Source organism: Molothrus ater, chromosome 29 (assembly GCF_012460135.2).
Source record: "Molothrus ater isolate BHLD 08-10-18 breed brown headed cowbird chromosome 29, BPBGC_Mater_1.1, whole genome shotgun sequence".
In the NCBI taxonomy this organism is placed as follows: domain Eukaryota; kingdom Metazoa; phylum Chordata; class Aves; order Passeriformes; family Icteridae; genus Molothrus; species Molothrus ater.
The window spans coordinates 706,591-921,088 of NC_050506.2; the positions used below are offsets into that span (position 1 = coordinate 706,591).

Sequence of the window (214,498 nt, forward strand, 5' to 3'; positions counted from 1 at the left end):
GGAGCCTTCGAGAACCTTCTGGAACCTTTAGGAACCTTCTGGCTCTTTTAGGAACCTTCTGGAACCATTGGGAACCTCCTGACACTCTTAGGAACCTTCTGGCACCTTTAGGAACCTTCTGGAACCTTTAGGAACCTTCTGGCACCTATGGGACCCAGCCGTTGTTCCATCCTCTCCGTGAATTCCCTGTGTTAGATTTTGGGGTCTCGCAGCTCCTTTTCTTCTCCTCTTTTCTCCTGCTCTCTCTGGCACGAGGAGATTCCGGCGGCCGTGTGAAGGAGATGTGGGCTCGGCCACCCACATGGATGACGCTGCCTCCAGGTGGCCCCAGTGCCACCAAACAGCTCCCCCTGCCAATGCCGCTAAAAATAAACTTTTATTTTTCTGCTTACGACTTTGTTCCGGAGGGAAATTTGTAAAGAAATCCTGGAAGGTGGTGGGGTCACATCCCTGGAGGTGTCCAAGGTGGGGATGGGGCTCAGGTCAGAGTTGGTGGCGTGGGAGGGCTTTTCCAGCCTCAGGGATTCGGGGATTTTTAATTCTATATGAAACAAAGAGGAAAAAGACCCAAACAAACAAAAAACAAAAACCAAAACAAAACAAAGAACCAAACCAAACCAATCAACCAAACAAAACAAACAAACAAACAAAAAAAAACAGAAAAAAAAGTAAAATTGTGAAAACCAGAACTTGACTTTCAAGTCAAGGGAGTCTCTTGTGTCAAGCAATTCCCCCTCAAAGCATTTACACCTTAAATATAATAATAAAAACTCCTCAGATACAATAAATACATGAAATATCCACCTGAGATTTACCACCTGCAAGCCAGAGAATTTGCTCCGTGGTTTGCATTATTTCACTCTCTCCGGCACATCCCAAACATCCCCAAAACAACCTCCGCTGCATGGAATTATTTGTTTATAAACTGGGGTTTTCGTCCATCCCTTTTTCACTTGACTCGGAGCTGAAAATCCCCATTTTACATCAAGGATGGGGTCTCGGCCCGCCCGGGGGTGGGATGGGATCTTCTCGGCGCTGTCCTCCGTGGATGGTCTCGGAGCGCCCTCCTGTGGCAGTGCGGGCGCAGAGCCTCTGGAATGTTCCCTCCTGACTCACCCGCCTCGTTCCCGGGGCGGCCGGAGGCGCTCGGAACGAATTATTAATTATAATATATTGCCTGTATTACTTATAGTTATATTCTGTTATATTCTGTCATATTATATTAGATTATATATCAATATAATATAATATATTTCTATATATTAATATATTATATTATATTAGAATTATACATTATATATTAGAATTGTATCTAATTATACAAATTAGATATAATGTATACTGTATACTATATACTATATACTATATACTATATACTATATACTATATACTATATACTATATACTATATTATATATTATATACTATATACTATATTATATATTATATATTATATATTATATTATAATTAGTGGAGATTAATTGCTGCATAACGAGCTCTGCTGATTCCAGCCCAGATCCCGAATTGGGAGGAGCCAGGCAGACAGAGGGACAGACAGAGGGACAGGGTTACTTCACCAAAAAAAACACTAACCACTCCACGGACCAAAAAAACCAAAAAACCCCACAAACAACAGAAATTACTGGGGACACTCCGAGGGATTTGGGGAGCTCAGGCCGGCTCTGGGTGGGGAAGGTGGAGCAGGGCCGGTGTGGAAATCCCAAATTGCTGCCCTGGAGATGCCGCTGTGATAAAGGGATGGAGCAGGGCCCGTCCTGTGTGCAGGGCTGGAAAAGCAGGTCCGGGCTCCCCGGGACTCCTCTGGGGTGGTTCTTGCCCTGGAAGGGAGCACAGATGTTGGATTAAAGCATTTTCTGACCCAGACATGGGGCAACTGAGAGGCTTTTAAAAAATTTTTATTCCGTTTTCAGTCTCATGTGAAGGGTGAGACAATACAGATGTTATAATTCACGCCATCACAATTAGAAGCTGACTATTTCTTAATTAAACATAATATATATAATATATATATTACATTTTAATATCTATATAAATATATTATATTATATTATATTATATTATATTATATTATATTATATTATATTATATTATATATATCTAGTATATAAAATATATAAATATAAATACATATTATATAAATTTATATTATATAAAATATATAAAATAAAATGTATAAGATATAGTATACAATTTATAATTTATAATATATAATGTATACTATATAATGGATAGAATATATTTTAATATAATGTGATGTAATCTAATTAATATAATACAATAACATATAATAAATATATATAATAATATGATAAAATGATATGATATATGATGTGATGTGATGTAATATAATATAATATAATATAATATAATATAATATAATATAATACGATACGATACGATACGATACGATACGATACGATACGATACGATACGATACGATACGATACAATACAATACAATACAATACAATATAATATAATATAATATAATATAATATAATATAATATAATATAATATAATATAATATAATATAATATAATGAGGTTTGCTCTTTTTCCGAGATGTTCCTCCCTCTCCATCCCCACTTCCCCGAGCTCTCTCTGGGTGGTGCTGATGGGATGAGCAGCGGACAGGCCTGGCCTCACCCGGCTGTGCTGCACCTGCAGTTCCACCAGGAGGATCTGGGGGGACTCTGGCTCTTAAATCTGAGTCCCAAGGATGGTGGAGTCATGGAATGGTTTGGCTTGGAAGGGGCTGGAAGCTCATCTCATCCCACCCCTGCCATGGGCACCGACAGTTCCCACCATCCCAGGCTGCTCCAGGCACTTCCAAGGACCCAGGGATACCCAAAATTCCTCTGCTCCACCTGTGCCAGGGCCTCCCCGCCCTCACAATAAGGATTCGTTCCCAAAATCCCATCTGAACCTTCTCTCTGTCCATCTGAAGCCATTCCCCCTTGTCCTGTCACTCCAGGCCCTTGGAAAGAGGATAAGGAGACTTCCAGATACTTCTGCCCCACACAAAACATCGTATTTCAGATGTGTCCCACAAAACAGGTCCTGGTTTTCCTGTCCCCTACTGAAATCAGCATGGAAGTAACCAAAAACCAGCTGTTGGTGAGGGGAAAAGGCTCCAGCATCCCCAAAAACCACAGAGAGGTTTCTCCCCGCTCTGAGAACATTGGCAGCTGAAAATTGGGGTTGGTTTTGGTGGCCCAGGAGCTGGTGGCACTGAGAGGTTCCCCTGTGTTGGTGACATTCCTTCCTCCAACTGTCCCCAGAGCAGCTAATCCTGATTTAGGCCAAAAACCTCGTGAAGCCTTTGGGGAGTTCCCAGGCAAAATAAATTAACAGTCGGATATGACTCCCGAGGATAATGAATGGAGCAATTAAGACTTTCCATTTGATGACTGTAATTTTCTGAATAACAAGGGGAGGAAGCTGCCTCAGTGTCACAGGGAAAAAACTGGGCAGATGACCCAGTAAGGAGCTGGGTGGATCCTCAAAAATAGGAAGCAATGCAGCTGAACTGGCCAGGGCACGAGCAGCTCCCTCTTCCCCAGGAGTTTGTCCTGCCCTGTCCCCATGGATCCCTGGTGGACGCTGGAATGGGGCTGGCAGTGACGTTGGTGTCTGGGTGACAATGACAGGCTTGGCCAACGAGCCCTCCTGGCATCCCAGAAATGCTTCAGCTCCTGTGGTGGGGAGGAGAGAGAGAATGGAAAAATGCCCAGGAGGGGTTCTGGAAGAGTCCTGCGGGTGAGGATAAAAGGTTTGGAGCAAATAAAGATCAAATAAAAACTCGCTCTGATGTTTAGAGCTGCGGGGAGAGACCCAAAACAAAACCACGAGGATTTATTTCCCTCTCTTCATGATGGATGCTCTTCCCTCTGGGGATGTCTTGAAATGTCAAAATTACAGAGTCTCAGAATGGTTTGGGTTGGAAAGAACCCCAAAAATCACCTCAATCCACCCAAGGACAGCTTTTCCTAGCCCAGGGTCCTGGGAGACAGCAGAATTCCCACTGGGAGAGGATCCTGCCGTGCAAATAAAATTCCAGGCAGCTCTGGCTCTCCTCACCCTGCCCCAGCCCAGGAATAATTAAAACTAAAAACTGAAAAACTGCAAAAAAAAACCAAAAAAAAAAAAAAAAGCACCATTCAAACCAAAAATATTCCTTCCCCTCTGTGCCAGGGGGTTGGGCAGTGGCAGCTGATTCCCAGGACATCCTGTCAGGTGTCCTGTGCCCAGAGCCACGGAGGCGTCCCTGAGCTGATGGATTTGTCACCTCCAGCTGATGCCCTGGCCAGCCAGGTGTGCCCTTATCAGCACAGGAAGCTCGGCCTGAGCTGGTGCCTCACTCCAGGGTGGGTGTGGGACCCTCCCGTGGCTCATTCCCCCTCTGGAAACAGAAGGAAATGTTCTTCTCCTGTGGGAGAGGTTTTACAGCCGCTCCTGTGAGCCAGAGAGAAGTTGGAGAAGAGGATCCATGCTCACCCCTGAAAGGATTTCCTACCTTGACACAGAAACCAAGAAAAAAAGGAGAAATACAAGAAACCTGCAACTGTCTATTCCAATAAACACTGTTTGTCTCTTGTGACCAATAAGTGTAAATTTATGAGTTTTGTAAGAATGTATAAAAAGCATAAACAGAATAAATACAGTTTGAAGCCTTCTGAAAATGGAGAGTGTTGCCTTGGGTTGTCTCCATCTCAGCTATGACAGGGATTTTTGGGGATTTGGGGATTTGTGGGAGAGGTTTTACAGCAACTTCCGTGAGCCAGAGAGAAGTTTGAGAAGAGGATCCATGTTCACCCCTGAGAGAATTTCCTACCAAGGTCCTTGACACAGAAACCAAGGAAGAAAGGAGAAATAATAGAAACCTGCAACTGCCTATTCCAACAAACACTTTGTTTGTCTCTTGTGACCAATAAGTGTAAATTTATGAGCTTTGTAAAAATGTATAAAAAAAGCATTCACGCTTTTTAAAAATAGAATAAATAGAAATAATAGAATACATAGGGTAACTAGAATAAAAACAGTTTGAAGCCTTCTGAAAATGGAGAGTTCTGCTTTGCGTTGTCTCCGCCTCAGCTACGACATTTTGGGTCGGGTGCCACTCCTGGGGCTCTCTCTGGTCACCACCACGGTGGGAAGCCCAGCTCCAGGCATGATTTGATGGCAGCTGGGATGACACAACCCAAATGGGCCCGAGGTTGGTGCGTGCAGGAAGGAAGTGGCCCCGATTTTGCTGCCATTACCAAACCCTCCCGTGATGAGGCCGTGGGTATGATGAGGGATCTGCGCCTCTGAGGGGGCGGAGCCCTTGCTCAATTTTGATTTCTCCTCCTTTTTGTTTCATCTGCCGCCAGTGTCTGCCTGGGTCAGGCTCAGCTCCAGGTCCTGGCTTGCCAGAAAATCACAGGTTTAATTTATTTTTGAAATGTTCTTCCACTTCTTGGGCAATTCCAGCAATTTAAAAATGATCGTTTCTGTTTGACCACATTGGGACACCTCCCACTGGTCCAAGCCCGCTCCAGCCTGGCCTGGAACACTTCCAGGGATGGGAAATCCATGGAATAACCTGGGCCAGGGCCTCCCCACCTTCACAGGGAACAATTTCTGCCCAATACCCACCTTAAATTTCCCCTTTTTCAGTGTGAACTCATTCTCTGATGTTCCTGAGGAAATTATATATATACTTAATAGATATATAATTTATATCTATAAAGTCCCTCTCCAGCTTCCCTGGAGCCCCTACAGACCCTGGAAAGGGCTCTGAGATCTCCACAGGCTCAACATTCCCAACATTCCCAGCCTGGATCCATTGGGAACAGGCTCCAATCCCCTTTCTTCAACCTCCTGATTCTCCAAGTTTTGGAGGAATTTGCCAGAAATTCACCAGAGCACTCTGAAATTTTGGCCCCCAGGCCATTCCTGTGCCAGATTTAAAACCAGGCAGGGTTTTGTTAAGCTGAGCTTTGCTTTGGGCCATGCCAAGGGCAGGCCCAGCTCATCCCATTTCCCAGCTCCCAAATTCCCAGTGAAGCTCCGAGGATTTCCCAACCTTGAAGAATGAGGAACCGGCGTGGGGGAAAGAAGAAAATGGAAGCCAGGGTGTGGCCGAGGCTTAAATGGTGGTGGCAAAGTGCAGGGACCAAATAAAAGTGAAATTAGGGAAGCAAGGCACAGCTGGACAATCGACTGTTCCACTGCCAAAACCACTGGCAATTAATTATTGGGGAAAGTTGTCCTGGTTGGGGTACACAAACCTCGTCAGCCGTGTCGAAATTCCTTGGCAGGGAGATGCAAATCACAGCAGGTGTTGAAATCAGGGGAATCGCACCCAGAAATCAGGAGAAATGCACCCAGAAATCAGGAAAATTTATTTCAGAAGAAAGGAAAACTTCTTCCAGAAATAAGGAGAAATGTACCCAGAAATCAGGAGAAATACACCCAGAAATCAGGAAAATGGCTCCCAGAAATCAGGAAAATGGCTCCCAGAAATCAGGAGAATTGCACCCAGAAATCAGGAAAATTTATTTCAGAAATAAGGAAAATTTCTTCCAGAAATCAGGAGAAATGCACCCAGAAATCAGGAGAAATTCTCCCAGAAATAAGGAGAAATGTACCCAGAAATCAGGAGAAATACACCCAGAAATCAGGAAAATGGCTCCCAGAAATCAGGAAAATTGCTTTCAGAAATCAGGAGAAGTGCATCCAGAAATCAGGAAAATTGCTTTCAAAAATCAGGAAAATTGTTCTCAGAAATCAGGAAAAGTGCACCCAGAAATCAGGATAATTGCTCCCATAAATCAGAAGAAATACACCCAGAAATCAGGAAAACGGCTCCCAGAAATCAGGAGAAATGCTTCCAGAAATCTGGAGAAATACACCCAGAAATCAGGAAGTTTGCACCCAGAAATCCAGATTCATTTTTGATGTGCTGGGCCCTGGCAGGTGCATCCTGAGTGCCCTGGATGCCGGCAGCAGAGATAAACAAGCTGCTCCAGATATGCAAAGGATGTGCTGCAACCACAGCCCTTCCTCTGATTCCAGACCTGCTCGGGTCCCTTCACCTCTCCCTTCCCTGCCCCACTTTTAATTCAATCAAAATTAAATTTTCCCTCAGTTTTGTGGGAAATACAACACCAAATTTCGGGACAGCAGAGCAGACTTTTATTTTATTTAATATTTTTGCTCTGCTTATTTATTTAACAGAGCAATTAATTATTATTTATTTTTTAAAAGATTTTTAAATTGAACTTTTTTTGTGGGTTTTTTTTTAATCTATCCAGTCTCCTGCTCATCCTCCAACAGCCAGGTGTGTGTGAGCATCCCTTGGCAGTGACGTGGAGAAGAGACTTCAAAAAGTTTTCAGAATAAAAAATGTTAATTTTTATAGATATAAAATATATTTTTATTTTTATTTTTATTTTTATTTTTATTTTTATTTTTATTTTTACTTTTACTTTTACTTTTACTTTTATATATATTTATATATTATATATGTATATATAAATGTTAATGTATAATTTATATATATATATGTTATATATATGAATGTTTATATATATATATGTATATATATAAATGCAATTCTATAAATGTTAATATGTTAAATTAAAATATATATATATTTTTGGGGCTTCTTATAACAAAAATCCCATGAAATCCCATTCAGATGAGAGCCTCCAACACAGCCCTGAGGAGGAGCCCCTTGTCTTGTGCCACCTGTGGTGGTGTCACCTCCATCCAGGTCCTGTGGTGGCATTTGGTGAGGACGAGATAAAACTGAGACAAGGCTGAGCAGCCTCCAGGGCAGGATTTGGGCAGGATTTGGGCAGGAAGGTGGCACCTGGGTGACACAGCCTGAGGCTCTGGAGCCAAGAACTGAAATAATAAATCAACTTCCCGTTGCCTCAATCGGCTCCATCTGAGCGAAAGATCCTCCCAACTCCGGCACTTTGGAGCTCGCCTGGAGCTGGAGAGTTTTGCTGTCTGGAACAATTCCAGGTTGGCAGAAGAAAGGCAGGAGAAAAGGGACCAAACTTTACCCAGAGTGGATTCCCCAGCAGTTCAGGGGCGAGGGCCTCACCACCCTCACAGGGAACAATTTCTTCCCCATATCCACCCAAAATTTCCCCTCTTTCATTTTCAACCCATTCCCTCTTCTCTAGTTGCTCCAAACCCTTGTAAAAATTTCTCCCCATGTTCCTTGTAGGCCCTTCAGGTTCTGGGAGGCCACAATGAGGTCACCCCAAAACTTCCCTTCCTTAGGCTGAACAGCCCCAATTCCCTCAGCTTTTCTCCAAAGCTCCCCAAGGACCACTGCACTCCTTCTTTTTTGGCTTCTTTGAGCTTTTTGGGGCTTCTTCCCTCTATTTCTCAGTAGGTCGAACCATCCAAGGGCTGCAAATTACCCGGAGCCTCCCAGATTTGCATCACTCCAACCTCTGGCTCCGGAGGCATTTGTTGTGTTTTTGGGGAGCTGCAGCTCCTCGGACTCACCGGAGCCCAACGTGTCCCTGGCAATAACGTGGGTGTCATCAGGAACATATAATCCACAGCCTGGCTTGCATCACACCCTAATGACACGCCAGGGCCACCTCTGGCAGCTCAGAAATATTTTCTAGAATGAGAAATAAATTCCCCACCTCCATAAAGACAAAAAAAAAAAACCCCTCCAGGTTTCCTCTCTGGAATGCTGCACTTTTCTAGAGAGGGGCGTGAAATCAAAAATCACTTGCTTACGTTGAAAATGTTTCTGGTTTTCGGTGTTTCCTCACTTTGCTCAGAGTAGGTGGAGCCGTCCAATAATTTTGGCAAAAGAGGTGGTGGAAGGAAGGGCGATAGCAATCTCTGCAGTGACTGAGCCCAAGATTATGCGAAGTAAGTGGGCAGTCGGGGCTGGGCTTGGCCGTAAATAAATCAATCATTTCTTCTTTCCAAGAGGAGGACCAGATCCTATATAAAAGTTCTCCCACACCACGTTCCCTCAGTCCCCTTGACTCCTTTCCACTGGTTCGTGCCGTGGGACACGGTAAGAGATGGAAATTAATTTGGCTGATTAGGCTTGGAACACTGAAGTGGAAGTGTGGGGTTAAATGTGGCTTTTGGGTCTCACAGTTCAAAAATTCCTCTTTATTTGCAGGTTTTGGAGTTTTTTTTGTTTTTTTTTTTTTTTCCCACCAGTTCAGGGATCGAGAAAGGAGAGAGCTGGGACATGGAAAATCTGGGGTTTGGAGCCCCTTGGGTTGGTTTCTCTGGGCCCAGCACCACACACACACACAACTCCTGAACATTCTTGGAAAACAAACCTTGAAGGAAAGGGCAGGAAAAAGAGGGTTTGCAGGTACTCTGCAAAGAGTGGGAAACAAAGGAACAGAAGCACAAAGTGGGGCTCCATCCTCATTTTCCAGCCTTTTATCTGGGTGGGGAAGGGGTTTCTTTTCAGCACTTCATTTGAGGAGCGTTTCTTGAGGAGCATTTCTTGAGGAGCTCTTCATTTCTTGGAGGTTTGATCACCAGATCCTGCTGACCTTTTCCCTTCAGAGTGGTCCCTTCCCTTCACAGGAACATCAATTCCTGCTACCAGCAGACGAGGACATGGCTGGGGTGGGGATTAAGTGCTAAAGGGGAGCTCAAACTTCAGAGCATCCCTCGGGGACAGACACACATCAAACCCTGCAAGTGCTGCCCTGGAGCTGCTGAAGTTTCGGGCTTTTTTCCCCCCCCTCCTTTCTTTTGCATCTCTGACAACTTTTCCACAGGCTGCTCCTCTTCCTTCTCCTTCTGAAGGAGAAATGAAACACTGAGCTCCTTTAAAAGCGGGATTGAAGAGTTTCAAAGTACAACGGAGTTATTGCTATGCAAATGACGAGCCGGGTTCTTCCCTGCGGCCAGGGAATATTAATTCCTGTCCCTGAGCACTGCAGCCCTTTCACAATTCCCAAACCACATTTGGATGAGGGTAATTCTGGGGTACCACGGCCTCGTGTGCCTCTTGCAGTGACACACCTGCTGCAAGAGGGAATTACTAAGGCGTGATTGTTGTCCTAGATAAAAAAAGGAACAGTTATATCTGGATAAGGAGGTTCTGTAGATGGAATAAACTAAAAGCTTTATGGGTTTTCTGTTTAATTCATTAATTCCTCAAGCTGACAATTTTTGCATCAGTCAGAGGTGGCGGAAGGAGCAAAAAGGGAAGAGAAGACAACTCCCTGTTGGAAGGGAATGGGGTGTCCAAGTAACACAACCTTCCCTCCCTCTGGAAGTGCTCAGGCCTGGATTTTTTTGTCTCTCCTGCAGGACTCCCATCACACAGACCATGGGATCCCACCAGCAGAAGGGCGACGGCCAAGGGATGTCCGAGCAGTCCGGAGGGTGCCACGGCGGCGGCTGCGGCTGCTGCTGCCACCACGGAGGAGGTGGAGGAGGAGGAGGATGCTGCCACGGTGGAGGAGGATACCAGAGCCAGGGATCGTCCTGCCACGGTGGAGGAGGAGGAGGAGGAGGCTGCTGCGGCGGTGGCGGTGGCAGCGGTGGCGGTGGTGGGATCATTTATCAGACTCACATGGCATCAACCTCTTGTGGAGGTGGAGGAGGAGGAGGAGGTGGAGGAGGAGGAGGAGGCGGCCAACAAAGCCAAGGATCCATCTGCATTATTGGAGGAGGAGGAGGAGGAGGAGGTGGTGGTGGTGGGCAACAAAGCCAAGGTCCCATCATTATTGGAGGGGGTGGAGGTGGCGGAGGAGGAGGTTCTGACCACCAGAGCCATGTACCCATCTGCATCGGAGGGGGAGGAGGAGGTGGTGGAGGTGGTGGCCAGCAAAGCCAAGGTCCCATCTGCATAGATGGAGGAGGTGGCGGTGGTGGTGGTGGAGGTGGTGGCCAGCAAAGCCAAGGTCCCATCTGCATAGATGGAGGAGGTGGCGGTGGTGGTGGTGGTGGAGGTGGTGGCCAGCAGGGCAAAGGAATCATCATTATTGGTGGAGGTAGCGGTGGAGGTGGAGGTGGAGGTGGCGGTGGTCACCAGGGCCAAGGTCCCATCTGCATTGGAGGTGGCAGTGGAGGAGGAGGTGGTGGTGGTGGGCAACAAAGCCAAGGTCCCATCATCATTAGTGGAGGAGGTGGTGGTGGAGGAGGCTCAGGGCAGCAAAGCCAAGGTCCCATCTGCATCGGTGGGGGTGGCAAGGGAGGAGGAGGAGGAGGAGGAGGAGGTGGTGGTGGCCAAGGTCCCATCATCATTAGTGGAGGAGGAGGTGGTGGTGGCAAGGGAGGAGGAGGAGGTGGAGGAGGAGGAGGTGGATGTGGTGGTGGTGGCCAAGGTCCCATCATCATCAGTGGAGGTGGTGGTGGTGGTGGCAAGGGAGGAGGAGGAGGTGGAGGAGGAGGAGGATGTGGTGGTGGTGGTGGCCAAGGTCCCATCATCATCAGTGGAGGAGGTGGTGGTGGTGGCAAGGGAGGAGGAGGAGGTGGAGGAGGAGGAGGTGGATGTGGTGGTGGTGGCCAAGGTCCCATCATCATCAGTGGAGGTGGTGGTGGTGGTGGCAAGGGAGGAGGAGGAGGTGGAGGAGGAGGAGGATGTGGTGGTGGTGGTGGCCAAGGTCCCATCATCATCAGTGGAGGTGGTGGTGGTGGTGGCAAGGGAGGAGGAGGAGGAGGAGGTTCAGGAGGTTCAGGACAGCAGGGCCAAGGTCCCATCTGCATTGGAGGTGGCAGTGGAGGAGGAGGAGGTGGTGGTGGTGGTCAGCAAAGCCAAGGTCCTATCGTTATTAGTGGTGGTGGTGGAGGTGGTGGCTCAAGCCACCAAGGCCAAGGTCCCATCTGCATCGGAGGGTGGCATGGGAGGAGGAGGAGGAGGAGGAGGAGGCTCAGGCCACCAGGGCCAAGGTCCCATCATCATTAGTGGTGGTGGTGGAGGAGGAGGAGGAGGAGGAGGTTCAGGGCACCAGGGTCAAGGTCCCATCTGCATCGGAGGTGGCATGGGAGGAGGAGGAGGAGGAGGAGGAGGCTCAGGCCACCAGGGCCAAGGTCCCATCATCATTAGTGGTGGTGGTGGAGGAGGAGGCTCAGGGCACCAGGGTCAAGGTCCCATCTGCATCGGAGGTGGCATGGGAGGAGGAGGAGGAGGAGGAGGAGGAGGAGGAGGAGGCTCAGGCCACCAGGGCCAAGGTCCCATCATCATTAGTGGTGGTGGTGGAGGAGGAGGTGGCTCAGGGCAGCAAAGCCAAGGCCCGGTGTGCATTGGGGGAGGCAGTGGAGGAGGAGGAGGAGGAGGAGGCTCAGGCCACCAGGGCCAAGGTCCCGTGGTCATCATCGGCGGTGGTGGTGGAGGTGGAGGTGGCTCCTCCAGCTCTGGAGGAATGTCCATGCAGCAGCAGACCCAGCCCATCTGCTGGCCACCGCAGACCAAGCGCAAGTAGTGGCTGCCAGAAGGACTCTGCCACCAAGGAAACCCAGGAGATGAAGATGCCTGACATTTCCTCATCTATTCAATTGAAGATTATTTGCGTTGTTCTCTTCTCCCTTCCCCTGGGAATGTTCTGACCGGAACCTCTGCTGTTGTGCATCCATAATTCCAGCCAGGGCTGTTCCGTGTCCCTGTTCCTGCCCCCAGTTTTCAAGTGCATGCACCAGAAAATAAAACTTGCAGTTCTAGAGAGTTCCGTGTGTGAGTGGTTGGATTTTCTGGCCCCGGTTGCTTTATTTCCATCCCTGGTTGGAAACAAACTTTATTTATCATCCCTTTATTTCCATCCCTGGTTTGATTCCAGTGCTGTTGCACTGAAACCCCACTGGTAGAAGAGATTTTGGATTCACTAAACATTCTCAGGTCATTTTTTAATGTCTCTTGATGATGATGATGATCCTGACTTTTGCCTGTCAGAGAAGGTACCACAGAATTTATCACTGGGGTCTCTCTACCTCACCAAAATCCTGGTGATGCCCAAGAAAGTTCTGAGTGGGTTCAGAGAGAGAAGATGACAAAATTCAGCTATGAAGCATTTTGAGATGTAATTGAGGGGTGAGAGGAGCTCAGGCCCATCCTGAGGTGGTGCAGAAGCTCCTGGTGCTTTCACAAATGGGAGAGAAATGAACTTCTCCAACACTTTTCCAGCTTTGAACCCCCAGTGGAATCAGGGATTCCAGCAAGGCCCTTCCAAGGGCTGGGATGCTCAGGCTGGAAGACTTTGGGATTTCCTCATTCCCACAGGGCCAGAACAGCTCCGGGTGTGAGTCTCCAGAGGGAGTTTCCCTGTGGGGAGCAATCTCTTTGATGTGGTCTACTCCAGCAATTCCAGCAATTAGCAGGGAAAGGGAATTAAACCTCGGAATTGTTCTACAGGAGGCAGGTGACGGACACCTGGAATTGTCCCAGGAGAAACAGGAGTGACCATGACAGCTTCTCCTGTCCCTCCACCCTCTGCCCTAGCCCCCCGTGGGGACCTCAGCGAGGCAAACACCTCAAAACACATCCAGATGAGCCCCTCCAGCCGGTGCTGCCACTGGAATAGACGAGTTTCCTGGGATTTCATAATGGGAAGTCATCGAGAGTGCTAAAATTCCAGTGGCTGGGAATTGCACAAACACTGACGTTGCAGGCACAGAGCAACGCCACAGTTTGGGGTCCCACGTCAGGGGGGTGGGAATGGTGCTGTCAGAAATCCCTGCACCCAGAAATGGCCCAGGACCAAGAAAACCCGGATCCAAATTACAGAAATTCCCAGAGTGGCAGCAGGAGCCACAGCACAGCCTCAAATCTTGTTGCTTCTTCAGAAATGCCAGAGTCATCCCCAAAACGGGCAGGAATTCATCCTTTTGGTCCATATCCATGGAGATGCTGCTGCACAGGGGGGATGGTGGATCTGGTACCCCTCCATCTCCATCACTTGAAGTGGTGGGGCCTGCCTGACCTCGGCTCTCTCCTGAGTGGGGGGAACCAAATAAAAATCCCCATAAACCCTTCGCTGCCGTGGTGGGAAATATCCCACAGCCACGGGGGATTCCTGTGGTGCCCCAGAAACTCCAGTCCCACCCCTGTTCCCCCTGAGAATCTCCACTGTGGAGTCACAGAATATCCTGAGGTGGAAGAGACCCCCAAGGATCATCAAAATTCAATTTCCAGCCTTGCACAGACACCCCACCAATCCCCCCTGTTCCTCCAGTGTGTAACACTCAATAAAAAGAGGCTCCCCAGCCCCTTCTGGTGTCGGTCACCAGCGGCATCTCCTGGCTGGAGTGGAGGGTGGCAACCTCCAGAATCCTTCTGGAGCCCCAGGAGGAATTCAGCCACGGGAATTCAACCGCAGGAGCCGAGCCCACGTGTGGGACCTGCCATGGATGCAGGGCAGCCGAGGAAGTGATGCACGGGAGAGGCATCGTCCGCATCCAGTGAGTCAGGACAAGTGGGATGGAGGAGGAGAGTCTGTTTGGTAAATAAACCTATCACCATTCCTTCGGATGCCTCACTTCCCACTCAGGAAAAACGGTATAAAAGTTGGTGGATCTCGGGGTGCTTCATTCGCTCAGCTTTGCCCTGAGGTGTCCGTGGTCAGAGCCGAGAAGGGTAAGTCCACGTCTGCCCCAGGGAGGGATTCTTCTCTTTCTTTCCTGCTCCCAAAATGCAAAAGTTTTGGTGAAAAACATCTGGTGGAAGGGCAGGGAAGGTGCTGGGGTGAATTTAAATCTCTTGTGGGTGCCTTGGTCCTACCAGACCAAACAGAAGCAGGATCAGCCTGTGCTGCTGCAGGTTGTCTCTTATCAGTATTGAGACGGAGATGGAATAGCTTTGGGATAAGGAAATGGGATAACTTTGGGCTAAAAGTCCTTAAAACATGATCCTGGCCACTACAAAGTGGCGTTGGGCTGGACTGGGGTCACAAGCCTCGGGAGAACTGGCGGTTGCTGCCCTGGAGTAAAAAGCTTTTCCTTGCAGGGTCACTGCTCCACGATGTGCTCCAGACAGAGCGGGTGCCACGGCTGCGGCTGCTGCTGCTGCTGCCGGGGCAGCCAACAGTCCCAGGGCTCCTCCAGCGGGGGAGGAGGAGGATCCTGCTGCGGTGGAGGATCCTCCGGAGGATCAGCCCAGAAGATCATTATCAGCTCTGGCGGCGGAGGAGGAGGAGGAGGAGGCTCCTCCGGATGCTGCGGAGGGGGATCTGGTGGCGGTTCTTCAAAGAGCATGATGGGAGGAGGAGGAGGAGGAGGAGGGTCCTCCGGATGCTGTGGTGGAGGCTCCAGTGGCGGCTCCTCAAAGAGCATGATGGGCGGCGGAGGTAGTGGCGGATCCTCTGGATGCTGCGGTGGTGGATCTAGTGGTGGATCTTCTGGGATGAAGATCATAATGGGAGGTGGAGGCGGTGGAGGTTCTTCCGGATGCTGCGGTGGCGGAGGATCTGGTGGTGGCTCCTCAAAGAGCATGATGGGCGGTGGAGGCGGTGGGTGCTGCGGTGGAGGATCTGGTGGCGGATCCTCAAAGAGCATGATGGGCGGTGGAGGTGGTGGGTGCTGTGGTGGTGGATCCAGTGGTGGCTCCTCAAAGAGCATGATGGGTGGTGGAGGTGGTGGGTGCTGCGGTGGCGGATCCAGTGGTGGCTCTTCTGGGATGAAGGTCATCATGGGAGGCGGAGGTGGTGGAGGATCCTCCGGATGCTGTGGTGGAGGATCTGGTGGTGGCTCCTCAAAGAGCATGATGGGTGGTGGAGGTGGTGGGTGCTGTGGTGGAGGATCTGGTGGCGGCTCTTCTGGGATGAAGATCATCATGGGAGGTGGAGGCGGTGGAGGATCCTCCGGATGCTGCGGTGGAGGATCTGGTGGTGGATCCTCAAAGAGCATGATGGGTGGTGGAGGTGGTGGGTGCTGTGGTGGTGGATCTGGTGGTGGCTCCTCAAAGAGCATGATGGGCGGTGGAGGCGGTGGAGGATCCGGTGGATGCTGTGGTGGAGGATCCGGCGGTGGCAGTGGGGGATCAGCCCAGAAGATCATCATCAGCTCTGGCGGTGGAGGAGGAGGAGGAGGCTCCTCCGGATGCTGTGGAGGCGGATCCGGTGGTGGCTCTTCAGGAGGGAAGATCATTATGGGAGGTGGAGGCGGTGGTGGATCCTCTGGATGCTGTGGTGGCGGATCGGGCGGCGGCTCCTCGGGCCAGACCATCATCATCAGCTCTGGAGGTGGCGGCGGAGGCTCCTCACAGCAGAAATGTCCTGTTGTCATCCCCAGCATGGTGCCCCACCAGACCAAGCAGAGCTCCAACTGGCCCTGCCAGCAGAAGTAACACTCTGGCTCCCATCAGGAATGGCCGAGTCTTTGCCCTCCGAGTTTTTCCCCAGCACGTCCCCGTCCCTTGTGTTCCCTTGGTGCTGCATCCCTGTGCTGTGAACTCCCAGGTGGCTCCTCTGTGCCACAAATGTGACGGGAAATAAAGATTTCTGTGCACGGACAGAACTGGTTTGTGAGGTTCTATTCTCCTTTGTCAGTTTGCTTCCCAAAAAGAAATGAGTAAAACATCCAAAATATTCTGCAGGGAAATGTTCTCCAGCCTCCAGTGCTGGACCAGATCTTTCCTGCACCAAACATAATTTTCCCCTCTTTCATCCTGATCCCATTCCCTGTGTCCTGTCCCTGCAGTTCCTGAGGAAAAGTCCCTCTCCAGCTTCCCTGGAGCCCCCGCAGATCTTGGAGGGGCTCTGAGGTCTCCACACAACCTCCTCTCCCCCAGGCTGAACATTCCCAACCCTCCCAGCCTGGCTCCACAGGGGAGGGGCTCCTCTTATTAATTTCATGGCCTCCTCTGGACTTGCTCCAACAATTCCATGTCCTTCTTATGCTGGGGACACCAGAACTGGACACAGCATTCCCAGTGGGATCTTACCAGAGCAGAAATACCTCTCCCTCACCATCCTTTGGATGCGGCCCACAGACAGCTGGCTTTCCTCTCAAATCAGGAAAATCTTCTCAAAAAGGACTCTCAAATTCCTCTTTGGAACTGGTGGGATTAGTCTTGAGTCCAGTAAACTTTAAGCCCAGAGGAGGTTTTGTTTTTCACCTCACAAACACACCTGGTTGGGAGGAAACAAAATTAGGAGTTACAGGGATCATCGGCCATGAAACTCCTGACGGATCATGGCTGACAGATTCCTGCCTTTTGGAGAAAACTGGACAGTTCTTCTCCAGGATCACGGCCCACATTGTCAGCATCACTGTGCCTGAGGGAATCTGGTGGGAAAAGGGATCCAGGGTAGGATCTGGCCAGGGATTTGTCCTCTCTCGTATTAATCACCAACCAAGGTGTTTGCAGTGAGGAGATGAAGAGGCACCATGACCCACCAGCCCTTCCCAAAGGCTCCAGGACTCCAGGAAAAAGGGCCCAGCAGAGATCAGAAAACTGAGAATGTGGCCCTGAAGCATTTTACATGCCCGTTTCCCTTTGCCCAACACAGGCATCCAAACTTCTCCCAAACCTGGAGAGGTTGTGGCAGTGCCCACCCTGTGCTCCAGCCACACTTTTCCTACACCTCTGGTGACCAAATCCATGGGGTACTGAAACTCTTGAGGGATCACGACTGACAGATTCCTGCCTTTTGGAGAAAACTGGACAGTTCTTAGGCATCCAAACTTCTCCCTAACCTGGAGAGGTTGTGGCAGTGTCCACCCTGTGCTCCAACCACGCTTTTCCTACTCCTCTGGCAAACAAATCCATGGGCTGCAGGGCCAGTACTTCCAGGGGTCCCACCCTGGGCTCTCCACACTCTGTGATCTGCAGGAGCTCCTCTCACCACCCCTCCAAAAACCTCCACGGTCTTCCCACTTCCCTGGGTCAGGACGAGCTGCTCACGCTGGGTGTCCCTCTGTGCCAATGAGCTGCTAATCCTGGGTCTGGCTAATCCCGAGTCCTAATCTGGGCAAGTCCCTACAGGTTGAAGGCACGGAAGGGATCAATGTGTTGAGATCCTCAGGAGTACAACACCCACACGCCAGAGCTGGGAGCCAGAACAGCGGCGACACCTCAGATCTGGAGATGAGAACAGAGATAAGGCCATGGGAGGGACTCCAAGGCCAAACAAAGGAAGCCCCTGCACGTGTGTCCCCACTGCTGGTGGCCCTGTCCCCATCCCAAGGGTGTCGTGTGAGTGCTCAAAGTCACGTTCGTGGTGACAGCCGGGACCTGCTGCTGCTGTCACTCGTCCCCACGGCCAAAACCCCTATTAGTCCTTCCTCTACCCAGTGTGCCGGGAGGGCGGATGCTGCTGTCAGGCTCCAAACACGCGTGACACAGAGCTGGTGCTGGGACAGCTGTGCTGACAAACTGTCATCCTCCAGCAGGGAGCACAGCCAGGTGACTGCCCTGCTCAGGCGTGGGTGGGGTGGCCACTGAAGACCCTCAGAAATGGGTCCTGCTAAGGTAGAGGGGGTGTTTAATGTCCTAGAGTTCAAGGGTCAGGTCTTGATGGCCTTCAAGTGCAAACTTTGGATTCCAAGGATGGAGGAGGTTGGAACCTTGGAAGGATTCCAAGGTTTTCCCCACTCCAGCCTGGAGACTGAGACCCCTAGAAGCTGGAGCTGAGCACAGACCTCCGTGGAAATCCAACAGCTGCTTCCACTTTGGGGGTCACAAAAGACTGGAGGGAACAGTCCCCTTTGTCACTGTCACCCTCACAGCGTCCTCTGACACAGATGTGGGCAGCTCCAAAGCAGGGAACTCCATTGGGGTGGCAGCTCTGGCCTTTCCCAGCAGGATGGACGTGCTCCTGCTCCCCATCTTGCCAGTCCTTGAGGGAATTCTTAAAATTCTCTGTGACTCTTCTCAAGCACATCCTTTATCCTTGTCCTTCCATCACTCTGTCTCCAACTCACTCCACTTGGCATCTGCTCAGTCCCCACTCTGTCCTGAGCACCCAGGGAGCTCCATCCCAGCAGAAACACATTGGGGCCCCCTCTAAAACAGACCCCAAGATGTCGTTCGCCCCAAAAATTCGGAGCGAGGCTCCCGGAAGGGAATCATTAGGCGGAATTAGCGGCTGCGATACAGAACGGGGCCGATGCGCCTCCTTCGCATCTCCTCTGCTGCAGGTGAGTCAAGGAAGGAGGCAGCTGAGGCCAAGCTCTGTCAATAAATCTCTCAGCATTCCTTAGGGTGTCTCACTTCCCTCGGGAGCGTGGTGCAGCCAGTATAAAAGCTCAGCCATCCCAGGGCTCCTCATTCAACCCACAGCGAGCATCGCGACGTCCCCACCAGCACCGAAGGTAAGCCCGTGCATACGGAAACTTCTGGAACATCTACGCAGGGAGATCCCTCCATCAGTTTGTCCTTGGGTGCTCTTGGAAATGTGATGGCTCCAAAACCAACTGGAGGTGCCAACAGAGCTCCCTCCCTTAGACAGGGGCGTTGCAGGTGGAGCTCTGAAAGCTGAACTTTGAGCTGCTGAGTCAGTGTGAGACATCCAGAAGGATCCACACCATTTTTGAGGCATGTCAGAGCGTGCGTGCAAACCTCGGGAAGTATTCCCAACCTCCCTGCATGCAGAGGGCTCCTGGAACTGTTGTGACCTGCAGAGATCTCCCCGGGATGTCAGGGCAGGTCTCGGGGTGGGAGTTTAAAGTAGGGCTGCAGAAGATGGGACAGCTCCTGGGAACTCTTCCTTCCTGAGCTGGGAAGGCTCAGCTGCCTCTCCAAGGTTCTCCTTTCTGACAGCTCCCTTCCTCGCAGGGTCACTGCTCCAAGATGTGCTCCAGACAAAGCTCCGGAGGCTGCCATGGGATGTCCTCCCAGTCCAGCGGGTGCCACAGCTCCTCCAGTTACCAATCTGAAGGCTCCTCCTGCTGCGGGGGCGGAGGGGGCAAAGTCATCATCAGCTCTGGCGGTGGAGGAGGTGGATCCTGCTGCAGCGGGGGCTCCTCTGGATATGGGATGGGAGGGGGATACTGTGGTGGCTCTTCAGGATCAAAGAGCATCATTGGAGGGGGAAGCAGCGGAGGATATTCAGGTTGTGGCATGGGAGGAGGGTACGGTGGTGGCTCTTCAGGATCAAAGAGCATCATTGTAGGTGGAGGTAGTGGAGGTTCCTCTGGATGCTGCAGTGGGGGCTCCTCCAGCTATGGAATGGGTGGAGGATATGGTGGATCTTCAGGATCAAAGAGCATCATTGTAGGTGGAGGTAGTGGAGGTTCCTCTGGATGCTGCAGTGGGGGCTCCTCCAGCTATGGAATGGGTGGAGGATATGGTGGTGGATCTTCAGGATCAAAGAGCATCATTGGAGGGGGAAGCAGTGGAGGTTCCTCTGGATGCTGCAGTGGAGGATCCAGCTATGGCATGGGTGGAGGATATGGTGGATCTTCAGGATCAAAGAGCATCATTGGAGGGGGAAGCAGTGGAGGGTCCTCTGGATGGTGCAGTGGAGGATCCAGCTATGGCATGGGTGGAGGGTACAGTGGTGGATCCTCAGGATCAAAAACCATCATTGTAGGGGGAGGTAGTGGAGGTTCCTCTGGATACTGTGGCGGAGGATCTTCAGGTTATGGCATGGGTGGAGAATGTGGCGGTGTGTCTTCAGGAACCAAGATCATAATGGGAGAGGGAAGCAGTGGAGGTTCCTCTGGGTGCTGCAGTGGAGGATCCAGCTATGGAATGGGTGGAGGATATGGTGGTGGATCTTCAGGATCAAAGAGCATCATTGGAGGGGGAGGTAGTGGAGGTTCCTCTGGATACTGTGGTGGAGGATCTTCAGGCTACGGCATGGGAGGAGGGTACGGTGGTGGCTCTTCAGGATCAAAGACCATCATTGGAGGTGGAGGCAGTGGTGGATCCTCCGGATGCTGCGGTGGAGGATCCAGCTATGGCATGGGAGGAGGATACAGCGGTGGCTCCTCAGGCCAGACCATCATCATCAGCTCTGGAGGTGGCGGCGGAGGCTCCTCGCAGCAGAAATGTCCCATTGTCATCCCCAGCGTGGTGTCCCACCAGAGCAAGCAGAGCTCCTATTGGCCCTATGGCCAGCAGAAGTGAGAGCCCTGGCCAGCTCCAGTTCTGAGTCTCCTCCTTGCCTCCAGCCTGGCTCTGCTGCCTGGTCCTTCCCAGCGTGTCCTCTCCTGCCCCTGTTCCCTGGACCCTCGTGTGAGATCTCCAGGGTTGCCCTGCTGTACCCTGCTCCTGGTGTTGGGGTGCCTTTGATAGTGTTCTGCCACTTTTTACACCCAATAAATGTTACAACTGCTCAAACCTGCCCTTTTTTTTGGGAGTTCATTTCTTTCTTGCACTACCAACCCGCACTTCGTGGTTTTGGGATGTGGAAATGTCTCTGATGAGATGTTTCGCCCCAAAGCCACCTGGTTTATTGTCCCAGAGGTTTTTCACTTTCGTTTTCTACCTGGGCTCTGTGAGGGAGGAACAGAAGACCCCAAAATTAGAAGGAACAACAGCACCAACACCCTTTGGTGCATGGTGCAGGGCTTCTGTGTCCTCTGAGGTGCCAGCACTCAATGCCACCTCCGTGGACCTGATGGGAGATGTGACCAGGCCCATCAGTCTCAGTCAGGAAGAGAAGGGATTGGGGATGACCCACCTGCAGCAGGTGGGCAATAAAACATCCATGACAGCATCCACAGCTTTGCCATCCTCCCCTTTCCTGCAGCAAGCTGAGGGAACACCCTCAGGCTGTGCCAGGGGAGGCTCAGGGTGGAACCAGGAGGAATTTCCTCATGGAAGGATGGTCAGGCCTTGGATGGGGCTGCCCAGGGAGGTTTGGAGTCCTCATCCCTGGAGGTGTCCAAGAAAGGACGGGAAGAGGCACTCAGTGCCCTGGGCTGGCTGACAAAGCAGGGACAGGCAGGACTCGATGGTCTGGGAGGGCTTTTCCAACCTCAGGGATTCTGGAATTCCATGATCTGTACCCAGAGGGAAGCCTCACCTTCGAACCAGCCAACCCAGCCCGAGGTCAGGCCGGGGGGAATAAAACCAGCATCAAATCCCTCAGGCTGCTCCAAATCTCCCTCCCAGTCTCAAAAATCCCCCTGTCCCCAGGCTTTGCACCCTGTCCTGGCAGCCCCACAGCCCCACGCATGGATTTCTGCCCAGGGATGGGGTTTTGGCCAAAACTGGGACTTTTTGTCACCACGGCAGAACTTTCCGGAGCTGGTCCAGCCTCCAGGAGCTGCTCTGCGGCCCCGCTGCTTGTTCCAAACCAGAGGAAGGAGGTGAAAAAGAAGGAAGGGAGGGATGTGGAGGCATAATCCTTCATTAAAGCGTAATCCAGCCAGGCTGGGTTTAAGCATGGGGACATTCCCACCTCCGCAAATTCTGCCTTTTCTAAGCTCTCTTTGAGCACCCTTGCAAAATTCCCACTTCAGGCATCAATCACTTTGAACGAACTTCTGGCTCATGTGCAAATGTTTTCCTCGGGAAAAAAAAAAAGTTCCCCCTGGAGCCACCGGGGAGGGATCAGGCTGTCACCAGAGCTTTGGGAGCTGTTCCTCCCCACCGTCCCTGCTACACCCGCATCCCCACCCACCTCTCCCGGGGTTGGGGGCCGGAGGATTCCTGCGTAGCCCAGGGCAGGGGCGCAGGAACGGGCTCATTACTCAGAAGTGACAATTACGGCAGCGAAATGAGCGGTCTGAAGGGAGATACGGATCGGGAGTCAAAGCAAACACTGAAATCGCAGTTTGGTAAATAAATCCTTCTCATTCCCGAGGGTGTCTCACTTCCCTTACATGTTAAACGCCATATAAATGTTCCCGAGGCTGTTTAAGCTCCTCATTCAGTCGACTTTTACCTTCTAAATGTGTTTCCGATGGCTGAAGAGGGTAAGTCTCTTTTTTTTTCTGGGATTTTATCCTTTCCTAGTCATGGGATGAGGCTGATCTGATACCTTGGCTCGTGGTGGCAGCAGGACCCCCCTGCCTGAGCCAAATCCTCGGGATTTGGGAGGGCTCCAGCTCCGTTCTGGGTCCAATCCCTGCTGAGAAAGATGAAATCAAGGCACCAGAGCGGGATGCAGAGGGACGAGCAGGGTAAAAACCCAGATGGGTCGGCAGGTGGGGACTGCACAGCCTCTGTGGGTTTGAATGTGCGGGGCACATTTTTATATTATTTAATAACAGCTGGACCTCAGACTGGCCACGAGCCTCTGTGGCTGAGCCAATCAGCTTCTATAAAAGAATTTTGGGGCTGCAGTAACAGAGCCAGGGTGGAAACTTTTATCCATTGCTCTTGCAACAACTGAGGAAGAGAAATGAAGATGATCCTCAGTAATTTTGCAGCTCTGTGGACACGAAAATGAGTGAGGCAAACCAAGGCACTTCTTAGAGGGGAAAATAATACATTTCAGGTTTTATATTTCAGCTTTTGGATTCAGAACATATTTTAGCTTTTGGATTCTGTGGAATTAGAGGTAGAAAGAGGAAACCTATCCCAGGAAGACCCCAGATTTCCTTGGATTTGAAGAGCTGGGGCTTGGAGCAACCTGGTCTAGCAGAAGGCATCCTTGTCCATGGTAGGGGGTGGCATTGGATGAGTTTTAAGGTCTTTTCCAACCCAAACCACCCCACAATTCCGTGATCCTCTAACAGCTCAGTTTCAAAGCCTGGAACTGTCACATTGCCTGGCACCAGCACGAAGTGAAACAGTGCAAGTTTGGGGATGTTTCCCTTTCCTCTTCCAGCTCTACCACTGGGAGTGTTTTCCTTTCCTCTTCCAATTTTACCACCAGGGATGTTTTCCTTTCCTCTTCCAGCTCTACCACTGGGAGTGTTTTCCTTTCCTCTTCCAATTTTACCACCAGGGGTGTTTTCCTTTCCTCTTCCAGCTCTACCACTATCTGCGGCGCAAATGGTCGCGGCAGAACCGGGGCTACAGCCGCGAGATCTCCCTGAGCCACCGCGGCTTCTGCTCGGGCGCCTTCACCAACCGCCACGGCCGCGCCTCCTTCTCGTGTGGCGGGGACAGTTCCGTCACCTACAGCCGGAGACCCTCGTCCTGCCCGCCCCTGCCAGCGCCAGCCCCCTACAGCATCTCAGGGAGGTTCTCGTGTGACACTGACGGGTCCCTCGTGGTCAGCAGTGGGGACCATGGGGTCATGTCTGGTTGGGACCCGGTGGTGAGGACGGTCCCTGTTTATGGCTCCGGAATGGGGATGGAGTACGGTGGTGAGGATGTGGGGTCGGCCATCAGCAGCGCGGGAGGAGGCGGAGGATCTGTTTACCACGGAGGGAATTCAGGAGTGGTGGAGGGAGCAGGGGCTGGGTATGGATATTCTGCACCCCTGAGTGACACCCTAAGCACGGGGAGGGTCTCTGAGGGATCGGGGTACTACGGAGGAGGGTATGGATATGGGACGTATGGAACGTACGGAACTGGGGTGTTGCCCGGGCCAGAGCTCGGCCCTGCGGGCGGGGGGTGCGCCCAGGTGGTGCAGCAGAAATGCCCCGTGGTCGTCCCCACCATCAAGAGCCAGCAGTGCAAGCAGAGCACCCACTGGCCACCCGTCCAGAAGAAGTGAGGGGCCCAGCAGCCTCTCCCACGTGCCAAAAGTGCCCCTGGATGCGCAGCAGTGGAATTTTCCCTCTCGACATCATTACATCACAGAGCTCTGCGTTCCTCACGTGGGGCTGTGCTGACAGCAGTGCCCCAGGAGCTGCTGGAAAAAGGGGTTTGTGCTGTGGTGATGGGAAAAGGTTGTTTTCTCCATCTCCTCTGGATCATGGGTCGGAAAATAAAATTTCACAGTCTGTGGGTAATTTCAATATTGGGATGATTTCTTTCATTACCATTTCACTCCTCCACTCAAAATGCAAATAGATCCTCAAGGAATCTCAAAGGATTCACAAAGGACCTTTTCCGTGTGTATTTTACACCCAATTTAAATGTAAATTTATTAATACAATTAAAATACATCACTTTCAACCGCCAGAGAAGTTCAGGTTGTGCCAGACTCTTCCCAGTGGTGCCCAATGACAGGACAAGGATAAACCAAACCCCAGTTCCACCTCAGTAGGGGGGAGAATTTATTTCCACGGAGAAGGCAGAGGAAGGAGTGGGGTGTCCCCTTCCAGAGACATTCCAACCCCACCTGGAAGATCTCAGGAGAGATCTCCTGCTTCCTCAGGAGATCTCCCTCCCAACCCCAACTACTCCAGAATTTTGGCATTCTGTTCTTAATTCTGGGACTCTGGCTCTTTCTGGAGCTGCTCTTCCCACCCCCATGAAGCCCCCACGAGCCTCATTGGGGAGATCTGCCAATCTCCCGGGGAATTTCCGACTGATTATTATTTACAGCGTGACCTGGCAGTGAAAGGTTGTTTACCCGGCTCCTGCCCCGATGGCGAAACCCCGAGCACGTAGAACCTCGTGCATGAGGCAACTCCGAGGAGCTCCTTGGCTTCCTCCCCATAACCTGCTCATGGCGGTTTTTTTTTTTTTGATAGGATCAGGCCCTAAATTAGGCACGGGGAGAGGACGGTTCCAGTGCTGGCTGGGACGTGGGGTTTGCCCAACTTTTAATCTTCTCTTGTTTGACTCATCCAAATACTTATTAGGAAGGGGAAAAAAAAAAACACCCGTAGATTTGGGTCCATTTAAAAGTTAGACATAAAATCACATTGCTTGTTTTTTACCTTTCTGCTTTTACCAACCTGGGGGGATTTTGACTTTTTCAACTCAATAAAAATCCGGAAAACTTTGCCCTGAAACACCAAAGACCCAAATCCTCTTAGCTCTAAACCCGTGTTTGATACCACAGGATCCTTCACGTGTAAAGTGTCATAAGATCATCATGTGGGGACATTATGCAAGATTTTGCCACCAGCCCTATTAAATTCCATTCTAAAATTAGGCAGCGTTATCATTTATTCGCTTTTATTTCTATTTCTGAAATCTACCACTTCATTATTATTTCTGTGGGTTTCCTTCCTTCATTAAGGGAAGCAAAAAAACCCTATTAAATTCCATTCTAAAATTAGGCAGCATTATCATTTATTTGCTTTTATTTCTATTTCTGAAATCTACCACTCCATTATTGATATTTCTGTGGGTTTCCTTCCTTCATTAAGGGAAGCAAAAAAACTCTGAAAGCTCAAACAAATTCCCAGAGAATTCCACAAAAGCAAGCCCAGAGCCTTCAAATATTTAAGTTTACCCAAGTGACCGAAAACCACCTCAAAATTGCAGTCCATCCCAAAAGAGAGAAAACACTTGAAAATCCCATTTTTTACTCCCTGGTTCTGGAGTCTCCTATCAAAGGGCACTCTCCAAGATTGGATGGTTCAATATTTAATAAACCCAGGGCAGACAGGTTTGCAGCCAAGGCTGGACGCGAGGAGCCAGAGCTGATCCTCCCTCCCCAGAGCTCAGCTCCAGCCTGAGGCTGGGAGGAGTCCCAGGCTGGGTTTTATCCTCTTGCACAGTGAGGTTTCCTCCCCTCTCCTTGCACAACAGGGCAGGGACAGTCATCCTGTGAGGAACTCTGATAACACAGGAGTCATCCCAAAGCCTGATAACACCTCATCCCAAACTCTGATAAGCCAGGACTCATCCTGAGCTTGTCTGTGCTTGTCAAACCAAGGCCCCTCTCCTGCAGCTGTTGGTAAACAGGCTGAGCAGTAAACACAACTCTGGCTTCTGGATGAAAGTCTCCAACTGGCGCCTCTGGAGAGAAACTCCAGGAATTGTTTCAGTGATAGCAAACAGAGCCACCTCTCATCTTCAGGGCATCTCTGCCCAACAAAACCTGCCACCCCTCGGCCTCAGGGCCTCTCTGCCCAGCCAAACCTCGTAGCTCCGTGAGGGATTTCAGGTGGGAAGGGAGTGAGAACACATCAGGAGTCCATGCTGGAATTCCATGGTCGGGAGGGGAAATGAGAAGTCGGGGATGTTGCGAAGTCGTGGTTGCATCCAGGATTGCACCACCCCAGTGCTCTGCGCCCAGATGCTCCCGTCCTGCCCCAGGGAAGAGCTGGTGAAGCTCAGGATGCGTGGGGAGCTCGGATGTGTGGTCTCTGACCCAGCATTTTACTCACAGCTTACTCACGGGTGCAAGGTTTGCACAAGCGGCTTCCGTCGGCGCCGGTTTCCCATCGTTGCTCCAGAGCCCAGAAAATAAAACTGAGTAAAATATGAGAAAAAAATGGAAATTTTCAGATAAATTCTGTGTGGGGCATCTTGGGACTGGCCAGGAAAAACGTCAGCAAAGATAATTGGTGATGACCGTGTCAGTGATGGTGGAATGGCCGTAAAATCAGGTGGGATAGAAACTCCAGGAGTAGATGTCCAGGCAGATGGACACAGGGGGGGAATCACAGAACCATGGAACCACGGAAGCTCAGAATCCTGACCTCACAATCACAGAACCCCAGAACAGCAGGGGAGCGGGGTCACCTGGAGAAGGTGACACAAGGACACGTCCAGGAGGGTCTGGAATGACCCCAGACACTCCAGCTGTCCCGGGGCTCCTCCACGGAGAGAAGTTCTCCCTCGTGTTGAGGAAACCTCGTTACATTTTTGGGGAGTTCACAGGTAGAAGCCAACGATTCCAATAGTGGCCTGTGCCACCAGATGGGTTTGCCAGGTCACCTCCCAGCCAGAGCCTCCCACAGTGGCCACAGACTTCACCATCCTGGTTCTGTTCCTTTGGGAACTGACCCTGCCAGAGAGGGGACCCTCGGCTCACTTCTGGTACCTGCAGGTGCCTCACAGGGTGAAAATTACTTTAAAGATGTTTTCCAAGCGCCTCCAACCAAGACTTTCTAAGAATTCACCATTTCTCGTGGGGGCAACCTGAGAATGGTGGGTTTTTCTCCACAGGAGCCCCAAGGCTTTGCTCCTGCTGAGACCAGTCCGGGAGGACGGGGCACCGGGACCTCTCCTTCCTGCCAGACTCCAGGTGAGAGGTTTTGGGAGGACAGGAACCCCAAAACTCGCCGCCTTTGCCGCCCGTTTTGCAACCTAAAATTCATCGTGCCGTGAGGGTGAGCCAGCCCGGCCGCCCACACGGTTTTCACTCCGAGCCCGCCAGGGGCAGGGCGCAATTAAAGCTGTGTAAGACGAGGAAGACAATCCAGAGCCTGACAAGTCAATCAAAGAAATCGGGTGGAAGGAGCTTTTGAAGGTGATGGGTAATTAGGGGTGGGGCTGTTTTGTAAATACCTTGGTCATTTTTCCCCTCAGGGAGTTATTGCATTTTCAGGAAGGGACTTGGGAACTGTATAAAAGTCCTTGGAGGGGAGAGCAACTCATTCACTCAGCTCCACTCCTCTTCCAGAGCCTTCACAGCCCAGGTGAGTGCCTGCTAACCTTTAATTCCAAGGAGGATTCCCTGCACTGAGCTGAGCTTGGCTCTGGGGGCATTTCCTGGGGTTACTGAGAGCCAAATCCTCGGCCCTGTGGCTGGGGCTGTTTTGTGCTCCCAAAAATTAGGACTGCCTGTGCTGAGAAGCAAAATTTATTACCGGTAGTTACATTTGGATTACTCTGGTGCTTTCCAGCATCCAAAGGACAAACTGGAAATTGATAAAAGCAAAGAATGGGATTCGGTGATGAATGGGAGGCAGCAGGCTGATCTTTCATAAGAAAATTCGGGGTTAAGCTGGGAATTTTAATTGCTTTTATAAGCCTGCCTCCTTTAATAAGCTCCTTTGGAAAACATTCAGGAGATGAAAGTATTAAAACTTCTTCCTTGAAGTATTGAAATTTCTTCCTTGAAGAAATTAAGGAAAGGACAGAGAAGGAAGATTTAAACTGTGAGAGGAAGGAGCAGCAGGATCCTCTTCCATCTCAGCATCCTGGATGCTTTTTGCCTCCCTAAAATCCCAGCAATCCTCGGCAGGATTTGGGATGTGCACAGAGGATTTTCCTCATGCTCAGGAAATTGGGCCTGGAGAGACCAGAGGACACGAGGAGGGGGGGGAAAGCAGAGGAAATTGTCTTTATTTTGGGCACCTGCCTTTGGAAGTGGATTTTTCCAGGGCTTTGCCACCAGTCCTGGCTGTGCCAGGGCCCCTCAAGGCTGCAAAATTTTTGGGATTCCTGCCAAGATGCCTCTTGCTGGTGTGGGACATCCCAGCATCACACAGAGCAAATGCTCCTCCAGGAGCATCCCGGGATGCAGCCAAGGAAGAGCAGGGAAATGGCTCAAAAAATATCAGGGGAATGGTTGAAAAATAGCAGGGAAATGGCTCAAGGAGAGCAGGGAAATGGCTCAAAAATAACAGGGAAATGGCTCAAAAATAACAGGGAAATGGCTCAAGGAAGAAGAGGGAAATGGTTCAAGGAGAGCAGGGAAATGGTTCAAAAAATAGCAGGGAAATGGCTCAAAAAATAGCAGGGAAATGGCTCAAGAAGAACAGGGAAATGGCTCAAAAAATAGCAGGGAAACGGCTCAAGGGAGGAAAGGGAAATGGCTCAAAGGATAACAGGGAAATGGCTCAAGGAAGAAGAGGGAAATGGCTCAAAAGATAGCAGGGAAATGGCTCAAAAAATAGCAGGGAAATGGCTCAAAAATAGGAGGGAAATGCCTCAAGGAGAGCAAGGAAATGGCTCAAGGTAGAGCAGGGAAATGGCTCAAGAAAGAACAGGAAAATGGTTCAAGAAATAGCAGGGAAATGGTTCAAAAATAGGAGGGAAATGGCTCAAGGAAGAAGAGGGAAATGACTCAAAAAATAGCTTGGAAATGGCTCAAGGAAGAAGAGGGAAATGGCTCGTGAGGCCCAGCAGAACCATGAGGGCTGCTGTGGGGTCTCGTGGGGCTGTTCAGGTGGTCCAGTCTGATCCAGCACTGTGGGAACGAACCCCCAAACCGGGGGAACTGGGTGGGCAGAAAGTCAAATCCTGCTGGGGCATCTGAGGTCGATGCGAACCGTGCCCTCCCTGCCCCTAACACCAACCTCCTCTCCTTCCCAGCTCCCAGACCTCCTCTCCGCCACCCTAAAGATGTGCTCCCGTGAGAACAGAGGCTGCCACAGCTCCGAGAGCTCCTCCTGCCACGGCGGCAGCTCCTCCTGCCACGACAGCGACCGCTCCTGCCACGGCTCCGAGGGGCTGGTGTGCCACGAGGTGACCCCGGTGCCCGACGTCACCCCCGTGGTGGTGCTGACCCCGCAGTGCCCGGCGGGCACCGGGCAGGTGCCCCTGGCCCAGGTCCCGTGCCAGCAGCAGCAGCAGCAGATCAAGCAGCCGGTGCAGTGGCCGCCGCAGCAGCAGCAGAAGTGAAAAAGCTCAGAGCTGCTCCCTGCCCCTGAGCTTGGGCAGGCCCTGCCTCATCCCTGCAGCCCTTTCCCCTCCTCCTGAGAACCCCCGAGTGGCATTAGCGCGGTGGAATTGGGATTTGTTCTTCGTTCCCTGCTCCTGTCTCCAGTAGCAAAGGTGTGATGTTGAATTAAAGCCTAAAAGCTCATCCAACCTGCTGGCGTCCTGGTGTTTTTCCACTGCTTTTCCTTTATCTTTGGCATCGTTGCCCAGCCTGTCTGGGCTGAGGGGAGCTGCTTTCCACAGCTCCCTCCCTTTTCCCGTGGCGTTACAGAGGCTCAGCCCCGCAGTCCCCACACTTTGGGCGCCTGCCAGGCTGATTTCAAAAGCTGTCTGGGGCTGAAGGTGCAGATCAGCGTCTCTGCAACCCCGGCCCTTGGCTCGGAGCCTCAGACCCTCACGGGCACGCTGTGAAGGGTTTGCAGTTTGTTCGTGGCCGGTGAGCACAGAGCTCTGTCCAGGAAATCTGGAAATCCCTGATCTCCCTAAAGAGGAGGACACGAGCAGAGGAAGGACCATGTCATGCTCAGTGTCCCTTCTGACCCCTATAAAATGGAGAATTTCGGGTTAGATTGGTCTTTTCTGCGAGGGAACTCTCCCTGCTTGAAAATCTGTGCTCCCTGGAGGAAATCCCAGAATCCCAGAGGAACTGAGGGTGGAAAAGCTCTCCGAGACCTTTGAGTCCAACCTGTGCCTGATGCCCACCTTCTTACCCAGCCCAGGGCACTGAGTGCCACCTCCAGGCTTTCCCTGGACACCTCCAGGGATGGTGGCTCCAAACCTCCCTGGGCAGCCCTTTCCAAGGCCTGACCACCCTTTCCATGGGGAAATTCCTCCTGATGTCCCCCCTGAGCCTCCTTTTCTCCCAGCTGAGCCCCCGTGGGAGTTCTCCAGCCCCTTCTCCTGCTGCCCCAGCCCCTTCCCCAGCTCTGTTCCCCTCTCTGCCACACTCCAACCCCTCAATGCCCCTCATGAGTGAGAAGAAAACATTCCCATTTCCTCCAGAGGCTTAAACTGACTTAAACCATGAAAGTTCTGAGCCCGCCTTGTAGGTGTGAAAGGGGAAAAAAGGAATTTTAGATCTGCAGTTGGATTTCTCACTGCACCAGGCTGATTTCTGTGGGGTTTGGGGCTCTGTGGGATGAGAGCAGCACTGTGTGTAATGCACAAGACATTTAATTAGCCAAGGGTTCGTGATGAACCTTTGAAAGGAACTAGAAAGGTGCTATTAGTGCTTGTTTTATTACTGCTCTTAATTAAAATAACGAGGAGCCTCAATGCCAGGTGTGAGGTCGGTGATTGCAGGGGCAGGGAATGAACGTCAGGGTCGGGAACAGGCTCCAGCCTGGCTTGGGGACAACCAGGGGTGCCAATCCCTGTCCCCCCTCACCCAGCCTGTGCCAACCCAGCCAGACCAGCGGCTCCAGGCTGGGTTTGGGTCTGCCTTTGTGGGAAGGGCAGATAAAAATCTCCTGCGTGAATCCTTTCCAAGCAATCCAAGGTTTCACCTACGCTCCCGGCTGAGCCGGAGCCGTCCAGGCTGTGCCACTCCATGGAAGGAAAGATTTGGGAAGGGCCTGAGGAGCAGAGACAGGGAATCTCTCCCTGGAGAGCTGGAGTGGTGTTATCTCCACACACATCTGTGGAGGGAAGCAGGAAAAGCTGCAGGAATCCAGCAGGAAATTGTCCCCACCTTCTCCTCCCGCGGCAGCGAAGGTGCTGAACCAACCCCTGTGGAGAAATTCCCCAGGGATAAAAAAAGGCCTCTCCACCTTGCAGTGTTTGCAGCAAGCACAGGTGGGTGCAGGCAGAGCCAAGTCAGGTGCGCAAACACGGAAAATTCCCTGTAAATGGTCCAGGCCGTTGGTGAAACCTCCTCAGTCAACCACAGGGAGTGGCAGCACTCATCCCACACCTCTTGGAGCTCATCCCAAACCTCATGGAGCTCATCCCAGACCTCATGGAGCTCATCCCACACCTCATGGAGTTCATCCCACACCTCATGGAGTTCATCCTGCACCTCTTGGAGCTCATCCCACACCTCATGGAGCTCATCCCATACCTCATGGAGCTCATCCCATACCTCATGGAGCTCATCCCAGAGCTCATGGAGTTCATCCCACACCTCCTGGAGCTCATCCCACACTTCCTGGAGCTCCAGCTGCTCATCCCACACCTCATGGAGCTCATCCCACACCTCATAGACCTGGAAGCTTCCACAGTGAGCCATCCCTGGGGAATGGGGCCTTTGCCATCTCATGACCTCAGTCATTTCTGTTTCCTGCCCCACTTCCTGACACTGACATCTGTCACCCTTTTTTTTTTCCCCATTTTTCCCTCCTCACCTCTCCCAGGTGACAGCAAATCTCCTCCCACACATGCCCAAAAATCCCAGAAGTTCTTCCTGACCACAGCCTGACCCAAACCTCTCAGGGAGGAGTCATGGGTCGGTTCCGTGCACCAGGGGAACACAGCTCAGCCGTGAGCGCTCCAGTCTGAGGGATCCCAATGAGTCAGCACAGCATCACCCCAAATCCCTCATGCCTCGCTCCTAATCCCCGGTGCCATCCCAGTGTTGACACATTCCTGCCTTTTATGGGACAAGAAGACGTAATTGATGGGTCGGATGGGCATGACTTGTACCCAGGCATGGGAGACCAAAGTTCACCCGTGATTCACGGGAAAATCCAGGTTCTGAAGTGTCTCCTGCATCACATTGTTGTGTTCGTGTCTCCATCCCTGTCTCATCATCCCTGAGATCATTCCAGAAGTGTTGGAAGCAGGGCAGCAACAGCAGCATTCTGTCCTGTATAAAACAAAAAAATTCTGGGTAAAAATCAGAAGAGAAAATAACCAAATATAAAATAATATAAAATAAAATAACCAAATATAAAATAAAATAACCAAAAGTAACCAAAACCACTCTGGGAGGGTTTGGGCCATCCTGGAGGTGCCCAAGGAACTCCTGGACATGGCACTGAGTGCTCTCAGTGCTTGACCAGGTAGGGGTTGGTCAAATGTTGGGCTCAGTGGTCTTGGAGATCTTTTCCAACATCAGTGATTCCAGAAAACTGGGATTCTGTTCACCCCAAACCATCCTGTCCTGGCATTTGATACCACTGCCCCCAACACCACGTTGGGGTGCAAAACCAGACTGAAACAGCACCTGAAGCCTCATGCTGGGTTTGCTCGGCCAGGTTTTGGTGGATGGGGATCCACAGAGGTGGCAGAACCTGTGGACCATGGACAGGAACCCACTCTGGGGCAGGTTTGGTGGCAGAACCGGTGGACCATGGACAGGAACCCACCCTGGGGCAGAACCTGTGGGGCCATGGACAGGAACCCACTCTGGGGCAGGTTTGGTGGCAGAACCTGTGGGCCCCACGGACAGGAACCCACCCTGGTGGACACCTGGAGGAGAAATCCTTGCTGGGCCACAGGCAGGTTGGAATGATCACTGAAGGACAGATTTGGGCTAACACAGACCTCTCATCGAGATATCCGGCCCCATTGTGCAATTCCCCTGCAGAATTCCTGCCCTAAACCTAATCCCCAGGGATTAACATCAATAATTATTTTTTCACATGGAGTTCGAGCACGTGGAGCGCTCCTGGTCCAGGTGACCCTGAGGAATTTGGGATTACAAACACCTCTTCTGCCTGATCCACGTTGTCCATGAGCAGATCCATTGGTCACTTCCCGTGAAAATTCCTTCCAATCTCGTTCATAGGGAGGTGAAGGAATTAATGAGCTATTAATAATTACAGTGCCAAAAAGCACAGAGCATCAAAGGGAATATACGGGAAGCTGAACACAGCGGATAGAAATGGGATCTGTAATTAGGGATGCCTCATGTCCCAGATAAACCCGTGGAAAAGTATAAAAGGTTTCCCATCCCAGTTTCCTTCACTCACTGCTCTGCTCCAAAACAGCTCCATCCCCACTACTGGAAGGGTGAGTCCAATTTTTTCTCTTCCCCCGGAGTTTCTTTAGGGAAACTGGAAGTTTTTCCATGAGTTTGGGTAGAATTGGAGTGTGGGACACTCCCTCCTCACCTCTGGATCTGGATCATGCTGGAGACCAAGTTCTTGTCACCCACAAGAGCAAACAATTAAAACAAATTAAAATAAAGGCTTTGAGCAGAAGCTCAAGGCAAACCAAAATAACAGAAAGGGCAGAAAATAAAGACAGAGGGGTTTGTGGAAAAGGGGCTTGGAGGTTTCCAAGCAGGAGGAACCAGAGGGTCTGGAGCTGCTCTTGGGAAATTGATGTTTGGACCAATTTTGCTCATGGAAATGTGTTGGACCAATTTTTCTCTGGAAATCAAGTCCCACCCATAAAAGTTTCTGAGGGTTTAGCCAGGCATTAAAGCATCTCCCAACAACACTGACCCCCCGCTTTCTCACCCCCGAAGAACTGGAAATTAGGAAGAAAAATGGGGAATCCCAGAACAAATATCTATAAGCTCCTGCTGGCTGTGACCGTTCCTCTCTCCCCTCCAGCTCCGCCACCTCTCCAGCGCGATGTGCTCCCGCGGCTCCTGCCACAGCCACGAGACCTCCTGCCATGAGTCCCGCTCCTCGTCCTGCCACGACTCGGGGGCCTCGTGCCACTACACCATCCAGAGGCAGCCCGTGCAGAAGTTCAGCTACGTGACGCCCTGCTGCCCCCCGGTGCAGCCCTGCTACCCCCCCTGTGCAGCGTTACTGCCCCCCGGTGCAGCGTTACTGCCCCCCAGTGCAGCCCTGCTGCCCCCCAGTGCAGCGTTACTGCCCCCCAGTCTGCCCCCAGGTCACCAAGAACATCTGCAAGCTGCCCCCGTCCTACCCCAAGTACTGAGGGCACCCTGGATGGCTCCTGCTTTCGGTGCTCTCCATGCCTGAAGCTTCAGCCAATGGTTCCTTATTCCCATTTTTAATTAGATCCTTGAATTCCTCGTCTGTGATTAGAATTGGGTTCCTGGTTTTGCTCTAACTTGGTTTAAGTACTGAGGGCACCCTGGATGGCTCCTGCTTTGGGTGCTCTCCATGCCTGAAGCTTCAGCCAATGGTTCTTTATTCCCGTTTTTAATTTGATCCTTTAATTCCTTGTCTGTGATTAGAATTGGGTTCTTGGTTTTGCTCTAATTTGGTTTAATTTGCTCAGCACGCAAGACCCAGCTCAGGTTGCTTCCCATGAAGCTGGGAATGATTCCTGCTGCTTTCCACCCATCTGACAGCCTCCAAAACAATAAAATTTGATTTCCAAAAGTAAGAGAAGTTCATGGTCTGTTCATTCTTTGACCTTTTTTATTCCAAATGATTGTTACCTTTGACTTCCTAGTCACCACTTTTCTCCTCAAGCTGATCACAAAATGCCCCTGAAATTTCAAAATAATAAAAGCCAGTGATTCCAGAGGCATTCCTGGAGCAGCTGAAGGCTCAGGGAGCTCACCTGCACCCTTTTTTATTCACATATTGATACACAGAATAGGTATTTATACATTTATATGCAGAAGGAATTGCTCACAGGAGGGTGGCACAGGTGATTCCATGGATACCTGGAAGTTTCCAAGGCCAGGCTGGATGGATTTTGGAGCACCCTGGGACAGTGGGAGGGGTCCCTGCCCATGGCAGGGGTGGCACTGGAGATCTTTAAGGTCCCTCCCCATCCAGACCATGGGAACTGAGTCCCCTCCTCAGCAGCTCCTCACACCTCGTTCGTCCCTTTGACTCAGAGTCACAAACATTTTGAGGTGTCTGATAAACGCAAATAAGCACCTCGTGGCTTTTCCTAGCCCTCCTTCTTTCACTGAGCTCCAAATTACTGTTTTCAGCGACCATTGCAGGCACTTAAAATATGTGTGAAATCTCTCTGGGCTTTTGACAACCTCAGACTTTCCTTATCTCCCAGTCCAGCTGAGCCACCAGTTCCAGAACAGGCTCTGTGGCTGCATCAGCTTCCCCAAGAGCTCAGCAGTCAGACTCAGCTGGAGTTAATAACCCTGGGAGTTGGGTGAGATGATCTTTAATGTCCCTTCCAACCCAAGTCACTCCACGATTCCCTGATTCCGTGGATTCCTCCCGCCTGACGGAGGATTGACTCAAGGGCCTACCCCAAAAATGAGTTTTATCCACCCACATGAAGCATTTCTATGTCACAGCAGCTTCCAGAAGGCTTCAGATTTTCCTAAACTCTAAAAGATTTCCCTAAAAGCTGTTTGATTTCTGAACCACGGCCTGACAAATAAATAAAAATATTCATAGAATCGTAAAATAGTTTGGGTGGGGAGTGACCCTGAAGATCACCTCATTCCCTGACCCCTGAGTTGTTCCTGTGGCTCTCACCTATATAAAAGTCACAGGAAAGGGACAATTGCCCAATTTATTCTCCTAAAACCTTGGGCTGCTCTGAGAGAAACTTGGGACCAAAGAGCGAAACGCGGGAAAGAATAAAAAATTTAAAAACTGCTTAAATTAAATGAGACCCCGCAGAAACAAGGGGTTGGCAAGAGGCAAAATCCTCACACAAACCCTTCCTGCTGAGGATTTGAAGCTCCCTCCATCCAGGAGGAAAATACCGTGGCACAAACCAAAAAAACAGCTGATGGTTGGCAAACGGAACGGAAAAAATTGGGACTGGGGACGTCGTTCTGGTGTCACCTCCGGAGTCGAGGCGTCGGGTCCCAGGTAGTCACCAGGACCTCCCTCTAATGAAGTCCCTGGGAGCTGTGGCTCTTAATTACAGCCCCTTGTGTCAGGGGAAAAAAACCTATCAATCAAAAAAGTGACTCTGCCACGGAGAACCAGGGGCAGCACGCGGGGAAGGAGTCAACCCTCTGGAGTTGATGCAATCCCGGTTGCCCAACGACAAATCACTTAATAACTCCAGGGATAGGTTCATTTTTGCCACGGGAATATGCAACTGCCTCCAAAATTCCCTTCTAAGCAGATTGGGAAATTCCTTACTTATTAAAGTGCTGAGGAAAAAGCCATCGTTGGGTTTTTTTTCCTGACTGCGTCAAGTCGGAAATGCTAAAAACGAGACACAGGAGATAAATATGAATATGAGGGTTTGTGTCAGCATTGCCAAGAGGTGTCTAATTCCCACAACAACCATTTGGGAGATATAAAAGTCCGGCATCCCCTGTCCATCCTTCACTCAGCACCAGCTCCACGAGCTCTTCCTCTTGCTCCAGCCAAGGGTGAGTTGGATTATGTTGATTTATCTACTCTTGAGCAGCAGTTGTTCGCAGAGTTCTGTGTTTGGACTTTGCCTTTGTCTTAGAAATTCCTTATTTTTGATGGCTGGGTGTTTGAACAGGCACAAGGTTTGCTCACGGGTGGGATGGCAGAAAAGCAGGAGCAATTGAAGGAGCAGATGTGGGAGCCTTTGGGGGCCAGCAAGGAATTCACTCCCAGGTGATGGAGGCAGAGAGAGCTTGGACAATTCAGAGCAGTTTTAGGGGGAAATTCTACCCTGAAAAGCCAACAGGAGCATCTTGGGAGGGAAATTCCCATTAGAGCCGCACCATCATGGAGCGTCGTCCAAAAGGCAGGGCCACCATGTCCTGTACATCCCAAAACAGAGGGAGACAACATTTCCCATCCCAGTCCTGAAGAAGAGCCAAGGAGGGGGCAGCTGTCCCAGCCTGACCATCTCTCTCTTCCCTCCAGCTCTGCCAAAACTCCAGCACGATGTGCTCCCGCAGCTCCTGCCACGACTACGAGTCCTCCTGCCACGGGTCCCGCTCCTCCTGCCTCAGGTCCTGGTTCTCCTGCCACAGATCCCGCTCCTCCTGCCACGAGCCCGAGCCCTCCTGCCGCTACGTCCAGAGGCAGCCGGTGCAGAAATGCACCTACGTGACGCCCTGCTGTCCCCCCGTGCAGCGCTACTGTCCCCCTGCTGTCCCCTGCTGTCCCCCCGTGCAGCGCTACTGTCCCCCCGCTGTCCCCTGCTGTCCCCCGGTGCCCTACTGCCACCAGTACACCAAGAACATCTGGAACCTTCCACCGGCGTGCCCCAAGTACTGAACAGGATCCAGCCCCGGCAGCCGGAGCCGCCGGCTCCTCCCTTGGGCACCCCGACCTCGGCTCGGCTCGTCCACGCTGAAACCCCCGGATCTTCATGGTGTGGGGGTGAAATGCTCCCCCCTAATTAACATTGATGGTGTCATTCTTGCTAATTATTCGGAAATGTCCTTTTCTAATTCTTCAGGGCATAATCATTTGTTGGGAATCTTTCTCTGTCTTGCGCTTCTGGTTCAGACTCATCTGGGTGTGGGAAATAATAAATCTGATTCATGAGACCCTCGTTGCCTTTGAATTCTTTTATTCTCATTTTCCTTGATAATTTTGGTAATTTTTTCAGAGGTTTCCAATTCAAATTTCTTTGTATTTCCAAAGTATCCCAAAATTTGGTGGCAAATAATTCCCACGTTCATTTGGGAATGGATGGAAGTCAGTAAAGGAAAGGGGGAGATGGTAAAAGATTGGGCTCCATGATCTCAGAGGGGTTTTCCCACCTCAGTGATTCCAGGAAATTAAATGGAAGGGGAATAAGAAGGTCACATTGCAACTTCTTAATATGTAAGAACTTACTCCGAGCTCTATTTCAGACCTTGGATATAAATTTTCAAATATTTGAAAGCCTTTGAGCCTCTGAAAACAGAAGGCCCAAATTCCTGCGAAAGAACTGTGAGCAAAGGAGGATGGGAACTCTTCTGAGATCCCGTTTTCTTGAGCAGGCCCTGAATTTGAAAGGTTTGGAGATGTTTTTTTGGGTGTTTTTGGAAGGCTCTTGAGGAGGTAGAAAGATGTTGGGGAGTACGAATGTGGACAAAAGGAGAACTGTCACACAAAGCTGCCACTTTGTCACCTGGGTGGCTGCTGAGGGACCCTCACCTGAGCCACCAAATGTCCCTGAGGAATTCCTGCCATCCTCCCTTGCTCCACAAAACCCCCATGAGGAACCGGCTGCCTTTGCCCTGGGGAACAGCTGCGGGACACCCCTAGTTTGGGAGATCTTCCCTTCCCAGTCAGTGAATTGTTCTAATGGGCAACATTTTCCCGGGTTGAGGAGTTTCATTTTCTTACGCTTCAAACTCTGAGTCAAGCAGATCCATAAATCCAGCTTTAGTGCCCAAACCAGGAGTGACAAAACCCAACACTTGCCCAAACTTCAGCTCCTCTTCTCTGAATCCTTAGGTGAGGTCAGGTGAAAAAAATGTGAGGGATCACGGAAGGAAAGAGAAACCAAGGAACGGGAAAACGTAATATCCTCAAACCTCATACAGAGCTCAGGGTCAGGTGTTTTTCTCTTTAATAACCTGTGATTCACGTGGAACAACCTGATGGGATCATCCCAGTCATCTGCCAAGTTGAGGGACACGTGAAGAACCAGGAATATTTCATTTCTCGCCATCCCAGGGAGCCGAGGAGATCCCGCCGGATTTTCCGGCGTTGTGCCATCCCCGGGAATTGCAGGCGCTAATCCCATTTCCTCTTGGCACTCAACAACAGGGGAATTAAAACCCTGAGCTGTCACCTGCACCCAACAAGGCACCAACCCCAGGAGTCAGCGTTTCTGAGGCCTTTCTGTGCCTGATGCAATCCCGGGTGTCCCTCATCCCTAATTAACACCCGTCAGCCTCCAGGAAATGGGAGAGGGCTGCCCTTCCAAAATCCCTGCTGTAGGAATCACCGGCGGGACGGGGCGTCAAGGAGGGAACACCTAAAATCAGGGGATGTGCAAACATCTGCGGGATTGAGCACGGAATTAATTAAGGTGTCATCGTGACGAGGTGCCTCACACCCCAAATAACCTCAGGAGAGGATAAAAGGCCCCTCAGCCCCGTCCTCCACAGTCGCTCGCCTTCGCTTCCAGAATCTTCTCGCTACAGCTGAACAGGGTAAGACCAACTTGGCCATTTCTGTTCTTAAAACCTCCATGAGGGTTTTTTACGGGTTTTGTGGGAGTTGGGATTTAGGGAAGTACCTCCTGTTTGTGCTGAGGGAGGGAAGGGTGGGGAATGGTGGATGGAGGACAAGGATTCACGGGAATCTGTGGAAAAGGTGCAGCCCCCAGAGGGATCCTCGGGTGACACAAACTCTGCTGGAGCTGGGGCTTGGCAGGTGGGCTCCTGGGGCTCCAATTGACTCACAGGGACCTCATTTCACACCCCAATTCCCAGAGCATTTCCAGCAGACTCGGCAGGATCGAGGGGGCTTTGGGTCCGGATTTGGCAGGTGAAAAAAGGAGAGAAACAGTTCACAGGAGACATAAGAAAAAACATTATTAAAAAGAAATGGGGGGGAATATAAGAAAAGAATCAGAGCCTCCTCTCACCACATGCATGCCTTGCTCCAAACAGCTCTGCCACAACTCCAGCACGATGTGCTCCCGCGGCTCCTGCCACGACTACGAGTCCTCCTGCCACGGATCCCGGTCCTCCTCCTGCCACGGATCCCGCTCCTCCTGCCACGACTCGGGGCCCTCGTGCCACTACACCATCCAGAGGCAGCCTGTGCAGAAGTTCAGCTACGTGACGCCCTGCTGCCCCCCGGTGCAGCCCTGCTACCCCCCAGTGCAGCGCTACTGCCCCCCAGTGCAGCGTTACTGCCCCCCAGTGCAGCGTTACTGCCCCCCAGTCTGCCCCCAGGTCACCAAGAACATCTGCAAGCTGCCCCCGTCCTACCCCAAGTACTGAGGGCAGGATCCAGCCCCTGGATGCATCGGTTTGCCCCTCGTCCACAGCTTCCAGCTCGTCCCAGTGCTCGTGGCTCCGCAGCTTTGCCACTTCTCTCCAAGAAAAAGCTTCTAAAACCGCCGGAGGTGATGCAGTTTTAGGATGAAACCTCTCGGTTTGAGGAGCTCTGAGATGTTTATCTTTCCTCTGCCAACGCTGGGAATGGTTCCCTTCTTGCTTTGCTGCTTCGTCCTCCAGCAAGACAATAAAAATGGTGTTTCAAGCCAAATGAGCAGTCCTGGATGTTTTCAGTCACTGCTGCATTAAATGAGCTGGGTCGGTGGGCAAGAGGGGCATTGAGGGGCTGGAGTGTGGCAGAGAAAGGAACAGAGCTGGGGAAGGGGCTGGGGCAGCAGGAAAAGGGTCTGGGGGAGCTGGGGGGGCTCAGCTGGGAGAAAAGGAAGCTCAGGGGGGACATCAGGAGGAATTTCCCCATGGAAAGGGCGGTCAGGCCTTGGAAAGGGCCGCCCAGGGAGGTTTGGAGCCACCATCCCTGGAGGTGTCCAGGGAAGGCCTGGAGGTGGCACTCAGTGCCCTGGGCTGGGTGAGAAGGTGGGCATCAGGCACAGGTTGGATTTGGTGGTCTTGGGACCTCTTTTCTCTGGGATTCCACGCTGGTCTGGGTGGCATCTCTGTTTTCCTGTGGTTTTGGAATCACGATTTAATCCCTGGAGCCGGAGGAATGCCAAGGAAACGTGAAATCCATGGAAAACGCCTGCAAGAGGTGGGAGGAGCACGTGGGGTGAAAGAAATCCTTGCCCTGGGCTCAGCAGATGTTGGGGGTTCGGGTTTCCACCTGACCTGTGTGTTCATGTTTCTGCTTTCAGTTCTGCTATTTTTGGAACTGAAATAAAATCAAACCCTGCAGGGTTTTGAGCATGGAACAGCCTCAATTAACCAGTTTCTGCAGTGTAAAATGAGTGAAGGTTTCCCCAGCGTGACTCATCCCTCATCACCCATCCCTGGCCGTGGGAAACAGCCTGGAATGAGCTGGGTGCTGCAATAGCCACTAAATGACCACTTGGTCAATAAGCAATTGGAATTAGTTATTTATAGGTTCTGGAGAAAATGCTCATTAGAGAGGAATGGGTTAAAAAGGAAAAGTTGAGGTCGGGGCAGAGAGCAATGAATGATTCACCTGCCTGGGGGTTCCTGCCCTTGCCAAGAGGTGGCTCAGCCTCATAGGAGCCTGAAAAAAACCAATTTTCTTACTCATTCCTGCCCTCCCTGCAGGTGGGAATTGAGTTTGTGAGGTTTCACCGCAGCGGTGGTTTGGTCTTCAAGCAGAGACTTTCACTTCCCTGTGCTGCCCCAGCTTCCAATTCCCTCCTCCCTCACTGACCACGGCACGTTTTATTTCATTTTCCAAATCCAGAGAAAGCCATAAAGTTGATAAGGAGCCTTTTCCCCATGGATCCAGGCTGGGAATGTTGGGAATGTTGGGAATGTTGAGCCTGTGGAGACCTCAGAGCCTCTCCCAGGATCTGCAGGGGCTCCGGGGAAGCTGGAGAGGGACTTTTCCTCAGGAACTGCAGGAACAGGACACGGGGAATTATTTCAGATTGATGGAGAGGAGTTTTAGGTGGGATAAAATGAAGGAATTGTTCCCTGTGAGGGTGGGAAGGCCTCGAAGAACCACAAGCGTTTGGCAAGAGAAATCCTCTTTTCCAGGTGGCCTGAAGGGACACTTCTGCTCTGCTAAGGACACACCAAATAACTTCAGGCTTATTAATTTCTGTTGTTTACACCTCCGTGTAAACAAATTTAAAAAGTAAAACAAATTAAAAATTAAATTCAAATGACAACACCGTGGATTCCACAACCCGGACAAACTGTGAGGAAACCCCCAGAGATTAATGGGGAGGAATTTGCCTCAGGATTGCTTTCCTGTATCTTCAATCCGAACAAATGGAGCTCTGCTCCTCTGGGCACCTTTCAGAGCCTGCACAGTTCTTTCACTCAAAGCAAAAGATTATTGAGACATTTTTATGGCCCTAATTTGAATATTTTCCTCTGCAAAATCGCTGTTGGGATCTACGAATCCACCTTGCAGAGCTTTAAACTCCTCCGGTGTTCACATCCGACTGGGACAATGGGAATTTTTTGGCTCGCTGGATGAAACCATGCACCAAACCCATACAAAGTCAACATAAAACGGCCTAATTTTGGCCAAACCCTCTTCCATCACCTCCCTGCTCAGGATATCCCACATTTCTGATGCTGGAATTTCTCTGGAGTCTCCGGAATCACCTGGAGCCGCAGGGGCTCGGCCGCTGCAAATGTCAATCACTAATTAGGAGAGAATGGGCGGCACCCGGCTCAAGGTCATTAATGCAGCTAGAGCCAATAGGAAATTAAGCTCTGAGGGAACTGGAACGTTGACCTTGGGATGGCCTTGCCTGGAGAAGTGGTGACTTCACGGTCCTGTGAATTCCTAGAAGGAGGAGCAGCTCCTCCAATTGTGACGTGGCCCAACATCAAGAGCGGAACTGAGGGGAAACAGAGGATTTGTGTCACCAGGAGCCAGACTGAAGGTTCTGGTGGCCCAAAGTGTCCTCAACATCCAGAATTGGATGAGAAAACACAGCCTAAATCTCCCCTCCCTCACCCCAGCAGAAGTGAGGGGTCTCCAGGGATGCAGGGGGTCCTTCGGTGCTCAGCACCCATTTCCACCCCAGGGGTGACCTCAGTCACCAAACATTTCCCGTGACGGGAGAGAGATCATTTTTTAATAAAGTCGTGGTTTAATTTGAGATCCTCGAGATGCTCAGGACACATCACACGGAGGCTTTTATGCAAAACAGATATTAACATCCATCATTAATGGCTGATCACAACGTGATCATTAGCATCGGCGCTAATCGCTGCCAGCGGGTGACTGGGAGCTGAGCACGGAGTTTTTCCAGAATTAGCATCCGTGGGTGGCTCTTCCATTACTCCAGGGCATCTTGGAATCTGAAAAGAATTGAATAGGAATTCTGCAGATCAAGTCATGCCGAGCATAAACAAGATGCAAAACTTCCAGAGCCATTTTGCATTTTGTTTTTATTTAAATGCGCCAAAGAGGAATTGGAAAAACGCAATCTCCGATTTGACCCAAAACCAATCCCAAATTTCCACAACGAATTTGCAAGTGAAAATGTTTGATATTGGCAAGGCCTTGAGCCTGAGAGAGCTCAAGGAGAGTTTGGACAACGACCTCAGGCACAGGGTGGGTCTTTGGGGCTGTGCAGGGCCAGGGGTTGGTCTGGACGGTCCCTGTGGGTCCCTTCCAGCCTGGGGTATTCCATGATTCTATTCCCAGGTGTTTTCCCATGCACGGATGGGATGCAAGGGAAGGGACATCAAGAACTTTCTGGGTTTGCCCTTCTGGTGACCCCAGAGAAGGACTTTGGGCTCCACCATTTCTGCATTCAGACGCAAAGCACGGGACCATGGAACTGCACTTCCTGGAATTCTGTTTTAAAAATCATATCAAGGAGCAACTGACGTCCAGAAGCTTCTGCACGCCTCTGGAATCCACTGCACCTCAATCTTAATTAGGATTTTTATGTCAATTAATCATCTCCACGCAGCAGCCTTACCATATGCAAAGCGGGCAGAAACAACGCCTCCGAGCGTCCCACAAGAATTAACTCGACATTAAAAAATTGTAAAAAATTCACACAACAAATTGATAATAACCCAAAATTGAGGGGTTGGTCAAAAGCCACGAGGCAAAGACTAAACACATGAAGGCCCATTGGGTGAATAAGTACAGGCTTAGTGCGTAAATCACGGATTGCTGGGGGGTACCTCATGTCCGGCAGGACAACTCCGACCTCAATAAAAAGGTCTCCAGGTGCCTCTGCTCCTCACACAGCTTCAGCTCTCAGCAAGAACAAGAACGGTGAGTGCCTCCTACCAGAGATCCTTGGTTCTCTTGGTTCTTTGGCTTTGGGCAAGAGGTGGACTGAGGCTGGGTCGCTGTGTGTGATCTCTGCAGGGTGGTGGGATGGATGAACCTTCAAAGGTGTCTTCGGACCCAAAATGTTCTTTGGCTTTGTGGTTCCATGGGTTTTTGATTCCATGGCTTTGTGATTCCGCGGATTTATTGTTCCAAGGCTTTTTGATTCCAAGGGTTTATGGATCCATGGGTTCAAGGTTCCATGGCTTTGCGGTTCCGTGGGTTTTGCGATTCCATGGTTTTAGCGTTTACAGGGTTCCGTGATCTACAGCTCTCCCTGAAATCCAGATTTTTCTGAGACTGTTGATCTGCTGCCTCTTGGAAAAGACGGACAGAGCACAGTGGAAAATGAGCTGCTTGGGGTGGAAATTCAGGGAGGAGCACAGAACAGGCAGCTCCCAGGAGAGTTCAAATATCTCTGGGACACTGCAGGAGTTGCTTCGATTCCTGCGAGGATCTTGGGTTTCCAACTCAAGACAAAAAAAATTGGAAAAGGGGTGGGATGAGGGCCTGGGCAGGGTGGAAAGATGGGTTGAATCTCAAAGTCCTTTGTGTTCCAGGTCCTCGCTCCAGCCACCCTTCACTCCTCTCCCAACACCATGTGCTCCACTGGATGCTGTTCCACGGGATGCTGCTCTGTCGTGAAGAGCAAGACCGTGTGCTGCACCCCCTGCAAGACTGTGTGCTGCAGCCCATGCAAGACCGTGTGCTGCAGCCCCTGCAAGACAGTGTGCTGCAGCCCATGCAAGACTGTGTGCTGCAGCCCATGCAAGACCGTGTGCTGCAGTCCCTGCAAGACCGTGTGCTGCTCCCCGTGCCAGCAGTCCTGCTGCTGTGACCCGTGCCAGTCTTGCTGTGACCCATGCCAGAAGCCTTGCTGTGACCCGTGCCAGTCCTGCTGTGACCCGTGCCAGTCCTGCTGTGATCCATGCCAGAAGCCCTGCTGTGACCCGTGCCAGTCCTGCTGTGACCCGTGCCAGAAGCCCTGCTGTGAGCCATGCAAGACTGTCTGCTGTGACCCGTGCCAGTCCTGCTGTGACCCATGCCAGAAGCCTTGCTGTGACCCGTGCCAGAGCTGCTGTGACCCGTGCCAGAAGCCCTGCTGTGATCCATGCCAGACCTGCTGTGACCCATGCCAGAAGCCTTGCTGTGACCCGTGCCAGTCCTGCTGTGACCCGTGCCAGTCTTGCTGTGACCCGTGCCAGAAGCCCTGCTGTGAGCCATGCAAGACTGTCTGCTGTGACCCATGCCAGACCTGCTGTGATCCATGCCAGAAGCCCTGCTGTGACCCGTGCCAGACCTGCTGTGACCCGTGCCAGAAGCCTTGCTGTGACCCGTGCCAGAGCTGCTGTGATCCATGCCAGAAGCCTTGCTGTGACCCGTGCCAGAGCTGCTGTGATCCATGCCAGAAGCCCTGCTGTGATCCATGCCAGAGCCTGCTGTGATCCAGTGCCAGAGCCTGCTGTGATCCATGCCAGAAGCCCTGCTGTGATCCATGCCAGACCTGCTGTGACCCGTGCCAGAAGCCTTGTTGTGACCCATGCCAGACCTGTTGTGACCCGTGCCAGAAGCCTTGCTGTGACCCGTGCCAGTCCTGCTGTGACCCGTGCCAGTCCTGCTGTGATCCTTGCCAGAAGCCTTGCTGTGACCCGTGCCAGTCTTGCTGTGACCCGTGCCAGAGCTGCTGTGATCCTTGCCAGAAGCCCTGCTGTGACCCGTGCCAGTCCTGCTGTGACCCATGCCAGTCCTGCTGTGACCCGTGCCAGTCTGTGTGCTGCACCAAGGTGTGCCACAAGTCCGTGTGCTGTGTCCCACGGCCCTGCTGCTCTCCCTGCTGCGTGGTGAAGAAGCCCGTGGTGGTTTGCTGCACCCCCGTGAGGAAGTACTGCACCCCCTGCATCCCCATCCAGCAGTGCTGTGCCAGCCTCAGGAAGACCTGCTAAACTGCCCCAGGTGGCTCTGAGAATGGGCACAAGGAGGTGAAAATCTCCTCATTTGACTCTGGTTCTCATGGTGATGGAGACAATTCGTAGCGGTTTTCTTCTTCTTTCCAAGCTTAAGCTTCTGCTTCTTTCTGTCCCTTATTTATCAGTTGTCTTTAGTTACTGCTGTCTTTAATTAATTATTGACTGTCTTGAGTAGGCCTGAATTTATCTCCCATTGTATAAGGCATTAGATATTAGTGGGGTGTTAATTCTCCTCTTGGTGTTTGGGAAACCTTTGGTGTCACTGTGACCGCTCCTCATTTCCTCTCTTGACTTGTAGACAATAAAACTTGGCATTAAGCAAAACACAACATTTGGTCTTTTGGTCGTTCTTACTTGGCTTTGCCCTTAATTTGTCACTTTGCCCAGGATTTGTCACTTTGCCCAGAATTTTCCATCTTGCCCAGGACTTATCACCTTGTCCAGGACTTGTCATCTTGCCCAGAATTTTCCATCTTGCCCAGGACTTATCACCTTGTCCAGGACTTGTCATCTTGCCCAGAATTTTCCACCTTGCCCAGAATTTTCCATCTTGCCCAGGACTTGTCACCTTGCCCAGAGTTTGTCCTCATTCTGGCACCATCTGTGCCTTTGGCCAAAGTCCACACATTTGGTACACAAAGAACTCTCCAGGCTCTTGGCACACATTGAGTCGTGTCTGAAGCAAGCAGAGCATTCCTGATCCTCTGGAATGGGTGCCCAGAGGAGCTGTGGGTGCCCCTGGATCCCTGGAATTGTCCAAGGCCAGGCTGGAGGGTTTGGAACAGCCTGGGACAGTGGGAGGTGTCTCATGGCAAGGGGAGGAACGAGATGAACTTTAAAGTCCTTTCCAGCCCAAACCATTCCTTGATTCCTCCTTGCCCTTCCTGAGCATTCACCTCACTCAGATTTTACTACAGAACGGAAAGCTGAAGTAATTAAAACTCAAAGGACTGAGCGAGGAGGCGTAACTGCACCACCTGAAAACACAGCACTCCATAAATCAGAGACCCCTCAGATATCCTGACTTGGAAGGGATCCACCAGGATCATGGAGCCCAATTCCTGCCCCTCCAGAGACACCCCAAAATCCCACCCTGTCCCTGAGAGCGTTATCCAAACGCTCCTGGAGCTCCGGCAGCCTTGGGGCAGAGCCCATTCCTTGGGGAGCCTTCTGAGGGCCCCACCGCCCTCTGGGGGAAGAACTTTCCAGAAATATCCAACCTAGAGCTTCCCTGGCACAGCTCCAGCCATTCCCTCAGGTCCTGCCCCTGGTCCCGGAGCAGAGATGGGAGCTGCCCCTCGGGAGGAAGTTGTGGACAGCTCTGAGATGCACAGGAGCTCACCCCTGGCCTCAGAAGGGACATTCCAACAGGAATACCAGGAGGAATTCACTACTCACTGGACAGCAGGCAGCATCTTCTTCCCGCCACCATCTTCTGAAAATAAAAGCTTAGAAACCCCCAGAAATCGTTGAATTTTTACGGGAGCAGAGCGTTTCCCCAGCGCGTTCTGAGCCGGGAATGAAACCTGGGGTTGGCATCCAACCTAAAAGCCTCATTCCTAAAATAGCAAACCCGTGAGTCAACGATACCTTCCCTCCCTGGCTGGGACTTTCTTTGCTATTAAAATGCAGGACTCAGCTCGGAATTGCAGGTCTGGAGAAAATGCCCGGAGCTCTGGCTTGATTTGCTTCCTCCAACCTTCACACGCGACATCTGCATTAAAATCATCTTCTCTACGTGTTTGACTTCTCTAAAAACATTCTTGGGTCTTCAGGAGGTTTTTTATGTATTGTAAATCAGGCAGGAGGATATCCCAGATCAAACCATTCAATAAAGAGCTTTCTCTTTAAGGAATCTTGTGAATATTCATTCCGTCTTTGAATCACAGAATTACGGGATGGGTTGGGTCGGAAGGGATGTCAAAAACCACCACGTTCCAACACCCCTGCCATGGACAGGGACACCTGCAGCTAGGCCAGAGCTCCATCCAACATGGCCTTACCCCACACGGGAAAAGCTGCAGGAGCAGATTCCCAAAAATCTCAAACTCCCAGAACCACCGTGGAAGTTTCCAAAAACATCACAGGATGGAGCGTCGGCTATAAAAGGAACTTTGAGTGGATGTCATTTCTGACCCAAGAGCAGGTTAAATGGTGTTGAACAGCAGGGAAAATGCTCTAAATGCTGGCAGTGGTGGGGTGGCTCAGCCTGGAGAAGAGGCAGGTTTGGATGGGATATTGGGAAGAAATCCTTCCCAGCGAGGGTGGTAATCCCTGGCACAGGATATTCCATGGGTGTCCCATCCCTGGATGTGTCCAAGACCAGGATGGATGGGGCTTGAAGCAACCTGGGATAGTGGAAGTTGTCCCTGCCCATCCAGGAGGGTTGGACTGGATGATTTTGGGGTTTCTTCCAACCCCAAATAATTCCATATTTCTATGACTACAATACCAGGATCATCTTGGCCAGCAGGACAGCAATAAAGCCCGATAAAAATGCGATGAATGATTGATTCAAGGGAGATGTTTGAGGGTTTACACAGGGAGGACATCGCTTTCCTGCAGGCAACTCCTGGTTGTCATTGAGTGACCAAAACAATGTCCTCCCCTGGGGACAATTCCAGAGGGGACACCCGACGTCACAAGAGGTCGTGGTCACATCCTGGAAAGGCAGATCCTGTCCCAGTCACCAGGGATCACCTGCCACCACGTCAGCCTCACAGTCAGAGTCTCCTGGACGTGATGGCAGCCTCTTTTTGCCATGATTGGTGCTGCCTCAGCATCCTGGAATTCCCATCTTTTACCGGAGGCCCCTCTCATCACATGGAAGCCCCACCAACATCTTCTGGCGTGGAGCTGTCCCTGCTCTGCGTGTGGCCGCAGTTCCTCACGTGAACACTCAAACGTGATCACCACAAGTCTCCTCAGTCCCGGAAACCTTTGGGATAATCTCAGAAATTGGGAATGTGTGGAACCAACACAGGGAAAAACCCTCACACACCCACTGCTGCTCTGAAAGCTGCTTTGTTTAGACTCAGCCCATCCATTCCATGGATGAAAATGAGAAAAAATCTTAATACAACAAAAATTACAAAACAGGGAGTGTGAGGACCCAGCACCCTGAAGGGAGGCCCAAGAGCAAGACTGAGAAAGGGCAAATTTCAGCCTAAATTTTGACCACAGAGGCAGGAAAAAAAAAAAAAATTATTCCCGTTGACCAAAAATTTCCACCGGCCCCCAGAGATCCCGGCCAAGGGCAGAGGGGACACATGAGCAATGACAACTCCAAGTTCCAGGCATGGTTGTCCCACTGCTTCAGCACCTGGCTCCCCTCAGGCACATTGTTAAGCGTCCCTGTGTCCCAAGGTCATTCCTTGGGAAGGGGTGGGAATACCTCAGAGCTCCCTCCCTCTGGTGCCATTAACGCAAATCCATTAGAAAATTTGCATCTGTTGTTTCCTCTGGAGGAGTAATTATGGGGCACAATTGAGGTGGTGAGCAAACAGAAAGAGGCAGAGATTAAACACGGGGGGGAGGAAGGCACGTGAGGGGGTACCCCGGGTGATCCACGGGGTCAGAATTGCCAAGGGATGCCTCATTTCCAGGGGAGGAAGCTTTGGAGAGTATAAAAAGCTCCCCCCAGCCCAGGGGTCTTCATTCGATCGTCTCCACTTCTCCTCTCCTCTCTCCACTGCTCAGCAGGGTAAGTTGGACTTTGCTACTTGTCTTTACTTTGGGATTCTCTGTTTCCCTGGGTTTCTCCAGGGTTTTCTGGGCTGTCTGGTTTGGGACTGGACACTGAAGAAGATTTTGGGATCACAGATTGGTTTTGGGGACCAGAGATCGGTTTTGGGCTGCGCCCAGGTGGATTCTCTCTGGCAGAACCAGTGCTGGACAAAACGCCAGAAGCACAGGAGTCAGTCCTGGGATTCAGGACACCAGGCACCTTCCTGGCCAGTTTGGGATGGATTTGGGGATAAGAAAGCTTTAAGCTGCCTCAGTCTCTGGGAGATTCAAGCAGAGAAAAAGACAAACTCTCTCTTTCCCTTCCAGCCTCGCCTCCACTCCCATCATCAAGATGCCCAACGGATGCTGCGGCGGCGGAAGTAGCTACACCATGTGCTGCTACAGCAGCCCCAAGACCTGCAAGAGGCCGATGTGCTGCAGCCCCATGCAGTGCTGCAGCCCCTGCTGCACCCCCTGCTGCACCCCCTGCTGCATGCCCATGCAGTCCTGCTGCATGCCCTGCTGCTACACCATCACCAGCAACAACAACAGCGGCTGCTGTGGCGGGAAGCAGCGGTGGCTGCTGCGGCGGCAACTAAACCCACCCGGCTCGTCCCCTCTTGGATACGGATTTGGATATGGATAACACACCGAATGCTCCTCCTCCTGTGCTTAGAAGCTGTAGAACTCCTCCTCTTCTTCTCCTGCCTTCCTTCACCTCATCCTTGTGATGTGCCCTGAAGCCGCGGCCCAGCGAGTTCCTCCCGCGAGCGCTGGGCGCTGCTCTTTGTCCTCCTCTTGGTGTGTGGGATGTTTCACTCTTTTCATCACTGTTTCGTTTTGATCTTTCTGGAAAAAAAAAAAAAAAAAAAAAACAAACAATAAAATCTGTAGTTTGTGACCCCGCAACCTCCTGGTGTTGAGCTGTTTGTTCGCTGGTGGATCCAGGGGGTTTTGCCGCGCCTTTCAGCCTTTTCCTGGTGGTTTTTCCCAGTGCTGGGATTCTCCTGTCTCCAAGGTGTTCACTGAAATAAAATCACAGCATTCCTGATGTAAATTAATTCAAATTGGAGTTCCTGGCACTCTGGGAGTGATATTTGCCCTCTCTGTATAAAATAGCAGAAAAATAGGAAGAGAATAGGAGAAAAAATGGTTGTTTGGAGACCTCACAGCAGCTTCCAGGATATGGAGCAGCTCCGGGGAAGCTGGAGAGGGACTTTTCATCAGGAACTGCAGTGACAGGACAAGGGGGAGTGGGGTCAGACTGACAGAGGGGAAATTGAGGTTGGATATTGGGAAGAAATCATTCCCTGTGAGGGTGGTGAGGAGCTGGCACAGGTTTTCCAGGGAATTTCTGGTTGTGCCATCCCTGGAAGTGCCCAAGACCAGGTTGGACAGGTCTTGGAGCCACCTTGGATAGTGGAAGTTGTCCCTGCCCATGGAAAGGGGTGGAATAAATGGATTTTTAAGGTCCCTTCCAACCCAAAGCGGTCTCTGGTTCTATGAAAATAATCCATAAACTCAGAAAAACCAGGAATGTTTTCAGGAAGAGTCTGACACAGACACATCCCAGACAGCCAAAATCTGCCTCAGGACTCACAGCGCCAGTCCCTTCAGACAGTCTGACACTCAGGACATGGAGGTTCTGCCTCTGCCAAACTGAGTTTCCAGGCATTTGTTTGTAAAACAAATGCTGAGGAGCCTCTGCTGCCTTCAAGGGTCGGTTGGAGTTCTACCAAAACATGAAAGTTCTGCACTGCCATCCTTTTGATGCATTTTATGCCCTTTTCTGACTCTGTTTCCACGCTGCTTCAGTCCCTTGTTTGCATTGTGATCCACACCCAACTCCCCAAAAACAGTTCGGGTACCCTGGTTCCACCGAGAGTTGGACATGACCATGCAGGGTGGGAAATGCCCACCTCCACCTCCCTTCTCACAGCTGCCAATGGAAAACCTCCCTCAGGAGGCACAAGTGGAGTGCATCCCTTTGCTTCTGCCCCATTAATTCCCTGCAAATTGATAAATGGATCTGCCCAGGTGCATTTGTCTCTCCCACCAGGAAGGAAATGCCGCGCGTGTTCTCCTGCCCTTCACGCAGAAGTCACAATTACCGCCTTGCTTCTCCCTCGTTTCACTCCAGAAATTGCTCTCATGCCGGGGAAGCCTGGAAAGGAGCTGCTGGCATTTCCTGCAGGGATGAAACAGCTCCGAGATCTCAATCTGCTCCCCCTTGCACCGCACAGAGAGCAAAGCAAGGTCCTCATCACCGTCCTCGGGGCTGGTCCCAGCTCACCTGGGCCGACCCCTCTCCCCAGCAGCCCTGGGATCCCTGAGGATGTCAGACAGCAGCAGGGAACTGGCCAGGCAGGATCCTCCATCCTCTCATTAGGCAGCTCTCAGGATAATGTGGCGAGGTCCTCGACTGAGAGCTGCAATTTCAGACCGTGAAAAAATCCCTCCCAAAATTCCTGCCCGGTGCTCCTGCCAGGCTTCAGCTGCCCAAGGCTCTGCCCTACCTCGACGTCCCTCCCTTCCTCTGTCCCTCACAGAAAATGGTTTCACCTCAAAAAAGTCTCTTCCTGAGTCCCTGCCTCCCACTCAGCTCCACCAGCCCAGCGAGGAGCAGTTTCTGTGCTGGGCCCTTCTCTTCCACCTCAATCTTCTCATTTTGGGTTCATTCTGGGCTCCGTCCATTTCCAACACCCTCAGAGGGTCCTGCGCCAAGTCCAAAACCCTCCGTCCCTGCTCAGGGCCAGGATTCCAGAATTCCTGGAATTCAGCTGGATGCCAGGGGAGGCTGCAGGAGGGAAATGTTGATTTGGGGTGCTCCACACCCAGTCCTGGAGCCACCATCCCTCATGTTGCCTCTTACACAGGCAGAGCTGCCCCTTAACCTTTTAATTGAAATATTAATAAAAATACTAATAAAAATACAATTTAATAAATAAAGGGAGAACTTCCCAAACCTGGAAGTGTCCAAGGACAGGCTGGATGGAGCTCTGAGCAGCCTGGACATGTCCCTGCCCATGTCCCCTGCAGAGGGGCGGAATTGGATGATCTTTAACATCACTTCCAACCCAAACCATTCCAGAATGCATTTGCACGGAGTCACGTGCGGGTGACTGAGCCCCAGACATCCCAAACACCCCTGGCTCCCTCCTCACATGCACATCCAGTGACCAGGAACAAACAAACATCCCCATTTTCCTGATGTTTTCCCAATTTGCTCCAAACACCATCCCCGCGGAACGACCGGCACGACGCCGGGGCTGGGTTTGGGCTCCAGCTCTGATTCAGCACCAGCTGCTGCTGAGTCAGTCCCAGAACATCTCCATCCAGCAGATACGAGGCCGCATTTTTTAGCTCCCTCACAAGGTTGTGGGGAGGACAAATTCATCCAAATTCACGGGAGCCCTTTGATTATCTCCAGGCTAAACCATGACGAGGCAGAAGGAGCGTGGTGATCATCAGTAATGAGGCGAAATGCAAATTCCAGGCGACACCTATGGCTAAAAAATATGGGTTTGGATGGATAAACAGGGAAGCTGGAATGGTCAATGGCTGTCTCACTTCCAGGAGGAAGGATGGCCGGGAGTATAAAAGGGCTCCGGGCCCAGCTCACTTCATTCGCTCATCTTCTCCTCCCTTCAGCTCTCCTCATTCTTCAGCAGGGTAAGTGAGAACTTCGAACCCTTCCCTCACCTCCTAAAGGGGAATTTTGGACATCTAAAATTTAGATATCTGATATTCATAGCAGATCCAAGTATTTTTGGGCATCTGGGGTGGAGATTGGACTTTGGGGTTTTACGAACTCTGCACAAGGGGATGAGCTGGGAATGTTCGGGAGGTTCTGGGAGTATCAACGGGGCCATGCAGGGGAGGGGCATGGAGAACATTCCAGAAGAGTCCAGAGTGGGCTGCTCCTCCTAAGACACCAGAATGAGCCATTGGGCACCTGCACCGTGGGAAAAACCCAGAGCTGCTGCCACAATTTCCAAACAGGACACGCCTGGGTTTGGACCCCCAAAGCTGAATCGAATAACCAGAGCCTTGAGTTCCCCCCAAACTCCAAACCCGCTGCTCCCCCTCACAGCCCCTCTCTGCTCCTTCCAGCTCCGCCTCCTCTCCCACCACCTCCAAGATGCCCAACGGGTGCTGCGGCGGCGGAAACAGCTACTCCGTGTGCTGCTACAGCAGCCCCCGCTGCTGCAAGACCCCCATGTGCTGCAGCCCCATGCAGTGCTGCAGCCCCTGCTGCATGCCCATGCAGTCCTGCTGCATGCCCATGTCCTGCTGCTACACCATCAGCAACAACAGCAACAACGGCTGCTGCGGCGGCTGCTGCGGCAACTGAGCTCAGCTGGCACATCTCCGGCTCAGACACGGATTTGGACACGGATTTGGACATGGATCCCAACCCCGACGCTTCTCCTGCTGTGCTTGGACACCTAGAATTTCTTTTTGGTGCCTTTAGTCCCCTGGCTGTGCCCTGAAGCCGCTGCCCAGCGAGTTTCTGGCGCTGCTCTTCCTTCCTCTCTTGGTGATGGGGCTGTTTCCCTCTTCCTTCTCTTTATTTAATCCCCAATTAGCCGTGAAAGACAATAAAATTTGTAACTTCTGACCCTGCAAACTCCTGGGTTATGTTTATTCATTTCTCTTTATCCCTTAAACAGTAGTGTGGGATGTGTTGAGCATTTGCCTAATTGATTAATGTAATTAATTTTGCATGTTTGGCATTCTGTGACGACAACGCCTCGCTGTACCTGGTGACCTCTTTGGGTTCACCTGGGGGAAAATGGGACTTGCAAATGAAAAATGTCACCTCAGCAAGAGGTGACAGTTTAATTCATCAGTTTAATCAGTTTAATTCATTTTTCTCCTGCTCATTTGAGATCCAGTTTGAGATGAAAGCATGTCTGTGGTCCTAAGCAGAGCTGGAGGTCTTCTATTCCTAATGGGAATCTTCCCAGATTTAAAAGCTCTTGCTGAGCTTTTAAAGGTTTTTAAATTAATAAACAGACCAGGGTCATTCAGGTTGGAAGGGATTTTAAAGCTCACCCACTCCCACCCCTGCCATGGACAGGGTCACTTCCCACTGGCCCAGGCTGATCAGATTCAGGTCCAGACTGAAGGGTCCGGAAACGCTGAATCATTTTCTCTGTGTTCTATTAAAATGTGGGAAGCTTTAAGAGACCAGATCAGAAATTAAATATTCACACTTGGGGATTTGTGAAATCCTCGGGAAGTGGCTCCAAAATTCCTTTAATGTGAAAAAAAAAATCCAAGCCCAGCATCAACCTGGGGCTCTGGCAATGAGTTCTAAACCTAAAATCCTGCTCGGCCCTAACAGATCCCGAGGTCTTTTTCATCTTTCCATACAAATCCCGTGGCTTCCTGCCAGGCAATTCCACTTCTCCTGTAGCTACGGAATAAATGAATAAATTACAGCAGGGCCCTGTCAGGTGCCAGCGCAGCCCTGGAGCCACACCCCCGAATTCTGCGAATGCTTTTCGCAGTGATTCAAACCCAAATTCCACCGGACAGAGCTCCGAGCATCCCTTACCCCGCATTGAAATGCCTTTGGAGCCCCGCGGGGCTCCTGGGAGAGGAATTTTCCTGGTACTTCAAACACGTCTCGGCCACAGAAATGCAAACTGGAGCAGCTCCACAAAGCAAAAATGCCAGAAAGGTGGACACGGTCCTTGGCAGGGCCTGGAATTGTTTCTGTGTGAGGTCATCGCTCCTCTGGTGTCCCCATTCCAGACTTTCCGCACATAAAAGGCTTTTCCTCGCCGTAGCCAAGGTGCTCCGCATTTGGGAGCGAATTAATTTAATTTAATCCATTTAGATCAGGGAATAAACCTCCAAACATCCCATGCCCAGCCTGCCACTGTCCCCCCGTGCCCGGTGTCCGCAGGAATCCCGGATTCCCATCTCCCACAGCAGCACCACCCGGCGCTGGGGCCACCCTGGGTTCCCTCCCCTTCCTCTGGAAGGACCCCTGGGCCCTTTTTGTGGTTTTCCCACCGCCACCTGAGTCCCCTTCTGGGCGCATCACTCAGCATCCCGGCATCCCAGGTATCCGCATCCCATCCCGGGATCCCGTCTGACTAACGCGGGGCAGGAGCCCATCCGAGCCCGGCCAGGACTAATGGGATAATGGCCACAGCCTCTTCAGAGCGCTGCCCACACCGGGCCAGGCGTTAATTGGGGCTGATTAAGCCGGCAGAGAGCTCCAGGAACAAAACACACACACACACACACACACACACACACACGGCAGAGGCCTCAGTGCTCAGCTATTCATTCCCAGGACGTGCCTCATTCCCTGCAGAGCTCGGCCCATATAAAAGCTTCCAGCCCCGGCTCTCTGTGCTCAGGACTCCGATTCCCTGCTCAGCCCGTCCGTTTCTGCTCGCAGGGTGAGTTGGATGCTCTCAGATTCCTTGGAAATAGCAAAAAAAAAAAAACCAAACAAAAAACAAAAGGCGTCGGTGTTTTGTTTGCGTTTTCCCGGGTTGTTTATGCCCGAGGGCTTGGTCACCCTCAAAGGATTTTGTGAGTCATGGGAGAAGCAGCTCCCGAGGGAACTGGGGGGGCTCAGCTTGGAGAAAAGGAGGCTCGGGGGGGGAATTTTGGGCTCCGCAGAAGTCCCTGACAGGAGGGGACAGCGCGGGGGGGTCGGGCTCTGCTCCCAGGGAGCAGGGACAGGATGAGAGCTGGGCCAGGGCAGGCTCGGGTTGGAGTCGGGAGGAATTTCCCCCTGGAAAGGGGTCAGGGCTTGGCAGGGGCTGCCCAGGGAGCTTTGGAGTGCCCGAGGAATTCCTGGACGTGGCTCTCGGCTGGGTGGTGTTGATCCATCTCATGCTGGACTGGATGACCCCGGAATTCTTTTCCACCCTCAACAACTCCCCGATTCTGTGATCTCTGCCCCCAGGATGCTCCAGCAGAAAGGCGGCGCCGACCACGACCTGTGCCAGCACCAGGGCTGGACACCACCCAGCTGCACCGGGCACTGCCACCACGACCCCCCCGAAACCTGCCCCGACCCCCCCGAAACCTGCCCCGACCCCGGCAGCCTCAGCCACGACACCGAGGGCTCCACCCAGAGCTGCCACCCCGGCCATCTGTGCCCACCCCGGCCCTGCTGCTGCCCGGCCCCGCAGAGCTGCAAGCCCCGGCGGCGGGTGGAGGTGAGCCCGGTGCCCCCCGTGTGCCCCCCGCCCGTCAGGATCCACCGGCGGCCGCTGCAGCAGCACCGCCCGTGCCCGCCGTGCCCGGAGCCCGACCCGGGCAAGCCCCGCAGGCGAGTGGAGCAACGTCCCGAGGAGGATGAGGAACCCCCGGTGGTCCTGCGGCCCCCGCAGCGCCGCTGCCCCTGCATCCAGCGACGCCCCCGGCCCGTGCCCTGCTGCCCCCGGCCCTCCCGGCGCTGCTGTCCCCCCGTTGTCCCCCTGCCACCACATCCCGGCCACCAGCAGCAGAAGCAGGTCACGCTGGTGCCCCTCTGCGTGAAGAACTGAGCTCAGGGATCCCTCCCCAGCTCCTGGCTGGGTTTGGGGGGTTCGCCCCCGGCCCAAGGGACGCTCCCAGCGCCGCTCTGGGCTCGCTGCTGCTTTTTGCAGATTTGGGGATGCCCCGCTTGGCCCCGGCACCGACACTTTTTAAATTTTTAAATTCGGGGCGTTCTCCCCCTGCCGGGTTTTGGTTTTCCCCCGCCTGAGGCCACTCGGACACAGAGGAACCGTCACGGGTCTGCTCTGCCGGGCTTCACCTCCAAGGCTGTTGGGGAGCAGCTCCAGGACTTTGCAAGGAAAAAAGGAACCACTGTAGAGGCGGGAGCATCTCAGACTCCTGCAGCTTTATCCTCTCCCCGTGTATTCAAGAATAAAGTTGAAAATTATTTAGCAAACCCTCGGTTCCTCTCTTTTTTGCCCACCGACATTGCAAGGAGAAGATGTTGAGAGAGATTCAGGCTCTCCCGAGGGAACTCGTACATTTAAATCAGGGCTTACACGGGAGGGTTTCAGTTCTGCCCTCAGGGGTTTCTGCAGGTTGGAAAAATCAAGAATAAAGTTGAAAATTATTTAGCAAACTCTCGATTCCTCTGTTTCTTGCCCACCGACATTGCAACGAGAAGATCTTGAAAGCCATTCAGACTCTCCCGAGGAAACTCGTACGTTTAAATCGGAGTCAGGGTTTCAGCTCTGCCCTCAGGGGTTTCTCCAGGTTGGAAAATCCTCCCCACCGCGGTTCACCCACCCCGGGAGCTCGGCATGGGCAGAGCCGGGCACCAACATCTGCTCAGCGCCCAGCACCTTCATCCCCCGAATGGGAGCAGTGCACATCCTCATTTGCATGCTAATTATGATAATGAGCGCGTGGCCCGGCACGGGAGGGGTGGCTGTGCATGCCGGGGATGCCTTTTCGCTCCTGCAGGAAGGTGCAGGCCCAGGGGTAACCTGCTGCTTCTCCTCGCTTTGCCAAAAAAGCCTCCCACAGAGGGCATGAAAATAAATCATTTAATTTCTTGGTAATTTCTTTGTGTTGCCTCGGCATCGCCCGGGCGATGTGTCCTCACACAACCGCCACGGAGAGCTGGGAAGGCAAAAAAGGGAAATTCATCCTCGTTTTCTTGGCCACAGCAATTCTTTTTCTCGTGTCTCATTCCAAATAAAAACACCGCTTACCTGTGAAATTTACCTCGGGAGAGTCCTTTTTTTATTAGGGATTTTCTTCCCAGTTCCCACCACGGTGACTCAGGGCCCACAGACCAAGGCCCAGCTCAGCCCTCGCTTCCAGGTCTGATTTGGTCCAGTTTGTCTCCCAAGCTGCTTCTCAGCAGCCCTCCCATCCCAGTTCCCCCATCCATCCCAGTTGCCCCATCCATCCCAGTTCCCCCATCCCAGTACCCCCATCCCAGTTCCCCCATCCATCCCAGTTCCCCCATCCATCCCAGTTCCCCCATCCCAGTTCCCCATCCCATTTCCCCCATCCCAGTTCCCCCATCCATCCCAGTTCCCCATCCCAGTTCCCCCATCCCAGTTCCCCATCCCATTTCCCCCATCCCAGTTGCCCATCCCAGTTCCTCACCCCAATCTGAGGATTTTCCGAGTCCATCCCATTGTCCAGGGTTTTAATGAAGCTGTTAAACAGCACCAGCACCAGAATCAGCCCCTTTTTCACCCCCACGCTTTTCATCCACCCAGTTCCAAACCTCCCTCAGTTTAACCCCGAGGCTGCTGGGGGAGACTTTGCCAAAAAACCTCACAAAAGTTGGGGCAGAACCACGGAATTGTGGAATGGTTTGGGTTGGGAGGGTTCAAAAAACCAACTTGGGGGTGAGGGAAGGGGCAAATCTGGAATGCAGAAATGGGGAGGAAAGAGAATCATGGAATGGTTTGGGTTGGGAGGGTTCAAAAAACCAACTTGGGGGTGAGGGAAGGGGTAAATCTGGAATGCAGAAATGGGGAGGAAAGAGAATCACAGAAAGGTTTGGGTTGGGAGGGACCTCAAAAAACCAACTTGGGGATGAGGGGAGGGGCAAGTCTGGAATGGAGAAAAAACAGAATCGTGGAAAGGTTTGGGTTGGAAGGGACCTTAGGGATCATCTCACTGCAACTCCCACAGGCACCTTCCACCATCCCAGCCCTGTCCAAGCTGGCCTTGGACACTTCCAGGAATGAGGCAGCCAGAAATTCCCTGGAAAAGCCGTGTCAGGCCCTGCCCGCCGTGGCTCCCTCATGCCCAGAGCCAACCCCCGCATCACGGAAACCGACGGGCACAATCTGCTTTTGGTGACTCTGAGCTGGCCCTTCCCATCACCTGCTCGTGCTTCACCTGGAAATGCTCCTGACGGGCAGCAGGAGGGGAGGGCCGGAGCTCCTGACTCACAGGTCACCCTGCAGAGGGTGAATAAGTCCTTTATTACCTGGCTCACACATCCAAAATGGGGCTTAGGCCGTCTCAAGTCTTTTATGTGCCCCGCTGGGGACCGATGTTATAATTAAAAGATGCTTATCAGAAATGGTGAGTCAAGCAGAACATGCCAGGCACCGGGAACAGCATCCAAATGGAGGAGATGTTTTGCCAATAAATAATTTAATCCTCGTTCCTGCTGCGTGTTTCACGTTCAGGGGAACTCTCAGAGCTCTATAAAAGCCCTCAGCCCCTTGGCCTCTCACATTCTGCTCCACTTCCTGTCTTCATTTGAGATCTGGTGAGGCTCATCTCTTCTTGGATGGGGGTCTGGGTTTGGGAGGTCACACACCTGGACTTTCAGGCCATGCTCTGACACGGGAGAAGCTCTTGAGGGACCTGGGGTGGGATTTACAGCGGTGCCACCGCATGTTGGTCAGTTTTGCTCTTGGAGGTGAAAAATGGGAAAGGGAAGGTCAGAAGAGGGTTTGGATGCAATTTGGATGCAATCTCACCAGCATTGGGCAACTGCAGAAATTTCCTCTGGATCCAAGCCCTAAGGACAAACCCCAAGGGAAGTCAAACAGAACCAGAGGAGACACTGACACCAACCCCATCTCTTCCCCAGGTTTACTGGATCCAAGCCCTCAGGACCAACCCCAAGGGAAGTCAAACAGAACCAGAGGAGACGCTGACACCAACCCATCTCTTCCCCAGGCCTTTTCCCCCCAGAGCCCCGCCATGATTTACTCCTCAGGAAGAGAATCCTTCTTCAACCTGAACTCCACCTGGTACGACCCCTCTGGCTCCTGGCTGGACACACGGCGCACGCCCTTCCGCTACGGCTACTCCACCTGCTGCTCCTCGGGCTCCTCCTCGGGCTGCCACGGCGAGGGCGTCGAGGGCATGAGGGGCCACGACTACCGGCACTACGGCTACCGGCAGCCCCGCTGCGCCGAGCGCTGCCACGGCTACTCCAGCTCGTGCCATGGAGCGGGGGACAGCTGTGTCAGGAGACCCACGTACAGCTACGGGGCATCAGGGGGGTGCCAGGGTTACGGGAGGTCTGTGTGCGCTGAAAGGTGCCAGGGTTACGGGAGGTCCGTGTGCGCTGAAAGGTGCCAGGGCTCCTCGGGTTCGTGCCATGGAGGGGGGTCCAGCTGTGTCAGGAGACCCACGTACAGCTACGGGGGTTCAGGGGGGTGCCAGGGTTACGGGAGGTCTGTGTGCTCCGAGAGGTGCCACGGGACAGTGGCCCAAGGGGGGAAGCCGTGCTGTGGGACGCCCGTGCAGAGCATCCCAGTGCAGAGCTGTCCCCAACCAGTGCAGAGCATCCCAGTCCAGACCTGTCCTCCACCAGTGCAGAGCATCCCAGTTCAGAGCTGTCCCCAACCAGTGCAGATCTGTCCCCGTCCCTGTCCCCCTCCTGTGAAGAGCATCCCAGTCCAGACCTGTCCTCCACCAGTGCAGATCTGTCCCTGTCCCTGTCCCCCTCCCGTGAAGAGCATCCCTGTGAAGAGCTGTCCCCCTCCAGTCCAGACCTGTCCCCCTCCAGTCCAGAGCTGTCCCTGTCCCTGTCCCCCTCCGGTCCAGCAGGGCTGTGTCCCCATGGCCAAGGGCATCCCCCGCCAGCAGCAGAAGCAGGTCTGCAAAATGCCAGCCCGGAAGATCAAATAAAGGACCCGAGGAGTGAGGGAAAACAAAGGAAATTGTCCCTGTCCCCCCTCCCTTGTCCTGCTTTGTCACCCATCTCTGCTCTGTCGCTCTGCTTGTAACGCGCTCTGAAGTTGTGACCCGCTGATGCTGTGAAATTTAAAATGCTTTTCGCCTCGTTTCACAGCAGATGTGGAGGCAATAAATAAAAAATGCTGTCTCAAACCCCCCTCGCATCCGTGTTTCTATCTCCTCATCCCTCTGAGTGGCTCCGGGTCCTTCTGGTGGCCAGAGCTGGGTTTGCAGCGGCCTCACGAGGAGGCTCCAGGGTGGTTCCACCTGGCGGCTCCTCGTTCCCACTCCAGGCAATTTCCTGGTTGGTAAAGTAACAGTTTTCATCACGGGGTGTTTATGCAAGGGTGTAATTAAATATTAATGAAGTTGTGTAAGAAAAATCCACTTTTTAACGGAGAGGGGAAAAGCAGAGGGTCTGTTTGGGACCATGAGGCAACGGGTGCAGCTGGATTGGCACCAAAAACCTCCAAGAAAAAGCCCTGGGGGAAAAAAGGCAGGAAGAGGATTCGGGAATGGCTCTGAAAGCTCACAAATCTCTGGTGGGGTTGGGAGAGGAACCCCCAGGGAGGATTTCTGGGGCCAGGCAGGGATGTGGAGCCGCTGTGAGTCACAGCACCGCGTGCTCGGAGCTCCCGGCGCCTCCCCAGCCCTGGTGAACGCCTCCATCCCCTCCTGAGTCAGGATGTGGCACATGGCACCATCAGCCACCTCCCAGGGTGGGGATTCCTCCTGCTGGAGAAGGGAAAAAAGCAAAAGCAGGTGCAGGGTGGGGGTTTTAGGGTGGACACTGACAGTGACACCACCCAAAGCCTCCCTCGCCAGCTTCTGCCAGGGCAATTCCTTCATAAAAGCAACAAACGACCCCAAAAAAAAGCCATTTCCCCACTCAGAATGGTGTCTGTGGATCCAGGGATGCCTCTCCAAGGAACAGGAGCTTTGTAGGGGATACAGGGAGCAGCTGTGGGGTCAGCACGGTCCTGCCCCATACGTGGGGCCAGGTGCCCCCGGGCCCTGCTCAGGTGTTTGTCTCCATCGATGGAACAGGTTTATCCCCATCACGGAATCAGGGCTGTAATTAATCGTGAATAATGAGTTTCACAAGGATTTCCATTCTCCCGATGTTTGTGAAATATCCCGAGCCGCGTTCGGATTTCCTCATCTATCAGCTCCAGCAATTCAGCTCCACGGGGGGCCAAGGGGTCTTCCGGAATCTGTATTTTATTTTCATTTAATCCGGGCTTTTTTTAATATCACAGTGGCCTCTAGAGTCCTGCAGGAGATCAGGCCTGGAGCTCTCCATGGGCACAAAGACACTTTTGTCCCCAAAGCAGATCCCCATGTCCTCCCACTCCTTCCAGAACATTCTCTACATCCTACGGGCTTTAAATTCCTTCTCTTTGGGTTGAAAGCCTTAAAGTAAAAAAAGGACTGGCCCAAAAAATCCCAGCACTGCTTTTAGTGCTTCTTTGCTGACTTTATTCAGAATTTTTGATGTTTCTTTGATGCCCTGTCCAATTATGTTTCATTTACTACCCACCACTACAGCCTTTTTGTTCCCTTTCTCGTTCATTTTTGGGTTTCCTTTACAACCCCACAATCAGACCCCACAATCCCACCTTCCCACCCTCTAACACCCGTCCCATCTCAGTTCAGGATCTGGGCACAAAGAACAGGTAAATGCCACAATCAAAGGTGACAAAAACCACCCCAAACTCTCCCAGCCCCGCGCCCCACCGGGCCAGGCGTGGTGGGCAATTAACATTTTTATGGAGTAACGAGAGGGATGTCAGGATATCGATCAGCTCCGTGTGTCAAAACAGCACAGCAAAAACTCCCAATTAGCCAAGTGCTCGGGGTGCTGAGCAATCAGGTCCCTCCAGTGGGGCCCCAGCTCGTTTCCGGAGGAGAAGCCCAAGCCAGCCTTTAAAAGCCCTCGCTCCGCGTTTCTCCGCAGCGTCTCAGCTCCTCAGCGTCGCCTCTCCAGCTCCTTCTGATCCAGGTGAGTCCAGATCCATCCGATTTTTACTCTCCTAACGCTCTCCAGCTTCTCCCCAATCCTGAGCTCTTTGGGACTTCTCTTCCACGTCCTATCTCCATCTCAGTCCTTCTGCCAAGTGGGAAAATGTAAAAATTCCCGGCTCAGGTGGCTCTGCATGTCTTGCTCTGGAGTTTGTCCAGCTCTTTTCACTTCTCTCTGATGTACAAGACCAAAGGAGCCACCATGGGCAGATGTACGGGGATAACTCTTCTCCTGCTCAAGAACCTGGCTTAGAACCGTGAAACCATGGAATTATGGAGTCATGGAATGGGCCAGGATAGAAGAGACCTTAAAATCGGCTTGCTGATTTTAGGGACACCCCCACTAGCGCATCCCAGGGTGCTCCAAGTCCCATCCAACGCAGCCTCGTGTCGTGGTTGAGACGGAGACAATGCAAAGCAACTCCCCTTTTTCAGAAGGCTTCAAACCATTTTGATTTTGATGCATGATTTTTATACATTCTTACAAAACTCATAAATTTACACTTATTGGTCATGAGAGACAAACAAAGTGCTCATTGGAACAGGCAGTTGCAGGTTTCTCTTATTTCTCCTCCTTTCTTTCTTGGTTTCTGTATCAACAACCTCAGTAGAAAATCCTTTCAGGGTTGAACACAGATCCTCTTCTCAAACTTCTCTCTGGCTCACAGAAATCGCTGTAAAACCTCTCCCACAGCTTCGGATGCTTCCAGTGTCCCCGCTCATGGCCTTCACTCACAGATGAGTTTCCCCAGCAGGTCTCCAACCATGTGCTCCCGCCAGGACAAGGACCAGTGCCACCAGCAGGAACGGTCCTGCTGCCACAGCCACGGATCCGGTTGCCATGGGAGCAGTGGTGGATCCAGTTGTCATGGTAGCAGTGGCGGGTCTGGTTGCCATGGGAGCAGTGGCGGATCCGGTTGTCATGGTAGCAGTGGCGGGTCTGGTTGCCGTGGAAGCAGTGGCGGGTCTGGTTGTCAAAGGAGCAGCGGATCTGGTTGCCATGGAAGCAGCGGATCTGGTTGCCGTGGAAGCAGCGGCGGATCTGGTTGCCACGGCAGCAGCGGATCTGGTTGCCATGGAAGCAGCGGATCTGGTTGCCGTGGAAGCAGCGGCGGATCTGGTTGCCACGGCAGCAGCGGATCTGGTTGCCATGGCAGCAGCGGGGGATCCTGCCATGGAAAGCCGCCGGAGTGCCAGCAGCAAATCTACCAAGTGTCCTCAAACATGAAGTGATCATCCCACCAGCTGCAGGTGATCCACAGGAGTGCCCTGGATCCTGTGTCACGTTCTGAAAGCTTTGCATGTGCCCAGGAATTTCCAATTTCCAAGGACAAAGTGTCCTTCCCTCCCCGGTGTGTCCTGTAACCTGTCCTGAGCTTGTCTGTGGGTGCTGAAATAAACGCTTTGCTCAGCTGGCACGGTTGTGTGTGGATCGGTCTGTGACTTCATTTGAGCCACCATAATCCATAATTTCAGAGATGTTTTGAGCCAAAGAGTCTAGACAAAAAAAACCCTTTTTTTTTTGCCATTTGGCCCCAAAACGCCACCCCCGAGGGAGGTACCTCAGCGTGCTGGTGGCAAACCCCCAGCCAGCCTTTCTAGAAACGCTGTGCCCGAGCCCTGCCCGAGCCCTGGATCGTGCCAGGGGCGTTGCTCGATGGTTACACAACGAGCTGCTAAATTTCTTCTCAGCTTGTAATTAAAACGAATTGGGTAATTTATTGCTCCGGTATTGCCATTCATGAAATGGATGTTACCGTGATAAGATTGTTCTCGAGTGCGTCAGGAGGATCAGAAATTTCTGGCATTGCTGAAAAGGGTGCAGGCAGCAGCTCACTCCCTGTTTTTGGAGCAGGGATGGCTCGGGAAGGCTCCTTGTCCGAATCTGGGGTTTGCCTTGAGCCCCCAAATTCAAAAACCGTTCTCAAGAGGTGGCCAACCACAAAACGTAGGGTTGCCCGTTGTTAACAAACTCGGAGCAATTAAAACACGAGGAAATGAACACAGGGAGATGCCAAGAGCCAAAAATTCCTTCGAGTGTTTTTTTCCCCAGAGGTCATCGACCACGTTTCTGCTGAGGCCAGAACAAAACACAATTGAAGAGCAGCGACCAAACCCAGGCACAGTTTGTCCTGACACTGTTCTAGATCGTGGCAGAAGATTAGCAACACAAAAGAAACTCCAGGCTGCTCACCAGGTTCCCTCACCTGCCCTGTCCTCCCAAATTTCCCAAAATCCTCTGTTTTGGATACCAGCAAATGTGGATGGGGTTTGGATGGAAGGAACCACTCAGTCTCCATCTCCATAAAATCAACGTGGACAAAGACAAATCAAAGACAGGAGAGCTTGGGAGGAAGGAAAATATTTCCCACCCGGTGTTTTCCAAGCTTCTTCACACCAACAAAACCACAGCAGCTCCCAGATGGGAAAATCCAAATTCCAGCCCTTTTTTTGCTTCCAGTTTAACGATTGCAATGTCTTCCATAATCAGTGACAGAAAAGAGCCAAACAAGCTCCATGCTCCTAAAGAATTCCCAGCCCACGCAGCAGAAAGGTACAGGGAGTATCCCAAATTATTGCCTCTCATGGTGTGGGGCTGAGCATCCGGGATTTGCTGGCCAATTAGGAGCTAATTGGGGATCAGGGGAAATGCAAAAAGGGTGTTCCTGCAGCTCTGGAGAAAGTCCCAGGGGTCTGCCAGGTGCCCACAACTGTGTGTGGCCAAAGGCTCCTGTGGGATCCCTCCTCTTCCTCCTCCTCCTCCTCCTCCTCCTCCTTTGGCAGCACCGGAGCCGCTCACCTGGAATAAAACCATGGATTTGTTCCCAGGCTGAGAGACTCAACCACATAATTAAGCACCTTGCTAATCCTGGATCCTTACCCAGGGCAGGGCTTATTCCTTCCAAAAATAAGAATTCCAGCTGCTTGAGCTCTTGGCAATGGCAGGAAACCTTGGAGTTTCCTCGTCGCCCCACCGTGTTTTGACCAGTTCTAAGAGGAACGAGCCAAAGGGGATTCCAGGCAAATCCCGAAATCCCTGAGGTTGGAAAAGCCCCCCAAGGCCATCGAATCCAAGCTGTGCCCAAACCCAGAGGGTCACAGCCAGACCCTCCTTGGACACTTCCAGGTGACTCCAAACCCCTTTTCCAAGGCCTGGCCGCCCTTTCCAGGAAAAAAATTCCTCCTGATTCCCACCTGAGCCTCCTGTCAGGGAGTTGTGCAGAGTCAGAAATTCCCCCTGAGCCCCCTTTTCTCCAGGCTGGGCTTCCCCAGCTCCCTCAGGAGTTCTCCAGCTCCTTCTCCAGCTCCATTCCCTTCTCTGGACCCACTCCAGCCCCTCTTGCCATGCGTGCCCAGAACTGGACACAGCACTGGACATTCCCCTCGCCATCCCCAGTGCAGAGGAAATTCCTGCTAAATCAGAGTTTTCTCCTTTCCCAAAACTGTTTTTGCCACTTCAGGGCCCATTTTGGTTTTTAGGGGAGTTGCAGGCCTAGAGAACCTCAGGACATCCTGGAGGGAAGCTGTGGTTTGTGGTTTGGGGGTGAGACATCATCATCTCCCCCTGAACCCGAATCACTCCCGGGGTGTGATCGACACCAAACCTGACCTGGGGAAACCGGGGCCACCCACGGCTCCCCCAGCCCAGCCCTGCACAGGCAGAGCCGGCAATTAAAGCTCTGTGGACAGGAAAGGCGACCTACAAGGAGAGGCAATCCCAGCCTGGATCGGGTGAGTCACCCCAGGAGCCCCAGAAATGGGGAGGCAAAAAAAAAAAAAAAAAAAAAAAATTAAAAAGCCACCAGCGAATTAAATGGACGGGACAGGGAGGGGCTTCTCCATGTGGGGTGTGCAGAGAGGGTATAAAAGTGCTCCTGTCCCCAAAAGCCTCATTGCCTCTCCTCCTTCTTCATCTCTTCCTGCACGAGCAGCTCGGGTAAGAGCTGGGGGGCTCCAGAACCATTGGTGGGGTGAGTTTGGATCCCCTCACCTGGAACAGGGCTGGGTTTTGTTCTGGGGTGGGTGAGGAGGGAGTCCAGGGGTTCGGAGGGAGCAGAGGTGGGGATGTGGAGGGAGGGTCTGGGGTCTTGGCTCTGATTTTGGAAAGCCAGGCATGGCCTGGGTGCCCCCAACGCCTTCAATGGGACAATGCCAGGGAGGAAAGGGATCCAGGAATGTGGGATCTGGCTGTGAATGGGACAAGGAACACTGGGATCCCTTTTCCCAGTGCCAGCCAGGGAGGGTCTGGGGTCTTGGCTCTGGTTTTGGAAAGCTGGGCATGGCCTGGGTGTCCCCAACTGTTGCAGTGTGATACAACACCCAATGCCTTCGGTGGGACAATGCCAGAGAGGAAAAGGATCCAGAAATGTGGGATCTGGCTGGGACTGGGAAAAGGAACACCCCCAGGGAGCGTCTGGGGTCTTGGCTCTGATTTTGGAATGCCAGGCATGGCCTGAGTGTCCCCAACACCTTCAGTGGGACAATGCCAGAGGGGAAAAGGATCCAGAAATGTGGGATCTGGCTGGGACAATGCCAGAGGGGAAAAGGATCCAGAAATGTGGGATCTGGCTGGGACTGGCACAAGGAACACCGGGATTCCTTTTCCCAGTCCCAGCCAGGCATGGCCTGGGTGTCCCCAACGCCTTCAGTGGGACAATGCCGGGGGGGAAAACAATCCAGAAATGTGGGATCTGTCTGGGACTGGGAAAAGGACCTCCAAACTCCAAACCCTGCTGCCTGGAAGGGCAGGAGCAGGAAGGACAAAGCCCTGCCAGCTGCTGCGTCCCCACAGGTGACCCAGCACAGCGCCATGTGCTCCCGCCAGGACAAGGACCAGTGCCACCGGCAGCAGCGCCAGAGCAGTGGTGGCTGCCACAGCTCCGGTGGCGGTGGCTGCCACAGCTCCGGCGGCGGCGGCTGCCACAGCTCTGGCGGCAGCTCTGGGGGCTGTCACAGCTCAGGTGGTGGCGGCTGTCACAGCTCAGGCGGTGGCGGCTGCCACAGCTCGGGCGGTGGTGGCTGTCACAGCTCCGGTGGCTCCGGCTGCCACGGGAAGCCGCAGATGCCGGTCCAGCAGCAGCAGCAGCAGCAGCAGGTGCCGCAGATGCCCCAGCAGAAGATGAAGTGACAGCGTGGCCATCGCCTTGTCCCAGCTCTGGCAGCAAAGGCCGCACGGGGACCGGATCCCTGTCACCTCCCCGGGGGTCCCGAAGCCTCCCCGGTGCCCTCCGGAGCCCGGCAAGGGCTGGGCTGTGCCCAATAAAGAGTCACATCCTCTAAACCCCGCTGGTGTTGGTGTTTCCTTGCACTCCAGAGCCTGGGAGGCAGCCCAGGATGGGGATTTGGGACTGGGAGGTTCTCCAGAACCAGGATGGGGTTTTGGGGCTGGGAGAGGCAGACCAGGATGGGGTTTTAGGGCTGGGATGTTCCCCAGAACCAGGGACACAGCCCAGGATGGGGTTTTAGGGCTGGGATGGTCTCCAGAGCCAGGATGGGGTTCTGGGGCTGGGATGTTCTTTAAAACCTGGGAAGCAGCCCAGGATGGAGTTTTAGGGCTGGGATTTTCTCCAGAACCAAGGACACAGCCCAGGATGGAGTTTAAGGGCTGGGATGTTCTCCAGAATCAGGGACACAGCCCAGGATGGGGTTTTGGGGCTGGGAGGTTTTCCAGAGCCAGCCTGGGTTGAGGTTTTAGGGCTGGGATGTTCTCTAGAACCAGGGAAGCAGCCCAGGATGGGGTTTTGGGGCTGGGATGTTCTCCAGAGCCAGCCCAGGATGGGGTTTTGGGGCTGGGAGGCTCCTAAAATCCAGGCAGGCACCAGGTTGGGTGGTTTTTATTGGGTTTTTGTGGTGTTACAACCGTTTGTGTGAGAAGGGGGAAAATAAGCAGGGGAAATAAATCGCCTTTGGGATATTTACAGTGCAGAAAGATCTCTCTGAAAATCCACCTCCCTGAGGTGCATTTTTGGTGTGTCCACCCCCTCAGAAACCCGTGGGAATTCTGCTGCTGACTCCAAATGAGCTGGAAATGAGCTCCCAACAAAAATAAACTTTTAATTTTCCCCCAGGAATTGCCACTCTGGGCTCGTCATTTCTGTACAGGCTGATATCAAATAATCAAATAATTCCCCTGCTCATCCCAGCCCTATTAACCAGGGATTTTTTTTCTTTTTTTTTTCGCTTTCTCCCCATTAATAACCGGGGTGAAGGGGCTGAGATTTCAGCAGGGTTGAGATTTTTTGCTTTTTATGAGGAAAAAAAGAGAAAATCTGCCCCCAACCACCCCCTCCAAGCCTTCAAAGCTGCATTTTTAAAGCACCCCAAGGAGACACCGCTGGAGCAGGGGGACCAAAGGAGACCTGGGGATATTTTTGCCTCATGGAGGTAAATTGGTGGAGCTGGGCTCGGTCCTCACTCGTCCCAGGATGTTCCTGGCGTGGAAGGAGGAGCAGGAAAAGCCTGGAAGGAGATCCCAGCATCGGAGCAATCCTATGGAAAAGGGAGGGAAACCCACGAGGGGGGTTCACCCACAAAACCTGGCAGGACCCGAGGTCCCTCCCTCCAGCCCGCCCTGATTGGTGCCCAATTACTGCACGGGTTTAATTAGGGCTGATTAAACGCCCTGCAGAGCCCAGCTCCTGCTCCATCCCACCCTCCCCGCCGGGCTGGGCTCGCCACCATGGCCACACCTCGTCACCTGCGGGTGACACCGGGCACGGGGTCCCCACCTTAGGAGGTGTCCCAGGGGTGGCGTCACCCTGGTGTCCCTCACCTGCTCCCTCCACGTGCCAGGAGCAGCACAGGGCCCTCAGTAGATGCAGGGCTTGGCCGGAGCCCTCTCCTTGTTCATGGGCTCCGTGTCGGGCTCCGAGGGCCGGGCGACGGCTCTGGACTTGCTGCTCGGGGACCTCTGAGGGGACACGCGGCCCTGTCAGCCCCTCCCGAGGTGGGGAAGGGCCGGGACCCCTCAGCCCGAGGTGCTGGAAGGGTCCAAACCCGTCCAAACAGGGCTGCAGAGCGGGAAAAGGGGAGGGGGCGCAGGAGCTCCGCAGGGAAAACCCCAAGGGAGGAGAGACCCCAGCCCAGCCTCGGATGTGGGGTGGGTGCTGCAGACCCCCCTCACCCCCCAGAATACCCCAGAGGGCAGAGGGGGATGTGGTGACAGCAGGAACCCGGTGGCTGCAGCATCCCCAGAGCCCAAATCCCAAATTTTGGGTGCCCCAACTGCCCACGGGGAGTGCCCGGCTGTGGGTGCCCATCCTGCCTCTCTGTCCCTGCAGTTCCTGAGGAGAAATCCCTCTCCAGCTTGCCTGGAGCCCCTGCAGGTCCCGGAGGGGCTCTGGGGTCCCCACATTCCCAACATTCCCAGCATTCCCAGCCTGGATCCATCAGGAAAGGTCTCCAGTCCCTTTATCACCTTCGTGGTCTCCTCTGGACTCGCTCCAACAATTCCAGGTCCCTTTCCCAGCCTCTTTTCCCCCCTCCGGCCCCTGCTGTTACCTTGACAGGAACGAATTCCTGCTGGATCAGCTTCTTGAACTCGCTCCTGCTGAAGGTCTCCGATTTCCTGCCCTTCCTGGCGTTGCCCTGGGAGCTCTGCATCATGTCAGTGATGGCTTTGATGAGCCTGGACATGGCTCCAGTCCTGGGGAGGAGCAGAACCTGAGGCCGCAGACGCTGTCAGGGCGGCAGGAAAATCCCCCCGGAACATCCCTCCCAAAAACCCCAAATATGCCTTCTAAAAATCCCAAACATCCCTTTGAATAATCCCAAACATCCCTTCCAATAATCCCAAACACCCCTTCTAAAAATCCCAAATATCCTTTTCAATTATCCCAAACATCCCTTCCAAAATCCCAAATATCCCTTCCAATAATCCCAAATATCTCTTCCAAAAATCCTAAATATCCCTTTCAAAAATCCCAAATATCCTTTTCAATGATCCCAAATATCTCTTCCAATAATCCCAAATATCCCTTCCAAAACTCCCAAACATCCCTTCTAAAGATCCCAAACATCCCTTCCAATGATCCTAAAGATCCCAAACATCCCTTCCAATGATCCTAAACATCCACAATTCCCAAATATCTCTTCCAAAAACCCCAAATTTCCCTTCCAATGAGATCCCAAACATCCCACCTCAGCCTTCCTGCATTCAATTTCACCAGAGCTAAAAAGAAATTTTCCTTTCCCGGCTTCTCCGAGGACTTTCCCCTCGATCCCCCTCATTTTTTTCCACTTTCCCTGCCTCAATTAGAGGGAAGCTGCTCCCAGGCACTTGTGGGGTGAATGAATCAGCTCCTGCAGGTGCCCAAAGGAGCTGATCCCGTCCTGCCGCCGGCTAAAACCGGTTCTGGGGCAACCCCACGAGCGCAAAAATTCATTTTAAAGACAAAAAGAAGCGATGGAGCCTCACCTGGATCCGCACCGGGAGTGGCGGGAGAGGCTCGGAGCAGCCCCGGGCAGGCTCGGGAGTGGGAGGAGGAGGAGAAGGAGAAGGAGGAGGAGGAGGAGGAGAAGATTCCTTCCGGTCAGTCCTGTTCTCTTCCCAGGGAGGCTCCCTCATTATCCTGCGCTCCCAGGATGTTTACGGCACAGCTGGAGAGGTGGATGTAGGTCAGGGACAAAGCACCTCCTCGGGTGCCCAAAAACACCAGCCAGGGGTTCCCCTTCTCACGTAAAATTCTGCATTTCTCATCCCCTAAAATGGGGTTTTTCCTGTCTAGAACACAAAGGGTTTGTGGGTTCGGCAGCGGTGGCACGGTGAGGACACCTGGGGATCACCATGGGATCCTGCCCTGATGGATCTGGGATCACCATGGGATCCTGCCCTGATGGATCTGGGACCAGGCTCAGGCTCTGATCCTGCCCCGATGGATCTGGGACCAGGCTCTGATCCATCCCCAGGACCCGGGAAAGGCTCGGGGGCTGCAGCCACTCCCAGCCCAGCTCATTCTCTCCCGGAGGAGCTGCGGGGCTGCCCGGATCCCTCCCCTTGCCCAGGGCTGCCCGGATCCCATCCCTGCCCAGGGCTGCCCGGATCCCTCCCCTTGTCCAGGGCTGCCCGGATCCCATCAGGGCTGCCAGGATCCCTCCCCGTGCCCAGGGCTGCCCGGATCCCTCCCTTTGCCCAGGGCTGCCCGGATCCCATCCCTGCCCAGGGCTGCCAGGATCGCTCCCCGTGCCCAGGGCTGCCAGGATCCCTCCCCGTGCCCAGGGCTGCCAGGATCCCTCCCCGTGCCCAGGGCTGCCAGGATCCCTCCCCGTGCCCAGGACTGCCCGGATCCCATCAGGGCTGCCAGGATCCCTCCCCGTGCCCAGGGCGTGCCCCTCTCGGGCACCGAGATCTCCAGACAGGGGCAGATCTCGCTCAGCATCTCCCCGCGGCTGGGACAGGAGCGCCTGCAGAGCCACCCACGCCCCTTGGTGGGTTGGAAATGGGATCAAGCCACGGGCTGGAGCCAAATTTTCCTTCCCCAGCAGGATGAGGCAAGAGGCAGCAAGTCCCTGCAGGTCCCTGGCTGCTTTTGGGGCAGCTGCAGCGGCCTTGGCTGCTCTCCCTCTTTGGGAAACCCAGGAGCTTTTGGGGGATTTTTTGGGATTCCCTTCAGTGCTGGGTTTGGGGCATCACTGTGGGCGTACCAGCTGTGGGTTTCTCTGGGTCTGGATTGAAGGCACTTGAGACAGAAATTCATGTTTGGACTCAAGAGTTTATTATTGTGTTTATTATTTCTTATCAGTAAAACAGTCTCACTACTGTGAGCCCAGCAGTTTTTCATCAGGGGGCACAAAATGCCCAACAATCTCTTGTTCCAAGGTCTTTTAACACTAAACTATCCAGTTAAGAGCTGACACCTGGATTATTTTCCCTTTTAACCCAATAACTGATCCCAAAGAGCCCAAAAATGCTGATTTTCCCACCCAATTACAAAACGCCACCCAAACCCATGAAGAAGGAGGAAGAAGAAACATGAAGAGGAAATTCAGGACAGCACCCTGTGCCCTCCATCTTGCATACTAAAAATCCCAAAAACCTCAGTTTCTCGCTCTCTGTAATTTCTCACTTTCGTGGGTTCCGGTCTACTTTGAAGTTTAGGAAATTTCTCCATGGATGAGGGTCAAAGTCGGCGCTCCCCTGGCGGTGGCAGCTCAGGCAGGACCTGGCGGCCTCTGCAAGTGTCGCCTCCCGGCGATGTCACATCCCAGCAGGTGGCACCAGGAGCCCGGGCTCGCCTCCGGATCCCGGAGTCTTTTAGGGGATTATTCTGATTATATCTTATTAGGGGATTATTATTAAAATAAATAAATAAATAAATAAATAAATAAATAAATAAATAAATAAATAGTATTATTATATTATGTTATATTATTTATATTATATCATATCATATCATACCGTATTATATATTATGATAACATAAATATTATAATATAAATAATATAATATAATATAGTATAATATAATATAGTATAATATAATATAATATAATATAATATAATATAATATAATATAATATACAGTATATTGATTTACTATTATATTATATATTATACATTAAAGTAATATAATCTTATACTTTAATATAACATATATTACTATTATATATTAAGACAATATTATATATTAAGATAATATATAATATTATGGTATACTCTTATAATATATAATATATAATATATAATAATATATATAATATAGTGTATTATGTATTATATAATAATTATTATTATTATTATTATTATTATTATTATTATTATTATTATTATTATTATTATTATTATTATTGGTGGTGGTGGTGGTTTTGTTGTTATTATTTATTATTACATTTAAAAAATAAATTTTAAAAAATAAATCTTAAAAATAAACATTTTTAAAACACCTCATTTTTTGGGGGTGCAGAGCTGAGGGCTCCCTGCTCCTGCTGCAGCTTTGACCCCGTTAGGAGGAATTTGACATTTTGTGTGTCAAAACCAGCTCCAGAGGAAGCTGAAGCAACCTGGGGGTGAAGCAAACCCGGGGAAGTCTTGTGTTAATTGTGCCTTGTGTTAATTAATTGCGTCTTGCTTCAGCTCTTGCTGCTTTGGGGAAGTTTCTGGAAGGTTCCTTCCCGGAGCTGGGCGGTTTCAGGGCTTTGAGTCACCCTTGGGAAATCAGCTCTGCTGCTTTTCTGCCCCAAAAAGGGTTTGGGAAGCTCCCAGCCAGCTTCTCCCTCTGAAAAGCAGCTCATTATTACTAATTAACCTTTTTGGGGTGTTCTGGGTGAGGGATTGGGGTTGTTTCATGTTCTTGTCCACAAATAAGTTTTTAAGCCCAAAACTTAAAGTGCCCACCACCATCTGTGGAGCAAAAATGCCCTAAAAAGGGTTTTTCTGCAGAAATTAGTGCTCATCCTTCCTCCCAGCTCCTGCCCACCACCAGAGCTCAGCCTTGGGACATCTGTGCAGAATTTTCAAAAAATGGGAGTTTTTCCAGTTGGAAATGCAAAAATCCATCAAATCCTGGGTGCAACCCCAACCTCTGTGAGCCACCAGCAGCTGCTGGGGTGAATCCCAAATTTCCAGTCCCAAAGGTGGGAAAGGAGAGAAAAAAACCCAGAAAAACCCACAGAGACACCGGAGAGCTTTGGAAATCTTTATTTGGCAGCAAAACCACGGCGCTGGCAGGAAGAGGAGGGAGAGAGGGAGGATTTTAAGGCTGGATTCAGCTCTGGAAGCTTCTCCAAACTCCAGGATTTTGCTCGGAGGCGCTGCCTCAGTGGTGGTGCTGGTGCTGGTGCTGGTGCTGGTGGTCCTCCACCTCATGCAGGTGCTCGTGGGTGGCGCAGGTGACACGGGTGACCAGCAGCATCATCTCCCCAAAGCTGATCTGGGCGTCCTTGTTGACGTCCAGGTCCTTCATGATCTGGTCGATGGTGGCCTTGTTCTTCACGTGCTGTGAAGGAGAAAGAGGGGACGAAGTGAGGGCAAAATCTCCTTGGTTTATCCCTGGGGGGACAAAATTTTCCTTTGGCTTTAGGAAGGTGAGCTCCGAACCAAAAAAATGGGGTTTTTTGGGGGCTGTTTGGGGTGTGGCTTCCAGGAGGAAAAGGAGATTTTGGGCTGATTTTTGCAGAGAAAGGAATGAGAGCTGTGAGGTTTCCTCCATGGAGAACATTTGGGATGGGGTGGTTGGGCAGGATAGTTTCTCCCCTGGGTAGACAAAATTTTCCTTTGCCTTTAGGAAGGTGAGCTCCAAACCAAAAAAAAAATGGGTTTTTTGGGGGTGTTTGGGGTGTGGCTTCCAGGTGGAAAAGGAGATTTTGGTCTGATTTTTGCAGAGAAGGGGATGAGGGTTCCTTGGTGGAGAACGTTTGGGATGGGGTGGTTGGGCAGGAGAGCAGAGCAGGAAAGGGGGCGAACCCAAACCCTGGGGACAATCCAACCCCTCACCTTCAGGTAATTGGCCAGCTGCTTGTCAATCATCATCTTGAGCTCCTTCTTGGTCAGGGTGTCCCTGTCGCCCTCGCGGCGCGAGAACTGGTGGAAGACGTCGATGATGACGTCCATGGCCTTCTCCATCTCCGACAGCTGCTCCTGGCTCTGCTGGCCCTGCAGGAGAAATGGTCATTGGGAATGTCCAGGAGAATCCGGGATAACTGGGCTGGAACCAGGAGAATCTGGGATAACTGGGCTGGAACCAGGAGAATCCGGGGAGGAACGTTCCTTTCTGTTGGAGGCCGAAGGACCTCCTTGTCCAAGGGGGCTGAAGGAGAAAATCTGGGGAGGAACTGTTCCATTTTGGAGCTCTTGGAGTTTTCTCCAAGGAGGCTGAAGGACCTCACAGGCCCTGTGCACCTACAGATGAGAGCTCAGAGCTGATTCGGCCCCAAAATGGGCCTGGTCTGAGGCTGGTTCTGCAGATAAACCAACCAGAGAAGGTGATAACACCCCAAAAACACACAGCAGGTGATAACACCCCAAAAACCTTCAGTGGGGACACCAAGCAGGTGAACAACACCCTAAAAATCCTCTGTAGAGACATCAAGCAGGTGACAACACCCCAAAACTCTCTGTGCAGGTCACAACACCCCAACAACTCTCTGTAGGGACACAGAGAAGGTGACAACACCCCAAAACCCTCAGTAGGGACACAGAGAAGGTGACAACACCCAAAACCTTCTGTAGGGACACAGAGAAGGTGACAACACCCCAAAAACCCTCTGTGGGGACACAGAGCAGGTGACAACACCCCAGAACTCTCTGTGGGGACACAGAGCAGGAGATCTGATGTCCAGGAGCCTCTCTGGTGACCGGGAACCTCTTCCAGGAGGAAACCTCTGTCCTCATGGGCTCTGGAGATGGTTTTGCCCAGCCGGGACCCCGGCTGGAGATGGAGAGACGCTCCCTGAGGATCCTCACACCTGGGATGACCTGGAAAAGAGCACGGACACCCCAAATACCCCCCCTGCACTTGCCTTGCTCATCTTGTCACCGCAGAGAGGTCCCCTGGGGCGGGTGCGGGGCCGGTGCCACCTCGGTGTCTCTTATAGCCCAGCCATGAAGTGTCCCCGTTGTGAAATGTCCCCATCCCGTTCCTGGCTGGCCTCACACGGCCCCTGGCATTGCTCAAGGCTCCGGGAAGTTCCCCAAAAGGGGCTCTGTGGCTTTTCCCGCAAGCTCAGGCTGTCACCGGCTCAGGTGGGGGCGGCCCTGTCCCCTCACCTGCTGGGATTCGCCAGCAGCTCTGGGCAAAAGCCCCTTCCCTCGGGATTCTTCCACACCTGGGATTTTTCCACATTTGGGATTCTTCCACCTTTGGGGTTCTTCCACCTTTGGGATTCTTCTACATCTGAGATTTTTCCACATTTGGGGTTCTTCCACATTTAGGATTCTTCCACATTTGGGGTCCTTTCACATTTGGGATTTTTTCCACATCTGGGATTCTTCCACATTTGCAATTTTTCCACTTTTGGGATTCTTCCACCTTTGGGGTTCTTCCACATTTGGGATTTTTCCACTTTTGGGATTTTTCTCAATTTTCCTCCTTTCCAGGGCTGTTTGCTGATGCCGGGGAGTGAAGGTCACCCCCTGCCCTGCTCATCCCCAAAATGTCCCCACCCTTGGTCCATCCCAGTGCCCCAGGACTTGCCAAAAACCTCCAAAATCACCAAGCCCGACCTTTGACCCTTCACCAGAGCAGAACACCGAGTGCCACCTGCTCCTGGCAGGGCTGGCTGTGTCACACGGGGCACAGGTGGCACCGGGAACGTCCCCAGCCTGCGGCAACCAGCCGTCCATGAAAGACGATCCGGGCGTGTTCCCGGCCTGGCCCAGCTCCACGAGCTCCGTTACATCCATGCCAAGGGCGGTTTGTCCCCACCCCAGGTGTGCCCTGAGCTGCAGAGCCCAGGTGTGGCTCAAAGGCGAATTTTTATTTCGCTTTCCAGGGCTCTGTCCTGGATTTTGTGGCTTTTTTTGTGTTGTTGTTTCTCGGCCTGGCAGAGGCCCAGCGCGGGCCTGGCAGCTCCGAGCTGCCAAGCTGGGGAGAAAAACGAGATTTTCCAGCATTTCCTCATCAAAATGAGCTGCCTGCTGACTCAGCACGCTTGTCTGGGGTTGGTTTGACCTGCCTGGCTCAGGTTGGTCTCGTCATGGTTGGTCTCAGGTTGGTCTTTGCTCTCCTGGTTTTGGAGGCCAAAACAAGGCCTAGGCCGAGTTCAGGAGCTCCTTTCAGCAGGAATTTCCTCCTGGAAAGGGCAACCAGGCCATGGAGGTTTGGAGTCCCCGTCCCTGGAGGTGTCCAAGGAAGAGCTGGACATTGGTCTGGGTGACCAGGTGGGGACAGGTCTGAGTGACCAGGTGGGGACAGGTCACAGGCTGGACATTGGTCTGGGTGACCAGGTGGGGACAGGTCACAGGCTGGACATTGGTCTGGGTGACCAGGAGGGGACAGGTCACAGGTTGGACTCCATCTTGGAGGTCTTTCCCAAGTGAAAGGACCCCAGGATTCCATCCCCAGCCCCCAGCCCTGGCTGCTGGGGTGCTCTGCTTTCACAACAGGCACGTTCTGCTGCAGAACAGGACATCTGGGGACATCGGGCACATTTCACAACGGGGTGTCCGGGGGTGGCCGCGGCGTTGCAGAATTTTGGTGCAACTTCAGGAAACCTCCTCGGGTCACTTTGGTGACTCTGGAGGTGCCAGGGGGACAAGGATGGGGGACAGGGATGGGGGCCAGGGTGTTCCAAGGTGGCCTGAGCCAGGGGTGACCCCCAGGTGTGAGTGGTCACTGGAGGCACTGAGGGACAAGGGGCTCACAGGGACAGGTGCTGGCACCACTTTGGTGGCTCTGCAGGTGTCCTTGCAGGAGAACCTCCCTGTCCAGCTGTCCCCAAGGTCCAGGCTCAGCCAGGGGTCCATGAACCGGAGCAGAAACAGCCCAGGACCTGCTGGGAGGTGCCCAGGGACCCACAGGAACACCCGGAGTTGCAAAGAGTTGCAAAATTCTTTCAAAACTCACTTTTAGGGGCAGGAGAGCGGCTGGTGTGGGGAGAGGGAGCAGCAGCTTTGTCCCCCTGGGGTCCATATCCCAACACCACAACACCCCAACTTCCCAAATCCCAAATTGTCATCAAGCAGAGCATTCCCAGTCCCTGAGATACAGGACTTGGGATTTTGGGTGTTTGGGTGTTGCCTCAGATCCAAGATTTGGGATTTTGGGTGTTTGGGTGTTGCAGTTTTGGGATATGGAAGTGCCTGAACTCTGTGTCTCTCCCGGAACGGCAGAAAATCATCATTAGCACATCCTGAAATCCCAATATCCCAAACCAGAGGATTTTGGGCACTGGGAACATTTTGCTTCATGAGGATTTTTTGACAGAACCATCACTTCAGGTGACCCCACCCACCCCTCTCTGTCCCTCCTGCCACCCCCACGACGGATGAGGAAAAGCTCAGAGAACTTCAAGTGCTGCTTTATTGTGCCATGGGGCTGCTCCAGGCGGGCAGGGAGCAGCCAGAGCCCGATCCCCCAAGCTTCCCTCTCCCGTTTTTCCACGGCCAGGCTCAGTCTTTGTCGGGCCCGCAGCGCTCGGAGCCGTGGCTGATGCGGTGGGCGTCATCAGCCAGCTTGCTCAGCACGATGGTGAACTCCTCGAAGCTCACCTCCTTGTCCTTGTTCAGGTCGGTCTCCTGGAAGAGCTTCTCCAAGTAGCCAGGCCGGTTCCTGTCCTGATTTTGGGGACACGAGGAGGGGTCACGTCCCTGTCCCAGCTCCACTCCAAGAGCCGGGTGGATCCTTCCCTGACCTGGGAAGGGCTTGGAAGCTGCAGGATGTCCCAACCCTCCTCTACCTCACCTTTAGCCCCAAATTAAATCCCAGAGGAGACAGGATTTTGTCCCAAATCCCTGTAGTTGGGGGCACAGTGGCTTTTAGGAGAAATCCATTGGACCAGGCCAATTTTTGGAGAAATCCATTGGATCAGGCCAATTTTGGGAGAAATCTGTTGGACCAGGCCAATTTTGGGAGAAATCAGTTGGATGAGGCCAATTTTGGGAGAAATCAATTGGAGAAGGCCAATTTTGGGAATCACCAACGATGAACTTGCACCGCTTTTCAACTTATTGAGAGGAGACTGCGACATTAGAACTCCCAGAAGTTCTAATCCTCACGGCCTAGGCCCAAGAAGCCCTTGAGAAGTTTGGTGAGGTCCTTCAACAAAGACAAGCACATGGATGTCACAGATATTTCTCCTTGCAGTGTCAGGAGAAAAAAATGCAATTGTGTGGTCTCAGATTTCAATAGGACACCTCAAAGAGGAATCTGAACGGATTTTCTTATCCTACAGATCTCCAAAACCAATTTTTACAACATTAGAAACAACAGCTTGGGGTCATAATCAGAGCCAGAGCGAAACTGCTGACAACGGCAAAGATTCCACAATTTATCTGCCAATTGAAAAGAGAATCTTCTTTTGGGCATTACGAAAACCAGAAAAAGCTTCAAATTGCATGGCTGGACTGTTCAGGTGTGAGTTTAATTCACTTCACACCACCACGCACGTGGAATCTTTTGATTAAGGCGTTGCAAAAACCAGAAGAATCTCAAACTGCAGTTTGGACTGTGCCTGTGTGATTCACTTCCCACCACCACAAGCAGTAGGGGTGGCCCCAACCCGGCTGTGACAGAAACCCCCCCGTCCCCCGGGAGCTCCCGAACCCCATCCCCGTGGGGTTGTCCCCCGGGCACTCACGCAGGTCCCCAGGAAGGACGGCGCCTGCTCCTTCAGCAGCGTGGTGAAGTCGCTCATGCTCAGGAGGTCAATCTCACCCTGGCGGATGCTGTACTGGTGGAACACGTCCACCACGGTCTGCAGGGCCTTCTCCAGGGTGCAGTTCCCCGGGAGCTGCCGGCTCCCGGCGTGGCTGTGGGTGCTGGTGGACATGGCTGAGCTCCGGAGGGACCTGCAGGGGTTGGGGACAAACCTCGACGTGTGAGAGGGGACAAAAATCAGCGGGAGCTGCACCTGAGCCTGGGGGCACCTGCAGCTCTTTGGTGTGGAGCAGAAAATGAGGGGATTTGGGGGCATTGCTCCAGTTTGGCTTCGTCAAGGAAGCAGCTTGTTCCGACACAGCTGGGGACATTTTTCAGGTGAGGAAAGCAGGGTCAGGCCAGTGGGGGCGTTTAGGACACAGAATTAGTGGTGCCTCCACCAAAGATGCCACCAAAATCCCATTAATTTGTCCTCATTTTCCAACCCCAACCAACCTCCTGCTCTACCCCGAGGAGAACCCATCGCCCCGAGCTGATGGATCCCAAATGGCTTCTCCCTCATCCTTTTCCCTGCAAGGACCATCCTCGTCCTACTCACCCTGGTCTCCGAGGAGGGTTTGGATCCGTCAGTGTGACCCAGGAGCCTGGAGCAGCCCTTTTATACCTGTCTGAGGTCCTGTTTCATCAGAGCTGGTGACACACCTGCCACAAGCATCAGCTTGAGTTCACATTTCCCGCACCTGGAAATTGCCAGGTGGGAACCCCGAGCCCCTCCCGGCCTCATTCCTCCGCTTCAAGTTCCTGGTTGCACCCACCAGGCTTTGGAAATGTTGTCCTTGGCCCCTCCATCACCTCTGACAGGGCTCAGGGAGGGGAAAAACCCCGGCTTGGTCACACCTCCATGTCGAGGGCAAGGCCTTTCGGGCAGAAGTTGCCAAAACTTGGGGAGTTTTGCAACACGACGAAAAATTTGCACATTTTCCTTCTGCTGTAGGAGCAAACTGGGCTGTTGCACATGGAAACAGGGATGACTTTGTCCCCTGGGTGAGTTTTTAATGTGATTTCTGTTTCCTGCAACGCCAACTGGTTGGACGCTGCCCAAGACAAAGCAGCATCTGTTTTTTATAACTTGTTTTCCAGAATATTTTCCATTGTTTTCTGCTTGTACTCTACTCTCATTCCAGAGATTTTCTGGAGGAAACTGGGCATAAAACCAGGAGAAAACCCAAGGCCGGGGTCTTTTCTGGCTGGTGCAGGAACTGCTGCATATTTTGCAATTGTCACCTCTTTGTCACCCATGTTAGGGACAAGGACAAGCAGATTTAAAATCAGACAATGAGAAGGTTTAAAAATCAGACAATGAGAAGATTTAGAATTGGACCACGAGAAGGTTTAAAATCGGACAATGAGAAGGTTTAAATTCGGACCATGAGAAGGTTTAAAATCGGACAATGAGATTTAATTTTGGACCATGAGAAGGTTTAAAATCAGACAATGAGAAGGTTTAAAATCAGACAATGAGAAGGTTTAAAATCAGACAATTAGATGATTTAAAATTGGATCATGAGAAGGTTTAAAAATCAGACAATTAGAAGATTTAAAATCAGACAATGAGAAGGTTTCAAAATCAGACAATGAGAAGGTTTCAAATCAGACAATGGGTAGGAGGAAGAGGGAAGGACCAGCCAAACCAGGGGTGCCCGTTCGTGTTTGAGGATGCTCCTGTGTCCCCGGGGCATTGCACGGATTTATTCCGGTATCCCTGACTCACTGCATTGTTCCTTTTGTTTCCCGGCCCTGCTCCTTGCAGGCTGGCACCCATCCCAAACTGGGATGTCAAATTGGAGTGTCACCCATCCCAAATTGGACTGTCACCCACCCCAAACTGGGATGTCGAATTGGAGTGTCACAGATCCCAAACTGGACTGTCACCCACCCCAAACTGGGATGTCAAATTGGAGTGTCACCCATCCCAAATTGGGATCCCAAATTGGAGTGTCACCCATCCCAAATTGGGATCCCAAACTGAAATGTCATTGATCCCAAACTGGAGTGTCACCCACCCCAAATTTGAGTGTCACCCATCCCAAATTGAATCCTGGTCCCCCAGCTGGCAGGGAAATCCTCTGGTGCTCTCGTGCACCTCCCACACTCGGCCCCTTTCCCAATTCTCCCACTTTTTCCCTCAAACCCGTGGGGGAGCAGCTGGCCATGCCCAGCCCTGCAAGGACAGCGATGCCCGAGTGACGCGGGGGTGGCAGGGAGTGACATTTGCCTCGAGGCACGAGGGTGGCACCCCAAATCCAGAGCTGTCCCGTGTCACCGAGGTGCCACCCAAACCCCACTGGTTTCACCCGGGACAGGCCCTGGTTTGGGGGACGTTGGAGCCTCCTCAGCCCAGGGGTTCCCTGCTCAGGGATCTGTCCCAAAGCGTGAAAGCTTTGACTCGTTCTACGGAGGGGCAGCTGCCAGGATGGAGCCCCAGAGCCCCTCGGCCTCGTGCTTTGCTCTGCTGGGGCTGCTGGGCTCTTTTGGGGTCACAAAAACATCTCACACACGTCTGGGAAGTGGCACCTCTGGAATGCAGCACCCCTGGGATGTGGCACCCTTGGGATCTGGCATCACCGGGATGTGAGACCCTTGGGATCTGGCACCCTTGGGATCTGGCACCCTTGGGATCTGGTGTCCCCGGGATGTGTCACCACCAGGCTGTGGCACCCCGAGGATGTGGCACCCTTGGAGTGTGGCACCCTTGGAGTGTGGCACCCTTGGAGTGTGGCGCCCTCGGAGTGTGGCACCCTTGGGATCTGGCACTCTCGGGATTTGGTGTCTCTGGGATGTGTCACCCTCGGGATGTGTCGCCCTTGGGATGTGGCACCCCCAGGATGTGGCACCCCCAGTTCCAGGGCTGGGTCTTAGCAGAGACTTGAGGAAGGACCCCCCCCAACCGTGTTTCACTTCTGGCACTTCCTGGACCTTCACCCTCAGATCTGACCCTCCAGGAGCCCTGTGCTGCCCACTGAGGACCCCCAAAACCTTTTCCTGACCCCCCCCTTTGTAGTAAACCCCATAGATTTAGGAAAAGCACCATGGAGGATATGAACAATAGGAATGCTGAAACAGCAAAAGAAAATTCCTGTTTTCTTGTCCTCCACCCCTTAACCTACCTCTGTAACCCTATAAGGCAATGTCATGTTAACCCCTTACCCATTGGTCAAGCTTGGATCCTTTCCAACCCTATAAAAGAAGCATACTGTACCCCATTAGGAGAGAAAGAAGAAGAGCAGAGACCCTTCACGGACCTCCCCAAATAAAGCCATCTTCGTGGAACAGCCTGCGCCTTCTCCTTCTCCTCTCTCTCCGTCTGCTGCAGCCTCAAGCCCAGGGCACCACTACCTAGCAAGCAAAGCTGAAATCCTGAGAGCTTGCAATCACTATAGAGCTGATAATCACCATGCTTGCTAGATGGTAGCCCTGCGGTCTTGGCATGAGCGAGCGAGCTTCGGGCACCCGGTCCCTACCCAGGGACTGAGCTCCTGAGCCCTAGTGCTCTGCATTATGATAAGGCCAAATAAGAGGCTTTATTAAAGTGGCAGCCCAACGACTTCGGATTCGGACCCCCCCCCAGAGGCGATATCCGTCGGTTGAGCAACGAAGCCCCCCTGGGGTTTTCTGTGATTGCCTGTTCGGGAAGCCGCTCCTTCTGTGAAGGGACTTTTCGTTTTAGAAAATCCTTTCCCCAGGAGGGTCAGTTCGACACTCAAAACTTACATCTGAACGACAGAAAGTTCCGAGGAGAACTGACGCAGCAGACCCCTTCCACAGATCTTGGACCCCAGGAATTGTAAGTATTAGCTAATATTGCGCGCATAACTTTGGGGCTCTAAAACTTTTTTTTCGGGTTTTTTTTTCTTTTTTTTTCACGTTTTTTCTGCTGGAAGGGCTAACCATTAACATGGGTAAAATTTTTAGTACTTTAAAACTAAGTAAAACCGAGAGAGAGATATATTCAACTATTTTAGAAATCTTATCTGCTAACAACTTCTCCTTTTCTAAAGGCAAGCTCTCAAAAACTAATCTTAAAAAATTTGTAACTTGGATTATTTCGCAATACCCTGATACTGATAAGAAAGCAGTCATTGAAAATTCGTTTTGGGATATGATCGGGAACACAATATATATCTCCCAAACAAACCAGGATTTCTCTGTAACTAACTATTTGCCTTTATTCCATATAATAACTAAAACCGTTGAAAGATTTAACAGAGAAAAAATCTTGCAGGGCTTAACAGATACTTCCTCTTCAAATAGTAAGATTGATAAGGACTCAGAGGAATGTCACTTGCATATCTCACACCACCCCTTCATTTCTAAAGTCCCTCTCGCCTCCGCTACTCCTAAAGCAGAGGTTACGCTGCCCACCCCAGTTCCCCCCCCCACATCCTCCACCCTTGCGGGACCTGCGCTGCCCAACTCCGCGAATCCTATCTTATCTGTAACTCCACACATCTCCCCTACCCCTGGCTCGGCTTCCTCCTTGCTTCCGGTCCCGGGGGTCCCTTTTCCTGCCTCTGCCGCCCCCTCCACCCCTGCGTCGGCTCTTCCCCCCTCTGCTGTGTACCCCCCCACCCCCGCGCTGATGTCCCCCACCATCCCTCCCGCCGCCGCGCCCGCCGCCCCCGCTCCCCCCGCCCCAGCTCCGACCGGCCCGGCCCCTCCCGCGGGCTCCCCGAGCCACACCCTCACCGCTCCCGAGGCCTTGTCCATCCCCGCCCCCTCCCCCTGCTCCCTGCCTGCCACAGCAGGGACACCTCACACAAGCACAGTCCCAGACACCCCCCACGGTGCTGTCCCCCCCACCCGGTCCTGTGCGTGCTGTGCTGCCATCCCAGCTCCAGTGGCACCTCCCCCCAGCCAGGTCATGCCATGTCTCCCCCCCCAGCCATTGAAACCTTTGAAAAACGCTTCTAAACGAAAAAAGCGCAAGTCACGGATAGCAACCCTCCCTCAGTCCTCCTCAGAGGACCAGAGCTCTTGCAGTGAATCTGATTCTGATACGATCCACACGGATCCATGGGCTCGTATTAAAGTAGAAGCGACAAAGGCTGGAGACTGGGAGCTGGCACAGAAGATTAATGCTTTCCCAGTAGAATATAAGCAAGGACGGAATGGTGGTGAGTCCGCTATAAAGACGTGGAAAGCTAACTCCAATAAGGAACTAGTGCAATTAAGAAATATAGCCAAAGAACATGGGCGAAGCTCACATATTTTTAGAAATTTCTTAGAAGCCATGTTCTCAGCACATGTCTTACTTCCCCACGATGTAAAAAATATTTCACACTGCCTCCTGTCCCCAGCAGAATATTTGTTATGGGACAGGCATTGGAAAAGACATTTAAAAACGCTATCAGATTCATATTCTGCGGATGCTAATAAGACGGATTTTACAGTAGCCCAACTAGCTGGTGAAGGTGACTTACAGAAACCAGCAGACCAATTGGAAACCTTGAATAAAGAGGCACTGCAGGACATCGCTCTTGCAGCAAAAACCTCTTTACTTCTTGTGCCTGATGAGTCAATGCCAACAATGCATTTTTCTGCTATTAAACAAGGGACTGATGAAAGTTTTATCAAATTTGTGGACAGACTTAGAGATGCTATGGAGAAACAGATCGAGAGCACAGAGGCAAAGAAGGAACTCTTATGTAAACTTGCCTTGTGTAACTCTAATGAAAAATGCAAAGCCATTTTGAGGTCTCTACCCATGGATACAGACCCCACCATAGAGCAAATGCTGGAATGCTGTACACATCACACGTCCACGGACGATACAGTGGCCCAAGCAGTTGCTAAAGGTATTGCTGAAGGAGTTTCTGGTGCATATGCAGTAATAGCTTCTAAAGACCAAGCTAAATGCTATCACTGTGGAGATCTTGGACATTATATAAAGGACTGCCCAGAGAGATCACACCCCCGATACCACCGTAACAATTACCAAAGACCCCAGAATCAGCAGCGCTACCAGCAGCATTCGGGAAACTTCTTGCCCCGCCCGGTCGAGCCCCGGGCGCTGACAACAAATCAAAGGCCACCCAGACCCAACCCCGCACCAGCCCAGGATGTTCCGGACCACAAGAAGAGGATCCAACCCACGGGGCAACCCAGATGGGAACCTGCCGTCAACTGGTAACTGCTTTGTCCATTGACTTTAATAACGAGAATGTTCACCGTGTTCCCACAGGCAAATATGCGCCAAAAGGTGGTCCTTCGCATATTTTAATTATAGGTGACTCTCTTAATAGCCCAAAGGAGATCTTCGTTGTTCCAGAAGTGCTGACAGTGCAGCCAGGACAAGAGATTCTCGTCCAGGTATGCTGCATAGACTCACCATTTTTTCTTTCAAAGGGAACTCCAATAGCACAAGCCTTTTTACTCCCAAAGGATCACAGGGAACAGATTCCTCTCAACCCTACAGCTATGTGGGCTCATGTTGTGGGACCATCCAAGCCTACCATCGAGTGCGGCCTCACCTGCAAAGGCGAGAAGACCCACCTGCCAGGGATGCTGGACACCGGTGCTGATGTGACCATCATCGCCCGCTCAGAATGGCCAGCACACTGGGATCTACAACCTGTTGCAGGCATGATTTCAGGGATTGGTGGAGCCACAGTGTCCATGAGAAGCAAGAACAACATCCTTGTGGAAGGGCCTGAAGGCAAGCTGGCAACCATTCGTCCATTTGTGGTAAGGGCCCCCATCACCCTTTGGGGCAGAGACGTTCTATCCCAGTGGGGAGCTTCTCTACATATTCCCACTCAGGATTTCTAATTGGGGTCACTGAAGTAAGCGCGCTGCCAGAAACACCTCGTCTCACCTGGAAAAGTCACAAGCCACTCTGGATTGAACAGTGGCCCCTCAATAAAGTCAAACTGCGCGCCCTAAACACCCTCGTGGAAGAACAGCTCGCAAAAGGCCACATAGTGGAGTCCAACAGCCCTTGGAACTCTCCAGTCTTCGTTCTACCAAAGCCTGGGACAAACAGGTGGAGGCTCCTCCACGACCTTCGCAGAATCAACGAGGCCATCGAGGACATGGGCCCCCTCCAGCCTGGCCTGCCCTCCCCATCGATGCTGCCTAGAGACTGGATACTTGCTATCATAGACATTAAGGACTGTTTCTTCAGCATTCCTCTGCACCCTGAGGATGCTCCACGGTTTGCTTTTTCCGTTCCCTCTCTTAACAAGGAGGCCCCGCTCAAAAGATATCATTGGCGTTATCTTCCTCAAGGACTAAAAAACAGCCCCACTATTTGCCAGTGGTACGTGGCTCACATCCTGTCTCCCATTCGGAAATCATTCCCCGATGCTATCATCCATCACTACATGGATGACATCCTGGTGTGTGCTTCAGACAAAGCTTACTTGGACAATACAGTTAAAAAGACTATTGAAACCATAGAAAAGGCAGGAATGGAGATTCGTGAGGATAAAATCCAGTACACCAAGCCATGGACTTACCTTGGAGTCCAGATCCGGGAAAGGACCATCGTACCTCAGCAGCTCACCATAAATGACGACCCAAAAACCCTCAGGGACTTACACAGCCTGTGTGGATCCATCAACTGGGTACGTCCACTGCTAGGAATTACAACAGAAGACCTTGCTCCCTTGTTCAACCTTCTTCGCGGACCTAAGGACCTGGACTCTCCCTGCACTCTCACAGAAGAAGCCAGAGGTGCCATCACTAAAGTCCAGGAAGCCCTGTCTTCATGCAAAGCCCATCGCTTCGAGCCCAGTCTGCCTTTCAAGTTCATCATCCTGGGAAAAGCACCTCGATTCCATGGACTGATATTCCAATGGGACTCACAGCTTCGAGACCCTTTGTTGATACTGGAATGGATCTTTACAAATAGCCAGCCCACAAAGACACTTACCACCTACCAGGAGGTCATAGCACATTTAATAAAAAAGGCAAGGACTCGCCTTCGATCTCTTTCAGGTTGTGAGTTCGAATGCATATACTTACCAATAACTCTTACAGACTTTGAGGATTTGATCCAGACCAATGAAAGCCTCCAGTTTGCCCTGGATAGCTACACGGGCCAAATTTCAGTTAAGATCCCAAAACACAAACTCTTTAACCCTGATGTAACCTTCCATTTGATTCCAAAACAAATCCAAAGTAGAAAACCTCTCAAGGCTCTAACACTCTTTACAGATGGCTCAGGGTCTTCCCACAAGTCGGTGGTTACATGGAGAGACCCCCAAACACAAGATTGGCACTCTGACATACAAATAGTGGAGGGATCTCCACAGATCGCAGAATTAGCAGCCGTTGTCAGAGCCTTTGAAAAGTTTGAAAACGAGCCTTTCAATCTGGTTACAGATTCAGCTTATGTCGCTGGGATAGCGATGAGAGCAGAACATGCTCTTCTCAAAGAGGTCTCTAATCCAAAGTTGTACCAACTGCTCTCTAAATTAATATCCCTAATCTCCCACAGAAAGCAACCTTACCATATAATGCATGTGAGGTCACACACAGACCTCCCAGGTTTTGTTGCAGAAGGCAACAGAAAAGCGGATGCATTAGCAATGGCAGCAGAAACTGCTAATGTTCCTAACATCTTTGCCCAGGCAAAGTTGTCACACGCGTTTTTTCATCAAAATATACCTGCCCTTATGAGAATGTTTAAGCTCTCAAAGGATCAGGCAAAGGCTATCGTGGCTACGTGTCCGAACTGTCAGAACTATCAGATACCATCCATGGGGATGGGAGTCAATCCCCGAGGTCTGAATAGCTGCCAGCTGTGGCAGACAGATGTAACTCACTTCGCACCTTTTGGAAGATCAAAATACGTGCATGTATCGGTCGACACGTTTTCAGGAGCAGTATTTGCATCATCACATGCAGGAGAAAATACCATGCACACAATAAAACACTTTCTCCTTGCTTTTGCCGCCCTGGGTGTACCAAAAGAGATTAAAACAGATAATGGACCAGCCTACACTTCCCGCAAGTTAAAGGAGTTCTTCAGTGAATGGGGAATAGCACACAAGACCGGCATACCTGTAAACCCCACAGGACAATCCATCGTGGAAAGGACACATCAAACCCTCAAAAGAGTCCTTGATCAACAGAACAGAGACATGAGAATCACATCTCCAGTGGAAAGACTTTGCAAGGCTCTCTACGTCATCAACTTCCTGAACTGTACAGCATCAGAGCCTGACCCACCAATACTTCGCCACTTTGCAAATACCACCCAAGCAAAGCTCACTGAGAAACCACCTGTGCTCGTGAAGGACCCTGAAACACACCAAATTTCTGGGCCTCACCAGTTGATTACCTGGGGTAGAGGATATGCGTGCGTGCTACTACCATCCGGTCCGAGGTGGTACCCCGGAAAAAACATAAAGCCATACCTAGGCACTGAGAACACTACTCCTGCAAACGGGGACAAGAACGCTCCTGAGGCAAACACAAGACCACCTCAAAACCAAACCAGCTCTGCCTGGAGACGAAGACGTCGCCGAATACCCACAAACACAAGAACAGACCACCCCATTACAAGACAGCAGACAAAACTGAAAAGCTAAACAACAGTCTGCTGCATCAGACCATAGATAGCCTTAACACAAAAGTGTTCTCTGAACTATATGTTGTTACACTGGTTTTTTTTTGTATTTAAAGAAAGAAAAAAGAAAAAAAAAAAAAAAGAAACACCGTTATTCCCCCTCCCTAATCTTTTAAAACCCCTTAACCCTCTACCCACTCCTCCTCCCATAGTGTAGCTTAGAAATTAAAAGAAAAAGGGGGGGAGGAGGGGAACAAGAAAAGAACAAGGCAGAAAACCCTCTCATCATAAAGATAACAAATTCTGCTTATATTCCCTATCAGAAGCCCTATTCCTGCCCAAAGATGAAAAATATCTCCGTTGCTGCTGTCCTCATTGCTGCCTGGATGTTCTTCACCGTACCGTGTGCCTTCGGCTGGATTAGCCCACAGCCTAGCCATAATGTTTGGGTAACCTTAGCAAAAACATTAAAACAGGACAACATGTGCTTGTCCATGGGAAGCATTGATAACCCACTTTCCACATGTCTAGGAGGAATTCCCTTTGTAGCAGATGACTGGCCTGTCTATAACTCAGAGATTCTCCGCACCACAGGTAAGAGACCCAATGTGGCTGATACTTGGGACGAGTGGACAAAAATTCTGCCAGATGCTCGAGAGGAACCCCAAGAATTAGATCTGTTGGGGTCCTCCAAGGCCACATACTGCGTCAAATTTTACTTTAGACGTCCAAAAAACAATTGGCCAGAAATTGACCAGAACAAAAACACATATCGAAAAGAGATATCACCAATTAACAAAGCCTATAACTCTCACGATTGGTGCAATTACACGGCTCGTGTGATTTCTGTGTCCTCTCTCCATCCCAAAGTATTACCCAAGGGAATGTTTCTCATCTGTGGTGACAGAGTATGGGCTGGGATCCCCTCCCGACTCCAGGGAGGTCCCTGTACCCTTGGAAAACTTTCTACCCTTACACCAAACATCACCCTGTTACATAATTGGAAAAAAGAAAGCGAATCAAAACGACAAAAAAGGTCCTACACTGAATTTGATGAAAATTGTGATCCTAAATTATACGATTGGAACAAACCAAAAAAGATTGCTGTCTCCCTGTTCTTACCCTGGGTAGCTGCAGCTAAAGCCCTCGGTGAAATCAATCACCTTGGGTGCTGGCTCAGTAAACAAGCTAACGCTACATCTGCAGCCTTGAGTGATCTCTTAAAGGAAGAAGAAACCACAAGACAGGCTTCGCTCCAAAATCGAGCAGCAATCGACTTCCTGCTGCTTGCCCATGGACACGGCTGTGAAGACTTCGAAGGGATGTGCTGCTTCAACCTCTCTTCACGCTCGGAATCCATCCATGCGAACATCCAGAAACTGAAAGATCTCGTGAAGGACTTGAAAGTAGAAAGAATCCCAGACTGGGTCAATGAACTTTTTGGGCAATGGGGATTAACAGGATGGGCTGCATCCTTGATTAAGGGAATGTTGTTGATTCTCCTTGTAGTTGTTATTGTGTTAGCTATGTTCTCGTGCCTTGTTCACTGTTTCAAAAGAACTATAGCGAATGCCTTTTTTGTAAAAACAGAAAGTGGAGTTGTAGTAAACCCCATAGATTTAGGAAAAGCACCATGGAGGATATGAACAATAGGAATGCTGAAACAGCAAAAGAAAATTCCTGTTTTCTTGTCCTCCACCCCTTAACCTACCTCTGTAACCCTATAAGGCAATGTCATGTTAACCCCTTACCCATTGGTCAAGCTTGGATCCTTTCCAACCCTATAAAAGAAGCATACTGTACCCCATTAGGAGAGAAAGAAGAAGAGCAGAGACCCTTCACGGACCTCCCCAAATAAAGCCATCTTCGTGGAACAGCCTGCGCCTTCTCCTTCTCCTCTCTCTCCGTCTGCTGCAGCCTCAAGCCCAGGGCACCACTACCTAGCAAGCAAAGCTGAAATCCTGAGAGCTTGCAATCACTATAGAGCTGATAATCACCATGCTTGCTAGATGGTAGCCCTGCGGTCTTGGCATGAGCGAGCGAGCTTCGGGCACCCGGTCCCTACCCAGGGACTGAGCTCCTGAGCCCTAGTGCTCTGCATTATGATAAGGCCAAATAAGAGGCTTTATTACCCCTTTGCCCAGAACAAGGTCCCCCCCATGCCACTCTCCCCTCCCCATTATTTTTCCCTTCAATCTGGGTTTAATCACAGGCTGGGCCTCACCCCCTCCCCACAGACCCCAGGACACGGCACACGGTTGGGTTTGGTGCTCAGAGGAAGGGATTTTATTTCAATGCCACAAAGTAGAAGCAGGTGACAAAGATTTGGTTCCGGACAAGGGGGGACACAGAGTCCCGTGGCTCGGCCACTGCGGGAGATGGCTCCATTTCAGTGACGGTGGCTGTGCCCATGCCCATGGTCATGCCCGTGGTCATGCCCATGGTCGTGGCCGTGCCCGTGGTCGTGGCCGTGGTCACCACCAGGGCCCTGGTGGGACCTGTTGTGGGCATCAATGGCCACGAGGCTCAGCGTGGTCAGGAACTCGGTGAACTTGAGGCGGCCGTCGTGGTTGGCGTCGGCTTTGGTGAAGAGCTGCTTGATGTAGCTGTCCATGGTCGTTTTGGGCTGTGGGGGGAGCACAGTCAGCTCGGGGTCACTCACCCTTACCCAGCAAGGCCTGAACCCCAAAAAACCCTCCCTCGCTTTGGGAAGGTCCCAAGATAAAGTTCTGGAATGTTCTGCCCGGGGAGGTGGTGGAGTCACCGTCCCTGGATGTGTTTAAACAAGCCTGGATGTGGCACTGGGTGCCAGGGTTGAGTTGAGGGGTTGGGGTTGGACTCGATGATCTTGAAGGCCTCCTCCAACCAACCCAGTGATTCTGGGAATTCTGTGAACCCTCCCCATCCCCAAGGAAGTGCCCAAGGATGAGCTCTGAGCGCCCCAATGTAGTGGGGGGTGTCCCTGCCCAGCATCCCTGGAATGAGAGGATCTCCCAGGCCCACTCCCACCCATCCCACCCCATCCCATTGATCCCATCCCATCCCATCCCATCCCATCCCATTGATCCCATCCCATCCCATCCCATCCCATCCCATTGATCCCATCCCATCCCATCCCATCCCATCCCATTGATCCCATCCCATCCCATCCCATCCCATCCCATCCCATTGATCCCATCTCATCCCATCCCATCCTATTCCATCCCATTGATCCCATCCCATCCCATCCCATCCCATCCTATTCCATCCCACTGAACCCATCCCATCCCATTCCATTGATCCCATCCCACCCTATCCCACCGATCCCATCCCATCCCATTGACCCCGATCCCATCGATCCCACCCCACTGATCCCAGCCCGGGCTCTCACCGGCACCGTGTTCTTCAGGAAGGGCTCGGCCGTCTCCTTGAGCAGCCTGGAGAACTCCCCCAGGCTCAGGTAGTCGTCCACGGGGCGCTGCGCCGCGAACCGGTGGTAGACGTTGACGGCGCATTCCAGCGCCAGCTCCAGGTCGGTTTTCATCCTGCCGGGAAAGGGACAAACGGCAAAACATCGAAGGGAACCCGAGCCCGGGGACTCACCAGGAAGGATCTGCTCACCTCGGAGGAGGTCTGGGCTCTGCAGAGGGAGGAGCAGGAGGACTGGTGGTGCCGAGCTGGGGATGGCACCTTTTATACCCTCCTGGAGCTGCCAGGAGCTCCAGGAGTTGTGCAAGGCACGCAGCACGCCCAGGTGAGGATTTCGGGCTCCTCACCCCATCCAGGAACTGTTATCCAGGGAGGGGAAGCCCCAAACTCGTCAGGCAAAAACAAGGAAACACCAAAAATTGCATCAGGGGTCAGCGGTGGCGTTTTCTGGAACGTTCCACAAGTGTTTGGTGGAGATGATGGAGGAGGAACTTCTCTGGGTGAGGGTCTCCAGCTGTCTCTGGTTTTACCCAGGGGGGACGTGGTTTGTCACTGATGTTTTTGGTGAATTTGGCTGCTGGACAGGAGTTGGATTAAGCCCTTTTCTGACTCACAGATGGGGCAACTGAGAGGCGTTTGAAAAACTTGGATTTCATTTTGTCAGGCTTTGAAAATTCTCCGCCAGTTCACAGACAGGTGCCAGGGGTGGCCACCCCTCCAGGACGACATTTCCCTGGATGCAGGGGACAATCCTGCCCTGTGGAACTCTGCCAGGGACATTTCCCTGGGTCCAGGGGACAATCCTGCTGCAGGTCCTGGGAGGTGGCACTTCCCAGCAGCTGGAATTGCCCAAGGATAACCCAGGGCATCATCTGGGTGATCCACGCCCAGCTGTCCCCCAGGTTTGGGACCTCCCCATTGCTCCCAGTGGAGCCCATCCCAGTATTCCCAGTATTCCCAGTATTCCCAGTATTCCCAGTATTCCCAGTATTCCCAGTATTCCCAGAATGAGCTGCAGAACCCCAAGTGTCTGGAGGGGGGTGGTGAGGAGCCTCCACCCCATGTGGTCACGAAGATTTTGGGAAGTGACGATGACAGCGGTGGTGAAACCTCTCCCGCCAGGCTCCTCATCCCAGGAACTGGTGCCAGAAAAACCCAAAATTGCAAAAGAGGGAGACAAAGGGACGGGGTTTGGGAAGGGGACGGGCGCGTCCTCAACGGGAAGGGGACGCGCGTGGGCTGGGCAGAGGGACACGGGTGACACGGCAGGGACACGGGTTCAGACAGGCCTGGGGATGGCAGAGAGCGTGGCTGGGCCATGGGGACAGGGACAAGGACACGTGAGTGCCATGGGGACAGGAGGGGACAAGGACAGGTGAGTGCCATGGGGAGGAGAGGGGGACAAGGACAGGTGAGTGCCAGAGGGACAGGAGGGGACAAGGACAGGTAAGGACAGGTGAGTGCCATGGGGACAGAAAAGGGACAAGGACAGGTGAGTGCCATGGGGATGGCAGAGGGCGTGGCTGGGCCACCTGGCATGGGGGACATGGTCATGTGTGTGCCATGGGGACAGGAGGGGGACAAAGACAGGTGAGTGCCATGGGGACAGGAGAGGGACAAGGACAGGTAAGGACAGGTGAGTGCCATGGGGACAGAAAAGGGACAAGGCCACCTGTGTGCCATGGGGACAGGAGAGGGCATGGCTGGGGCACATGGAGAGGGACAAGGACAGGTGAGTGCCATGGGGACAGAAAAGGGACAAGGACAGGTGAGTGCCATGGGGACAGGAGGGGGACAAGGACAGGTGAGTGATTCAGGATAGATCCCAGACACGGGGATGGATTCAGGGTGGATCCCTGTGACTGGGATGGATTTAGGGTTGATCCCTGACAGGGGGGATGGATTCAGGGTGGATCCCTGACAGGGGGATGGATCCAGGTTGGATCCCTGCGGGCATCATCATTCCACCTTCAGATGGCCACAGGTGAGGTTTGGGATTTTGGGGTTCCCTCTCACCTGCCCAGGGGTGCAGGGGGAGGTTCAGCCCCATTCTCTGGGGGTTCACTGACTCTGGAGGGATGGAGAATTTTTTTTCCCCCTAAATCTTAGAATCCCAGAGGTCGGAAAACCTCCAAGATCACCACGTCCAAGCTGTTCCCGACCCCCACCTGCCCACCCAGACCAACATCCAGGTGTTTCTCAGGGGTGGCCACTCCAACCCTCCCTGGGCAGCCTTTCCAAGGCCTGGCCGCCCTTTCCAGGGGGAAATTCCACCCCACGAGCCGCCCTGGCACAGCCCGAGGCCGTTCCCTCTCCTCCCGTCCCTTTGTGGCATCGCTGAAGGCGGTGAAGGGGGCACGGTCACATCTGGAAGGGGCACGGCCACATCTGGAAGGGGCGTGTGGCACATCTGGAGCCCGGAGCGTGACCAAGAGAGGGGAAAGGGCACCGGGGGAGGAACCGGGATGGGCTGGCCCGGAGCACCGGGAAGTGGCGGCTCCGCACGGCCGCACCCCGGGCAGGAACGCGGCAGAACGCCCGGGGCACCGGGGATGGGGAGGGGACAATCGCGACATCCGCGGGCACAATCCGAACCGGCACAATCCCAGCTCGGAGCTGGGCCCGAACCGGCACAATCCCAGCTCGGAGCTGTTCCCGAACCGGCCCAATCCCAGCTCGGAGCTGAGCCCGGACCGGCACAATCCCAGCTCGGAGCTGTTCCCGAACCGGCACCATCCCAGCTCGGAGCTGAGCCCGAACCGGCACAATCCCAGCTCGGAGCTGTTCCCGGACCGGCCCAATCCCAGCTCGGAGCTGTTCCGGGACTGGCACCATCCCAGCTCGGAGCTGTTCCCGGACCGGCACAATCCCAGCTCGGAGCTGAGCCCGAACCGGCACCATCCCAGCTCGGAGCTGAGCCCGAACCGGCACAATCCCAACTCGGAGCTGTTCCCGAACCGGCCCAATCCCAGCTCGGAGCTGTTCCCGGACCGGCACCATCCCAGCTCGGAGCTGTTCCGGGACCGGCACCATCCCAGCTCGGAGCTGTTCCCGAACCGGCCCAATCCCAGCTCGGAGCTGTTCCGGGACCGGCACCATCCCAGCTCGGAGCTGTTCCCGCAGCCCTGCGGGGTGGGAGCGGCTCCGGGGAGGAGCGGCCGGGCCGGGCTGAGTCAGCCCCGACGCGGCTGCCGGGGAGCGGCCCCGAGGGGGTTCCCGAGGCCTCGGGGGTGCCGGATCCACCCCGGGCAGAACCAGAACCAGAACCAGAGCCAGAACCAGAGCCAGAACCAGAATCAGCCTGGCATTGCCGCCAGCTTCCCCCAGCCCAAGTAGAACCAGAATCAGAATCAGAGTCAGAACCAGCCTGGGAACGGCCCCGGGGGAGTTTCCGGAGCCTCGGGGGTGCAGGATCCATCCCGGGCTGAGCCAGAGCCAGGGCCAGAACCAGAACCAGAACCAGAACCAGAACCAGAACCAGAACCAGAGCCAGAACCAGATTCAGAACCAGAGCCAGAACCAGAACCAGATTCAGAACCAGAACCAGATTCAGAACCAGAGCCAGAACCAGAACCAGATTCAGAACCAGAACCAGATTCAGAACCAGAACCAGAGTCAGAACCAGAACCAGAACCAGATTCAGAACCAGAACCAGATTCAGAACCAGAATCAGAGCCAGAGCCAGAACCAGAACCAGAACCAACCTGGCATCACCCCCAACTTCCCCCAGCCAGGCCAGAGAGACCCCCGGGGGGGGCAAAACCGCTTTGTTTAAATGGAAATTTATTGAAATGATGTGGGGATCACACGGGAGGGTCCCGGGGCCGTGCCGGGCCCTGCCCTCACTTCCTGCGGGGCATCTTGTCCGGCAGGTCCTGGAAGAAGTCGTTGCACATCATGGCCATGCAGGCCAGGAAGGTCACGTACTCCTGGAAATCCACCTCGTTGTCGCTGTTGCAGTCCAGGTTGCTCATCAGCTTCTGTAAACTCGCCTCGCTGGTTTGATTCTGCCCGAGGGAGGAGGGAAAGGAAGGGTTAAAACCGGGCTTTGGAGGGGTTAAAACCGGGCTTTGGAAGGGTTAAAACCGGGGCTTTGGAGGGGTTAAAACCGGGCTTTGGAGGGGTTAAAACCGGGGCTTTGGAGGGGTTAAAACCGGGGCTTTGGAGGGGTTAAAACCGGGGCTTTGGAAGGGTTAAAACCGGGTTTTGGAAGGGTTAAAACCGGGGCTTTGGAGGGGTTAAAACCGGGGCTTTGGAAGGGTTAAAACCGGGCTTTGGAAGGGTTAAAACAGGGCTTTGGAGGGGTTAAAACCGGGCTTTGGAGGGGTTAAAACCGGGATTTGGAAGGGTTAAAACCGGGGCTTTGGAAGGGTTAAAACCGGGCTTTGGAGGGGTTAAAACCGGGCTTTGGACGTCCCCAAAGCCCCGAGTCCCCCCCCGGCACTCACGCTGAAGCTCGGCAGCTCCTTGGTGAGCAGCTCCTTGAGCTCGGCTTTGTTGAGCTTGTACTTGTCGCCCTCGTTGCCCGAGTACTTGTGGAAGGTGGCGACCACCACGGCCAGCGCCTGCTCCAGGGGACACGCCATGGGGACAGCTGGGGACACAGCGAGGGGACACAGGAGTTGGGCACCCTCAGAGCCAGAACCAGGGACCAATCCCCCGTGCCAGGCCCGGGTCTGTCCCGGGATGCTCCGGTCCCTCCCCGGCTCCAGCCCGGCTGGGCAACCCCAAAATAGGGGGAAAAATGGGAAAAAATGGGAAAAAAATGGGAAAAAAGGGAAGGGAAGGGAAGGGAAGGGAAGGGAAGGGAAGGGAAGGGAAGGGAAGGGAAGGGAAGGGAAGGGAAGGGAAGGGAAGGGAAGGGAAGGGAAGGGAAGGGAAGGGAAGGGAAGGGAAGGGAAGGGAGGGGAAGGGAAGGGAAGGGAAGGGAAGGGAAGGGAAGGGAAGGGAAGGGAAGGGAAGGGGCTCGGGAGTTTTTCCAGCCCTGGCCCGGTGAAATCCGCATTTCCAGCTCGGCACCTGCAGCGGGACCCCCCCCAGCCGCGCCTGGCAACATCTGGAGAACATCTGGAGGGGTAAAAGCGACTCACCGAGAGCTCGGGAGGGACAGGAGAGATCGGGCAGGGCGGAAGGGGAGCCAGGCTCAGGCCCTGGCATTTATAGCGTTCATCGCCCCGCCTGAGCCACACCCGGCCGGGGAGGCAGCGACGCTCCCGAGCCCGCCCGGACCCGGCTGGAAAAGGAGAAAAGGAGGAGAAAGGAAACCCTGGGAGCTGCCCCCGCCCTTGCCAAGGGCGCTGGTTTGGATTAGGAGGAGCAAAATGCGCCGCTGGGGCTGCCCAGGGACCACCCGGGCCGGGAGAGCCCCGCGGGGTTCGGGTGCCCCCCGGTGCCCCCCGGTGCCATCCCGGGTCCGGTCTCGGGGGTGGTGCCGAGCCGGGGTTTGTGCCGAGGGTTTTTTTTTCCCTTTTCCAGTCTCTTGGCAGCGATTTGCGCTCCCGTTGTGTAACGGAGCCGCTCCCGTGGCCCGGGCACGTGTGCGGGAGCTGGGGCGGGCACCGGCAACGGGCAGGGCCCAACCTCGAACCCTGGCAAAGCCCCCGAGTGCCCCCAAACCCTGGCAAAGCCCCCAAATGTCCCCCCAAAACCCTGGCAAAGCCCCCGAGTGCCCCCAAAACCCTGGCAAAGCCCCCGAGTGTCCCCAAACCCTGGCAAAGCCCCCAAATGTCCCCAAACCATGGCAAAGCCCCCGAGTGCCCCCAAACCCTGGCAAAGCCCCCGAGTGCCCCCCAAACCATGGCAAAGCCCCCAAATGTCCCCCCAAAACCCTGGCAAAGCCGAGTGCCCCCCAAACCATGGCAAAGCCCCCGAGTGCCCCCCAAACCATGGCAAAGCCCCCAAATGTCCCCCCAAAACCATGGCAAAGCCCCCGAGTGCCCCCCAAACCATGGCAAAGCCCCCAAATGTTCCCCCAAAACCCTGGCAAAGCCCCCGAGTGCCCCCCAAAACCCTGGCAAAGCCCCCAAATGTTCCCCCAACCCTGGCAAAGCCCCCGAGTGTCCCCCAGCCCTCCCCAGATGGATTTGGGGGCTTGGGGAGGACCTGGGGGCTTTGGGGAGGGTTTGGAGGCTTTGGGGACAACCTGGGGGATTTGGGGAGGATTTGGGGGCTTTGGGAGGATTTGGGGGCTTGGGGAAGATTTGGGGGCTTTGGGAGGACCTGGAGGCTTTAGGGGGGAACCTGGGGGATTTGGGGGCTTGGGGAGGATTTGGGGGGGTTTGGGGAGGATTCGGGGGCTTTGGGGACAACCCAGGGGACTTGGGAGGGGCTGAAGGGTCGTAGGGAGGAGCTGGGGAGTTTGGGGAGGACCTGGGGAGTTTGGGGAGGATCTGGGGAGTTTGGGGAGGATCTGGGGGCTTTGGGGACAACCTGGAGGATTTGGGGAGGATTTGGGGAGGATTTGGGGAGGATCTGGGGGCTTGGTGTGCCCCCGACCCTTGGTGGCTCCCAGGGCACCGCTCCTGAACCCTCCCCAGAACGTTCCAGCGACACCCAAGAGTTGTTTTTGCTCAAATTTCTCCCAAAATAAACCCTCGCAGGGCTGAGCCACGCTGTGGAAAATCCCACAGAGCTGGAGGAAGGCGTGAGTCAGGCTGGGCACGGCGGGGGTGAGCGCTGAGCGTGGCCAGGACTGGGGGGAAAAATGAACAGAACCCCAAAAGTGGGAGAAAAACTGAACAAAACCCCAGAATTGAGCTGGGATTGGGGGGAGAATGAACAGAACCCCAAAACTCGGAGAAAACCTGAACAAAACCCCAGAACTGAGCTGGGATTGGGGGGAGAATGAACAGAACCCCAAAACTGGGAGAAAATCTGAACAAAACCCCAGAATTGAGCAGGGATTGGGGGAAGAATGAACAAAACCCCAGAACTGAGCAGGACTGGGGGAGAACCTGAAGAGAACCCCAAAACTGAACCAGGATTGGGGAAAAAATGAACAGAACTCCAGAACTGAGCCAGAACTGGGAGAAAATCTGGAAAGAACCCCAGAACTCAGCCAGGATTGGGGGGAAATGAACAGGACCCCAAAACTCATCTGGGATTGGGGACAGCCTGAACAGAACCCGCAGAATTGAGCCAGAATTGGGGGGGGAAATGAGCAGAACCCCAAAACTGAGCTGGGATTGGGAGAAAAAATGAACAGAACCCCCAAAACTCAGCCAGGATTGAGGAAAACTTGCACAGAACCCCAGAACTGAGCTGGGATTGGGGAGAGCCTGAAGAGAACCCCAGAACTGGGATAAAATCCGAACAAAACCCCAGAACTGAGCCAGGACTTGGGGGGAAAATGAACAGAACCCCAAAACTCAGCCAAGATGGAGGAAAACTTGAACAGAACCCCAGAACTGGGAGAAAGCCTGAACAAAACCCCAGAACTGAGCCAGGGCTGGGGGGAAAATGAACAGAACCCCAAAACTCAATCAGGATCAGGGAAAATCTTTTATTGAAAGCCCCTCAGGGCTGGGGTGGCCATGGGGAGGGGTCACTCCGGGGTCACTCTGGGGTCATTCTGGGGGTCACTCTGGGGTCACTTCAGGGTCATTCTGGGGGTCACTCTGGGGTCATTCTGGGGGTCACTCCGGGGGTCACTCCAGGGTCATTCTCGGGTCACTCTGGGGGTCACTCCAGGGTCATTCTGGGGTCACTCTGGGGGTCACTCCAGGGTCACTCCGGGGTCATTCTGGGGGTCACTCCGGGGGTCACTCCGGGGTCATTCTGGGGTCACTCCGGGGTCACTCTGGGGGTCACTCCAGGGTCATTCTGGGGTCACTCTGGGGTCACTCTGGGGTCACTCTGGGGGTCACTCTGGGGTCACTCCAGGGTCATTCTGGGGGTCACTTTTGGGTCACTCCAGGGTCATTCCGGGGGTCACTCCAGGGTCATTCTGGGGTCACCCCGGGGTCACTTCCTGCGGTGCTTGCTGGGGTCGTCCTTGAAGAACTCGTTGAAGCCCATGGTGATGCAGGCCAGGAAGCAAACGTACTCCTTGAAATCCACCTCGCTGTCCTTGTTGTGGTCCAGGTCGTTCATCAGCCGCTTGAACTCGGCCTCGTCCATTTGTTTCTGTCCAGAGAGAGGGTTTGGGGTGAGGGTTGGAGGGGAGGGGCCGCCCCTTCCCCGCCTTCTCCCCTCCTCTGCCTCAGGGAGGGATTTTGGGCTTGGCGGGTGAGATGGGCAGTGCCCGAATTTCCAAAAATGCCTCCCGGGTGTGGAAAACTTTGGCCGAAAATAAAATAATTAAACTAAACTAAACTAAACTTAAATTAAATTAAATTTAATTTAATTTAATTTAAGGGCCTCCTGGGTGTGGAAAAATTTGGCAAAAATAAAATAAAATAAAATAAAATTGAAGGGCCTCCCGGGTGTGGAAAAATTTGGAAAAAAAAACCCCAAAAATATTAAATTAAATTAAATTAAATTAAACTAAATTAAATTGAAGGGCCTCCCGGGTGTGGAAAAATTTGGCCAAAAAAAAATAAAAAATAAAAAAAAAAATTTCACCTCCTGGTTGAAACCACAAGCCGAGAAAGGGAAGTGAGGGTTAAGAAAAAAAGAAATAGTGAATAAAAAAAGGGAAATTGGAGCGTGATTTCCTTTGCTAAACAAAATATTTCTGTGGGTTTAAAAAAAGCTGAATTTCCTTTGGGGCTGAGCCCCTCCAGGCCTCGTTCCTGCTCTTCTCCAGGGATTTCCCTGGAGCACGAGGGATGGATCCATCAGAATTTCAGAGAGCCGGGGGAAAAAGACACGGGAGAAAAGATCTGGGAGTAAAGACCCGAGACAAAGACCCAGGAGGAAAGACCCAGAGAAAGACACAGGAGAAAAGACCTGAGAGAAAGACCCGGGACAAAGACCCAGAGAAAGAACCAGGACAAAAGACCCAGGAGAAAAGACCCGGGAGAGAAAAGACCCGGGACAAAGACCCAGAGAAAGAACCGGGACAAAAGACCCTGGGAGGAAAAAGACCCAGGAGAAAGATGCAGGAGAAAAGATCCCACTGAAAAGACCCAGGAGAAAAAAGACCTGGAACAGAAGACTGGGGAAAAAGACCCAGAGAAAGATCCGGGAGAAAAGACCCAGGAGAAAAAAGACCCGGGAGAGAAAAAACCTGGGAGAAAAGACCCAGAGAAAGACCTGGGAGGAAAGAGGAAGAAAAAAGACCTGGGAGAAAGAAAGACCCAGAGAAAAGACCCAGGAGAAAAAGGACCCAGGAGAAAATACACAGGAGAAAAAGGACCCAGAGAAAGAGCCAGGAGGAAAGAGGGAGATAAAAGACCCGGGAGAAAAAGGACCCAGGAGGGAAGAACTCGAGAAAGACCCAGGAGAAAAGACTGGGGAGGAAAACCTGGGAGAAAAGACCTGGAGAAAGATCCAGGACAAAGACCCGGGACAAAGACTCGGGACAAAGACCCGGGACAAAGACCCGGGACAAAGACCCAGGACAAAGACTTGGGACAAAGACTTGGGAGGAAAGACCCAGAGAAGGACTTGGAACAAAGACCCGGGAGAAAGATCCAGGACAAAGACCCAGAGAAAGATTTGGGACAAAGACCCAGGACAAAGACCCAGGACAAAGACCCAGAGAAAGACCCAGGGCTGGTCCCTCCTGGCCCTCCACCCCCAAGGGACACCCAGGATGTCCCCAAGGCCACTCACGCTCCCAAAGACCGGCAGCTCCTTGTTGAGCAGCTCCTTGAGCTCGGCCTTGCTGAGCTTGTACTTGTCGCCCTCCTTGGCCGAGTACTTGTGGAAGGTGGTGACCATCAGGGCCATCGCCTGCTCCAGGGGACACGCCATGGGGACACCTGGGGACACGGAGCAGGGGGTGCCATCAGCTTCTGGGGGGGGCCCGGGCGGATTTTGGGGTGCTGGAGGAGGGAAGGGAGCGGGGACTCACCGGCTGAGCGTGGATCAGTTCTCGAGGGGTGGGATGGGGCAGCGGGGCACGGCGGGGATTTATAGCCCAGGAGGGTGGCACGGGGTGGCACAGGGTGGCACTGCCCCCGGGGCAGCCCCCACATGCCCGGCTGCTCCTCGCACCCGGGTTTCGCCCGCGCCTCATTTTTGTGTAACGAGCTGTGTGATCCTATTAATGAGCTATGTGATCCTGATAATGAGCTCTGTGATCCCACTAACAAGCTCTGCAATCCCGTTAATGAGTGAGCTGTGAGATCCCACTAACGAGCTGTGAGATCCCATTAATGAGCTGTGTGATCCCATTAATGAACTCTGTGATCTCATTAATGAGTGAAGTGTGAGATTCCATTAATGAGCTCTGTGATCCCATTAACAAGCCATGAGATCCCATTAATGAGTGAGCTGTGAGATCCCATTAATGAGATGGGAGATTCCATTAATGAGTGAGCTGTGAGATCCCCTTAATGAGAAGGGAGATTCCATTAATGAGTGAGCTGTGAGATCCCATTAATGAGTTGTGTGATCCCATCAATAAGTGAGCTGTGAGATCCATTGACGAGCTCTGTGATCCCATTAGTGAGCTGTGAGATCCCGTTAATGAGTGAGTTCCGTGATCCACTAACAAGCTCTGTGATCCCATTAACGAGCTGTGAGATCACATTAATGAGTTCTGTGATCCTACAAATAAGCTGTGTGATCCCATAAATGAGTGAGCAGTGAGATCCCATTAACGAGCTCTGTGATCCCATTAACGAGCTGCCCCTTTTCCCTGGTACATTTGGGGAACAGAACACCCCAAAATCTCTGCGATCCCACACAGGGCGTCCCCTCTGGGGGACAAACGAGACCTTCTCTGTCTCCCCTTTACCTCCAGGGCTGGGAAAGGGACACAAATTCCCGGAATTTCTCCCCAAAAATGGGACTTGGGGGTGGCCGAGCCCGGATCTTCGGGGTCCCGGGAGAGCCGCGCCCGGCCCGGCCCGGCTCGGCCCGGCTCGCCCCGCACCCCCCGGGTGAGTCACGGCCCGGCCCGGCCCGGCCCGGCTCGCCCCGCACCCCCGGGTGAGTCACGGCCCGGCCCGGCCCGGTTCGCCCCGCACCCCCGGGTGAGTCACGGCCCGGCCCGGCCCGGCCCGGTTCGCCCCGCACCCCCGGGTGAGTCACGGCCCGGCCCGGCCCGGTTCGCCCCGCACCCCCGGGTGAGTCACGGCCCAACCCGCGGGGATTCCTCGGCCCTGACTCAGCCCGGCCCCGCCCGTTCCCACGGGGACAGCCCGGGCCGGGCTCGCACGGGAGAACGGGGAGGCTCGGGGGGGCTGCGGGATCCCATTAATGAGCTGTGAGACCCCATTAATTAATGAAATGCGAGACCCCATTAATGAGCTGTGAGATCCCATTAATTAATGAAATGTGAGACCCCATTAATGAGCTGTGAGACCCGATTAATGAGCTCTGAGATCCCATTAATGAATGAGCTGTGAGATCCCGTTAATGAATGAGCTGTGAGATCCCATTAATGAGTGAGCTGTGTGATCCTATTAACGAGCTGTGTGATCCCATTAATGAGCTCTGTGATCCCATTAATGAGTGAGCTGTGAGATCCCGTTAATGAGTGAGCTGTGAGATCCTATAATTAGCTCTGTGATCCCGTTAATGAGTGAGCTGTGAGATCCCGTTAATGAGTGAGCTCTGAGATCCCATTAATGAGCTGTGTGATCCCATTAATGAGCTGTGAGATCCCGTTAATGAGTGAGCTCTGAGATCCCATTAATGAGCTGTGTGATCCCATAATTAGCTCTGAGATCCCGTTAATGAGTGAGCTGTGAGATCCCGTTAATGAGTGAGCTGTGAGATCCCATTAATGAGCTCTGTGATCCCATTAATGAGCTCTGAGATCACGTTAATGAGCTGTGAGATCCCGTTAATGAGTGAGCTGTGAGATCCCGTTAACGAGCTCTGTGATCCCATTAATGAGCTCTGTGATCCCATAATTAGCTCTGAGATCCCGTTAATGAGTGAGCTGTGAGGTCCCATTAACGAGCTGTGAGATCCCATTAATGAGCTCTGTGATCCCATTAATGCGCTCTGTGATCCCATTAATGAGCGAGCTGTGAGATCCCGTTCGTGACCGGGGTCAGCCCCGGGTGTCCCACGGAGGGGACACGGAGGGGACGCGAAGGGACCCGCCCGGACCGATGCGGCCGCGGTGGCTGCTGACACCCGGTGGTGGCTGCTGGCGCTGTCGCCAGCCCAGGCGAGGCGAGGGCGGGTTGTAGCGGGGATATTTCCTGAAAAATCCTTTCCTCAGGATTTTTTGTTTTCTCCTGAGAAGCTGAGAGGCCTCAGGAACAAAATGCGAACGAAGAATATCTGCTGCTGTGGGATGCAACGGGCGCGTCTGTGATTGGTCTCGTGGGGTTGTTTTTAATTAATGGCCAATCACACTCCAAATGGGTCTCTCTCTGGTCAGACACAGGATTTTGTTATTCGTTCCTTTTCTATTCCTTGCTAGCCTTCGGATGAAATCCTTTCTTCTATTCTTTTAGTATAGTTGTAATATATTATATATTATATATTATATATTATATATTATATATTATATATTATACTAATATATAAATTTATAAATATATATAAATATATTAAAATATATATAAATATATATAAACATGTACATTTATATATTTACATATTTATATATTTTATATATTTTATATATTATATTATATTATATTATATTATATTATATTATATTATATTATATTATATTATATTACATTACATTATATTACACTATATTACATTACATTACATTACATTACATTATATTATATTATATTATATTATATTATATTATATTATATTATATTATATTACATTATATTATATTACATTATTTATTAGATTTTATTATATTATTATATTTATATATTCATTAATATATATCTTTATATATAACTATATGTAAATGTATAAATATAAAAATATATATTTATATATTATATGTTATATATTTATTTTTATATATTTATTATTTATTATATATTATTATGTATTTTATATATTTATTATATAAATATTATCATATTTTATTATAATGTTATTATCTTTATATATTTATTAATATATATTTATATATTAATGTATATTTATGTATTATATAAATAGTACTATCTATTATTTAATAAACTAATAAATATATGTATAATAAATATATGTAATAAATATAATATATATAATAAAATAATAAATCAAGCCTTCTGAAACACGGATTCTCACCTCTTCCCTCATCTGGGACCCCTGTGAACCCCACCACAGGTGAGGGACAGGGTGGAGACCCCTCCCACAGCCCCCCGGATAAAATCTGCGCATCACCCGCTGCTCCTCCAAATTTTATTGCTGCGATAAACAATAAATAACCACGGGGGTGGCCGGGAACCAGGGAAAAACAACCCCCCCCCCCCCTTTGCCCAAGGTTGTTTTTTGGGATAAAAAAAAAAAACAAAAAAAAACAACAAAAGGGAACCCCCGAGGGAGGGCAGAGAGGGAGCGCCGCCCGTGCTGGGATTTCTGAGCGCAGACAAAATTCCCACCCCAGAGCATGGGGAGAGCTTCACCCTCCGAGAAAAGGATGAACGTTCAGACAAAATTCAATCTAAAATATCAAATGGGACTCAAGGCACGAAATTTGACACCGTCAAACGCTGCCAAAGCATCCGCCACGGCCTGAGAAGAAAACGAAACAAAATCCCTGTGGGGAGAAGCTCCGGCTGCTCGCTCGAGGTAGCTCAGAGCATCTCCGCTGAGATGGGGCCCTCCTGCTCCTCTCCGGCTCCACCGCGGCGCTTTAACCTCGCCACCAGCGCCGTGCTGAGGCGGAGAAGTCGAGGAAGGGAGTTTGAGAGCGCCGGTGGTCAGCGAATGGGGAAAACAACCAGCTGCCCGCGGTGGGACCCACCCCAGCGGCCGAAAGGGGCGGGTTCCAGCTGCTCGATCAGAAAAGTGCAACTCCCCCAGCGGTGTGGCTGAGACCTTTACTGGGAATGCTGAGAAAAGAGGAGGAAAGAGGGGCAGGACGAGGAGGAGCCCCCCCCCCAAATCCCACCCACAGGATTTGGGTGGGAATGAGGGGGGGGGGGTCCTGGAAAAAAAAAATAAAATAAAATAAAATATAATCAGGGGATGGGAGGAGCAGGGGGGTTCCAGAGGCTCGGGGCGGGCACAAAAAAAACCCAAAAAATAAAATTAAAAAGTGGGGGATGGAAGGAGTGGAGTGGGGGGCGTCCCGGAAGCTCGGGGCTGGCACAAAAAATAAAATAAAATTAAAAAGCGGGGAATGGGAGGAGCTGGGGGGTTCCAGGGGAGAGTCCTGGAGGCTCGGGGCTGGCACAAAAAATAAAATAAAATTAAAAAGCGGGGAATGGGAAGAGCTGGGGGGTCCCGGAGGCTCGGGGCGGGCACCAAAAAAAGAAAAATAAAAGAAAAAGAAAAGAAAAGAAAGAAAGCAGGGAATGGGAGGAGCTGGCGGGTCCCGGGGGGGATCTCGGAGGCTCAGGGGCGGGCACCAAAAAAAGAAAAATAAAATAAAAATAAAGAAAGCAGGGAATGGGAGGAGCTGGGAGTTCCGGAGGGGGTCCAGCAGCTTCTACTTGGTGTGTTTGACACTCTGCTCCTGCTGGCGGATGATCTGCGCGATGGGGCTGGCGATGCCTCCTATCAAGGTCCAGTACTCCTCGAAGCTGATGCGCCCGTCCTTGTTCTCATCCAGGTCGCAGATGAGTTTGTCGGCGGCGCGGCGGTTCCCGGTGTCCTGCGGGGGAACAGCGGTGTCAGCCTGGGGCTTTTTTAAGATTTTCCAATGACTCGTAAATGTTTTGCGTCCCTTTGTGGAGGGGGGGGGAGGCCGATGGGCTGCTGGTTTGGCCAGTGCCATTGGAGAGGTGGCACCGTCACCCTCCGATCCACTGTCACCCTTGGAAAACTGGAAATGTCGGAGTCAGAAAATGAGCTCCCCTTTTTTCCTCGCCTTGAGAACAGCGGGGTGTGCTTGTGTTTTGTCGTTCGTGCCCTGCGGTGACAGCAGCGGAGTTTTGGGCTGGTCTAATGCGGTGTGGGAACTCATTAAACCCCTCCGGGTGTCCGGAGCTGCTGAGGAGCCCGGAATGCAGCCCAGAACACCTGAGGCTCTGATGATGACCCCTGGAGCAAGTCACCCGCTTGGGATGAGGAGCTGAAAGTCACAGAGGTTTGAATGGTACAATAATAGAATTATCACGGCGTGAAAATGTGGATTTGGGGATTTTTGGTATTGAAGCAGAGTGGAAATTTTCCTGGGTAGAAATCCGTTTTGATTTAAGTGAAATGTAGGGCTAAGGGTTAGGGTCAGGGTTAGGGTTTAGGTTAGGGTTAGGGTTTAGGGTTAGGGTCAAGGTTAGGGTTAGGGTTAGGGTTATAAATAAATCTTCCGTGTTGAACATTCTGATTCTCACTAACCAATCCAGTCCAATACACAAATCCTACAGCATTTCCATACAGCCTATAAGAATCACTACATCACCACACTGTGCTACATTTTAAACCCTAAAAACTCCTCTTTGGGCCCCTTCTGCCGAGCCGGCAGGGTCTGCTCTGCCCCTTGGACCTCTCTGCAAGCAGAGGGATTGTTCCATCAAAAGGGGATCACCTTCAGCAGCCCCAGCGTTGTTTTCCAGCTGTTCAGTGACTGAGGGATCTCAGAGCTTGCTTTCATTTCAACCTCACTTTTAGTTTCTATACTCTCACAATCTTTTGCTAGGCAATCATATTGATAAGGCTTTCCTCTTTCATCTTCCCCAACAGGATTACGGTTGTGGCTACAACCAGTCCTATGAGCAGGATGAGCAATTTTAGGTCGATTGGGCAATTTTTGGCATGGGCCGATTGCGCTGCCTATCAGCGCCCCTCATAGGGCTCGGGTGATAACGGGGCAGCGCAGGCTCAGGCCGGGTTCAGGCCGGGTTCAGGGCGGGCAGATCCCCCCAAAACGCCGTCCTGCACCCCCGGGCTCACCGTCAGCATGTGGTTGAGCTCCCGGCTGAGCATCTTGCGGAAATCCTTCTTGCTGATGCGCCGCGGGTTCTTGCAGCAGCAGCAGCGGCTCGAGTACTTGTCGAAGTTGTTCACCAGCACCTGCACGGCCCATTCCAGCTCCGTGCACTCGGCCATGGTGCCCTGAGGGGGCGAGACTCGGGTGAGACCCTCGGGGGTCCCCACCACAAACCCCCGGAAGGGAAAACCCATCCTGGCCTAAAGGCAAATGACCCGCGGGGCTGGGGGATCCTCATCTTCCTCACCGCCCCCAAAATCCTCGGTGCCCATCCCCAAAATCCTCGGTGCCACCTGTGCCCGCCTCAAAATTTTCAGTGCCAGCCGTGCCTGCCCCAGTCGGTGCCAGCTGTGGCCACCCCAAAATCCTCGGTGCCCGCCCCAAAATCCTCGGTGCCCGCCCCAAATCCTCGGTGCCACCTGTACCCGCCCCAAATCCTCGGTGCCACCTGTGCCCTCCCCGAATCCTCGGTGCCACCTGTACCCTCCCCAAATCCTCGGTGCCACCTGTGCCCGCCCCAAATCCTCGGTGCCACCTGTGCCCGCCCCACCCGGCCCCGGGGCCGCCCGTGCCGCCCCCGCTCCTGGGCCGGGCCGTGCCGGTGCTGCCGGTCCCGGTGCCGCGGGGCTCGTTGGGGAGGAACGGGGCCGGAATTACCGGCCCTGCCCTCGCTGTTGCTTCACGGCTGCGGGAACGGCCCGGCGGGGCAGGTCCCGGCTTGCCGAGCACCTCTCCTGTCCCTCCTGTCCCTGCTGTCCCCTCCTGTCCCTGCTGTCCCCCCTGTCCCTCCTGTCCCCACTGTCCCCTCCTGTCCCCTCCTGTCCCCTCCTGTCCCTCCTGTTCCACTCCTGTCCCCCCTGTCCCTCCTGTCCCCCCTGTCCCCTCCTGTCCCCACTGTCCCCTCCTGTCCCCTCCTGTCCCCTCCTGTCCCCCCTGTCCCCCCTGTCCCCACTGTCCCCCCTGTCCCCACTGTCCCCACCAGGAAGCTCTGCCTGGGCCTGTCAGGACGGTCCCCCCGTCACATCCCGGTGACAATGACACGGAAACGGCGTCACCTTGGCCGGACTCGGCTCTTTCCTGCCTGGCCGGGGTGGGGACAGCCAGGCTGGGGGTGTCCCTTTTGTCCCTTTTGTCCCAGGCTGTCCCTTTAACCCAGCCCAGGGGACAACAGCCACCGCCACAGGGACCTTGAGGGGTGGCCCAGCACTGTCCCCACGAGGGTGTCCCCAACCCTGCTGCTCGCTCAGGTCCTGCCCTGTGTCACAACCTGGCTCCTGTCCCCTCTTGTCACCCTGACCCTGCCCAGTCCTGCCCCAGGGAGGTGACACCGGGCCCAGCCACACCGAGGAGGTGACACCAGGCCCAGGGAGGTGACACCGGGCCCAGCCCCAGGGAGGTGACACCGCTGGGGAGGTGACACCAGGGCCCAGCCACGCTCTCCTCCTTGTCCCCATGTGTCCCTGTGTCCTCCCAAGCCACCTCTGTCCCCCGTGGTGCCGCAGCCCGAGGTCACTCCGTCACTGTCCCCAACTCTCAGAACTGTCACCAGGGTGGCTTTGGGGCTGGGGGTTCCATTTCCAGCCCAGGAACCGAAGGGGTTTGGGAGCACCGAGGCCACAACCCCCTCGGCAGCCGGTGACATCGGTGACATCGGTGTCACCTGTCCTGTCCCCGTGGTGGCAGCGCCCTGCCCGGCCCTGGGGCTCCGAGGCTGCTCCACCGGTGACTCACGGGACAGCCCCGGGGCCACCGGGCACTCACCGGGTGGCACATGGGGACACTGGGGACACTGGGGACACTGGGGGACACTGGGGGACAGAGCCACGCGCGGCCCCAGCGCTCCCTGCTCCCAGCCCGGCATCCCCCGCCAGCAAATCCTGCTTTTCCAGAGGGAAATTCCTCCTTTTCCATCAGCAAATCCTGCTTCTCCACCAACAAATTCCCCTTTTCCACCAAAAATCCTTTCTTTCCATTGACAAATCCCCTTTTTCCAATGGCAGATCCCTCTTTTCAACCAACAAATCTCCTTTTCCACCAAGAAATCCTGCTTTTCCACCGGTGAATTCCTCTTTTCCAATAGCAAATCCCCTTTTTCCACCAACAAATTCTCTTTTCCACCAGCAAATACCTTTTCCACCAACAAACCCCCTTTTCCACCCTAAAATCCTCCTTTTCCACCAACAAATCCCCCTTTTCCAATAGAAAATCCTCTTCTCCACTGGTAAATCCTCTTTTTCCAACAGCAAATCCCCTTTTCCTCCAACAAATCCCCCTTTTCCACCAAAAAAATCCCCTTTCCCATCAACAATTCCCCTTTTCCTCCAGCAATTCCCCTTTTCCAATAGCAAATCCCCCCTTTCCACCAACAAACCCCATTTTCCACTGGTAAATCCCCCTTTTCCAATGGCAGATCCCCCTTTCCCCATAGCAAATCCCCTTTGCCGGCCCCCAGACCCCGCTGGCAGCCCCAGCCCGAACCCTCCAGCCCCAGGGAACCTCCCCGGGTGCTCCTGCCCCGGTCCCGGCTGCCCCGAGCCCCTCCCGGTTCCCCCAAGCCCCTCCCGGTTCCCCTCAGCCCATCCCGGTTCTATCCCGGTTCCCCTCAGCCCATCCCGGTTCCCCTCAGCCCATCCCGGTTTCCCTCAGCCCATCCCGGTTCTATCCCAGTTCCCCCGTGCCCATCCCGGTTCTATCCCGGCCCCCCTGAGCCCATCCCGGTTCTATCCCGGTTCCTCCCAAGCCCAATCCCAGTTCCTCCCCAACCCATCCCGGTTCTATCCCGGTTCCCCCCGAGCCCATCCCGGTTCCCCCAAGCCCATCCCGGTTCTATCCCGGTTCCCCTGAACCCCTCCCGGTTCTATCCCGGTTCCCCTCAGCCCCTCCCGGTTCTATCCCGGTTCCCCCCGAGCCCATCCCGGTTCTCCCGAGCCCCTCCCTGTTCTATCCCGGTTCCCCCCGAGCCCATCCCGGTTCTCCCGAGCCCCTCCCGGTTCTATCCCGGTTCTCCCGAGCCCATCCCGGTCCCCCCCGAGCCCATCCCGGTTCCCCTCAGCCCATCCCGGTTCTATCCCGGTCCCCCCCAAGCCCATCCCGGTTCCCCTCAGCCCCTCCCTGTTCTATCCCGGTTCTCCCGAGCCCATCCCGGTTCTATCCCGGTTCCCCCCGAGCCCATCCCGGTTCCCCTCAGCCCATCCCCGTTCCCTGGCCCCGCTCCCGGAGGATTCCAGGAATTTCCACCTCCTCAACCTCCAACCTCACACCCCAGGGGCTCTCCCCAGGTAAATCCTCATCCCGAGGGTCCCGAGGGGGGGGGTTCCCCATTTCCCCATCCCGGGATTCCCCCGGGATTCCCACCTGCATCCTGCCGGGGGTCCCGCGGTGTCCGTGCGTCTGTCGGGCGCTGGGAATCGGTCCGGCCGCTCTCTCCTCTACCTCGCACCCATCCCGCCGGCCCAGCCGGGTTTTTAAGGAGCCTCCCACCCTTCCCTGACGTTCCCAGGGCGTTTCCAGACCGGGCCTTACCTGGGAAATGCTTCCCCCAGGTTGCAACACCGGGACGGGTCCGAGCGAGCAGGGACCCGCGCCGGGCTCCTCCCGGGGCTCCCTCGGGGTTTTGGGGTTTTGGGATCGCCCCAAAAGGTCCCAAAGGGGCGCACGAGGGGTCCCAGCAGTGGGGAGAGGGCACAGAATTCCCCCCCGATCGTGGAAATCCACTTATCCCAGCCCTGACACACCCCGGGCGCTGGGCGTGAATAAAATCCTCAATTTGTGCCCAAACCACTCGTTCTGGTGGGTGCGAGGGGCTGACACAGGTTTGGGGTGAACAAAATCCTTAATTTCAGCCCAAACCACTCATTCTGGTGGGTACAAGGGGCCAAAACAGGTTTGGAGCAAATAAAATCCTTTATTTGAGACAAAACCAAGTTTTCTGCTGGGTGCGAGCGGCTGACACAGCTTTGAGGTGAATAAAATCCTTAATTTGAGCCAAACCCCACATTTGGGGTGAATAAAATCCTTAATTTGAGCCCAAACCATTGTTCTGGTGGGTGCAAAGGGCTGACCCAGCTTTGGGGTGAATAAAATTCCTTAATTTGAGCCAAAACCAAATTTTCTGGTGGGTCCAAGGGACTCACACAAGTTTGGAGCAAATAAAATCCTTCATTTGAGCCAGAACCCAGGTTTGGGGTGAATCAAATCCTTCATTTGAGCCAGAACCCAGGTTTGGGGTGAACAAAATCCTTCATTTGGGCCAGAACCCAGGTTTGGGGTGAATCAAATCCTTCATTTGAGCCCTAACCCAGGTTTGGGGTGAATCAAATCCTTCATTTGGGCCAGAACCCAGGTTTGGGGTGAATCAAATCCTTCATTTGAGCCAGAACCCAGGTTTGGGGTGAATCAAATCCTTCATTTGAGCCAGAACCCAGGTTTGGGGTGAATCAAATCCTTCATTTGAGCCCAAACCCAGGTTTGGGGTGAATCAAATCCTTCATTTGGGCCAAATGCTCTTGTTCTGGTGGGTGCCAAGGGCTGACCCAGGTTAGGGATCAATCAAATCCCGTATTTGAGCCCAAACCCCGTTTTCTGGGGTTTTGGGGCACTCAGAGCTCTCTGGCATGGACGAGTCTCTGCCCAGCTGGGATCTGAGCTCGTCAAGCCCCATCCACCAATTAATGAACCCTGCAAATTGCAGGCCCGGTGCCTCCCGGCGCCAGATGCGATGCCGAGATCAGATCCCGGCTGCCGGGCGCACCTGGGGATGCAAAGCAGGAGCTGATTTATCCCGGGAAGGATCCACCTGCTCCCGGCACCTCTGGAATTCCTTCCCCATCCCGGAAAGAACGCGTCAGCTCGGGCCCGGCCTCTTCCTAATCTCGGCGGGGAGGAAGAAAACCTGTTCTGGTGGCGGCGATGATGATGGCGGTGGATGGCGGCGGTGATGATGATGATGGTGGTGATGCAACATCTCGGGGAGGGCGGGAATCCCTCCCCGAGCCCCAGGGCGAACAGCTCAGCCCTGAATCAGCCTCTCATCGCCCTGTTCCCCTGGCAGATGTCACAACCACATCCAGGCCCTGCTTTTTACGAGGCATCCGGGGCGGGCGCGGCTGCCCCGAGCGGGCAGGAGCCACCCCAGAGGTGTCCCCAGCCCGTGGGACCTCGGGGACCTCGGGGTGCTCCTGGTCCTGCACCGCCAGCTGGAAAATCTGGAGGCGTTTGGTGTCTGCAGGGCCTCCAGATGAAGGGTTGGGAGGTGGTTGGCGTCTCCAGGACATCCAGATAAAGGATCTGGAGGTGTTTGGGGTCCCCAAAGAAGAATTTGGGAGGTGTTTGGGGTCTCCAGCACCTCCAAATGAAGGGTTGGGAGGTGGTTGGTGTCTCCAAAGAAGAATTTGGGAGGTGTTTGGTGTCCCCAGAACCTCCAGGTGAAGAATTTGGAGGTGTTTGGGGTCTCCAAAGAAGAATTGGGAGGTGGTTGGTGTCTCCAGGACCTCCAGATGAAGAAATTGGGAGGTGTTTGGTGTCTCCAGAACCTCCAGGTGAAGGACTGGGAGGTGTCTGGGGTCTCCAAAGAAGAATTTGGAGGTGTTTGGTTTCTCCAGACCCCCAGGTGAAGGACTGGGAGGTGTTTGGGGTATCCAGGACCTCCAGAGGAGCGACTGGGAGGTATTTGGTGTCCCCAGCACCCCCAGATAAAGAATTTGGAGGTGTTTGGTGTCCCCAGCACCCCCAGATAAAGAATTTGGAGGTGTTTGGTGTCTCCAAAGAAGAATTTGGAGGTGTTTGGTGTCCCCAGCACCCCCAGATAAAGAATTTGGAGGTGTTTGGTGTCCCCAGCACCCCCAGATAAAGAATTTGGAGGTGTTTGGGGTCTCCAAAGAAGAATTTGGAGGTGTTTGGTGTCCCCAGCACCCCCAGGTGGAGGATTTGGAGCTGTTTGGTGTCTCCAGCACCACGGGAACCTTTCCAGAGGGGTCTCTGGTGGTCTCCAGCATGGACGTCCTGGCGTTGTGTCCTCACCGAGGGGCACTGGGCTGCTCCTGTCACCTCCAGACCCATCCAGGGCTGCCTCACCTGGCAGGAATCGTCCTCCTGCCACCAGGGCTGGGATCCAGGAGTCCCCACAGCCCCAGGGCGGATTCGGGGCTCCCCTTTGCCCCCCATCTGACGCATTTCCCGTGTCCCCAATTGCAGCCACGCCTGCCTGGCAACCCTAAATAATCATTGCCCTTGTGAAATCCAGACAGAAGCTCCTCGTGGGCCGACCACGGGGCCACCAGAGCTGCCACCAGCCTGGCAGGACCTGTCCCTTGTCACCAGCCTGGCAGGACCTGTCCCCTTCCCTTATCACCCTGCCCAAGCTTTGGAGCACTTTGGGTTTGGTTTTCTCCCTCTCCACGCCCTCTGTCCCTTTTTAGATCTTCATTTTTAGGGTCCCCACAGCCTTTTTAGGGTCTCCAGCACCTCCGGGTGAAGGGTTGGGAGGTGTTTGGTGTCCCCAGCACCTCCAGGTGAAGAACTGGGAGGTGTTTGGGGTCTCTTTGGACCCCACAGCGTTTTTAGGGTCCCCACAGCCTTTTTGGGGTCCCCACAGCCTTTTTGGGCCATGCCAAGCCCAGGATTTTGGGGGTTTCCCGTGATTTTGAGGTTTTTCAAGATTTTGGGGGGTTTCATTCCCAGGATTTGGGGTTTTTCAAGATTTTGGGGGTTTCACTCCCAGGATTTTGAGGTTTTTCAGGATTTTGGGGGTTTCACTCCCAGGATTTTGTGGTTTTTCAGGATTTGGGGGGTTTCATTCCCAGGATTTGGGGTTTTTCAGGATTTTGGGGGTTTCACTCCCAGGATTTTGTGGTTTTTCAGGATTTGGGGGGTTTCATTCCCAGGATTTGGGGTTTTTCAGGATTTTGGGGGTTTCATTCCCAGGATTTGGGGTTTTTCAGGATTTTGGGGGTTTCCCGTGATTTTGAGGTTTTTCAGGATTTTGGGGGTTTCATTCCCAGGATTTGGGGTTTTTCAGGATTTTGGGGGTTTCACTCCCAGGATTTGGGGTTTTTCAGGATTTTGGGGGTTTCACTCCCAGGATTTGGGGTTTTTCAGGATTTTGGGGTCTCCCCTGAGCTCCCCCCAGCCCAGGATCCCCAAAGCACGGCCCAGGCTCTGCCCGTGGGGTCCCCACAATGGGGGGAACCCGGGAACTGGGGCTGTGGGGAGCCCTGGGATGTCCACAGGGGTCACTCACACACACCTGCAGCATCCCCTGAACCCCTGCAGCATCCCCGGCACCCCCAAAACATCCCGGACACCCCCAGAGCATCCTCAGCATCTCCAGAACATCCCCTGCACCCCCAGAGCATCCCCTGAACCCCCAAAACATCCCTGAAACCCCCAGAACATCCCGGACACCCCCAGAGCATTCCAAACACCCCCAGAGCATCCCGGACACCCCCAGAGCATTCCCTGAACCCCCAGAACATCCTTGAAACGCCCCAGAGCATCCCCTGAACCCCCAGAACATCCCCGGCAACCCCAGAACATCCCGGACACCCCCAGAGCATTCCCTGAACCCCCACAGCATCCCTGAAACCCCCAGAACATCCCGGACACCCCCAGAGCATCCTCGGCACCCCTACAGCGTCCCCTGAACCCCCACAGCATCCTCAGCACCCCCAAAGCATCCCCTGAAGCCCTGCACCCCCTGCACTGCCAGGGCACCCCCGGAACCTCCTCGGCACCCCCAAAACATCCCTGGCACCCCCTGAACCCCCCCAGCACCCCCAGAGCATCCCTGGCACCCCCAGAGCATCCCTGGCGCCCCCTGAACCCCCCCCAGCACCCCCAGAGCATCCCTGGCACCCCCATCCTCTGCCCACCCCAAAGCCACGACCCCAACCCCCGATCCCGCACCCCCGACCCCTCCCTGCTCCCTGCCCCCCCACAAACGAGGTCCCCCCCATCCTGCTTTGTTTGGGGGTTTTTGGTTTTTTGGTTTTGGGGGTTTTTTTTCCATTTTTTTTCCTTTATTAATTTATACAAAAACGGTCGCGAGCGGCCCCGGCTGATCCGTGCCCGAACCCCCTGGAGGTGTGGGGGAGCACCGGGAGGGCAAAAACCCCAACACAACCCCAAAATAACCCCCCAAAAACCGGGGGGGGACCACAGGGAAGGCTCCGGGGCCACCCTCACCCACCCACGGGCGCGGCAGAGCTCGGGGTGCCCCTGGAGGTGCCCCTGGAGGTGCCCCTGGAGGTGCCAGGGCACGGAGCTGGGGGGATGAACCCCCCAAAATCCCGGGGGGATCGAGGGGAAGGAGCCGAGTCCCGATGGCTCCAGAGCTCCGGGACTGGGGGAGCCGAACCCGGAGGGTCCCGGGGGGACCGAGGTGGAACGAGCCCCAAAATACCGGGGGGATCGAGGGAAAGGAGCCCCAAAATCCCGGGGGGATCGAGGGAAAGGAGCCCCAAAATCCCGGGGGGATCGAGGGGAAGGAGCCCCAAAATCCCGGGGGGATCGAGGGGAAGGAGCCCCGAAATCCCGGGGGGATCGGGGGGAAGGAGCCCCAAAATCCCGAGGGGATCGGGGGGAAGGAGCCCCAAAACCCCGGGGGGATCGAGGGGAAGGAGCCCCAAAATCCCGGGGGGATCGAGGGGAAGGAGCCCCAAAATCCCGGGGGGATCGGGGGGAAGGAGCCGAGTCCCGATGGCTGCGGAGCTCCGGGACCGGGGGAGCCGCACCCGGAGGGTCCCGGGCACCGGGGCTGGAGGCGGCTCCGGGGTCAGGACCCCCCCGTGCCCCCCGCGCCGGGCTCGGGGCAGAGCTGGGGGCGGGAAGGGAGCGATCCTGGCGGGGTTCGAGCCGAGGAGGGCAGGGATGGAGAGGGCGGGGGGATCCTCCGAGGTCGCTTTTGCCCAGGCTCATCCCCCCGAGCTCGGCGGCGTTTCCAGGAGCGGAACCTCGGGCGCCTTCCCGTCCCCCCCACCGCCCTCTACTTCCTCCGGCAGCCCTTGGCCGCATCCCCCATCATGTCCCAGTACTCCCCGAACTCCAGCTTGGCCTCGTTAGGGTCTCCCATGCACTCGATCTTCTCTTCCAGGGGTCCCACGCACTGCAGAGACAACACCGAGGTGATGGGAGGGGGTCCCACCTCATCCAGGACCCCATCGGGACATCCTGGGGGGGTCCCACCTCATCCAGGACCCCATCGGGGCATCCTGGGGGGGTCCCACCTCATCCAGGACCCCATCGGGGCATCCTGGGGGGGTCCCACTCCCATCCAGGACCCCATCGGGGCATCCTGGGGGGGTCCCACCTCATCCAGGACCCCATCGGGGCATCCTGGGGGGGTCCCACCTCATCCTGGACCCCATCGGGGCATCCTGGGGGGGTCCCACTCCCATCCAGGACCCCATCGGGGCATCCTGGGGGGGTTCCACCTCATCCAGAACCGCATCGGGGCATCCTGGGGGGGTCCCACCTCATCCAGGACCCCTCCCAGCTCCTCCTGGTCGCCTCCCTCACCTTGCCCAGGTGCGGCAGCTTCTGCACCACCAGGTCCTGCATCTCGTTGGGGGTCAGGTACTCCTTCTGGCCCTTCACGGCGTAGCAGTGGAACTGGCTGATGACGGTCTCGATGGCCCGCTCCACGTCCGTCAGCTCCTGGCAGTCCTGCGGGGGGGACAGGGCGTGAGCAAAGAGGGGGGACAGGTCCCCAGAGGGGTCACACAGGTCCCCAGAGGGGTCACACAGGTCCCCAGAGGGGTGGCACAGCTCTGTGGAGGGGTGGGACAGCTGCCGGGAGGGGTGACACTGCTCCATGGAGGGGTGGCACAGGTCCCCAGAGGGGTGGGACAGGTCCCCAGAGGGGTCACACAGGTCCCCAGAGGGGTCACACAGGTCCCCAGGGCGGTGGCACAGCTCCCTGGAGAGGTGGTGCTGTCCCCAGAGGGGTGGGACATCCCACAGAGGGGTGGGACAGGTCCCCAAAGGGGTGGCACAGCTGCCTGGAGACGTGACACAGCTCCCAGAGGGGTGGCACAGGTCCCCAGAGGGGTGGCACATCCCACAGAGGGGTGGCACAGGTCCCTGGAGAAGGGGCACAGGTCCCCACGGGGGTGGCACCGCTCCGTGGAGAGGTGGCACATCCCGCGGGGGGGACACAGGACAAGCCCCGAGCGGGTGGGACATTTAACCCCTCCACAACCACGGCATAGAAAAAAATCTCCTTTTCAGCACCAGGCCTGTCTGTGCGGATGTGAGACACCTCCCCATCCAGCTGTGACCCCATCCAGCTGTGCCACCTCCCCATCCAGCTGTGACCCCCCCACTCCCCGCGGCCCCCACACAGACGCGAGGCCGCACAGCTGTTGCTCGCCCCCATCCAGCTGTTGCAGCGCCTCTGCCCGGCTGTCACAGCCCTTCCAGCTGCCACCTCCTGTCCCCCCGAGCTGTCCCCGCCCGGGCCCCGCCAGGCTCCGCCACCGCGGCGTCTCTCGCCACCCCCGGCGCGGGCCCGGCCCGTCCCGACTGGTTCTTCCTCTCCTCCGCACCAGCCCAAGTGACTCAGAGCCCGCCTGGAGCTCCCCGGAGCCCCTCGGCCACCCCCAGACCCCGGCACCGGCGGGGTGGGGGGCGCAGAATGACCGGACCCACAGCCCCGGTCAGTCCCGGTCAGTCCCGATCACTCCCGATCACTCCCGGTCTCTCCCGGTCTCTCCCCATCATTCTCGGTCTCTTCCCTTCATTCCCGATCACTCCCGGTCTCTCCCGATCACTCCCGGTCTCTCCCGATCACTCCCGGTCTCTCCCGATCACTCCCGGTCATTCCCGGTCTCTCCCGCTCGCCCCCGGTCGCTCGTGCGGCTCCGTTTAAAGGAAACGCCGCTGATTCACCCCAAATCTGCGGCTTCCCCGTGAAACCACAGCCGGTGATGCCCAAAGCCTCAGCCCGGCGCCTCCAAATCCTCCACCGGTGCCAGGGGTGGGCACCTCCCGGTTGGAGACCGAGCAGAACGGGAGCTCCGCTGCCACCGGGGCATCCTCGGAGAGGCTCCCGGAGGTCAATCCCGGAGCTGCCCCGATGCCCCAAAGCCCCGAGCACCCCCCGGCTCCTGCGCCGTGCCCGGGGGTCACCCCCGGTGTCACCCCCGTCCCTCCGGGGCTCCCGGGGTCCCGATGTCCCCCCGGACCTTTCGCTTCTTGCGGCAGTTGCACTGGCCCATCCTGCTGCTCGCTGCTCCTCGGGGACTCTGGGGGTCTCTCGGGGGTCTCTCGGGGGTTTCTCGGGGTCTCTCGGGGTCTCTCGGGGTCTCTCGTGTGCCGCAGGCTCCGGGGGAGCTGGCGGGGGAAGGAATCCAAGCTCAGCTCTGGGTTCTGGGGGAGCTTCCCCTGCTCCAGCGCCAGGACTCCTCCTCCTCCTCACCGCGGAAGGAGCCCCGGGATGCGGCTCTGGAGCTGCCGGGACACGTCCCCGGCGTCCCCGCAAGTCGTGGCAGAGCCGAGCGTGGGAGCGGAGGGGCCCGAGGCGCACAAATCCCCCCGGTCCCACCCCGTGGCACTTACCTGCAGCTCGGGCTGTCCCGGGTGTGCGCGGGCTGCGGCGGGGCCGGGGTTTTATACCGGGCCAGGTGTGAGTGGGAGCTCCGTGGTGCAAGGCGCCTCATTTGGGAGAGCCTGGCCCGGCGCCAGCGTTGGGGCCGGGAAACGCCTCCTTCCCGGCCACACCGACGGCTCCTCATCCCATCGGGGCTGGCACGGCGTGGGAACGGCACTGCGAGCCCAGGCCGGGATCCCGCCGGCCCCAGCAGCGCCGGATTCGGGGGACGAATATTCGGGATATTCCCCAGCCGGGATGTGCCCCCCTGTGCCACCCCAGACCCTGCAGAGGAGCTGGTGACCACCGTGACCACCGCGGCATCGCTGCCGGGCATCTCCCGAGCCCCACCCCGGCCACAGCCCCAGCTCTGCCCCCCACGCACCCCCCAGCGCGGCAGGAAGGCGTTTGTGGGGTGCAGGGTGGCACCCCAAAAGCCAGGCCCCAAAAGCCAGACCCCAAAAACCAGACCCCAAAAGCCAGGCCCCAAAAACCAGACCCCAAAAGCCAGGCCCCAAAAGCCAGACTCCAAAAGCCAGGCCCCAAAAGCCAGACTCCAAAAGCCAGGCCCCAAAAGCCAGACCGGTGCCAGGGCGATTTGGGAACGGCCCCGTCCGTCACGGAGTGACCCCAAACCAGCACCCCAATCCCCACCAGGAGATGGGGGCTCAAATCAGGAGCCCCCCAGCAAGAACAGCAGCGATGCTCAGGCTCAGGGAAACCTTTTTTTATTTTCCAGAGGCCCCCGGTCACTTCTTGGCCGCCTTGTCCCTGCGCACGGCCTTGGCCAGCTCCCCGATCAGCCGCCAGAACTCCCCGAATCTCAGCTCCTCGTCGTTGTTCACGTCCAGCTCGCTCATCTTCTCCTCCAGGGAGGGCACGTCCTGCCGGGGGGGGCACACGGGAGGGCGGCTCGGCCGCTTGGAGCCCCCCAGAAACCGGGATGGGCACGGGGGGAGCAGGGGCTGCCAGCCCCGGGGGGACCGGGACAGAACCGCGGGTCAGGGGGACCCCCGGGGCACCGGTTCAGGGGGACCCCCAGGGCATCGGGAGCATCCCCCCGGTTCAGGGGACCCCCAGAAGACCGGGAACCGCCCCACGGTTCACAGGGACCCCCGGGAGCAGCCCCGCGGTTCAGGGGGACCCCCGGGGCACTTCTGGGAATCTCCAGCCCTGCAGGGTCCGGGACCCCCCAGAATTGGGGTTCACCCCCGATCCCGCTGTCCCCAAAGGGTTCCTGGGGCTCGGAATGCACCTCGGACACTCCCTCCGTGCCAGTCCCGTCCCTGTCCGCTCTGTCCCCGCTTGGCACGGGGTGGGCTCGGGGTTATTTTTGACCAATGCCCGTCCCTGTTCAGGGGGACCCTCGGGGGACCGGGAGCAGCACCGAGGGGACCCCCGGGGGATCAGGAGCAGCCCCACGGTTCACAGGGACCCCCGGGAGCAGCCCCCCGGTTCAGGGGGACCCCCGGGACACCGGTTCAGGGGGACCCTCGGGGGACCGGGAGCAGCCCCGATGGGACCCCCAGAGCACCGGGAGCAGCCCCGCGGTTCCGGGGGACACCGGGGGATCCCCACGGCGCTGCTGCTGCCCCCCTCACCTTCATCATGTTGGGCAGCTGGAGCCGCACCAGCTCCTTGAACTCTCCGGTGCTCAGCGTCCCCTTCCTGCCCTCCTTGGCGGCGAAGGTGACAAACACGGTGACGATGCGCTCGATGGCCGCCTCCAGCTCGGTCAGCTCGGTGGCGTCGCTCGCTTCGGTCCGTTCGGTCCGTTCGGGCAGCTCGGCCATGGCACCGCACACGGGGCTGCAGAGACACGAGCCCAGAAAGGGTCGGGGGATGTCCCGGGGGGGACCCTCGCCCCCTCCCCAGCCTTGCGAGGGCTCAGGAGGGTCCCGGGGCTTGTGCAGGACCCCGGTGGTGACACGGGGACATCAGGGGTCCCCACCGGAGCTGCGAGGAGCGAGGAGGCCTCACTCACCCCTCGCTGTCCCCGGGAGGTTTCGAGGGGTTTGGGGCAGTTTTGGGGCGTTTTCGGGAGGTTTTATACCCGCGCCGCAGGAGGGGACAGCGCAGCCTTTGTGTCCCCCCCGCCGCGTCGCGCCGGTGTTGGGTTTCCTGATGCGGCCGGACGGACGCGAAGTCACCGCCCGTCCGTCGGTCCGTCCGTCCCTCCGTCCTCTGCTCCCTCCCCGCTCGGGCACCGCACCAAACTCGGCCTGAAGTGGCCGCGGCCTCGGCAGCTCCGGTGGGGACAGGAGGGGACCGGGGCTGGGGCATCACCGGGGCTGGGGCATCACCGGCACCGTGCACAGGAACATGCCCGGAACCGGGGTGGTTTTGGGTGGAAGAGACCCCCGAGATGATTAAATCCAAACTTTGAGCCCCATTCCGGGCATGCAGGGCAGGTGTCACCCCCAGGTCCTTCCCTGCAGGGTTGGGGACAAGGAGCCGCGGTGACATCCCTGTCACATCCCTGTCACATCCCTGTCGCATCCCTGTCACATCCCTGTCACATCCCTGTCCCATCCCTGTCGCATCCCTGTCCCATCCCTGTCCCATCCCTGTCGCATCCCTGTCGCATCCCTGTCACATCCCTGTCACATCCCTGTCACATCCCTGTCACATCCCGGCCTGGCCCCGGCGGTGCCACCGAGCCAGGGCCCGGCTGGGCCCGCACAGAGTGAGAGTTGTGACTCAGCCGCCCGCTGACATCATCCCTATTAATAGTGGGCTCTGTAAAAAATTAATTAATCCCAATTAATTAGGGGGTTGGGACGGCCCGAGCCCTCGCCTTTAATCAGTGGGTATTTATTTATAACATGGCAGCCCTGGCATGTGTCCAGATGGCGCCCCCATTCCCACGGGGACCCCAAACTGTGCCCCACACCCCGAGGGGACCCTCAGCCTCAGGACTGTCCCCAGTGTCCCCAGCCTCACCCAGGGGTGTGACAAACAGCGAGGCTGCAGCCCCCCAAAGGCAACACGCAGGAATTTGGGGTCCCAAAGCCCCAGGGGTGTTTTAGGCCCGAGGGCAGGGGGTCCCCACCAAAATGTCACAATTGTCATCCTCAGGACTGTCCCCAATGTCCCCAAGGCAGCTGCAGCCCCCTAGGGCAACACACGGGAATTTGGGGTCCCAAAGCCCCAGGGGTGTTTTGGGGTTTAGGACAGGGGTGTCCCCAGTACAATGTCACAATTGTCCACCTCAGGACTGTCCCCAACCTGGGTGACAAACTGTCCCATTCCCAGGGTGGCACGTGGGAATTTGGGGTCCCAGAGCCCCAGGGGTGTTTTTGGGGTTTAGGACAGGGGTGTCCCCGGTACAATGTCGCTGTCACTGGGTTGTGCTGAGCCCTGGGACACTCACGGGGACAGGGAGGCTCCCACGGGCCCTGTCCCCACCCCACAGTTGTCACCCCAGCTCACGGGGCAGGAATTGGTTTCCTGCAGCCCCATCCGGCCCCGGCAGGACGGGGAGGGGGACGGGACGGGGCTGGGACGGTCCCCGAGCCCCACGTCAGGACACCGGGGTGGCCTCTTGGGAAAGGGCGGGTGAGTCAGGGACAGGAGCGGGGACAGGTTTGGGGTGAATCAGCGGCCCCGGAGCCAGGCGGGCCCGTGACTCCTGAGCCTGGAATTTGGGGTGAGGAAGGGGCAGGTGCCCCACAACGGAAGGGGAAGGGACATCCAGGGGTTTTTGTCACTCTGGGATTCCCATCGGGACTGTCCCCATGGGTGGGGGGGCGGGGGGGGTGAGATGGACTTGGGGACACCAGCGGGGACAGGGGGGGACCATAAAGGGAACGGGACTGGGACTGTGGAGGGACTGGGGCCATCTAGGGACAGGGACAGGGCCATATAGGGACAGGGACAGGCCATATAGGGACAGGGACCTTGTAGGGTCAGGGACCATATAGGGACTTGGCCCATATAGGGACTTGGGCCATATAGGGACAGGGACCATATAGGGACAGGGACCATTTAGAGACTTGGTCCATATAGAGATTTGGGCCATATAGGGACTGGGATGGGACCATACAGTGACAGGGACCATGTAGGAACTTGGGCCATAAAGGGACAGGGCCATATAGGGACAGGGCCATAAAGGGACAGGGCCATATAGGACAACAGGACCCTGTGTGACAGGGTAACCACAGGCTCAGTGTCCACGTCCACATCCTCCTCCTGGGGTTCTCCACACCCTGTCTGGGCTGGAGACCCCAACCGGGGATGTCACCACGGCCACCACAGTGACCAGCCTGGGGACCCCAGCCGGGGATGTCACCACAGCCACCACAGTGACCAGCCTGGGGACCCCAACCGGGGATGTCACCACGGCCACCAAGGTGACCAGCCCGGCAGTGGCCCCTGCTGGCCCCACCGGGTCTCTCTGGAGGGGACAGAGGTGCCACAGAGCCACCACGGGCGGTGTCCCCAGCCCGGCCACCTCAGCTCCTCCCTTCCCAAAGCCCGAGTATGGAAAAGCCTCTCGCAGGCGATGGGATGGGGAGACAAGCTCGGCCCAGCCCCGGCACTGGTTTAAACTGGAGCAACTGGTTTAGCTGGGTCAAAGTGGAGCAGGGGAGTCGCAGTGGCTGGGACCTGTTCCAGGCTGTGTGTAAAGCTCCTGGCATGTCCCTCACTGCTGCCTTAGGAACAGCTCCTGGGAATCTGCCCTGCACGGTCCGGGACCCCCGGGACCCCCCAGAACCCCCCGAGTTGGGGTTCACCCTGGGACCCTTCATTCCTGCTGTCCCCAAGGGTTTGGGGGGCTGGGACCTGTTCCAGGGTGTGTGTAAAGCTCCTGGCGTGTCCACTTTGGGAACAGCTCCTGGGAATTTGCCAGCCCTGCAGGATCCGGGACCCCCCAGGACCCCTCGAGTTGGGGTTCACCCTGGGACCCCTCATTCCTGCTGTCCCCAAGGGTTTAGGGGGCTGGGACCTGTTCCAGGGTGTGTGTAAAGCTCCTGGCGTGTCCCTCACTGCTGCTTTAGGAACAGCTCCTGGGAATCTGCCCTGCAGGATCCGGGACCCCCGGGACCCCCCAGAGTTGGGGTTCACCCTCAGTCCTGCTGTCCCAGAGGGATTTGGGGGCCTGGGACCTGTTCCAGGCTGTGTTTAAAGCTCCTGGCGTGTCCCTCACTGCTGCTTCAGTAACAGCTCCTGGGAATCTGCCCTGAACGGTCCGGGACCCCCGGGACCCCCCAGAACCCCCAGAGTTGGGGTTCACCCTGGGACCCCTCATTCCTGCTGTCCCCAAGGGTTTATGGGGCTGGGACCTGTTCCAGGCTGTGTGTAAAGCTCCTGGCGTGTCCCTCACTGCTGCTTCAGGAACAGCTCCTGGGAATCTGCCCTGCAGGATCCGGGACCCCCCAGGACCCCCCAGAGTTGGGGTTCACCCTCGGTGCTGCTGTCCCAGAGGGATTTGGGGGCCTGGGACCTGTTCCAGGCTGTGTGTAAAGCTCCTGGCGTGTCCCTCACTGCTGCTTTAGGAACAGCTCCTGGGAATCTGCCCTGCAGAGTTTGGGACCCCCCGAGTTGGGGTTCACCCTGGGACCCCTCATTCCTGCTGTCCCAAAGGGTTTAGGGGGCTGGGACCTGTTCCAGGCTGTGTGTAAGGCTCCTGGCGTGTCCCTTGTTGCTCCCACTTCTGGGAATCTCCAGCCCTGCAGGGTCCGGGACCCCCCAGAATTGGGGTTCACCCCCGATCCCGCTGTCCCCAAAGGGTTCCTGGGGCTCGGAATGCACCTCGGACACTCCCTCCGTGCCAGTCCCGTCCCTGTCCCCTCTGTCCCCGCCTGGCACGGGGTGGGCTCGGGGTTATTTTTGGCCAATGCCCGTCCCTGTCACGAGCCCGGTGACGTTCCCGGGGCTTTCCCGGGATCCTGCCCGCTCTGATCCGCTCGGGGGACGGGGACGCGGCGAGTGAGTGCCACGGGACCCCTCCCGGTGTCCCCCAGGCTCGGAATTTTGGGATCCGCTCCCTCCCCGTGCCCCCCAGACTCGGAATTTTGGGATCCCCCCCACTTCCGGTGCCCCCCAGACTCGGAATTTTGGGATCCGCTCCCTCCCCGTGCCCCCCCAAGCTCGGAATTTTGGGATCCCCCCACTCCCGGTGCCCCCCACGCTCGGAATTTTGGGATCCGCTCCCTCCCCGTGCCCCCCCAAGCTCGGAATTTTGGGATCCGCTCCCTCCCGGTGCCCCCCAGACTCGGAATTTTGGGATCCCCCCACTCCCGGTGCCCCCCACGCTCGGAATTTTGGGATCCGCTCCCTCCCCGTGCCCCCCCAAGCTCGGAATTTTGGGATCCCCCCACTCCCGGTGCCCCCCAGACTCGGAATTTTGGGATCCGCTCCCTCCCCGGTGCCCCCCAGACTCGGAATTTTGGGATCCGCTCCCTCCCCGTGCCCTCCCTGCCCCACACCTGCAATGGGGCCGTGTCCTAGTCCCGAGGTGCCTTTTGGGACCCCTCCCCTGTTTGGGGACCCCCTTAATCCATCGGACACCCCCAGTTTCCCCATTCCCAGGGTTTGACCCCATCTGGGACCCTTCCCTGTTTGGGGACCCCCTTAATCCATCCATGACCCCCCAATTTCCCCATTCCCAGGGTTTGGCCCCACCGGGTTTGGGGTCCCCGGGCAGGGCCCGTCCTCAGCCGCGGGGACAGGAAATGAGGGAGCTGCAGGATGTTAATTAAGCCCTAATTAGGGCTGGAACACGGCACGAGGAGCTCGGCACCATCCGGCCCTGCTGGAAATGCTGCTCCTGTTTGAGGGGGTCACAGCTCCTGGGGGGGTCTCGGAGAGGGGGTGAGGAATTTAGGGGTGAGGAATTTGGGGGATCAGGAATATGGGGGATCAGGAATATGGGGGATCAGGAATATGGGGGATAAGAAATTTGGGGGATCAGGAATATGGGGGATGAGGAATTTGGGGGATTGGGAATATAGGAGTTGAGGAATTTGGGGGCTGAGGAATTTCAGAGATTAAGAATTAATTTAGGAGATGAGGAATTCGGGGGATTAAGAATTTGGGGGCTGAGGAATTGGGGGGATGAGGAATTTGGGAGATTAGGAATTAATTTAGGAGATGGGGAATTCGGGGGCTGAGGAATTTGGGGTCTGAAGCATTTGGGAGATTGGGAATTTGGGGATTAGGAATTTAGGGGATGAAGAATTTGAGGGCTGAGGAGCTTGGGGGATCAGGAATTTAGGGGATCAGGAATTTGGAAGATTAGGAATTAATTTAGGGGATGAGGAATTCGGGGGATCAGGAATTTGGGGGCTGAGCAATTTTGGGGATCGGGAACTTGGGAGATTAGGAATTTAGGAGAGGAGGAATTCTGGGGATTAAGAATTTGGGGGATGAGGAATTTGGGAGATCGGGAATTCAGGTGCTGAGGAATTTAAGAGATAAGGAATTTAGGAGATGAGGAATTCGGGGTCTGAGGAATTTGGGGGATCAGGAATTTGGGGGATCAGGAATTTGGGAGATTAGGAATTTAGGAGATGAGGAATTCAGGGGATCAGGAACTCGGGGGATCAGGAATTTAGGACATGAGGAATTCGGGGGCAGAGGAATTCGGGGCCGATCTCCCCGGGGATGCCGGAGCCGAGGAGGCTGCGGGGCTCCAGCCCGCGCGGGCCCGGGGCCGTAACGGGATCCCGGGCATTATCGGCAGCACCGGGGCCAGCTCGGCTCCGGTTTCTTTGGCCGAGCCGTTGCTGGAGCAACGCCGGGCTGGGCCTTTGTGGGGCCTTTTCAGGCGGACAAGAGCCCTTTGAGAGCGCGGGGGGCCCCGCGGAGTCACCCGATAGCCCCCGGCGCTCCCCCCGGGCCGCGCTGGCTCCCGAGGACACCGGATCCGTTATGGGCACCGGCAGCCGCCGATCCCAGCCCGGCGGTGCGGCCCCGTTCCCGGTGCTGACAGACGGGGGATGCCCGCAGGGTCACGGCGTGGCCACCGCTGCCACCTGGGGGTCCCCTGGGGCTGTCCCCGATGCGTGACCCCCGTGTCCGTCCCAGTCTCGGCGATGTCCCCAATTTTCCCGCATTTGGGGGGGATGAGGGACGCTCGAGGGTGGCGCGGGGACCCCTCCCGGAGCGATGCTGTCCCCCCGCCGTTCTGGGGGTGCTGTCCGAGGTTTGTGCCCCCCGTGCCCGGCCCCCGCGGGGCTGGCCGGCGGTGCCAGCCCGGCTGCCCAGCCCCGGTATCGGATCCTCCCGGAGGGAGGGGGCTTGGAGCTTATTTAACGTGCCCGGCCCGGCCGGGCGGGAGCACTCGGAGCACGGGGAGCTCAGGTGAGCACAGGTGCCTCTGTTCCACCCCAAACCTCCCCTCAGAACGCTCTGCCCAGCCCCTGGGACCCCCTCAGAACCCCCTGGGATCCCCTCAGAACCCCCAAACCCCCCTGGGATCCCCCAAACCCCCCAGTCCTGCCCCTGGAACCCCCCAGAAGCCCCAGTCCTGACACGGGGATCCCTCCAGACCCCCCAGTCCTGCCCAGCGGGACCACAGCCAGGGCTGGGTGACATTGTGGGGGCTGAGGAATTTGGGGGCTGAGGAACTTGGGGGATCAGGAATTTGGGGGCTGGGGAATTGGGGGGATCGGGAATTTGGAGGATCAGGAATTTGGGGGCTGAGGAATTTGGGAGCTGAGGAATTTGGGGGATCAGGAATTTGGGGGAAGAGGATTTTGGGGGATTATGAATTTGGGGAATCAGGAATTTGGGGGATCAGGAATTTAGGAGGTGAGGAGTTTGGGGGATCGGGAATTTGAGGGCTGAGGAACTTGGGAGATGAGGAATTCGGGGGCTGAGGAATTTGGGGGATCAGGAACTTGGGGGATCAGGAATTTAGGAGATGAGGAATTTGGGGGATTAGGAATTTGGGGGATTAGGAATTTGGGGAATCAGGAATTTGGGGGATCAGGAACTTGGGGGATCAGGAATTTAGGAGATGAGGAATTTAGGGGATCAGGAACTTGGGGGATCAGGAACTTGGGGGATGAGGGATCCGGGGGCTGTGGCCAGGGGGGGTCGCCGGGACAGGGGCGCTGGCGGGTGACGTCTGGGGGTCCCGCAGCCGCAGCCATGGGATCGCAGCTGGAAGGGGCCATGGAGACCCTGATCAATGTCTTCCACCACTACTCGGGCAAGGAGGGCGACAAGTACAAGCTGAGCAAGAAGGAGCTCAAGGAGCTGCTGCAGAGCGAGCTGGGATGTTTCCTGGAGGTAACTGGGACCAGTTTGGGCACCGGGGGGGCTCCTTTTCCCCCATTTCCCAGGGGAACGGTGCCTGCCCAGCCCCAGGGCTCACCCTGTGCCCTCCCCAGACCCAGAAGGACGCGGGGGCCGTGGAGAAGATCATGCAGGACCTGGATGAGAACGGCGACGGCGAGGTGGATTTCCAGGAATTCGTGGTCCTGGTGGCTGCCCTGACCGTGGCCTGCAACACTTTCTTCTGGGAGAACGCCTGACCCCCCCTCCTGCCGCATTCCCATGGGCTCCCAAAATCCCCCAAGAGCCCCTCCAGGCCCCCCCCAGCTCACCCCCTCTGCACCCCAGCATTCCCAGGGGATCCCGCTGGGATCCAGCTGCACAATAAAGGCACCAACCCGAGGGGTGTTGTGAGCTCCTTCCTTGGTTCCTGCTCGGGATTCCTGCCCTGTCCCCGCTGTGAGTGCCCCCAGGGGATATCCCACTGTGGGGTCACGGAAAAAATCCCACTCCGGGTCACCCCAAGGGCTTGGAGACAGCCCTGGGATCCGTCCTGGGATCTACCCTGGGATCCACCTCAGGATCCATCCTGGGGTCACGGGGAAAAGCCACCCTAGGTCACCCCAAGGGCCTGGAGACAGCCATGGATCCACACGGGGATCCACCCTGGGATCCACCCCAGGATCCACCCAGAATCCCCCATGGAACTCCCCATGGAATCCACCCTGGCATCCTCCTGTGATCCCCCCTTTGATCCACCTTGGATCCACCCTGGGATTCCCACTGGGATCTACCCCAGGATCCATCCCAGAATCCTCCCTGGAACCCCCCCTGGAATCCCCTCTGGGATCCCCCCTGGGATCCACCCAGGGATTCCCCCCTGGGATCCACCCCGGGGCAGGGTGACCTCCCGGGATCACCGGGGTTTGGGAAGGAGGGGAACAGGTCGGGACTCGCCGTGGGCGGCTCCGGAGGCGCCCGCGGGGCCGGAGGAACCGGTTGGGATCTCCCGGGAATGGGACGGGACAGGACGGGACAGGACGGTGGCCAAGGGCTCCAGCAGGGCCGCCAGCGCCATCGCCCGCCCGCCATCCCGGTTTGGGATCGGGATTGGGATCGGGGTGGTTATAAAAATAGTAATATAATTAGAGTAATAAAAATTGGGACAATTTGGATTTAGGACAATACGAGACAATAAAAACAAAGAGTTACAGACGGTCCAGGTACCTTTTCTGGGCAAAATAAGCCCGAAAAAGGCCCCACGTTAACAGAGGATTAACCCTTAAAAGCAACAGCCTGTTGCATATTCATACACCTCATGCATGATGCATAAATTCCATTCAAACACAGGATTCTGTCTGGACAGTGTCAACTTCTTCCTCATAATCCTAATGTCATCTTCAGGGCTGAGTGAGGCAGGAAGAAGTTCGTTTCTCCAGATAATGGAGCAATAAAAATCTCTTTCTCTGAAAGATTTAGGTGTCCTGTGGCTGCTATCTCAGTGTGAGTCTTCTCTTTAAAAAAAGAATCTCACATAGCATAGTTTCTATTTTAACTTTATGTCATAACCTAAAACAATATTTAACACACTACTTAAGAAAATTAATACAGCATCACTTTCTAACATAACAATATAATATTAATTTCAATATTTGCCAAAAGCCAATCATAAAACATGCATTTTTCACACCATGGTTCCATGACAATTCCATGACAATTCCATGGCGGTTCCATGACAATTGCACGACAATTGCATGACATTCCATGACAATTCCGTAACGATTCCATGACAATTCCGTGACGATTCCATGACGGTTCCATGACGGTTCCATGACGGTTCCATGACAATTCCGTAACGATTCCATGACGACACCGCTCCCTATGACGTCACCACGACTCCACCCCGAATTCCCGCCAGAACGTTCCCACCTCCTCCTCCGCCCCGCCTCTTTCCCCGCCCCCTCCGCTGCTCCACCAATCACCGCCCACCGAGGGCGGGGCTCGCGCGGCAGGGGGCGTGGCCGGGAGCGCGGCCGCCATTTCGGTGGGGGCGGGAGCGGCGCCGCCGCCATTTTGTCGCGGGCGGCTGAGGGAGAAGCGGCGGCGGCGGCGGCGGCGGGAGCGGGCGGAGCTCAGCGCCGGCCCCGGCCCCGGCCCCGCGCCGGCCTCACACCGGCCCCACACCGGCCCCGCAATCACCCGCTCGTCCGTCGGAGCCACCGGAGACCTGGCGACCGTGTGCTTCGGTGAGTGAGCGGCCCGGGGGCGGAGAGTCGGGGGGCGATCCTGAGGGCCCGGGGAGTCCCCTCATGATCCCTTCATGGCCCCCTCATGATCCCTTCATTGCCCCCTCATGGCCCCCTCAGGGTCGGGGCTTTTCCCCCTTATCGGGCTCCAGAACCGGGCCTGAGGGGGGCGGAGCTGATTGTTTTTCCCCTCAGGAAGAAAAACGCTTTCTAAACCACTTCAAATTGAAAAAGCTGCTGTATATTAAAATGAAATTATTAAAAATCATTTAAAACAGGAATAAGGATTTCTGTTGTCGCCATTTCTGGGTGTAAATCCTCTCAATAAAGCGGTTTTTTGAGGGTGTTATAGAGTGAGCGCATCCCGGCCGTTATCCACCCGTTAAATTTGCTGCTAATTAGAAATTAAATTAATAAATCGATCTGCAGAGCACGGAGGTTGGAACCCGGCGTGTTTCTGTAGGATCCAACACTGGGGGGGGATTTAAATCCCTGCCCTGAGGGGATTTAAACCTCGATGTTTTTAAAGGATACGATGCTTTTGTAGCATCACCTTGGATTTTTATTCCAAATTTTATTCCCTGTGCCCTTAAAATTGGGGTTTGCACCTTGGTCATGCTAAGAACATGGGAAATGTGGAGGTGTCACTGTGCTAAAGGCATTTGAGTGCTATTTACAGCTGGATTTTTACATTATTACTCAAAAAGACGATAAAGTATTCATTGTAAAAAGATAAATTTTTACTAAAGGTAAATTAAAATAACTCCCCTATTTATTAAACCTGGTAGAGGGGTATAAAACATTAAAAATACATAAATATATTATTTATAACTTGTCTCACTTTTAGTTTTCTCCACACAGAGCAGAGGTTTTTTAATGTTTAATGATGTAAATATGTAATAATTGTATTAATTTGATGTTTTGGGTTCTGGTTTGCATCTTTGCTCTGAAGATGCCATTTGGTTTCCATCTTGCTGCTGGATTTTTATATTATTCCTCCTAATATTGCTGAAGCATTCACTGTAAAAAGATGAATTTTTGGTAAGGGAGAAATAAATTCCCTGATTTATTAAAACTAGGGGAGGACAAAAATACATTAAAAATCCCCGAATCAGAACTGAAAAATTCTGTCAGAGGGATAAAATCACTGAAAATAAATGAATTTTATATTTCACATAACCTGCAGTAATCTTGATTTCGTCCACTCATGGAGGCAGAACAGAAGGGCTTTTTGGTATTTAGTGGTCTAAATGTGCACTAAATGTCTAAATTTTCATTTTTGGGGCCTGTTTTTTGCAGATTCTCTGAAGATGGCTGCACAGTCAGCACCGAAGGTCGTGCTAAAGAGCACCACCAAGATGTCTCTGAACGAGCGGTGAGGAAGCCAACGGCACCTTCAGCTCCTAAGAAATCATATATCTATATTTTTTATTTTTTATTTTTTTACTTAATTCTCACTATCCAAAAAAAAAAAAAAAAAAAAATCCAAAAACCCACCGTGGTTTTTCCGCCCTCTTTTAACCTCATCCAGCCAGCGGGTGGTGCCTTCCACACCCGCCTTACCCAAGGTTAAAAGGGCCAAAAAACAAAATCATTCCGGAGGGGATTTCTCCGTGCTTTTAGTTGTCCTAAATCCGGTGGGATGTGTTGTAAGAGCAGAGACCAACCTCACACCCTCCCTGTCTCTCCCACATGTTTTGACATTGGTATTTTGGCTCTGCTGCCGCGCCCGAGGGTCCCACCCGCCCGGGTGGGCTCTGTAAGAGGCCGGCGGCGGCCTCGGAACCGGCCCGAAGGCCCTTCCGGGCCTTGTAAGAGGCACCAGCTTTGGCTTCACCTCCATCTCTCGCTGTCCTCGAGCTCCTCCCGTGGCTCATTCCGCTGGGTGTTCCCACCTCTGGCTCCTCCGTGATCACTAACGGGCGTCCGTCTGTCCAGCTGAGCACTGTGGGGTTGAACGCGCTGCCGTGGGGCAGCCCGAGCTCAGGGGCGCCTTGCTGGCTCCTTCCCTCCCTGGCAGCCCAAACTCCTCCTTTTTAAGGGGTGGATTTCATTTTAAGGGGTGGATTTCGTCTTTAGGAGGTGGATTTCGTTTTTAGGAGGTAAATTTCGTTTTTAGGAGGTGGATTTCGTTTTTAGGAGGTAAATTTCGTTTTTAGGAGGTGGATTTCGTTTTTTGGAGGTAAATTTAATTTTTATGGGGTGGATTTCATTTTTAGGGGGTAAATTTCATTTTCATGGGGTGAGTTTCCTTTTTATGGGGTAGATTTAATTTTTAGGCGGTAAATTTCATTTTTGTGGGCTGAATTACATTTTGAGGAGGTGAATTTCATTTTTTAGGAGGTGATTTTCATTTTTTAGGAGGTGAATTTCCTTTTTATGGGGTGAATTTCCTTTTTATGGGGTGGATTTAATTTTTAGGCGGTAAATTTCATTTTTGTGGGCTGAATTGCATTTTTAGGAGGTGAATTTCATTTTTATGGGGTGGATTTCGTTTTTAGGGGGTGAATTTCATTTTTAGGGATTAAATTTCATTTTTAGGGGGTGAATTTCATTTTTAGGGATTAAATTTCATTTTTAGGGGATGGATTTAATTTTTAGGCGGTAAATTTGATTTTTATGGGGTGAATTTCATTTTTAGGAGGTGAATTTCATTTTTAGGGGGTGAATTTCATTTTTAGGGGGTAGGTTTCATCTTTAGGGGGTGAATTCCATTTTTAGGGATTAAATTTCATTTTTATGGGGTGGATTTTGCTCACCAGCTCCCCAGGAAGCTGCTGGAGCTCGGGAGCTTTATTTACCACCTCTCTTTGATGGAGAAATGAAAACACCACACAAATCCCCGAGTGGCCTCATTTCAGCAGAGCAGTTGGGTAGAATTCAGGAGATGCTCTGAGTGGTGGAATTTTGTACAATCACGGTTGGAAAAGGCTTTAAGATGATCCCTTCCAACCTGATGCTGGAGGACACCAAGCGTGGCCTCTTCCCCACCTCCCTCCTAGCCTGGAATTTTGACGCTTTTCCCAGATTTTTTTTGGGGGGGGGGGGGGGGGGCTTGATTTGGCTTTTGCTGTCCTGTTTCTCCCCCTCTGTGTCACGCCCATCCCCGCTTCCTGCTGGTTGTCACCCCTTCTGCCATCTCTAAACCCACTAACCTCCAGCTTTCTCATTCCCACTGAAAACTTCCACCTCATTCCTGCCTCTCCAGCGAGGGATCCGTAATCCCGTAAAGTGCCACTCTTTGCATAAAAGGTTCATGGGAGCTGGAGCCCCACTCGAGCACCGTGAAATGCCGATAATTGTGTGTTTTAAGCTTTAATTAAACCCCGTTTTATTCGACCTTGAAGCTTCACTAACATGCTGAAGAACAAACAGCCGATGCCGGTGAATATCCGGGCCACCATGCAGCAGCAGCAGCTGGCCAGCGCTCGAAACAGACGGCTGGCCCAGCAGATGGAGAACAGACCGTCTGTGCAGGCTGCTCTGAAGCTCAAACAGGTGAGGGGGAAGGAGATTTGAGCCTTGCAGGATGTGGAAAAAACAACTCCGGAAAGAGAAAGAGGCCAGAGAAGGGAAGGGGATGGAGGGTGAGTGTGGGGAGCTCAGGGGGGGGTTGTGCTTCTCCAGAACTCCCTGACAGGACGGTGGGGTTGGACACACGAGGAGATTTTGTTCCTGGGGAGGTTTATCAGGCTTTGGGAGGGGCTGCCCAGGGAATTTTGGAGTTGCCATCCCTGGAGGTGGCCAGGGAAAGCCTGGATGTGGCACCTGGGCTGGGCACAAGGTGGGGATTGCACTCAGTGGTCTGGGAGGTCTTTTCCTACTGGAGACTTTTGGAATTCTGTAAATAAGGAGTTGGAGAGTGTCAAGGATGGAGAAGGGTCTGCAGGGGCCGTGTGAGGAGTGGCTGGGGGCACTTGGTGTGTGCAGCTGGAGCAGAGGAGACTCGGGGATCTGCAGCTCCAATCTCTGCTCCCTGGGACAGGAACGGGATCCTGGGAACAGCTGGAGCTGTGCCAGGGCAGGTTTGGGATGGATTTTAGGGAAAAGTTCTTCCCCTCCAGAGTGCTCAGGCTCCCCAGGAAATGGGGTGAAGCTGTGCCAGGGCAGGTTTGGGATGGATTTTAGGGAAAGGTTCTTCCCCTCCAGAGTGCTCGGGCTCCCCAGGAAATGGGGTGAAGCTGTGCCAGGGCAGGTTTGGGATGGATTTTAGGGCCCCCAGAGGGTGCTGGGCACTGCCCAGGCTCCACAGGGAATGAGCACATTCCTGAGGCTGCCAGAGCTCCAGGAGCTGTTCCAGGGATGCCCAGGATGGGATTTTGGGGTGTCTGTGCAGGGCCAGGAGTTGGCCTGGGCGATCCTCATGGATCCCTCCCAACTCAGAGCATCCCATAATCCTAAAAAACGAGATACCTGGGAGGGACTGGCAGAAAATCTCCCCTTTTTCCCTCAGATCAGTGACACCTTGTCACTCCCTGCTTGCCACTGGGGGTTTTCCCTACACGTTGTCACTCCCTGGTTCTCGCTGGGGGTGTTGGGTGCTGCCTCTTGATGTCTCCTCTCTATTTTTCCAGACCAAAGGCTCATCCCGGCCTCCGGGAGCTGCTTCACCTTCACAGTCCCAGGGCAACGACATCCCCTAAAACCCCACCCTCCCTCTTCACCCTTTGCCGTGCTGGCTTTTCCTGTGGCGGAGCCCTTTCACGTCCCCGATCCCAGACTGCTGCATGACTCCTGTCCCTCCCAAATCTTCTCTTCCAGAAGAGCTTGAAGCAACGCCTCGGCAAGAGCAACATCCAGGCGCGGCTGGGCCGGCCGGCGGGGACGCTGGCCCGAGGAGCCCTGGGCCAACGGGGGCTGGCCCTGGGCCAGCGGGGGCTGCCCCGGGGGGCCCTGCGGGGCCGCGGCGCCCGCGCCATCATCCGAGGAGGGGTGGCACTCCGAGGTCAGTGCCCTGCCAGCCGTCCCCTGTCCCCTCACACGCCGTCCCCCTGGCTGAAATTCTGTTTATTGGTGTTGCTGATACTGCGGGTGGGACCTGCTTTGGCTTGGCTGAACCAAATAGGGGCAGCTGTGGTGTTTGCTTCACCCCAGAGACACTTTTGGCTGGCTGGATCACCCCAGAGACATTTTTGGCCAGCTGCATGTAGGTTTTTTTTTTACCCCAGAGACACTTTTGGCCAGCTGGATCACCCCAGAGACACCTTTGGCCAGCTGGGTGTGAGGTGTTTCACCCCAAAGACATTTTTGGCCAGCTGGATCACCCCAGAGACACTTTGGGCTTTATGGATCACCCCAGAGACACTTTTGGCCAGCTGGGGGTGAGGTGTTTCACCCCAAAAACACTTTTGGCCAGCTGGATGTGAGGTGAACCCCAACAACACTTTTGGCCAGCTGGGGGTGAGGTGTTTCACCCCAAAAACACTTTTGGCCCGCTGGATGTTGCAGTTGGGCACGTGGAGACAAGTCCAGACATTTCAGGGCTCTGGTGGTGGTGGTGGTGGGATGCAGCTTCCTGCCATGGAAGGTTCCTCAGGTTTCCCTCTGCTGGAGAAGCTTTAAGGCAGTGGTGAAGGAAAGGAGTCAGTTCTGATGGAGGGTTTTAATCCAGAGTTTTTATTCTGAATCCAGCAACTGCTCCAGCAGAACTCCCTGAAGTGAGTGGTTGCTGGGGGAGAGGAGGAGGGAAGGGATAGGGAGCCACCAACCAGGTACAGGGGACAAAGGACACCTGGATGTCCCTCCTGGAATTCCAGGACTGCCAGACAGCTCGGCAGGGCTCAGGGTGGGGAAGGGAGGCATGATTGACACACCTGGGAAGGAAATACCGGGGGAGGGACCCGTGTTCTGAGGGAAACCATGAAATCCCACCTCAAGACCCATTTTTCTGGCTTTTCCACCCAAGGTCAAGGCCTGCTGCGTGGCGGGAGAGGGATTGCCCCCAGGATGGGCCTGCGCAGAGGCGGCATCAGGGGCCGCGGGGGCCCGGGCAGAGGCGGCCTGGGCCGGGGCGCCATGGGCCGGGGAGGCATCGGCGGCAGAGGTCAGTGCCTGGGAGCAGCAGGGGTAATCCAGGATCCAGCTGGGATCCTTGTGTGCTGGCCGAGGCTGGGGACTGGGGCCTGCAGCCACAAGAGTTCCCAGCCTGGGATTCAAAGCTTTTATCCAAGATGTGGTGGTTTTATCAGCAGGGTGGGATGGGAAAGCCAAGAGCCGGGTGTTGGTGTTAGGCTGGGATTGAGGAGTTTTCAGGAAGCTCCTAAATTGAGTGATGAGAAGGAGCTGGGAGTGTAGCCACGAATCTTTAAGGGGCTGAGAGGGGTGGGAAATCCTGGGATGGAGGCAGTGATGGAGTGGGAAATCCTGGATGGAGGATGGAGGCAGTGATGGGGTTGGAAATCCTGGGATGGAGGCAGTGAGGAGTGGGGTGAGAAATCCTGATATGGACGAAGTGAGGGGTGGGAAATCCTGGGATGCAGGCAGTGACAGGGTGGAAAATCCCATATTGTGATGGAGGCAGTGAGGGGTATGAAATCCCATGAATGAGGGGTTGGAAATCCTGGGATTCAGACAATGATGAAGTGGGAAATCCCGTGAATGAGGGGTGTGCAATCCCATGAATGAGGGGTGTGCAATCCCATGAATGAGGGGTGTGCAATCCCATGAATGAGGGGTGTGCAATCCCGGCATGGAGGGGTGTGCAATCCCATGAACGAGGGGTGTACAATCCCCTGAATGAGGGGTGTGCAATCCCATGAACGAGGGGTGTGCAATCCCGGCATGGAGGGGTGGGAAATCCTGGGATTCAGACAATGATAGAGTGGGAAATCATGAGATGGGGGCAGTGATGGGATTGAGGCAGTGAGGAGTAGGAAATCCCAGGATGGAGGGTGTGCAATCCCATGAATGAGGGGTGTGCAATCCCGGGATGGAGGGTGTGCAATCCCGTGAATGAGGGGTGTGCAATCTCACAATTGAGGGGTGTGCAATCCCCTGAATTAAGGGTGTGCAATCCCATGAATTAGGGGTGTACAATCCCGTGAATGAGGGGTGTGCAATCCCGGGATGGAGGGTGTACAATCCCACAATTGAGGGGTGTGCAATCCCGTGAATGAGGGGTGTCCAATCCCGGGATGGAGGGTGTGCAATCCCACAATTGAAAGGTGTACAATCCCATGAATGAGGGGTGTGCAATCCCGGGATGGAGGGTGTGCAATCCCGTGAATTAGGGGTGTGCAATCCCGGGATGGAGGGTGTGCAATCCCGTGAATTAGGGGTGTCCAATCCCCTGAATTAGGGGTGTCCAATCCCGGGGTGCCGGCAGTGACAGAGTGGGAACTCCCAGGACCCATCCCATGACCGTTCCCACCCTGCAGGGCGCGGCATGGCCGGGCGCGGCCGGGGCGGCTTCGGCGGGCGCGGCAGAGGCCGGGGCCGCGGCAGAGGCTCGGCACGGCCCGCGCTCACCAAGGAGCAGCTGGACAACCAGCTGGACGCCTACATGTCCAAGACCAAGGGACACCTGGACGCCGAGCTGGACGCGTACATGGCACAGACGGATCCCGAGGCCGCCGACTGAGGGGCCGGGACTGCCGGGGAGGGAAACTCAGACTTAGTGTGTTCTTGGATGTTTTGATACTCTCTGTTGTATTAAACTTTTTTTGGATTGTTCTTTTCCGGGGATCTTTTTTTTTGGTGATTTTTCACTGAGGAAGCGCGGATGGGATGGAGCTGCTGTGGAGAATCTGCTGGTGGCAGCACCAGGGATGGACCTGTGGATTGGGGACCTGGTGTTTGTGTGCCTCTGGAGCTCCCTGGTTGGGTTTGGGATGGGTTTGTTGGGTTTTGGGTTGGGGTTGTTGGGTTTTGGGATGAGTTTGTTGGGTTTTGGGATGGTTTGTTGGATTTTGGGATGGGGTTGTTGGGTTTTGGGATGGGGTTGTTGGGTTTTGGGTTGGGTTTGTAGGGTTTTGGGATGGTTTGTCGTGTTTTGGCACGGGTTTGTTGGGTTTTGGGATGGTTTGTCGTGTTTTGGCATGGGTTTGTTGGGTTTTGGGATGGGTTTGTTGGGTTTTGGGTTGGTTTGTTGGATTTTGGGATGGGGTTGTTGGGTTTTGGGATGGGTTTGTTAGATTTTCATAAGGGTTTGTTGAGTTTTGGGATGGGGTTCTTGGATTTTGGGATGAGTTTGTGGGTTTGGGGATGGTTGGTTGGCTTTTGGGATGGATTTGTCAGGTTTTGGGATGGTTTGGTTGAGTTTTGGGACGAGTTTCTTGGGTTTTGGCATGGGTTTGTTGGATTTTTGGGATCAGCCCTTGTACGTTTTGGGATGGCTGCAGTTCAGTTTGACCCCCCTAAAGCCAAATCAGCCTTTCCAGCAGGAAGAACCTGACTTTGGCTGGTTTTCTCCTCCCAGATCCTTTTTGTTCTGCACCAAAAATCCCTGTGGGGTTGGGGCAGGTGGAAAGCTTCCCTGTTTTAGTGGATTTTGGGGGGTTTGAGTTTGAGTTCTTTTGGCGCCGCGTTTCTGTGTGGTTCAAGTGTTTGTTTAAAGAAATGAGAGGCAGGGACAGAAAATTCAGCCAGGACAGTGAAGTGGAAATGCCTCTTTTCCAGAACAGGCTCCAAAATTCATCTTTTTTTTTTTTTTTTAAAAGATGAATTTTCATAACTAAAGGCTCTGTACTTTTATCACCCACGCTTTAAGCTTTCCTGTTCCTTTGGAATTTTGTATTTCTGGTTACCTAAAGGAGAGAGAATTCCCAGGGTTCTGTGTGGGGTTTGCTCTGGAAATGGGATTTTCCTGAATTTACTCCACAGGGCAGAAGGAAGGGGAGGGCACCGGGAATCCACCGGCTCCTGCTTCCCTCCTGGTGCGGCGTTCCCGCAGGATAACCGGGGGATAACCGGGGCCGGAGCCGTGGGATAACCGGGCGATAACCGGGGCCAGACCCGCGGCGTTCCCGGTGGGACCGGGGCCGGGACCCGCGGGATAACCGGGGGATAACCGGGGCCGGGACCCGCGGGATAACCGGGGGATAACCGGGGCCGGGACCCGCGGAATAACCGGGCGATAACCGGGGCCGGGACCCGCGGGATAACCGGGGGATAACCGGGGCTGAGACCCGCGGCGCTCCCGCGGTATAACCGGGGCCAGACCCGCGGCGTTCCCGCGGTATAACCGGGGCCGGACCCGCGGCGTTCCCGCGGTATAACCGGGGCCGGACCCGCGGCGCTCTCGGTGGGAGCCGGGCCCGGCGGCGCCGGGGGCGGGGCCCGTCTGGGGGCTGGCGCCGTGAAAGCGCGGCCGCGATTGGCTGGCGGGGCGAGGCCCGGCTGTCACGGGCGCTGCCATTGGCTGAGGCGCGGCGGCGCCTCACACGCTCCGGCCGCTCCTTTTGTTATTGTAGGGCCGGAGTTGGGAAAGGGCCGAGGGAGCGGGAACGGGACCGGGGAGAGGGAGAGGAGGAGGAGGAGGAGAAAGCTGGGAGCGGGAGGAGAGGGTTGAGAGGAGGAGGAGAGGGCTCAGAAAAAGCGAGGGAGGCTGAGGGAAAGGGCTGACAGGAGAAGGAGGAGGCTGAGGGCGGGAGGAAGGGGCTGAGGGCAGGGCAGGGGGCTCAGGGAAAGGCAGGGGTTGAGGGGTAGGGCAGAGGACTGAGGGAAAGGGCTGAGGGTGGGAGATAAGGGCAGGGGGCTGAGGGGAAGGTGAGGGGCTCAGGGCAGAACAGGGGGCTCAGGGCAGAACAAGGGGCTCAGGGCAGAGCAGGGGCTGAGGGGAAGGCAGGGGCTGAGGGGAAGGCAGGGGCTGAGGGGAGGGCAGGGGCCGAGGGGAAGGCAGGGGCCGAGGGGAAGGCAGGGGCCGAGGGGAGGGCAGGGGCCGAGGGGAAGGCAGGGGCTGAGGGGAGGGCAGGGGCCGAGGGGAAGGCAGGGGCCGAGGGGAAGGCAGGGGCCGAGGGGAGGGCAGGGGCTGAGGGGAAGGCAAGGCTCTGCACACACGGCAGCCCCACCGTGAGCCGGAGGAGATGCGGCGGGAGCCGGGCCGCGAGTGACGGCAGCCGGGGCCGGTGCAGGTGAGTGGAGCCCGAGCCACCCCTGGGGGTCCCCGCTGTGTCCCCTCCTCCTCGAAGCCTGTCACCCCCTCCTTGAAGCGTGTCGCCCCTCAGAACCCCTGCGCTGTCCCCGTCGCCTTCCCGTGGCCCGTGGTGTCCCAGGAACATCCCTAGGGCGAGTTTTGGCGCTGGGATCAGCCCGGGGTTCTCCGGGCAGGGCGATGCGGGGTGAGGACGGGGCCGGGTCTGGCCCCAGTGAGCCTTTTCCCCCAAACCCGAGCGGGCTGAGCTCTGTGGAGGGACGGGAATGGCTCCGACCCTTCCAACCTTCCCTGGAGCAGCCTTGGGATGCTGGGAGGGGGAGCAGGACCCCAGGTCCCCTCTCCCACTGCTTTTAGCCCCAAAACATGAGGCAGAGGATGGGCAGGGAGCAGGGATGAGGTGCCCGGGATGAACCCCAGAGCCCGGCGGGGGGCTCAGGGTCTCACCCCCACCACAGGGAGCCCCACGGGGTCCCTCAGCATCCCTGGACGTGTCCCCATCTTGGAGGAGCCTGGGGACACGCGGGCAGTGCTGGCAGGACACTCAGGCTCCCTCGCAGTCGCAGATAAGGAGCAGAGAGCAGCGTTTGTTGTGTCTGCCGCCATCCCGAGGATTTTCCAAAGCTCTGGCGTGAGCAGGGTCTGGCAGGAAAGGGAGAAGCCGGCAGGGAGAGAATGAGAGGGGTTAAGGAGCGGCGCCAGGCTGGGCTCTGTTTAGTCTGGGCTCGGCGGCGGCTGCGGGAGCGGCTCCATCCCCGTGGCACCGGGCACGGACACAGCCCTGCCCCGTGCCAGGCTGGGGACAGCGCTGCCCCCGAGCCTGATGCCACCATCATCCAGCTCTGCCTGGGGACACCCCGGGTGCCCCTGTAAACTGTGCTCGCTCACCTCACCCCAAGCTGGGGACAAACTCTGGCACCCAGGGAGCGCAGAACGCAGGCTTTGGGTGACATGGCTTTGTCACCTGGAGAGTGCCACCCACCTCCCCGGTGCCAGCGGCTCGGTGTCCCCTGCAGCAGGGTGACCCGCTGGGGACAAACTGGCACTCGGGTCGTGCCATCAACCAGGCTTTGGGTGACGTGGCTTTGTCACCTGGAGGGTGCCACCTTCCCTGGTGCCAGCGGCTCGGTGTCCCCTGCAGCAGGGTGACCCGCGGGGACACGCCATGTCCCTGGGCGGCGACAGCGGCCCCGGCATCGTGCACAGCCTGCTGTGCCACCGGCAGGGAGGGGACAGCGAGGCCTTCGCCCGCCGCGCCATCCAGAGCCTGCTGAGGAAGCTGAAGGAGAAGAGGGACGAGCTGGACGCGCTGGTGGCCGCTGTCACCTCCGGAGGGGCCCAGCCCGGCCAGTGTGTCACCGTGCAGCGAACCCTGGACGGGCGGCTCCAGGTACCCCGGGACACCGGGATGGGCACCCCGGCACGGGGGGGACAGGGGTAAACCCACCCCAGATTAGGGGGTCCTGCCTGTTGGGGTGCCCTGGGTCCCGCGGGAGCGGCTGGGCTGCATCCCCTGCCCGCAGCCCCCTCCCCTCCGCGGCTCCCCCGCACCGCCCTGCCCTGCCCTGCCCTGCCCTGCCCTGCCCGCTGAGTCAGAGTCTGCCGCAGCCGGGGGGAGCGGGGAGGGGGCGTTTGTTATGTCTGGAACCGCGGGGGGACCCCCGGCCTGGCGCCAGCCCCGTGCTGGGGGGGCTGGAGGGGATCCCGGTGTGGGGGATTGGGGGAGATCCCATCGTGGGGGCTTCGGGGGGTCCTGGTGTGGGGGGATCCTGGTGCGGGGACCTGGGGGAGATCCCATTGTGGGGCATTGGGGGGTCCTGGTGTGGGGGAATCCTGGTGCGGGGACTTGGGGGAGATCCCATTGTGGGGGATTGGGGGGTCCTGGTGTGGGGGATTGGGGGCACCCCGGTGTGGGGGGATCCCGGTGTGGAGGCTCAGGGGGATCCCAGTGTGGGGGCTTGGGGGGTCCCAGTGTGGGGGCTTGGGGGTCCCGGTATTGTCACCCTGAGGGGATCCCGCTGTTGTCACCCTGAGGAGATCCCGCTGTTGTCACCCCGAGGGGATCCCAGTGCTGTCACCCCTGGGGTGATCCCGCTGCTGTCACCCCTGGGGTGATCCCGCTGCTGTCACCCTGAGGGGATCCCAGTGCTGTCACCCCTGGGGTGATCCCGCTGTTGTCACCCTGAGGGGATCCCAGTGCTGTCACCCCTGGGGTGATCCCGCTGTTGTCACCCCGGGGAGGATCCCGCTGCTGTCACCCTGAGGGGATCCCAGTGCTGTCACCCCTGGGGTGATGCCGCTGCTGTCACCCCGGGGAGGGGTCCCAGCCCCTCCCTCCCCGTTGGTGTCCCCCTCCCGCAGGTGGCCGGCAGGAAGGGTTTCCCGCACGTCATCTACGCGCGGCTCTGGCGCTGGCCCGACCTGCACAAGAACGAGCTGAAACCCGCCCGCTTCTGCCAATTCGCCTTCGACCTCAAGTGCGACAGCGTCTGTGTCAACCCCTACCACTACGAGCGCGTGGGGACCCCCGGCAGCGGTGAGCCGGGACCCCCGAAATGGGGGGGTCGCCAAGGGGGGGGGGGGGTACCAGCACCCCTAAGCCCCCTCCTCACCTCTCCCGCAGGTCTGAGCATCCCGAGCACAGGTGAGACCCCGGCCCGGGGCGCCCCCGGAGCCAGCCCAGGCCCCCGCCGCGGGTCCCCGTGCCCCCCCATGGTCTCCGGTGTGTGTCCCCCGGCCTCCCCAGTGCCCCCCCCGCGCCCGGTGAAGGAGGAGTTTGTCCATGACTGTGTGCAGATGGAGCTGCCGGCCCCCCCTCGGGACCTGGGGGTCGAGACCCCCGCCCGGCCCCACCGAGCGCTGCCCCCTGAGCCCCCCCGAGTGCCCCCCCGGACCTACCCTGCGCTCCCCATGGCGCCCCAAGGTGAGACCCCCCCCTTAACCCCCACCCTGAGAGGGTTTGGGGCATCGCCCTGAGCCCTTCACTCCACAAGATACAATATATATAGATATATCTATATATAAAAATATAGATATATAAAATATATAAATATATGAAAATATATCTAAAATATGTTAATATATATAAATATATAATACATAAAATAATATATAAATATATAAATATAATATATAAAAATATAATTATATTTTAAATATAAATATATACAAATATATAAATATAATATATAAATATATAGTTATATTTTAAATATAAATATATACAAATATATATATATATAAATTATATATAAATATTTATATATGTATATATAAAAATAACAAATCAAACCTTCTAAAACATAAAATCAACATCTTCCCCCCATCTTCCCCTACAGCGACCCCCCAGGACCCCCTGGGCCACCCCGAGGGCCCCCCAGCACAGAACGGGTACCCCAAACCACCCCAGCACGGTGAGTATGGGGGTACCCCACTGCCCCAAACCCCCTCTGGGGGGGACCCTCCTTATGTCCCCCCGTGTCCCCCTGCAGGTTCACCGCTGAGCTGGAGCCCTGCCACCATCTACACCCCGAGCTTGGGGGGGTCGCAGCCCCCCCTGCCACAGCATCCCGGCAGCCAGGGCCGCCCCCAGCACCAGCCCAGCCACTGCTGTAGGTCTGGGGGGCACTGGGGGAGGGCTTGGGAGGGGTCTTCAAGGTGCTGACCCCCTCTCTACCCCACCCAGGGCCCCCCATGCTCCAGCCCCCCGTGTCCACCCACCCTGGTGAGTGCCCCCCACCCTCCTTAGCACCCATGGGTGCCGTGACCCGCCCAAAAATCCCAATTTTCCCCCGTTCCAGGCCCGGAGTTCTGGTGCTCCATCGCCTACTTCGAGCAGGACGTGCAGGTGGGGGAGATCTTCAAGGTGCCCTCGAGCTGCCCCTCGGTGGTCGTGGATGGATACGTGGACCCCTCGGGGGGCGCCCGGTTCTGCCTGGGGCAGCTCTCGAACGTGCAGCGCTGCGCTGCCAGCGAGAGGGCACGGTGGGTCGGGGGGCACGGGGGGAACGGGGGCAATGGGGGGGATGAGGGGAGGGAGGGCGTGGTGGGCACAGGGGGAATGGGGGGAATGGGGAACATGGGGGGACATGGGGGATGAGGGGGGGAACGGGGGGCATTGGGGGCATTGGGGGCATTGTGGGGTGAGGGGGGCATGGGGGAGATGGGAGGCATGGAGGGCACAGGGGGTGAGAGGGGGCATGGGGGGCACAGGGAGCACGGGGGACATGGTGGGTCCGGGGGCACGGGGAGTGAGAGAGGCATAGGGGGCACAGAGGGCATGGGGAGGCACCAGAAGGTTAAGGGGGCACAGAGGGCATGGGGGGCATTGGAGAGGGTGGGGAGTAATGGGGGGGGAATCAGGCCTGGGAATGGGGCAGGGGCTCACAGGGGCTGTGGGGGTGAAGGATGGGGGGAAAAAAGGGGGATAATCATGGGGGGGGGGGGGGGTTAGAGGATAAATGGGAAAAGGGGGATATGGGGGAAATGGGGGATAGTTAGGGCAGAAGGAGGAAAAGGGGAAAAATCAGGAGAGAGGGGGAAATCGGCGTGATAGGAACGTGAGGAAAAATCATGGGATAGTCAGGGCAAAACAGGGGGCTGGGGGGGTGAAACAGGGGGTCCCGGGGGTCCCGAGGGGGTCCCGAGGGGGTCCCGGGGGGTCCCGGGGGGTCCATGCTGAGGCTCTGGCCAGGCTGCACATCGGGAAGGGCGTGCAGCTGGAGCGGCGAGAGGGCTGGGCAGGTGAACAGGGGATTGGAACAGGTCCTGGGGGGTCCTGAGGGGGCTCGGGGGTCCTGAGGGGGCTCGGGGGTCCTGGGGGGGCTCGGGGGTCCCGAGGGGGTCCATGCTGAGGCTCTGGCCAGGCTGCACATCGGGAAGGGCGTGCAGCTGGAGCGGCGAGGAGAGGGCGATGTGTGGATGCGCTGCCGCAGCGACCACGCCGTGTTCGTGCAGAGCTTCTACCTGGACAGGGAGGCGGGCAGAGCCCCCGGGGACGCCGTGCACAAGGTGTACCCCGGAGCACACATCAAGGTCGGGGTCCCCGGGGGGCTGGGGGGGGGCTGTGCCCGGATTTTTGGGGGTTCTGGGCAGTGGAAGGACCCCAGGGATGGAGGGACGCCCCCAACCCCAAAGGTGCCCTGCTCAGGGGTCCCCCTGTGTGGTGTTTGTAGGGGTTTGAGGATGAGGGAAGAGATGAGAGTGGTGATTTTATGTTTTAGAAGGTTTGATTTATAAAGAAATTAATTTTTAATTTTAATATTTATTTATTTGTTTTATTTTTTATATTTTAATATTTATTTGTTTAATTTTTAAAATTTATTATTTCTTTTTATTTTATATATTCATTTATTTATAAATCAAACCTTCTAAAACGTAAAATATTTATAAATAAATAAATATATTTGATAAATAAATTTATAATATATATTATATATTATAGACATAATATTTATATTATAAATTTATATATATTATATCAAATATATACTTATTTATAAATATATATTTCATTATATATAATATATAATAATATATTTTCTATATTTATTTATATATTATATCAAATATATATTTATTTATATATAGATATCTATTTGATTAATATATAAATTATTTATATATGTATATATTATATTAAAATACTATCAAAATACTAGAAGAAAGGATTTTATTAGAAGGTTAGTTAAGAATAGAAAAGGAATGATGATAAAAGACTCAGACAGTCCAGACAGCTGGATTGTGTTGGTTATTAATTAGAAATAATTACATCAGACCAATCACAGATCTACTTGTTGCATTTCAGAGCAGTAGATAATTATCGTTAACACTTTCTTTTTGAGGTTTCTCAGCTTCTCAGGAGAAAAAAAACCTTAAGAAATCTTAAGGAAAAGCTCTTTAAGGAAAGGATTTTTGATAAACCGTGTGTGTGTGCCCCCCCGGTGTCCCCGCAGGTGTTTGACCTGCGCCAGTGCCACCGGCAGATGCAGCAGCAGGCGGCCACTGCCCAGGCTGCGGCCACTGCCCAGGCGGCCGCGGTGGCCGGGAGCATCCCCGGGGCTGCCTCTGTGGGGGGCATCGCCCCGGCCATCGGTGAGTGACCACAGCGATGCTCAGTCCCTGTACTGAGTGACCACAGCGATGGTCAGTCCTTGTGCTGAGTGACCACAGTGATGGTCAGTCCCTGTGCTGACCCCCCTGAGTGACCACAGCGATGGTCAGTCCCTGTGCTGACCCCCCTGAGTGACCACAGCGATGGTCAGTCCCTGTGCTGACCCCCCTGAGTGACCACAGCGATGGTCAGTCCCTGTGCTGACCCCCCTGAGTGACCACAGCGATGGTCAGTCCCTGTGCTGAGTGACCACAGCGATGCTCAGTCCCCGTGCTGACCCCTCCTGAGTGACCACAGCGATGGTCAGTCCTTGTGCTGACCCCCCTGAGTGACCACAGCAGTGCTCAGTCCCTGTGCTGACCCCCCAGGGCTGTCCCACCACCCAGGACAGGTTGGGACCCCCGTGCTGACCATGTCCCCCCCCCCCCCAGGGCTGTCGGTGGCCGCGGGGCTCGGCGTGGATGACCTGCGGCGCCTGTGCCTCGTTAGGCTGAGCTTCGTTAAGGGCTGGGGGCCCGACTACCCCCGGGCCAGCATCACCTGCACGCCCTGCTGGATCGAGGTGCACCTGCACCGCGCCCTGCAGCTGCTGGACCACGTCCTGCACGCCCTGCCCGACGCCCACGCCTGAATCCTGCAAGGAACGGCCCAAAAAAAAAAGGGGAAAAAAGGCAAAAAAAATGAAGCGAAATGGCAAAAAAATGAAGCGAGATTACAGAAAGTGTGTTGGTTTAACAGTTATTTAATGGATGGGGTTGGTGTTTGTGGCCTGGGTGTAGTGCAGCCCTCGGTGCTGATTTCCACCTCCTGCTTTAACTTTTGTATAAAAATAAACCAAAAAAAAATTTTAAAACGAGGCGAAAGGACCAACAGCGTGTTGTTTTAACCGTTATTTAATGGATGGGGTTGGAATCTGTGGCCTGGCCATGGGAGCGCCTTTGACGGACGTTCAGCAGTGCAGTTGTGCCGCCAGATGCGCCGCCGGATGCGTTTCCAGATGCGCATGCAGCTGTGCCCTTGGGACTACATTTCCCAGCAGCCCTCGCGGCGCGCACCGGAAGCGGCTGCTCTCTATCTCCCCGCGGACTCGGTTTCCCGGCAGGCACCGCGGCGCGCACCGGAAGCGGCCTCTCCCCCTCATCGCGGACTCGGTTTCCCGGCAGCCCCCGCGAGTTAAGATGGCGGCGGGGAGCGGCCCCGGGGCTCGGGAGCTCTTTGCCGAGGGGCTGCTGCAGTTCCTGCGCCCCGCCGTGCGACAGCTCGACCGCCACGTCCACAGCGTCAGGTCCGGGCACCGAGAGCGGCCGGCAGCGGGGCAGGGACGGGCCGGTAGCGGGGAGGGCCGGGCTGCAGGGCTGAGGGGCAGGTGGAGCCGGTGGAGCCGGGGAGGGCTCTTCTGTGGGGCTGAAGGGATTTGGGGGTACGTGAGGGCGAGTTCTGTGGGGCTGAAGGGATTCGGGGGTACGTTAGGGCGAATTATGGGGATGCAGGGGTACGTGAGGGTGAGTTTTGGGGCTGAAGGGATTTTGGGAGTACATGAGGATGAGTTCTGGGGCTAAAGGGCTTTTGGGGTACGTGAGGGTGAGTTCTGGAGCTGAAGGGCTTTGGGGATACTTGAGGGTGAATTTTGGGAATGGAGGGGTAAGTGAGGGTGAGTTTTGGGGCTGAAGGGCTTTGGGGGTGCATGAGGGCTGTTCTGTGGGGCTGAAGGGCTTTGGGGGTGTGTGAAGGTGAATTTTGGGACTGAAGAGCTTTAGGGGTACATGAGGTGGGCAATTTTTGGGCTTGGTGCCTGGGGGGTGCTGGGCACGCAGCTCCCATTTTTGGGGAGGGAATAGAGTTGGATTTGGGGTGTAAATCCCGATTTTTTCCCCATCCCCTTCCCCAGGGAGAGCCAGGTGGAGCTGCGGGAGCACATCGACAGCCTGGCCACAGGTGAGCCAAACCCTGGGGGAGTCACCCCCGTCCCCCCCATCAACCTGAGGGGGGACAGGGGGCTCACCCAAGCCTCTCCCCAGAGCTCTGCCGCATCAACGAGGACCAGAAAGTGGCTCTGGACCTCGACCCCTACGTGAAGAAGCTGCTGAACGCCCGGCGCCGCGTGGTGCTGGTCAACAACATCCTGCAGAACGCCCAGGTGAGGGGGGAACAGGGAAATGGGGGGTCCCAGAGCCCCCCTCAGGTGCTGACACGTGATTTTTGTGATTTTTGTGATTTTTGTGATTTTTGTCCCGCCCAGGAGCGGCTGAGGAGGCTGAACCACAGCGTGGCCAAGGAGACGGTGAGGAGGAGAGCCATGCTGGAGGCTGGGGGCTACCAGGGCAAGTGACCAAGTGACCAAATGACCAGCCAGGAGAGCAGGTGACCAGCCAGGGGACGGAGCAGGGATTGCTGTTGCTCCCAGCTCAGGAATTGAGGGGATGTCCCCCCCATCACCTGCAGCTGAGGGACTTGGGACACTCCGAGCCAGAATCCCGGATTTGTGGGCGCTGGAATAAAAGTGACTGAGAGTTTGTGATGATGTTCCCATGTCCCTGAGGGGCTTTGGGGACAACAGAGGTGCTGCCAGGGGGGGGCTGGGCACCTCCAGGTTGGATTTGGACACCCCCAGGTGGAATTTGGGGGGCACAGGTGGGGTCTGGGCACCTCCAGGTGGAATTTGGGAGGCACAGGTGGGGTCTGGGCACCTCCAGGTGGAATTTGGGGGGCACGGGTGGGGTCTAGGCACCTCCAGGTGGAATTTGGGGGGCACAGGTGGGGTCTGAGCACCTCCAGGTGGAATTTGGGGGGCACAGGTGGGGTTTGGGCTGCTCCAGGTTGGATTTGGACACCCCCAGGTGGGGTTTGGACTGCCCCAAGTGGGGTCTGAGCAGCTCCAGAATGGATTTGGACACCCCCAGGTGGAATTTGGGGGGCACAAATGGGGTCTGGGCACCTCCAGGTTGGATTTGGACACCCCCAGGTGGAATTTGGGACGCACAAATGGGGTCTGGGCACCTCCAGGTTGGATTTGGGAGGCTCAGGTGAGGTCTGGGCTGCCCCAAGTGGGATTTGGACACCCCCAGGTGGAATTTGGGAAGCCCAGGTGGGGTTTGGGCTGCCCCAAGTGGGGTCTGGGCAGCCCCAGGTGGTTCCTTCAAGTTCTGGATCCTTCTCCTGCTGCTCCACGTGCCCCAATCCCACCTGTCCCACACGGATCTGAACAAGCAGGACACGCTGGAAAGGGGGGACACTTTAATGTGCAACGTACAAAACAGGGACAGGGCACAGGGACCCCCGGGCTGGTGTCCCCTCACCTGCTGCAGGTGGCACAGGTGTCACTCCTGCGTCTCCATGCTCTCCTCTTCCTCCCCTGCCGCCGGCTCCTCCTGGTTCTCCTCCTCTTCCTCCCCTTCCTTCTTCTCCGGGGGTTTCTCGTACGCTTTTTCCGACGGCGTCACGATCACCCCGTCCCACGTGGACATCTCAGAGGCCAGGTCTGCCCCAGGAGGTGACACTGGGGACCTTCTCAAGGTGACACCGGCCCCGGCCCCACCCTGACGCCCCCCCCAAACCCCACTCACAGCTGGCGTCCCCCTCCTGCCCCAGGATTTTCCGGTATCCTCCGTGGGACAGGATGCGCACGAGGGTCTGGGCGGTGTAGCACACCATGTCCTGCCGACGGGGAGGGCTCAGTGTGGGGACAGGGGACCCCCAAAAGAGCCCCCCCTGTCCTTCTGGGGACCCCTGCTCACCTGCTGCTCCAGCGTCATCACCGTGTGCACGCGGAAGTTGCCGCTCTCGCACGGATCCGTGATGCCCACGGAGCCGGGCAGGAAGAGCCCGGCCGCCAGGATCTGGAGGCAGCGCCTGCAACGGGGAAAATCTGGGTTAAAAATGGACCCTTTCAGCAAAAAAAAAAAAATCAGCACCAGGAAATCCCTGCTGGAGGAGAGCTGGATTCATCTCCTGGTCAAGCCGTGAGATTCCAATGGTTTTGTCAGGAAAATAAATGGAACCTCAAAGGGAAAACCCCACCAGGAAATCCCAGTTGGATTTATCTCCCAGTCAGCCGTGAGATTCCAGCGGTTTTACCAGGAAAATAAATGGAACCTCAAAGGGAAAACACCACCAAGAAATCCCTGCTGGAGGAGCTGGATTTCCCAGTCAACCCGTGAGATTCCAATGGTTTTGTCAGAAAAATGGAACCAGAAAGGGAAAACACCAGAGCTGGATTTGTCTCCCGGTCAGCTCGTGAGACTCCAGTGGTTTTATCAGGAAAATGGAACCAAAAAGGGAAAACCCCACCGGGAAATCCCAGTTGGAGGAGTTGGGTTTATTTCCCAGTGAGCCCTTGAAATTCCAATGGTTTTATGAGGAAAACACCACCAGGAAATCCCAGCTGGAGGAGCTGGATTTATCTCCCGGTCAAGCCGTGAGATTCCAGTGGTTTTGTCAGGAAAATAAATGGAACCTCAAAGGGAAAACCCCACCAGGAAATCCCAGTTGGATTTATCTCCCAGTCAGCCCATGAAATTCCAATGGTTTTACCAGGAAAATGGAACCACAAAGAGGGAAAACCCCACCAGGAAATCCCAGCTGGATTTATCTCCCAGTCAGCCCATGAAATTCCAGTGGTTTTATCAGGAAAAATGGTTTTATCCCACAAGGGGAATTTCTGGAAAGGAAACACCGCAGACCTGTAGGCGATGTTGAGGGCCAGGGGCTGTCGGGTGGGATTGTTCATCACGGCGTAGTGGCCCTGCAGAGGAGAGGAGCAGCAATTAGAAGAATCCAGCCTGGGACACCAATCCCAGCTCCCCAGGATCAGGATCAGGATCGTGACCACGTCGGTGACCCCACCAGCAGGTCCAGGATCCAGGGCGTGAGCGGCTCGAAGCCGGGGAAGCGAATCCTCAGGTCCTTGAGCAGCCGGATCAGAACCTTCACCCTGCAGCAGAGGCAGGAGGAGGCTCAGGCCCACACCAGGCCCGTGCTCTGTGTTCTTGGGAATGGGGATCTGGATCCAGAACCAGGATTAGGATCCAGAACCAGGACTAGGATCCAGAACCAGGACCGGAATCCAGAACCAGGACTAGGATCCAGAACCAGGATCGGAATCTAGAACCAGGACTAGGATCCAGAACCAGGACTAGGATCCAGAACCAGGACTGGGATCCAGAACCAGGCTCAGAATCTAGAACCAGGACTAGGATCCAGAACCAGGACTGGGATCCAGAACCAGGACTAGGATCCAGAACCAGGACTGGGATCCAGAACCAGGATCAGAATCCAGAACAAGGACTAGGATCCAGAACCAGGACTAGGATCCAGAACCAGGACTGGGATCCAGAACCAGGCTCAGAATCCAGAACCAGGACTAGGATCCAGAACCAGGACTAGGATCCAGAACCAGGATCGGAATCCAGAACCAGGATCAGAATCCAGAACCAGGACTAGGATTAGAATCCAGAACCAGGACTAGGATTAGAATCTAGAACCAGGACTAGGATCCAGAACCAGGATCAGGATCCTGAACCAGGACTGGGATCCAGAACCAGGATTAGGATCCAGAAGGAGGATCTGGACGCAGAAGGAGGATCTGAACTCAGATTGACAATTTGGGTCCAGAAGGAAGATCTGGACCCAGACTGAGGATCTGGACCCAGAAGGAGGATTCAGACCCACACCGAGGATTCAGCCCCACATTGAGGATCCAGCCCCACACTGAGCATCCAGCCCCAGACCGAGGGTCCAGCCCCACACCGAGGATCCAGCCCCACACTGAGCATCCAGCCCCAGACTGAGCATCCAGCCCCAGACTGAGGATCCAGCCCCACATTGAGGATCCAGCCCCACACGGAGGATCCAGCCCCACATTGAGCATCCAGCCCCACAGTGAGCATTCAGCCCCAGACTGAGGATCCAGCCCCACACTGAGGATCCAGCCCCAGACTGAGGATCCAGCCCCACACCGAGGATCCAGCCCCACATTGAGCATCCAGCCCCAGACTGAGGATCCAGCCCCACACCGAGGATCCAGCCCCACACCGAGGATCCAGCCCCACACCGAGGATCCAGCCCCACATTGAGGATCCAGCCCCACATTGAGCATCCAGCCCCACACCGAGGATCCAGCCCCACAGTGAGCATTCAGCCCCACAGTGAGCATTCAGCCCCACACCGAGGATCCAGCCCCACACCGAGGATCCAGCCCCACACCGAGGATCCAGCCCCACACCGAGCATCCAGCCCCACATTGAGGATCTAGCCCCACATTGAGGATCCAGCCCCACACCGAGCATCCAGCCCCACACCGAGGATCCAGCCCCCAGCCCCGTGCCCGCACTCACGTGGACTGCGAGGCGTTCTCCTCGAACCACCGCGCGTGCCGGATGGCGGCCAGGGCGCTCTGCAGCACCTTGATGTCCACTGCGAGGGGCAGAAATTCCCGGTTTCCCCAGCCACCCCAGGGCACCGCGGGTGCTCCGGGCAGGCAGCGGGGCCGGGCACTCACGGTGCAGCTCCGGGTCCAGCTTGCGCAGGTTGGGCGGCACCGTGGTGATCAGGATCTTCACCGTGGCGTCGGCTGAGCTGATCTCAAAGCCGGTCTCGTTGGTCAGCATGGTCAGGACTGTGGGGAAAGAGCAGGAATTGTGGCTGGAGGGACCAGGAATGGCCACGGATCACAGCCAGGGCGCGGCTGTGTCGCTGCAGGACGTGAAACAGCACAAGCGCGCGCGCCGCTGCTCTGAAGGGGAAGGGAAAAGGGAAATTGAATTTCTGGCTCCAGAAAATAAACTCTGACGCCAAAATTTACAATGCCAAAATTTACCTGTCACAATCCCAAATTTTACCTGTCACAATCCCAAATTTTACCTCTTTCAATCCCAAATTTTACCTGTTAAAATCCCAAAAGTTACCTGTCACAATCCCAAAATTTACCTCTCACAATACCAAAATTACCTGTGACAATCCCAAATTTTACCTGTGACAATCCCAAAATTTACCTGTCACAATCCCAAATTTTACCTGTTAAAATCCCAAAAGTTACCTGTCACAATCCCAAAATTTACCTCTTACAATACCAAAATTACCTGCGACAATCCCAAATTTTACCTGTTACAATCCCAAATTTATCCATTATAATCCCAAAATTTACCTTTGACAATCCCAAAATTTACCTGTGACAATCCCAACATTTACCTGTTACAATCCCAACGTTTACCTGTTACAATCCCAAAATATTTCCACTTTTCCAAGAGCGGCAGTGCATTGGAGGGGTGACAGTGCCACCTCTCCAATCCCACTGCACAAACCAAGAGCCCATCAAACTTCCCCTCCTCCATAAAAGAATGCAAAACAATGAGTTATTTACAGGAAGCGTGCGAGAAAGTTTGCTAAAATAATGTAAACGTCAGAAGGCTTAGAAAATCTTAAAAAAATCTTTAAAAAAATCTTAAAAAATCTTAAAAAAATCTTTTAAAAAATCTTTAAAAAGTCTTTTAAAAATCTTTTAAAAAATCTTTAAAAAATCTTTAAAAAATCTTTAAAAATCAGGGTGACACGGCCTCACCTTCGCTGGGGTCCTGCGCTCTCAGGCTCTCCACCACCTTGTTCCCCAAGGCTGCCACAGCTTCCACTGGGAAAAAGGAGAGGAAAAGGAGGAGGAGAAGGGTTGGAGGAAGGCCTGGCACCGAAGGTTTGTGTGGCCCCACCCAGGTGGCACTCACAGGTGGGCAGGATCTTCAGGATCACCACCAGGTCTGCCACGTTGTGCCCCGTCGTCATCGTCCCCTTCTTGTAGGAGCCCACCTGGCGAACCTCCTCGATTTGCTGGTGGAAAAACCCAAAATCCAAGGAATTCAACCCATATCCTGCATTTGAGGGCTCAGCATTGAGCCTGAGCCCACCCTGTAGGAGCCCACCTGGCAAACCACCAGAAAAACCCAAAATCCCAGGAATTCAACCCAAAAGCCACATTTGGGGCTCAGCATTGAGCCTTAACCCAGTCTGGGTTCTTGGAGGAGCCCACCTGGTGAACCTCCTTGATTTGCTGGTGGAAAAACCCAAAATCCCAGGAATTCTACCCATATTCTGTGTTTAGGGGCTCAGCATTGAGCCTGAGCCCACCCTGTAGGAGCCCACCTGGTGAACCTCCTCAATTTGCTGGTGGAAAAACCCCAAAATCCAAGGAATTCAACCCATATCCTGCATTTGAGGGCTCAGCATTGAGCCTGAGCCCACCTGGTGAACCTCCACAATTTGCTGGTGGAAAAACAGCCCAAAATCCCAGGAATTCAACCCAAAAGCCACATTTGGGGCTCAGCATTGAGCCTTAACCCACTCTGGGTTCTTGTAGGAGCCCACCTGGCGAACCTCCTCGATTTGCTGGCGGAAAAACCCAAAATCCCAGGAATTCAACCCATATCCTGTGTTTAGGGGCTCAGCATTGAGCCTTAACCCACCCAGGGTTCTTGTAGGAGCCCATTTGGCAAACCTCAATTTGCTGGTGGAAAACCAACCCAAAATCCCAGGAATTCAACCCACAATCCACATTTAGGGACTCAGCATGGAACCCTAACCCACCCTGGGCCAGGAGCATTTTCCAGTCCCACCACCCCGGAGCTGTGTTCCCCATCTCTGCACTCACCACCTCAAACGTTCCTGGCGCCACAATTAAATTGTCGATGACGTTGTTGATCTTGGTCACCAGGGACAGGATGGAAGCCTGGAAAGGAAAATTATCCAGGAATAACCCCATTTACACAGCAAAAAAAAAATCCATATCATTCCCCACGAATCTCCCCCCAAAAAAAAACTAGTTCCAGAGAACTCATTAATTTTCAGGCTATTCCTGAAGAAGTTTGGATTCCCCCAGCCCCAGATCTTGAGGATTTGGGGGAGTTTTGGGCAGGGCACCTGCTCGGCAGCGGTGGGGGCCAGGTCCTGGTTCCTCTTGAGCAGCGCCTCGCTGAAGGCTGTCTCATCTGCAGCGGGCTTGACACGGGGAAAAGCCATCTCACACTGCAACAGGACACAATTCCCACCTGGAATCCACCCTGCCAGCCCCAGGAGCTGCTCTCAGAGGGGTTTGTTACGCTTAACCAAGAATTTAGTAGGTTTATTAAAGGATTTATTCAATTAACTCGTTAAATCCCCGTTGGCTGCGGGCCTTGGGGTCCAGAGGGCAGAAACTCAGGGAATAAATTTACTTGTTAAAATCCCAAAATTTACCTGTCACAATCCCAAATTTTACCTTTGACAATCCCAAATTTTACCTCTTACCAACCCAAACTTACCTGTTACAATCCCAAACTTTGCCTGTCACAATCCCAAAATTTACCTATTAAAATCCCCAATCCCGGAGTGACTTCTGTCATTCTTCCTCCCGTTTTCCCACTTCCAACAATATAAAAACCCCCTAAATGTGGGGGGTTTTTTTAACCAAACCACAGCATTTTTAGGGAATTTATTCAGTTCAACCCGAACCCCACAAATCCGGGCTTGGGGGGATCGTTAACTGTGGAAAAATCACGGAAAAATCCCAGAAAATTCCCAGTAAACCTCGGAAAATCCTGGAAAAATCCCAGAAAATTCCCAGTAAATCCCGGAAAATTCCCAGAAAATTCCTGGTAAAATCCCAGAAAATTCCTGTTAAAATCCCGGAAAAATCCCGGAAAAATCCTGGAAAAATCCCGGTAAATCCCGGGGGTTACTCACGACATAGAAATCGAAGGGGATGTGGGGCACAAAGGGCCGGAACCTACAGGGCACAAAAAAACCCCAAAATCACTCCCGGAGCCCCGGGACCCCCCTCCCGCCCCTCTGGGACCGGCCCGGGGCTCCCGCGGCACCGGAGCCGTCCCGGGACTCGCCTGGAACCGAAGCGGCCGCCGCGGCCGCGGCCTCGATCGCCCCTGCGGGGAGAGAACGGGAGCGGCGCTGATCGGGGGGATCCGAGCGCCGGGACCGCTTCACCTGTCCCGGTGCTGCCCCTCCCGGTGCCCCCCGGTCCTTTCCCGGTCCCCTCCCGGTGCTCCCCGGTCCTTTCCCGGTCCCCTCCCGGTCCTTTCCCGGTGATCCCCGGTGCTCCCCGGTCCCTTCAAGGGTCCCTCCACCCCCGGTTTCGGTGCTGGTCTCCCCATCCCCGCTTCCCCGTGGTCCTGCCCCTCCCGGTGCTCCCTCCCCTGGTCCCTTCCCGGTTCCTCTCCCGGTCCCTTCCCGGTGCTCCCCGGTCCCTTCCCGGTGCTCCGTGGTGCCTCCCCGGTGCTCCGCGCCCGCCTCCCCCGGTCCCTCCCCGGTGCTCCCCGGTCCTTCCCCGGTCCCCCCACCCACGGTCTCGGTGCTCGTCTCCCCCATCCCCGGTTCCCCTTGGTTCGCCCCGTTCCCCACCCCGCTCCCGGTCTCTCCCGGTCCCGCGGCCCCCCCCAGTCCCGGTTGCTCCCGGTGCCCGTCCCCCCCCCGTCCCCGTGATCCCCCCAGTCCCAGTTCTCCCTCCACTTCCCTCCTTTCCTCCCCTATCCCGGTATCCCCTAATCCCGGTATCCCCCGGTCCCCACCTCATGTCGCCGTCGCCGCCGCCGTTCCCGACAATGAAACGCCGCTCGCAGACCCCGCAGCAACCCGCCCGCTCATTGGCCGCCGCTCTCCCTCATCCCGCCCCTGGCGGGCCCTTCTCCAGCAACCATTGGTGAAGCGGTGCGTCAATCAGAGCGGGAGGCGGCCAATGGCGGCGCGCGCCGGGCGGCCGCTGGAGGGGGCGCGGAGCCCATGAATGGAGCGCGCGTGCCACGGCTATAAAGCTGCCGGCAGGGAACGGTACGCGGCAGCAGAGTGGCGCAGCGGGAGCGTGCTGGGCCCATAACCCAGAGGTCGATGGATCGAAACCATCCTCTGCTAGCTCAGCTTTTTCCTTCCACGTGAGGTTTGTTTAATATTTTTTATTTGCTACGTTGAGTTCTTAACGCTTTCCCGATGCTTGCCCAGGCTTGGCTCGCCTGCTGGCGAGCCGGCAGCAGCGTGGGGTTATCGGTGTCACGGGTGCACGGGTGTCGCCCCACCCGAGACACCGATAACCCGGACGCGGCCGGACCATTGCACGCGTCCCCGCAATCAAGCGCGTCCCCCCGTGTGTGTCCCCAACCTCTGCCCGTGTCCCCCGAGCGCTGCCAGTGCCGCTCAACCCCCGAGTGTCACCTCCAGAGTCACCCTCCTACTGCCGTGGGGCTGCCGTGACCCCTCCGCGGGGCAGAACCTCCCACGGAGGTGCGGGGCCAGAGGTGTCCGAGCCCCCCCGGGCCCCCCAGGGCCGCGCGAAGCCTCCGGAGCTGCGTGGGGACAGCGCGGGCTCCGTGGGTCGCGATGTCCCCGCACCCTAAGGAGTTTCTCGGGTCTCAGCGCCCCACGCGTGACCTGGGCGCTGACGACCGGTGAGACCGGAGCGGGACAGATCCCGACACATCCCACGGGTGGGACCGTCCCCACCCCCCATCGGGCGGCCCCATCCGCCGCCCATCCCGGCTGGAATGCCGCGGGGGGGAGGGGGGGGGACGGGCAGGAAGGAGTTAATGATAACGGCCCTTTGTGTCACCAGTGGGGGGGGCGAGCCAGGGCTCAGCCCCGCCGCGGGGGGGTCGCGGACGCCACTCTCGGTCCGTGGGCGATGCTGGCGGTGCTGGCCCCGCTGCTGGCCCCGCTGCTGGCCCCGCTCCCGGTGGCGGCGGCGGCGGCGGCGGCCCCGGTGGTCCCGCTGACCCTCGCCGTGGTTCTGCCCCGCCGCAACCTCACCTACCCGTGGGCTTGGCCGCGCGTGGGTCCCGCCGTCAGCTTGGCCGCGGCCGCCGTGAATTCCCGGCGGGATCTCCTGCCCGGCTTCACCGTGCGCTGGGTGTTCGGCGACAGCGAGGATCGCCACGGGGTCTGCTCCGAAATGGCCGCGCCGCTCGTGGCCGTGGACCTGTGGCTCGCCCATCGCCCCGCGGCGTTCCTAGGGCCGGGCTGCGTCTATTCGGCCGCTCCGGTGGCTCGGTTCACCGGGCACTGGCAGCTGCCGCTGGTCACGGCGGGGGCCGAGGCTCACGGATTCGACGACAAGAGCGAGGAGTTCGGTTTGACCACCCGGGCCGGACCCAGTCACCGCAAACTGGGCGAACTGGGAGTGCAGCTGCACCGGCGCTTCAACTGGACGCGGCGGGCGCTGCTGGTGTACTGGGACGAAGCGGCGGGGGACCGGCCCTATTATTTCGCCGCCGAGGGTCTGTACATGCAGCTGCCCACCCTGCGCAACCTCACGGTCATGGACGTGGTGTTCCGAGACGGCGGCAACTTCTCCTTCATCATCCAGGAGATCAAGGCGAAGGGGCGCAGTGAGTGCGGGGAGAGGGGATGGGGCGGGCGGGGCGGGGGGAGCGGGGTAGGGCGGTGTGCGGCGCCACCGGGGTGTGTCCGGCCCCATAGAGGAGTTCAGAGCCCTATGGAGGAGTGATCGGCCCCACAGAGGAGTGCACAGCCCCATAGAGGAGTGCACAACCCTACAAGGGAGTGCCCAGCCCCATACGGGAGGGCACAGCCCCACACAGGAGGGCACAGCCCCATAGAGGAGTGCACGGCCCCATATAGGAGTGCACAGCCCCATAGAGGAGTACGCAGCCCTACACGGGAGTGCCCAGCCCCACACAGGAGGGCACAGCCCCACACAGGAGGGCACAGCCCCATAGAGGAGGGCACGGTCCCATAGAGGAGTGCAGAGCCCCATAGAGGAGTGCACGGCCCCATAGAGGAGTTCACAGCCCCATGGGGGAGTGTCCGGCCTCACTGGGGTGTGAACAGCCCCACACAGGAGGGCACAACCCCATAGAGGAGTGATCGGCCCCATATAGGAGTGCAGAGCCCCATATAGGAGTGCCCAGTCCCATGTGGGAGTGCCCGGCCCCATGTGGGAGTGCCCGGCCCCATATAGGAGTGCCCAGCCCCACTGGGGTGTACCCGGCCCCACACAGGAGTACCCGGCCCCACACAGGAGTGCCCGGCCCCACACAGGAGTGCCCGGCCCCATACGGGAGTACCCGGCCCCACAGCGGTGCCCGTGGCTGTGCCAGGCTCGGCACGCTGTGCCCGGGGTGTTCATGGCCATACATGGCTGTGCCCAACTTTACGGGGGTGCTCACGGCTGTGCCCGGCCGTGCCCGGCCTCACGGGGCCTTCGCGGGTGTTCACGGGTGGCTGACACAGCTGGGCACATCTGTACAGGGGTGTCTGCAGCTGTGCCCAGCTGTGCCCGGCCTCACGGGGGGGTTTCAGGGCCGTTCGTGGGTGCTCACGGGTGGCAGACACGGCTGTGCCCGGTCTCGCGCGGGGATCCCGGGGTTATTTACGGCTGTGCTGAGGTTTCCGTGGGCAGACGGGGTTTGGTGGGTGTGCACAGCCGTGCACGGTTGTTCATGGCTGTGCATGCCTGTACACGGCTGTACACGGCTGTTCATGGCTGTGTGTGTCTGTGCACGGCTGTTCATGGCTGTGCGTGCCTGTACACGGCTGTACACGGCTGTTCATGGCTGTGTGTGTCTGTACACGGCTGTTCATGGCTGTTCATGGCTGTGTGTGTCTGTACACGGCTGTTCATGGCTGTGCGTGCCTGTGCACGGCTGTTCATGGCTGTTCATGGCTGTGTGTGTCTGTACACGGCTGTTCATGGCTGTGCGTGCCTGTGCACGGCTGTTCATGGCTGTTCATGGCTGTGTGTGTCTGTACACGGCTGTTCATGGCTGTTCATGCTTGTGCACAGCTGCACACAGCTGAACATGGCTGTTCATGGCTGTTCATGGCTGTTCATGGTTATTCATGGTTGTTTATGGTTGTTCGCACCTGTACACGGTTGTTCATGGCAGCACACAGTTGTTCATGCCTGTACATGACTGTTCATGGCTGTTCATGGTTGTACACAGTTGTTCATGCCTGTTCGTGGTTGTTCATGGTTTTTCGTGGCTGTTCATGGTTGCACATGGTTGTTCACAGCTGTTCATGGCTGCCCACGGTTGTTCATGCCTGTCCGTGATTGTCCATAGTTTTTCATGGCTGTTCATGGTTGTTGATGCCTGTACATGGTTTTTCATGCCTGTACATGGTTTTTCATGCCTGTACATGGTTGCTTATGGTTTTTCATGGCTGTCCATGGCTGTCCATGGCTGTCCATGGCTGTCCATGGCTGTCCATGGTTGTCCATGGCTGTCCATGGTTGTTCATGGCTGTCCATGGCTGTTCATGCTGTTCATGGCTGTCCATGGTTGTTCATGCCTGTTCATGCCTGTTCATGCCTGTTCATGCCTGTTCATGCCTGTTCATGGCTGTTCATGGCTGTTCATGCCTATCCATGCCTATCCATGCCTATCCATGCCTGTTCATGCCTGTTCATGCCTGTCCATGGCTGTTCATGGCTGTCCATGGTTGTTCATGCCTGTCCATGGCTGTTCATGGCTGTCCACACCTGTCCACAGCCCCCCCCCCCCCCCCGTTCCCGCATCTCCCACCCCCCCCACGCTGCCCCTGGCACCCCCTGGACCCCTCCCCACCCACCCCGTGTCCCCCCCAATCTCCGGGCGTTGTCACCAGCCCCGGGGGGCACCGGGGGGCACCGGAAGGCACCGGGAGCCCCGGGATCCCGGGGTTGGTCGGTGGGGGCTCAGCCTCGGGGGTGAATTTCGGGTCCCCGGGGGTGGGCACGGCCGGAGGGGCCCCCGGGGTCACGGAGTCGCCGGGAATCCATCAGGGCCGCGGGGAGGAGGAAACGGAGTCGGGAAAACAGGAAACCGGCACCGGGGCTGGCGCCCGGGGCAGCGCCGGGCAGGGCACGGGGGGGGCGGCAGCGGGGTCGGGACCCCCGCCCCGGAGGCACCGCGGGCGCTCCCGCGGCACGCAACGGACGGGGGGACCCCGGGAGTGGGGCTGGGGTCTGCGGGGGGACCCCGGGAGTGGGGCTGGGGTCTGCGGGGGGACCCCGGGATGTGGGGCTGGGGTCTGCGGGGGTCTCAGGGCTGTGTCACAGAACAACCAGGGACCCCCGGGATTGCGTTGGGGGTCTCGGGGGGTCCCTGCTCCAAGTGCCATGTCACACAGTGACCCGGGACCCCCGGGATCGGGATGAAGGTCTCCAGGGGTCTCGGGGCTGTGTCCCCCAATAACCCGGGACCCCCCGTGATTTGGGCGGGGGTCTCGGTGCTGTCTTTGGGCGGGGGTCTCGGAGCTGTGTCCCCAATAACCCGGGACCCCCATGATGTGGGCGGGGGTCTTGGTGCTCTCTTTGGGCGGGGGTCTCGGAGCTGTGTCCCCCAATAACCCGGGACCTCCCGTGATTTGGGCAGGGGTCTCGGTGCTCTCTTTGGGCGGGGGTCTCGGTGCTGTCTTTGGGCGGGGGTCTCGGGGCTGTGTCCCCCAATAACCCGGGACCCCCATGATGTGGGCGGGGGTCCCGGTGCTGTCTTTGGGCGGGGGTCTCGGAGCTGTGTCCCCCAATAACCCGCTACGCCCCGGTGATTTGGGCGGGGGTCCCGGCGCTGTCTTTGGGCGGGGGTCCCGGCGCTGTCCCCCCTCAGTCCCCGTGTCCCCCCGCAGTCGTGTACCTGTGCTGCGCCCCGGACACGCTGCGGGCGCTGCTGCTGCAGGCGGAGCGCGCGGGGCTCACGGGCGGCGATTTCGCCTTTTTCTACATCGACACCTTCGGGGCGAGCCTGCAGGGCCGCGAATTCCCCGAGCCCCAGAGGCCCTGGAAACGCGGGGACAGCAACGATGCCCGCGCCCGCCGCGCGTTCCAGGTGAGCGGGGGGCACCGACACGGGCAGGGAAATGCCCAGGTGGGCAGGGAAATGCCCAGGTGGGCAGGGAAATGGACAGGTGGGCACAGATGGCCTGAGGCGGGCACGGGGACAAAGCCAGGTGGGCAGGGGGCACAGACAGGTGGGCAGGGTCAGGGACAGGGGGGCACGGGGACACGGCAAGGTGGGCATGGGGACACAGCCAGGTGGGCACAGACGGCCCCAGGTGGGCAGGGAAACGCCCAGGTGGCCAGGGAAATGTCCAGGTGTGCAGGGACACAGGCAGGTGGGCACAGGGACACACCCAGGTGAGCAGGAACATGGACAGGTGGGCAGGGGGCACGGCCAGGTGGGCAGGTCCTGTCCCCATCTCCTTGTCCCCCTCCCATCCCCACACGCCCAGGTGGGCACAGATGGCACCAGGTGGGCACAGACATGGCCAGGTGAGCAGGAACACGGGCAGGTGGGCACAGAGACACACCCAGGTGGGCACAGCAGCCCCAGGTGGGCACGGGGACACGCCCAGGTGTGCCCAGCCCCTGAGGCCGGTCCCCGCAGGCCGTGACCATCATCACGTACGCGGAGCCGCAGAACGCCGAGTACCGACCGTTCCTGCAGCGGCTGCACCGCGAGGCCAGAGAGAGATTCAACAGCTCCCTGCAGGACGGGCTGGTGAGGCAGGGGACACCGGGGACACCGAGGGGACAGCAGGGACACCGGGCGGGGACACCGGGCAGGGACACGGGGACACTGGGAGGGCGCATGGGGACACAGCACCAAGCTGGAGTTGCTGGGGCACACGGGGTGGGTCTGGGGATGGGGACTTCTCGCTGTGCCCCGTCCCCCCGAGCTGCCACCGTGTCCCCAGATGAATTCCATGTCCAGGTGAATTTCGTGTCCCCAGAAGAATTCCGTGTTCAGATGAATTTGGCGTCCCCAGATGAATTAATTTCGTGTCCCCAGAAGAATTTCATTCCCCTAGAAGAATTTCACGTCCCCAGATGAATTTCGTGTCCCAACATGAATTAATTCCATGTCCCAACATGAATTAATTAATTCCGTGTCCCCAGATGAATTAATTAATTCCGTGTCCCCAGATGAATTTCATCGCCGCCGCCTTCCACGACGGGGTCCTGCTCTACGCCCAGGCGCTCAACGAGACCCTGGAGCGGGGCGGCTCCGTCAGCGACGCCTCGGCCATCACCCGCCAGATGTGGAACCGAACCTTCTACGGTGAGACCCGACCCGACCCCGCCCGGACCCACCCGGCCCCGCCCGAACCTTCCCCGAACCCTCCCGGCCCCACCCGGCCCCGCCTGAACCTTCTCGACCCCTTCCGGACCTGCCCAGACCCTCCCGGACCCTCCCGAATCTTCCCCGAACCCACCCGGACCCTCCTGGCCTGTCCCCATCCCCTCCTTGTCCCCCCTCATCCCCATCCCGCCCTTGTCCCCAGCCCCGTCCCCCTCCCAGCCTGGTGCCAGTCCCCCCATTCCCCCCCCAGCCCCACTCCCAGGTGAGATTTTGGGGATCAAAGCCCCCCCAGCCCCACTCCCAGGTGAGATTTTGGGGATCAAAGCCCCCCCCAGCCCCACTCCCAGGTGAGATTTTGGGGCTCAGAGCCCCCCTGGAAGGCCCCCCCCAGCCCCTCACCCTCCCAGCTCGGTGTCGCATCCCATTCCCCGCCCCCCAGCTCCACTTCAGGTGAGATTTTGGGGACCGAACCCCCCCCCCTTTGAGGGTCCCCCCAGCCCCTCACGCCCCCTCCCCAGGTGTCACCGGCTTCCTGAAGATCGACGAGCAGGGCGACCGTGAGAGCGACTACTCCCTGTGGGACATGGACCCCGAGCTGGGCGAATTCCAGGTGAGCCCCGGACCCGAGGGGGGTGTCCGGACCTGGGGAGGGGTCTGGGGGCTTCCCCCCACCCATTCCTCGCCCCCCCCAAAGATCGTGGCCAACTACAACGGCACCACCAAGGAGATCCAGCTGGTTCCGGGCAGGGATTTCCACTGGCCGGGGAACTCGGTGCCACCCGATGTCCCTCCCTGCGGCTTCGAGGGCACCGACCCGCGGTGCCGCAAAGGTGAGGGGGGGGTCAGAGCCCTGAGACCCCCGCCCGACCCCCAGATCGGGTCCTGACCGCCCCTTGCTGTCCTCACAGCCTCGCTGTCCATGCTGGAGGTGCTGTCGCTGGTGGTCAGCCTGATGCTCATGGCCATCACTGTCACCTCCTTCTTCATCTGCAGGTCTGGGGAGGGGTCTGGGGGGTCTGGGGGGTCTGGGGGGTGTGGGGAGGGGTCTCATGGAGCCCCCCCGGGTGCAGGAAACTGCAGCTGGAGAAGGAGCTGGCGGCAGAGCTGTGGAGGGTGCGCTGGGAGGATCTGCAGATGAGCAGCCTGGAGAAACACCTGAGGAGCGCGGGCAGCAAACTGACCCTGTCCCTGGTGGGGAACGGGGGGAACCGGGGGGGAAACGGGGGGAACCGGGGCAGCAAACTGAGCCTGTCCCTGGTGGGGAACGGGGGGAACCGGGGGGAACGGGGGGAACCGGGGCAGCAAACTGACCCTGTCCCTGGTGGGGAACGGGGGGAACCGGGAACGGGGGAACCGGGGGGAACGGGGGGAATGGGAGCAGCAAACTGAGCCTGTCCCTGGTGGGGAACAGGGGGAAACGGGGGGGAAACGAGAACGGGGGGAACGGGGGAACCAGGGCAGCAAACTGAGCCTGTCCCTGGTGAGGAACGGGGGGAAACGGGGGGAACCAGGGGGGAAACGAGAACAGGGGGAACGGGGGGAATGGGGGCAGCAAACTGAGCCTGTCCCTGGTGGGGAACGGGGGGGAAACGGGGGGAATGGGGAGCAGGGGCACCGGGACCGGGAGCAGCAGGGGGAACGGGGAGAGCGGGGGGAGTGGGGGCACAGGAGGGAGAACGGGAACCGGGAGCAGGGGGAACGGGGGAAGAACAGGGACTGGGAGGAGCGGGGGCACCGGGGCGACCGGGACCAGAGGGACCGGGGATTTTGGGGATTGGGGTCACCCCACAGCCCCGGCACCGGGGATTTTGGGGACCGGGGCCCCCCCATCCCCTCCGGGGGTGTCTCTGGGAGCCTCGGGGTTGGTTCCCGTTCTCACCCCCCCGCCCCGGCACAGAGGGGCTCCAACTACGGCTCGCTGCTGACGGCCGAGGGGCAGCTCCAGGTGTACGCCAAGACCGCCTACTACAAGGTACGGGGAGGGGGGGGGACACCGGGGAGACCCCTCCCCACCGTGTCCCCACCCCCGGTGTCACCGTGTCCCCACCGTGTCCCCACCCCCGGTGTCCCCGCAGGGTAACCTGGTGGCCGTGAAGCACGTGAACCGCAAACGCATCGAGCTGACCCGCAAGGTGCTGTTCGAGCTCAAACACGTACGTGAAAACCGGGGGCGGCACCGGGCACCGGGGGGGACACACGGCGGGACCTCCCCGCCCACCCCCCGGTGTCCCCGGTAGATGCGGGATGTGCAGAACGAGCACCTGACGCGGTTCATCGGGGCCTGCACCGACCCGCCCAACATCTGCATCCTGACCGAGTACTGCCCGCGGGGCAGCCTGCAGGTACCGCACCGGAACCGGACCGGGAGGGCACCGGGAGCCTCTGGGGCTGCACCGGAACCGGCGCCAGGAGCCTCCCGGGCTGCACCGGGACTGGGAGGGACTGGGATGGGACCGGAATGGGACCGGAATGGGACCAGGGGCCTCCGGGGCTACGACGGGACCAGGATGGGACTGGGACCCTCTGGGAGCCTCCCAGGGCTGTGCCGGGATTGGGCCCGAGAGCCTCCCAGGGCTGACCTGGACCGGGACCGGGACCGGGAGCCTCCTGGGACCCTCTCGGGGCTGCACCGGGAACGGGACCCCCGTCCCGGGCCCGCCCCTCACCCCCCGTGTCCCCAGGACATCCTGGAGAACGAGAGCATCACCCTGGACTGGATGTTCCGCTACTCCCTCACCAACGACATCGTCAAGGTACCGGTGACGTTCCGGGGGGTTCCCATCCCACAGGATCCCCCATTCCACAGGAACCCCCATCCCATAGGAATCCTCTGTCCTACAGGAACCCCCATCCCACAGCTCTCCCCCATCCCAAAGGAATCCCCCATTCCACAGGGGTCCCCCATCCCATAGAAATCCTCCACCCCACAGCAATCCCCATCCCATGGGCATCCCCCATCCCACAGAATCCCCCATTCCATAGGAATCCCCCATCCCACAGGGATCCCCCACCCCACAGGAATTCTCCATCCCATGGACATCCCCCACCCCACAGATCTCCCCCATCCCACAGAAATCCCATATCCCACATCTCTCCCCCATCCTACATCTCTCCCCCACCCCAAAGGGGTCCCCACCCCACATCTGGCTCCCCGGCCGTGCCCGACATCCCCGTGCCCCATCCCAGGGGATGCAGTTCCTGCACAACGGGGTCATCGTGTCCCACGGCAACCTCAAGTCCTCCAACTGCGTGGTGGACTCACGCTTCGTGCTCAAGATCACCGACTACGGCCTGGAGAGCTTCCGCGCGGCGCCCGACGGCGACGGCGACACCCACGCGCTCTTCGCCAGTGAGACCCCAAAGCGTCCCCCCCAACAAAAAGCGTCCCCAGAGCGTCCCCTGGGCTGACCTGACGGGGTCCCCGGTGCCGCAGAGAAGCTGTGGACGGCGCCGGAGCTGCTGCGCATGGAGGAGCCGCCGGCGCGGGGCACGCAGAAGGGCGACGTCTACAGCTTCGGCATCATCCTGCAGGAGATCGCGCTGCGCTGCGGCGTCTTCTACGTGGAGGGCATGGAGCTCAGCCCCAAAGGTCAGCGGGGACACGGGAGGGGGTGGCCAGAGAGGATGGGGGCGTCTGGGTGGTCGGAAGTGTTGATGGGTTCTTGGGTGATCCATTGATCCATTCTTGGATGTTTTGATGGGTTCTTGGATGATCCGTTGATCCATTCTTGGATGTGGTGGAACCACTGATGGGTTCTTGCGTGATCCTTTGATCCGTTCTTGGATGTTTTGGTAGGTGGAACCTACCAAATGGTAGGTTGGAACCATTGGTGGGTTCTTGGATGGTCCATTGATGGGTTGGTACCATTGGTGGGTTCTTGGATCATCCATTGATGGGCTGGAACCATTGGTGGGTTCTTGGATCATCCATTGATGGTCTGGAACCATTGGTGGGTTCTTGGATCATCCATTGATGGGCTGGAACCATTGGTGGGTTCTTGGATCATCCATTGATGGGCTGGAACCATTGGTGGGTTCTTGGATCATCCATTGATGGGCTGGAACCATTGATGGGTTCTTGGATCATCCATTGATGGGCTGGAACCATTGATGGGTTCTTGGGTGATCCATTGATGGGTTGGAACCATTGGTGGGTTCTTGGATCATCCATTGATGGGCTGGAACCACTGATGGGTTCTTGGATCATCCATTGATGGGCTGGAACCACTGATGGGTTCTTGGGTGATCCATTGATGGGCTGGAACCACTGATGGGTTCTTGGGTGATCCATTGATCCATTCTTGGACGTTTTGGTGGGAGGCTGGAACCGTTGATGGGTTCTTGGAGCTGGTGATGAGTTACTGGACTGGCCAATGGGCTTTTGGACCCACGGATGAGTTTTTGGACCCACAGATGTGGTTTTGGACCCATGGATGGGTTCTTGGACCTGCTGCTGAGTTATTGGACTGGCCAATGGATTTTTGGTCCCGTTGATGGGTTCTTGGACCCTCTGATGAGTTACTGAACTGGCCAATGGGCTTTTTGGATCCATGGATGGGTTCTTGGACACACAGATGGGTTTTTGGACCTGTTGATGGGTTCTTGGACCTTCTGACGACTTCCTGGACTGGCCAATGGGCTTTTGGACCCTCAGATGGGTTCTTGGACCCACGGATGAGTTTTTGGACCCATGGATGGGTTCTTGGACCCCCGGCTGGGTTCCTGGACCCTCTGGTGAGCCCCGGTGGGTGACGGGTGCCCGTCCCCGCAGAGATCATCGAGCGGGTGAAGAGCGGCGAGCGGCCGAGCTTCCGGCCCTCGGCCAACGTCGGGTGCCACCTGGAGGAGCTGGGGCAGCTGATGCAGCACTGCTGGGCCGAGGACGTCCTGGAGCGCCCCGACTTCAACCAGATCAAGGTCCAGCTCCGCAAGTTCAACAGGTGCCACCATGGACCCCCACCCGCGGGCCGGGGGGGACCTCCAGAGAGGGTCCCTGGGTGGGTGGTGACATCCAGAGAGAATTTTGAGGTGTGAGGTGACCCCCGAAAAGAGTACATGGGTGGGAGGTGACCCCCAAGGAAGGGGCCATGGGTGGGAAGTGACCCCTGAGGAGGGTCCATGGGCGGGAGTTGACCCCCAAAAAGAGTCCCCATGTGGGATGTGACCCCAAATAAGGGTCCATGGGTGGGAGGTGAGCTCCAAAAAGGGTCTGTGAGTAGGAGATGACCCCCGAAAAGAGTCCCCAGGTGGGAGGTGACCCCTGAAAAGGGTCCCCAGATGGAAGATGACCCCTAAAAAGAGTCCACAGATGGGAGGTAACCTTCAAGAAGAGTCTGTGGGTGGGAGGTGACCCCCAAAAAGAGTCCCTGAGCAGGAAATGACCCCCAAAAAGGGTCCCCAGGTGTGAGGTGAGCCCAAAAAGGGTCCCCAGGTGTGAGGTGAGCCCCAAAAAGGGTCCCCAGGTGTGAGGTGAGCCCAAAAAGGGTCCCCAGGTGTGAGGTGAGCCCCAAAAAGGGTCCCCAGGTGTGAGGTGAGCCCCAAAGAGGGTCCCCAGGTGGGAGGTGACCCCCAAAAAGATTCCATGGGTGGGAGGTGATCCCAAAAAGGGTCCCCAGGTGTGAGGTGAGCCCCAAAGAGGGTCCCCAGGTGTGAGGTGAGCCCAAAGAGGGTCCCCAGGTGTGAGGTGAGCCCGTCCCGCAGGGAGAGCAGCACCAACATCCTGGACAACCTGCTGTCCCGCATGGAGCAGTACGCCAACAACCTGGAGGAGCTGGTGGAGGAGCGCACCCAGGCCTACCTGGAGGAGAAGCGCAAGGCCGAGGCTCTGCTCTACCAGATCCTGCCCCAGTGAGCTCCAGAGGGTCCTGGGGGGCACCTGGGGGGCACCGGGGGGTGGCGCCCGCCCTGACCCGGCCCCGCTGTCCCCAGCTCGGTGGCGGAGCAGCTCAAGAGGGGGGAGACGGTGCAGGCGGAGGCGTTCGACAGCGTCACCATCTACTTCAGCGACATCGTGGGCTTCACGGCGCTCTCGGCGCAGAGCACCCCCATGCAGGTGGTGACGCTGCTCAACGACCTCTACACCTGCTTCGACGCCATCATCGACAACTTCGACGTCTACAAGGTGAGGGGGACACCCTGGGGACATCTTGGGGACATTTAGGGACAGGTAGAGACAGGTAGGGACACGCTCAACATGCTCAACGTTGGACGTGCTCAACGACTTCGACGCCATCATCGACAACTTTGATGTCTACAAGATGGGTGGGACACCTTGGGGACATCTTGGGGACACCTGGGGGACACCTGGGGGACATTAGCGACAGGTAGGGATGTGTTGGATGTGCTCAACAACTCTGATGGCATCATCGACAACGTTGATGTCTACAAGGTGAGGGGGACACCTTGGGGACACCTTGGGGACATTTAGGGGCAGGCAGGGACAGGATCAGGGAATTCCAAGATCACAAAATCCCAGGATCACAAAATCCCAGAAACATAAAATCCCAGAACCCAAGAGTTCCAAAGCACCAGTTTCCTGTAATTCCAATATTCCAGAATCCAAACATCCCAGAACCCCAGTATCCCAAAATCCCAGAATCCCAATACCCCAAATCCCCAGAATTACAGAATCCAAGCATAACAGAACCCCCAAATCCCAGAATCCCACAATCCCAAAATCCCAGAATCCCAGGACCACTGCAGTAGGAAAAGGCCCCCAGCCCATGGAGCCCAACCCGTGCCCAGCCCCCGGTGCCACCTCCAGGTGTTCCCGGGACACCCCCGGGCTGGTCCCTCCCCTCTCCGGGGCCGTTCCCTGTGGAATTCCCGGTATTCGCGGCGGCGCTTGTCCTGTTGTCCTGCGGGGCCCTGTTCCCTGTGGAATTCCGGGGGTTGGTCCCTCCCGTTCCTCGTGGAATTCCCGGAATTCCTGTTGTTGTCCCGTGGGGCCGTTCCTTGTGGAATTCCCGGGATTCCCGGTTCTTGTCCCGTTGTCCCGTGGGGCCGTTCCCTGTGGAAGTCCCGGAGCCGGTCCCTCCCTTCCCGGGGGGGCCGTTCCCTGTGGAATTCCTGGGATTCCCGGTGCTTGTCCTGTTGTCCTGCGGGGCCGGGGCCGTTCCCTGCGGAATTCCTGGGGCCGTTCCCTGCGAAAGTCCCGGGGCCGTTCCCTCCCGTTCCCTGTGGAATTCCCGGGTCTGGTCCCTCCCGTTCCCTGTGGAATTCCCGGGGCCGTTCCCTCCCGTTCCCTGCGGAATTCCCGGGTCTGGTCCCTTCCGTTCCCTGCGAAAGTCCCGGGGCCGGTCCCTCCCGCTCCCTGCGGAATTCCCGGGTCTGGTCCCTCCCGTTCCCTGTGGAATTCCCGGGGCCGTTCCCTCCCGTTCCCTGCGGAATTCCCGGGTCTGGTCCCTTCCGTTCCCTGTGGAATTCCTGGGGCCGTTCCCTCCTGTTCCCTGTGGAATTCCCGGGGCCGTTCCCTCCCGTTCCCTGCGGAATTCCCGGGTCTGGTCCCTCCCGTTCCCTGCGAAAGTCCCGGGGCCGTTCCCTCCCGTTCCCTGCGGAATTCCCGGGGCCGTTCCCCGCGGAATTCCCGGTATTCCCGGCGCTGTCCCGCCGCAGGTGGAGACGATCGGGGACGCGTACATGGTGGTGTCGGGGCTGCCGGTGCGCAACGGGAAGCTGCACGCGCGGGAGGTGGCGCGGATGGCGCTGGCCCTGCTGGACGCCGTGCGCTCCTTCCGCATCCGCCACCGGCCCCGGGAGCGGCTGGAGCTGCGCATCGGCATCCACACCGGTGGGGATGGGATTGGGAACCGGGAAACCGGAATGGGAGCGGGAACGGGAATGGGGAATGGGAATGCGAACGGGCATCGGCATCCACACTGGTGGGGATGGGATTGGGAACCGGGAAAACGGGAATGGGAGCGGGAATGGGAACGGTAACGGGCATCGGCATCCACACCGGTGGGGAGCAACGGGATTGGGAACCGGGAAACCGGAATGGGAGCGGGAACGGGAATGGGAAAGGGAACGGGCATCGGCATCCACACCGGTGGGGATGGGATTGGGAACCAGGAAGATGGGAATGGGAGTGGGGATGGGGAATGGGGAATGGGAACAGGAATGGGAAATGGGAACGGGCATCGGCATCCACACCGGTGGGGAACAACGGGATTGGGAATGGGGAAAACTGGAATGAGAGTGGGAATGGGGAATGGGAACAGGAATGGGGAATGGGGAATGGGAAATGGGAACGGGAATGGGGAATGGGAACGGGAATGGGCATTGGCATCCACACCAGTAGGGATGGGATTGGGAACAGGGAAAACTGTAATGGGAGCGGGAATGGGAATGGGAATGGGAACGGGAATGGGAACGGGAGTGGGAAATGGGAATGGGAATGGGAAATGGGAACGGGGATGGGAATGGGGATGGGAATCCCCACCGGTGGGAATGAGAATGGGAACAGGGACGGGAAGAGAAACGTGGTCAGAGACGGGGACAGAGATGGATACAGGGACAGGGACAAGGGACAGGGACAAGGACAGGGGACACAGCCAGAGGGGATGGGGCTGGGCACCCCCCAGGTTCCTGGGAGGGGGCAGGGGTGGCACGGGGGTGGCACGGGGGTGGCACAGGAGGACAGTGGCACCTCAGGGGTGACGCCCGTGTGTCCCCAGGCCCGGTGTGCGCGGGCGTGGTGGGGCTGAAGATGCCGCGGTACTGCCTGTTCGGGGACACCGTGAACACCGCGTCACGCATGGAGTCCAACGGGGAGGGTGAGCGGGGTGGGGACACCTGGGGACACCCTGGGGACACCCTGGGGACACCTTGGGGACACCCCGGGGTGCTGATAGTGCCACCCCCCCAGCCCTGAAGATCCACATCTCGGGGGTCACCAAGGCCGTGCTGGAGGAGTTCGGGGGCTTCGAGCTGGAGCTGAGGGGGGACGTGGAGATGAAGGTGAGGCCCGAACCCCAAAACTACCCCAATACCCCCCTAAACTGCCCTGTGAGACCCCAAAAGCACCCCAACCCCCCCCCAGACTGCCCTGAGACCTCAAAACTGCCCTGAGACCCCAAAATGCCCCAGATACCCCCAGAACTGCCCTGAGACCCCAAAAGTGCCCCAATACTCCCCTAAAAGTGCCCTGATACCCCCCAGAACTGCCCCATTCCCCCCAGACTACCCTGAGACCCCAAACTGCCCTGACATCCCTAAAACTGCCCTGACACCCCCAAACTGACCCAACCCCAAACCACCCCAACCCCCCCAAACTGCCCCAAACCTCCCCAGTGCCGCCCCAATGGGGAATCCCCTGCACCCCAAACCCCGGCTCCCCCCAGACCCCCCCCAAATGCTGGGGTACCCCAAATCCCCTCCTCACCCCAAACCCCCGGTTCCCCCAATCCCCCCAAACCCCGGGGTACCCCCAAATCCCCCCCTTACCCCGAATCCCGGGATACCCCCAGACCCCCAATCCCCCCCGACCGCCGGGGTCCCCCTCAAACTCGGGGGTCCCCCCAAATCCCTCCAGGGCAAGGGCAAGCTCAGGACCTACTGGCTGCTGGGGGAGCGCGGGGGGAGCAGCACCCGCGGGTGACCCCAAAATCTGCACCGGGACCAGGAACGGGGGCTGGGGGCACCCCTGGACCCCTGCACCCCCCGAGGGACACCGGGGGTGTCCCCCCAACACCGGGGGGTCCCGTTTGCAATAAAGCTGCTGTGGATGCACCCGGGGGTCTCCGTGGGGGGGTCCCCGAGGGGCTGCGGGAGTGGGGGGGGTGGGGGTGAGGGTGGGGGGGGGTCCCGGGGGTCCTGGGAGGGGTTGGGGGGTTCGGGATTGCCGGGGGTTTTGGGGGTCCTGGGGGATCCCAAGGGGTTCCCGAGGGGTTCCTGGGGGTCCCGGGTGGTTCATGGAGGTTTCTGTGGGTTCCCGGGGGTCCTGGGAGGTTTTGGGGGGTTCCCGAGGGGCTCCCGGTGGGTTCCTGGGGGGGTTGCCGGGGGGTTCCCCGGTGAGTTCGAAGTTGCCGGGAGGTTCCTGGGGGATTCTGGAGGGTTCTTGGGGGTTTCTGGAGGGTTCCGGGTGGGTTCGGGGTTCCCCGGTGAGTTCGGGGCTCCCGGGGAGTTCCTGGGGGGGTTCCCGGAGGTCTCAGTGGGTTCCTGGGGGGTTCCCGGTGAGTTCAGGGTTCTTGGAGGGTTCCTGACGGTTTCCCCGTGATTTCGGGGTTCCGGGAGGTCCTCGGATGTTCCCGGGGTGTTCCCGGTGATTTTGGGGCTCCCGGGGGTTCCCGGGGCTTTTCCCGGGCTTTCCCCGTACCCGCGGGTGGGCGGAGCCTCCTCATCCACCGGTCCCGCCCCCTCCTCCCCATTGGCCAAACCGTCGCTATGCCCCGCCCCCCAGCCCCCCGCCCCTCGAGCTGTCACTCACAGCCATCCCTCCCCTTCCATTGGCGGGCGGAGGCGGGTAGGGCGGGACTTCCTCCCGCGCGGCGCTTCCGCTTCCGGCCGAGCTCCTCCGTCGCTCTCCGGTAACTTCCGGCCGCCGCCGCCTCACCGGGCCCGGCCCCAGCGGGACCGGCCCGGCCCGGGCTCCCCTCAGCAGCTCCGAGCCCCGCACGGCCACACCGGAACCGCACCGGGACCGCACCGGGACCGCGCGGTGCCCCCGGGGCCGCTCCGCCCCCGTTCCCCTCACCGGGGACCGTCCGCGGCCGCCGCCTCCCGCCGCCCGTCCCGGGCCATGGAGCTCGCCAAGGGCAAGGCGGGGGCGGCGGCGGCCGGGAAGCTGCTGGTGAGCTCGCTGCTGGACTCCAAGGATGAGCTGGAGGAGGTCAGGGGACACCGGGGATACCGGGGATGTAACGGGCATATACCGGGGATATCCCGGGCGGTACCGGGGGTAACGGGGGTACCGGGGGGACACCGGACCGGACTGGGGACGCGGGAACGGTTCCCGGGATCTGCGGATGCTCCTGGTCCAAAATTCTCCCAAAATTGCTCAAAATCCCCAAAATTTCCCCAAAATGCCCCCCCCCCCCCCCCCCATTTCCGCCCACTTTTTCCTCAACTTTCCTCAATTTTTCCCCCCATTTTCCCCCAGTTTCTCCCCTGTTTTCCCCCATTTCTCTCAGTTTTCCCCCCATTCCCCCCTGTCCCCGGTTTTCCCCATTTTTTCTCAGTTTTTCCCTGGTTTTCCCCTATTTCTCCTCCATCTTTCCCCATTTTTCGTCCGTTTTTTCCCCATTTTTCCCTCTGTTTTCCCCCAGTTTTTCCTCCATATTTCTCCATTTCCCCCCATTTTCCCCCCTACTTCCCCCCTTTTTCCCATTTTTCCCCACTCTTCCTCCATTTTTCCCCCCTGTTTTTCCTCCATTTTTCTTCCTTTTTTTTCCCCCATTTTCCCCCGTTTCTCCCCATTTTCTTTCCCCTCGTTTTTCTCATTTTCCCCCTGTTTTGCCCCATTCCCAGCGTCTGGAGCGCTGTGTTGGCATCGTCACCTCTCTGACCAGCGGGCTCTCGGAGCGCGAGGCCAACGACGCCCTCAACGCCCACGTGAGTCGGGAAATGGGGATTTTATCCTGGGAAATTGGGGATTTTATCTTGGGAAAATTGGGGATTTTATCCTGGAAAATTGGGGATTTTATCCTGGAAAATTGGGGATTTTATCCTGGGAAAATTGGGGATTCCATCCTGGGAAATTGGGGATTTTATCCTGGGAAATTGGGGATTTTATCCTGAAAAATTGGGGATTTTATCCTGGGAAATGGGGGATTTTATCCTGGGAAATTGGGGATTTTATCCTGGGAAATTGGGGATTTTATCCTGGGAAATGGGGGATTTTATCCTGGGAAAATTGGGGATTTTATCCTGGGAAAATTGGGGATTCCATCCTGGGAAATTGGGGAATTTATCCTGGGGAAAATGGGAATTTCCTCATGGGAACTGGGAATTCCTGCTGGGAATGGGGAATTCCCTCTTGGAAACTGGGATCCCCTTCTGGAAACAGATTTGGGAACAGGGAATGGGAACTGGGGATTTGGGAACAGGGAATGGGAACTGGGGATTTGGGAACAGGGAATGGGAATTGGGATTTGGGAACAGGGATTTGGGAACTGGGAATTGGGAACTGGGAATTGGGATTAAGGAATTGGGAACTGGGAGTGGAGCTGGAGCCCCCCCCTCCCCTCAGAACTGGCAGAGCCAAATTCCAGTTCCTGATTTCACACCAAATTCCAATTTATCCGTCCCCAATTTATTCGACGTTCCCAATTAAAAACAGGGAGCAAAGCCTGGAGTTTTTATTCCCATAAAATTCCCACGAGAGGGAATCTCCCAAAATCCTGGGAGGGATTTTCCACCTTAAAAAAACCCTCAGGAGCTCTGGGACGTCTCAAATTCCTGCGGTTTTGGGGTGGGGGGTTTCCCCTGTTTTCCTTCCCTCCCCTCCAATCCCAGCTGGAATTTTGGGAATCCCAGCTGGAATTTTGGGAATCCCAGCTGGAATTTTGGGAATTTTCTCTCCTCCCAGATCTGCAAAGGGACCCCCCAGCACGAGGAGATCTGCCTGGGGCTCTTCACCCTGGTCCTGACCGAGCCAGCCCAGGCTCAGAAGGTGAGGAAAGAGCTGGAAAAATCTGGGAATTTCCTTTTTTGGGGGGAGAATTATCTGGGGGGAAATTGGGAATTTCCCTGGCTGGAATTCCCTGGAATATTCCAGAATCTCTGTGGGGCAAAAAAACAGAGCTCAGGCTCCTTCCTATCCCAGGAATTCCTTGGGACCCCTCCAGGACCCCAAAATCTGCCCCAGGACCCCCAAACCTTCTCAGGAACCCCTTCAGGAACCCCAAATCTGCCCCAAGGACCCAGAGTTACCCCTGGGCTGTGTCAGCCGGGCAGGGACGGAGGAATTCAGGGAATTTTCTCTGGTTTTTCCCCCAAAATCCCTGGATTTTCCACAAATTCCCTGCTCAGGATGAGTTTTCCATAGAATTTCACGGATTTTCCCCAAAAATCCCTGGATTTTCCATCCATTCCCTGCTCAGGATGTGTTTCCATAGAATTTCATGGATTTTTCCCAAAATTCCCTGGATTTTCCATGCATTCCTGGGCTATTTTTACCAAAATCCCTGAATTTTCCACAAATTCCCTGCTCAGGATGTGTTTCATAGAATTTCACATATTTTCCCCAAAAATCCCTGGATTTTCCGTCCATTCCATGCTCAGGATGTGTTTTCCATAGAATTTCACATATTTTCCCCAAAAATCCCTGGATTTTCCATCCATTCCCTGCTCAGGATGTGTTTCCATAGAATTTCATGGATTTTTCCATCTATTCCTGGGCTGTTTTTTCCCCAAAACCCACAGATTTTCCATAAATTCCCTGCTCAGGATGTGTTCCATAGAATTTCATGGATTTTCCCCAAAATCCCTTGATTTTCCATCCATTCCTGGGCAATTTTTTTTCCCAAAATCCCTGGATTTTTCCATCCATTCCTGGGCTGTTTTTTCCCCAAAAATCCACAGATATTCCATAAATTCCCTGCTCAGGATGCGTTCCATAGAATTTCACATATTTTCCCCCAAATCCCTGGATTTTTCCGTCTATTCCTGGGCTGTTTTTTCCCCAAAACCCACAGATTTTCCATACATTCCCTATTTTTTCCCCCTGGTTTTTGTCCCCTCAGTGTTACCGGGACCTGGCCCTGGTCAGCAGGGATGGGATGAACATCGTCCTCAACAAGATCAACCACATCCTGATGGAGAAGTACCTGAAGCTGCAGGACACCTGCAGGACCCAGGTCAGGGATCTCCACCTGGCACCTCCTGGCCCACCTGGAATCTCCTGTCCCACCCAAAATCTCCTGTTCTACCTGGACTCTCCTGGCATCTCCTGTCCCACCTGGACTCTTCTGTCCCACCCAAAATCTCCTGTCCCACCCAAAATCTCCTGTCCTGCCTGGAATCTTGTGTCCATCCTGTCCCACCCAAAATCTCCTGGCCCACCTGGAATTTCCTGGCATCTCCTGTCCCACCTGGACTCTCCTGTCCATCCTGTCCCACCCGGAGTCTCCTGTCCCACCCAAAATCTCCTGTCCCACCTGGACTCTTCTGTCCCACCCAAAATCTCCTGTCCCACCTGGAATCTCCTGTCCCATCCAGAATCTCCTGTCCTGCCTGGAATCTTGTGTCCATCCTGTCCCACCTGGACTCTCCTGGCATCTCCTGTCCCACCTGGAATCTCCTGTCCCACCCAAAATCTCCTGTTCTACCTGGAATTTCCTGGCATCTCCTGTCCCACCTGGACTCTCCTGTCCATCCTGTCCCACCCTGAATCTCCTGTCCCACCCAAAATCTCCTGTCCCACCTGGACTCTTCTGTCCCACCCAGAATCTCCTGTTCTACCTGGTACCTCCTGTCCCACCCAGAATTTCCTGTCCCACCTGGAATCTCCTGGCATCTCCTGTCCCACCTGGACTCTCCTGTCCATCCTGTCCCACCCTGAGTCTCCTGTCCCACCAAAAATCTCCTACCTGGCACCTCCTGTCCCACCCAGAATCTCCTGTCCTGCCTGGAATCTTCTGTCCATCCTGTCCCACCCAAAATCTCCTGTTCTATCTGGTACCTCCTGTCCCGTCCAGAATCTCCTGTCCCACCCAAAATCTCCTGTCCCATCCAGAATCTCCTGTCCTGCCTGGAATCTTCTGTCCATTCTGTCCCACCCAAAATCTCCTGTCCCACCTGGAATTTCCTGGCATCTCCTGTCCCACCTGGACTCTCCTGTCCATCCTGTCCCACCCTGAGTCTCCTGTCCCACCTGGCACCTCCTGTCCCACCCAGAATTTCCTGTCCCATCTGGAATTTCCCATCCCACCTGGAATCTCCTGGCACCTCCTGTCCCACCCAGCTTCTCCTGTCCCACCTGGAATTCTCCTGTCCATCCTGTCCCACCTGTCCCACCCAGCATCTCCTGGAATCTCCTGTCCCACCTGGAATCTTGTGTCCCACATGGAATTCTCCTGTCCATCCTGTCCCTCCTGTCCCACCCAGAATCTCCTGTCCCACCTGGAATTTTGTGTCCTACTCATAATCTCCTGTCCCACCTGGATTTTTGAGTGTCCTACTCACAATCTCCTGTCCCACCTGGAATTTCCTGTCCCCCCTGGACTTTTCTGTCCCACCTGCAGGGGATGAGCAGAGGGGAGCAGGGAGGGCTCAGGGACCTCCCTGAGGGGTGGGATTGGGGTGGGATTGGGGGTTCTTGGGGGTCTCTGGGGGTCTCTGACCCCCCCATTTCCATGTGCAGCTGCTGTGGGTGGGTGGGACTGGGGTCCTGGGGTGGGATTGGGGTTTGGGAGGTCCTGGGGGTCTCTGATCCCGAATTTCCATGTGCAGCTGCTGTGGGTGGGTGGATTGGGGTCCAGGGGTGGGATTGGGGTGGGTTTAGGGGATCCTGGGGGTCCCTGACCCCCATTTCCCTGTTCAGCTGCTGTGAGTGGGTGGGATTGGGGTCCCAGGGTGGGATTGGGGTGGGATTGGGGTGGGTTTAGGGGATCCTGGGGGTCCCTGACCCCCGTTTCCCTGCTCAGCTGCTGTGGCTGCTGCGGGAGCTGGTGAAGAGCGGCGTGCTGGGAGCTGATGGAGTCTGCATGACCTTCATGAAACAGATTGCAGGTGAGCTGGGAATCCTGGGAATCCTGGGAATGGGAGCTGGGAATGGTGGGAATGGGAGCTGGGAATGGTGGGAATACTGGGAATGGTGGGAATACTGGGAATGGTGGGAATCCCCCAGATCTGAGCTGGGAATCCTCAGGATCTGGGCTGGGAATCCTCAGGATCTGGGCTGGGAATCCTCAGGATTTGAGCTGGAAATGCCCCAGGTCTGAGCTGGGAATCCTCAGGGTCTGAGCCAGGAATTGCTGGGAATGCCCAGGGTTTGAGCCAGGAATTCCTCAGGATCTGGGCTGGGAATCCTTGGGATCTGAGCCGGGAATTCCTCAGGATCTGAGCAGGGAATACCCCAGGTCTGAGCTGGGAATCCCTGAGGATCTGGGCTGGGAATCCTTGGAAACTGAGCCAGGAATTGCTGGGATCTGAGTCAGGAATTGCTGGAATTCCCTCAGGATCTGGGCTGGGAAATCCCTCAGGATCTGGGCTGGGAATCCTCGGGATCTGAGCTGGGAATTGCTGGGATCTGAGCTGGGAATTGCTGGGATCTGAGTCAGGAATTGCTGGGAATCCCTCAGGATTTGAGCTGGGAATCCTTGGAAACTGAGCCAGGAATTGCTGGGAATCCTCAGGATCTGGGCTGGGAAATCCCTCAGGATCTGAGCTGGGAATCCTTGGGATCTGAGCTGGGAATCCTCGGGATCTGGGCTGGGAATTGCTGGGATCTGAGCTGGGAATTGCTGGGATCTGAGTCAGGAATTGCTGGAAATCCTCAGGATCTGGGCTGGGAAATCCCTCAGGATCTGGGCTGGGAAATCCTCGGGATCTGAGCTGGGAATTGCTGGGATCTGAGTCAGGAATTGCTGGGAAATCCCTCAGGATCTGGGCTGGGAAATCCCTCAAGATATGGGCTGGGAATCCTCAGGATCTGGGCTGGGAATCCTTGGGATCTGAGCTGGGAATTGCTGGGATCTGAGTCAGGAATTGCTGGGAAATCCCTCAGGATCTGGGCTGGGAATCCCTCAGGATTTGAGCTGGGAATCCTTGGAAACTGAGCCAGGAATTGCTGGGAATCCTCAGGATCTGGGCTGGGAATCCTTGGGATCACCGGGGTGGCAGCTGCCGGGACAGGCAGGGGAGGAGGAGGAGGAGGAGGAGGAGGAGGAGGAGGAGGAGCCGCTCCTTCCTCCATCCATCCCTCGGGAATCCCGGGAACCCCGCCCTGCTCCCGCCTTTCCGGAGCCTCTTCCGTGTTCCCGGGGCTGACGTGCAGGGAGGGAGCAGGAATTGTGTCCCTGGAATTCCTGGATGGCTGGGAGATGCCCAGGAGAGCGGGAGAAGTGGGAAAAGCCCTGGAAAAAGCGAACCTTGGAAAAGGGAGCCCTGGGAAAGGGAGACTTGGAAAAGGAATCCCTGGGAAAGGGAGCCTTGGAAAAGGAATCCCTGGAAAAGGGAGACTTGGAAAAGGAATCCCTGGGAAATCCAGCCCTGGAAAAGGTTCCTGGGAAAAAGGGAGCCCTGGAGAAGGCCCAGTGTCCCCTGGGTCACTCCTCCCCTGCAGGGCCCCTCTGGCTCACACTCCCTGCCCTTCAGGGCCATCCATTGTCTGGACCTGCCACTTCTCCCTGGTTTTCCCTGATTTTCCATGGTTTTCCCTGTTTTTTCCCAGGTTTTCCCTTTTTTTTCCCAGGTTTTCCCTGATTTTCCATGGTTTTCCCTGATTTTCCCAGCTGCTCCCTGGTCTCTGTGGTTTTCTCTGATTTTCCATAGTTCTCCCTGATTTTTCCCTGTTTTTTCCCTGATTTTTCCTTGGTTTTCCCTGATTTTCCATAGTTCTCCCTGTTTTTTCCCTGGTCTCCCTGGGGAGCCTCCCTGGGATCACAGGGATGGGAACAGGCAGTGCCCAAATCCCAGTTCCCAAATCCCAGCTCCCAAATCCCGATGCTCCCAAATCCCAGCTCCCAAATCCCAGCTCCCAAATCCCAGCTCCCAAATCCCAGTTCCCAAATCCCCCTGCTCCCAAATCCCAGCTCCCAAATCCCAGTTCCCAAATCCCCCTGCTCCCAAATCCCAGCTCCCAAATCCCCCTGCTCCCAAATCCCCCTGCTCCACATCCCAGTTCCCAAATCCCAGTTCCCAAATCCCCTGCTCCTTCCCGGTTCCCAAATCCAGCTCCCAAATCCCAGCTCCCAAATCCCCCTGCTCCCAAATCCCCCTGCTCCTTCCCAGCTCCCAAATCCCCCTGCTCCCAAATCCCAGTTCCCAAATCCCTCTGCTCCCAAATCCCAGTTCCCAAATCCCCCTGCTCCCAAATCCCAGTTCCCAAATCCCCCTGCTCCTTCCCGGTTCCCAAATCCCAGCTCCCAAATCCCCTTCTCCACATCCCAGCTCCCAAATCCCAGCTCCCAAATCCCAGCTCCCAAATCCCAGTTCCCAAATCCCAGCTCCCAACTCCCCCTGCTCCACATCCCGGTTCCCAAATCCCAGTTCCCAAATCCCAGCTCCCAAATCCCAGCTCCCAAATCCCAGTTCCCAAATCCCAGCTCCCAACTCCCCCTGCTCCACATCCCGGTTCCCAAATCCCAGTTCCCAAATCCCAGCTCCCAAATCCAGCTCCCAAATCCCCTGCCCCACATCCCAGCTGTTTGTCCCCGATGCTTTTCCAGGTGGGGACGTCACTGCCAAGAACATCTGGCTGGCAGAGAACGTTCTGGAAATCCTGACAGAGCAAAGGTAACCCCTGGGAACAGCCCCTCCCCTGCCCTTCCCACATTCCCAAAGTCCCCAAATCCCCCAAATGCCCCGCAGGGCTGAGGAGCAGGCGTGGCTCTGGCCCAGCATCCCGGGAATGTTTCCTTCCCAAACTTCCTGAGCCATGGGGGGAGCTTTTCCTTTAGGAGCAGCAGCCTGGAGTTGATTGCCCCCAAAAATTTCCTGTGTTTGGGCAGCTCAGCCCTCTGGGAATTCCATCCCATTGTCCTGGATCCACAGAATTCCAGGGGATTTGGGATTCAGGATTGCCCAGGCAGGGCTGGGAATAGTTTTGCTCCAAGCAATGAATTCCCTAAAATCCCATGGAGCTGCTCCAGCTTTTATCCAGCTGGATTTGTCCTGGGATTGTTTTTTCCTGGGATTTTTTTTTTCCCTGGGATTGTTTTGGGTTTTTTTTCCTGGGATTGTTTTGGTTTTTTCCCTGGGATTGTTTTGTTTTTTTCTGGGATTGTTTTGTTTTTTTCTGGGATTGTTTTGTTTTTCTTGGGATTCAGAGCCAGCAGGAGCCACCTGGGACACCCCAGGGCTGGGCTGGATTTTCCAGTGTTTATCAATTCTGTGTTCATCACCAATATATTGATCAATTGATATCTGTATCATTCAGAATCTTTAGTACTTATTATCTTTATTATTTATAATCTTTATTAATTAATTAATACATTTCCCAGTTATTAATTAACACCTTTGCTGATGCCCTGGGTGATGGTTCCAGGTGACACCAACCCACTCCCACCACTGCTGCTGGCCCATTCCTGGTGTTCCCTTGCCACAAAGATATAATTTAATATCTTTATCATTTATTATCTTTATTCATTAACACATTCACCAATTAATACATTTATTAATTAATTCCTCGATTAATTTGTTAATTAGTTAATCACTTTTACTGATGCCCTGGGTGATGATTCCAGGTGACACCAGCCCTGTCCCCCCCTTTGCCTCAGGCCCATTCCTGGTGTTCCCTCCCCACACCCCAATCCCATAAAAATATAATTTAATATCTTTATTAATTGACACATTCCCCAGTTAATATGTTTATTAATTAATAAATTAACGAATTTATTTACTGTTTAATTACTTTTGCTGATGCCCTGGGCAATGGTTCCAGGTGACACCAACCCAGTCCCCCCTTTGCTCCTCACCCCATTCCCGGTGTTCCCTTCCTGTACCCTGATCCCACAAAGACATCATTGGATATATTTATAGGTTATTATCTTTATTAATTAACACACTCCACAATTAATGCACGTATTAATTAATGCATTAATTTATTTCTTAATCATGCAATGGCCTTTTTGGACAGCCTGGGCAATGGTTCCAGGTGACACCAACCCCACCCCACCCTTGCTGCTCGCGCCATTCCCGGCGTTCCCGCACCCCGATCCCACAGAATGCCCTGGAGTTCCCTCCGCCCTGGGGGCTGATTTGGGGTGGATTTGGGCTCTCTCAGGGAGTGGGTGCTGAAGAGCAGCCTGCTGGTGGCCATGGCCGTGTACACCTACCTGAGGCTGATCGTGGATCACCACGGCACGGCCGCGCTGCAGGCGCTGCGCCAGAAGGAGGTGGAGTTCTGTGTGTGCCTGCTGAGGGAGAGGGTGAGTGTATATGGGATTGGGATTGGGATTGGGATGGGATTGGGATGGGATTGGGATGGGATGGGATTGGGATTGAGATAGGATTGGGATTGGGATTGGGATTGGGATGGGATTGGGATTGGATTGGGATTGGAGTTCTGTGTGTGCCTGCTGAGGGAGAGGGTGAGTGTATATGGGATGGGATTGGGATTGGGATGGGATTGGGATGGGATTGGGATGGGATTGGATTGGGATGGGATTGGGATTGGATTAGGATTGGGATTGGGATGGGATTGGGATTGGGATGGGATTGGGATTGAGATAGGATTGGGATTGGGATTGGGATTGGGATGGGATTGGATTGGGATTGGGATGGGATGGGATTGGGATTGGAGTTCTGTGTGTGCCTGCTGAGGGAGAGGGTGAGTGTATATGGGATGGGATTGGGATTGGGATTGGGATGGGATTGGGATGGGATTGGGATTGGGATGGGATTGGGATAGGATTGGGATAGGATTGGGATTGGATTGGGATTGGGATGGGATTGGGATTGGGATAGGATTGGGATAGGATTGGGATTGGAGTTCTGTGTGTGCCTGCTGAGGGAGAGGGTGAGTGTATATGGGATGGGATTGGGATTGGGATTGGGATGGGATTGGGATGGGATTGGGATTGGATTGGGATTGGGATAGGATTGGGATTGGGATTGGAGTTCTGTGTGTGCCTGCTGAGGGAGAGGGTGAGTGTATATGGGATGGGATTGGGATTGGGATTGGGATGGGATTGGATTGGGATTGGATTGGGATGGATGGGATGGGATTGGAGTTCTGTGTGTGCCTGCTGCGGGAGAGGGTGAGTTTATATGGGATTGGATTGGGACGGGATTGGGATGGGATTGGTATTGGATTGGGATTGGGATTGGGATGGAAATGGAAATGGGATTGTGATCCTGCCTCCCCTGCTCCAGGAGCAGGGCAGTGCCTGTGGTGTGATCCCATTCCCAGTTTGGCTCTGGATGGAGCAGGAAAATCCCCCCAGAGCTGGGATCCATCCCAAACCCTCCCATTCCCCCTCCTCCCCCAGCCCCTGGCTGCATTCCTGAGGGGAAGGTGGCAGATTTATGGGATTTGTGGGATTCATGGGCCCGTTGTTTGCTTTGGGAGGGAGAACATTCCAGAAGAGCTGCTGGAATGACCTTCCCTGCCTGTGCCCTGACCCCAGCCCGGGGCTGCAGCGGGGCCGGGGCCGGGCAGGGAGAGGAGGGAGAATTCTGCCCTCCCCGATCCCACCCCTGCTCTGAGAGGGATTTCCCTCCCTTTTCCCAGCTCAGGGATTCTTCCGTGGGATTTTCATGGGATTCTCCCAGTTCAGGGATTCTTTCATGGGATTTTCATGGGATTTTCCCAGTTCAGGGATTGTTCTTTGCGATTTTCCCTCCCTTTTCCTAGTCCATGGATTATTTCATGGGATTTTCCCAGTTCATTCATTGTTTCATGGGATTTTCCCTCCCTTTTCCCCAGTTCATGGATTGTTCAATGGGATTTTCATGGATTGTTTCATGGGATTTTCATGGATTGTTCAATGGGATTTTCATGGGATTTTCATGGATTGTTCCATGGGATTTTCATGGATTGTTCAATGGGATTTTCCTGGATTGTTTCATGGGATTTTCATGGATTAATTCATGGGATTTTCATGGATTGTTTCATGGGATTTTCATGGATTGTTCCATGGGATTTTCATGGATTAATTCATGGGATTTTCATGGATTAATTCATGGGTTTTTCATGGATTGTTCAATGGGATTTTCATGGGATTTTCATGGATTGTTCCATGGGATTTTCATGGATTGTTCAATGGGATTTTCCTGGATTGTTTCATGGGATTTTCATGGATTAATTCATGGGATTTTCATGGATTGTTTCATGGGATTTTCATGGATTGTTCCATGGGATTTTCATGGATTAATTCATGGGATTTTCATGGATTAATTCATGGGTTTTTCATGGATTGTTCAATGGGATTTTCATGGGATTTTCATGAATTAATTCATGGGATTTTCATGGATTGTTCAATGGGATTTTCATGGATTGTTCAATGGGATTTTCCTGGATTGTTTCATGGTATTTCCATGGATTAATTCATGGGATTTTCATGGGATTTTCATGGATTGTTTCATGGTGTTTCCATGGATTGTTTCATGGGATTTTCCTGGGATTTTCCTGGATTGTTCCATGGCGTTTCCATGGATTGTTTCCTGGATCGTTCCGTGGCGTTTCCATGGATTATCCCATGGAATTCCCCCCTTTTCCCCCAGTTCATGGACTGTTTCATGATCGGCCGGGACCTGGTGCGGCTGCTGCAGAACGTGGCTCGGATCCCTGAGTTTGAGCAGCTCTGGAAGGACATCCTGCACAACCCGCAGGTGCTCAGCCCCCAGTTCACAGGTACCAGCCTGGGAAATCCCCTCTTTGCCGTGGATCTCCCAGTTCTCTCTTTTTCCAGGGCTGTTCCAATGCATTTTTTTGTTGCCAGAGTGACAAAGCCGCCTTTTGTTTCCTTAAAAAGGAAAGGAGCTTAGGGGTTTCTTTAATTAGGTGAAAATTGCATCTCATAGGCTTAAAGAAATCCACCTTAAACTTTAAAGAACTCCACCTTAAACTGTAAAGAATTTCACTTTAAACTTTAAAGAATTTCACCTTAAACTTTAAAGAACTTCATCTTATTCCTACATTTATTCACATTCATGATATTCCTATATTTTTTTACATTAATTATATTTCTATGTTTATTCACATTCACGATATTCCTATATTTATTTACATTCATTATATTCCTGTATTTTTTTACATTAATTATATTTCTATGTTTATTCACGTTCATGATATTCCTATATTTATTCACATTTATGATATTTCTTTCTTTATTGACATTAATGATATCCCTATATTTATTTACATTCATGATGCTCCTATATTTATTGACATTGATGATATTCCTATATTTATTTACATTCATTATATTCCTGTATTTATCCCATTAATTATATTTCTATTTATTCACATTCATTATATTCCTATATTTATTCACATTGATGTTATTCCTATATTTATTTACATTAATGATATTCCTATATTTATTCACATTGATGATATCCCTATATTTATTTACATTCATGATATTCCTATAATTATTTACATTCATTACATTCCTTTATTTATTCACATTAATGATATTCCCGTGTTCATTTACATTAATTATATGCCTATATTTATTTACATGGATTATATTCTTTTATTTCTTGACATTCATGATATTCCTGTATTTAATTACATTAATTATATTTCTATTAATCATTCCCTTCTCTGGGCAACTTCCCAGCATCTTCTGGATGCAGCAATTCCAGGGAAAAATTGGCTTTGAAGCGTTCCCACCCTTTGGAGCCTGGTTAAATCTCCTTTAAACACCTCAGGGGAACACTCAGGACGTATTTGAGGCTTTTTGCACCCCAATTTCTGCCCCTGTCCCCCCAGGTGTGCTGCAGCTGCTGCAGTCCAGGACCTCCCGCAAGTTCCTGGCGTGTCGCCTCACGCCCGACATGGAGACCAAGCTGCTCTTCATGACCTCACGGGTAAAAATCCCCCTGGCTTCCCAAACTCCACCTGGATTCCCAAATTCCCGATGGGTTCCGTCCCAAATTCCACCTGGATTCCCAAATTCCTGATGGGCTCTGTCCCGAATTCCACCTGGATTCCCAAACTCCACCTGGATCCCAAATTCCTGATGGGTTCTGTCCCGAATTCCACCTGGATTCCCAAATTCCTGATGGGTTCTGTCCCGAATTCCCCCTGGGTTCTGTCCTGAATTCCACCTGGATCCCTGAATTCCTGATGGGTTCTGTCCTGAATTCCACCTGGATCCCAAATTCCCGATGGGTTCCGTCCCGAATTCCACCTGGATCCCAAATTCCTGATGGGTTCTGTCCCAAATTCCCCCAGGATTCCCAAATTCCCCCTGGGTTCCCAAATTCCTGATGGGTTCTGTCCTGAATTCCCCCTGGATTCCCAAATTCCCCCTGGGTTCCCAAATCCCACCTGGGTTCCCTCCCAAATTCTCCATGGATTCCATCCCAAATTCCTGATGGGTTCCCTCCCGAATCCCCCCTAGCTCAAGGTCCTGCTTGTCCCCACTGCCAGCCCTGTCCTGTGTCCCCATTTCCAGCCGTGTCCCCTGTCCCTGTCCCATGTCCCCATCCCTGTCCTGTGTCCCCAGCTGTGTCCTGTGTCCCCATTTCCAGCTGTGTCCTGTGTCCCTGTCCCGTGTCCCCAGCTGTGTCCCCATGTCCCATACCTGTCCCCAGCCATGTCCCCATGTCCCTGTGCCTGTCCCCAGCCATGTCCCCATGTCCCTGTGGCTGTCCCCAGGTGCGCTTTGGGCAGCAGAAGCAGTTCCAGGGGCAGTACCTGTCCCCAGCAGTGTCCCCATGTCCCATACCTGTCCCCAGGTGTGTCCCCAGCCATGTCCCCATGTCCCCATGTCCCTGTGGCTGTCCCCAGGTGCGCTTTGGGCAGCAGAAGCGGTTCCAGGACTGGTTCCAGAGGCAGTACCTGTCCACCCCCAACAGCCAGACCCTGTCCCCAGCCATGTCCCCATGTCCCCATGTCCCCGGGTGTGTCCCCAGCTGTGTCCCCCGTCCCCAGGTGCGCTTTGGGCAGCAGAAGCGGTACCAGGACTGGTTCCAGAGGCAGTACCTGTCCACCCCTGACAGTCAGTCCCTGCGCTGTGACCTGATCCGCTACATCTGCGGCGTGGTGCACCCGTCCAACGAGGTGCTGAGCTCGGACATCCTGCCCCGCTGGGCCATCATCGGCTGGCTGCTCACCACCTGCACGGTCAGCACCCCAAAAACGGGGCACAGGATGGGAGAAACCCTAAAAATGGGGTACAGGGTGGGCTGCTCACCACCTGCACGGTCAGCACCCCAAAAACGGGGCACAGGATGGGAGAAACCCTAAAAATGGGGTACAGGGTGGGCTGCTCACCACCTGCATGGTCAGAGCCCCAAAAACGGGCTGGGAGAACCCAAAAATGGGGTACAGGATGGGAAAACCCCAAAATGGGGTACAGGGTGGGCTGCTCACCACCCGCATGGTCAGAGCCCCAAAAATGGGCTGGGAGAACCCAAAAATGGGGTACAGGGTGGGAGAAACCCCAAAAATGGGCATGGTATGGGCTGGGAAAACCCCAAAATGGGGCACAGGGCCATCACTGGCTGCCTGCTCACCACCTGCACGGTCAGCACCCCAAAAATGGGGTACAGGATGGGAGAAACCCTAAAAATGGGGTACAGGGGGATGCGAGAGCCCAAAAATGGGGTACAGGGTGGGCTGGGAGAGCCCAAAAATGGGGTACAGGTTCGGAGAACCCAAAAATGGGGTATGGGGTGGACTGGGAATGGGAACATCCTAAAAATGGGGCATGGGGTGGGCTGGAAGCAGGGAGAGCCCAAAAACAGGAGCAGGAACATCCCAAAAGTGGGGCACAGGATGGGCTGGGAATGGGAACACCCCAAAAACAGGAGCAGGAACACCCCAAAAACAGGAGCAGGAACATCCCAAAAAGGGAGGGTGGAGAGTTCTCAGAGGGATTTTGGGTGGCTCGTGGGGGTTTCCCAGCGTTGAGTTTGGTCATGAAGGGATCTCAGGGGGTTCTTGGGGGGATCCCAGGGGTTCTTGGGGGGATCTCAGAGGGTTCTTGGGGGGATCCCAGGGGGTTCTTGGGGGGATCTCAGGGGTTCTTGGGGGGATCTCAAGGAATCTTTGAGGGATCCCAGGGGGTTCTTGGGGGGATCTCAGGGGGTTCTTGGGGGGATCTCAGGGGGTTCTTGGTGGGATCTCAGCATGGTGTTCATGGGGTGTTTTGGGGTTTTTCGGTCTCCTGCAGTCGAACGTCGCTGCCTCCAACGCCAAGCTGGCTCTGTTCTATGATTGGCTCTTCTTCAACCCCGAGAAGGACAGCATCATGAACATCGGTGGGTGGGACCTGCCAGGGCTGGGATCCACCTCGGGATGGGATCCTGGGGCTGGGATCCATGGGGATCCACCTTGGGATGGGATCCTGGGGCTGGGATCCATGGGGGATCCACCTCGGGATGGGATCCTGGGGCTGGGATCCATGGGGATCCATCCCGGGGTGGGATCCTGGGGCTGGAATCCATGGGGATCCATGGGGGATCCATCCCGGGGTGGGATCCTGGTGCTGGGATCCATGGGGATCCATGGGGGATCCGCCTTGGGATGGGATCCTGGGGCTGGGATCCATGGGGATCCATCCTGGGATGAGATCTTGGGGTGGGCTCCATGGGGATCCATGGGATGTTCATGGGGCTGGGATCCATGGGATCTGCCTGGGGTGGGATCCATGGAGATCCATGGGGATCCACCTTGGGATGGGATCTGTGGGGGATCCACGGAATGGGATGGAATCCTGAGGTGAGATCCATAGGGGATCTGCCTTGGGATGGGATCCTGGGGTTGGGATCCATGGGATCCATCCTGGGATGGGATCCTGGGGTTTGGATCCATGGGGATCCATCCTGGGGTGGGATCCATGGGGATCCATGGGGGATCTGCCTTGGGATGGGATCTGTGGGGGATCCACGGAATGGGATGGAATCCTGAGGTGGGATCCACGGGGACCCATCCTGGGGTGGGATCCTGGGATGTTCCTGGGGTGGGATCCATGGATGAGATCCATGAGATGTTCCTGGGATGGGATCCTGGGATGTTCCTGGGGTGGGATTTGGGGCCATTGTGACCCATGGGCAGCACAGGACCCGCCTGCCCCTCATCCCCTGGATCCCACCCCATGGATCCCGTGGATCCCATGGATCCAGCCTGTCCTGGTGCCTGGGCAGCCCCCCCAGAGCAGGGATTTGGGGTTTTTGGGGTCCAGGAGCAGGGATTTGGGGTTTTTGGGGTCCAGGAGCAGGGATTTGGGGATTTTGCGTTCTGGGAGCAGGGATTTGGGGATTTTGGGGTCCGGGAGCAGGGATTTGGGGTTTTTGGGGTCCAGGAGCAGGGATTTGAGGATTTTGGGTTCCAGGAGCGGGGATTTGGGGTTTTTGGGGTCTCTGGGGCCTGACCCCCTGTCTCCCCCAGAACCTGCCATCCTGGTCATGCACCACTCCATGAAACCCCACCCGGCCATCACGGCCACGCTGCTGGACTTCATGTGCAGGGTGAGGAATCCTCCTGCAGCAGGGAATTCCAGGGGTGGGGAGAGCTGGGAGGGAACTGCCGGGCTCCACAAATCCCAAAAAAAATCCCATCCAAAAAAATCCCGAAAAATCCCGAAAAAAATCCCCCCCCAAAAAATCCCCCCAAAAAAATCCCCCCAAAAAATCCCAAATTACAGAGGGATTTTTTCCTATACCCCAAATTAAAGAGGGATTTTCTCCTTTATCCCAAATTGAGGAGGGATTTTCTCCTTTACCCCAAATTAAAGAGGGATTTTTTCCTTTACCCCAAATTAAAGAGGGATTTTCCCTTTATCCCAAATTAATGATGGAATTCCTGATCCAGGGAGGGATCAGAGCATCAGGGAATGATCCAGAATGATCCCAGACCAGGGAAGCTGCTGGTTCCAGAAATTGGGAATTAAAGAGGGATTTTCTCCTTTATCCCAAATTAAAGAGGGATTTTCTCCTTTATCCGAAATTGAGGAGGGATTTTCTCCTTTACCCCAAATTAAAGAGGGATTTTCTCCTTTATCCCAAATTGAGGAGGGATTTTCTCCTTTATCCCAAATTAAAGAGGGATTTTCTCCTTTATCCCAAAGTGAGGAGGGATTTTCTCCTTTATCCCAAATTGAGGAAGGATTTTCTCCTTTACCCCAAATTAAAGAGGGATTTTCTCCTTTATCCCAAATTAAAGAGGGATTTTTTCCTTTACCCCAAATTAATGATGGAATTCCTGATCCAGGGAGGGATCAGAGCATCAGGGAATGATCCAGAATGATCCCAGACCAGGGAAGCAGCTGGTTCCAGAAATTGGGAATTAAAGAGGGATTTTCTCCTATACCCCAAATTAAAGAGGGATTTTCTCCTTTATCCCAAATTAAAGAGGGATTTTCTCCTTTATCCTAAATTAAAGAGGGATTTTCTCCTTTATCCTAAATTAAAGAGGGATTTTCTCCTTTACCCCAAATTATCCCCAGCACTTGGTGGGAAGAATCCAGAACATTCCTGGAGCTCCCTCCCTCCCACCCCAAATTCCTGGCAGCAGAACTGGGGAGAAAGTTCTGGAATGTCCCAATTCCTGAGGCTGGGATTTCCCACTCTTGGCAGGGATTTTTTCCCTAACATTCCTCTCTCCATCCCTGATCTTTTCCAGATCATTCCCAATTTTTACCCCCCTCTGGAAGCCCACGTCCGGCAGGGAGTGTTCAACTCCCTCACCCACATCGTGGAGAAGCGAGTCCTGGCGTAAGAATTCCCAGATTTTTCCCATTTTTTCCTGAATTTCCACATCTGCCCCCACCCCGGGCCTGTCCTGGAGCTCTGGAGTTATCCAGGAAAATTTGGGATCAGCCAGGCTTGGACTGGGGGCTGATCCAGGAGGGAAAAGAGGGGTGGGGGAAAGAGGGAATTGGGATTTCTCAGGAATTCCGACCCCTTTTTCCCATTCCCATGTTCTGGTGGCACAGGTGAGGGGATCCCAAAAACCATGAGGGAAAAGGGATTGGGAAAAAGAGGGAATTGGGATTTCTCAGGAATTCCGACCCCTTTTCCCCATTCCCATGTTCTGGTGGTACAGGTGAGGGAAAAGGGATGGGAGGGACAAGGAAATTGGGATTTTCCAGGAATTCCAGGCCCTTTTCCCTCTCCCATGTTCTGGCAGCACGGGAGGGGATCCCAAGGACCATGAGGGAAAAGAGGGAATTGGGATTTCCCGGGAATTCCAGCCCCTTTTCCCATTCCCATTTTCTGGCACAGGTGAGGGGATCCCAAAGATAATGAGGGAAAAAGGGATGGGGGAAAAGAGGGAATTGGGATTTCCCAGCCCAATTTTCCAGCCCCTTTTCCCATTCCCATGTTCAGGTGAGGGGATCCCAATGGCCATGAGGGGTGAGGAAATTGGGATTTCCCAGGAATTCCAGCCCCTTTTCCCATTCCCATTTTCTGGTGGCACAGGTGAGGGAAAAGGGATGGGAGAACAAAGGGAATTGGGAATTCCCAGGAAAATTTCCCCTTCTCCCATTCCCATGTTCTGGTGGCACAGGTGAGGGGATCCCAAAAACCATGAGGGAAAAGGGATTGGGGAAAAGAGGGAATTGGGATTTCCCAGCCCAATTTTCCAGCCCCTTTTCCCTCTCCCATGTTCAGGTGGCAAAGGAGGGGGGGAAAAGGGATGGGAGAACAAAGGGAATTGGGAATTCCCAGGAAAATTTCCACTTCTCCCATTCCCATGTTCTGGTGGCACAGGTGAGGGGATCCCAAAAACCATGAGGGAAAAGGGATTGGGGAAAAGAGGGAATTGGGATTTTCCCTGTTCCCATTGCCAGTGGGATGAGGCCCCATCCCAGCTCTGGCTGATCCCAAATTTAGGTGGAGTTTTCCCAAATTTTCCCTCACAGGCACCTGGCCCCGCTCTTTGACAACCCCAAACTGGACAAGGAGCTCCGGGCAATGCTCAGGGAGAAATTCCCGGAATTCTGCAGCTCCCCCTCACCCCCCATGGAAGGTGGGGTATTAAACTGGGAATTCTGGGAATTAAATTGGGATTTTGGGGGAATTTACTTGGGAATTTTGGGGAATTAAATTGGGATTTTGGGGGATTAAATTGGGATTTTTTGGGGAATTAAATTGGGGAATTAAATTGGGATTTTGGGGGAATTTACTTGGGAATTTTGGGGAATTAAATTGGGATTTTGGGGGATTAAATTGGGATTTTTTGGGGAATTAAATTGGGGAATTAAATTGGGATTTTGGGGAGTTAAATTGGGATTTCGGGGAATTAAACTGGGATTTTGGGAATTAAATTGGGATTTTCTGGGAATTAAATTGGGGAAATAAATTGGGATTTTTTGGGAATTAAATTGGGATTTTTTTGGGAATTAAATTGGGGAAATAAATTGGGATTTTTTGGGAATTAAATTTGGATTTTTGGGGGATTGAATTGGGATTTTGGGGAGTTAAATTGGGATTTTGGGGTAGTTAAATAGGGATTTGGGGGAATTAATTAAATTGGGATTTTGGGGAGTTAAATTGGAAATTAAATCGGGGAATTAAATTGGCATTTTGGGAATTAAATTGGGATTTTTGGGAGAATTAAATTGGGATTTTTGGGAATTAAATTTGGATTTTTGGGGGGGTTAAATTGGGATTTTTGGGCTCCCTCCTTGGTGCCAGTGAAAATCGAGGAGCCCGTTGCCATGGAGATGGAGAATCACCTGGAGAAGGATGACGGTTGCTATGACAACGCCGAGGCCGCCTTCAGTGACGATGAGGAGGAGCTGAGCAGCAAAGGAGGTCAGGGAGCCCCTGGGCTTCCCCAGGGACACCCACGGCGCCCTCCGGGCTCCAGAATTCCCTCAAAAAACCTCCTGGACAGGAGCTGATCCCACTGGAGATCCCAGATTCCCAAATCCCAGGAGCTGATCCTGGTGGAGATCCCAGATTCCCAAATCCCAGGAGCTGATCCCACTGGAGATTCCAGATTCCCAAATCCCAGGAGCTGATCCTGGTGGAGATTCCCAGGTTCCCAAATCCCAGGAGCTGATCCCACTGGGAGATCCCAGATTCCCAAATCCCAGGAGCTGATCCCAGTGGAGATCCCAGGTTCCCAAATCCCAGGAGCTGATCCCAGTGGAGATTCCCAAATCCCAGGAGCTGATCCTGGTGGAGATTCCCAGGTTCCCAAATCCCAGGAGCTGATCCCACTGGGAGATCCCAGATTCCCAAATCCCAGGAGCTGATCCCACTGGAGATTCCCAGGTTCCCAAATCCCAGGAGCTGATCCTGGTGGAGATTCCCAGGTTCCCAAATCCCAGGAGCTGATCCCACTGGGAGATCCCAGATTCCCAAATCCCAGGAGCTGATCCCACTGGAGATTCCCAGGTTCCCAAATCCCAGGAGCTGATCCTGGTGGAGATTCCCAGGTTCCCAAATCCCAGGAGCTGATCCCGCTGGGAGATCCCAGATTCCCAAATCCCAGGAGCTGATCCCGGTGGAGATTCCCAGGTTCCCAAATCCCAGGAGCTGATCCCGGTGGAGATTCCCAGATTTCCTTGGCAGGGAGGTTCTGCAGGAGCTGATTCCCAAAAATCAGGAGCAGATCCCACTGGAGATCCCAGATTTCCTCTGCAGGAGCTGATTCCCAAATCCCAGGAGCTGATCCTGTGGGAGATCCCAGATTTCCTCTGCTGGGAGGCTCTGCGGGAGCTGATTCCCAAAAATCAAGAGCTGGTCCTGCTGGAAAGTCCCAGATTTCCACTGCAGGAGCTGATTCCCAAATCCCAGGAGCTGATTCCCAAATCCACTGTTCCGGATCCGTGCCCACAACGTTTGTTCCCTTTCCTGGGCTGTTCCCAGGAGTTCAGAGCATTTTTCCAGCCTCACATCCCAAATGGTCTCACCCAAATCCCCTCTGGATCCATTCCCAGCCTCCCTGGTTGGATCCTTGTAGAATTCCTGCCCTGCCCGGGGTTTGGGGGCAGAGGACGTGGCCTGGGAGCCTCAGAATCCAAATCAATCCCAAATTTTGCCTCCTTGGAGGGTCAGGTTTGGGAATGGAGAACCCCAATCCCAAATTTTGCCCCCTTTGAAAAGACCTGGGAATGTTGAAGGGTCAGGTTTGGGAATGGGGAACCCCAATCCCAAATTTTGCCTCCTTGGAGATGCCCTGGGAATGTTGAAGGGTCAGATTTGGGAATGGGGAACCCCAATCCCAAATTTTGCCTCCTTGGAGATGCCCTGGGAATGTTGAAGGGTCAGATGTGGGAATGGGGAACCCCAATCCCAAATTTTGCCTCCTTGGAGGGTCAGGTTTGGGAATGGGAAACCCCAATCCCAAATTTTGCCCCCTTTGAAAAGACCTGGGAATGTTGAAGGGTCAGGATTGGGAATGGGGAACCCCAATCCCAAATTTTGCCTCCTTGGAGGGTCAGATGTGGGAATGGGAAACCCCAATCCCAAATTTTGCCCCCTTGGAGATGCCCTGGGAATGTTGAAGGGTCAGATTTGGGAATGGGGAACCCCAATCCCAAATTTTGCCTCCTTGGAGGGTCAGATTTGGGAATGGGGAACCCCAATCCCAAATTTTGCCTCCTTGGAGGGTCAGGTTTGGGAATGGAGAACCCCAATCCCAAATTTTGCCTCCTTGGAGGGTCAGGTTTGGGAATGGGGAAGCCAAACCCAAATTTTGCCTCCTTGGAGATGCCCTGGGAATATTGAAGGGTCAGGTTTGGGAATGGGGAACCCCAACCCCAAATTTTGCCTCCTTGGAGGGTCAGGTTTGGGATGGGGACTGAGCAGGGATCACAATCCCGGACATTCCCAGCCCTGGCTCCAGGGGAGGAGGGTCCAGGACGGGGATTGCTGGGAAGGAGGAGGATCCCGGGGAATTCCTGGTTTCAGGCAAGAAGAGGGAGTTCAGGTTCCATCCCATCAAGGAATCCATCGTGGAGGAGCCCGTGGACATCACCCCCTTCCTGGAGCAGCTGGACGAGTCCCTGAGGGACAAAGTGCTGCAGCTGCAGAAGGGCAGGTGGGGACATTCCCAACCATTCCCATTCCCATTCCCAGCCCCTTCCCAGCCCAGAGATTCCATGGAATTTCTGGCTCTGAGTGCCCTTAAAATCCTGGAATTCATCCCCCCCCCGCCCCTGGAATCTGCACACCTGGGCCTCCCCCAGCCCCAGCCCCGAGTGGCCGCTCCCAGTGCTCCCAGTGCCTCTCCCAGTGCTCCCAGTGCTCCCATTCAGTGCTCCCAGTGCTCCCAGTGTTCCCAGTGCCCCTCCCAGTGCCCCTCCCAGTCTTCCCAGTGCTCCCAGTGCTCCCAGTGCCCCTCCCAGTGTTCCCAGTGCCTCTCCCAGTCTTCCCAGTGTTCCCAGTGCCCCTCCCAGTGTTCCCACTGCTCCCATTCAGTGCTCCCAGTGCCCCTCCCAGTGCCTCTCCCAGTGCTCCCATTCAGTGCCCCTCCCAGTGTTCCCAGTGCCTCTCCCAGTGTTCCCAGTGCTCCCAGTGCTCCCATTCAGTGCCCCTCCCAGTGCTCCCAGTGCCCCTCCCAGTGCTCCCAGTGCCTCTCCCAGTGTTCCCAGTGCTCCCAGTGCTCCCAGTGCCCCTCCCAGTGCTCCCAGTGTTCCCAGTGCTCCCATTCAGTGCTCCCAGTGCTCCCATTCAGTGCTCCCAGTGTTCCCAGTGCTCCCAGTGCTCCCAGTGCCCCTCCCAGTGTTCCCAGTGTTCCCAGTGCCCCTCCCAGTGCTCCCAGTAACGGTTTCTGTCCCTGTGCTGCTGCAGTGACACGGAGGCGCAGTGCGAGGTCATGCAGGAGATCGTGGATCAGGTCCTGGAGGTAACAGGGCTGGGATCTGGGATCCGTCATGGGTGGGATCTGGGATCCATTTTGGGGAGATCTGGGATCCATTTTGGGCAGGATCCGGGATCCATTTGGGGCAGGATCTGGGATCCATCATGGGTGGGATCTGGGATCCATCCTGTGTGGAATCCAGGATCTATCCCAGCAGTGATTTGGGATCCCTGGTGCTGGAACCCCTCCGGAGCAGCCTGGGATCCATTCCCGTGCCCCTTCCCCGTGCCAGGATCCATTCCCCTGTCCCTGCCCTGTGCCAGGATCCGTTCCCGTGCCCTTTCCCTGTGCCAGGATCCATTCCCATGCCCTTTCCCTGTGCCAGGATCCATTCCCATTCCCCTTTCCCTGTGCCAGGATCCATTCCCGTGCCCTTTCCCCGTGCCAGGATCCGTTCCCCTGTCCCTGCCCCGTGCCAGGCAGGCCCTGAGCTCTCTCCCTGCCCTTTCCAGGAGGATTTTGACTCGGAGCAGCTCTCGGTGCTCGCCTCGTGCCTGCAGGAGCTGTTCAAGGCTCATTTCCGTGGGGAGGTGCTGCCGGAGGAGATCACGGAGGAGTAAGGGCTGGGAAAACCCAGAGGGGGATCCAGGGCTGTTCCCATTCCTGGAAAATCCAGAGGGATCCAGGGCTGTTCCTGTCCCATTTCCTGGGAAAATCCAGAGGGCTGTTCCCAATCCTGGGGAATCCTGGAGGGCTGAGCAGCCAGAATGATCCAGGGCTGTTCCTGTGCCATTCCTGGAAAACTCAGAGGGCTGTTCCCATTCCTGGGAAAACCCAGAGGGATCCAGGGCTGTTCCTGTGCTCCCAACGGGATCCAGGGCTGTTCCCATTCCCAGGAAAATCCAGAGGGATCCAGAGCTGTTCCTGTGCCATTCCTGGGAAATCCTGGGCGGATCCAGGGCTGTTCTTGTGCCATTCCTGGGAAAACTCAGAGGGATCCCAGGCTGTTCCTCAGGGCTGTTCCTGTTCTCATTCCTGGGAAAACTCAGAGGGATCCCAGGCTGTTCCTTTGTCATTCCTGGAAAATTTGGAGGGCTGTTCTTGTTCTCATTCCTGGGAAAACTCAGAGGGATCCCAAGCTGTTCCTCAGGGCTGTTCCTGTGCTCCCAATGGGATCCAGGGCTGTTCCCATTCCTGGGAAAACCAAGAGGGGTCCAGAGCTGTTCCTTTGTCATTCCTGGGAAAACTCAGAGGGATCCAGGGCTGTTCCCCGGGGCTGTTCCCGTGCCATTCCCAGGATCCCGGGTGCCATTCCCGGGAGCTCAGAGCGTCCGTCTGTCCCCAGGTCCCTGGAGGAGTCCGTGGGGAAGCCCCTGTACCTGATATTCCGGTAGGTCCCTTCCCAAACCCTCGGGAATTCCCGGCCTCCCTCCTCATCCCAAACACCCCAGGGAGTTTCCCATCCCATTCCCAGCGGGAAATCCGGGGATTTGGGGTTTTTTTTTGGGGTTTTTGGTCCCCGCTGTCCCGGTGACGTTCCCGCTGTTCCCAAGGAACCTGTGCCAGATGCAGGAGGACAACAGCGGCTTCTCGCTGCTGCTGGACCTGCTCTCCGAGCTCTACCAGAAACAGCCCAAGATCGGCTACCACCTGCTCTACTACCTGCGGGCCAGGTGAGGCCCCGCCCTGCGCTCACCCCGCCCCCTCAGATGGGCCCCGCCCCGCACTGACCCCGCCCCCTCAGATGGGCCCCGCCCTGTACTGACCCCGCCCCCTCGGATGGGCCCCGCCCTGTGCTGACCCCGCCCCCTCAGATGGGCCCCGCCCTGCTCAACTCTGTCCCTTCAGATGGGCCCTGCCCTGCTCTGACTCCTCCCTCTCTCCTGTGACTCCTCCCCTCACCTGGGCCCCGCCCTCTTACCTGTGCCACTCCCCTGCCTGTGCCTGTCCCTTCCCCTGGTGGTGGCGTGGGCCAGTGTGTCCCAGCTGTGTCAGGTGTGTGCCAGCAGTGTGTCAGCCATGCCAGGTGCCAGGTGTGTTCCAGATGTGCCAGGTGTGTGCCAGGTGTGTGCCAGGTGTGGCGGGTGTGCGTTAGTTGTGTCAGCTATGTCCCAGCGGTGCCAGGTGTGTGCCAGCAGTGTGTCAGCCATGCCAGGTGTGTGCCAGGTGTGGCAGGTGCCAGGTGTGCTGTGTCCCCAGCAAGGCGGCGCTGGGCAGGATGGGGCTCTATGAGTGTGTCAGTTGTGCCAGGTGTGGCAGGTGTGTGTCAGGTGTGGCAGGTGCCAGGTGCGCTGTGTCCCCAGCAAGGCGGCGCTGGGCAGGATGGGGCTCTACGAGTCGTTCGCCCAGGCCACGCAGCTGGGGGAGCTGCACACGTGCCTGATGATGGACATGAAGGCGTGCCAGGAGGACGATGTGCGCCTGCTCTGCTTCCTCACGCCCTCCATCTACACCGAGGTGAGCCCGCACCTGCCCAGGGCTGCCCAAAATCCCATCCCAGGGGTGCCCCGAGTGCCAGGGGTGCCCCAGGTCCTGTCCCAGGGGTGCCCCGAGTGCCAGGGGTGCCCCAGGTCCCATCCCAGGGGTGCCCAAATCCCGCTCCAGGTGTGCCCCAAATCCTGTTCCTGGTGTGCCCAAAATCCCATCCCAGGGGTGCCCCAGGTCCCATCCCAGCTGTGCTGCAGCAGAGAATCCCCCAAAATTTTCTCTAAATTCAGAGAATCCCCCAAAATTCTCGCTGTGCCTTCCAAGGAGGAAGGAGCTGGGCCTGCTCCTCCTTCCTGCCTGGATCAGCTGGAGCAGCTCCGCTGACCCCACATCCCAGGATCCATCCTGGTGTGGGTCCCATTGTTCCCCTCACTGATCCCAAATCCAGGATCCATCCCAGTGCAGGTCCCATTGTTCCCCTCACTGATCCCAAACCCAGGATCCATCCAGGGCAGGCTCCCATTGTTCCCTGCGCTGATCCCAAATCCAGGATCCATCCCAGAACAGGCTCCCATTGTTCCCCACACTGATCCCAAATCCAGGATCCATCCCAGGGCAGGCTCCCATTGTTCCCCTCACTGATCCCAAATCCAGGATCCATCCCAGGGCAGGATCCCGTTGTTCCCTGCGCTGATCCCAAATCCAGGATCCATCCCAGATCCCATCCCTCTCCCTCGGCGCCGCCGTGCCCTGATTGATTTTGTGTTTCCTGCGGGGCCCTGGAGCAGGGAGCAGAGCCAGGAAAAGGGAAAAAAAACGGGAATTCCGGGAATTCCAGAGCCCTGGCTGACGGCTGCCTCCCGCTGGAGCTTTTCCCACCTGGAATTTTTGGGATTTTGGGAGGGCTCTCCCTGCTGTCTCTGCCCGGATTTTGGATTTTGTGCATTCCCAGTTTGGATTTTGTGCATTCCCAGTTTCCAGATGAGACCCTGAGGAGTGGGGAGCTGCTGAACATGATCGTGGCTGTCATCGACTCCTTCCAGGTGAGGGGAATCCTTCCCGGCCCCTTTCCTGGGGAATTTAACCCAAAATGAGCCACCCATGGCCTCAATCCTCGCCTAAATCCCCTCGTCCAAAGGTCGATCCCAAAGGATCTCCTGGGCAATCAGTGCTAATTACCCCTAATGAGCCCCTTTGCCCGGGGGATCCCGCTGGCTCTGCCTGGCCTGGAATTTGCTGTGAGAACCCAAAAATAGAACCCAAAAAATTCCCGGGGGCACCCCTGGAATGCCGGGGTCCGGATGTGCCCGGAGCCCCGGGGTTGTGCAGGGTCTGGGGGTGCCCGAATTCCCGGGGTCGTGGGTCTGGAGCAGGGTCTGGATGTGCCCAGAACCCCAGGGATCCCAGGGGTGGAGCTGGCACGGTTCCCCCTGGATCCCACCTGGGGAGGGTCCTCAAAGCCCCCTGACCCCATTCCCTGTCCCATCCCAGCTCCAGGAGCTCGTGTGCCACGTGATGATGGGAAACCTCGTCATGTTCCGCAAGGATTCCGTGCTGAACATCCTCAGTGAGCGGGACTGGGAGTGGGAAATGGGACATGGGAGAGGGAATGAGATTGGGATCGGGAATGGGAACGGGAACGGGAATGGGAGAGAGGAAGTGGGATTGGGAATGGGAATGGGATTGGAAATGAGAATGGGAGTGGGATTGGGAATGAGAGTGGGAGTGGGAATGAGAATGGGATTGGGAAATGGGATAGGGAATGGGAATGGGATTGGAAATGAGAATGGGAGTGGGATTGGGAATGAGAGTGGGAGTGGGAATGAGAATGGGATTGGGAATGAGAGTGGGATTGGGAAGTGGGAGAGGGAATGGGAATGAATTTGGAATGGGAATGGGATTGGGAGTGGGATTGGGATTCGGAATGGGATTGGGAAAGGGAATGGGAAATGGGAACAGGAATGGGAATGGGAACAGGAAAGGATTTGGAACGGGAATGGGAGTGGGAATGGGGATGGGAACGGGAATGGGAATGGAATGGGAATGGGAGTGGGATTGGGACTGGGACTGGGAATGGAAGCAGGAAAGAGATTGGGAATGGGAATGGGAATGAGGAGGTCCCAGGCAGCCCCCAAATCCCACCCCAACCCCAGGCTTGGCCCTTTCCAGAGGGAGATCCCTGCCCGGGGCTGAATTCCCTGCTGGCACTGAAGGGTCACTGCCCCGGGGGGAATGTGGGATTTATCCCTGTGCCCCAGGGGTGCCAGGCAGGGCACGGCCAAAATCCCAAAATCGGCTCCACAGCCTCTCTGTGGGGTCCCTCAGTGTTCCAGAGCAAATCCAGCTTTTGGGATAAGCCTGTTAATTAGGGAGCCTCGTTAACCCTGCCCCCACAGCCCCTTCCCGGGACAGGGCTCTGTCCCCATTCCCGGGGCCCGGAGGGGTGGGGGGGACCCTGGGCAGGTTTTGGGGTCCCCAGAGGTGGGGAAGGCGCTGACACAGATCCCTGTTAACCCATTGTCCCCATTATCCCATTGTCCCTTTTATCCATCCCTGCTGTCCCCCTGTCCCCCCTGTCCCGCTGTCCCCCTGTCCCGCTGTCCCTCTGTCCCTCTGTCCCTCTGTCCCCCTGTCCCTCTGTCCCGCTGTCCCTCTGTCCCGCTGTCCCTCTGTCCCTCTGTCCCCCTGTCCCTCTGTCCCCAGTTCAGAGCCTGGACTGGGAGACCTTTGAGCAGTACTGCACCTGGCAGCTCTTCCTGGCCCACAACATCCCCCTGGAGACCATCATCCCCATCCTGCAGCACCTCAAGTACAAGGGTGAGCTGGGGACACCCTGGGGACACCCTGGGGACATTGCCAGGGGGGACATCCTGGGGTGACATTCCCAGGGGAGCATTCCTGGGGGTCATTCCCATGGGGGGCATTTTCTGGGGACATTTTTTTGGGGACATTCCCGGGGACATGCCCAGGTGTCATTCCCAGGGGTCATTCCCATGCGGGGCATTTTCTGGGGACATTCCCAGGGGTCATTCCCAGGGGTCATTCCCAAGGACATTCTTGGGGGCATTCCCGGGGGAGAAATTCCTGGGGACATCTCTTGGGGACATCCTGGGGGACGTTCCCAGGGGGACATCTCGGGGACATCCGGGGGACATTCCCAGGGACACCCTGGGGACATTCCCAGAGGTCATTCCCATGGGGGGACATTCCCATAGGGGACATTTTTTGGGGACACGTTTTGGGGACATTGCCACCCTCCTTCCCCTGGCAGAGCACCCCGAGGCCCTGTCCTGCCTCCTGCTGCAGCTCCGCAGGGAAAAGTGAGTCTGGGGGGGACAGGGGGGACCCCCAGAGTGTCCCCAAGGGAGGGGGGACATGCCTGGAGTCCTGGGGGGGGACACCGAGGGGATTTGGGGACACTGAGGGGATTTGGGGGGCAGTGAGAGGATTTGGGGACACCAAGGGGATCTGGGGGGCACTGAAGGGATTTGGGGGACACCGAGGGGATCTGGGGGGCACTGAGGGGATTTGGGGACACCGAGGGGATTTGGGGACACTGAGGGGTTCCAAGGGACACTGAGGGGATTTGGGGACACTAAGGGAGAGACACTGAAGGGATTTGGGGACACCGAGGGGATCTGAGGGGTTTTGGAGGGCACTGAGGGGATCTGGGGACACTGAGGGGATCTGGGGGGCACTGAGGGAATTTGGGGACACTGAGGGGATTTGGGGGGCACTGAGGGGATCTGGGGACACTGAGGGGTTCCAAGGGACACTGAGGGGATTTGGGGACACTGAGAGGATTTGGGGGGCACTGAGGGGATTTGGGGGGCACTGAGGGGATCTGGGGACACTGAGGGGATTTGGGGGGCACTGAAGGGATTTGGGGGACACTGAGGGAATTTGGGGGGCACTGAGGGGTCTCCTGAGGTGTCTGGGTGATCTCCTGGGGCTCTGGGGAGGTCTGGGGGGTCTGGGGGCATCTCCTGGGTGTCTGAGGGATCTCCTGGGTGTCCAGGGCTGTCCCCCACCCTTCCCCACTCCCGTTTTTGCCAGGCCCAGCGAGGAGATGGTGAAGATGGTGCTGAGCCGGCCGTGCCACCCCGAGGACCAGTTCACCACCAGCATCCTGAGGCACTGGGGGCTGCGGCACGACGACCTCCTGGGCGAGCACATCAAGGCCCTGCTGATCAAAAACAACAGCCTGCCCCGCAAGCGCCAGAGGTCCGGGGGGGCTCCTGGGGGGCTCACCCCCATTTGTTGTGTCTCACACCCATTTTTTGGGCTCTCATCCCCCATTTTTTAGTTTCTCATCCCCATTTTTTAATTTCTCACCCCCATTTTTAGCTTCTCACCCCATTTTTAGTTTCTCACCCCCATTTTGAGCTCTCACCCCCATTTTTAGTTTCTCACCCCCATTTTTTAGTTTCTCATCCCCATTTTTAGTTTCTCACCCCCATTTTTAGTTTCTCATCCCCATTTTTAGTTTCTCATCCCCATTTTTAGTTTCTCACCCCCATTTTTAGTTTCTCATCCCCATTTTTTAGCTTCTCATCCCCATTTTTAGTTTCTCATCCCCATTTTTGGGCTCTCCTCCCCATTTTTAGTTTCTCACCCCCATTTTTAGTTTCTCGCCCCCATTTTTGGGCTCTCCTCCCCATTTTTAGTTTCTCATCCCCATTTTCAGTTCCTCACCCCCATTTTTAGCTTCTCACCCCCATTTTTAGTTCCTCATCCCCATTTTTAGTTCCTCACCCCCATTTTTAGTTTCTCACCCCCATTTTTAGTTTCTCACCCCCATTTTTAGTTCCTCATCCCCATTTTTAGCTTCTCACTCCCATTTTTAGTTTCTCCTCCCCATTTTTTAGTTTCTCACCCCCATTTTTGGGCTCTCACCCCCATTTTCAGTTTCTCATCCCCATTTTTTAGCTTCTCACCCCCATTTTTAGTTTCTCACCCCCATTTTTTAGTTTCTCACCCCCATTTTTAATTTCTCACCCCCATTTTTGAGCTCTCACCCCCATTTTTAGTTCCTCATCCCCATTTTTAGTTCCTCATCCCCATTTTTAGTTTCTCATCCCCATTTTTGAGCTCTCATCCCCATTTTTAGTTCCTCATCCCCATTTTTAGCTTCTCACCCCCATTTTTAGTTTCTCACCCCCATTTTTAGTTTCTCACCCCCATTTTTAGTTTCTCATCCCCATTTTTAGTTTCTCACCCCCATTTTTAGTTTCTCACCCCCATTTTTGGGCTCTCACCCCCATTTTTGGGCTCTCACCCCCATTTTTGGGCTCTCACCCCCATTTTCAGTTTCTCATCCCCATTTTTTAGCTTCTCAACCCCATTTTTAGTTTCTCACCCCCATTTTTAATTTCTCACCCCCATTTTTGAGCTCTCACCCCCATTTTTAGTTTCTCACCCCCATTTTTTGGGGTTCTCACCCCCATTTTTTGGGGTTCTCACCCCATTTTCTGCCTCCTCTCCCGCAGCCTCCGCAGCTCCAGCAGCAAACTGGCCCAGCTCACCCTGGAACAGATCCTGGAGCACCTGGACAACCTCAGGCTCAACCTCACCAACACCAAGCACAACTGTGGGTCCCTCCCCACACCCTGGGCTGTTCCATTTGGGTCTGGGGTCCCTCCTTGCCCTGACCCTCCCCATTTTCCCCCCAGTTTTCAGCCAGACCCCGATCCTGCAGGCGCTGCAGCACGTCCAGGCCAGCTGCGACGAAGCTCACAAAATGAAGTGAGACCCCCTCCCCACACCTCTCCCTCCCTTCCTGAAGACCCCAGACCCCCCCCCCGAGCCCCTCTGGTGCCCCCCCAGGTTCTCGGATCTCTTCTCCCTGGCCGAGGAATACGAGGATTCCTCCAGCAAACCCCCCAAGAGCCGCCGCAAGGCCACGGCCCTGGCCAGCCCCCGCAGCCGCAAAAATGCAGCACAACCCCCCAACAACGAGGAGGAGTCTGGCTCCAGCAGCGCCTCGGTGAGACCCCCACCCTCCCCGAGACCCCCCCGAGACCCCTCTGAGCTCCCCAAATCCCGTGTGACCCCCCCCCCTTCAATGTCCCTGCAGGAGGAGGAGGACACCAAACCCAAACCGGCCAAGAGGAAAAGGAAAGGTTCCTCTGCTGTGGGGTCGGACAGTGACTGAGGGGTGGGACCCCCCCGGGACTCCTCCCACACCATGGGGACCCCCCCCCACCACGGGGACCCCCCTCGGGACCCTCCCCACCATGGGGAACCCCCCAGGACCCCCCAGACCGGTGCCAGCAAATCCCCAAGCTCGGGGTCCCCATCACTCCCTTACCCCCCCCTCCCCTCCCTTTTCACCACCTGGGGAGGGGTCGCGCTGCCCCCCCCCACCCCAGGACCCCCCCATTGTTGGTGGGACCCCCCCTCAGGGGACAAGGGGGGCACCCCCAGCCCCATTTTCCTCCAGAAATGTAAATAAAGGGTGGAACCGAGTGGCTGCTCCAGGATGATTTGGGGAGGGGGAGTTGGGGGGTCCTGGGCTGGGGGAGGGGCAGCATTTGGGGAGGGGTCCTGCCCCGCCCCCGGAGCATTTTTAAGTGTTTTTAAGAAAAGCAGCAATAAAAACTTTCCTGTTTTGTACTGAATGGACCCAATTTGTGACATTGGGGGGGAAGTCGTGTGTTCCTCCCCCCCCCCAAAGGGGAGACATGGGGGGACAGGGGAAGGGACAGAGGGGACAATGGGGACAGTGGGGAAGGGACAGAGGGGACAATGGGGACAGGGGAAGGGACAGAGGGGACAATGGGGACAGTGGGGAAGGGACAGAGGGGACAATGGGGACAGGGGAAGGGACAGAGGGGACAATGGGGACAGTGGGGAAGGGACAGAGGGGACAATGGGGACAGGGGAAGGGACAGAGGGGACAATGGGGACAGTGGGGAAGGGACAGAGGGGACAATGGGGGGGGACACGGAAGGGGACAAGGGCAGGTGACAATGGGGAGGGGACAGAAGGGGGAACAGTGGAGGAGACAATGGGGAAAATTGGGAGGGGACAGAAGGGACAGGGAAGGGGACAGTGGGGGGACGGGGGGGACAATGGGGAGTGACAGTGGGGAGCAGACAGAGGGGACAATGGTGGGGGACAGAGGGGACAATGTGGGGGTCAGAGGGGAGCAGACAGAGGGGACAATGGGGGGTGACAGAGGGACAATGTGGGGGTGACAATGGGGACGGGTAATGAGGAGGAGACAATGGGGACAATCAGGGGGACAATGGGGGGTGACAGCGTGAAGGGGCAGAAGGGAGGGGACAGAGGGGACAGAGGGGACCGTGGGGGGGTTTGGGCTTGGCAGAGGGGTTGGGGGGGCTCAGAGTGGGCGTGTCCAAAGTGGGCGTGGTCAGCGGGCGTGGCCAAGGTTATTCGAATAAAAAATAAATTAAAAATTAAAAAATATATATTTAAAAATAAATGAAAAACAAGGTAAAACTGGTAAGTGCTGGAAAGTGAAGTGCCAGAAAAGGTGCCGTAAAATGTCCATGAAATGAAGTGCCATAAAGCGCGACTGTCACAAAACTGTCCTAAAATAAAATTAAAATAAACCGAAAGCTTTAAAAATAGAAAAATTGAAAATAAAAATAAATAAAAAATAAAATTAAAAAAATAAAATAAAAAGCTTCAAAAATAGAAAAATTAAAAATAAAAAGTAAGTAAAAAGAATATTAAAAAAAACCCAAAAGCCTTAAAAATAGAAAAATTAAAAATAAAAATTAAATAAAAAATAAAAAAATTAAATAAAAAGCTTTCAAAATAAAAAATTAAAAATAAAAATTAAATTGAAAAATTTAAAATCTTTAAAAGCAGAAAAATTTAAAATAGAAATTAAATAAAAAAATAAAAAATTAAAAGCCTTAAAAATAGAAAAATTGAAAATTAAAATTAAATTAAAACATTAAAAAATTAAATAAAAGGTTTAAAAACAGAAAAATTAAAAATAAAAATTAAATAAAAAATTAAAAAATTAAATAAAAAGCTTTAAAATTAAAAAATTAAAAATAAAAATTAAATAAAAAATTAAAAATAAAAAAAAAATATTTAAAAATAGTAAAATTAAAAATTAAAATTAAATAAAAAAATAAATAAATAAAATCTTTAAAAACAGAAAAATTAAAAAAAAATTAAATAAAAAGCCTTAAAAATAGAAAAATTGAAAATTAAAATTAAATTTAAAAAATTAAAATATTAAATAAAAAGCTTTAAAAATAGAAAAATTAAAAATAAAAATTAAATAAAAAATAAAAAATAAAAACCAAAAATCTTTAAAAATAGAAAAATTAGAAATAAAAATTAAATAAAAAATTAAAAAATTAAATAAAAAGCTTTAAAATTAAAAAAATTAAAAATAAAAATTAAATAAAAAATTAAAAATAAAATAAAAATATTTTAAAATAGAAAAATTAAAAATTAAAATTAAGTAAAAAAAATAAATAAAATCTTTAAAAACAGAAAAATTTAAAAAAAATTAAATAAAAAAATTAAAAAATTAAATAAAAAGCCTTAAAAATAGAAAAATTGAAAATTAAAATTAAATTTAAAAATTAAAAAATTAAATAAAAAGCTTTAAAAATAGAAAAATTAAAAATAAAAATTAAATAAAAAATAAAAAATAAAAAACTAAAATCTCTAAAAATAGAAAAATTAAAAATAAAAATTAAATAAAAAAATTAAAAAATTAAATAAAAAGCTTTAAAATTAAAAAAATTTAAAATAAAAATTAAATTAAAAAATTAAAAATAAAATAAAAATATTTAAAAATAGAAAAATTAAAAATTAAAATTAAATTAAAAATTAAAAAAAATAAAATCTTTAAAACCAGAAAAATTAAAAAAAAAATTAAATAAAAAAATTAAAAAATTAAATAAAAAGCCTTAAAAATAGAAAAATTGAAAATTAAAATTAAATTCAAAAATTAAAAAATTAAATAAAAAGCTTTAAAAATAGAAAAATTAAAAATCAAAATTAAATAAAAAATAAAAAATTAAATAAAAAGCTTTAAAAATAGATAAATTAAAAATAAAAATTAAATAAAAAATTAAAAAATTAAATAAAAAGCTTTAAAAATAAAAAAATTAAAAATTAAAATTAAATAAAAAATTAAAAAATAAAATAAAAATATTTAAAAATAGAAAAATTAAAAATTAAAATTAAATTAAAAAAAAAACAAAATAAAATAAAAGCTTTAAAAATAAAAAAAATTTAAATAAAAATTAAATTGAAAAGATTTTAAAAAGGCTGTAAAAAAGAAAAATAAAAAATAATTTTAAAAAATTTTAAAAAGAAAATTAATTTAAAATTAATCAGAAACAAAATAAACACTGTGAAGTACCGTAAAAGTTCCATAAAAGGTCGCGCCGAAATGCACGACTGTCGTAAAAGCTGCCGTAAAGTGCGACTGTCGCAAAAGAGCAGTAAAGTGCGACTGTCGTAAAAGGTGCCGTAAAGCGCGACTGTCGCAAAAGGTGCCGTAAAGCGCGACTGTCGTAAAACTGCCGTAAAGCGCGACTGTCGTAAAAGGTGCCGTAAAGCGCGACTGTCGCAAAAGGTGCCGTAAAGCAGAACTGTCGCAAAAGGTGCCGTAAAGCGCGACTGTCGCAAAAGGTGCCGTAAAGCGCGACTGTCGTAAAAGGTGCCGTAAAGCGCGACTGTCGCAAAAGGTGCCGTAAAGCAGAACTGTCGTAAAAGGTGCCGTAAAGCGCGACTGTCGCAAACCTGCCGTAAAGCGCGACTGTCGCAAAAGGTGCCGTAAAGCGCGACTGTCGTAAAACTGCCGTAAAGCGCGACTGTCGCAAAAGGTGCCGTAAAGCAGAACTGTCGCAAACCTGCCGTAAAGCGCGACTGTCGTAAAAGGTGTCGTAAAGTGCGACTGTCGCAAAAGGTGCCGTAAAGCAGAAGTGTCGCAAAAGGTGCCGTAAAGCAGAACTGTCGTAAAAGGTGCCGTAAAGCGCGACTGTCGCAAAAGGTGCCGTAAAGCGCGAGTGTCGTAAAAGGTGTCGTAAAGCGCGACTGTCGCAAAAGGTGCCGTAAAGCGCGGCTGTCGTAAAAGGTGCCGTAAAGCAGAACTGTCGCAAAAGGTGCCGTAAAGCAGAACTGTCGCAAAAGGTGCCGTAAAGCGCGGCTGTCGTAAAAGGTGCCGTAAAGCAGAACTGTCGCAAAAGGTGTCGTAAAGTGCGACTGTCGCAAAAGGTGCCGTAAAGCGCGACTGTCGCAAAAGGTGTCGTAAAGTGCGACTGTCGCAAAAGGTGCCGTAAAGCAGAACTGTCGCAAAAGGTGCCGTAAAGCAGAACTGTCGTAAAAGGTGCCGTAAAGTGCGACTGACGCAAAAGGTGCCGTAAAGCAGAACTGTCGCAAAAGGTGTCGTAAAGCGCGACTGTCGCAAAAGGTGCCGTAAAGCGCGACTGTCGCAAAAGGTGCCGTAAAGCAGAACTGTCGCAAAAGGTGTCGTAAAGTGCGACTGTCGCAAAAGGTGCCGTAAAGCGCGAGTGTCGTAAAAGGTGTCGTAAAGCGCGACTGTCGCAAAAGGTGCCGTAAAGCAGAACTGTCGCAAAAGGTGCCGTAAAGTGCGACTGTCGTAAAAGGTGCCGTAAAGCGCGACTGTCGTAAAAGGTGTCGTAAAGTGCGACTGTCGCAAAAGGTGCCGTAAAGCAGAACTGTCGCAAAAGGTGCCGTAAAGCAGAACTGTCGTAAAAGGTGCCGTAAAGCGCGACTGTCGTAAAAGGTGCCGTAAAGCAGAACTGTCGCAAAAGGTGCCGTAAAGCGCGACTGTCGCAAAAGGTGCCGTAAAGCGCGACTGTCGTAAAAGGTGTCGTAAAGCGCGACTGTCGCAAAAGGTGCCGTAAAGCAGAACTGTCGCAAAAGGTGCCGTAAAGCAGAACTGTCGTAAAAGGTGCCGTAAAGCGCGACTGTCGTAAAAGGTGTCGTAAAGCGCGACTGTCGTAAAAGGTGCCGTAAAGCGCGACTGTCGCAAAAGAGCCGTAAAGCGCGACTGTCGCAAACCTGCCGTAAAGCGCGACTGTCGTAAAAGGTGCCGTAAAGCGCGACTGTCGTAAAGGGTGTCGTAAAGCGCGACTGTCGTAAAAGGTGCCGTAAAGCGCGACTGTCGCAAACCTGCCGTAAAGCGCGACTGTCGTGAAAGTGCCGTAAAGCGCGACTGTCGCAAAAGGTGTCGTAAAGCGTGACTGTCGCAAAAGCTGCCGTAAAGCGCGACTGACGTAAAAGGAGCCGTAAAGCGCGACTGTCGCAAAAGGTGCCGTAAAGCGCGACTGTCGTAAAAAAAAAAAGGGGGGGACGTAAAGCGCGACTGTCGCAAAAAAAAAAAGGGGGACATAAATCGCGACTGCCGCAAAAGGGGCCATGAAGCCCGACTGTGGTAAACGGCAGTGCTGTAAGGCTCTGGCCGAGGACGCTGCTTCTGCAGCATCGAGGCTGGTGACACACCAGTGTAATAACGGGACAAACTCACTCTGCCCACGACAGAGACCTCTATAAGCATCTAAAGCCTTTCTAAAGTTCCATGCCAAGTCAGTTACCGAAACAGGAGCCAAAAATCCTCTTAGAATGAACTTTATTGAATATTTCCAATGGTGACCGTTCAGCTGTGTTTACCAGAGACTTTTGGACA

General features: G+C 54.8%; 27 protein-coding genes and 1 non-coding gene across 35 annotated transcripts; 19 read left to right on the plus strand and 9 right to left on the minus strand.

Moving 5' to 3' along the window:
* The first annotated feature begins 14,976 nt into the window (after positions 1–14,976).
* Positions 14,977–16,299, plus strand: LOC118695892 (uncharacterized). The gene has a single exon (XM_054517623.1). It carries the CDS (start codon positions 14,977–14,979, stop codon positions 16,297–16,299), a length of 1,323 nt encoding a protein of 440 aa, XP_054373598.1.
* A 3,447-nt stretch (positions 16,300–19,746) lies between these two features.
* Positions 19,747–21,027, plus strand: LOC118695987 (uncharacterized). The gene has a single exon (XM_054517626.1). It carries the CDS (start codon positions 19,747–19,749, stop codon positions 21,025–21,027), a length of 1,281 nt encoding a protein of 426 aa, XP_054373601.1.
* Positions 21,028–34,778: 13,751 nt separating this feature from the next.
* LOC118696049 (putative small proline-rich protein 5) lies at positions 34,779–35,094 on the plus strand. The gene is given in 2 exon segments (XM_036397977.1): positions 34,779–34,922; positions 34,924–35,094. Coding segments are annotated over 2 exon segments (315 nt in total).
* A 2,837-nt stretch (positions 35,095–37,931) lies between these two features.
* Positions 37,932–38,267, plus strand: LOC118696056 (putative small proline-rich protein 5). Its single transcript, XM_036397986.1, has 2 exons — positions 37,932–37,978; positions 38,021–38,267. The coding sequence occupies exons 1-2, from the start codon at positions 37,932–37,934 to the stop codon at positions 38,265–38,267; spliced, it is 294 nt and encodes a 97-aa protein (XP_036253879.1).
* Positions 38,268–40,627: 2,360 nt separating this feature from the next.
* Positions 40,628–40,942, plus strand: LOC118696050 (small proline-rich protein 2K-like). The gene has a single exon (XM_036397978.1). The coding sequence runs from the start codon at positions 40,628–40,630 to the stop codon at positions 40,940–40,942; it is 315 nt and encodes a 104-aa protein (XP_036253871.1).
* A 3,837-nt stretch (positions 40,943–44,779) lies between these two features.
* LOC118695893 (keratin-associated protein 9-1-like) lies at positions 44,780–46,870 on the plus strand. Its single transcript, XM_054517621.1, is given in 4 exon segments — positions 44,780–44,809; positions 44,811–44,870; positions 45,488–45,607; positions 45,677–46,870. Coding segments are annotated over 4 exon segments (1,404 nt in total).
* Positions 46,871–50,972: 4,102 nt separating this feature from the next.
* LOC118695894 (keratin-associated protein 5-5-like) lies at positions 50,973–51,266 on the plus strand. Its single transcript, XM_036397705.1, has one exon. It carries the CDS (start codon positions 50,973–50,975, stop codon positions 51,264–51,266), a length of 294 nt encoding a protein of 97 aa, XP_036253598.1.
* Positions 51,267–54,761: 3,495 nt separating this feature from the next.
* LOC118696061 (putative small proline-rich protein 5) lies at positions 54,762–54,974 on the plus strand. The gene has a single exon (XM_036397992.1). The coding sequence runs from the start codon at positions 54,762–54,764 to the stop codon at positions 54,972–54,974; it is 213 nt and encodes a 70-aa protein (XP_036253885.1).
* A 2,518-nt stretch (positions 54,975–57,492) lies between these two features.
* LOC118695895 (small proline-rich protein 2H-like) lies at positions 57,493–58,143 on the plus strand. Its single transcript, XM_036397706.1, has one exon. It carries the CDS (start codon positions 57,559–57,561, stop codon positions 58,141–58,143), a length of 585 nt encoding a protein of 194 aa, XP_036253599.1. The 5' UTR covers positions 57,493–57,558.
* Positions 58,144–61,279: 3,136 nt separating this feature from the next.
* LOC118696014 (keratin, ultra high-sulfur matrix protein-like) lies at positions 61,280–62,215 on the plus strand. The gene is made up of 2 exons (XM_036397930.1): positions 61,280–61,840; positions 62,099–62,215. Exons 1-2 carry the CDS (start codon positions 61,280–61,282, stop codon positions 62,213–62,215), a joined length of 678 nt encoding a protein of 225 aa, XP_036253823.1.
* A 2,835-nt stretch (positions 62,216–65,050) lies between these two features.
* On the plus strand, positions 65,051–65,518 carry LOC118696043 (sericin-1-like). Its single transcript, XM_036397969.1, has 2 exons — positions 65,051–65,223; positions 65,320–65,518. The coding sequence occupies exons 1-2, from the start codon at positions 65,051–65,053 to the stop codon at positions 65,516–65,518; spliced, it is 372 nt and encodes a 123-aa protein (XP_036253862.1).
* A 3,577-nt stretch (positions 65,519–69,095) lies between these two features.
* Positions 69,096–69,413, plus strand: LOC118696048 (keratin-associated protein 5-4-like). Its single transcript, XM_036397976.1, has one exon. It carries the CDS (start codon positions 69,096–69,098, stop codon positions 69,411–69,413), a length of 318 nt encoding a protein of 105 aa, XP_036253869.1.
* A 6,522-nt stretch (positions 69,414–75,935) lies between these two features.
* On the minus strand, positions 75,936–77,765 carry LOC118696044 (protein MRP-126-like). Its single transcript, XM_036397970.1, has 3 exons — positions 77,740–77,765; positions 76,715–76,873; positions 75,936–76,217 (listed from the first exon to the last, which is right to left on the minus strand). The coding sequence occupies exons 1-3, from the start codon at positions 77,746–77,748 to the stop codon at positions 76,038–76,040; spliced, it is 348 nt and encodes a 115-aa protein (XP_036253863.1). The 5' UTR covers positions 77,749–77,765; the 3' UTR covers positions 75,936–76,037.
* Positions 77,766–80,329: 2,564 nt separating this feature from the next.
* LOC118696046 (protein S100-A7-like) lies at positions 80,330–81,708 on the minus strand. Its single transcript, XM_036397973.1, has 2 exons — positions 81,517–81,708; positions 80,330–80,494 (listed from the first exon to the last, which is right to left on the minus strand). The coding sequence occupies exons 1-2, from the start codon at positions 81,706–81,708 to the stop codon at positions 80,330–80,332; spliced, it is 357 nt and encodes a 118-aa protein (XP_036253866.1).
* Positions 81,709–93,434: 11,726 nt separating this feature from the next.
* LOC118696034 (protein S100-A9-like) lies at positions 93,435–94,654 on the minus strand. Its single transcript, XM_036397960.1, has 2 exons — positions 94,481–94,654; positions 93,435–93,736 (listed from the first exon to the last, which is right to left on the minus strand). The coding sequence occupies exons 1-2, from the start codon at positions 94,631–94,633 to the stop codon at positions 93,500–93,502; spliced, it is 390 nt and encodes a 129-aa protein (XP_036253853.1). The 5' UTR covers positions 94,634–94,654; the 3' UTR covers positions 93,435–93,499.
* Positions 94,655–98,284: 3,630 nt separating this feature from the next.
* LOC118696038 (protein S100-A4-like) lies at positions 98,285–99,913 on the minus strand. Its single transcript, XM_036397965.2, has 3 exons — positions 99,609–99,913; positions 98,967–99,112; positions 98,285–98,525 (listed from the first exon to the last, which is right to left on the minus strand). The coding sequence occupies exons 1-3, from the start codon at positions 99,673–99,675 to the stop codon at positions 98,361–98,363; spliced, it is 378 nt and encodes a 125-aa protein (XP_036253858.1). The 5' UTR covers positions 99,676–99,913; the 3' UTR covers positions 98,285–98,360.
* A 2,567-nt stretch (positions 99,914–102,480) lies between these two features.
* Positions 102,481–104,385, minus strand: LOC118696053 (protein S100-A4-like). The gene is made up of 2 exons (XM_036397981.2): positions 104,236–104,385; positions 102,481–102,642 (listed from the first exon to the last, which is right to left on the minus strand). The coding sequence occupies exons 1-2, from the start codon at positions 104,374–104,376 to the stop codon at positions 102,481–102,483; spliced, it is 303 nt and encodes a 100-aa protein (XP_036253874.1). The 5' UTR covers positions 104,377–104,385.
* A 3,644-nt stretch (positions 104,386–108,029) lies between these two features.
* Positions 108,030–111,583, minus strand: S100A16 (S100 calcium binding protein A16). 2 transcript variants are annotated; one of them, XM_036397959.1, is made up of 3 exons: positions 111,561–111,583; positions 110,545–110,706; positions 108,030–109,306 (listed from the first exon to the last, which is right to left on the minus strand). In XM_036397959.1, exons 2-3 carry the CDS (start codon positions 110,698–110,700, stop codon positions 109,142–109,144), a joined length of 321 nt encoding a protein of 106 aa, XP_036253852.1. In that variant the 5' UTR covers positions 110,701–110,706; positions 111,561–111,583; the 3' UTR covers positions 108,030–109,141. The 2 variants fall into 2 exon arrangements, with proteins under 2 accessions (XP_036253852.1, XP_036253851.1); XM_036397958.1 differs by lacking the exon at positions 111,561–111,583 and having other exon boundaries at positions 110,545–110,898.
* Positions 111,584–119,561: 7,978 nt separating this feature from the next.
* On the minus strand, positions 119,562–121,842 carry S100A14 (S100 calcium binding protein A14). The gene is made up of 3 exons (XM_036397982.1): positions 121,762–121,842; positions 120,095–120,241; positions 119,562–119,681 (listed from the first exon to the last, which is right to left on the minus strand). Exons 1-3 carry the CDS (start codon positions 121,792–121,794, stop codon positions 119,562–119,564), a joined length of 300 nt encoding a protein of 99 aa, XP_036253875.1. The 5' UTR covers positions 121,795–121,842.
* Positions 121,843–122,871: 1,029 nt separating this feature from the next.
* Positions 122,872–124,291, minus strand: S100A13 (S100 calcium binding protein A13). 2 transcript variants are annotated; one of them, XM_036397975.1, is made up of 3 exons: positions 124,219–124,291; positions 123,767–123,974; positions 122,872–123,049 (listed from the first exon to the last, which is right to left on the minus strand). In XM_036397975.1, exons 2-3 carry the CDS (start codon positions 123,956–123,958, stop codon positions 122,915–122,917), a joined length of 327 nt encoding a protein of 108 aa, XP_036253868.1. In that variant the 5' UTR covers positions 123,959–123,974; positions 124,219–124,291; the 3' UTR covers positions 122,872–122,914. The 2 variants fall into 2 exon arrangements, with proteins under 2 accessions (XP_036253868.1, XP_036253867.1); XM_036397974.2 differs by having other exon boundaries at positions 124,150–124,250.
* A 3,725-nt stretch (positions 124,292–128,016) lies between these two features.
* On the plus strand, positions 128,017–131,792 carry S100A1 (S100 calcium binding protein A1). 3 transcript variants are annotated; one of them, XM_036397932.1, is made up of 3 exons: positions 128,017–128,096; positions 131,257–131,405; positions 131,507–131,792. In XM_036397932.1, the coding sequence occupies exons 2-3, from the start codon at positions 131,265–131,267 to the stop codon at positions 131,648–131,650; spliced, it is 285 nt and encodes a 94-aa protein (XP_036253825.1). In that variant the 5' UTR covers positions 128,017–128,096; positions 131,257–131,264; the 3' UTR covers positions 131,651–131,792. The 3 variants fall into 3 exon arrangements, with proteins under 3 accessions (XP_036253825.1, XP_036253827.1, XP_036253824.1); XM_036397934.2 differs by lacking the exon at positions 128,017–128,096 and adding an exon at positions 128,911–128,981; XM_036397931.2 differs by lacking the exon at positions 128,017–128,096 and adding an exon at positions 129,967–130,472.
* Positions 131,793–133,469: 1,677 nt separating this feature from the next.
* Positions 133,470–141,309, plus strand: CHTOP (chromatin target of PRMT1). 4 transcript variants are annotated; one of them, XM_054517637.1, is made up of 6 exons: positions 133,470–133,636; positions 134,936–135,011; positions 136,984–137,134; positions 138,398–138,581; positions 139,542–139,679; positions 141,013–141,309. In XM_054517637.1, the coding sequence occupies exons 2-6, from the start codon at positions 134,947–134,949 to the stop codon at positions 141,213–141,215; spliced, it is 741 nt and encodes a 246-aa protein (XP_054373612.1). In that variant the 5' UTR covers positions 133,470–133,636; positions 134,936–134,946; the 3' UTR covers positions 141,216–141,309. The 4 variants fall into 4 exon arrangements, with proteins under 4 accessions (XP_054373612.1, XP_036253810.1, XP_036253808.1 ...); XM_036397917.2 differs by having other exon boundaries at positions 138,401–138,581; XM_054517638.1 differs by lacking the exons at positions 133,470–133,636; positions 134,936–135,011 and adding an exon at positions 135,028–135,738 and having other exon boundaries at positions 135,799–137,134.
* A 2,298-nt stretch (positions 141,310–143,607) lies between these two features.
* Positions 143,608–150,708, plus strand: LOC118695896 (mothers against decapentaplegic homolog 4-like). Its single transcript, XM_054517617.1, has 12 exons — positions 143,608–143,706; positions 144,868–145,116; positions 146,088–146,262; positions 146,350–146,370; positions 146,473–146,649; positions 147,065–147,139; positions 147,218–147,337; positions 147,412–147,450; positions 147,527–147,710; positions 148,592–148,760; positions 149,681–149,819; positions 150,270–150,708. The coding sequence occupies exons 2-12, from the start codon at positions 144,892–144,894 to the stop codon at positions 150,467–150,469; spliced, it is 1,524 nt and encodes a 507-aa protein (XP_054373592.1). The 5' UTR covers positions 143,608–143,706; positions 144,868–144,891; the 3' UTR covers positions 150,470–150,708.
* Positions 150,709–151,002: 294 nt separating this feature from the next.
* On the plus strand, positions 151,003–152,356 carry SNAPIN (SNAP associated protein). Its single transcript, XM_036397967.1, has 4 exons — positions 151,003–151,123; positions 151,727–151,773; positions 151,857–151,975; positions 152,078–152,356. The coding sequence occupies exons 1-4, from the start codon at positions 151,017–151,019 to the stop codon at positions 152,165–152,167; spliced, it is 363 nt and encodes a 120-aa protein (XP_036253860.1). The 5' UTR covers positions 151,003–151,016; the 3' UTR covers positions 152,168–152,356.
* Positions 152,357–153,050: 694 nt separating this feature from the next.
* Positions 153,051–160,446, minus strand: ILF2 (interleukin enhancer binding factor 2). The gene is made up of 14 exons (XM_036397877.2): positions 160,380–160,446; positions 159,696–159,737; positions 159,541–159,583; positions 158,740–158,844; positions 158,471–158,548; positions 157,551–157,653; positions 157,394–157,459; positions 156,335–156,451; positions 156,171–156,249; positions 154,681–154,768; positions 154,518–154,579; positions 153,573–153,687; positions 153,402–153,492; positions 153,051–153,316 (listed from the first exon to the last, which is right to left on the minus strand). The coding sequence occupies exons 1-14, from the start codon at positions 160,382–160,384 to the stop codon at positions 153,156–153,158; spliced, it is 1,155 nt and encodes a 384-aa protein (XP_036253770.1). The 5' UTR covers positions 160,385–160,446; the 3' UTR covers positions 153,051–153,155.
* A 201-nt stretch (positions 160,447–160,647) lies between these two features.
* On the plus strand, positions 160,648–160,719 carry TRNAM-CAU (transfer RNA methionine (anticodon CAU)). Its single transcript has one exon. It is a non-coding gene; the product is annotated as a tRNA-Met (tRNA).
* Positions 160,720–161,482: 763 nt separating this feature from the next.
* NPR1 (natriuretic peptide receptor 1) lies at positions 161,483–176,571 on the plus strand. The gene is made up of 21 exons (XM_036397708.2): positions 161,483–162,185; positions 165,427–165,626; positions 166,185–166,298; positions 166,724–166,859; positions 167,399–167,490; positions 167,575–167,710; positions 167,789–167,873; positions 167,951–168,071; positions 168,778–168,852; positions 168,956–169,033; positions 169,118–169,222; positions 169,562–169,633; positions 170,067–170,229; positions 170,314–170,469; positions 171,652–171,820; positions 172,581–172,727; positions 172,809–173,001; positions 174,495–174,669; positions 175,556–175,654; positions 175,747–175,838; positions 176,413–176,571. The coding sequence occupies exons 1-21, from the start codon at positions 161,483–161,485 to the stop codon at positions 176,476–176,478; spliced, it is 3,177 nt and encodes a 1,058-aa protein (XP_036253601.1). The 3' UTR covers positions 176,479–176,571.
* Positions 176,572–177,396: 825 nt separating this feature from the next.
* INTS3 (integrator complex subunit 3) lies at positions 177,397–209,460 on the plus strand. Its single transcript, XM_036397785.2, has 30 exons — positions 177,397–177,708; positions 178,347–178,430; positions 179,407–179,490; positions 180,563–180,676; positions 182,465–182,549; positions 185,210–185,276; positions 186,766–186,910; positions 189,207–189,336; positions 190,423–190,520; positions 191,590–191,781; positions 192,833–192,920; positions 194,050–194,129; positions 195,283–195,374; positions 196,526–196,632; positions 197,301–197,420; positions 199,527–199,656; positions 200,409–200,463; positions 200,931–201,034; positions 201,764–201,808; positions 201,972–202,091; positions 202,722–202,875; positions 203,820–203,888; positions 204,337–204,412; positions 205,549–205,662; positions 206,117–206,165; positions 206,902–207,069; positions 208,335–208,435; positions 208,518–208,590; positions 208,672–208,831; positions 208,922–209,460. The coding sequence occupies exons 1-30, from the start codon at positions 177,619–177,621 to the stop codon at positions 208,997–208,999; spliced, it is 3,072 nt and encodes a 1,023-aa protein (XP_036253678.1). The 5' UTR covers positions 177,397–177,618; the 3' UTR covers positions 209,000–209,460.
* Positions 209,461–214,498: the final 5,038 nt, after the last annotated feature.

Excerpts from the sequence above, each read along its gene's own strand:
- LOC118695892 (XM_054517623.1), top strand. The coding sequence starts at position 14,977 with ATGTGCTCCAGACAGAGCGGGTGCCACGGCTGCGGCTGCTGCTGCTGC.
- LOC118695987 (XM_054517626.1), top strand. The coding sequence starts at position 19,747 with ATGTGCTCCAGACAAAGCTCCGGAGGCTGCCATGGGATGTCCTCCCAG.
- LOC118696056 (XM_036397986.1), top strand. The coding sequence starts at position 37,932 with ATGTGCTCCCGCAGCTCCTGCCACGACTACGAGTCCTCCTGCCACGG. Across the intron at positions 37,979-38,020 it reads TACGAGTCCTCCTGCCACGG|ATCCCGCTCCTCCTGCCACG; the intron begins GTCCCGCTCCTC and ends CTCCTGCCACAG.
- LOC118696050 (XM_036397978.1), top strand. The coding sequence starts at position 40,628 with ATGTGCTCCCGCGGCTCCTGCCACGACTACGAGTCCTCCTGCCACGGA.
- LOC118695894 (XM_036397705.1), top strand. The coding sequence starts at position 50,973 with ATGCCCAACGGATGCTGCGGCGGCGGAAGTAGCTACACCATGTGCTGC.
- LOC118696061 (XM_036397992.1), top strand. The coding sequence starts at position 54,762 with ATGCCCAACGGGTGCTGCGGCGGCGGAAACAGCTACTCCGTGTGCTGC.
- LOC118695895 (XM_036397706.1), top strand. The coding sequence starts at position 57,559 with ATGCTCCAGCAGAAAGGCGGCGCCGACCACGACCTGTGCCAGCACCAG.
- LOC118696014 (XM_036397930.1), top strand. The coding sequence starts at position 61,280 with ATGATTTACTCCTCAGGAAGAGAATCCTTCTTCAACCTGAACTCCACC. Across the intron at positions 61,841-62,098 it reads CGCCCGTGCAGAGCATCCCA|AGCTGTCCCTGTCCCTGTCC; the intron begins GTGCAGAGCTGT and ends CCTCCAGTCCAG.
- LOC118696043 (XM_036397969.1), top strand. The coding sequence starts at position 65,051 with ATGTGCTCCCGCCAGGACAAGGACCAGTGCCACCAGCAGGAACGGTCC. Across the intron at positions 65,224-65,319 it reads TGTCATGGTAGCAGTGGCGG|CGGCGGATCTGGTTGCCACG; the intron begins GTCTGGTTGCCG and ends CCGTGGAAGCAG.
- LOC118696048 (XM_036397976.1), top strand. The coding sequence starts at position 69,096 with ATGTGCTCCCGCCAGGACAAGGACCAGTGCCACCGGCAGCAGCGCCAG.
- LOC118696044 (XM_036397970.1), bottom strand. Across the intron at positions 76,218-76,714 it reads AGCTGGCCAATTACCTGAAG|CACGTGAAGAACAAGGCCAC; the intron begins GTGAGGGGTTGG and ends TCTCCTTCACAG.
- LOC118696046 (XM_036397973.1), bottom strand. The coding sequence starts at position 81,708 with ATGTCCACCAGCACCCACAGCCACGCCGGGAGCCGGCAGCTCCCGGGG. Across the intron at positions 80,495-81,516 it reads CGTCCTTCCTGGGGACCTGC|GACAGGAACCGGCCTGGCTA; the intron begins GTGAGTGCCCGG and ends CCCCAAAATCAG.
- LOC118696034 (XM_036397960.1), bottom strand. The coding sequence starts at position 94,633 with ATGAAAACCGACCTGGAGCTGGCGCTGGAATGCGCCGTCAACGTCTAC. Across the intron at positions 93,737-94,480 it reads TCCTGAAGAACACGGTGCCG|CCCAAAACGACCATGGACAG; the intron begins GTGAGAGCCCGG and ends CTCCCCCCACAG.
- LOC118696038 (XM_036397965.2), bottom strand. The coding sequence starts at position 99,675 with ATGCCAGGGCCTGAGCCTGGCTCCCCTTCCGCCCTGCCCGATCTCTCC. Across the intron at positions 99,113-99,608 it reads CTGTCCCTCCCGAGCTCTCG|CTGTCCCCATGGCGTGTCCC; the intron begins GTGAGTCGCTTT and ends CTGTGTCCCCAG. Across the intron at positions 98,526-98,966 it reads AGGAGCTGCCGAGCTTCAGC|AATCAAACCAGCGAGGCGAG; the intron begins GTGAGTGCCGGG and ends TCCCTCGGGCAG.
- LOC118696053 (XM_036397981.2), bottom strand. The coding sequence starts at position 104,376 with ATGGCGTGTCCCCTGGAGCAGGCGATGGCCCTGATGGTCACCACCTTC. Across the intron at positions 102,643-104,235 it reads AGCTGCCGGTCTTTGGGAGC|AAACAAATGGACGAGGCCGA; the intron begins GTGAGTGGCCTT and ends CTCTCTGGACAG.
- S100A16 (XM_036397958.1), bottom strand. The coding sequence starts at position 110,775 with ATGGGTTTTCCCTTCCGGGGGTTTGTGGTGGGGACCCCCGAGGGTCTC. Across the intron at positions 109,307-110,544 it reads AGCTCAACCACATGCTGACG|GACACCGGGAACCGCCGCGC; the intron begins GTGAGCCCGGGG and ends GTTCCCCCGCAG.
- S100A14 (XM_036397982.1), bottom strand. The coding sequence starts at position 121,794 with ATGGGCCAGTGCAACTGCCGCAAGAAGCGAAAG. Across the intron at positions 120,242-121,761 it reads ACTGCCGCAAGAAGCGAAAG|GACTGCCAGGAGCTGACGGA; the intron begins GTCCGGGGGGAC and ends TCCCCCCCGCAG. Across the intron at positions 119,682-120,094 it reads AGCTGCCGCACCTGGGCAAG|TGCGTGGGACCCCTGGAAGA; the intron begins GTGAGGGAGGCG and ends TTGTCTCTGCAG.
- S100A13 (XM_036397975.1), bottom strand. The coding sequence starts at position 123,958 with ATGGCCGAGCTGCCCGAACGGACCGAACGGACCGAAGCGAGCGACGCC. Across the intron at positions 123,050-123,766 it reads AGCTGCCCAACATGATGAAG|GACGTGCCCTCCCTGGAGGA; the intron begins GTGAGGGGGGCA and ends CCCCCCCGGCAG.
- S100A1 (XM_036397931.2), top strand. The coding sequence starts at position 130,109 with ATGCCCGCAGGGTCACGGCGTGGCCACCGCTGCCACCTGGGGGTCCCC. Across the intron at positions 130,473-131,256 it reads TCGGAGCACGGGGAGCTCAG|CCGCAGCCATGGGATCGCAG; the intron begins GTGAGCACAGGT and ends GGGGTCCCGCAG. Across the intron at positions 131,406-131,506 it reads AGCTGGGATGTTTCCTGGAG|ACCCAGAAGGACGCGGGGGC; the intron begins GTAACTGGGACC and ends TGCCCTCCCCAG.
- CHTOP (XM_054517637.1), top strand. The coding sequence starts at position 134,947 with ATGGCTGCACAGTCAGCACCGAAGGTCGTGCTAAAGAGCACCACCAAG. Across the intron at positions 135,012-136,983 it reads AAGATGTCTCTGAACGAGCG|CTTCACTAACATGCTGAAGA; the intron begins GTGAGGAAGCCA and ends TCGACCTTGAAG. Across the intron at positions 137,135-138,397 it reads CTGCTCTGAAGCTCAAACAG|AAGAGCTTGAAGCAACGCCT; the intron begins GTGAGGGGGAAG and ends CTTCTCTTCCAG.
- LOC118695896 (XM_054517617.1), top strand. The coding sequence starts at position 144,892 with ATGTCCCTGGGCGGCGACAGCGGCCCCGGCATCGTGCACAGCCTGCTG. Across the intron at positions 146,263-146,349 it reads CGTGGGGACCCCCGGCAGCG|GTCTGAGCATCCCGAGCACA; the intron begins GTGAGCCGGGAC and ends CCTCTCCCGCAG. Across the intron at positions 146,371-146,472 it reads TCTGAGCATCCCGAGCACAG|TGCCCCCCCCGCGCCCGGTG; the intron begins GTGAGACCCCGG and ends CGGCCTCCCCAG.
- SNAPIN (XM_036397967.1), top strand. The coding sequence starts at position 151,017 with ATGGCGGCGGGGAGCGGCCCCGGGGCTCGGGAGCTCTTTGCCGAGGGG. Across the intron at positions 151,774-151,856 it reads CATCGACAGCCTGGCCACAG|AGCTCTGCCGCATCAACGAG; the intron begins GTGAGCCAAACC and ends GCCTCTCCCCAG. Across the intron at positions 151,976-152,077 it reads ACATCCTGCAGAACGCCCAG|GAGCGGCTGAGGAGGCTGAA; the intron begins GTGAGGGGGGAA and ends TGTCCCGCCCAG.
- ILF2 (XM_036397877.2), bottom strand. Across the intron at positions 157,460-157,550 it reads CCTGAAGATCCTGCCCACCT|TGGAAGCTGTGGCAGCCTTG; the intron begins GTGAGTGCCACC and ends CCTTTTTCCCAG. Across the intron at positions 153,317-153,401 it reads GCAGGAGGGGGACGCCAGCT|ACCTGGCCTCTGAGATGTCC; the intron begins GTGAGTGGGGTT and ends CTCCTGGGGCAG.
- NPR1 (XM_036397708.2), top strand. The coding sequence starts at position 161,483 with ATGCTGGCGGTGCTGGCCCCGCTGCTGGCCCCGCTGCTGGCCCCGCTC. Across the intron at positions 165,627-166,184 it reads GCGCCCGCCGCGCGTTCCAG|GCCGTGACCATCATCACGTA; the intron begins GTGAGCGGGGGG and ends CGGTCCCCGCAG. Across the intron at positions 175,655-175,746 it reads CATGGAGTCCAACGGGGAGG|CCCTGAAGATCCACATCTCG; the intron begins GTGAGCGGGGTG and ends CCACCCCCCCAG.
- INTS3 (XM_036397785.2), top strand. The coding sequence starts at position 177,619 with ATGGAGCTCGCCAAGGGCAAGGCGGGGGCGGCGGCGGCCGGGAAGCTG. Across the intron at positions 197,421-199,526 it reads GGAGCTGAGCAGCAAAGGAG|GCAAGAAGAGGGAGTTCAGG; the intron begins GTCAGGGAGCCC and ends TCCTGGTTTCAG. Across the intron at positions 201,809-201,971 it reads CCCCTGTACCTGATATTCCG|GAACCTGTGCCAGATGCAGG; the intron begins GTAGGTCCCTTC and ends GCTGTTCCCAAG.